This window comes from Bos indicus, chromosome 7, assembly GCF_029378745.1.
Source record: "Bos indicus isolate NIAB-ARS_2022 breed Sahiwal x Tharparkar chromosome 7, NIAB-ARS_B.indTharparkar_mat_pri_1.0, whole genome shotgun sequence".
Lineage (NCBI taxonomy): Eukaryota > Metazoa > Chordata > Mammalia > Artiodactyla > Bovidae > Bos > Bos indicus.
Window position 1 is genome coordinate 20713197 of NC_091766.1, and position 265101 is coordinate 20978297.

Here is a 265101-nt window from a genome sequence, read left to right on the forward strand (position 1 = left end):
GGGGATAATATCATTTCTCCTCCTAGCCTTATGCAAACAATTCAAGGAGAGGGAGCAGTTATTATCATTGTCCGGAGGTCAAGCGACAGATCGGGAGGGGACGTTCTTATGCCCAAGTGAGCTAGGATATGGATTTGAACCCTCGATCTTACCCGGGATTTGAACTGGCAAATCCCCTCGCGCCTCCTCGACGTCAGTCTCCAAGTCATCTCTCAAATTCATCTCGACCCTCGCGGAGCAGTCCACCACAACGTACCTATTTGCATATTAGCATAGCCCCGCCCCCCGCACGTTCTTCCCTTGCGGGTGGCCAGCCGCGATGCCACTCAGCGCTCCGCCTCCCGGCCCCGCCCGCACCCCACACCCCGCTCTCTCGGGCGCACCCTACCCCGCTGCCTGCTCTGCGCCCCGCCCCCAGCCCTAGCTCCCGTCGCCGGGGCTCGCGATTGGCCGCATCAGCCTCCAGTGCCCGCCCCCCGCCCGCTGGCCCTGCCCCCGCAGAGGGGAGCAAGTGCTCGCCCGCCGGCGGTGGGTTCGGCTGCGCGGCGGGGCTGAGGCGGCCGCGGTGGCCCTAACGCAGGTAAGGGCTCTTGCTGCCGCTATTCGGGTCTGGGTCTGCCGCCCCCGCCTCAAGCCCCGGGGGCAGGGCGCGGCCGGGGCGGAGGGGCGGCCTGGGCGGCTGCGGGTGGGGGAGTCCTGGAACGGCTCCGATTTGGCTAGGGACGGAGTTGGGGGTCGGGGTCTGTGAGGAGGCGCCCGGGATTCTGGGCGGGAGCTGAAGGTCGGGGTCTGTGAGGAGACACCAGGAATCCGGGCTGGAGTTGGGGGTCGGGGTCTGTGAGGAAGGACCAGGCATATGGGCTGGAGTTGGGGATCGGGGTCTGTGAGGAGGCACTGGGGATTGGGGCTGAAGTTGAGATTCGGGGTCTGTGAGGAGACACCGGGGACCCGGGCTGGAGTTGGCGGTCCGGGTCTGTGAGGAGGCACTGGGGATCCGGTTTGGGGTTGGGGGTTGGGGTCTGTGAGGAGGCACTGCGGATCAGGGCTGGAGTTGAGGTTCGGGGTCTGTGAGGAGGGTCTGGGAATCCGAGCTGGAGTTGGGGGCCGGGGTTCCTGAAGATGGGCTGGGCCCTGGGTTGGGTTAGAGTTGGGGTTCTTGAGCTGGGGGTTGAAGGTTAGCTGGGGAGGGGGCTGCTGATGGAGTTGAGGGTTGAAGAGGAGGTCCCTTGAGGAGGAAGAGGCTGAGGCTGGGAATTTGGATTGGAGTTTGGGGTTGGGGTCCATTGAAAGGAAGCTGGGGATCTGGGCTGGAGTAGAGGGCTGTGGTTGGAGCTGGGGCTCCAGGGTAGCAGGGGAGTGGACTGCGATGGAGTTGGTGATGGTGGAGGAACTTGGGGTCAGGGTGAGCTGGCACAGGGTCAAAGAGCAGACTTCGGGGGAACTGAGAGAAGTGGCGGGGGGGGTGGTCAGGGTTCTTTCTAAAGGCATCTGATGGCTGTCGGGAGAAACGAGTGTCTGTGAGAGATGAGAGAGAGAGGAGAGTGGAGGGAGATGGGCTAGAGGCTGGGAGACACCCCCCTGCCCTGGACCAGGTGTTTTCCAGGAGGTTGACTATTCAGGAGTAAATAGAGGGGTCTAGGTTCGAAGTCAGTAATGAGGATAGCGGAAGGGAATCCGCCCCCCCCCCACCACCACCACCTTGGCTAATCATCTGGTGTAGGCAGAGACCCCTTGGTAACTCAGTGAGTTGCAGACAGCGGATGCTGGACACACTGAGGTCTGTTTCTGGCGTGCAGGGCACAGAGGGGAAATGGAAAGGTTTGTGTTGGTGGCTGAATTTTTCAGGAATTTGGGGAGTCAGGAGTTAGGAATCAAAGTAGAAGTTTTGGGGACAATGATATTGAGGGAAGTGGGTGGCACTTGAGTTTCCCCGTGAAGAGGGGGTTGCTCAGGGCTGGAATATGGGTGGGAGAAGACAGGCGTGATGAGCAGCAAAGAGCCTTCACCATTGCTGGATGTCAGCAAGGCAAATGCCAAGTTCTCAAATTTGCTCAGTTGCAGGCTATGGTCTTGCACAGGTTGAGAGTGGAGGGGCTCTGATAGGCGGGCCTGCCTTCTCCTGTCCTCTCTGATTGCTCTTTTGGCTGTATCCCCTCTGGGGGTTCAATTTACTTCTCTGTAAAATGGGAGTAATAAAACTGGAGCAGGTACCTCACAGGATCGCTGCGAGGGTGAAACGAGGAGATGCGTGTACCTTGCACACTCCTGGCACATGGCAAGGATACGTGCGTGTTGATAATAATGTTCTAAATTAAGGTTTATTGGGGGGGAGGAAGGTGGGTGGGTAGAATTACTGGGTTGTCAGGGAGGAGAGGGAAGAAATCACTTGGAGCTTGATTTCAGTCCCTCAATCTTGGGGTGCACGTAAGAATCCTTTCTGGAGTTTTAAAAAAAGAATCTGCAAAAAATTTTTTTCTTCACATTATTAAAAATGAGGGAAAAACAACAATGACAAAGGACAAGTCTACCTGGTTCTGCCTGGATTCTGAAGCTTTATCAAGGAACAAGCACATCTACTTAAGAGAAAGGTTCTTGGGTCGTTCTGATGAAGTGTACCCTACAGGAACCATTCAGATGTGTGCCCTGAAGGGGCCACTGGGCCACAGTTATATGCTCTTTAAATACATGAGCTTTGCATGGGACTTCCCACTCTGCCTTCCAATGCAGGGGGCGTGAGTTCAATCCCTGGTTGAGGAATTAAGATCCCACATGCTGTACAGTGTGGCTGAAAAATAAACTAACAAAAATAAATATATGAGATTTATAAGTTGACTTCCTGTGATGGACCAGGGTCTTTCCGCTTGGCAGTGCTCATAAACAGTGCACTGCTGGCCTTAATGCTAGGCCTTCCTTTGTGGGGGGCCATCCTGAGCCCTGTGGAGTGAGGAGCAGCATCCTTGGCCCCATCCACTCAATGCTAGGAGCACCTCCCCACCAGTGTGACAATGACAGATATCCCAAGATATTGCCCCCTGTCCTCAGGGGGCAGAATCACCCCTGGTGGAAACCCCCTGTTGGAAACAAAACTATGTTATTTTCTCCTTTAAATATCACATCTCACCTTTCACCCTTGGGAAGTATGGCCATTCAGATTTGGATTGGTTTTTATGTCATCTTGTGTTCTCTTGAGAGAAGAAAAAAAAAATCACACCACTTTTAGAAAAATTTAGAAATGTTGAATTCTTTCTAGGTGGGTCTTTCATGTGGCTTTTGAACACTTCTACTGGTTTTGAGTATGTGATTAACTGATCAGCTGCCGGCACTGAAAGAAGCCAACATTTGTGATTGTTTTCCTCGATTGTAACCGAGTACAGGCGTCTTCCTCAGAAGCTTGAGTTCTTCAGATGGTTCTTGGTCTTTTACTGAAAATGATTGTAATCAGTGCCATTGCTTTCTACTGCTCCATGTTTCATAAAGCCCAGGGCCCTATAGTTTGAAGGGAAAGACAACTGAATATGAATTACCCTGACACAGTGAGCTCTTTGCTTACTGAATGGAGGCATTTTTTTTGGTATACCCTGTAGTAGTGTAAAAAGTGCCTTCTTTCCTCCAAGGTGTTATTACAAGTTTTCTCATTTGCATCTGGTAATAAATAATTATCTTTAAAATAGTATTTTCTGGGGCATTTTTGTGTGTGTTATTTTTTGTTGGGGGGCCGTGCCATGGGTCATGTGGGATCTTAGTTCCCCGACCAGGGGTGGAACCCATACCCCCTGCAGTGGAAGCTCAGAGTCTTAACCACTGGACCTCCAGGGAAATCCTGGGCAATTGAATTCTTGAAACTCCCTTGTAGTTTCTTAGAGAAGCGTGATTGGGCCTGGCCTCCATGACTTTGGAGCTTTCTGGAGCTTTCTAGAGGGGATGGTTCCCAGGACAGTTGTGTGATTGTGGGGTGTGGACACGAACTTTTCTTTCCATTGCTCCCCTACAGGTGGCTGTGTCTTCACAGCCCAAGGATGATCGGCCGAGCTGTGTCTTTGTTCTGGGAAGGTTTGTCTTCTTTAGTCTTCTGTCCTTGATGATGTCAAGGGTCACCATGTTCAATGCTCACTTCAATAGCTCTGAACCTCACTTTTCACCATGTCTTTCTTGTGCTGCCCTTGGGCATGGCCTCTCTTTCTCTCTTCAGGGTCTAGAGGAAAGTGTTTGTTCCATATGACACCCAGGAGACCTCAGAGACCAGAATGGGTCACTGCAAAGATGGGTGACTTGTCCCAGCTGCTCAGGTCCCACCTTCTCCTCTTCCATCCTGTGCTGTTGCATCTTGTCCCACTAGCTGGCGGGCAGGGGGGCTCGTGGGCAGCTCTGAGACTCTTCTAGGAAAAGTACTAATTCTCCTGGTGGGTGCATGCGTGTCTGACTCTTTGCAACCCCATGGACGGTAGCCCACCAGGTTCCTCTGTCCATGGGATTTTCCAGGCAAGAATACTGGAGTGGGTTGCCATTTCCTTCTCCAGGGGATCTTCCCCGACCCAGGAATCAAATCTGAGTCTCCTGAGTTTCTTGTTTTTTTTTCTTTTCTCTTCATTTTTGTCTTGTGTTTCTTGCATTGGCAGGTGGATTCTTTACCACTGTGCCACCTGGGAAGCAAGTTCTCCTGGAGAACCTTGCAAAGGGATAAAGTCTTACTGCTTATTTCTTAAATGGAGGTACAATTGCCACATCATAAAACTCAGCCACTTTAACACACACTTCAGTTTTTTGGTAAGTTTATCGAGTTTTGCAACCATCTCCATAAAGCTGATTTAGAACCTTCCAGTACTCCAGTAAGACCTCCATCCCCATGAGCAGTCACCCCCACCCCCTCCCTAGCCCCTGACCACCAGGAACCCACTCTCTGTGTCTGTGGATCGCCGTGTTCTGGACGTTTCCCATCAGTGGAATCACACCCTGTGTGTCCCTCTGTGTCTGCTTCTCTCACTGAGCGTTGTGTTCTCAGGGTCTGGCCACGTGATAGTGAGTGTCAGGGCTTCTCCTTTTCATGGTTGAGTGACGTTCCCGTGTGAAAGGACACACATGTTTATCTGTTCACTTGTTGGTGGACATCTGGGCTGTTTCTGCGTTTTGGCGGTGAAGAATCGGTCTGCTGTGTCAATGGCTTTTTTCTTTCCTGAGCATTTGACAGCCCTCCAAACTGAAGCTCCATAGTTGGGGGTCGTTCGGGCATGAGCCCTCTGGTTCTGTTTCTCTTTCTCTTGTCTGCATTTCTTCCCTCCTTGAGTTAAATGCTTCCCTGTTTCTTGCTCAGAACATCCCAGCTGGCAGATCAGCCTCTAGTCTCTCCTGTTCTGGTGGGTTGCCCCTCATGCCCACCATAACCAGAGTCTTCTGTCTAAAGCTGAGATTGGTTCATAATTTTCCCTGCCATCTTCACCAACTCATCATCCACTCGACAAAATCAAATTGCCCCCTCGGTGGGGAATTGGCCCCACCCCACCTTCAGGCTGACCTTCACTTTGACTCCAGGAATGGCCCTTCCCACTCTGCCCACCCAGCGCATGCCCTCAGCTTTCTTGGATGGTGCAGTTTGCTGTCTCCTTTGTCTGAAACCTTCCTTCCTTCCTTCCTCTCCCCAACAAAGGCTGGTTGTGTGCCTATTTTAAGCTTCAGACCGGGTGCCAGGCGCCGGGAGCACCACGTGAATGAAACGCTTGTGTGCATGGGGGGCGGTGTGGAGACGGGCCCCTGGGGCCATCCTGTCCCTGGGCCGGCTCTCTGAGTCAGGGTCCCTGGAGGGTGGCAGGGCTAGAGGCCCCAGGCTGTGTATTTCAGAAGCTCCCCAGGTGTGCAGTGAGAGGAAGCAGTCTTTCAGGGCACAGAGACATGGGGGTGACACCTGTGCCCAGGACATCAAGGGAAGAGGCCAGAGAGAAGGCCTGTGCTGAGAAGTTTGCTAGGAGACAGGTTGGGGGGCGGTGCAGTCATCATGGGCAAAGTCTCCCTCCTCCCCAGCACTCTGGATACCAGGCCTGGTCATCCTGTCTGAGGGTGCCCTCCTGGGCACCATGCCTGTGGAGCAGCCTTCCCAGCCCCTGCCCCCTCCATGCCAGATGCAGTGCCAAGGGAGAAAGACTGACTTGTAGAAATTGCTCCTTTTTTGGAATTTCTGAAAGTTAACTGTTTGGAGATGATAAAATACAAAAAAGTGACCCATCTTTGCTGCATGACAATTAGTTGAGAGTCTGCTTTTCATAACCATGGGTGTCTGTGGGTGTGTACATGTGTTTTCTGCGCCTCTGTGCTGACATGAGGAAGTGCCAGGGTGAGGGGCCAGGTGAATCTGGGATTCAAATGAATCTGCAACCTGCCTGGTAGCTTTGTGATGGTGACCACTGGTCACATCTTGTCCTTTTTTGTCAAGGCCATGACCTCAGCCTCTGCCTTCTTAAGAAACCCCTTCATTTGGTGGCCTAAAAAGTCAAGAGAAATCAAAGACAGGAGGTGAATTGGGCCAAGTCCATGTAGCTCCTGGGCTGGACAGACAGGCGGTTGCTGGGGGATGGGGTGGGGTCGGGGGAGGTTGAGAAATAATGCGCCAACCCTAGCAACCTTGTCTTTGGCTAATTGTGTGACTTTCCTGGGGCCCCGTTACAAAGCACCACAGACCACATGGCCTGAAGCAACAGAAATCTGTCTTTTCCCAGTCCTAGAGGTCAGAAGCCTCCAATCCTTATGGACAGAGCCATGCTCCCCCTGAGGTCCCCAGAGCAGGGGCTTTCTTGCCTCTTTGGCTTCTGGAAGGTGGTGTGTGTGTGTATGTGTGTGCTCAGTCCCTCAGTCGTGTTCAATTCTTTGGGACCCTTTGGACTGTAGCCTGCCAGGCTCCTCTGTCCATGGGGTTTTCCAGGCAAGAATACTAGAGTGCGTTGCCATTTCCTTCTCCAGGGCATCTTCCTGAGCCAGGGATCGAACCCGCATCTCCTTCGTCTCCTGCGTTGCAGGCAGAGTCTTTACCACTGAGTCAACTAGTAAAGTCAATTCTCTTTCCCTCCTGAGAAGGGAAACCCTTCTGAAAGATGGTGGTTGCCAGCAACCCCTAGCGCCCCGTGGCTCACAGACATATTATTCTGGTCTCTGCCCCTGTTGTCACATGGCCTTCACCCTGTGTGTCTGTCAGAGAAAACCCAGAGCTGGACAGTAGTTACAACAGTAAAAACAAGAGTTTACCCAGAAATGATTGCAATGGGGAAAAGAAACCTCATTTTAGAACTGGGCTCCATTCTGAATACAGTGCAGACCAGTGGCAATGAGTAGCCAAGGAGCAGGTGAGGGTCAGGGGATGGAGATTGCTAAGAGGAAGCACTGGGATAATTCTGTATAAGGGATCTCTTAGATTCCAGGTGCAGACATTAGCTGGAGGAGGGGCTGAGGAGCCCAGTGAAGTATGGGGGTGACCAGATGTGGAAACTGGGGGAAATCTTAGTCCATCAACTTAGCAGGATTCTTGCTGAAATTGTACAGTGTAGAGATGAACATGGGGCCCAAACGTCAAGGCCCCATTGAAAAGTTCAAGGTAGCCTGAGTAGAACTGGTTAAGGAAAGAATCTGTATTAAGCCTCACGTGTGTCCGCATTTCCCTCTTCTGAGAATGCCAGCTGTTGGGTCAGGGCCACCCTACTCTGTGTGACCTCACTTTAGCTCAGTGACACCCCCAGAGACACTATTTCCAGATCAGGTCCCATTCCCAGCCTCCAGGCTTAGGAAGTGTGCATATCTTCGGTGGGAGGGGTACACAGTGTACCCCATACCACCTAGAAAGGGGCCACCCTCGCAAGGTGAGAGTCAGCTTTTTGGGGGGCCCTCTGGTCCTAGTTGCTAAATGCCCTCCTGCCCTGCCCCACCCCATTCCCTCTTTCTCAACACCGGAACAACATTTGCACCATTGCACAGAAAATGGAGAACTTGGGGCCAACTGGGCCCCTGGGAGGAAGTGGGAGTTTTCAAGTTCACTGGGACAGGGGGGTATAGGAGGTCACAGGTGACCTTGCAGCCCCAGGGAAGCTCTTGGTTATTTGTCATCTGCAGGACACCTGTCTTGGCTGCCTTCCTGGTTGAAATGAAAGTATAAGTGTTAGTCGCTCAGTCGTGTCTGAAAAGTGTTAGTTGCTCGGTCTTAACCGACTCTTTGTGACCCCATGGACTGTAACCCGCCAGGTTCCTCTGTCTATGGAATTCTCAGGGAAGAATACCAGAGTGGGTTGCCATTTCTCCCTCCAAGGGATCTTCCTGACCCAAGGATCAAACCCAGGTCTCCTGCGTTGCAGGCAGATCCTTTACCATCTGAGCCACCAGGGAGGTCCCCTTCCAGGTTGTGCAGATCCAATGAAGCATCTCCAGAAGGAGGCGGGGGGAGTTCTCTGTAAATATGAGATGTTGTTGTTATTGACATGGTGGTTCTGATTAAGGCAAGATCTCTCCTTCTTGGCATTGAGGACTGCGAGACCAAGTCATCCACTGCGGGGCCGTCCTGGGTGCTGTGGGGTGAGAGGAGGCTTCCCAGGCCTCCACCCACTCAATGTCAGGAGCACCTAGTCCTGAGGACCACAGATGCCCCAGTCATGGCCCAGCATCCCCTGGGAGGAGGCAGAACCACCTTCTGATGGAAACCATTGGCTAAACTATTTCTAATAAGATTTTATGATTCTATGATTGCACTAAAGTAAGAAGATATTTTCCCGTAAATTTATTGGTTTATTTTTGGCTGTATGGGGTCTCCTTGCTGCAAGCAGGCTTTTTCTAGTTGCGGAGAGTGCAGGCCAGTCTCTAGTTGCCATGTGCAGGCTTCTCTTTGTGGTGGCTCTTTGTGGAAGGCATGGGGACTTCAGTAGCTGTGGTGCATGGAGTTAGTTGCTCCAAAGCATGTGGGATCTCCCCAGATCAGGGATTGAACCCATGTCCCCTGCATTGGCATGTGAATTCTTATCCATTGTGCTACCAGGGAAGTTCGATTTTTTTTTTAATAAGCTTTATTTATTTTTTAGTTCACAGCAAAGCTTAGCAGAAGGAACAGAGGTTTCCCCACATGCCCCTACCCCCACCTGTACACAGTCTCCCCATCATCAAAGTCCCCCACCAGCAGGACATCCATTTTAATCAGTAGACCTGCATGGACCTGTCACTGTCACCTAATGTCAGTAGTTGACCAGAGGGCTCGTTCTTGGTCTTGTATGAGTTGAGACAGATGTACACTGACATGAATCCACCATGAGAGAATAGTTTCACTGCCCTAAAAATCCTCTATGCTCTGTCAATTCATCCCTCCCTCCCTAGTATTTTGTTTTTATGGGGAAGGAGCTAAGAACAACTTAGTAACTTCGAGTGCCTGTTGGGAAAGGTCTAACTCTATACTGTGTGGAGTTTTACATGAATCATCCCTCTACATTCTCCACTCCTCAAAGCCGTGCTGTCCAACGGAAACAGGGCTGAGCCTCAAATGTCATTTTATTTTTAAAAAGTCTATTTTGTTGAAGTATAGTTGATTTACAATGTTGTGTCAATTCCTTCTGTACAGCAAAGTGATGCAGTTATATATATATATATATATTCTTTTTCATATTCTTTTCCATTATGGTTTACCACAGGATATTGAAGAGAGTTCCCTGGTCTGTGCAATAGGACCTTGTTGTTTATCCATCCTATATGTAATAGTTTGCATCTGCTCACTTCCGGTCCTTCCCTCTCCCATCCCTCTCCTCCTTGGCAATCACATGTCTGTCCTCTATGTCAGTCATAATTTTATTTTTTAACACTTTTATGACATCTCATCTTCTGTCACCCTCTTCTCCTCTTGCCCTCAAATCTTTCCCAGCATCAGGGTCTTTTCCAGTGAGTCTTTTCACATCAGGCGTCCAAAGCATTAGAGCTTCAGTTATAGCATCAGTCCTTCCAATGAATATTCAGGGTTGATTTCCTTTAGGATTGATCTCCTCACTGTCCAAAGGACTCTCAAGTGTCTTCTCCAGCACCATAGTTCAAAAGTATCAATTCTCTGGTGCTCAGCCTTCTTTATGGTTCCATTCTCACATCCGTACATTGACTACTGGAAAAACCATAGCTTTGACTATATGGACCTTTGTCGACAAAGTGATGTCTCTGCTTTTTAATATACTGTCCAGGTTTGTCATAGCTTTCCTTGCAAGGAGCAAGCGATGTTGCCTCTGATGTTACCTAGTTTGGGGCTTGGATTCCCAAAGCCTTCTGGGTGGGCAGGGGTTAATGATTTGGGAACAAATGTGTGGATTGTATTTCCCATAGCGTCATCGTGCCCTACTGAGATGGGTCACTGATTTCCTTTAGTGTCTCAAAATGTGAGAGACATGCATCTTAGAAATGACAGGCTCTTAAATTTGATGAGCTGTGGCTTCTGATAGCTCAAAAAAAAGTCATATTTTACAACATCAATTATGTTTATTACAACATTCTTTAAAAATGTACAAACGTGAAACTTTGTTTATAAATGTCTGTGCTCATAGCTTTTACATTATAAATCCCCCAAAGCAGGTAAAGTAAATTAAAACAGATGCAATGAACACATATTCAGACAAACTCTTGTAATGGCAGGCGCTGGGTGTTTTGTAGAATGATGTTCCAGGAGTCACAGTTTGCCAGGCAAAGCGTCCCAGAGCGAGCTTGGAAGAGGCTGGGTTGACATGAAAACTAAAGCTTCCTGCCCTTGGCTGGGCGCCCACAACGGGGCTCCTCGCTCAGCAACTGCTGAACTTAGCAACGCCTTTCTCTTTAGGTTGAGAAACTGACAGATTAATTCTTCCAGGCTGACTTTTAAATATTTGAGGCATGAGTGAGAAATGGAATTTTTTTTCCCCTTAAATTGCTGCTTAATGAAATGCAGAGTTGTTTTTGACTTGAATGATCAATAGCAATGGGGTTGGTGGGGCTTTGGGGATGAGCTGGGCATTTATTGTTTAAAAAAATAGATTGGCTTCTCTCTCTGTCTGTCTTTGTCTCTCTGTGTCTCTTTTTCTGTCTGTTTCTTCCTGTCTCTCACTCTTGCTGTCTCTCTTTGTCTCTCTGTGTATTTCTCTCTTTGTCTCTCTGTGTCTGCATCTCTCTGTCTCTCTTTCTCTTATCAGACATGTCCAGGAGCCTCTCCGGGACTGTGTGAAGAAAAACTGAAACACATCCAGTGCTGTTCACAAACCTCAGGTCTGTGTGTGCGGGTTTGGGGTGATGAAAGACAGGGGCCAGGGTTCTGGAAACTTGGGTTCCAGTCTCGGCTCCATCTCTGATTTCCAAATTGTCAAAGTCCCCCCACTCCTCTGAGCCTCCACTTCCCTCGCTGTGAAATGGGTGTAGGATGAGCTGGTACCCATACCAGCCACTCTGGTACCACCACCAGCATCCCACATGTCATCTCTAGGAAAGATAGTGGACTGAGTTTTGAGATCTATTTCTTTTTATTTAAATTTTATTGAAGTATAGCTAATTTACAGTGTTGCATTAATCTCTGCTGTACAGCAAAGTGACTCAGCTGTAATATATAGATTCTCGTTCACATTCTTTCCCATTATTGTTTATTTCGGATATTGGATATAGTTCCCTGTGGTCTACAGTAGGACTGGTGGTGTATCCATCCTGTATATACTAGTTTGTATCTATCTGCTAATCCCAAACTCTTTGTTTCCTTTTTCTTTTTTTTTTTAAATTAACTTTTTATCTTGGACTAATTGCAAATGTCCAGAAGGGTCACAGAGGTAGTACAGACGATCCCGGGTGCCCTTCGCCCAGTCTCTCCCACCCCAGCACCCTTCCTCCCTAGAGCACCTGTGCCACCCCCAGAACTCAGTGTGGGTGCATCACTGTTGACTCAGGCCCTCGCTAAGTTTGGATTTCACTGGCTTCCCTTGATGTCCTTTTCTGCCCCAGCCCCGCTCTAGGACCCCACGTGACATTCAGTCATCAGCTCTCCTTCGCCGCTCTGAGTGGTGACAGCTCTCTGACTTTCCTTTTCATGCCTGGGCAGCCATGAGGAGGCCGGGCAGGAGTTTTGCAAGACATCTCTCCGTCTGGGTTTGTGTGATGCTTTTCTCATGATTACATCAAAGTCGTGGTTTTGGGAAAGAACACACAGAGCTGAGTGCCTTCTTAGCACGTTCCAGTGTCCCTGACACCCACATGGCTTCACCCAGATGTTAACCTTGATTACCTGTCCCCTCCCCCAGGATACATAGAGGCCTGGATTAGTCTCCTCGGACCCCCAGATCACCTCATTGTGTTCCCAGTCCAATGCCAGATCCTTCACCCTCTGTGCTGAGAATTTTTTTTTTAATATTTATTTATTTATTGAGCTGCCTCAGGTCTTAGTTGCCGTACGTGGGATCCTCCATCTTCATTCCAGCAAGCGAGATCTTTAATTGTAGCATGTGGGATCTAGTTCCCTGACCAGGCTCCTTGCATTGGGAGCACAGAGTCTTAGCCACTGGACCACTGGGAAAGCCCTTGCACTGTGAACTTTGCATTGAGTCTTTGCAGCGTGATGTCAGCTTTCTCCGGGTTCAGTTGTACCCAATGAAGGCTGTGTTCCTGGAGATGAAACTGAGGAGTTGACAGCTCATCATCTTGCACGTGTGGCTGCAGACACTATGGGATGTTGGGGAGAAATGTCTTCATACTACTGTGAGACACATGGGCCCCTCACATCCCAAATCCATGCATGAGGGTTGCGGGCCTTGGGCTCACTGCTGATGACTGAAATCCCAGTGGAAGCCTGCCTAAGGGTTCTGGCCTGGTTTTGTGAAGGTGCCATGTTCTGATCAAAGGAGGTGAGTGAAGTCGCTCAGTTGTGTCCCACTCTTTGTGACCCCATGGATAGTAGCCTACCAGGCTTCTCCGTCCATGGGATTTTCCAGGCAAGAGTACTGGCTTGCCATTTCCCTCTCCATCAAAGGAGGGGGAGCTTTGAAACCCCAGGGGAGAGTTTTGGCACAGGCAGCCCAAGACTTGGAAGCCCCGTGAAGCTGCTGCTGTTCCTGCCCTCTCGCCCCATCTCCCAGAGCCACATCCTGAGTGCTGGCTCACATGTGGCAGAGTGTCTGGCCAAAGCAGAGGGCTGCTGGAAATCAGGCCGCTTTCTGGGGGGGTGTTTGGCATGTCCTTTGAAAGTGAAACTGGGTGCCCCTGGGAGATGTCCCAGGAGAAGGCAGGCAGGAGTTGCTCCTTCTCTGGGGTGTGAATGGAACCCTTTGTTGAGCCGAAGACTTTTTCTCAGTGGCCTCTTCACTCAGCCCACAATGGCGGGATGATGCCAGGGGTGAAGGTAGTGACCATCCGTGCTGCCTGTCTCCTGTCGTCCTAAGGGAGGGCCCTGCCGGTCACAGCAGTTTCTGAAAATCAAAAATTAGTTTATCACACACCAGACACAGCCCACCTTCTTTCTCCCCTCTCCCCCCACCCCCATTCATTTCTCTGCTCAGCGCTGCATGGATGAGGAGGTGAGCTCCTTGCATCCACTTCAACCCACTCTGATTTGCTGTTTTTTCATTGTGGTGAATTACATGTCACATAAAATTCACTGCTTTAACTGTTTTTAGGTGCACAGTTCAGTAACATTAAGTATATTCACGCCATTATGCAACCATTCTTCCCCTGTCCCCATCTACCCGGCACCTTTTCATCTTCTAAATTTGAAACTGTCCCTGTTAAATACTCCGGGCACCATAGACCTGCCTGTTCTGGACGTTTCCCATCAGTGGAATCACACCCTGTGTGTCCTTCTGTGTCTGCTTCTCTCACTGAGCATCATGTTCTCAGAGTCTGTCCACTTTCATAGTTTAGAGCAGAATCATGTTCCATCATATACGTCTGTTGTGTCTTGATGCCTTCATCTATCAATGCTCACTTGGCATGATTCCACTGTTAGGCTGCCATGACTTGCGCTGCAGTGAACATCCATCTTCAGGTTTTTATGTCGATGGTTGTTTTCAGTTCCCCCGGGTGGGTCCCCAGGAGTGGCATCGTGGGGCCGTTGTCTATTTTTAAACTTCTCGATTGTTTGTGCTTCTCTGCCTGGTGGGGTTTTCGTCCATTTGCTGCTTCTCTCTCAGCTCAGCCTTGGGGACTTTGGAAGGACTTGAGTTCTTCTGGCTGACTGCATTCATCCCCCAGGCCCACTCTCGTCCCCATCCTTGTTAACTGTGCAGCCAGCCCACCGCAGCTTTCTCTGTACTGTTCATTTGTCTCCCTCCTGCATCTGGGGTCACACTCCTGCCTCCCCCAGCCTGGAATGCCCTCTGCTCTGACAAACACCACCTGCTTGCTGTTGACCTGCCCACCTTTCCACTAAGGCCACCTTTCCACTGCACCCGGCCTCCACCTGCCCTCGTGTCCAGTGACGCCGCCCCGAACCCACTGGACTCCCATCGGACTCCCAGCCACCTCTGCTCTGTAGTCGCCAGGGGGCCTCACCCAGCTTTCTTTAGCCAGAGCTTCAGTTTTTGGTTGGTTGGTTTTATCTATAAAAGATGCTCCTCTGTCAAGGGGGGTGGAGCAGGCCACACAGAATGTATGTCTAGTAGCCAGCAGGTATTAAATATGAAGAAAAAAATGGATTAAAAAAAATTCAGACAAAAACATGGAGGAAAAAATCAGAAGCAAGCTGTGATAGAGTGATGGGGCCCCCAAGGACACGTCACCTCATGGGGCAGAGGGGACTCTGCAGGAGGGATTAAGTTAAGTAAGGCCCCTGAGATGGGGACGACCCTGGACTCCCCGGGAGGCCCAGTGTCATCACAGGGTCCTTATAAGAGGGAGAGGGAGGGTCAGAGGCAGAGAGACAGGAGGTGCTGCGCTGCTGGCTGTGAGGATGGAGGGAGGGGCCATGAGCCAGGGATGCGGTGCCTTTGGAAGCTGGAAAAGGCAAGAGCTTGTGCACCCCTGGAGCCTCCGAAAAGACTAGCCCTGCCCACGCCTGGATTTACCCCCCGTGCGGCCTGAGCCAGACTCCTGAACCCCAGAACTATGAGAGAATCAATGGGTGTGGTTTTAAGCCCTGAACTGGTGGCAGTTTGTTACAGTAACTGCAGGAAACTGATGTGGTTTAGGGAACCACAGTGCAGATAAAGTTCTGTGTCCTCACAGCTTCTCGTCTTGTTTCTGGTACGTGATGCGGATCAAGAGCCTCCTGTCATGGGCTGCGCTGGACCCTAAAGGGCAGCTGGAATTCCCAACCACATACTTTCTACCGAGTCTGTGGCTGAGCCCACGATGCGTGATTCTATCCTGGAGCCTCTTGGAGATGAACTTTCCATTTTAGTTATGTCACCTGCATGTCTTCAGAGGGGCTCTTATTCACTGAACCCAGGTTGAATCTTCCAGAATGCTCTAGAGTCTGTGTTCTGGGGCCAATGTGATGACCTCCTGTCCCCAGGGCTGCAGCTGCGTCTCTCTCCCCCTCCTCCTGCCCCAGGTCAAGGTTCTGGTGATGGGCTGGTCACTGTTGACTTGCATTTAACTTTGTGCATAGTGGTTCCCACCCAGGGCTGTATTGGCCCCAAGAGCACCCACCTGGGGTGCCCCTCTGAGGGTCTGTCTTCAGATAAGGAAACTGAGGCTCAGGACTGGGGAAGTGACACCCCAATGTTCATAGCAACACTATTTACAATAAATAAGATGTGGAAGCAACCCAAGTGTCCATTGACAAATGGAAGGATAAAGATGTGTATATATACAATGGAATACTACTTAGCCATCAGAAAGAATGCAGTTACGCCATTTGCAGCAACATGATGGATTTAGAGAGTGTCATACTAAGTGAAGTCAGTCAGAGAAAGACAAATACTATATGATATCACTTATATGTGGAATCTAAAAAGTACTACAAATGAAACTTATTTACAAAACAGAATCAGACTCACAGACTTAGAAAACAAACTTTTGGTTACCAAAGGGGATGGAGAGGCATAAATTAGGAGCGTGAGATTAACATATACACACTACTGTATATAAAATAGATAAACAACAGGACCTACTGTATACCACAGGGAACTAAATTCAACATCAATATTATGATCTTTTAATAAACTATAATGGAAAAAAGGTTAAAATGATCTAGGTATATGAGGATGAGATGGCTGGATGGCATCACTGACTCGATGGACGTGAGTTTGAGTGAACTCCGGGAGTTGGTGATGGACAGGGAGGCCTGGCGTGCTGTGATTCATGGGGTTGCAAAGAGTCGGACATGACTGAGCGACTGAACTGAACTGATACATAAACATGTATAACTGAATTACTTTGCTGTGTACCTGAATCTAACACAATATTGTAGATCAATTGTATTCTATACTTCAGTTAAAAAGAAAAGAACCAGGGAGCCAAGCCAGGAAGGACCCAGCCCCAGGCCCGCCACTCTGTAGCTCTTCCATGAGACAAAGCTGATCATGTTGTCTGAATTTTGCACAGGCTTTTTTCTCTTGGTGACAGAACCAGCCATGCTTCCTTCTGGCTGTGTAATTGGGTATGTGAGGCTGGCTTTGGTGCACCTGTCTCCTAGGATTAAAAACTGTGGTGTTGGGAATTCCCTGGCGGTCCAATGAGTACAACTCAGCGCTTTCACTGTTGAGGGCCTGGGCTCGATCCCTGGTCAGTGAACTAGGATCCCACAGGCTGCACAGTGTGGCCAAATCTGCCCCTCTCGGACTATGGTCTCATGAAAAGATTCTCCACACTATTAGCTTTCAGAGAAATGCAAATCAAAAGCACAGTAGGACACCCCTTCACAACTATCAGGATGGCTAGAGTTGAAAGACAGACAGTGACAAGCGTAGGTGAGGGTGTGGAGAGGAGAGAACCCTGTGCCCTGCTGGCAAGAATGGAAATCAGGCAGCTGATTGGAAAACATGGAGTTTCTATACGACTCAGCAATTCTACTCCTGGGTGTCCGCTCAAGAGAAATGAGAATATTCATCTACACAAATCCTGAACATCAATGTTCACAGCAGCATAATTCACAACAGCCAAAAGGTGGAAACCACCCAAATGTCTCATCAGCAAACAAGCAGATAAACAAAACTGTGTTCCCTCCACACACATCCCTCAGCCACGGAAAGGGGAGAAGTGCTGACACTCGCTACCATGTGGACAGACCCTGAGAACACGATGCTCAGTGAGAGAGGCAGACACAGAAGGACACACAGGGTGTGATTCCACTGATGGGAAACGTGCAGAGCAGGCAGATCCGCAGACACAGAGAGTGGGTTCCTGCTTGTCAGGGGCTGGGCATGACTACTGATGGGAATGGGGCTTCTTTTGAGATAATGGAATGTTCTGGAACTAGTTAGTGGTGATAGTTACACAACTCTGTGACTGTATTAAATACTATTGAATTGTATACTTTAAAATGATTAAAATTATAAATTTTCTATTATGTTTATTTTACTACAACACCGCCCCCAACCTGTTGGTCTAAGGGGGGTGCCATTTCATGGAGTGAGCCTGCATGCAGTCCTTGATGGGCCCGTGAGGGATGCCCATCTCTGGCTGAGTTCAAGCTGTGATCTGACACTTTCTCCTTCTAAGCCCTGTCCTTCAGAGTCTGGCACAAGGACGTGAACTCTCCTGTGGCCTGGGCTGTTGAGCAGTCACACCTTGGCCATAGCTTTGCCAGCACTGGGCCCCAACTGGCCATGGGTGGAACTGGGAGGGAATGGGGGTGCTCTGGGGTCCCTGGGAGAAGGCAGCAAGTGGGGCTCAGCTAGAGGAGTTTTGAGAGTCCTTCCCTCCTTTGTGGGATGGGGACTCCTGGGAGGGGTGAGATGTGAAGGAGGTGTAAGGTCAAAAATGATGGAAACTTCTGGAACCTTTTGGAACCTGGTGGAATGTCGGGGGCCTTGTGGCACAGTGAGACTTTGGGATTGGGGTGACTACTTAGACACTGGATAACTTTCTCCCTGGGCAATTTTGGGCAAAACCTCTTTGTTTCTGTTTCCTTGTGGGCAAAATGGAATTTAAATCACTGTCCAGAATCCTCCTAAGGGCCGAGATGATGGCCAAGGCAGTGACCCAAGTCAGGGGTGGACAGGTTATTACTGCCTTTGATGTAATAGTATTATCACTGTTAATGTTACTATTTTATTATTATTATTATGTAAAACATTTTTTGGTGACACCACATGGCATGTGGGACCTTAGTTCCCCTACCAGGTTGCACCCACGCCCCCTGTGTGGAAACAAGGAGTCTTAACCACTGGACCACCAGGGACACCCTTAATATTATTATTTATGTCACATTAGAGATAATATTCATGTTACAGTCGGTGTATGTTGTGCTGGGTCTTTGTGGCTGTGGGGGCTTTTCTCTAGATGCAGCGAGTGGCGGCTGCTCGCTTGTTGTGATGCAGGCCTCTTATTGTGATGGTTTCTTTTGTTGAGAAGCACAGACTCTGGGGCCCAGGGGCCCAGTAGTTGCAGCACGTAGGCTCAGTTGCTCCATTGCATGTGGGAGCTTCCCAGACTAGGGGTCAACCTGTGTCCCCTGCATTGGCAGGCGGATTCTTAATTCCTGAGCCACCAGGGAAGCCCTAAAGTGTATGTTAATATTAATACTATTGTCTTCCCAATGGCTGCCACCACAGCCACGGACCAAAGTGAGGAATAGACAGGTCTGTCCCTGGGGAGATGGGATCAGGTGTGGAGGAGACTCAGTCGTGGTGGATGTGACTGGACACTGATGGCCATCCCTTGGCCCAGGAACTGAGGACCAGGGATGAGGCTGAATGGGCTGGAGGTGAGGTTGGGAAGGAGCTGCCCACTGTTCAGGCTCCGCCCTAGGCTGGACCATCCCATCTGTGCTGCAGACGGGGAATCTGAGGCACCATCCCAGGTGTGGCCCTGAGTTGGGGCAAAGTGAGGACTTGCTCTCGTTTACTGCGGCGCCACCCCCAGAGCAGGTGATTGTCCACGAGCCAAGTGAAGCCAAGTGGAGGAGGACCCAGGAAGACAGCCTGCCAGGTGTCACACTGTGTGGTCATTTGTTGTGGTTCCTTCTCCATCCCTTCCTGGGCTCCCCATCCCAGCCCAGCCACGGGAACTGCGTGCCACACGTCCACCTCCCTGTGTGTAGCTGGGAGCTGGGGGCATCTGCTGCCCCTCTGCTCAGGGCCACATGCAGGGGACGGGACCCCATCAGCTGTCTCCCATGGGCTGCTGACCCTCCACTGACCTTGTTCCCAGGCCCTGGTGTTCAGAGGCAGATGGCCGGAGGATAAGAGGGTTTTGGACAGGGTGAGAGGGCTTTAGGGTGTCACAGGCCGTGTCACAGGCCTGGACTTGTCCTTCAAGCCCAAGGACCACGTCTGTGGAAGGGTGTCATTGCAGGCCACGCATGGTCGCTGCTTGGGAGATGGCCGGTTACCCCGGAGTGGCTGGCGGGCTGGGGAGTATCTGTCCCCTCCTCTGCCCTGCTGACATGGGCTGGGTCACCCTCTGGAGGCCGTCCTAGGTGCTGTGGGGGGTGGAACAGCATCTCTGACCCCACCCCTTAGGTGCAGGGATCCGACCACCCTGCCCCCAGTCGTGAGACCACAGATGTCCCCCAAAGTCCCAAGTCCCGGCGGGTGGGCATGCAGCCCACTACATATGTAATGGGCTCAAAGCCAAAGCTAATATGTTTGAATTGTCAGTGGCAGGTGGTGCTAGTGGTAAAGAACCCACTTACCAATGCAAGATACAGAAGAGTCGAGGGTTCGATTCCTGGGTCGGGAAGATCCCCTGGAGAAGGGAGTGGCTACCCACTCCAGTATTCTTGCCTGGGAAATCCCATGGGCAGAGGAGCCTGGTGGGCTACAGTCTATGGGGTCGCAAAGAGTCAGACACGACTGAAGTGACTGAGCACACACTGTGATGCCTGTTGACAGCAGCTCCGCTCTGACTCAGCACCTCCTGGAACATTCTGTCTCCAGCCGATGTTCCCAAACTGTCTTCCCTAAAAAAGTTCCCGGTAGCACGTATGGAAATGTAATTACGGGACTGTTTTTCCTCCGCGGGCATGACACAGATTTGGGTCTGTAATAAAGACGAACGAGTCCCTCTAGCCCTGAGGGCCAGGCCAGGAAGGCTTTCAGCCTTGGCCCTGCTGACATCAGGGCCGCCATGAGGCCAGGTTGTCCTCTGTGGGGTGTCCTGAGCGCTGTGGGGGTGGTGCAGCCTCCCTGACCCCACCCCCTCGGTCCTAGGAGCACCCCAGCCCCAGTCATGATGGCAGCAGATGTCCCCAGACACCACCTAGTGCCCCCCGGGGGCAAAGTTGTTTCTCTTCCTCATTGAAAACCACCATGCAATATATGTGAACTAAGCCTTTCCTGTGTTTCTCTTGGCGTTCTAGAGGAACGGTTCCCAGCCTTTTTGGCACCAGGGATGGGTTTCGTGGAACACAGTTTTTCCATGGACCGAGGTGGGAGATGGTTTCGGGATGATTCAAGCACATTATGTGTATTGTGCACTTTATTTCTGTTATTATTACATCAATTCTACCTCAGATCATCAGGCAGTAGATCCCAGAGGTTGGGGACCCCTGACCTATAGGACCCTGGGAAAATGTTCCCCAGGACTTCTCTGGGTGGGGGGAGCCGAGGCCCACACATGAACCAGTTTAGGTCACGGCTGTCCTTCATAGTGGTCCTAGGAGAGGGGCCACACAAACTGAGATTTGCAGTCTCTCTCACCAGTCTGGTTTGGTAAATAGTGTTCTCTGCCTCTTTGCCTTCAAGTGACCTCTCTCTCTCCTTGCTGGCCAGCATTTCCCAGTCTTTGCAGTCACGAGTTTTCAAAGGATAGCACTGAACATGGCCATGACATTCTCCCCTCCAGTGTTCCCGTTTCATAAAAGCCAGGATCCTGTTTCCTGTGATGGTCCAGGGGATGTAACCAGGCCTGCTCTGTGGTGGAGAGACCCTCTAGTCCCTCCATGCATCTGTCTCTAAAAGTGTAATCTGTTTAGATTCACTTGAGAATATGACCAACTGTCAGGGCAGTTGGCACAGTCAGGATATGTTTGAAGAATATAAAACAGTTTGCAACCTCATAGAATGTTCCATGTGTTAAAACATTGCCGGTCCCAAGTGTGTAAAAATCTGGACTTTTATCTATTCTGGTCTCAGCCAGAGAGGGAGGCGTCATGGCAGTTCTGTTTTAAGAAAAGTAGTACGATATATATATATATATGCACACACACACACACACACATATATATATAACATACAGCGTTGTTTTCTGAATCAGTTTTTCTTTTTGGTGACACACAACAGCACAGCTTTCAAACCCAATAACGCAGAAAAACTGCCTGACGTAGTATATGCAATTGAGTGTGAAAAATCTGGTTATAATTGTCAGCTAAGTAGAATCTGTTTTGTTCATTACCCCAGATTTCACATCTCCATTTTCAAACAATCACTTTGGGAGTCCTTGTCCTTGAAACATTGCTCCAATGTGATTGCCTTCAAGACCAGGCTGGACTGCTTTTGTATATTTCAAATCTAGAAACTTGTATGTTTCAAATACATTTCAGATTTTCACCTTTAGAGGGTGGGTTTGAATTTGGAAATAGTCTGTATTAGTGTACTGATGCTGCTGTAACAAATCACCACAAACTTAGTGACTTGAAACAACGCATGTTTATTGCCTTAGAGTTTCTGTTTCTGTGAGTCAGGAACCCAAGTGCAGCTTAGCTGGGGCTTCTGCTCAGGGTCTCTGAGCAGAGAGAGGTTGCAGTCAAATTCTTGGCCTGGGCTGCTGTCTTAAAAAAAAAAAAATTATTTATTTATCTATGGCTGCATTGGCTCTCTGTTGCAGCACGTGGACTTCTCTCTAGTTGAGCTGTGCGTGTTTAGTTGCCTCGCAGCACATGGAATCTTAGTTTCCTGACCAAGGCTTGAACCCATGTCCTCTGCATTGGAGGACAGTTTCTTAACCACCACCGGGGAGGACCCCCCTGGGCTGCCATTTTACCTCAGCTGGGAAAGGATTGCTTCCAAGCTCACTCACATGACTGCTGGCTGGAGGTTATTCTCAGTTGTTTGGCTGTGGGCCACTGGGCCTCCCCAGCCTGGAAACTTGCTTCATCACAGCAGCAAAGGAGAGAGCCTGCTGGCAAGGTGGAAGCTGCCTTCTCACATAAGGTGGTCATGGAAGTGATGTCCCATCTCAATGCTGTGTGCTAGTACAAGTCATGGGTCCTGCCCACACTCAGTGGGAGGCAGGAACACAGGCACAGGGACCAGGAGTTGGGGATCACTGGGGGACTGTCTCAGAGTGCCCTCCACCCAGCCAGAGGTCACTCAGTGCTAAATCAGGTGGATGGTCCAATAGGAACAGGGTTGCTTTTGGCTTAATGTCACATGTTATTATTGCTAAGTCACAGGACAGCATCTCTTCTGAGATTTTTCTTTTGTCTCTGATGGTTTCCAAGGACACATCCATGAGATGACATATTGCTCAGAAATAGTTTCTCAAGGCGGCTGTTTGCAGGGAAGGATGTCTGCTTAGTTCTGTCATGGCGGTTCATCACCCAGTTATTAACACTTGCCGTGGACCACTTCATGTGTTAATGGAGAGTTGGAGACTAACTTTTGCGTGTTTGAAGGGACTTGAGATGACGGGGAGGGAGGCATGCTTGGAGTATTCCTGGATCTAGAGTTCTTCAGGTGTGGGTTGCATCCAGGCTGTGCCGTTCAGCAGCTCTGTGATGTTGGCAAGTCACTTAACCTCTCTGAACCTCCATCTTCTCATCAGCAAAATGGAGGTGTAGGAGTGTCTTAAGGATTAGGGATGACACGTTGCTGTTCAGCCCCTAAATTGTGTCCGACTCTTTGCAGCCCCATGGTCTGCAGCACGCCAGGCTTCCCTGTCCTTCACTGTCTATGAAGTGAAGAGTTTCCTCAAACTCATTCCCATTGAGTCGGTGATGCCATCCAACCATCTCATCCTCTGTTGCCCCCTTCTCCTCCTGCCCTCAATCTTTCCCAGCAGCAGGGTCTTTTCCAATGAATGCAATATGGTATCCTAGATGGGATCTGAAACAGAAGAGAGCCTTTAATGGAAAAACTAGTGAAATCTGAATAAATGGTGGAGCTTGGTTAGTAGTAACGCAGTTACATCGATGTCTTTGTTGTGCAAATGCACCTTACAGAGGAAGCCAGGTGAAGGATAAATAGGAGGTTTATGTGTTATCCTCGCAAGCAGTCTTGTTCAAACTTAAAATCACTCCAAAGTTAAAAAATTATTTTACAAAATCCCAAGAAGACTCTATTTTTCACCTTTAAACTGGTGAATATTAATAAAAGTAATACCCACGATAATGAGGATGTGGATACCAGGATATTATCAGTCAGTTCAGTCGCACAGTCGTGTCTGACTCTGTGTGACCCTGTGAATTGCAGGATAATATAAGATGGCATAATCTTTCTCAGCACCAATTTAGTAGTGTGTTTCAAGAAACTTAAAAATGTGTAATGGTTTCTGATCCCATAGTGCCATCTCTAAAAATATATATTAAGAGGTACATCATGGGACTTCCTTGGTGGTGAAGTAGCTAAGACTCCGAGCATCTCCTGCATTGGTGGGCAGATTCTTCACACAGAGTCACTTGGGAATTTTTTTGTGTGTGTATACATCCACATATACAAATATATCTTTTTTAAAAAAAGATTTTAATTTAGATGGATTGTACTAGCCAATGTACTGGTCTGCAGTTCTTGATGTGGACCTTTTTTTGTCTTTACTGAATTTGTTACAATATTGCTTCTGTTTTATGTTTTGTTTTTTTGGGCCCTGAGGCCCCTGGGATCTTAGCTTCCTGACCAGGGCTTGAACCCACACCACCTTCATTGGGAGGCAGGTTCCTAACCACTGGACCGCCAGGGAAGTCCCTGTCCTGCAATTCTTGGTAGTCAGAAGTACCTGGGGTGACTTCCAGTGTTAGTACACATGGGTCTGGGCATATGACAAGAGTTAGTCCCCACCTGTTGAGCAGGATCTCTTGCTCAGCTCTGTTGACATTTGGGTCCAATCAGGCTCTGTGTGGGGCCATCCTGGGCACCGTGGGGTGTGGAACTGCATCTCTGACCCCCACGCACTTGATGGATGCCTGGAGCGCCCCCACTGCCCTACCTGATGTCTCCAGACAGCACTGAGTGTCGCCAAGTGGGAACCGTTGGGTTTTCCCTTTCATGAGCTTTGGACTTAAACTCAAGTTTAAAGTCTTTCTTTTCCACTTACTGACTTTGGGCAATGTCTTATGTTTTGTGTTGTTGTTATTGTTCAGTCGCTAAGTCATGTCTGATGCTTTGCGACCCCATGGACTGCAGCACACCAGGCTTCCCTGTCCTCCACTATCTCCCAGAGTTTTCTCAAATTCATGTCCATTGAGTCAGTGATGCCATCCAACCATCTCTTCCTCTGTTGTCCCCTTCTCCTTCCACCTTCAATCTTTCCCAGCATCAGGGTCTTTTCAAATGAGTCAGCTCTTTGCATCAGGTGGCCAAAGTATTGGAGCTTCAGTATCAGTCCTTCCAATGAATGTTTTGTCTAGCTTTTTTTTTTTTTTTTTAAAGCAGCTTTTTCCCTTACCTTAAATAGACAGGAAATGGTTCCTGACCTTGCAGGTGTACTGACCTCAAGATTCCCCAGGGCGCCAGCTCTGAGCTGGGCAGCCGTGGTCACTATTCCTGCTCCAGAGTGGTGTCCACAGACATAGTTTTAAGGCCTTTTTTGACTCGGAGGCTGCTGGGGGCCAGGGACCTCTGCGCCCCTCGGTACCATGAATGGCTGTACCCCGTGTCTCCTCTCAGGGGCTCCCCACCTCCTAACTTTTTGCGCCATCATTTCAAATGCCTGGGAGCTTAACTAACCTAGCTTTTCTTTATTATTCTCATTATTGATCTTTTGCTGCACCAGGCAGCATGTGGGAAGTGCAGAGTCTTAACCACTGGACCGCCAGGGAAGCCCTTCCCCAGTGGTTTCCTAATTTCTAAAGAAAATGGTCATAACTATATGCTTACGTTTATATGGTGGTCCCCTTGGAGAACAAGCCCGTCAAGTTTGGAAGACATATTTATAAGGTTCTGAGCGTTCTGCAGTGTCTTATGCTATATACCTTGTTTCTAGCGGTCAAGGTTTTCTTTAAAGTAATCTCTTGAACCCGCGCTGGATTTACAGAAAAGTACAGACAGTGCAGGGAGTTCGTTCCCACCTGCCCCGTACCCAGTTTCCCCTGCTAGCAGCATCTTAGGTCCAAGGCTGTACATTTGTCACAGTGGTTGAACTGAGATTGATAAATTTTATCTTCATAGTCCATACTTTATTTAGATTTCCCTGAAAGTGTTAGTTTCTCAGTCATGTAGGACTCTTTTCGACCCCATGGGCTGTAGTCCACCAGGGTCCTCTGTCCATGGAATTCTCCAGGCGAGGATACTGGAGTGGGGTGCCATTTCCTCCTCCAGGGGATCTTCCCAAACCCAGGGATCAAACCTGGGTCTCCTGCATTGCATGCAGATTCTTTACCATCTGAGTCTTATTTTTCCCCAGACGTCCTCTTTGCTGCCTCAGGGCACTTTCTAGGACCCCACATGGAGTCATCGTGTCTCCTTAGGCCCCTCCCGGCTGTGACAGTTTCTCCAACTGTCCTTGTCCCTGACTTTCTCTGACCATTGTGAGGACAGGTCAGAAGTTTGGTGGCACCTCCCCTGACCTGGGCGTGTCTGGTGCTTTCTTATGATCAGACTGGGGTGTGGATATGGGTGAAGAACCCCAGAGGTGAAGCGGCCTCTTGTCACACCCCACTGTGGGGCTCGTCCGGCCCACAGCACTTGTCACTGTTGGCTGCCTGAGGCAGAACCCAGTGTTGTTTGTTTGTTTGTTTAATTTTAATTAATTAATCAATTTTGGGCTTCCCTGGTAGCCTAGCGGTAACGAAGCTGCCTGCCAGTGCGGGAGACGGTTTGATCCCTGGGTCGGGAAGATCCCCTGGAGGAGGAAATGGCAACCCACTTCAGAATCCTTGCCTGGAAAATTCCACAGACAGAGTCTGGTGGGCCACAGTCTACGTGGTGGCAGAGTCAGACGTGGCTGAGTGCGCGTGCACACGTGTATTTTTTGGCTGTGCTGAGTCTTTGTCGGTGTGCAGGCTTTTTCCTAGTTGTAGCAGGGGCTCCCTCTAGTTCCGGTGCCTGGGCCTCTCACTGCTCTAGTTTTCCTTTTGCAGAGCACAGGCTCCAGGTGCACAGGCTTCAGTAGTTGTGGCGTGTGGTCTCAGCGGTTGTGATGCTCGGGCTTAGTTGCTCCTTTGCATGTGGGGTCTTCCTGAGGGATCAAGCCCATGTCCCCTGCACTGGCAGGCGGATTCCCATCCACTGTGCCACAGGGGAAGTGCCCCAGTGGTTTGAGACATTGAATTATTGTTGTTCACTCACCCAGTCATGTCTGACTTTTGAGACCCCATGGACTGCAGCACACCAGGCCTCTTTGTCCCTCACCCAGAGTTTGCCCAAGTTCATGTCCATTGCTTTGGTGATGCCGTCCATCCGTCTCATCCTCTGACGCCCTCTTCTCCTTCTGCCCTCAATCTTTTTCAGCGTCAGGGACTTTTCCAATGAGTCGTCTGTTCACATCAGATGACCAAAAATACTGGAACTTCAACTTCAGCATCAGTCCTTCCAGTGAATATTCAGGGTTGATCTCCCGTAAGATTGACTGGTTTGATCTCCTTGCCGTCCAAGGGACTTTCAGGAGTCCTCCAGCACCACAGTTTGAAAGCATCAGTTCTTTGGCATTCTGCCTTCTTTACAGTCCAGCTGTCATAACTGTACGTGACCGCTGGGAAGGCCATAGCCTTGACTGTATGAACCTTTGTCAGCAGAGCAGTGTCTCCGTTTTTCAACACATTGTCTAGGTTTGTCATAGCTTTCCTGACAAGAAGCTGTCGTCTTCTGATTTCATGGCTGCGGTCACCATCTGCATTGATTTTGGAGCCTAAGAAGAGGACATCTGTCACTACTTCTACCTTTTCCCCTTCTATTTGCCATGCAGTAATGGGGGCAGATGCCATGATCGTAGTTTTTTAATATTTAGTCTTAAGCCAGCTCCTTCACTCTCCTTTACTCTCATCAAGAGGCTCTTTAGTTCCTCTTTGCTTCCTGCCCTTAGAGTGATATCATCCACATGTCTGAGGTTGTTGATGTTTCTCCCACCTATCTTGATTCCAGCTTGTAACTCATCCAGCCCGGCATTTCTCCTGATGTGCTCAGAGTGTAGATTAAACAAGCAGGGTGACAGCAGACAGCCGTGTTGTACTCCTTTCTCCATCTTGAGCCAATTCATTGTCCCATACAGGGTTCTAACTGTTGCTTCTTGACCCACATACAAGTTTCTCAGCAAACAGGTAAGATAGTCTGGGATTCCCAGAATTACTGAATTACTGCCAACATTTAAAAACCAGGAGCTTTTGGACTTCTCTGGTGGTCCACTGGTTAAGACTCTGCACTTCCACTGCAGGAGCCCCAGGTTCGATCCTGTTTGGGAAACTAAGATCCCATAAGCCAAGTGACATAGCAAAAAAAAAAAAAAAAAAAAAGCAGGAGCTTTTACATTTAAAAAACAAAAACAAACCTCCCAGCTTCTCAGGACACTTGGAGGGGCTGATGACATTGGGGCCACTTCCCATGTGGTGACAGCTGAGCCTGGAGCAGTGCCCCTGCCAACAAGCCAGGTGTCATCTCTCCAGGGACCAGAACTGCCGTCACCTGCCCATCTGCCTCAAACTTGTGACCCCGGGACGGGCATGAAGCTCAGCGCGCCTCCTCCTCCGGGGGAATGTTCCCAGTGAGCTCACAGCCCTCCAGGTGGGAAGTCAGGGAAGCAGGTGGGATGCCGGAGAGATGGCGACCTGGGAGTGCTTTCTGATAGGCATGAAGGACATGGCTGGGGGGTCAGTACAGTACGTGGGGGTCAGGAGAGCTGGGGTTCAGGGCAAGGCTGGGAGAGCAGGGGGAAGGCCAAAGAGGGGGTGTTGTGAGCTGAGCTCTGTTCCCCCCAAAGATATGTTCCAGTCCTCACCCCCAGCACCTGGGCATCTGGCCTCTTGTGGAATTAGGGTCTCTGCAGATGTAACTAGTGACAATGAGCCAAGGACCTCCCTGGCGAGCCAGTGCTTGAGACTTCACCTTTGATGGAAGGGCTACTGGTTCAATCCCTGGTCAAGGCTAAGATCCCACATGTTTTTGCAGCCAAAAAAGCAGAACATAAAACAGAAGCAATACTGTAACAAATTCAATAAAGACCTTAAAAGAATGGTGGTTTAGTTACTAAGTTACGTCCAACTTTTTGTGACCCATGGACTGTAGCCCGGCAGACTTTTCTGTCCGTGGGATTTTCTGGGCAAGAATACTGGAATGGGTTGCTACTTCCTCCTCCAGGGGATCTTCCCAACCCAGGGATCAAACCTGCATATCCTGAAGAACTCCTCTGGATTCTTTACCACTGAGCCACCTGGAAGGAAGCTCAGCTCATATTAGCCACCAGAATAAACCCCTGATGGTCAGATGGTGTGAACCAGGGTGGCCCCCAGCATCTATGGGTTACCTCCCCTCCCTCTCACTCAGGTGTGTATTGAAATGTAAGCAGCCTACCAGACCTCAGAGATCAGATGGTCACAGGACGCATGACTTCCTGGGAGTCCATGAAATCCCTACCACAGGGGTCTCACTCAGGGTGAGTCCACCCCCAGGGGACACTGGGTGACATCTGGGGACATCTGTGGTTCTCACGACTAGGGGGTGTTCCTGGATGAATGGGTGGGGGCCAGAGAGGCAGCTCTACCCTGAAGAGTGGCCTGAACACCCACAGTACTGGTGAGGAGAAAGCCTAGACGGAGATGACCTTCAGATGACAGCGCAATCCGTGGGTCTCAGCACTGGGACCAGAGCGACACCGAGGCACTGGGGCTCTGGGAAGACGAGCTGGGGCAGCTGCGTGCATCCTCGCTCAGCACACTCTACCCTCCGGAGGCCGCAGGGCTGACTGTGCAGGCTCAGGGGAACATGGTTCCGTGAACCCCAGAGCTCAGAGCAGAGGCCTGGCTCCGTCCCATGTGAGAGCTGGGTCAAGATGAGAGTGCAGCCCACACACCTCGGGAGATGGGCTGGCATGCTGCCTGCTGCCAGTCAACCCGACAGTCCCACGCACCTATGATGACATGTGCTCCTCCCGCCAGGGCAGGACTGGCGGGTGGGCAGGGGTCAGACCCCCTCCTGGCCGAGGAGCTGATGAGTCCAGGGACTGGCCTCCTCATCCTGAACCAGGCATAACCAGTCCAGATTCTTTTCACTGCCAGCGAGGCTGCCTCTGCTGTCTTCATTCCTCCAACAAAGTCTTCAGTGAGCGCTCAAGAGTCTGGAAAAACCATGCAGGGCTCTGAGGTGGTGATGGAGGACCTCTGTAAGGAGCCAATAAACTCTGTGAAGGGCCAGCTGGTCCTTTGTAGGCATGAATGTCATATGTTGTTCAGTTGATAAATTGTGTCTGATTCTGCGATTCCATGAACTGTAGCATGCCAGGCTTCCCTGTCCTTCACCATCTCCCTGAGTTTGCTCAAATTCATGTCCATTGAGTCAGTAATGCTATCTAACCATCTTATCCTCTGTCATCCACTTATCCTCCTGCCCTCAATCCCTCCCAGCATCAGGGTCTTTTCCAAAGAGTCGGCTCTTCACATCAGGTGGCCAAAGTATTGGAACTTCAGCTTCAGCATCAGTCTTTCCAGTGAATATTCAGGGTTGATTTCCTTTAGGATTGACTGGTCTGATCTCCTTGCAGTCCAAGGGACTCTCAAGAGTCTTCTCCAACACCACAATTCAAAAGCATCAGTTCTTCAGTGCTCAGCCTTCTTTATCGTCCAATTCTCACATCCATACATGACTACTGGAAAAACCATAGTTTTGACTATATGGACCTTTGTCGGCAAAATGATGTCTCTGCTTCTTAATATGCTGTCTAGGTTTGTCATAGCTTTCCTTCCAAGGAGCAAGCGTCTTTTAATTTCATGTGAATGTCATAGCTGCTATATAAATCAATGGATGTGGCTGTGTTTCAACAAAACTTTACAGACACAAGAGGTGGGCCGGATTTGGCCCTCAGATGCTCACAGGTCAGCACTGCTGCCCCCTCCCCAGGCAGAGGCCTCTCCTTGTTAAACGTGGTATTGGCCACTCCTGACTACCCCTTCTCTGAGACATCCTCCTGGTCACCAAAGTCTGGCTTTATCGCCTCTCCGAGCCTCAGTTTCCCCATCTGTAGAATGAGGATAATTACACTCCTATGATCCTGTGTGTACATTGTTAGTTGTTGTAAATTATTGTAGGTCAGTGTTTCTCCTCAGGATATCCTGCCCTGGGGGACACTGTCTGGGACATCTGTGGTCGTCAGGACTAGGAGTGCTCCTGGCATCATGGGAGCAGGGTTCAGGGAGGCTGCTCCAAACCCACAGTGCCCAGGATGCCCCAACAGGGAATGACCTGGCCCTAAATGTCTGCAGGGTGGAGAGGGAGAAACCCTGGTCGAGATGAAGGTGTCCAGTAAGTCAGCTTGCAAAGACCAGGATCCATGTCACATCACCCGTCTGTTTGTCTGTCTTTGGACCACGGCTTCACCCTCACGTTCCAGAGCTCTCTGTAAAACCACCACCCTCCCCCAAGCCCAGGCTCTGGCTGTGCACTCAGCAGGCATTGCTCCTGAGCAGATGTGCCTCATTGCCCCTGTCTGCCTGGGACGTTCCAGACATTTCCTCCTGTGGAGCAGCCCTGGGGCCGGGGTCCACCCTGATTGTCTCGGGAACCACTCAGCCACCTATCTTTTCTCCCCCTCCTCACTCCTCTCCTAGGAGCCAACTTCCCCTGCTGATTAGCATATCCTGTTTTTAGCGTCTTTCTTCTCTGGGCTTTATATAACCCTGTCATTATCGGATGCTGTCACAGGAACTTAATGTTCCCTCAATCACATTTCAAAGCCTCCTCAAGCATAAGTAGCTAATTGTCGTCACTCCCCTCTCTCCTTTTTCTTCTTAGATGAACTTTTCATTTCAGACTCGTTTTAGATTCACAGGAAAATTGGGAAGACAGTACAGATAGATCCCACATACCCTGTCACCCCTGCTCTTCACATCTTGCATCAGACCTGATACGTTCATCCCAATTAAGAAACCAACACTGATATGTCATTATTATTTTTAATTTTTTTTTTTGGAGTATAGTTGCTTTCCAATGTTGTGTTAGTTTCTACTGTACAGTAAAGTGAATCAGCCGTATATATACATATATTCCCTCTTTTTTGGATTTCCTTCCCATTTAATTCACCACAGAGCATTGAGTAGAGGTCCCTTGGCTGTACAGTAGGTTCCCAGGTGGCACAGAATCTGTCTATCTATGCAGGAGGACAAGAGGCGCAGGTTCCATCCCTGGTTCAGGAAGATCCGCTGGAGAAGGAAATGGCAACCCACTCCAGTATTCTTGCCTCGAGAATCCCATGGACAGAGGAGCCTGGCGGGGTGCGGTCCACGGGGTGGCAAAGAGTCGGACACGACTGAGCACAGCACAGCAGAGCAGCAGGTTCTCGTTAGTTTCTATTTCATGCATAGTAATCTATATATGTCAACTCCAGCATCCCTGTCCATTCCCCTCTGCCCCATTTCCCCCCTTGACATCTGGGTCTCTATTTCTGGTTTGCAAATAGTGTCATTATTAACTAAAGTTCACACTTCATTTGGATTTCTTTAATTTTCCCCTGACACCCCTTTCTGCCCCAGGACGCACACAGATCCATAGGACACTGAGTTGTCACATCTACATCTACACTGAGGTTTTCTCAGTCTCTCCGTCTGCAGAAACCATTTCTCCCTCTGGGGATGGGTTCTTCGGGGCTGTTAGCGGTGGCAGTTTTGCAGATGGTAAACTGCCCTGTCTAGAATGATCGGAAAATAGTTTGCTCACCAGGTCAAGAGCTTTAGGATGCCTTTTGCAACCAAGGTTGATAAAGAGCTTCTATACTTGCTAACAGAGGTTGGCCCATGGATTTTCCCCAAGGTATTGAGAAAGCAGCAGCCCCTTCTCTGAATCTGAGGGAAGTGGTGTCTCTGTGGTGGCGACCTTCTGTGTAGTGGATGGCCTGGGGTGAGGGGCAGCTGAGGGCTTTCTGTTAGGACCCAGGATCCCATTTCCCTTTGCACTGGTGCCCCCATGTGAAGCCTGGTGCCATCTGCTCACAGACCATCTTCCAGTCTCGGGGTCTAAAATTCCAGCCTCCAACCTCTGGGCTGGATCCAAGTCGCCTGGGTTAGTCAATTTCTTTCTTTCTTTCTTTTTTGGCTGGACCTTGAGGTGTGTGGGATCTGAGTTCCCTGACCAGGGATCAAACCTGCACCCCCTGCATTGGAAGCATGGAGTCTTAACCACTGAACTGCCAGAGAACTCCCAAAATCAGATTTCTTTTTTCTTGAACCATGCAGCATATGCAACTTTAGTTCCCCAGCCAGGATCGAACCTGCATCCCCTGCTTTACTGGCACAGAGCCTCGCCCACTGGTCCATGACTGGCTGGGTTCAGTAGTAGCGACAGTGACCAAAAACATTTGTCACCTGGTCCTTCACAGAATCACTCTGCTGAGTCCTAGCCTTGTCAACAAAGCAGTTACTAGATGTTCTAGGATTGTGAAAAAGTTCCAATGATAAAGAAGTGATCCGCTATGAACAATATGCTAGGACTGATTTATCCATTTGCTAGATATTCACTTGTTTAATCCAAGAACCCCACCCGCTCAGGGGGTGCCACCTTCACCCCCACCTTGAAGCTTTGGAGACTGAGGCCCTGGGGGAGTTAGTCCATTTCGAAGTTGGGGTAGAATGAAACCATGCTGCCTGTCAAATTCGGGAATATCTGTCCCTACCCACCACCTTCCGGGGGACGGACAGAAGCTATTTTAATTTTGAGAGGAAAAAGAAATCTGTGCATACACATTTTTTTTTTAATTTGTTAATTGATCCTCTTCCCAAGTCAGTTGCCTGTCCCTCCATACAGGACAGTGCCAGGGGGTGGGAGGTCTGATAATCGATGCCTGGCTCAGCAGGTGATCCTGTCCCCAAGGGGACACTAGTGTTGTCTGGCCACATCTGTGTTGGCCACACTGGGGGGCTCCTGACATTGAGTGGATGGGGGCAGGGAGGTTGTTCCACACCGCACAGCTCCCAGGACGGCCCTGCATGGAAGATGATGCGCCCAGTGTCAGCAGGGCTGGGGATGAGACTCTGTGTTCATTATTTGGAAAAACGTTGAGTTTGGTCATCATGTTGTTGTTGTTTAGTCACTGAGTCATGATTGGCTCTTTTATGTGACCCCTTGGACTGTAGCCCTCCAGGCTCCTCCATCCATGGGATTTCCCAGGCAAGAATACTGGAGTGGGTTCCCGTTTCCTTCTCCACGGGATCTTCCCAACCCAGGGATTGGACCCACGTCTCCTGCATTGGCAGGTGGGTTCTTTACCACTGAGCCACCAGGGAAGCACTAGCAGAACAAAGCTCCAGTGATTAGAGAGTAAAGCAGGGAGATGCTGAGATTTCCCTGGTGGTCCAGTGGTTAAGACACTGAGCTTCCAATGCAGGGGGCTCAGGTTTGATCCCTGATCGGAGAACCAAGATCCTACTTGCTGTGCAGCTTGGTCAAAAATAGGAAAGTGGGGAGACCCCACCCAGTGTTAGGTGGAGGAGGGTTGAGAGACTCAGGACACAGAGCCAGGGTCAGCACCCTCCTCCCCCTACATCTGCTGGGCTCCTGGAGACCTTTAGCCCCTGAGTCAGCCCTCCGGGCCCTTTTGTCCCATTGGACTGGACTGTGCTGGCCCCTGATCTGGGTCAGTCTCAAGACTTTGGAGTGGTGTGTCCATCCCAGGCACTTCTCCAAGAGACTCCGAGGGCTCAGGGCTGGGAGCTCAGGTGGCGAGGCTCAGGCTGCCGTCCCCCACTCCAGGCTTCTCCTCCTGCCTCATTTGCAATCAGAGCTCCTCGGGGTGACACATTTAGATGGTTGCTGTGGTGATGAGTGAAGGCTGGGGTGATAACTGCAGTGCAGGTCTATATCAAGCCTCCAGCGAGGCAAGGTGTTCCTGCCACGCGCTGGTGGGATGTAGTGTGGGGAGGGAAGGGGGCGCAGACATCCCAGGCCCACCTGCTTGGTTCCCAGGAGTGGGGAACTGTACCCCAGGCAGGGGGGCTTCCTGTTGCCAGATGCTGAGTCCCTGCTGTGTCTGTCCATGAGGGATGTGCTTGGAGCAGGGATCTCAGTGGGGGTGATCTCACCTCCCAGGGGACTCTGGACCACGTCTGGGGACATCTATGCTTATTACAATTGGCAGGTGGCTCCTGGAATGAGGGGTGGGGCCAGAGAGGCTGTTCTACCCACCACAGTGCCCGGAAGGATGCCCCCACCTCCAGCAAGGAATGACCAGCCTCCACATCAGTAGCACTGAGGGAGACCCTGCTTTATTTTTTATTTACTTTAAAAAATATTTATTTATTTTTTGTTTATTTATTTGGCTGCACAGGGTGTTAGTTGCAGTATGCAGAATCTTTAGTTGAAGCAGGTGGGATCTAGTTCCCTGACCAGGAATGGAACCCGGGGCTCCCTGCACTGGAAGCACAGAGTCTTAGCCACTGGACCACCAGGGAAGGCCCAAGACCCTGCTTTAGAAGGAAGCAGATCAAAGTAGTGGATTCGTTTGGTCTCAGAACCAGGCGATGGTATCTCTTGATAATCTGTGAATCCCAAAGGCTTCATTTTCTCACCTTAACTGTTCTACTGCTCCCCCCTTGTTGAATTTACCAAGTCCCTTTAGTCTCTTAAGTCTCCCAGATGATCAGATCTATAGATGGGGGAAAAACCAGAAAGTGAAAAATCCAGTGCTGTTGGTTGCTTGCCATTAGAGAATTGTAGTGGTTGACAAAGAAAAAATAATGTGGAGCTGTCAGGTGGATCAGCCTGGATGACAGGTGTATCAGTTATCTCTTGCTGTGTAACAGATTACCCTGAAGACTTATTTTATTTTTTATTTTATTATATTTTATTTCATTATTTTGACTGTACTGGGTCTTCATTCCACTGCATGGGCTCTCTAGTTGTGGCTTGTGGGCTCAGTTGCAGTATGTGGAGCCTAGTTCCCTGTCCAGGGGTGGAACCTGGGCCCCTGCATTGGGAGCACAGAGTCCTTGCCACTGGACCACCAGGCAAGTCCCTGAAAGCTTAGTGTAAACCACCAGTGTTCCCTTTCTCACAGTTTCTGTGGGTGGGAAACTTGGAAACAGCTTCCCTTGGTGGTTCTGGCTCAAGGGCCCTCGGGAGGTTGTGGAGCACGTGTTAGCCCAGGGCCGCCTCGTCTGAAGGCCCAGTGGGGTCAGAGGAGCCGCTTCCAGGATGGTGCCCCTTGTGGTCCCTGTCCACGACGTCGCTTCCTCACTCCGTGGTGGCTGGCTCACTGAGTGCAGGCAGAAGCCACATGTCTTTTATGACAGATCTCAGAAGTGACCTGCTGTCACCGCAGGTGATCACGCAGAGCCGCCCTGACCCCAAGCGGGAGGAGAACTGATCCCGAGTGGCAAGTGGGAGGAGATAGCACGTAGGACATGAGCTGAATCTCTGGAGGCTGGCGATGTTGGAAATGCTGCCACAGCAGGTGAACGGAGCTCTGGAGATCAGGATGGGGGGGCATTAAGTTACTTGCCCAATGTCCCTAAAAAAAAAACGATGCACCACTGCCACCAAAGGAGAAATGCTCTGCGGAGTGACTGTCTCAGTGATTTCACCAGGAATTAGGGTCACAGTCCGTTCGCGGGCAATCTAGGGAGAATTGCAGTTTCGGGACCCCTACTTGGGACACCTGTGCCCACTTACTTCAGCTGCTTTTACCCTCCTCCCCACAAAGCTTTGGCCTCAGAAACAGGGTGGAGGGACTTCCCTGGAGGTCTCATGGCTGACTCCACTCATCCAATGCAGGGGCCCCAGGTTGGGGAACTAGATCCCACATGCCGAAACTTAAGACCCAGCCAAATACACAAAATATTAAAAAAAGAGAGAGAGGGAGATTAAAAAAGAATGGGTGGAGGACAGATTTCTTCTGTCTCATTTCTGCATTTGCACGCACCTTGGAGCAGAGGGAGGAAGAGGGGCCTGGCCGATGCTGCATGCCAGGAGGTGGAAGGGATGGAATCTCTCCAGGCGGAGTGGCAATGGGAATGGTGAGGGTGGGAATGGTGAATGAGCGGGAAGGAAAGAGGTTGCCTCCTGCCCTCAAAATCTGCAGAAATCGGCTCAGCACCAGCCAGAATATGCTTTCCACTGGCCAAATGGGATTCGGGAGTAATCCCAGGGCACATTCTATTAGGCTGTTGTCTGATCCGCCCATAAGTCCGCCCTGGTCCCCTGGCCTGGGGACAGCTTTGGAGTTGGTTAATCCAGGCTGGAGGGGCCAGGAGGTCTTGATCTGGGCAGTGTGATCCTGTTATGATACTGGCAGGGGCCTTGGGAGAAACGTAGAAAATCCACTTGGCAGGACTGACCAGCTTGTGTCTGGGTCTTGGTTCACAACAGCCTGACCCACCTGCTGGTCATGTGTGTGTGGAGCCTTCACCCGGGCTACGATGGCCTCACTCTTCCTTCCCTCCCTCCTTTCTTTTCCTCTTCAGAATTCCTGGTTCTCAGTATAACTCTCCCAATTCATCCCACTTTTTTTTTCTTCTTTTTAAAAAATGTTATTGATTTACTTTTGGATGCGCTGGGTCTTCATTGCTTTGCGAGGGCTGTCTCTAGTTGCAGCGAGCGGGGGTCACTCTCTAGTTGTGGCGCACGGGCTTCTCGTTGCAGTGGCTCCTTGTTGCACAGCGTGGCCTTTAGGGTGTGTGGGCTTTGGTAGTTGCAGCACGTGGGCTCCGTAGTTGTGGTTAGTGAGCTCTAGCGTGCAGACTCGGTAGCTGCAGTTCATGGGCTTAGTTGCTCCTTGCCGTGTGGAATCTTCCCCGACCAGAGATGGGACCTGGGTCCCCTGCGTTGGCAGGTGGGTTCTCAACCACTGGACCACCAGAGAAGTCCAATTCACCCAGCTTTTACTAGGCTGATTTTTAGAGTACTTTAGGGTTATAGAAAAATTAAGCAGAAAGTACACGGAGTTCCTATATACCCCTCCACACACATGGGCACACACACCCACACATACACTTTTCTCTATTATTACCATCCTGCATTAGTGTAACTCAGTTATACTTGATGAGCCAATATCCATATATTGTTACTTTAAAAAAATATTTGTTTATTTACTATTTATTTGGCTACACCAAGTCTTAATTGCAGCACATGGGATCTAGTTACCTGACCAGGGATGGAGCCTGGGCCCCCTGCGTTGGGAGCACAGAGTCTTAGCCACCGGACCACCAGGGAAGTCCCCATATGTTGTTATTAACTAAAGTCCATAGTTGACATCTGAGTCTAGTCTTGGGGCTGTGTGTTCTGTGGGTTCGGACAAATGTATCCATTATCAGTCATTTCACTGCCTCTGGGCCCTACCTGTTTATCCCTCCTCCCCACAACCCCCAAAACCACTGATTCTTCTAGTCTCCAGAGTCCTGCCTTTTCCAGAATGTCCCACAGTTGGAATCACAGTGTATAGTCTTTTCAACCTTTTAACGAATTAATCAACTTTTTTGGCTGCACTGTGGGGCATGCGATATCTTAAGTTTCCCGACCAGGGATTGAACCTGAGCCCCCCTGCACTGAAAGCACTGAGTCTTAACCACTGGACCACCAGTGGAGTCCAGTGCGTGGCCTCTTCTACTGGCTTCTTTCACTTGGTGACTTGTATCTGAGGTTCCTCAGTGTCTTTCCCTGCTTCATAGCTCATTTCTTCTTTAGCACTGAGTAATATTCCTTTGAATGTAGGTCCTCTTTAGTGTGTATATTCTTAATAGTGAGCACCCACAAACTCACCACTGAGCACAAAAACCAGAGCCTTGCCAGCTCTCTTCCGTTCCTGAGACCCTCCCCACCCAGCCCACCCACCTGGCTCCGGTCTCCAAGTCAGCCGAGGTGGAAGCTCGCGTCACATTTCCCGTCCTTTGTCTAATTCTGTCTTGTTTACATGTACTCCTTAACAGCATACTTGGAGTAGATTTTTACTCCTAAAAATCTGTTTTAGAAAGTTGAGTTGTTTTTAGCTTTATAAATAGGATATCATGCTACATTGTACTCTCTTGGGATCTGTTCTTAAATGCAAAGTTCCAGGGCTAGATTCACACATGTCAGGTATTACAGGGTGCAGATGGCAGAATAATGGCCCCCCCAAAGATGTCCGTGCCCCAGTCCCCAAAACCTGTGTGTCACCATACGTGGTAAAAGGATTCTGCAGATGGGAAGAAGTTAAGGCCCCTAGGATGCGGCCAACCCTGGATCCTCTGGGGGGTGCCCAGTGTCATCACAAGGTCCTTATAAGAGGGAGGGGGAGAGTCAGAGGCAGAGAGAGACAGGAGGTGCTGCGCTGCTGACTGTGAGGATGGAGGGAGGGGCCGTGGGCCAGGGATGTGGCACCTCTAGAAGCTGGAAAAGGCAAGAGCTTGTGCTTCCCTGGAGCCTCCGGAAAGACTAGCCCTGCCCAGGCCTGGATTTAGCCCCATGAGGCCCAGCCCATGTTGGAGTCCTGACCGTAGTGCTGTGAGATGAGGGTTCAGCCAGGCCAAGGGTGCTATGTCCTGGCTCTGACCTTCCCACTCCTGCTTGGCGTTGCGTGTCAGGCCTCCTGCCCCTGGACACCAAACCATTCCAATCCGCCTCCACATGATGGTCAGGGAAGGTGGTACCTAGGGTGGGCCTCTCCCAGCACCACACAGCTCTGTGTGGGGCCTGCACCCTCTCCCCAGACCCACCGGGCTCCTCACACTGTGCCCTTGGCACCAATTGGATTGTGCAGAATCCCCAGAACTAGCGAGATCCCATCATGGGCCAGCTCAGTGATGGTGGCATGGACTGCATGGCAAGCAGAGCACCCTTGGCTCCTGCAGCCTAGGATCTTGCGTCTCCCTGGGAGCCTCAGCTTTGAACCATGTGATACTGATGAGTGCGACAAAGGTGTCCTGGGATTAGTGTGATGGTTGCAGAACCTGTGATTCTCCTGAAAGCCATCAAACTGGACATTTTATAGTAGGTGAATTCTATCTTAATTTTTTAAAAAGAATAAAGAAAGGAAAGCATGTGGATGAGGTGGGGTGCACAGGTTGTAAAAAGTTTTACTCAGGGGACTACCCTGGCGGTCCAGTGGTTAGGACTCCATGCTTCCAAGGTAAGAGGCACAAGTTCGATTCCTGGTGGGGAACTGAGATCCGAAAGCCATGTGGTGCAGTCAGAAAAAAAAAGTGCCGCCCACGACAAGAGTGTGCAGTCATCCTATCCTCTTGGGTCCCTGATTGCCACCGTTGTGAGCTTGGCCTCTTTCCTTGCAGTGAAGTCACTTGTCGGCAGTTCCAAGGGCAGGGTATATGTGGGGTCGGCAGGCCCGGCTTCTTACAGCCCCTGCACCCCAGGTCTCTGCTGTCACTGTTTTGAAATTTGTCCTAATTTTTGAATGAGAGGTCCCACAGTCACATTTTCCACCAACTTTTCAGATTAAAAGATGAAAATTGAAAGATACTTGCTCCTTGGAAGAAAAGCTATGACAAACCTTAACATTGTATTAAAAAGCAGAGACATCACTTTGTTGACAAAAGTCCGTATAGTCAAAGCTATAGTTTATCCAGTAGTCATGTACGGATGTGAGAGTTGGAACATAAAGAAGGCTGAGTGCCAAAGAATTAATGCTTTCAAATTGTGGTGCTGGAGAAGACTCTTGAGAGTCCCTTGGACAGCAAGATCAAACCAGTCAATCCTAAAGGAAATCAACCCTGAATATTCATTGGAAGGACTGATGCTGAAGCTGAAGCTCTAATACTTTGGTCACTTGGTGCAAACAGCTGACTCATTAGAAAAGACCCTGATTCTGGGAAAAATTGAGGGCAGGAGGAAAAGGGGACAACAGAGGATGAGATGGTTGGATGACATCACTGTCTTGATGGACATGAGTTTGAGTGAACTCAGGGAGATAGTGAGGGACAGGGAAGCCTGGCGTGCTGCAGTTCATGGGGTCACAAACAGTCAGATACAACTTAGTGACTGAACAAGTGCAGATTCTACAGGAGATCCTCCTGATGGCCACCTCCACAATTCACGGGGGCCTGTCATGGGGGCTTGGAGTTCACCCTGGCGGGAAGGTGAAAACCCAGCGTTTCTGTCGCTGAAGGTCACGGGCACAGCCTGGCACCAGCCGGTGCACCTCGCAGCCTGCTGTCTGTGCGCCCCAGGAATGGATTTTGTCCTCACTGCTCTCTGTTCTAGTCTAAGCTGGTCTGGGCTGAGCATAGCCAGGGTGGGGGGCTCTGTGGGGCTCATCTCCCTGCCCAAGTCCAGCTTCAAGGGCTAGAGGACAGCCCGCAGCTGGCGCTAAAGGGCTGGGGATAGGGAGACTGGCAGATGGTAGATGTGAGGGCAGAGAAAGATGCCGTCTCTGCAGTGATTCATAAGCTGCCCGTGTTCACAGCAGTGTGATTCACAGGACCCAGAAGTGGAAACAACCTGAACATCCATCAGGGGACGGTAAACACAGGGTCCCTCCACGCACTGGAGCATCACTCAGCCACACAAGAGAGAAGCCCCGACACTCGCTACCACGTGGGCAGACCCTGAGAACATGATGCTCAGTGAGAGAAGAAGACACAGAGGGATGCACAGGGTGTGATTCCACTGACAGGAAACATGCAGAGCAGCTGATCCATGGATGCAGAGAGTGGGTTCCTGTTGTCGGGCTGGGGAGCAGGGGAGTGACTGCTGAGGGGGACAGGGCTTCTTTTGGGGTAAGGAAAATATTCAAAAATTGGTTGTGGTAATGGTTACACAACTTTGTGAATGTACAAAAAGACCACTGAGTTGTGCATTTTGAATAAGCAAATTGTGTGGCATGAGAATTGTATCTCAGTAAGACTTAAAAAACAAACAAACAAACAAACAAACAAAAAACGGTGCCTAGTTTATCAGTCACTTTCTCCAGTTTGGATAATGTTCCCCAGTTGTGTAAGGAGCGGCCATCAGGGAGCTTGGTGAAGAGTGTTCCCTGGCACCCTTCTGTACTAGTTTTGCAACTTCTCATGAGCCTTTAATTGATTCAAAAATGAAATGAAGAATCAGACGAGCAGATGGTCCCTGCAAGGTTGAGGCAAGTCTTGGCCTCGGGTCTGTGACGTTGCTCCAGCCCTGTCATCTCTCATCCCTGTGGCCCACTGTGCTCTACGCTGTCCAGGGCGCCCCTCTGGCCTCAGTGGCCGGAGAAGCTCCAATCCTAAGGGGCTGGGCCAGGTAGAGCAGATGCTGCTGCTGGCTGAGTTTTTATTAGAGCTGCTTCTAGAGCCCAGAGGGCGTTCCTGAGGCTGCAGCACCACCTGCAGGTGGTGGTGGGGACGTCGCTTCTCCATCCTGGCCTTTAATTGACAACCAGTTAGATAGAGGGCAGGAGGAGAAGGGGGCAACAGAGGGTGAGATGATTGGTTGGCATCACTGACTCAGTGGACATGAGTTTAAGCAAGCTCTGGGACATAGTGAAAGACAGGGAAGTCTGGCCTGCTGCAGTCTATATGGTGTTGCAAAGAATGGACACAACAGCAACTAAACAAAAAAAATAATATAGCATTTACATGTTTTAAATTTAATTTTTATTTTATATTGGGATATAGTTGGTGTACAATGTTGTGTTAGTTTCAATGTATAGCAAGGTTGTTCAGTTATACATACACATGTATCCATTCTATCTTGTATTTTCCCATATAGGTTGTTACAGAATACCAAGTAGAGTTCCCTGTACTATATACAGTAGGTCCTTGTTGATTATTTATTTTATATATAGTAGTCTGTATATGTTAATTGCAAACTGAATTTATCCCTCCTCCCAAAATCAAAAATTTGTTTTTGAAGTCTATGAGTCTGTTTGTGTTCTATAAATAAGTTCATTTGTATAATTTTTTAGACTCTACATATAAGTGATATCATGGTATTTGTCTTTATGATTCTTCACTTACTATGATAATCTCTAGGTCCATCCATGTTGCTGCAAATGGCATTATTTCATTCTTTTTTATGGCTGAGTAGTATTTTGTTGTGTGTGTATATATATTGGGGCTTCCCTGGTGGCTGAGACGGTAAGGAATCTGCCTGCAATGCAGGAGACTCAGGTTTGACCCCCTGGGTGGGGAAGATCCCCTGGAAGAGGAAATGGCAACCCACCCCAGTATTTTTGCCTGGAGAGTTCCATGGATAGAGGAGCCTGGCGGGCTACAGTCCAAGGGGAAACAAAGAGTCGGACACAACTGAATAACCAACACTTCGTGTATATATATATATATATATATATCTTATGTTCTTCATCAGATACACCATATCTTCTTTATCAGTTCATCTACTGATGAACTTTTAAGTTGCTTCCATGTCCTAGATATTGTAAACAGTGCTGCTATGAACACTGAGGTGCATGAATCTTCTCCAACTAGAGTTTCTCCAGATACGTGCCCAGCAGTGGGAGTTTTGGATCCATGGCAGCTCTGTTTTCAGTTGTTTGAGAAATCTCCACACTGTTCTCCATAGTGGCTGTACCAGTTTACATTTCCACCAACAGTGTAGGAGCGTTCCCTAAATTTTTATGTATTTAAGACTTTATTTATTTTGGGGGCACACTACGCAGCTTGTGGGATTTTATTTCCTCAACCAGGGATCGAACCCACACCCCCTGCGGTGGAAGCTTGAAGTCCTAACCACTGACTGGACCATCAGGGAAGTCCCTCCCTAAATTTTTAAACTGAAGTTTTTTAAAAAGTTTTTTAGAATAATTTTAGATTTTCAGAGGTATTTCAAATTACCCATCACCTAATTTCTCCCAATGACTGGGTCATTCATAAGCATAGTGTGTTTGTGATAACCAAGAGGTGGACATGGATACATTTCTGCCACCTCGATCCACTCTTTATTCAGATTTCACTTGTTTCCCCTAATGTCCTTTTTCTGCCTCAGGACCCCACCTTGCATTTAGTTGGTCACATGCCTCAGGCAAAGCTAGATGACCTGGATACTCCATGGCAGGGAGTTGACTCAGTTCTCTTGCCTTCCTCCCAGGAGACCATGGGGGTCCAATGATGCTGGTGAAAATCTTCTATAAACTATAAAAGGTCATGTGAACATCCAGTCCTTTCATCCAGTTCAGTTTTGGAACACATGGAAACTTCATCACGGGTACCACCACAGATCGCTAGCAAACCTTTCTGGCAAATTGCCGTTATTCTCATCTCTCTGCATTTCTGAAGCATCCTGTCTGTACCATCCCCGATGTCTGGCAGAGTGACCAGAAGGCAGCCCTTCCACACTCCCCACCCCCAGCCAAAGGATTTTTCTATCTCATCATAGTACCGCTGACCCATGTGGCAGTTCAGGCCAAATCAGACCCAGCTAACACGGTTCGTTTTTCTTCCAGGGAGCGGACACTGGGTTTCTGAACCTCGTCGCTGAAGACGGCCAGGACTTAAGAAGCACAGGTTGGTGTCACGAGGTTTTTCTTTTCTCTATGTTTAGAGTTCACTCAGGTGTTTGGCTGGCTGTTTGGAGCCAGGATGAGTTAAGAGGCGACCTCGCCGTGCACGCCTGCATCTTCTTAGCTTTGCTCACTTCTGGGGGTTTGTCTCACCTGCCAAGAGCCTATGGGAGCCACAGGGAATGTCTTCCATCCAGGCTCCGGGGTTGGGGGGACATGGGGCTGACAGGTCAGGTTCTAGCGCACCCAGGATGGGCACATGGCCACAGTGGCACCTGCTTCCCAGCTCTTAGCTTCCTCCTCGAAAGGCTTGATTAGGGTCTGTGGCGCTTCATCCCGTTTCCCATGTGCGTGGAGGGTGACCCATCAATGCCGTTCACTCAGAGCAGAGCCCGTTCATGGGACTGAACAAATATCTCAACCCTATCGCTCCCCTGGTGGGACAGCAGATTGGGAAATGTGCCAGAGGCCTCAGGAAGAATTAAATCAGGAGCAAAATACAACTCAGTCCTGATCTCTCAACTGTTATGCATTTGCTTGTCTCTGGTTTTATTCCCAAGAGGACTTTGAGTGGCTTTTGTGACGTAGGAAGAGGAAACTGCATGGGGATGAATAAGGTGGCTCCATGGCATCCGGTAGTGCCCCGCCCAGTCCATTGACTCTAAGTGTCTGGCGGGGACAGCTGTCTTTAGAATCAGCTTCCAGTTTCTATCAAAAGTTCTGATGGATCTTTGATTCAGATTGTGTTCCATTTAGCAATAAATTCGAGGGAGATCTGATGTCTTTATAACACTTATTTTCATCTAGTGCATGTGTGTGTAAAATAAAAAGCATTAGACAAGAAGGCAGATCCCAAAGACAGCACATCGTATAATTCCATTTAGATGAAGTCAGCACAAAATGTAACTGTGTTGGAACGGAAAGGTGACTTGGGCTTGCCAGGGGTTGGGGGGAATGGGGGTGAACTGTGTTTGGGCCCAGACACGTCTTACAGTGCTGAGGGGACGGCCCAGAACTGTGGGGCCGGGGCGTCAAGCAGCTTGGTGAACTGACTAAGAAGCTTCGAGTTGTGTACTGCCAACCAGCTGATTGTATGACGTGTAAAGCGAACCTCAGTGAAGCTAAAATATATATTTTATCTCAGCCTGGGAGGGACGCTGTCCCCACAGACAGAGACCAGGACTGAGATTGGAGCCCTGTGGTCCATCTGGCTTGTTTATGCTCCTTGAAGGTCCCAAACAGGTTCAGTGTTAACTCTGTGTCACAAAGTCACCAAGCAGGAGGGGGGTTTGGAGAACCACGTGGAGCCGGGCGAGGTCACATAGACTGTATGTGTCATCACAGCATGATGAGTGAGCCCCACTCAACCCTTCTCCAACATGTTAATGTCTGACCAACTGATTGTAAAGAGAAACTGAATGGACAAAGGAGAGACAAGATACCCCAGACCCCACACCCAGCGGGGACCACTGCTCACACCTCAGTGAGCATCCTCCCAGACCTCTCTGAATTCCATTCACTCAAGGGACTTCGGATAAGAAGAGTTTTCTCTTTGCTATGTTCTGGGATGCAAACTTTGTTTGTCCTTGTGCAAACTTTGTTCATCCTTGGTTGGTTGTTGTTTGGGGTGAGTTCCTGGAAGTAAGTTTGCCTTGCCTATGACTTTCAGTCGGGGTGTTCTCATTTTTGTTTTGACCTTTAGCCACAAAGAAATGCACCATTTTCCATCCCAGGATGTGTCTCACCGCCCTCTCAAGTGCAGCTTTATGTCCTGGCCAAGCCAACAAGCCAGGACCATTTTAGTTGCTGTGTCCAGGCCTCCTTTTTACGAGCTCAGCTGTTTCTCTAAGGCAAATGGCCCAGATGCATCCTTTCTGTTAGGGTTTCTGTCCTGTGCTGTGTTTAGTCACTCAGTTGTGTCCAACTCTTTGCGACCCCATGGACTGCAGCCCACCAGGCTTCTCTGTCCATGGGGATTCTTGCTTGGAGAGCAAGAATACTGGAGTGGGTTGCTATGCCCTCCTCCAGGGGATCTTCTCAACCCAGGAATCAAACCCAGGTCTCCCTCGTTGCAGGAGGATTCTTTATCGACTGAGCCACCAGGGAAGCCCTGGTGATGTTTAAATTCTCCCTATTTCTCTGTCTGGACATGGTCCACTGCAAGTGTTTTGTGGAGAGTGTTTCTGCACTCTGCTCACAGTGCATATTGTCATTGGGGATCTGAAACTTTGCACAAACCTGTCTTCTTTATTTTGTGTGGTTGTCTAACACGTCAAGATTATAAAAACACAATACACCTGCATTTTGTTTTGGATGGTGTATTCTGCACTTCAGTCCTTGAGCCATTTGAAATTCAGCTGTGCTAGGAGGTCTCACCTAGGGGGGTGATTCTGACCCCCTGCTCCCATCTCAGGGGACACAGGTCCATGTTGGGGGACATCTGAGGTTTCACACTGGGGGGGTGCTCCTGGCAACGAGCAGGTGGCTGTTTGCCTTGGCTAGGAAGGTTGCTCCACACACCACAGTGCCCACGATGGCCGAGGGTGACCAGCTGCCTGGTCATCAGTGCCTGGTGAACACTGCTGGGAAAGACAGAAAACACTCCTGAGCTGGTACACATGGCTAGCCTTGAAGTGGTTCCCTGTTCCAAGGGATCCTGCTGTCCTACAAGTGGGGGGAATCAAGGTTTTTCCCGATTGCTTGTTAGTTTCATAGTGACTCGGAGCACTTCCTGTTTGTCAGGCCCCTCACATCCGAGGTCCCTACAGTATGGACTCTCCCATTTCTGGGCCACTGCCTGTCCAGGGGAGACAGAGTGTCACCGAGCAAGGGCCACACTGTCCATCCTGGTGACAGCACCTTGATCCAGTGTGCTGAATGTATGCAGACGCCAGGGCTAAAAGTGGGACCTGGCGTCTGGGGCTCCAGAGGAGGGGTCTGGGGCTGGGGCAATCCCCAGAGTGCTGGGATTCCCACTGATGGCCACTAGGGGGCAGTGAAGGTCCATGAGGTCTCCAGCGCAACTAGCAGGGATGGATGTGAAGAGGGTGCAGGGGTGCAAGTGAGCGCCCAGCTTCTTCAGTCAACCCCTGTGACCCCCTGTCTACATGTTCCAGGACATTCTGGTTCAGCACCCAGAGTCCACTGGCACTCTTTCCTGGGGGCCTTCACCTCACAGACCTGGAGCCTCTGCGAGTTCATTGGATGTAAGAGGAAGGTAGAAAGCACAGACTCTGTGACCTTGGAGAGCTCAGATCCCTGCACCCCCCAACTCTCCCAACCCTGGCACACTCCGGTGGCCAGAGCAGAGCTGGGACCAGAGAACGGAAGGCCAGAGCTGGGGTGGGCAGCCCTACTGGGATGACTGGATCTTGCTTCTGGGACTCCCCCTCTGTCGCCTGGAACCAGCCAGTGGCTCTGACCCTGGGCAGCAGCAAGGGTGAAGGGCTTCTCCCCAGGCTGGTCTCTTGAAGCACCTCCTTTGGGACTCACCTAAATGCCAGAGACCCTCAAAGCCACCTCGGGTCTCCTGGCTATGGAATCTGCCCAGTGTCTCCTGAGGTAACCTTGGGTGTGTGTCACCTGGGCAGTGACTGCTCGGCCTGGCCAGATGCGGTGACCCTCCCCAAAACGTTCTCCATCCCCTCAGCAAGGGTTTCTGAGTGTCTGCCAGGCCAGGCTCCAGGGGATTCCAGTGTGCACGGTGGATGTTCTAGTGAGAATTGTGGACCCATTCGGAGTCCCTTACATCCAACACTGCTGACATCGGGCTGGGTCACCCTGTGGGGTGAGGTGGGCATCCTGGGTACTGTGGGGGGAGGGTGGAGCAGCCTCCATGCCTCCAACCACATGATGCCAGGAGCCCTCAGTTTTGACAACTGAGCCCACACAGATGTCCCCAGGCATCACCCAGTGTCCCATGGCGGCAGGCCTCCTGCCTCACTGGTTCCTCTCATAATGTCTCTGGATGTGGTTGCCCCCTCCGGAAACCGGATGGATCTTCCCATAAGTTTGGAAGCTCTGGCAGAGGGGAGGTGGGGGGGTGGGGGACAGGGACCATAGCCGGTTGGCTCCCGCCTCGTGGAAGGATGAGAGCATGGGCCTTCATGGCGCTGGCTTTCCTTATGGAGGTGCCACCGCCCTTTTAGCCAGAGCTGGGCTTTCCAATAGGGTAGCCGCGAGTCCCCGGCAGCCACTGAGCTCCTGAAAGGGGGCTCAGGTGGAAATGAGTGTATTTTGCACAGACCGGGGTGATGATTCTTAGCTGAGAACGATTTTTCCAGCTTTCCACCAGCCCTCCCGCCTGAGGCAGAGCTCAGTGACCTCCCAGCAGCGGGTGTTTTCCTGATAGCCCCTGTTCTCTGGGAGTTTGTGAACATTTCAGCTGAAAGCGCCTCCCGGATTCTTTATCTCGAGAGGGTGGCCCTCGTGTGAGGGACAAACTCCAACCCGGCGCGCCGCGTCAGAGACCGTTTCTTCCTCCTGGTTGGTCCCCCGCTTCAGATGTGTGTTGAAATGCCCACATTTATCAGTTCTCTCCGCGGACAAGCTGTTCTCCTGAAAGAGCTGCCAAGATAGACAGTTGAAACCTTAAAACGTTCTTGCAGAAGGTCATGGCTGCTGCCGCAGCCTCACGATACATATGTAATTACTGGGTCCCCGCCCAGAAACCCACCAAGGGCACCCCCCCTCCGCAGCACACAGGACCCAAAACCACCCCCACCCCTGTATCCCATGGCTCTGATTCTGGAATCTTGGGGAGAGCAGGCCCCAGGGTGCTTCCCATGGCAGCAGGGGCTGCTCAGACATGACCTCGACCCCCTCCAGAAGGGTCTCACCCTTGTGATCCTGCCCCCAAGGAACACTGGGCAATGTCTGGGGACGTCTGTGGTTGTCATGACTGGAGGGGGCCCTGGCATACAGTGGGTGGGGGGCCTAGGGGTGTGTTCCACCCCCCACAGTGCTCAGGACGGCCCCACAGAGAATGTCCCAGCCTGTGTCAGCAGCGCCCAGCCGGAGTGGGGAGTGGAGACCCTGCTTCCCAAGATTCTTGTTCCCAGGATGAACCAGCATCACTTTCTTTGTGCTCTATGTATGTTATCACACCGGCTCCCACCCTGGCCCCATTATTCCGCATGCTGCAGGCGAATCCCCTCACACACTGGTTAGTGCTGCCACCCAATTGAACCAGCTTGAACACTGAGGCCCAGAGAGGCTCCCATCTGATACCGGAGAGCCAGGCTTCCACCTGTGGGACAGTGAGAACTGTCCCAGCCCAGGCAGCAGCCATGGCTCAGAGACCCACGCATCCCCAGGCGGGCACGTTGCTAGGCAATAGCTTGACTGGTCAGCCTCCCTCAGAGCAGGGGTGATGCACACGCGGTCATCGGTAGTCAGATTCAAGGCCTCCTTTGACTCAGAACACGCATGGGATGACAGTCACGTATGGTAAGGTGGGGGCAGGGGGACAGGGAGCCACGGGGAAGCTGAAAAGGGGCTCATTTGTGGTGGGTAGAAGGAGCCCCTACACCTCAGGGCCCATTCCCACCCCCCGCCACAGTGCACAGACCTGAATTCATCTGAGCCGGTGCACACTGAGGATGTGGTTCTTCCTTTTGTTCCCTCCGCTCTGACTTCATTTGTTGAGTCAGCAGACACCTGTGTGCCAGGCCCAGCTGGCTAAAACACGTGCGTCTGGGTGCAGAAGCTCCCAGTACAGTGTACACGGTGGGTATGTGTAACGGAGGACTGAGGCATGACCTGGGGAGGGCCAGGCTGGGATGAGCTCAAAAGCTGGGGGCAGAGGGAGGGTTCTTGGGGGCTGAAGGTGGGGTGGGGGCTTCAACAGGCACCCCAAATACAGGATGACAGGGAACTGGGGTATCAGGAGCTTGTTTCTAATTGCCACTGGTATCCCCCCAAATTCAAATGTTAAAACCTACCCCCAGTGTGGTGGGAATTGAAGGTGGAGCCTTTGGGGAGTGTGATCTTGGGACTTACATTAATATTAAATACATATTTTGAATTTCAGCCATGGTTCCTAGCTCCCAGCTCTCAAAGCCCTTGCAATTTCTTGAGCCAGTGGAGCATCCCCTGTGTGTGACTAAATGTGACAGTGATTGTGAAATCCCAGGCTCTCTGCTCTGCTATCACACGAGGAGGGTACTGGCTAGCTATTGCTAGCTTCTTGTAATAAACCACCGCAGACTCGGCACCTTATCCCTCCCCTGTCTCTCCAGGCAGAAGTGTGGCTGAGGCCTCTGCTCACAGTCTCCCTGGCCCTGGCCCGGGCTGAGTTCTCTCCTGAGGCTCAACTGGGGAAGAATCCACTTCCAAGTTTCCTCAGGCCATTTGTAGGGTTTGGTTCCTTTCAGTTGTCAGGCCCAGGGGCCCATTGTCTTGCTAGCAGCCCACTAGGGACGGCTCTCAGCTCTTGGAGGCTGCCACCAGGTCCTGGCCTGGCTGCATGATCTCCTCCAGGGGGCCCCTCATCCCTCCAGTCACTGCAGGAAGGGCCCTGCCCTAGGGAGCCAGGGCTCACCTGATTAGGTCAGGCCCACCCATGCAGCCTTTTGATTAACTCAAAGTCAACTAATTTGGGAATTTACTTAATTTGATTTCTTTCTCTTTTTTATTTTTTAAATTATGAAGTTATGATAACACATTTATAGGAGACTTGGAGAATACAGAACAAGGTTACATATAAGTTCCACTGCGTATGACAATTATTTTTTAAGTAGATAAATTTTTAGCTGGAGTTTCAATATCAAACTCTCAAAAAGGAATAGAATGAATATTCAGAGAAGTAGAAGGATACAGTAGACCTGAAAAGCACTATGAAACAATTCAACATAATTAAGATTTATACAATTTTCACAACAGTAGGATACAAATTCTATTCAAGTTTGCATAGATTATAAACTAAGAGACACTGGAACATATCTGGGGACATAAAACAAGGTGCAAAAATTTCATGGTCTAAAGGTATTGAAATGATACAGAGCCTATTCTCTTATCACTGTGGAATTATATTAGAGATCAGTATCAAAAGATATTTGAAAATAACCCCCATATTTTCAAGTGTAATGTAATGTTACCCAGAGAGATCTTTGACTTAGCCATTGAAAGCCTCAATAAAGTTAGAAGACTGAAAAACCACAGAGGATGATTACAGAGAAGAAAGCATTTAAATGAGAAATTAATATCAAAATGAGAAATTAATATCAAAGATACTTTATTTATTGGCTGCACCACACTGCATGTGGGATCTTAGTCCCCTGACCAGAGATTGAACCCACACCCCATGCAGATTCTAACCACTGGGCCACAAGGGTGGTCTCTAATTGGGACTTAAATTACACCCTCGAATTCCTTCCTCTGCAGGAAATCACCTAATCAGGGGAATGGCATCTTATCACCTTCATAGTCCTGCCAACCCCTGGGGCTTGGTCCACCGGGAGCCAAGGGTTTGGGGACTTAGACTCCTCCTGGCCACCAAGGGGCAGCAGGGGGCCTGGTCACTGCAGATGCTGGCACCTGCAGCAGGCACCAGGGCTGGCAGGGGGCCTTTGCACCCTCCTGTTCCTTGCTGGCAGCACCGCAGGCAGGTCAGTGCTGGGTGGAATGGCAGCGGTTGGAGAAGGCATGCCTTGTTTGTCTCAGTCACACCTAGACATACCTATGGGTTCATTTGTTTTTTTGTTTTTGTTTTTTTCTGCTGCACCTCTTGGCTTGTAGGGTCTTGGTTCCCCAACCAGCAATCAAGTCTGAACCCCTTGCAGTGGAAGCTTGTAATCCTAACCACTGAACCACCAGGAAAGTCCCCTCACTTTTTTTTTTAAAAGAAAGCCTATAATTTGAAATAATTCCAGATTCATGCATGCATGCTCGGTCATGTCTAACTATTTGCCACCCAAAGGACTGTAGCCTGCCAGGCTCCTCTGTCCATGGGATTCTCCAGGCAAGAGTACTGGAGTGGGTTGCCATTTCCTTCTCCAGGGGATCTTCCCAACCCAGGGACTGAACTGGCATCTCCTGTGTCTCCTGCATTGGCAGGCGGATTCTTTACCACTGAACCAGCTGGGAAGCCCAATTTCAGGTTCATAGGAAGTTGCAAAAACCATGCAGAGTGATCCCATGCACCCTTTCCCCAGCTCCCCCCAGTGGCCTCATCTTATAAGTAAAGTACGATAGGAAGTTGGTGTGTGTGCAGGCCCCTGCCCTCTGTTTAATCTGTGGGCATGCAGGACCATCACCCATCTACAGAATGGAGAGTTCTTCCATCCTTGAGGTGGGGGAGAGGAGGCGGAGAAAAACAGACACGAACATCTAACCGTGGATGGCACTGGGACCCACGCTCGCTGTGCAGGCCCAACTCTGTGTCTTGTCTGCTACCTCGTGAGGCAGCCAGCCCTTCCAGTGGGTTTATTCTCTTGGGGGGATTCTGCCAGTTTGTGGGGGCTCCCAGCACCAAAGACTCAGGTTCAAATCCAGACACACCCCCACCTGCAGGGCATCCCAGGAGACTCACTTTCGTTTCTGAGCACAGAGCTGGGCTGGCTATCAACCACCACAGTGCTGGCACCCACAGGAGGATCACCAAGTGCTCCCCTTGAGGATTCTCCGGAGGGAGGGGTGACTGGGAGGGCCAGGAGTTATTGTGAGGGACCCTAGAGCTTTCTGGAGGTGAGAGTCATCCCCCGCCCTCCCCCAGCCATCTGCCCAGGCTCCGAGGCGGCTGGGACATCCCCACATTGGAGTCAAAGCCTCCTCAACTTCCCCAGAGGTCTCTGCTGTCTTCTCTGTGCTCCACATGGTCGGTCAGTGTTCTGGGGGGTGGGGCGTTGTGTGCTTCTTACTCCCAGGACCCTGGTCAGTAGCAGCATCCCTCACATCTGTGTACCTCCTAGGGGAGGGGGAATTCCAAGATGGTTCTCTAGATCTCCACCCCTGGTGTTGACGCTCTGAACCTGGGATGGGTGGGCTCCCACTCCATGGTTAGGCTCACATGATGTGGCCAAAGGAACGTGGCAGGTGTAACAGAGACCCCGATCAGTGGACTTTGGGGTTCATCCCAAGGGGGATTGTCTGGGTGGGCCTGACCTAATCAGATGAGCCTTTACAAGAGACCAGAGACATATCTAGAGGAGTCAGATCCACAGAGACAGAAAGTAGATGGTGGGGCCAGGGGCTGGAGGAGGAGGTGGGGAGTTAGTGTTTCATGGGAACAGAATTTCTGTTTGGGAAGATGAGAAAGTTTTGGGTGGTGGTCCAGACAATCATACAACAATGTGAATGTGCTTAATACCACTGAGCTGTGCACTTAGAAATGGTTAAAATGGTAAATTGCTTTTTACCACAATAAACAGAGAAGGAGAGAGAGATCAGAGCAGCAGCAGACACTCCTGCTGACTTTGAAAAAGGCAAACAGCTACGTTGTGTGTGTGCTGCCCGGGGAGAAGGCCATGCAGCTGGGAGCTGAGAGCACCCCCCACCCAACAGCCAGCAGGGAAACAGCACCTCAGTCCCTCCACTGCAGGGCAGTGGATTCTGCCAACCACCTGTCAAGCTTGGAAGGGGGCCCTGCAGTCCCAGATAAGGACTCAGCCCAGCCAGTCCCTGGGTGTCAGGCTTTTGAGACTCCAAGCTGAGAGCCCAGTGAAACCATATCCCCATTTTCTGACAGAGCAACCGGGAGACAACAAAGGGTGTTGTTTTGGAGGCTGTGTTGGTGGTGACTTGTCATGCAGCAGCAGCTGGCTGATGCACCTACCCTGCTGCCTTCCCACACGCTCATTCTGGAACTCACCACAGCCCTGCCAGTTAGAGATGGCTATCTCCACATCACAGAGGAGAAACTGGGAGCAAAGAGAGGCTGAGTAACCTGCCCAGGGCCACGCAGTAACTGTTCTGTGACATTCAGATCAACTGCTTGTATCACCCAGGCTGGACCGTAAGCTCCTCCAGGTCAGGGGTCTTGCCCAACCGCCCAGCCAGATGTTTAGGGAGTGAGTGGAAGAAGGGAAGAAGGAGGCTGGGGGAGGAATCCTCACCTGACCTCCTGCATAGAGAAGTGAGCCTGTGACCGGGGTGGGTGACATGGCAGGGCTGTCGGAGAGCATACTCACCCTACCCGGAGTGATCCCAAATGGTAATCCCTGCGGGCTCCTGGCTGAGTCAGTGGCCGCCCCGAGGTCTGAGCTCCTGAGCCTCCTGGAACGGGACATGCTGTCCCCAGCTATCTGACTAACGTCCCGCTGAGTCACAGTTCTGGCCGGATGAGAGGCAAGAGGTGAGCCAGAGCCCTCTCCCCACGGGAGTCGCAAAGCCAGGCACCCCAGAGTCCCAGAGAGCCAGGCTGCCAGCTCTGGGTTCCTCGGTGCGAGCCAGGGCTGCAGGCTGAGGATGGACTTGCAGGGTAGGCGGTAAGAGAGGCAGCCACACCTGCACACACCCCTGGCAAACCAGCAACCAGATCTCCCTCGTCCCGGGGCCGAGGGGCAAGGCTAGCAAGTCCCCTTGGCAGTGCAGGGACCATCCTGGAAGCTGTGAGGGGTGCCCCCACTCTTAATCCCCCACTCCACTGATGCCAGGAACCCCCAGTCCTGACAACCGCAGATGTCCCCAGACAGCCCAGTGTCCCCTGGGTGACAGACTCACCCTAGTTGAAACCCTGATTGAGGGGCTTCTCTGGTGGCTCAGTGGGCAAAGAATCTGCCTGTAGTGCAGGAGATGCAGGAGACATGGGTTCAATCCCTGGGTCGGAAAGATCCCCTGGAGGAGGAAATAGCAACCCACTCCAGTCTTCTTACCTAGACAGTCCATAGGGTCCCAAAGAGTAGGACATGACTGAAGGGACTTAGCATACATGCATACATGTATTACCTGATAATAATAATAAGAGAGACCCCGGTCAACTGAGCTGATGGTGACAGCCCTGCCTGAGGACAAAGCAAGTGCTCCCTCTGGGGCTTCAAGCAGGGAGGCCTTCCTGGAGGAAGTGACATCTGAGTTGAAGTTGACAATACCCTGGAGTGGATCAGGGGAAAGAGTGGGAAAGACTCTCCAGGTGGTGAGAGTGGTGTGTGCCAAGAACCATCCTGGTTCCAGAATGGTGGGCAGGGATGTAAGGTGAGGGGGAGCAAGGAGGCTTCAGGTGAGACCACTTTATTCTGAGGGCAGTAAGGAGCCAAGGAGGGTTTCAGCCCTACCCATGGCAACAATCAATTGACCTCCTTGTTTTCCGGATTAGGACACCAAGGCACAGAGAAGGTGACGGGCCCTGGTGACCACCAGCAGGGGTGGGCAGAGGCCTCGGGAGCTTCAGGGCCATTTCTACAATGTTTGGGGGTGGGGTGAGCACTGGAGCCAGACCTGGGCTGCAGCACTTCCCAGCTCCAAGACCCCTGGTCAGGAAGGCCTCTTCTCCCACCCTCAGTTTCCCTTCGGTAAAATTCACCCAGGGCTGCTGCCGGAGGGGTGAGGGCAGCGGCTCTGTAGCCCATGTCCTCAGGCGGCGCAGCGAGGGTCCTGGGAGGACGGGAAGTGTGTCCTGTCACCCCGCTGTCCTGGGGTCTCCTGCCCGAGCCCCGCATGCCTCCCTTCTCTGGGCTCTGACTTCCTTCTTCCTGAAGATATCAGGGGTCATCCGGCCTCTCTGGTATCCATGGAAACATGGGCCTGAGTGAGGGACCCAGGCCCTTCAGCAGATTGGTGGTGAGCCCTGACCGAGGGCAAGAAGGAAGCCAGGGAGCAGTGGGGAAACGATATGCCCCTGGCCCAGAGCCCGCACCTCCGGAGGTGACCAGCAGGGGTCTACCCTCCACAGGTCCCGGCCCCACATCCACCAGGAAGGACAGCGGCCAGGGAGGTGCTTCCCTGTCCTGAGCTGAACTTGTTTTCCTGACCTCGGGGCAGGAACTGCCTAGCCTGTGAAGTGGACACGTACGAGCTCAGTAAACAGCCTGGGAGCCGAGAGTGGGAGCTGAAGTGCTGGGCGCCCTCCCACCCGCCTGCCCTCCGCTCTGTCCTTGGGAATCCTCAAGAACCCTCAGGGAACCTGGTCCCTGCTCCCTTCCCTTAGGACTGAGATGTCAGCCACCTCCTGGGGGGTGGGGGGAATGGCAGAAGTGCCACCTGGGGACGGTCATCTGTGTGGCGAGACCACCAGGACCGTCGTGTTTGCTCACGGGCTACTTGGCTCCACATGCACAACTGGGATGCACACGGGCTCTTGTGAGCATTTGGAGCATCTTTGTGTCTGTGTGTGTGTGTGCGTGTTGAAATACCCATAACATAAAATTCACCCTCTTAATCATTTCTAAGTGCACAGCTCATGGCATTAAGCACATTCACACTGTCGTGCAACCATCCCCACCATCATCTCCAGAACTTTCTCATCTTCCCAAACTGAAACTCTGTTCCCATGAAACACTCACTCCCCGTTCCCTCCCCCAGCCCCTGGCCCCACCATCTACTTCCTGTTTCTGTGGATCTGACTCCTCCAGGGACCTCCTGTGAGTGGGATCAGACAGTGTTTGTCCTTCTGTGTCTGGCTTCTCTCACTGAGCATCACAACCTCAAGGTTCACCTGTGTGGTAGCAGGTGTGAGAATCTCCTTCCTCTTTAAGGCTGCATCATTTTCCACAGTGTGGAGGGACCACGTTTATTCATCCGTCCTTTGCTGATGGACACTTGGGTTGTTTCTATCTTTTGGCTGTTGTGAATTGTGCTGCTATAAACACAGGTGTATAATTATCTGTTTGAGACCCCACCTTTTTTAAAAAAAAAAGTGTTTATTTGGCTGTCTCGGATCTTAGCTGTGGCACGGAAGATCTTCATTGAGTCATGTGGGGTCTTTCGTTGAGGCTCTTAGACTCTAGTTGTGGTGCGAGGGCTTAGTTGCTCTGTGACATGTGGGCTGTTAGTTCCCAGACCAGGGATCAAACCCATGTCCCCCTGCATCGGAAGGCATATTCTTAACCACTGGACCACTAGGGAACTCCCTGTCTGTCCTCCCTTAATAGGGACTGGGTCAGGGCCCACCTTATCCCAGAGTGACCTCATCTCTCTTTAGCTAGTGACATCTGAGAAGATCTTATTTCCAAGTGAGGTGTCTGGACTAGTCTGCTCAAACTGCCACAACCTGATACCACAGGTAGGGACCTTGGACAATGGACACTTATTCTCTCCCAGGGCTGGGGGCTGGATGTCCTGGATCAAAGTGTCTACAGGCTGGCTTCCTCTGAGGCCTCTCTTAGTGTGAGGATGGCCACCTTCTCCCCAAGTCCTCGTGTGGTTTCCTGTCTGTGTGTACCTGTGTCCTAATCTTTTTTTTTTTAAGAATTTTTTTTGGTGTGGACCATTTTAAAAGGCTTTATTGAATTTGTTACTATATTTTATGTAACATAAAATATTAATATCTTCTGTTTTATGTTGTGTTTTTTTGGCTCAGAGGCACGTGGGATCTTAGTTCCCCAACCAGGGATCAAACCTGCACCCTCTGCATTGGAGGGTAGTGTCTTAACCACTGGACCACCAGGGAAGTCCCTAATCTTTCTGATAAGGACCCTTGTCCCATTGGCTCAGGGGCCACCGTTAGGACCTCATTTTACCTTAATCTCCTCTTTAAAGATCCATCTACAAATACAGGGGTTTCCCAGGTGGCTTGCCAATGCAGGAGATGCAGGTTCGATTCATGGGTCAGGAAGATCGCTTGGAGAAGGAAATGGCAACCCACTCCAGTATTCTTGCCTGGAGAATCCCATGGACAGAGGAGCCTGGCAGGCTATACAGTCCATGGGGTCGCAAAGAGTCAAAGACAACTTAGCAACTAAAACCACAGCTCCAAATACAGTCACAGTCCAGGGTCCTGGGGGTCAGGGCTTCTACTCAGGAATTTGGGAAACACAATTCAGTTCAAAACAGTCACCATCTGAGGTTCTGGGTGGACATGAATTTTGGGGGAATTGCTCAACCTACCACGGGGGAGATGGGTTGAACTCAGTAAGAGACTGGGGGGTGGTCACGGGTTTGGGGAGCTTGCAGCAAATAAAAGCACCGTGGATGGGGCCCCTGTTGGCAGCAGCCCTGAGCAAGTCACTTAGTCAAGATATAATCCCCACCCTTGGAGTGTGCTGCCAGCGAGGGAGCCTTCACTCCTCTGTAAACCATGGCTGGAGGAGGTTACCCAAGGTCACGGGACAGCCTCGACTGGAGCCAGCACCTCCACCCTGCAAGGTCATTCCTTGCACGCCGCTAGCTGCCCAGCCAGGGATGATGGTGGCATGGGGACACCCGGGGGTCCCCCTGTGAAGCTGGCACTGTGGTCCCAGGATCCTGCCCACTGCTGGGACATTGCCTTGAAATCTCTTCTGCCTATAGTTGCTTAAAAATGTTGTATTCTTGCCTGAGATCTTTGCAGTTTGCTTCGAGGAGAAACGGCTTTGACTTTTCCCCGTCTTTATACTGTGTTGTGTCTTGCGGTGTGAGCCATCCCTTGGGGTGCCACAGGCCCTGTCCTGGGGTGTAGTTGGGGGAAGGATGAGGCTGTTACTGTGTCTGAGGGGGAATTGCAAGGTGAGGCAGTGGTGGGGAGACCAGGTGTATAGGAGATGGAACACGGCAGCGTCCGGCAGCCGGAGCAGAGGCCTGTGGGCTCTTTTTCCTTTATTGAGATGTAGTTCACACACCATCAAATTCGTCCTTTAAAGTGTACAATTCAGTGTGTTTTCATGCCTAGTTGTGCAACAACCACCATTAGCTAATTCCAGAACATTCCATCCCCCCAAAAGGAGCCATATCCCCATCAGCAGTCACCCCTCCCCCTCCCCAGCCCTTGACAACCAGGAACCCACTCTCTCTGTCTGTGGGTCGGGCTGTTCTGGACATTTGCCGCCAGTGGAATCACACCCTATCTGTCCTTCTGTGTCTGCTTCTCTCACTGTTCTCAGTGTCCCTTCACATGGCAGTGAGTGTCAGGGCTTCCCTCCTTCTCATAGCTGAAAGATAGTTCATGGTGGTGTTTGCTTTCGATTATGTGGTAGACATTTCGATGGTATTTGATGTTTCTGGGGGCTCCACACCCTGATAAGGTTTCGGCCTGATTTTTAACAAGCACTTGCCCCAAACTTGCTATAATGTAGATCAACGGTAGCAAACCTTCTGTAAAGGGCCAGACCTTAAATATTCTCTTGTTTGCAGGTCAAGGTGTCTCTGCCGTAGCTACTCAGCTCTGCCCTTGTATTTTGAAATCACCAGAGACAACACCTGCAGGAACAGGTGTGGCCATGTGCCAATAAAGTTTTATTTACAAAAAGCAAGCAGAGGGCCACACGTGGCCCTCAGGCCAGAGCTTGCCAACTCTGCTTTAGGATGGAAGTTCTCCAGCATTTTGATCCTGCAGGTTCCAAGGAGTTTCTGTGTTTTTTTTTTTTTCATTAAGAAATATTATTTTATTTTTGGCTGCACTGCATGGCTTTAGGGGTTTTAGTTCCCTGACCAGTGATTGAACCCTGGTCCTCAGCATTGAGAACACCAAGTCCTAACCACTGGGCCACATGGGAATTCCCCACAGAGATTTTTTTTTTTAATTTTGGGTTATATTCATCAAAAGTTACCAGATTCAAAATTAAAACTGAGAAAATTTTTAAATATTTACCAATTAATTTTAAAATAACAATAATAAACCCTAAATGGCATTTTTAAATGGAAAGAAACTTTTTTTTTTTTTCAAAACAAACAGTGAGAAGATGGTGAGGAAAACCAAAAGGTTGTCATGACCCAGAGTTAACTAAGGACATGTGACAACTGAACAAAGTGTGGGACCCTGGGGCAGAAAAAGGACACGGTGGGTGGGGGAGCTAGTGAAATCTGGATGCAGCGTCCCCATGTCACTGTCCCAGCTGTGACAGACACGCCCCAGGGAAGAGTGGTCTGGGAAGGACAGATGGCACCCTCTCTACTGTCTTTGCAACTTCTCTGTAAACCCCAGCTCATTTCAAAGTACGTGTTTGTTGAAAAAAAAAAGGACTGAACAAAACAACTGTTTGGTCTAGTGAGGGCTCCGGCCATATTAGAGGAGGGTGAGGCCAGCATCGGGGGAAGTGGCTGGAGAAGCTGGGGAGTGAGTGGTGGGTCAGGCAGGGGGTCAGAATAGCGCCCCGGTGCCCAGCACAGGCCAAGGGCGATTGTAGGTGCTGGACCCAGTGGTGAGTCTAAGAATGAAGCCCCGCCCTCTGAGGACAGCACTGGCCCAGACACCCAAGCAAACAAGGACAAGAGGAAGAAATCAGGAAAGGTGCCAGGTAGGGCCGAGCAGAGAGATGAGAGCCCGGGGTCCAGGGAGGTCTCCCTAGGAGGCCACATCCACAGCAACCCCTAGGGGTGGGGAGGAGGCAGGCGCTGAGGAAGAGGGAGCTGGGAAGTGGTGGGCAGACTGTGGACAGTCCTGAGGCATGACAGCCAGATGTCCTAGAGAACGGCCTTCTGTCTAGGCTGGTCTCCTGCTTTTTTTTTTTTTTTTTAAATATTTATTTATTTGGCTGCATTCAGTCTTAGTTCTAGCACTTGGGATCTCCAGTGTGATGTGGGCGTCTCTCTAGTGGTGTGCAGGCTTAGTTGGCCAACGGCAGGTGGGATCTTAGTTCCCTGACCAGGTATGGAACCCGAGTCCCCTGCACTGCAAGGTGGATTCTTATCCACTGGACCACCAGGGGCGTCCTTGATCTAATGCTTTCTATCAGACCAAAGGAGGGCCACAGCTTGCAGTCTCCAAGGCAGGGTCAGAGCTGCAGTGGCCAGTCGGGCTCAGCCCCAATGTGGGTCAGCTCAGCCTCCCTGCAAGAGCCCAGTACCCCAGCTAGGATGGCAGTTCTCAACCGAGTCTGTTCTGACCCCCCACCCCCATGTCCAGGGCATCTGTGGTCATCATGATGGAGGCATCTGGCATCCAGGGGGTGGGGCTCAGGGAGGCTGCCCCACACCCCACAGTGCCCAGGACGGCCCCCCACAGAGACTGTCCCAGCTCTGAAGTCAGCAGTGCCAGGGAAGACCCTGTGCTAATTATCTGGAAAGAGCATTGAGCCTGATCCCTGCTTATACTGGACACCTGAGTTTAGAGTCAGGTGAATTCGCTCTCTGCTTGCAAATTCAAATGCCTATGGCCCTGGGCTTCCCCGGCCATCCCCTCCCCCATCCTGAGCATCCCCCAGGGGGTTGGTGGCCCACATGGTGCTCGAAGTGAGGAGGCCCCAGGAACTCCCCATCTTTCAACTGCAGCATTGGGACAGAATCTTCAGGGCTGGGTTCGAGAGGAATACCTGGGCCCCTTGTCCCAAAGTCACCCAGAGCCTTAAAGCAAGGGGTTGAGGGGAGCCTTGGCCTGGCGCTGGCTCAGCCCCAAGGTTGAGGCCAGAAGGAGGGGTTGCTCTGGGCCCCAGGCCCCACTCCCTCCCTGGGCAGGGCCGTGTCCCTGGGCTCATCCCTGCAACGGGTGCCCCGCCTGCTCTAGGCCAAGCCTCTGTCCTTGGCGCCCAGCCTGTGTTTACTTCACCCGAGGCCATGCGCTGGGCCGGGTTGACCAGGAAGGGGCTGGGAAAGACGGTTCTGCAGGGAGGCCTCCAGGGCCGTGGCTGCAGACCCGGGGGGAGCACGGGGCCTGGGCTCTTCCTTGTCTTGGCCAGAGCCCCGGATCTATGTCCTCCAAGCCCTGTCCTCCCGGGTCATGAGGGCTGTGGCTTCTCCCCGCCTACCTCCTCCCAGTGTGTTCCTGACGTGTAGATGGGACACACTGCCTAAGTGGGAGCAACAAGAGGCCAGTCCCAGATCCTGGGGTCACCCCAGTTTGTACCGTCTGACTGGCAGGAGCTTATTCTGGGTCCAGCATGAGCAGGGATCAGACTCAACTTTTTCCCAAATAATTAACCCAGGGTCTCCCCCTCGGGGCTGTGGATACTGGGGCCGAGTCATCCTCCGTGGTGGTAGGGGTGGGGCATCCAGGGCATGGCGGGGCACAGAGCGGCTCCCTAATACCCATGCACTGGATGCCAGGGACACCCCTGTCCTGACGACCACAGATGTTCCTAGACTGCCCCCCGGGTGAGAGCCGCCCCCAGTCCAGGACCTTGGAAGGGGAGGCAGTACTGCGGAGTCCCGTCTGCTGGGGCTGCTGGGGCAGCTGGGTCACTTTCTCAGCACCTGCCTGGAACAGGCCAGGGTCAATCAGAGCTGCCGTGGCACACAGTGCCAGGAACGCAGCCCAGCCACGGCCGGGTTTCTTGGCCAAGAAGTAGAAAGGCTGAGAGCTGTGCTTTCCAGGGATTGGGCAACGAGGAGTCTCTGCATCTGTCTTCTCTTGTCAGATACACAGCAGCCCAGGACCCTGCGCCTCCACGGTTCCTCACTCTGCTTCTCACATCTGAGGCCCTGGGCAAGGGGCTGAGCAGCTGCTTCCAGAGTCATTTCTGTTATTAGACCAAGACGGGTGGTCTCATCAGGGTTCATCCTGCCCCAGAGGACACTGGGTGGTGTCAGGGTTTCATCTGTGGTCGTCATGACTGGGGGGCTCCAGGCATTGAGGGGTGGGGTGGAGGATGCTGCCCCACATCCTGCAGTGTCCAGGACAGCCCCCTAGAGGATGACCAACCCCAGGGCTGTCTCTTGGCTCCTTCCAGTCCTGAGAGTTTAAGATTCTGGTCTTGGGCCCATGGAATGACGCCAGGATGCTGGGACAGCCCCGTCTTGTGATGGGGCGGTCACGGGTATGCAGGAAACTCGCCCTGTCTGGAGCTCCTGCACCCCCTGCACAAACAGGGCACTGTCCTCTGGGGGTTATGGGGTTCAGGGAGGTGCATTATCATCCTTACGCCTTGTCCCCATTCCTCAGAACCTTTTCATGGCAGCCCACGTTCTTGATGGCCGTGGCCTTTCATGGTGATGTCAGTGGACCGCTCCGTGGTCACTGGCCTGCAGCTTCCAGGAATCTCACGCCCGCTACTGGGAGGGAGCTGGGAGGGTGGCGGCCGCCTGTTTCCAGCAAGCTACAATGCATAGGGAGCCGGGTGAGGTGGACAGGGCGTCAGGGCCTGGCCCGGACAGTGCCTGCGAATCCCCTCTGAGGTGAGACGGAGCTGCAGGTCCCACAGCCAGGCTGAGTCAGGGCTGTGTCACTCAGAAAGAAGGAACCCCAGCTCAGCACCAGCTCAGGCAGCCTCAGAAGCCCTGTCAGATCACATGACCTCCAAGCTCAGCACCCACCCCCGCTCCATCCCCACCGTGTGCCCCTGCCCCAATCTCCTGAGGGCTAACACTGCCCTCTCGGGGGCCACAAGACCTGTCAGCTTTGGACCTCGCCACTTGCTCCCCCAAAGGACTTCCTGGTAGCTCAGTCTGCAATGCAGGAGACGTGAGTTCGATCCCTGGGTCGGGAAGATCCCCTGGAGGAGGAAATAGCACCCCACTCCAGTATTCTTGCTTGGAGAACCCCGTGGACAGAGGAGCCTGGGAGGCTATGGGGACAGGATGTGATTCCCCCACAGCAGCCGCACAAGGCAGGTGGAGTTCACCGCTGCCCAGCCCAGAATAACCACATTGGGGCGACCATCAGGACGTGAGGGGACGTCAAGTGTCCACTTCTTGAGGGCCCCCCTCAGGGCACATTATTGGACTTTCATTCTTCTAAAAAGTGAATAAAATCTTAATGAATGTATAGTAACAACCCACCGTGCATTCATCTTCACAGGCCTGCAGTTACAAATTATCACTTCCCAGGTTACTCGTTGGTGGCAGGAGCCTACGGGGCAAGCCGGCCCCCGACTCCCCACTCCCAGCCACAGGCACCTCCACAGTGCTGGGGACAGTCCCCCACAGAGAATGACTGGGCTCCAAGGTTGGCAATGCCCAGGAAGAAACCCTGAGTTCATTACTTGGAAAGATGTTACATTTGATCCACAGCTCAGATTAGACTCCAGAATAAACCCTTGATGGTCAGACGGTGTAAACCAGGGTGGCCCCCAGCGTGTGTGAGTTACCCCTCCCCCTCCCCCCTCAGGTGTGTATTGAAAGGTGTGCAGCCTCCCAGGACCTCTGAGGTCACACAGTAATGGAACATAGTCTCCTGGGAGAGGGGGCAGTCCGTGGGATCTCCTAGCCCAGGGGGCATCACCTGCCCTAAATCCATGCAAGTTTTTCACACCCTCCCTCTTCATTCTCAGGCTCCTCGGGGGCTGGGACACTCCCCACCACCACCTCTTGTTCTCAGCTGATGCCTCATCACCTGGGGTCCGCCTGCCATGTGCAGTCGCGGTCACCAGGTGGCAGCACAGCCCTCCCGCTGGCTGGCGTTTCTGCACCGCCCCCCTCCACCCCCCATCCTAGCATCCCAGAAACACCACAGTCTAGACGCCCGCCGGCCGGATGCCTCTCCCCTGAAGTCAGTCTGCGGAGACCTTCGCGCTCCTCAGGCTCGGTCACCGTCTCCCACGGTGCATTTCCAGGCTGTCTCGCCAGGGGCCAGATCACTGGGCTGAGCGGTTTCTTGATGGTCTGGGCGGGGGCAGCCCCGGCCGGGCACCCAGCTCCCCCACTACACACCCCGCTTCTTGGAAGGCACGAGGGGAAGGGAACTGGCCCAATAGCAGTTTCTGACCGCCACCAGGGCCAGCGCAACCAGCTGAGCTGGAAGGTGGCGGTTTCTGAGGGCCGCTGTGGCTTTGCTCCCAACTCGCTCTCAGCCCAGCCCGCAAGCTCGGGCCCAGCGCCTGCCCTGGGTCTGTTTGAGTTTCTTCCCTTTGCTGCCTTTTGAGAACCGAGAGTCCCAAACTCTGCTCAGAAGACAGACGTGCGCACCCTTGTGCGTGCGTGCATGCGTGCTGTCGTTTCAGTCCTGTCCGACTCTTTGCGACCCTAGGGACTGTAGCCCGCCAGGCTCCTCTGCCCTGTGCCCTGAGCCAAACCAACCAGGAAGAAGCGTACCCCCAACCCACCTGGCTCCGGACCCCACCTGAAACGCGGAGGCGTCTTGCAGAGCTTACAGCCAGTCTTGTCACCTCTCCCGAGGCTGCTCGAGCCCGCCCCCTTGTGGCTGAGACCCTTGAAGGGTCATCGTCTTTTCTGGGGGTTTGAGGGTGGAGACCAGGAGTTGCCAGGGTCCCAGCAGAATGTTCTAGGGTGGACAGTCTGTGGCTCTGGGCTCTGAAAGCCATTCCAGCGTATGAACCAGCGCGTTGGTTTTCCAGCGTGGTCATTGTGATAAATGTACCATGAGCCGAGTGCCTGAAATAACACGTTTATCCTCTCCCAGTTCTGGAACCCTAACACCAGACTCTGGACTCCAGCCTGAGGGTCCTGGACTGGGGACCAGTGCCCCAGAGACACCTCCTACCTTGCTTCCTGGGATTCTGGCTCCTGGGATGCGGGCCTGACTTGGCCACATCAATGGAGCACCCGTTCGGAGCCAGGCAGGGCTGAGGGAGGTGCCTACTGGTGCCACCTGCAGAACAGATAATTTTCTAAGAAAGTGCTGATGAGCTTCCTTGAAGCCCTGTAGGTTGGCGAGTGGTGGAAAGTTCCCCAAGGGAACTTGTGCTGACTTGAGGTGAGGCCAGCGGCCTCCTCCTTCAGTACACACACGCCAGGACGGTTTTCAAAAGGGCCTCACCAACACAGAACACCCGCAACAGGAGCCTTGTCGTTTTGTTCAGTTGCTCAGTCGTGTCTGACTCTGCAACCCCATAAACTACAGCATGCCAGGCTTCCCTGTCCTTCACTATCTCCCGGAGTTTGCTCAAACTCACATTCATTGAGTCGGTGATGCTATCCAACCATCTCATCCTCTGTTGCTCCCTTCTCCTCCTGCCTTCAATCTTTCCCAGCATCAGAGTCTTTTCCAATGAGTCAGTTCTTCACATCAGGTGGCCAAAGTATTGGAGCTTCAGCTTCAGCATCAGTCCTTCCAGTGAATAACCAGGGTTGATTTCCTTTAGGATTGACTGGCTTGATCTTGCAGTCCAAGGGACTCTCAAGAGTCTTCTTCTCCAGCACCACAGTTCCAAAGCTGATGCTTCGAAGATTCATATTCACATTCTTGGGTGCTCAGCTTTTTTATGGTCCAACTCTCGCATCCATACATGACTACCGGAAAAACCATAGCTTTGACTAGAGGGATCTTTGTCAGCAAAGTGATGGCTCTGCTTTTAATACGCTGTCTAGGTTTGTCATAGCTTTTCCTCCAAGTAGCAAGCATATTTTAATTTCATGGCAGCAGTCACTGTCTGCAGTGATTTTGGAACCCAAGCAAATAAAGTCTGTCACTGTTTCCATTGTTTCCCCATCTATTTGCCATCAAGTCTGGGGACTTGATGCCATGATCTCAGTTTTTGAACGTTGAGTTTTAAGCCAGCTTTTTCATTCTCCTCTTTCACCGTCGTCAAGAGACTCTTTAGTTCCTCTTCACTTTCTGCCATTTGGGTGATGTCATCTGCATATTTGAGGTTATTGATATTTCTCCTGGCATTAACATTTTTAAATGTTTACATTTATATATATATTAAATCAATTTATTTACTATTGGTTGTGCTGGGTCTTGGTTGCTGCACGGGCCTTCTCTAGTTTCGGTGGCAGGCTTCTTATTGCAGTGGCCTCTCTTGTTGCAGAGCACAGGCTCCAGGGTGTGTGCTTAAGTAGTAGTGGTGCTCAGGCTTAGTTGCTCCAGGGCGTGTGGGATCTTTACAGACCAAGGATCAAACCCATGTCTCCTGCATTGGCAGGTGGATTCTTAACCACTGTACCACCAGGCAAGTCCCATTTCAATTTTTTACAACAGCATATGAATATATTATTTATCTTTTCTTTCAAATTTTAACCTTTTTATTTGGTATTGGAGGATAGCCAATTAACATTGTTGTGATAGTTTCAGGTGAACAGCGAAGAGACTCAGCCTTACATATACTTGTATCCATTCTCCCCTACATTCCCCTCCTATCGAGGCTGCCACATAATACTGAGCGGAGTTCCATGTGGTATACAGTAGGTCCTTGTTGGTTATCCATTTAAAATATGGCAGTATGCACATGACCTTCCCAAAGTCCCTAAGATATTATTTATCTTAATCACTGGGTTTTTTGGGGGGACGCCCTTCCTAAGATCCTCACCCCCTCACCCCAGGTCATGTAGATGCCTATCAGAAATGCACCTGCCACTGTAAGGAGTTACCTTCCCAAAAGCCAGCTGCAGGATGCGGGGTGAGGAGGCCTGGTCTGGAGCATCTCAGGGAAAGAAAAGTGATAAAGGAGTCAGTTGACCAAGAGAGTCCACTCCTAGGTGTGTATGCAAGGGAATCAAAGAGATACTCAAACATACACACGTACATCGTGTTCACAGCAGCGAAAAGGTGGATCCTCCCAGACCAGGGATTGAACCTGTGTCTCCTACACTGGCAGGCAGATTCTTTACCACTGAGCCACCAGGGAAGCCCCTGGAATGTTCACTTTCAAAGGCTGAATCTGATTTTATACAACCTCACCTCAAGTCTTTGAAAAAGTTTGCAGAAGGAGGTGTGGCTATAGAACAAGCACACGGGTCCGGGCTGTGCTCACAGGCTTGCAGGCATCCGTCGGAGGCCATGGTGCTGGCCCAGAGGGTGCCAGCAGACTGCAGGCCTGGGAGACCCCCGCTCTGCTGTGTCCCTCGCTTCTGTCCCCCCCAGGGGGTACTTGGGGACCCTCCCTCTGAGCTCCTCACGGGAGAAGAGGAGGCCCTGAGCACCTTGGCCCGGGATGTCCGGTGGAAGGGAAACTCCACCAGGATCGCTGCCTCATGACTCAGGGCTGAGTCTAGGACTGCCCAGGTGTGCCAACACTGGGGCCACGTGAGCCAGGTGCTTGCGTCGCATCGCAAACCTGCGTCACTCGGGAGCCGATGCACCGTACCCTCGGCTCCCTCAGTGCTGGCTAGGCTACCCCCGTAGGAGGATCCATCCTCCTCCTACCCCTGCCGTGTGTGTGACTGTGCGCACACATATGCACACGCATGCACACACGCACAGAAAGCCTCCAAGGTCCCGTTTGTCATCTCATTTCGCAAGTTTGCCCTTGCCTGGTATTGGGTTTCTATTTGTCACGGGGCAGATCCTCTGTGGGCAGAGAGCCTTTGCTGAATCAGATCTCGCTCTCGCCTTTCGGTTTTTCTCCTCCTCCCTCCCCCACACCTCCTCCTCTCCACCTCCTCACCACCTGCAAACTGTTCTGACTTTTAGGTGTCGAAACTGAGGTGGTTTGTGTTGCGCGGTGGCCAGGCAGCCAGGAGGCTCGGTGTCACCTTTTTTTCAAATGTCATCTGATCTCAGGAGCCCCTGGAGGGGCTGCCGGTGATGCATCTGAGCCCCCAGCGACCTTCCCGGCCCCTCCTCCGCTGTGTCCCACGTGCCATGTGCATGCATGCTGCCTGGCTGCCTGCCAGGGAGGAACCTGCTTGCTACCATCTGCTGCAGCTGCAGGCTAGGCTGTCTCAGGCTGCTCCCTAGATAACCTCTAGCTTGTTTTTAGTGGCAACCACATGTTAATCCTGACACCCCACTGTCTCCCACTGCAATTGGTATCAGCAAGGGAAGTGAATGGGGTGCTACCGGAGTGGGTCCCCTGTGCCAGGCTGAGCCCTGGATGGGAAGCTGAGCCGGGACACATTTTATTTACCATCTTCAGTTTTCTTTTCTTTTTTTCTGGCTGCACCACGGGGCATGTAGGATCTTAGTTCCCTGCCAGGGATCGAACCCATGCCACCTGCAGTGGAAGTGCTGAGTCTTAACTGCTGGACCTGAGAGAAGTCCCCTCTCATTTAAAAAAAAAAAAAAAAAGTTCTACCATTTTAATCTTTTTTTAATGTATTTATTTATTTGGCTGTACTGGTCTTAGATGCAGCATGTGGAATCTAATTCCCTGACCAGGGGAGCCTGAAGAGGCTGCCTTGGGAGCCTGGAGTCTTAGCCACTTTGCCACCAGGGAAGGCCCCCATTTTGATCTTTTTGAAGTGACAATCCATTGGCATTCAGCACATCCAGAGTGTTGTGCGACCATCATCAGCTGCCTTTGTGCCTGTGGAGCCCACCTGGCTCTGGGCATGGGGGCATTCCTGTCAGCACACACATTTGCCCTGAAAACAGACTTCGGGGTGGGCTGAAGAATGGCCCCCAAGCATATCAGGTCCTGAGTCCCAGGAATCTAAGCTTCTCCGGTGGCCCAGTGGTTAAGAATATGGCTCACAATGCAGGAGACACAGGTTCGATTGCTGGTGGGAGAACCAAGACCCCACATGCCACAGGGCACCTAAGCCTGTACACCGCAACTAGAGAGTCCACGTGCTGCAAGGAAAGATCTCATGTGCTGCAACTAAGACCCAACACAGCCAAATCATATTGGCATATTTCTCAGATGCCATCTGATCTCCAATATATTGGAGATAATATATAGCCAAAAATATTCAATAAATATCTTTTAAAAATAAATAAATCCCAGGAATCCTTGAGTCCGCTACCTGAGCAGGCAAAGATTTTGCAGGGGTGATTCAATTAAGCCTTCTGAAATGGAGCGATTATCCTGGCGGGCCCTTAAAGCAGTCATAAGTATAAGGAAGCTGAAGCTCCAATACATTGAGCGACTAAACAATAGATCATACTCCACTCCTGAACGTGGCGGGAGAAGACGCAGCCCCTTGAGGCGAGAAGTGGAGGGCAGCGGGAGAAGTCTCGCCCTGGTTCAGAGGCTCAGAATAGAAAGCATTCACTTCCTCAAAAAAGAAATGTCCCTCCCTGGGATCTCAGTGGTTCCTGGTGGGCCAGTGGTTAGGACTCTGCACTCTCACTGCCGAGAGTGTGGGTTCAGTCCCCGGCTGGGGAACTAATATCCTGCAAGCTGCGCTCCATGCCTTCCGCCCCCCAACCACCAAAAAGAAAAAAGAGAAAATGAAACATCTCTCCCTCTCAAGTTCAGGTCCCCACCTGTGAAATGAGTCTCTCTGTGTGCTAAGTCATTCTGTTGTGTCGGACTCTGTGCCACCGTATGGACTGGGGCCCACCAGGCCCCTTTGTCCATGGGATTCTCCAGGCAAGAATACTGGAGTGGGTTGCCATTTCCTTCTCCAGGAGATCTTCTTGACCCAGGGATCCAACCCTGATCTCATACATCTCCTGCATCATCAGCAGGTGGGTTCTTTGCCAGTAGTGCCACCTGGGAAGCCGTGAAATGAATCTAGGTGAGGCAGACTCTGAAATTCCTCCCAGCTCTAATGCCCTACCAAAAAACCAACCAAACAAACAAAATATCTGAACAGTGAGTAAAAACAAATGTACGTTATCCCCCCAAAAGCAGTGCTGTATTCTCCAGATAGTCAGTTTCCTTGTATTTAGCTGCCGCCCGACCAGCGGGAGCCCTTGTGTGGTTTTGGTCCATCTCAGATCCAGGCTCTGAGAACATGGTCCAGCAAGTGCGTTTCCCAGTCCAGGACGGCTAGATTCCTTGGGCTTCTCCCAGGAGCCCCCGAGGTTCCAGCAGCCTGGTGGGGTGGAAAGAACACAGCGAGCCTGCTCTTGGTAGCAGGATGCCCGCCCTGCCCTTTCACCCTCGCCAACCCTTGACCTCCGACCTCTCAGTACTTCTGTGCCCAGCACCTGTCCCAGAACACAGGGTCCAGGTTCCAGCCTCGATCTGGCCTGTCCTCCCAGGTCCTACCCTTCAGCTGTTGCCACTCTCGCCTTCTAACTTCTTTGGGTTGTTGAGTATCAATCTGGCTATAAAAGGCAATTCTGGCCTAAGGAAAAGTGGAAAAGAGGAAAGGGGTGGCCAGCTGCCTGAGTCGAGACCAACTTCTGCTTGCAGCCTGGCGTCTGGGCCTCATTTAGATTCCCAGAATACCGTCGGAGGTGGCTGTTCGTGGTTTGCACTCAGAGTCTCCAGGGCCCCAGCCCAAGATGTCCTGGCAGCCACCCGCGATCTCTGTCCATCTGCTCGAGGACTCGAGGTTGGGGTGACCAGGGCCCCTCACACAGACTGTTCTTTTCTGCCAGCTGTTTCTCCCCATGGCCCAGGGGGAACAGAGTGAAGCCGGAGCTGGTGGGTGGTTCAGCCTCCATCAGAGTCATGTCTGGGCCCAGTGGGCTACCTTCCTGGGGACGCATCCCAAGACGCTTCTCACAGTTTCTGAAAGGAGTGTGAAGGATCTTTTGGGATTCCCACTGTCTCTTCTTTTCCTTGATGGCATTTGACTGGGGCAGGTGACCTCACTCCCTTTTCTGCAGGCGCCTCTTTCCCTGCTGCCCAGCAGTGGGGATGCTGGGGCAGGGCTAGGGCGACAGAGGCGTATCCTGTATGGGGGTGCCTGAACCTACAAAACCTCAGGATGATCCCCTGGAGGAAGGCATGGCAACCCACTGCAGTATTCTTGCCTGGAGAAGAATCCCATGGTCAGCGGAGCCTAGAAGGCTACAGTCCATGGGGTCCCAAAGAGTCAGACATGACTGAAGCAACTTAGCACGCATGCACCTCCATCATGTCACCTTGGAAACACCAGGTGTCAGTGGTTGGCCCAATTGAACTGAGGCATGGTTGGTCTGGGGCTGCCTACCCACGGGCCAGGTCTTTAGAGACACAGGGTTCCAGGTCTACCAGGGAACGTGAGCTGCACGTGGTGGACTCGGGCAGGTCTGGTGCCCATTCCGAGCTCGTTTTCCCAGCGGTGACCTAGAGCCAAGATCCTGCAGCCAGTTCTCCCTGGTAGTGTCCCAGGGCTCAGCACCCCTGGCCTGTGTTACCCGCATTTTCTCACATGTGTGTGCTGTTTTCCAGTAGTTACGTGGCTCTGATGTCACAACAGATTGAACACAGGAGCTGGTATGAGAATCCAGCTGTCTTCCGTTAAGCCACACACGGAAGAAATTTGCAAAATGCAGCAAATACCACTATTCTCCCTAAAAAACACATTTTTGTTTTTGAAAGACTTGTCATTTAAAAATGTAGTCCTGCTAGAATTTTAGAGATAGTTTTTTTTTTTTTTTTTAACATGAGCTGTCTGGGGTCCTCAATACATATATTTTTTAAAATAGACATTTTGGGGGGCATTTTTAGGTTCACAGCAAAATTGAGAGGAAATACAGGGTTCCCAAATACCCCTGTGCCCCCACTCACGCCCACCCTCCCCAATACCTTTTTATCATCATAACAATGTGTGTGTGTGTGGTTTTTCTAGGCAAGTTCCTCATCCAGAGATAGGACTTGCAAATATTTTGTCCCATTCTGTGGGTTGTCTATTCACTTTCTTGCAGTGTCCTTTGAAACACAAATACTTTTAACTGTGATGAAGTCCCCCCATTTATCTATTATTTTCCTGGTGTCACTGTGCTTTTGGTGTTGGGTCTAAGAAGGTTTCACCTGTATGTGCTTACATTTTTTTTAATTTATTTATTTTAAAATATTTATTTATTTAACTGTCCCAAGTCTTAGTTGCAACATGTGGAATCTAGCTTCCTGACCAGGGATGGAGCCCGGGCCCTCTGCATTGGAAGCATGGAGCTTAGCCCCTGGACCACAAGGGAAGTCCGGACTTTGACTTTTAGATACAGATTTATAGGGAGTTGCAAAGAAGTGGGCAGGAAGTCCTGTGGACTCCTTCCTCCTCCAACTTTTTTTTTTTTTTTTTTTCTGGCCATGTCACTCAGCCTGCGGGATCTTCAATTTTCCAACCGGGGGTCAAATCCATGCCCCCAGCAGTGGAAGCTCAGAGCACTAACCACTTAAATGCCAGGCAAGTCCCTTCTTTCAGCATTAACATGTTGAATAAATGAAGTACCATATCAAATCTGGGAAACCGACATGGGTACAGCCCGCAAAACTCATTCAGACTTCACTGGCGTGTAAACACACACTCAGTTGTGTGTGTAAACACACACTCAGTTGTGCTTGAGAGTCTTGCAATTTTATCACACATGTGACCTTAATCATTTTTTATATTTATTTATTATTTATTTGGCTGCACCTGGGTCTTAGTTGCGGCATGTGGGATCTAGTGCCCTGACGAGGGGTTGAACTGAGGCCCCCTGCATTGGAAACGTGGAGTCTTAGCCATTGGGCCACCAGGGAAGTCCTGCCTCAATCATTTTTAAGAGTGTAAATGGGTCCCACAACCAGAAAGTGCAAGGATCCCTGGAATAACAGTTCCAGGAGATCTTTTCCTCATTTGCCTTTTAAGGCAAATGCTGCTACTGGCTTCATTTTACAGGCAAGATGCCAGGAGATTCATTCCAATTCCATTTCCCCATCTCCCACAGCCACTGGACAGCAGAGATTGGACTGGAGAACCGATTCTTTTAGAGTTGGTGTTCTCAGCTGCCAGAAGTGTTCCTCTACTTGTTATCTTTTAAAAGATTAAAAAGGAGATAAGGCAGAATGTCCCAGGACCTGTCATTCAGTGAGTTTGACATGGCCCGTTTTCCCTCCACTGTCAGAACAGTCAGCTGTAACCTCATCTACATCCAGAAGCAGATGGCTTGCATTGAGGGGCTGTGCTGTTAAAAATAGTAAGAATAGAAGTGGTCATCACACGGTGCAAAGCTTTGCACCCTGAGAGTGTCTGGAACAGGGACTGAATGGGGGCAGTTTAACTGGGCATGACCGTCTCACTCTGGGCGTGTCCCCTGTGAGTGCCTTCACAGAATGGCGGGTGGACTTCCTCTCTGTTCCGTTTACAGAATTTCCCTCACGTTGTGCTTTCGGTCCCGCTCACAGTTTTCAAATTGAATTCGTGATGCTGAACGCTCAAATACTGAGACACACCTTAACACCCCCGCCCCTAAACACAAGTTGCTCTCAATTATAGTAATCTGAAATTTTGCAAATTGCATCTTATTTTTTAATATTTATTTATTTATTGGTTTTATTTTGGCCACTCTGCATTGCATGTCATGGCGTGCGGGATTTTGGTTCTCTGACCAGGGACCAAACCCATGACCTCTACAGTGGGATCACAGAGTCTTAACCACTGGACCACCAGGGAAGCCCCTGGATTGCATCCTGTTGTAAATGATTAGGGACTTTCATTAAGCGGTCAGCCCAACCTGAAGGCCACAAAAAGGCCGGACTAGACCTTGGAAGGCATGGAGTTCCAAGGAGAAAATGCTATTTCCAACCTTATCACGGTCTTGGAGGCCACAGTTCAGTTCCTTTGTCAGTCGTTTTTCTAAACTCCTGGCTGACATTTTCCCAAGTCATTTGAAGGCTGCAGATGGAACTTTATCAAGGAGGACACGGATGAGTAACAGGGGGTCATTGATGGCTTCCACGGGTGTCAGCCAGACTTCCCCACTTTGCCGTGTCTTTTTTCCACACTGTTCCTTTGTGCCTTCACCCATCCATGGTGCCAAGTGGCAAGCACCCACTGGGGCACTGACTGCACAGCCCCAGGAGATGCAGGAGGGATTGACTGGCCTACCAGGGCTGGATCACCGGGGAGGAGGAGTCCCCAGACCAGCCTTTCAGCAGTTTCACTGTGGACGTTCCTTGAGCTGAATCCTCAGAGGCCAGTTGCTTGTTCAAGTATGAGTTCTTCTAGACCAGGGCTCTCACCTGGGTGGACTGGCCCCCAGGGGACCCCTGGGCAATGTCTGGGACGTCTGTGGTTGTCATGACCAGGGTGGGCTCCTGGCATCAAGGGGGTGGGGCCAGCGAGGCTGCTCCACACTTTATGGTGCCCGGAACGCCCCTCAGAGGATGACCTGCCCTGAGTGTCCACCTGAGAACACTGTTCCTATCCCACGAGGTGTGTTAACAAATGAAGAAGCCAGTCTTAAAAAATACAAGAGGCAAGGATCCCCGGAAGGTGGGGGCGGGGGTGGGGTGGGAGTGGGGAGACCACCACTTCCCTTCCTTCAAGTGCTTCTGTGTTGCTTCTGAACTTTGATGTCCCAGACTAAACCCTGCTGGACAACCTACTCCACAGCCTTAGAGAAATTCCCAGACTTCCCCGAATTTTGGAACTTTGGTACCCCCGGGGCATGCAGGGCTGTTGAGGGCTAAAGGCCTCTCTGCCAGCTCCCGCATCCTGCATTCCGGAGGCCAGCAGGGCTGCGCCCATCTCCCCTTGAAATGCTCTCAGAAAAGTGGCCTGGTTTATTTGGATGAAGCGAGGAAGGGCTGGGCCAGCGCAGGATTTATTTTGGTGAAACTGAAACCTCAGATCCCAGCGTAGATTCTCGAGAAGACTGACATTCCTGGAGTCAGCAAGGAAAAGTGCAGCTCCGCACGGGGTCAGCCCGGGCCAGCGGGCCAGCCAGCAGAACACCACGTGGTGTTTGAGCTCAGGACCCAGCCCCACCCCCCTCCCCTCCCTTCCTCGTGGCCGCCTTCCTCACCCAAATTCAGTGGAAATGTTCCTTGGAAACTCAACTTCCCATTTTTGGAGAAGCTTCTTAGAAACAAGACATATTCCAGCTTGTAATGAGATGACCTTTTAGCTCAGCCTCTATCTTTTGTTTCCTTCACATGAACCTAAGTTGATACAGAAGTGATACTGGCTCCGTGTAAATCAGTGTCCTCTCAACCTTCTGTTTGCTTTTCTGTTTTTCACTATCACTCTCCACCCCCAGAGCCTTGTTAGACTTGCTTGTCCTAACTGCTCATCAAAAAGAATAATGCAAGGAGTGGATGAGAACGCACTGTATATCTAAATGCCGTGAGTTCATGTGGTGCATTTTTTTATTTTTTTGCCATGAGTATAGCAAAAAAAAAAAAATAGCAAAGAAGGCAATGGCACCCCACTCCAGTACTCTTGCCTGGAAAACCCCATGGACGGAGTAGCCTGGTGGGCTGCAGACCATGGGGTTGCTAGGAGTCGGACACGACTGAGCGACTTCACTTTCACTTTTCACTTTCATGTATTGGGGAAGGAAATGGCAACCCACCCCAGTGTTCTTGCCTGGAGAATCCCAGGGACGGGGAGCCTGGTGGGCTGCCGTCTATGGGGTTGCACAGAGTCGGACACAACTGAAGCGACTTAGCAGCAGCAGCAGCATAGCAAAATAGATTTCTTTAAATTATTTATTTTTAATTGGAGGATAATTACTTTACAATATTGTGCTGGTTTCTGCTGTGTATCAATGTGAGTCAGCCATAGGTATGTATGTCCCCTCCCTCTTGAACCTCCCTCCCACCCCATGTGATACTTTTTAAAACCGTAATTGTCCAACCCTCCTACACTGTTGGCAGGAATGAAAATTGGTGCAGCCACTATGGAGGACAGTATGAAGGTTTCTTAAGAAAGCAAAGATAGAGCTACCACATGATCCAGCAATGCCACTCCTGGATATATTTCCGGATAAAACACTAATTCAAAAATACATGCACCCCAGTGTTCATAGCAGCACTATTCACAATAGCCAAGACATGGAAGCAGCCGAAGTGTCCACTGACAGATGAGTGGATAAAGAAGGTGCAGTATATACACACAGTGAACGCTACTCAGCCATAAAAGGGATGAAATGCCATTTGCAGTAACATGGATGGACCTAGAGTTTCTCACACTAAGTGAATTAAGCCAGACAAAGACAAGTATCAGATGATGTCAGTAATATGTGGAATCTAAAATATGATACAAATAAATTTATTTATAAAACAAAAAAACTCAGACATAGAGAACAAATTTATGATTACCAAAGGGAAAGTGAAAGGAGGGATAAATTAGGAGTATGGGATTAACAGTCACACAGCAATAAATATAAAATACATAAACAACAAGAATTTACTATAGAGCACAGGGAACTATATTCAATATCTTGTAATAACCAATGATGGAAAAGAATCTGAAAAAGAATATATATATATATGTATATATGTACACACTCACACATATATAGCTGAATCACTTTGCTGTATTCCTGAAACTAACACAACATTGTAAATCAATTGTAGTTCAGTTTAAAAAACAAAAACCAAAAAAAACCCTTATTTGTTCTCCTTTGGAGGTTGATCATTATTGGGAAAATTGAAGTTCTGGTAATCAAAGAGCTGATGAGGGAAAATCCTCCTCATAGCAGACCTGTAAAATGCTAACAGCGCAGGGACACTGTATAATTGCTCATGTGCTGTCTGCACAGGTACGCTTCATGCATAAAAAGAGTAAGATTTTTCTCACATCCCCAGGAATCGAGTTCCACCACCCTCCCACCATCAAGAATGTATTTATTGGGCTTCAGGGGTGGCTCCGTGGTCACAAATCCCTGAGTCGGGAAGATCCCCTGGAGAAGGAAATGGCAACACACTCCAGTGTACTTGCCTGGGAAATCCCATAGACAGAGGAGCCTGGCGGGCTACAGTCCACGGGGTCTCAAAAGAGTCGGACACGACTCAGCAACTAAACAAAAACGTTGGTATTAGTAATTTAACACTGTCATAGGCATTCAGAAAGCTGAACAAAATGCCAAATAAAAGATACATATGACAAAGAGCAATCGTTGAAAAAGTGAATCATCCTGACAGTATTCAGAAAATGTCTTTATAAACAACACAGGCATGAGAAAGTGGAAATCTCTAATGGCAAGCCCCGCTACCTGGAATTAACCCCTGTTGAGAGCGTGGGGCGGACAGGACTGACGGTCACTGACGGGGGACAGAGGGCGGGCCGAGTGTCCAGTCTAGAGTTTGCCCACAAATTTTAATTATGAGTCTTGAGCAAGTTTCTTTGTTTTGCTGTGTTTCAGCTTGCTTGTTTGTTCAATGGAATAATAACCATCAAAGAGATGTTGTGAGTGTGAAATTGGATAATTTATGGGAAAAGTTAAGTGGAAGGCCAGATGAGAGTAATGTGTTAACTAAATGCCATCCATCACTGTTCCCCTTTCACCTCTGACCCTTCTTTCTAGACTTCCCTGTGCTCGGGTACCCACGGAGGCGGGGGTACGTGAAGACGCCAGGTGTGTTGCGCATTTGTGGTCCCAAGCTTTGGCTGAGAGAATCCTGGGTGGCCTGGGCTCAAGAGTATGTCCCGTTGCGGTGGTTGGGTTCTGGTAGCTTCCTCAGATGTTTAGAACCACATTATAGGTTGATTTCTTAGTTCTGGTTTCTAAGCCACCCGGGGGTGAGAATAGAACTCTGGCATCCAATCCTCAGGGAAGCCCATAGACTCAAATGGAGACGATGTCTTACTGCATCTCTGCACGCCCAGGTGGACTTTCTGTCTAATCTCTTCTCCTAAGAATCCTGGCCTTTTAAATATATATATATTAAAATTAACCATCGCAGCACCTAAGCATAGCATCTGGTCCTGGGTGGGATCCTATGACTGAAAAAGAACATTGGGGAAATGCTAAGGAAATCTGAATAAATATGGATTATTGTTAATAATAATGTATCAATATTGGTTCATTCATTAAGACCAATCTACCATGCTGATGCCAGAAATTAACAGTGAGGGAAACTGGGTATGGAGTATATGAAGACTCTATACCATCTTCACAATTTATCTGAAAACCTAAGGTGACAAATTAGAAAGAGAAAGAGATGATAAGCACAGTAGAAACACAAAGGTGGCTGAGCCCAGCTCCCGCGCTCTCGCCTAGCAGTGGGGACACCACTTCCCACCACCCAGGTGCCCAGTCCTCTCACATCTTGAGTTTCTGCTAGTTTTCTTCCTTTCTGTGAGCCCAGGGTGTTAGTTTTCTTTCCTCGAGTGTTGCTTGGGCTTTACAGGAGGGAAGACACAAGCAATGGAGTCTGCCCTGTTGCTAGAAACATGTCCCATGACAGAGACTGATCTTTCTCAAAGCAAAACAAAAATACAACAACTCTACTTTTCTGACTTTAACAAAAATTTAACAGTATATTTTGCCTATCACTTTTTGTCAGTTACAATAAGTATGCCCTATTTTATTTCAGTAGATTTAATTTTTAAGGCACTTGTTGGTTCATAGGGGAAGGTGCAGAGGTTTCCGTGTGCCCCCCCACCTTACCTGACACATTTAAAACTGAGTTAGTCATTGAGAAATAACCTTCTACAAAGCTTCTATCAATTTAAATGCCCTTCAACATCACCATTGCCCCCACAGCCTTGCCATGATGGTTAGTAATTAAATGTAAAAGTTTTGCCAGTCAGTGGTGTGAAAAATGATGTCTCAATCATCAACTGATTAATTTGATGTATTAATCTTCATTTATTTGGTCATTAAAAATATTGATCACCTTTTTCTTCCTTCTTTTTCTTTCTTTCTTCCTCTCTCTCTCAGGTATCTGTATCTCTTCATTAAGTATTTTATTTTTCCTGAGATTTTCATCTTATTGATTTGTAGGTATTCTTTACATATGATGGTCACTAACACTTTGTCCATTATATATGCTGTGAGTAATTTTCCCAGTTTGTTCTCTGCCTTAGCTCCCAGATATAAAGAGAGTTTTTAGTCATTAGCCCTGGGGAAAACTTTTCCTCTACATTGGTTCTGTAGCTGAATAGCCCTGTCAGGGAGTTGGGAGAGAGAGGAATTCCAGGTCACATGCTTGGTCCCTTATAATCTCCCCCTTAAAAAAAGTCAATTAACTTTTTTTTAAATGACAATATACTGAAAAATCTAGGATACACCACGAAAACATAAAGAAGAAGCATGTTTTTCCTCTTAAATACCACCACTGCTTTTCAGCCTAGCTTCAGCAAAGCAAAATTTGCCCTGAAGCTCTGCAACCCTGATCCATCCTTGAGAGCCATGAGTTGGGGGCAGTTCATGGGTTTTGTGGAACACCAAGGTTGGATCCTGCTTGCATCACTAGCATCTTACGAGAGAAAGCAGAGTAGGGCGGAGTGGAGATGGAGCAGAGTTTCGGCAAATAGTATGGGCACCTAGGAGTATTCCTTACAAATCTTGTAAGAGATGGTGAGGAGGAATGATTATTTTTGCCCTCTTCATCATTGGTTCCCAACAATTGTGAGTGGAGCATGCTGCGGGAGAATTTTCTGCCTTATCCTCTGAGAGATGTTGCGTTGCTAGGTTACCAAGTGTACCAGGCTTCCAGGGAACAACGTACCAATAAGAATCGTGTTCAACTTTGAAAAATAAAATAGATATTGATATTTTTAAAGGGTAAGAATAGTATTGGAACATGATTTGCAAGTCCTGAGTTGCAATTCTACCATTTCAAGTAAAAATGCCATTTCAAGTGTGTGTGGATGGATGGATGGATGAATAGGTGGCTGGAATGATGAAGAATGACAGCTTTATTGACATACAGTTCACATAATTCTGCCATTTCTAAGCCTTGGTTTTCTCATCTATAAAATATGTGAAAATGATTCTGTGCTCAATAGAGTTGAAAACTGCCCTCCTGTTTTCCCTTACCTGTTCTGATTCCCTCATAGCACATCTGATCTTTTTTTTTTTTAATGATACTTTAAAAGATCAACACGTCCAGAAAATTCATTTGGATAAAGGGCCTGACTTCTTGATAATGTAGTTCCCTATCATTTATTTTCTAACAACATTATGTAGTTTAAATTTATATACTATAGGATTTCCCTGGTGGTCCAGTGGTTGGGTCTCTGAGCTTCCACTATAGGGGACCCAGGTACAACCCCTGATCTGGGAACTAAGATCCCACAACCCACATGGACCAGCCAAAAAAAAAATTTTTTTTGAAAAAAAATAAAACAGACATTAAAATAATTTTTTACATACTATAAACTTTACCATTTTAAATGTTCAATTCAACAGTTTTTAGTATATTTACAAAATTTACAACCATTGCCACCATCTACTTCCAGCACATTCTCATCATCCCTCGGGGTCTAAAGGAGACCCCGTCCCCATTAGCAGTCACTCACACCCACCCCCAAGGCCCTGGGACTCAATAACCCACTCTTTGTGGATTTGCCTATTCCAGACGCTTCATGTAAATGAAATCACATGCTATGTGGTCCTTTGTGTCTGGCTTCTGAAATTCCCCTGATTTTGTTGTTCATCCGTGCTGCATTGTGAGTGCTGTTACTTTTTAAATTTTAATTTTTAAGATTAATTTTTATTGAAGTAGAAGTTGCTTTACAATGTTGTGTTAATTTCCACTATACCACAAAATGATTCAGTTATACATATATATCACTATATATATACATGTGCATTCTTCTTCATATTATTTTACCTTATGGTACAGGATATTGCCTATAGTTCCCTGTGCTAAATGATCATAAACATCATACAACTGTCTGTGCTCAGGGCCCAGGGGGGCCAGATCAATGTTTTATTCCCTTTCCTGCTCCCATGGTCTGGACATGGGAGGAGAGGACAGGATTCAGGCAGTAGAGGCAGGGACGATGCAGGAAGGCTGAGACAGGCAGGAGGAGCCATGTGACAGGAGGCCTGGCAGCAGGACAACACTGAGATGTCAGGGTCCTGCCTAAGACCCCAGGAGAATGATGGTGCCCCCAGCCTGGCGCTGGGAGCCTGGAGGGAAAGGGGATCCATTGGGGGAGATGGTGGGGTGACCACCCACCCTGGTTGGCCAGGGCTGAGGTGTTCCCAAGATGTAGGGCTTAGAACACTTCAACCAGACAGGCTGGTTCCCTGGAGTTTGGGGTTCCCACGGACCAGCCAAGGTCAGATACGTCAGCAGACAGTTGGGAGCAAAAGTCAGAGGACTATGAAGAAGAAATACAGCCCCGACAGTACAATGTTCCCACAGGGCCGGCATCTGGCTCCAGCTGCCCTCTGTCCCCACCCCGTTCCCAGCCGAGGAATTGGCCCTTTGACCCACTCTGCTGGGCTCTGGGCAGCTGTTGACTTTCAAAACAAAACCCGAAAACCTCATGACGTGTTTTCCGAGGTCTATTTACTACCTGTCCATCTGCAGAGAGCCTGTTGTGGGCCTATCTTGGTAGGACTTTTTCATCTGATGCCCTCTTGGTCGTCCCGAGGGAGTCGAGGAGGCTGTAAAACCCAGTCTCAGTTCTGCAGGACCCCCATCGCCCCCACCAGCCCATGCTCCTGCCCCCACCGAGCTCAGGAGAGACTTGTGGCTCCAAGGGCAGCTGGGTTTCTCTCGGGGGCGGGTTGTGCGCTGTCCACTGCTGTGCAGTTTGTACCTGATCATTTCATCTGCATGCAAACATGCTTTTCCTTCTTCCTCTCCCATCTGGATGCTTTTTATTTCATTTTCCCACCCAACTGCCGTGGTGGGAACTCCTAGTAGACGTCAAATAGAAGTGATAAGAGTAGGAATCCTCCGTTTGCCCCTGGTCTTGGAAAAAGGTGTGCAGTCTTGAACTGTGAGACCATGGTGGCTTCAGGGTCTGCACAGGTGCCCTGGTCAGGCTGAGCAAGTCCCCTCCCAGTCCTGGTCCTGGTCTAGGGAGCGTTTTTATGACAGAGAAATGTAGACACCTGTTCCATCGTCCTCTGCATCCTACTGAGATGATCTCATGGGTTTCACCCTTTATTCCGTTGACCTGTAGTGTGTGCCCTGACTGTCAGATGTTAAACCAACCTTGCATTCCCCAACATGTAGAATCATTTACATATGTTTCATGCATTTGGCTTGCTAATATTTTGTGGAGGAAATCACTGCAAATGGTGACTGCAGTCACCAGAAATGAAAAGATGTTTGCTCCTTGGAAGGAAAACTATGACAAACTTTAGGAGAAGGCAATGGCACCCCACTCCAGTACTCTTGCCTGGAAAATTGCATGGATGGAGGAGCCTGATAGGCTGCAGGCCATGGGGCCGCTAAGAGCGACTTCACTTTCACTTTTCACTTTCATGCACTGGAGAGGGAAATGGCAACCCACTCCAGTGTTCTTGCCTGGAGAATCCCAGGGATGGGGGAGCCTGGTGGGCTGCCGTCTATGGGGTCACACAGAGTCGGACATGACTGAGGTGACTTAGCAGCAGTAGCAGCAGACAGTGTATTAAAAAGCAGAGGTATCACTTTGCTACCATAGTCCATATAGTCAAAGCAGTGGGTTTTTTCTAGTAATCACATATGGATTTGAGAGTTGGATCATAAAGAAGGCTGAATGCTGAAGAATTAATGCTTTTGAACTGTGGTGTTGGAGACTCTTGAGAGTCTCTCAGACTGCACGGAGATCAAACCAACTAATCATAAAGGAAATCAACCCTGAATATTCATTGGAAGGACTGTACTGAAGCTGAAGCTGCAATACTTTGGCCACCTGATATGAAGAGCTAACTCATTGGAAAAGACTCTGATGCTGGGAAAGATTGAAGGCAGAAGGAGAAGGGGGTGGCAGAGGATGAGATGATTAGAGAGCATCACTGACTCAATGACAGGAGTTTGAACAAACTTGGGAGATGGTGAACCCCAGGGAAGCCTGGTGTCCCTGGGGTCACAAAGAGTCAGACTTGTCTTAGAGACTGAACAACAAGTAGAGGAAGAAAGACCAGAGCTCTCTGCTGTGCAAGTTCACAGCCGGAAGTTGGCCATCTGTAGGCCAGGACACGGGCCCTCACCAGGAACCAGCCATACTGGCACCCTGCTCTCAGACTCCAGCCTCTGGAACCAGAGAAATGACTGTGCTTTAAGCCCCCAGTCTGTGCTATTATTCCTGCAATCCAAGAGGATGAACACACTAATCATGATACTAACTATAATTGTAAGCTGTTGCTACTGGGAGAGGTGGGGAGAAGGGTCCACAGGATTTCCTGTGCATGGTTTTTGCAACTTCCTGCGAATCTGTAATGATTACAGAAGTTCTTTGAAATTCCTTTTTTTAAAGCAGAAATTAAAAACAGAAAAGACAGTGAGGAGCTGAGTGGAAGAGTGTGGCTAAACCCATACAGAATGGGCAGCCTCCATGGGTGGCCCTGGGCCCAGAAAGGGACCGTGTGTGTGGAGGCTTCTACCTAGGACAGCGCAGGGCGGGGCCTCTGGCTTGTCCTCTCTCTGAGCTCAGTGTGGCAACACCGACTCTGTAGTTCCCTTGTGAACCCAGAGCAGAAGTGCCAGAAGCCTCCAGCAGAAGAGGAACAGTCATGCTCTCAGCACCCTTGAGAGCTGCCAGCCACCCCGAGGTCCACAGAATTTTCCCATAAAAGGCGAGGTAGCAACTGATTTTCGTTTTGGAGATGAGGAGGCCTCTGTCACCACTATGCAATTCTGCCATGTAGCCTCCAGAAACCTCTTGTAAAGGAATGTAGACAGCTGTGTTCTAGTAAAACTTTATTTACAAAAGCAAGCAGTGGGCCAGACGGGGTCCAGCCTGGGCTTTCCCCTGGCATTCCCCTCTCAGTTGAATGTGGGCACAAGCAACTTGTCAAGAATCACCTGAGTCTCCCGTTTTGCTGGGTGTTGGTGAACAAGCAGTGAGACCTTCTGGCATGTGGTCAGAAACCTATAACTAGATGCAGAGAAAGACAGAGGTCTGCTGCTCCACGGGCACAGGATCTTCTTAGGGGACTCTTGTATCAAGTGGAAGAGTCTCACAGAGATCATCAACCTGTGTGTGGGGATGGACCAGCCTCATCGTTTGCCTTTGCGGTGTCATGGCTTCTAGGTGGCTGGTTGTGTCTACTTACCTATCTGTCTATTGGTCGTCTGTCTGTGTATGTATGCTTCTCTATCTATTAATATCTGACATATATCCATCTATCTATATCATCTATTTATCTATCTATCATCTATTATTCAGCTATCTATTTATCTATCTACTGTCTATCTATCTTTGTTCAGCCGCTGTCCTGTCCAGCTCTTTGTGACCCCCATGGACTGCAGCACACCAGGCTTCCCTGTCCTTCACTGTCTCCTGGAGTTTGCTCAAATCTGTGTCCATTGAGTCAGTGATGCCATTGAACCATCTCATTCTCAGTCGCCCCCCTCTCCTCCTGCTCTCAATCTTTCCAAGCATCAGAGTCTTTTCCAATGAGTTGGCTCTTCACATCAGGTGGCCAAAGTATTGGAGCTTCAGCATCAGACCTTCCAGTGAATATTCAGGGTTGATTTCCTTTAGTATTGACTGGTTTGATCTCCTTGCAGTCCAAGGGACTCTCAAGAATCTTCTCCAGCACCAGAGTTCAAAAGCATCAGTTCTTTGACACTCAGCCTTCTTTATAGTCCAACTCTCACATCCATACACGACTGCTGGAAAAACCATCTATCTGTCTGTCATCTACCTATCATCTACTGTCTATCTATCTATCTACCTACCTACCTGCTAGAGGAGCCGTGCATTCACACTGAGATCCAAGTTCTGAGCCCATCCCTCCTCACTTCTTGTCACCCCACCTTCTCATGCTTGCAGACATCTCCTTCAACCACAAGAAACAAGACTCTGAGCATCCCCAGTGTGTCTCTTTCTTTGCTCAAAGATACCACCCTCTGGATCTTGCCCATCCCTCCCCAGCTGCCCCACTCTGTCCAGCACCCCTGCCCTGCCCCCTGGTCCCAGGAAGCATCCCGCCAGCTCAGTGCTCTGGGAGCTAATTGAGCTTCCCACCCCCTTCTCTGCCAGGTGGGGGACCCCACTGCCTACCCTGAGCCAGGAAGTGAAGATGGGGGGCCTGGCCTCCATGGTTCTTCCTTCCTGAACGTTTACTCAGGGAACAGATCAAAATGGCAGAGGAGAGTGAGAGGGGGTTATTGATAAGTGTCTGCTAACCAAGTGGGGTGCTGCCCCGAGGCTTAACAGTGAGAAGTGTGTGTGTGGGAGGGGGACCAAGAAGGAGATGCTGATCTAATCAAGCTCCCCTTCCACGAAATCCTGCAGTGAGGGACCGTCCTTGTCTCCTTATCTGGGGTTGATCTGCACTTCTGAGTTTTCCGGGAAGGAGCAAGCAGCACTCAGGTCCCCAGAGAGGAGCCAGCGGAGCCTGTTGGCAGAGCACACCCCGCCTCCCCCTCCCTGCACTTTCTCTGAGTCATCGAGTCTTCCTGACCTTGTTTCCTTCTGAGCCCAGAGCCCAGCATCAGGCCCCTCGCCCTCCCTCTGACCCTGATGTGTTTGATCCAGATGCTGACCCAATTCTCAGTGCATGTGGTAAGGGAGGCAGGGCAAGGTGAGGGGAGGCTGGCCGTCACCTAGCAGGAGGCTTGCCCCAGACGACTCTCTACACCAGGACACTGGGCAGTGTCTGGGACATCTGTGCTCATCACACTGGGGGAACTGCTGGCATCGAGGGTGTGGGGCTAGGGAGGCTGAGCTAAACCCCACAGAACCCAGGATGGGCCCCCACAGAGAAGGATCTTCTGGTCAGCAGGGCCTGGCGGGAACACCCTGGCTAAGATTGACCCCCCTCCCGCCAGGAGACCAGCATGGAGCCTTCCTGGCATCTCTGAGTCCTGTTTCGTGAGCAGCAGTCAGATGCTCCTCCCACAAGCTCCTGGAAGCTGAGATGGCCTCTTGGTCCTTGTACACCACAGTGACTGTCATGGTGCTGCCTCGAGTTAATAACCTTGGTGAAATGCCACGAGCCCCAGAGTGACTCAGCAGCCCTGCTGTGCTGCCCTTCCTCCAGGGCAGGCTCTCACCTGCAGCCCCCAGCCAGTCAGTAGTCAGTGGGTGGCGGCTGCACATCCCATTCCCCAGAGGCCCAGCTCCCTGTCGACATAACAACCCAGAACCCGGCCCCTGGCATTCCCAGGCCCAGACGATAGCTCCTCTGGGTCCCCTGACACTCCAGGACTTCAGCTGCAGCTCCAAGGCAGCTGGGGTTCTTATCACAGAAATCTGTCCGTCTGTCTGCTGAGGACTGGGGCAGCAGGTCAGCACCAGAGCCCTCCCCAGGTAGAGGAAGCAGCACGGGGATGCACGTGAGGTCCAGGGGCAAGAGAGACCCAAGTCCCATCAGGAAAGGGTTTGGTCCAGATCGGGAAGCCCGGAAAGGGTCCAGTCCCAGTCTCCTCCTGGGTCTGTGAGTCAGCCATGGTGAAGCCCCCAGCTCTGTGTGGGCCTCACCCAGAGATCCTGAGGTGGCTGAGATGCCCGTGCTCATCACGACGCCAGGGAGGGAGGTGGGGCTCCTGGCATCCAGTGGGGGGAATGGATGCTCAACATCCTACAGTGCCCAGGACACCCCCCAGAAAAGGACCCACCCCTGAATGTCCAAAGTGCCAAGGGGAAGACAGCCAGAAGCACACCCGAAATGTATGGAGTCAGGTTCTGGGCCCAGAAGGATGGCAGCGTGTGGGGAGGGTGTAGAGGGGCCAGGCCAGAGCAGTGAGTGGCCCTGGAGGACCTACAGATGTGACAGGACAGTGCCCAGTGGGGGCTGGCAGAACACGAGGCCTCATCTCTCATCTATTTATCTCTGTCTCTCTGTCATCTGTTTGTCATCTATCTATATATCATCTATTTTTAAAATAATTTTATTTATTTGGTTGTTCCAGGTCTTAGTTGCAGCATGTGGGATCTAGTTCCCTGACTGGGGATCGAACCTGGGCCCTCTGCACTGGGAACATGGAGTCTTAGCCACTAGACCACCAGGGAAGTCCCTATGTTCATTGTTAACAGTTCATTTTGAAGATTTTGAGATAGTTTGTTTGTGCCCTCCAAAAGTGTCTGTTTGCCCCAGTCCTTTGGAAGCTCTGTAATCAAATCCCTCTGGCCTTCAAAGTCGGATTCCCCAGGGATTCCCAGTCCCCTGGCCGGATCCCCAGGCTGGGAAGCCTAATGTGGGGCCTAGAACCTTCACAGCAGTGGAAGAACTTCTTTGGTATTATTGTTCTCCAGTTTTTGAGTCGCCCACCCAGCAAGTATAGAATTTTATTTTATCGAAATTGTTCCCCTCCTACCCCTGGTGGCTCAGATGGTAAAGCATCTGCCTGCAATGCAGGAGACCCATGTTAGATCTCTGGGTCGGGAAGATCCCCCCAGAGAAGGAAATAGCAACCCACTGCAGTACTCTTGCTTAGAAAATTCCATGGACAGAGAAGCCTGGTAGCTATAGTCCGTGGGGTTGCAAAGAGTCAGACACAACCGAGCGACTTCACTACACTACCTACCACTTCACTGTGATTTCTCCTTTGTCCTTGGATGTGGGATATCTTTTTTTGGTGGGTTCCAGTATCTTCCTGTTGTTCAACAACTAGTTGTGATTTTGGTGCTCTGGCAGGAGAAGATGAGCACATGTCCTTCCACTGCACCATCTTAATCTCATCTCGAGATAGTTTGCAACTTAGAGAAGAGGTGCAGAAACAGCGGTACAGAGGGCACCCTTACACCCTTACCCAGCTTCCCTGGGGCACATCTCTTCCATCGCCATAGAACATTGATCAAGGCTGAGAAGCTAGTCTTGCTGCAGTGCTACCGACTAAAGCATAGAACCAATTCAAATTTCACTGGTTTTTCCACTAATGAACTTTTTCCGTTTTCCATCCTATCCAGGACCCCACATTCATTAAGTTGGTTTGTTCATCTCTTATTGATTAATTGAAAATCTTTATATATGAAGGACCTCATGGTTTTGTCCCTCGTACCTGTGACAAAGTATTTCCCATTTTTCCATTTCGTTTTGTTGTGGGGAACTGGGAATCCCGTAGACCAGTCCTAACTCCAACCAGAGGGGATGGGAGAGTCCCCTAGGAAGATGCCGCATCCCACGTTAAGGAGAGTTATGGGAACATCAGGCGCCCAGCAGGGCACTAGCCACATGCCGGGCCCTCCACAAACTGTTCCCACACCTTCCCATCCCCCTAAGCATTCACTGTTGCCCTAGCACGTGTTGAACAGTGACACAAGAGCATGTGAAAACCCTTAGGATTTCACCCTGCAGAGCTGTGCTGGCCATGAGCAGAGCTTCATCCCTCTGAGCCAACATCTGTTGAATGAGGAGTCAGTGAGGGGACCTCACCAGGCACGCGGGGATGCAGGGTGTGTCTCAAGGATCTCCAGGGAGGAGCAGAGGCCAGTTCTCACCCTCCTGTGGTCTGGGAACTCCGCTGACCTCTCCGGGGAGCCCTCCTGGGCAATTTGCAAGTGAGAAGATTGGCACCTGGTATCCAGGCCGCCCCCTCCCTACCCTTCTGTGACCTAGATTGTCCTTTTTTTTGGTTGTTTTCTCTCTAGTCTCATTAAGGGGGGGATTCTCTGTCCTTAAGACGAACCCTGTTGGGAACAGATAGAGGCCGCACCATAGATTCACGACTTGTGAAGCTGGGATTGTTCAAGATTGCACATTACAAGTTGAATCTTCCTCATGTCCTAATTTGGGGCTAAAGATGGGATGAGAAATGGACCCCGAAGAACTGGGGAGGGGCGTCTGAGCCAATGAGAGCTCTCCCGTGCAGACAGGGGCAGAGGTCACGGGCTGAGGGCCGAGGCTGAAGATGGGATCAGGGGAGGGGGTGACATCAGCTGTGGCATGTGTTACCCATCTCCTCACACACATCCCTCCCACTCCTTGCTTCATAGTTTGTAAAACACTTATCGAGTGTCTGCTCAGGACACCAGGGGTTCAAAGATTGCTTAAAGCCCTGATGTAGCCTAGTGGAGTGGCTGGAGAGGCAGTGGCACTCAGGCAGTATGACCAGGGCAACACCAAGCCAGGAAGGCTTCCTGGAGGAGGTGGCAGCCAAACTGAGTTTGAAAGAAAGGCAGAATAAAGGCCATCAGCAGACTGGTGGGTGGACTGGGAATCAGGTGGGGGAATCCAAGAGAAGTTCTCCCAGCTCCGAGGTGATGAAAACGTTAGGAACTTTTCTGTTTTTTTTTTTTTTTTTGATGTGGACTATTTTTTAAGTCTTTAATGAACTAGTTATAATATTGCTTGTGTTTTTTGTTTTATTTCGGTTTTTCGACCCCAAGTCATATGGGATCTTAGCTCCCCAGCCAGGGATGGAACCTTTGCCCCATGCATTGGAAGACTGAGTTGTAACCACTGGACTGCCAAGGAAGTCCTGCTTCTCTCTGTTTGAGATTCTTCATTTGTAATATTGGAATCTCATTCTCTCCTGCTGCATGATCCTCACCAGCTCTGAAAATGGTACCTGCTGAGCTGTCTGGGGCAGCCCAGAAGAGCACCAGGAACCCAGGGACTTAAGGAACAGGGACTTACCCCCCCCGCAGGGCTAGAGGCTGAATGTCCGAGGTCAGGGTGTGGGCAGGGCAACTCCTACTGAGGTGGGGTGTCTTCTGTGCTCCCCTGCTTCTTGGGGTGCTGGCAGTCTGGCATCCCTTGGCCTAGAGAAGCACTGCCCACCTTTGCCCCCCATGGAACCACTTGCATGCTCGCATCCCAGCCCTGAGCCTGCTGTCTGGCTCCTGCCAGATGTCCACCCTGTGACTTGCCCATTTTCTATTCTCCCTGGATGCCTGGCTCCCAAAACCAGCCCCACAGCCAGAGTGAGGGTCAGGGTCCTCCCTGGGCCCCCCGTGAGTCACCACCCAAGGGTATGAGTGCCAAACCAGCCACCCCTCTGCAGGACGGGGACCTGAGGCCCAGGAGGGTGGCCCCCTTTGCTGTGGTTAACGTGACACGTGTCAGGTGTGTCCAAGCAGCCGTCTCCCAGGCCTCTGTGTCTGGCCCTGTCCAGGCAGGGGCAGGACCCCAGAGTGAAGGTCCCTCCAGAGCAGGCAGGGAGGGCGGGCAGGCAAGCGCCAGGGTAGAGGAGCAGCTTACATTCTCGGGATGTTTGTCCAGTCCACCATCCCTCCCAGCCATTTCCTGGCCCCTCTCAGACAAGCGGCGCTGGCATCCAGCCAGGGCTGGTGGTTTTCCATGCAGGGGATCAGTCTGGGTCCACAGTCCCAACCTGGGAGGCAGGACACACAGGTTCCAGGCCCCCACCCCACTGCAGCGCTTCCCAGCGTGTGACTTGGAGTTCCTATGACACCTGACACTGTGGACACTGGGGCTGTGTGATTTCCAGGGGGAGGGTCAGGGATGCTGTAACAGTCCCAGCACCCTAACCCAGGACCACCCCCCACAGAGAAGGACTTGCCTGGCTCAGCAGCACCCAGGGGTCTGTAGGCACAGCAAACAGGGGCTTCTGTGTCCAGGTCTCTGGATCCTGGAATACCAGAACCAAGGGTCCTCTTCACCGGACCGGGTGGTCCTCACCAGCGCTCTCGCCTGCAAGAGTTGAGTCTGTCACCTGCTCTCTGAGCACTGTTTCTGTGGAGTTATTTACATTCTGCCTCATTCCACAAAGAACTGAGGTGATGTTCAATCAAATAGAAAATCACAAATAGCTTTATAAAATCAAGTTGGGGGCTAAGACTCTGTGCTCCCAATTCAGGGGCCCAGCTTTGATCTCTGGTCTGGGAATTGGATCCCACACACCACAACTAAGAGACGGTGCAGCCAAATAAATAAATGAATAGATATTTTTGAAAAATCAAGTAGGGGGCGATGCTATGGGGCCCTCTCAGAGCTCCAGTTCTGGCACTGGCTTCTCCCAGCTCTGCCACCAGCCGACCCTCAGGGAGTTTCAGAACCTCATCTCAAAACCTCCACCCTTTGTGATGTGATGCTGCACTCGAATTCCATTTGTTTTATGTGGGAAAGCCCTACTTTCTTTTTAGATTTGTTCGTGAGTATAAATATGTAGTATGCATAGTATGTATGCATAAATGTATAATGTGTTTGTGTGCTCAGTCGTATCAGACTCTGTGCAACTCCATGGCTGGTAGCCTGCCAGGCTCCTCTGTCCACGGGATTCTCCAGGCAAGAATACTGGAGTGGGTTGCCATTTCCTCCTCCAGGGGATCTTCCCGACCCAGGAATCAAACTTGCACCTCTTTCATCTCCTGTATTACCTGGCATGTTCTTTACCACTGGGTCACCTGGGAGGCCCCTAAATGTGTAATGCATGTGTGCAAGGTCGCTTCAGTCGTGTCCAACTCTTTGTGACCCCATGAACTGTAGCCCACCAGGCTTCTCTGTCCATGGGATTCTCCAGGCAAGAATACTGGAGTGGGTTGGCCATACTCTGCTCCAGGGGATCTTCCCAACCCAGGAATCGAACCCTTGTCTCTTATGTCTCCTGCATTGGCAGGCAGGTTCTTTACTGCTAGCGCCACCTGGGAAGCCCATAAATGTGTAATACATGTATAGAAGTATATAACACATGCATACAGCACACTATATACATGTGGTATATGTACACGTGTATATGTGTGTGTATATGTGTGTTACACACACGTTATATGTGTCTACAATACATGTAACAGCAGATCCACTGTTGGAGGCCCTTCCCCACTTTAGATTCCTCCCCTTGGAGTCCCGGTTCAGCTGCCTTGAGAACCATAAACCTTCTCCGTGTCTGTTCTCAGCTCTGGGGCCCAGGAAGGTGGTCTTGGGCACATGCTGACTTTGTATCGAGACGTCTACCCTGCCCTTCCGCTCCCATGCCCTGTGTAGTCCCCTCTCCCTGAGCCTGAGTGAGACCACCACCTGCTTCTCCCCAGGAGAGGGTGGCAGAAGTGACGGGCTGTCAGGCCCGTGTATGGGGTACATCCTCTAGGGCTCCCTGAAGCAGGCCTCCTCGACACCCCCTCTTGCCAGCTTCAATGAGATCAGTTGCCACGTGATGAGAAGGTTTGTGAAGGGGCCCACATGGCCAGGACCTGGGGGCAACCTATGGGATCTGAGAGCTGAAAGCAGGGACCGCAGTCCTGAGCCCTGAGGAGGCACCTATAGCGACAGCCTGAAGGAACTCAGAGGTGGCCCTCCCCAGTCGAGGTGCTGATGAGCCGACAGCCCCAGCTCCACCTGGGTTGCAGCCCTGGGGGCCCTGGGGCCAAGCCCGGACTTAGCTGTGCCTTGACTCCTGAGCCCCCAACCCTGAGACACTAGACGGTGGAAATTCGTCACTCAGCGTAGAAAATGAACCTGCTGCCCTGATGCCCCAGCCTGTGCCCTGCAGAGGAAACACAGAGATGCCAGGCTTTGCACACATGCCAGCAGCCCGCGTGACCGTGTGCAGAGCCAGTGAGCTCAGGACAAAGGGAATGCCCAGGCTCCCCATTCCCCAGACGATGGGGGCTCACCTGAGGCTGCTTCCAGGCCCTGCCCCACCTGTGCCGGTGACCCCACCCTCCAGGGGGCTCTGCACGTGTCTGGGAGCCATGCTGGCCCTGCAGGAAGGGCTGGACCCCACCCCGTGCCGAGTTCCAGCGCCCCACGTGCAGGCTCGGACGGAGCTAGCTGCTGGAAGTGACCCCAGCGTGTTTGTTTTTCTTGCCGGTCTCCCTGGCCCTCCCGGCTGTATGTCTGCACGTCATGTGGGTTGGGAAACTCAGTCTCGGAGGCCAGCAGCCCTGTGACCCCTGCTCTAGGAACATGCATGCCTGCAGCGTGTATCCGTGTGTCTGCGTGTGCGCGCGTGCATGTGTGCGTGCCTGAGGGTGGCATCCCTTCTCCTGGGCTGATCATATCCCAGCAGCTTTCCAGATGGGTCCCCAGGGAAGGCACACACACTCACACACAGACACACACAGACACACACACACACACACACATGCAAGACAACCCAACCAGCATTTCTTCCCTCATTCCCCAGCAGCCCAGGGACAAATGTTGTCCCCCCCAAAGCAAAACAAAGCCTAACATCCAAACATCATCTTTCATGGGACCACCCAGCAGGCCTTTGGGAGGAGCCACGAACCCACTAAATAGGTATGTGAGTGTGTTCAGTCGTGTCCTACTCTTTGTGACACGATGAACTGCAGCATGACAGGCTTCCCTATCCTTCACCATCTCTCGGAGCTTGTTCAAACTCATGTCCACTAAGTTGATGAGGCCCTCCAACCATCTCATCCCATGTCACCTTTTCTCCTCCTGCCTTCAATCTTTCCCAGCATCAGAGTCTTTTCCAATGAGTCAGTTCTTCACATCAGGTGGCCAAAGTATTGGAGCTTTAGCTTCAGCATCAGTCCTTCCAATGAATATTCAGTACTGATTTATTTCCTTTAGTATTGACTGGTTTGATCTCCTTGAAGCCCAAGGGACTCTCAAGAGTCTTCTCCAGCACAATTCGAAAGCATCAGTTCTTCGGCACTCAGCCTTCTTTATGGTCCAACTCTCACATCTGTAAATGACTACTGGAAAAACCATAGCTTTGATATACAGACCTTTTGTTGGCAAAGTGATGTCTTTGCTTTTTAATATGCTATCTAGGTTTCTCATAGCTTTTCTTCCAAGGAGCAAGCGTCTTTTAGTTTCACGACTGCAGTCATCAAGGACGTGGCTGAAGACACTGAGGCTCAGATAAGAATGTAACTTACAACAGGTTTTCATGTGAAGACACTGAAACCCTCTTGCCCTGTCGATGGGAATGTGCCTGGGGCAGCCACCGTGGAGAACAGTCTGGTGGTTCCTTAAAGAACTTAGCTTAGAATTACCGCTGGATCCAGGATTGAAACCAGGGGATGGAAGGAACACGTGCACACCCATGTACACAGCAGCGTATTCACAGTAGCTGAAGGGTGGAAACACCCCAAGTGTCCATCAGTGGATGGTGGGTAAACTAAATATAATGTATACACACTGTGGGATATTACTCGGCCTTATATAGGAAGGAGATTCTGACACCTGCTACAACATGGATGGATCTTGAGGACATGATGCTCAGTGAGAGAAGCAGCCGCAGAAGGACAGACACTGTCTGATTCCACTCACAGGAAGTCCCTGGAGGAGTCAGATCCACAGAGACAAGAAGATGGTGGGGCCAGGGGCTGGGGGAGGGGATGGGGAGTCAGTGTTTCATGGGGACAGAGTTTCTGTTTGGGAAGATGAGAAAGTTCTGGAGGTGATGGTGGGGATGGTTGCCCAACAATGTGAATGTGCTTAGTGCCAGTGAGCTTAAAAATGGTCAAGAGGGTGAATTGTTTGTTAAGTATATCTGCGTGTGTGTGGGCTCAGTTGTGTCCGACTCTGTGACCCCCATGGACTGTAGCCCACGAGGCTCCTCTGTCCAAGGGATTTCCCAGCCAAGAATGCTGGAGTGGGTTGCCATTTCTTACTCCAGGGGATCTTCCCAACCAAGGGATCAAACCCATGTCTCTTGCGTCTCCTGCATTGGCAGGCGGATTCTTGACCAGTTGTGCCACCTGCTGCTGCTGCTAAGTTGCTTCAGTCGTGTCCGACTGTGCAACCCCATAGATGGCAGCCCACCAGGCTCTTCTGTCCCTGGGATTCTCCAGGCAAGAACACTGGAGTGGGTTGCCAGTTCCTTCTCCAGTTGTGCCACCTAGGACAGTTTTAAAAAAATAAAAGCTCTCCCAGTGCCTCTGCCCTTCTGTCCCCACCCAACCCCGCAAGAAGGCCCCCTTCCTCCCTGACACACACCTCTCTCTCTCACTCCCCACTCTGAACCTTTGCTGTAGTCGTTAGCCTCCCGGAATTAATTTTTTTAATTAAAATTTGAACAAAAATCAGGCTTTCCTGAAGAGGAAGCTTAGACTCCAGCTTGGCAGGCACTGACACGTGTCCACAGCAGACCCTGATTCTGGTTTCTTGTCACCAGCCCCTCCCCACAGTGTCACACCAAGCCAGCACCCAGGGGTGTGTGTGAGTCCCCCAGGGCTGTTGTAACAGTTACACACAACAGAAACATGTCTTCTTGCAGCTCCAGGGGCCAGAAGTCCAAGACCAAGGTGTCAGCAGGGCTGGCTCCATCTGAGGCCATGACAGAGGGTCTGTCCCAGGGTTTCTCGAGGCATTGGTGTACACCTCGCCCGACCTCTGCCTCTGTCTTCGTGTGCATGTTTGTGTCTAATCATCCCTGTCTTATCAGGATGCCAGTCATGTTGAATTAGGACCCCCCTTGCTCTGGTGTGGCTCCACCTTCGCTGATTGCTCCTGCATGTGTGTGGGCTAAGTCGCTTCAGTCGTGTCCAACTCTGTGCCACCCCATGGACTGTAGCCTGCCGGGCTCCTCTGCCAATGGGGTTCCTCAGGCAAGAATACTGGAATGGGCTGTTGTGTCCTCCTCCAGGGGATCATCTTGAACCAGGGATTGAAACCACGTGTTACTCCTGCAACGGCCCTGCCTCCAAATCAGGTTGCATTCTGAGGTCTGGGGTTAGGGCTGCGACATCTGATATGGAAGAGACACTATGTTCCCCACACCAGGGTGTGGGGTTCCCCCGAGTGTCTTCCCTGAATCTCGAGAGGAGTCTTCCAGCTCAGTCAGTAAGTGTTGTGGAGGAGACGCTATTGGGTGATGGGCCTGGGCAGGGGGATGGTGGAAGGCCACAGAGGGTCACAGGAAGGCCCACTCCCAAAGCAAGCACATTCCTGAGGCTGGCTCCAAACTCTTCTTCACTGAGAGCCGGGGTCTCCATGACTCCCTCTGCCCCCACCCCCAGCCCAGAATGCACCCTGCTCAAAGGCTGGGCTCTGCTCCTCTGGCTGCAGTGACTTCTCAGAAAAAAGGATGTGTCTGGGGGTGGCCTTGCCTGACAGAGTAGACACCCCTATCTTCCCAGTCTCAGGACCACCTTCTCCTCTCCCCTGCAACCTACACTTTCGTTTGGGTGAGGAGAGCCTCCCAGAACCTCAGATCCTCGTTGATCCCTCCCCGACCTTTTCAACCACTTAAGTTCCTCTCCTTCCCCACCATGGCCTCCATCCAGGCCCCCCTCATGGTTCTCATCCAGGCTGTTCCCACCTGGGCTCCAGGTCTGCTCATCCATGAAACCCATGAGAATGCTTTAACGTAACATCAGAAGATAACCACGAATATGGTAACCCAGCCTGGATGCATCCATCTTTATACCAATGTGGTCATAAAGTGTGTTTAGTTTTTTTTTTTCTGGAGAGGGACCTCAAAAGTCATGATGAGACCCTGCTTCTTATCCTCCCACCCTAAACCCATCACTGCTAGCATGGAAACTTCCCTTCACCCCCAGGAAGAGGCCCAAACTCCCTACATGGCAGGCATGTCCATTTTGGGCCACACTTGTGTGGCTTGAGTCATTGGCCCCTTGTCTTCTCTGCTCTGATCACCCACATCCTGGCTTGGACTCTGGGGACCGTCCAGCTAGGGCCTCTCATGGAACCCCCAGCCCTGGGGTTACCCATCCTCAAGCTCTGGGCCTGGACACTGTATACTGCAGGAAGCTTCTCATACTTAACCCCCCCCCTTTTTTTTTTTTTTTAGAAAATGAGATATAATTCACATACCATAAAATTTGGGCTTCCCAGGTGGCTCAATGGTAAAGAATCCACCTGGCAATGCAGGAGACACAATAGATGCAGGTTCGATCCCTGGGTCAAGAAAATCCACTGAAGGAGGAAGTGGCAAGTCACTCCAGTATTCTTGCCTGGAGAATCCCATGGACCGAGGAGCTTGGTGAGCTACAGTCCATAGGATTGCAAACAATCAGTCACAACTGAAGTTGGACACGATGCACGCACCATAAAATTTACCCGTTTACCAATCCAGTGTTTCTGGTACATTCACAAGGTTGTACAGTTATGACCACTACCTAATTCCAAAATATTTTCTTCACCCGCATAATAACCCTAGACCCTGTTCTCTCTTCCCCAGCCCCTGACAACCAGGACCCACTCTCTGTGGATTTTCCTGTTCTGCACGTTTCCCATCAGTGGAGTCACACCCTGTGTGTCCTTCTGTGTCTGCTTCTCCCACTGAGCATCGTGTTCTCAGGGTCTGTCCATGTGGTAGCGAGTGTCAGGGCTTCACCCCGTTTCATGGCTGAGTGATGCTCCCATGTGTGGAGGGACCACAGTTGTTTATCCATTATCCGTTGATGGACATTTGAGTCCTGTCCGCTTTTGGCTGTTATAGATGTAGCTCTGGACATTGTGCACGCTTTTCTGTGTGGACATGTGCTTCCATGTCTCCTGGGTACATGCCTGGGAGTGGCATTGCAGGGTCAGAGGGTGATTCTATTTTAACCTTTGGAGGAACTGTCTGTCGTTCTTTTATCTCAGAGGCTGTTCATCTCTCCAGCTCAAGGTTCTGCAAACTGCAGCCAGGGGAATGGAATCTGGCCCTCTGCCTGTTGTTGCAAATAAAATTTTATTGGCACACAGCATACCCACAATGTGTTGTCTGTGGTAGCTGCCGAGTTGAGTTTTTGCCACAGACACTCTGAAATATTTCCTATTTGGCCTTTTATAGAAAAACGTGTGTTAGTAGGTAGCACTTATATGATATGCTATGAGCGTCTATTTCTGCATCTTGAGAATCCCTCCCTTCCCCCATCCTCCCCTCAAACAGAAAGTTCCCTAAGGGCGGGAACGGGATCTCTCATTCCTGTTTCCTACCATCATTAAACACGCAGATGCACTACCCCACCCTCCCATCCGGGAGCACTGAGCCTGTGGATCGCCTGAGCCTCTCTTTCCTGTGGATGTGAGCCAGCCTCACTCGGGGGTCCCACCCTGGCTGCCCATGGAAGTCGCCTGGGGCCCCTCCAATGGGCCACACCCCAGCCAGCTGCCTCAGCTCCCCCAGATGGGTGGGGCATCACCCTGGGGGATTCCAAACTTTGGGAACCCTTGATGACTGGTTCCTCATCCCAGATGTCTGCAGTTCTTGGGGATTTAGTCCTAGAGGGTAGGAACCAACAGACCCTTTCTCCCACTCAAACAGCTTCGATTTATCCACCCAGATGGCTCAGGGGTCTAAAATCTGCCTGCCAATGCAGGAGACACAGGAGACTCGGGTTCGATTCCTGGGTGGGGAAGGTCCCATGGAGGAGAACATGGCAACCCACTCCAGTATTCTTGCCTGGAAAACCCCATAGACAGAGGAGCCTGGTGGTCACAGTCAGACATGACTTAGTGACTAAACAACAGCAAAGTATTCTCAGTGGAACAGAGGTGGAGGCAACTCTGCCCCCCAGAGGACACTGGCCCGTGTCAGGGGACATCTGGGATTGTCATGACTCCGGAGGGAGCTGCTCCTAGCATCAAGGGGGTTGGGCCAGGGATGCTGTGGATCTCCTCACAGTACCCAGGATGGCGCCCCCCACAGAGGAAGAGCCAGCTCCGATGTCAGCAGAGCTGAGGGGGAGAGATCCTGTCATAAATACTGAAGATAAGGATAGCTTTCAACTGAAAAAAAAAAAAAAATATATATATATATATATAGTTTGTTATTTTCAGCACCAGCTGTAGGTGTGTCCCCTGCAGCCGTAAGGAGTTGGCCCCTGTTGTGCAGAGGACAGGCTGAGGGCACGTGGTAGCAGCAGCTCCTGGGGCTCAGCCTACTGTGAACCTTCTGAATCGCTGGATTTTTGCTTCAAAGCCCCAAGCGGGTGGAGGGCATGAATGCTCACCCTGGAGCCCAGTTTCATTCTAAGAAGTAGAATGTAGAGAAACTTCTAAGAGAAGTGCCCAAGGAAGGGGATTACCCTCCTCTCTCCCCAAAAGAGTTGGTGAAAATCTATGAGAAGCACTTCTGGTTTCTTTCCCTGCCAAGGCAGCTTCCTCCGCTGGACGCTGTGCTCTTAGGCATCTCTGAGACAAAAAAAAAAAAAAAAAAAAGCAGGTGATCTCTTTTTTAACCCTTCTAGGAGAGGCTCTTGGAGGTTGAGCAGCTAAGCTAAGAACAGCCAGGATGAGAGCTTTAGGCAAAGGCACCCAGAGGTGGAGCCCAGAATCCCAGGCCAGGAGGAGCTTGTGCAGAGACTGGGACTGGGTCCCCCACACCCATCCCTCTACCTCCCCTACCTAGGCCTGCTGACCTCAGCCAGTCATCCTCTGGGGGTGCTGTCCTGGGGGCTGTAGGGTGTGGAGAAGCATCCCTGGCCCCCACCCACTCGACACCAGGAGCCCCCCAGTCCTGATGACCACAGATTTCCCATGGTGGGCAGAGCTTCCCTGGGGAAGATCCCCTGCCCTAGTGACCCACTCCCCCAACTGCGTGCGTGTACGCACATACACACACACACACACATATGTGTGACCATCTCCCTCCACTCCTGAGTATACAGCAAGGCCCTGCTAATGAAAACTCACAGTCAAGGAGCCAGGCTTTCTGGAATTTTCCTATGAGCCAGGGAGCAGCCTATCTCCTGAAACATCAGGGACCCTGCAGACTGGGTCTGCAAAGCAGCCATAACACCTTTCTCAGGAGAAAGAAGGGAAATTTAGTTTCTGACCCAGAGTAAACACTCAGTGAGCATGACAGTCCCACCCCAATCCCATGTGACCCCAGCCCAGCCCCTCCCCCACCAAGGCTCCACCATCCAGGAAGCGAGGATCTTATCAGTATGACCCAGAAGCCGGGCCTCCCCAGCTGTACCCATGCCAGCCCAGGACCCAGGGCCTTCCCACTGACCCAGGCTACTCTGCCCTTAATCCCAGAGCCACAGCTCCTACTTCTCAGGATTCGGGTTTAGTTAAAAAATACTTTGTTGCTTTAAAAAAAAAAAAAAAAAAAACCACTAGCCATCATCTTGCGCCTTCAGTGAGTTCTAATCTTTTTGCTGGTGGAGGGTCCTGCCTCCTCATTGTGGACGGGGGAGGGGGCCGTGGCAGTTTCTTAAAATAAGACAACAATGAAGTCTGCAGAATTGATGGCCTCTTCCTCTTATGAATGGTTCCTCCGTCATGTCCAATGCCTTTTGATGGCATTTTACCCACAGGAGAACTTTCTTCACAGCTGGAGTTGATCCTCTCAAACTCCTTATCAACTAAGTTTGTGTCCTGCCTTCTGTCCTTTGTTGTCATTTCAACAGTCTCCACAGCTTCCTTACCAGGAGGAGATTCCATCTCCACACCCACTTCCTTGGACTCAGTGCAGAGCAGCACTCTTTATTCCTTGCAGGAACGTGTTGCCACAGACATGCAATTTGTAAAAAACAAAACAAAAACTCGATATCCATGAAGTGAAATAAAATGAGGCATGCCCACGTATTGTGTGTCACATCCACTGTGTTATTTTTATCATTAGATCGGTGCTTCCCGCCTCAATGGGCACTGTGTTTGTCTCGTTTCATCCTCACCTTGACCCTGAGAGTAATGTTGTGGGTCATCATGTTGCAGATGGGGCTTTAGGGTTCAGAGAAGCAGAGAACTGATGTCCAGACAAGTGCCCAGAGCCAGGGCCAGAGTTTGCTCAAAATCCCCTCCCTGCACCTCAGTTGGGCCAGAAAGACCGACTCCTCTCCCTCTCTGAGCAGATGCTGGCTGTCTGTCTTCTAGAACCTTCTAGGAAGTTCTTCCTCTCACCTAAGTGGGCACCTGTGGTTAGAATCTGTACCCTCTTTCCCACCTTCAGAAGTAAAAGTCAGGATGATGATGATAAGAAGAATGAAAAGTAATTCCATCAGAATAGTGATTCCCTTGGGGAGGAGGCCCTGGGATGCCTTTGGGGACCCGGAGATGTTCTGTCTTGATGCAGGCGATGGCGACCCAGGTGCACACACTTTTTAAATGCATGGTCTATACATGAGCCATCTGCACACTCTCCTGTAGGCATGTCCTACGTTAATAAAAAAGTGTAGCGGGACTTCCCTGGTGGTCCAGTGGTTAGGACTCTGAGCTTTCATTGCCAAGGGCCAGGGTTCAATCCCTGATTGGGAAGCTAAGATCCTACACATGTCTCACAGCCAAGGAAAAAAAAAAAAGTGTGAGAAAATAACACGTGTCTGAATCTGAGAAAATAACTTGGTGCCCAGGCCTGCTGAGGCAGTGGGTGACTGAGCAGCCTGGTGGCCCTGCTGGAACCATTTTGCCATCTTTTTGAAGGCCCAGCTGGGAATCGATCAAGTCCTCTATATCTTTAAACTCAGTAAAAGTTGCTCAGTCATGTCAAACTCTTTGTGAATTCTCCAGGCCAGAATACTGAAACGGGTAGCCTTTCCCTTCTCCAGGGGATCTTCCCAACCCAGGGATTGAACCTAGATCTCTCACGTTGCAGGCGGGTTCTTTACCAACTGAGCCACAAGGGAAGCCCAAGAATACGGGAGTGGGTAGCCTATTCCTTCTCCAGGGGGATCTTCCCCACCCAGGATTGAACCAGGGTCTCCTGCATTACAGGCGGATTCTTTACCAACTGCACTATGAGGGAAGCCCTTAAATTCAGAGTTAACTCTTAAGAATTCATCCTCGAGCAGGAGGGAAAGAAAGGGGTACACAGAATTTCGTATGCTTGGATATTTGTTTCATGTGCATTTGATTTTTGTGGTATAATGATTTAAGTAAAGGAAAGAATCACAAACAACCTAAACATCCATGGGACTTCCCTGGTGGTACGGTGGCTAAGACCCTGTGCTCGCAATGCAGGGGGCCCAGGTTTGATCCCTGGTCAGGGAACTATATCCTACATGCCAAAACTAAGAGTTTGAATGCCACGACTAAAGATCCCACATACCACAAAGAAGATTAAGATCCCGAGTTCCACAACTAAAGCCTGGCATGGCCAAATAAAATTAATTAATTAATATTTTAAGAAAGAACAATAACCAACCCTAACATCCAATAATGGGCAACAATATGTATGCACCATACTTGTTCAGTCGTTAAGTTGTGTTCAACTCTCATGGACTGCAGCACACCAGGCTTCCTTTTCCTCCACTATCTCCCTGAGTTTGCTCAAACTCATGACCAATTGAGTCAGTGATGCCATCCAACCATCTCATCCTCTGTTGCCCCCCTCTTTCCTGCCCTTAACCTTTCCCAGCATCAGGGTCTTTTCCAATGAGTCAGTTCCTCGAATCAGGTGGCCAAAGTATTGGAGTTTCAGCTTCAGCATCAGTGAATTCATTCCAATGAATATTCAGGGTTGATTTCCTTTAGGATTGATAGGTTTGATGTCCTTGCAGTTCAAGGGACTACTACTAATCATATAAATTACGGTACATCCAAAAAGATCCTGTTTCTAAACGTAGTATTAGTATTATAGATGGGACCCCAAAACAGAACAGACATAGTTTGGAGGGTGGAGGGGAACAGCAAAATCCAGATAAAGCCTGGAGCTGAATTTAAAGCAAGGCGCCTGTGTTCATTTCTTCATTTTGGCAAGATGGCAACCTTAGGAAGAGCTGGCTGAGGGCAGGTGCAAGTTCTCCATGCTGTTTTTGTCACTTTTCGTTCCATCTAAAATCATCCCAAAATCAAATGTTAGAATTTGTGATGGTATGGGGAAATACAGTAAGTCCCCACTTATGAGTGAGTTCCCTTCCAAAAGAACATTCATAAGTCCCATTTTTTCGTAATTCCAACAAAGTTAGCCTAGTACGCAACTTTTACAGATAATGCCAGACAGGTGAATTAGCTTATGTGATTGGACATGTGAACACAAGTTTGAATCTTTTTTGTTTGTTTGTTTTTTACTTATTTATTTCTGGCTGAGCTGGGTCTTTGTTGCTGCACTTGGGCTTTCCTCCAGTTGTGGCAAGCAGTGGCTACTCTCTAGTTATGGTGAGAGGGCAGTGGCTTCTCTTGTTGCGGCCCACAGGCTTAGTTGCTTCTCAGCATGTAGGACCTTCCCGGACCAGGGATCGAACCCGTGTCTCCTGCACTGGCAGGCAGATTCTCACCCACGGACTGCCAGGGAAGCCTAACATTCGCATCTTTAAAAGTCTGAAGAGATGGGGTGGAGCGTGGTGGGGAGGCGCTAACTGTAATGGTTCCCTCACAATGTGATATTAAGCAAATTAAGAAAAGTTTTAAAGGCAGGTAATCAAATAGTATAAAGGACCTGAATTTGTACAAATGGGTAGATACGTGTATATGTTTTTTAAAAAATCAAGGTGATAGGATTATGGATGATCTTTGTGACTTTACCTAATCTCTAGATTTGGGAACATGAAATTGTGTTCCCTCTGTGGTCGTAAAGAAGAGAAAACATGGAAACAGTAGATTATCATCATTGGCAGCAGTTCTGGGCCAAACAGTTGCCACAAACACTGAATTAGTGAACCTGGCACGCCGCTTCTGGGGACACTCAGGGCCAGGCTCCCAAGAGCCTCTGTCGCCTTGTTGTCACGACCAATCCCCACTCAACCTCGTGTGACGTGTGTTTCTGTTTAGAGACACCCGATCTGACACCAGTTCTTTGATTAAGTCACTGCGGGGGCTGTGACCCTTGCCTGAACGAAGCTGGTTTGATACACTTATTGTCTCCGTGAGTGCCTCACTGCCCTGCTGCACTTGGATCCTGGCCAGCTCTTCAGCTTTATGCTTGGGGCCATTAGATACAAAATCACCCAAAAAAACCCCCAAAGCCAAAAACGTGGCCCTGAATGGTGGAAAAGGACCCTGGTTACCGCCTGGTTCCACCTCAGATGGGAAAATGCTTCTTGTTGACTCAAATTGTTTCACTGCTCTGCCTGTGTCCTCGAATGACTGCACACCCCACCCCCGAGTATCAGTATGGGGGTTACAGATACCTTCTAGCCCGTAGGTGGATTCCCAAGCACAGAGTCCACAGGTATCAAGACTTTGCCCTGTTCTTAGGGCAGGCTATCAGGGAGGGTCCCAGCCCTCGAGGGGAGCATGGGTTGGTGGTAAGGGGCCACCTCTGCATCCTGGAACCCCAGTGCCTCAACACACTTGGCCCAGCAGTGGTGTGTCTCCCCACCCCACAGGCCACAGGAGAGCGCAGTGTTGACCTTTAGCAGGAGCTGGGGACACCTCCCCACCTCCCTGGATCGAGGCAAGCACTCCCGCTGCCGCTGCCGGGTGCCTCCCTCTATGTCAGTGCGTCTCACCCAGCGCTGCCTCAAGGCAGAGGTCTCACCTGGGGCTGATTCTGCCCCCAGAGGACACGGGGCCCTGTCTGGGGATGACTGTGTTCATCAAGACTGGGGGAGCTCCTGGTGTTGAGCGGGTGGGGGCCAGGGATGCTGCTCCACACCCCACGACACCAGGGACGGACTACAATGTCAGCAGTGCCAAGGACGGAAACCCTGCTTTATAGAAAGCTGCCCAGTCCCCTCCTTCCTGAGGCTGGGACCCAGCTGGGTCTCCCTGGTGGCCTCTTATGCCAGCCCCCTGGTCCTGGGGCCACTGAGAAAGGCTCACCGTGGCCCAGGAATGACAGCAGCGGCATGTGCCTTTGTGTAGGTGGAAAAAAACACTGTCAGTTTTTGGAAAGAGCTAATGTTTGCAGAAAAGAGGGGCCGGCTCTTGGAAACCACCGGGGACCTTTGGAGCCAGGGGGAAACAGCCTCACCCGAGGCCAGCCTGCAGCTGGGGAAGCCTGGCCTGTGCTGAGCAGGGGGCGGGGGCTTCTGTTGGCCTCCCCAGGGCGGGCCTCCCTAGAATTCAAGAGTCGGCTAGCTGCCGGCTTTTCTGTTTCTTTCTCTTTTTTTTTTAATTTATTTATTCAGTTGCACCAGGTCTTAGTTACAGCTCGAGGGATTGTCATTCTTTGTTGCGGCTGGTGAACTCTTAGTTGAAGCATGTAAGATCTAGTTCCCCCACCAGGGATCGAACCCGGGCCGCCTGCATTGGGAGTACAGAGTCTTAGCCACTGGACCACCAGAGAGGTCCCTAGCTGCTGGCTTGTGAGGTGTAGTTGGTGGCCTGGCAGCTGCAGGGGTCCCCGGGAAGCCCAAGCTGAGGTACCTGTGTGGCCGAAGAGGACGGGCCTCTGTAGCCCACAGCCTCCTCCTCCTCCCATGGGAGGTTGGTACCAGCTGTGTGTGGAGGGGACAGGTGACTGTTTGCCTCTCCCCCTGGCCTTGGCGAGTGCCTCCCTGGGCAGTCTGTTCTCAGGGCAGTGCGTACAGCGTGGGGAGCAGCGTGGAGGCTGGCATTCAGCCTCTGGGTCACGCTGACAGCTGGGCGTGGCTGCCCGGAGCCCCTCTTGCCATGCACACCAGTCATCAGACAGAGGCTTGGCTCCATCCAGGGTTCCACTCGGAGCAGCGGGTCCTCTGGAGAATGACGGCTCTAAAGCACCAGTGCCCACCCCGCCCCCGGGGTCCTCTCACAGGGACTTCCTTTCTTTCCGGGTGACCTCTCAGCCTGGGGCGGCCAGCTTCAGATCCCTCAGCTTCCTGCCCCCATATACCTGTCACCTCTTCCACCCCGAGGTTAATTGCTTTGCCCCCAGATTGCATTTTCCACCTCTCCCTTTTTTTCACCCTGGCACGTGGCTTCCATCAAAGCCGAAAACCAGACATGGAAAAACCCCAAGCCTGACACGCGTCAAGGCTGGGTTCCGTATCAAGGCTTGGGGTCCCTGTGTCCCAAAATGGAATAGTACAATTTCCAGAAGAAAACTCGACGCCCCTCCCCTGCCCCCAGAGAAACACCATTGTGTGTCCTGCATGGATTGGTTATAAAGAATGAAGTGGAGGGGACTTCCCTGGTGGTCCAGTGGGTAGGACACCATGCTCCCAGTGCAGGGAACCTGGGTTCGATCCCTGGTCAGGGAACTAGATACCACATGCAACACATAAGACCTGGCACAGCCAAAAAATAAGAATATTTTTAAAAAAGAGAGAATGAAGTGGATTCTCCAGAAATAACCCCCCTTTCTCTGGAGGACACGGCCTGTTTCCACATCAAATGCCACATTTTCGGTGACAGCCAAGTATTTCTCTGAGAAAAGCTGGAGATAATTAAGTTAAAAATATTTAACCAGGATTTTTTTTTCCTCCCTGTCTTTCTAAACAGGCTAAAGCAGTGCTGCTTCTTGGAAAAACTGAAAAAAGGTATGTCGCGTTTTCTCTTACTTCACGAGCTTGGAATCCCTTGTTTTTCAAAAAAAAGGAACAAACAAGTGGGAGTATTTGGTGCGCATATGACACACTGGGGATTGTGTCACCGGGAACAGAGCTCTGGGCCACCCGCCAGGAAACCTGAGTTCAAATCCCAGGCCCGCCTCTGCCGTGTCTGGGCAGGTCCCTTTCATCTCCCTGCAGCGGAAATAACATGCTGTGACTTCCCAAGCGTGGTCGTGTCGAGATGAAGGGAGGGAAGCTGTCAATAGGAAACCGGGCGTCGAAGGGCCTCCAGCCAGCAGGCAGGAAACATGGGTCTTTCCAGGAACTCCGTCCCTTTCGTGTAGATTACCTAATCTACTGCTTACCTCTCTCCCTCCATCCGCAGCCTCCTCCTACAACCCTCCCCTCCTATAGCCCTTCCCAGGTCCAGGAGTCCGGCAGGCACACCCCCCCATGGTCCCTGGCATCTTCCCCCAACTTTCTCCTCATTAGTCTGGCTGAATGCCTGTCAGGGTGGCCCCTCTTGTCAAAGCACCAGTTTCGGTTTCTCTGGCTTCCCTTTCATTTCTCTCGGCTATGTCGTTTATCTCAGGCTGTGTCACTTCCTTCCCCCTGCGGGCCTGGGGTTTCGCTGGCCCTTCTGGTCCCTGTTCCTCCAGGTGTCCAATCGGGTCATGGATCTGGGAACTTCCCTGACGTGCCATCTGCATCTGGCACTTTTCCTCCCACGCCCTCATCCCACAGGTTTCAGCAGGTCTCATTTTCACACCGAGCGTTTTCCACCTGCCCCCGTGGTTACTCCATAGCCCCGTTGGTCGTCTGAGAGCGTGTGAGTTAATTTCCACAGGTTCCGTGGCTGCTTAGGAAAGAAAGCACATCGCAGTGCCTCTCTTGGTGAAGGATGTTGATGGTGGTGTGGCTCAAACAGGGTTCTCTTGGGACCCTTTGCAGGACTTGCTGAAGATGCAATGGGAGGGCTAGTTTGAGGTGGGGGGCTTCACTCTGGACCCGGCTTCTCTGCTTCCTCTCTGAGCCTTTTCTTGGCCAAGTCATGCAGCATGTGGGATCTTAGATCCCTGAGCAGGGGAAATGCAGGGACCCTAACCTCTGGACCACTAGGGAAGTCTTGAGATTAAAATTTCAGTTAAAGAGGGAATTGTTTCAAGCTAACTCTAGCCCTATTAGATCATGTCTCTAATGAATGAATTTTTTAATTTTTAAAATTTATTCATTTATTTACTTTTGGTCAAGCTGGGTCTTCATTGCTGCATGGGATTTTCTCTATAGTTGCACTCTGTGCGATGTGCAGGCTCCTCATTGCCGTGGCTTCTCTTGTGGAGCACAGACTCTTGGGCGCACAGGCTTCAGTAGTTGTGGCTCCCGGGCTCTAGATCATGGGCTCAGTAGTACAGGCTTAGTTGCTCCACAGCGTGTGGGATCTTTCCAGACTGGGGATCAAACCTGTGTCCCCTGCATTGGCAGACGGATTCTTTACCACTCGGCCACCAGGGAAGTTCTAAAGAAAATCTTGACATTTGATTCCTTGTGGATATTTTGCATTCATTTTGACTTCTTAAAAAATATCACATGAAGATACTGATCGCGGTGACTGAGTTTCCTGTGTCCCTCAGATTCTGTGCCCAAGGCAGGCGCCGTGCTGTCATCGGCACAGTCTGGCCGATGGGAACTGTGATGATGAAGACAGTGCTCTGAAACGAGGGTGCTTCCCAGTGGTCACCGATCCTCTCGTCTTGATCTTTTCACATTGTTCATCAGCAGAGCATGGGTCCATGGCCCCTTTTCCTAACAGGGAGGCCAGACCTCAGGTGCACCTGGTCCCCCAGGACACACACATGTCTGGAATCATGGCAGAGCCACCGCTGCCAGGCTCAGGTGTCAGGAGAGCCAGGGCTGCAGCCACGTGGCCTCGTGCTGGGGGATTAGGTCCCCGCCCTGCCTCACCTGTCAGCCGGCAGGATACCGAGCTACAGCCATGACGTCAGCTCCACCCAGGCCCTGGCCCTGCTCCCAGGCACCTGGCCAGCCCCTGCTGACAGCCTCTGCCCACCTCCTCCCCTCCTGCTGCAGACCCCACTCGGCAAGCTGGCTGGTGTTTATCAAGTGCCTCCTCTGGGCCAGGCCCGGCCGCTTGGTCTGATTTCGTTCTGGTAGGAGCCTGAGGGAGCAGGTTTCCTTGTCCTCATTTCTAGGTAGGGAAACTGAGGCAGCAGAGAGGCTCAGTGGGACCCAGGGCTGGTGGACCACGAGGCTAGGGTTCAAGCTCCTTTCTCTCCACCCACAAGGCACCTGGCGGTCCGTATTACTCAGGGTTCTCCAAGAAACAGAACCAACAGGGTGTGAATACAGAGAATTACTTTCAGGAATTGATTATGGAGGCTGCAGGGTGGAGACCCAAGAGAGCCAATACCAAAGCCCATCACTGGAGGGTTCCCTCCTGCTCAGGGGAGGCCTGGTATTTGTTCTGTTCAAGCCTTCCTGTGAGTAGAAAAGCTCCCCTGCCACCTCCCACATCCTAGGGAGTAATCCATTTGACTCAGTATCCATCAGTTTAAGGGCTTCCCTGGTAGTTCAGACGGTAAAGAATCCTCTTGTCAATGCAGGAGAGGCGTGTTCAATCACTGGGTTGGGAAGATCCCCTGGTGGAGGAAATGGCAACCCACTTCAGTATTCTTACCTGGAGAATCCCATGGACAGAGGAGCCTGGTGGGCTACAGTCGCAACGAGTTGGACACGGCTGAGCAGCTAACAGTTTCACTTTCGACCAGTTTAAATGGCAGTCTCACCCATAAACACCCTCACAGAAGCATCCAGAAGAATGTCTGACTGCATATATACCTGGACATGCCATGGCCCAGCCAACTGACTTGAAATTAGCCATCAAAAATCTCTCTCTCTGTTTTTTAATACTTATTTATTTGACTGCACTGGGTCATAGTTGCAGCATGTAGGATCTAGTTCCCTGACCAGGGATCAAACCCAGCCCCTCTGCATTGGGAGCTTGGGGGTCTTAGCCACTGGACCACCAGGGAAGTCCTTCTTCCTCTTTTTTTTAGTTTTTTAATGACAAAGTCACAACTTGGTACCAGGTCTATTGACCACCAGCCCAGGGTCCCTCCCACCCACCCACCCAACAGGTTTGAATTGGTAATGCATTCTGAGGAGATGGAATTCTGCTTGGTTGGATTGTACTGAATTCTTTTTTATCTGCCTGTCCTGGGGTTTCCTTGCTGCATCTTGTGGGCTTTCTCTAGTTGTGGTGAGCGGGGACTACTCTCTAGTTGCACTACGCAAGATTCTCATTGCAGTGGCTTCTGTTGTTGCAGAGCACTGACTCTAGGCACATGGGCTTCAGTAATTGTGGCCCACCAGCTTAGTTTCCCTTAGCAGGCAGATTCTTAACCACTGTACCACCAGGGAACCCCTGTATTGAATTCTTTAATTCAAAGACAAAGTGAGCACAGTTCATCTCTTTTCTAAGAGCTGGGTTTGGGAGAATTGGGGCTGTGCCAACTTTTCTCTAAAAAACAGTAAGATGTCATTTGACCAGGTTCCTGCTGCACAAAGACTAGAATTATCAGATTTTTCTTGGTTGGGTAATGCAGTGAAAATGGTTTTTAAAAAGTCTCCAAAAATATCTGGGCAGCCCATGCATGAGCGTGTGTGCTAAGTCACTTCAGTCGTGTCCTACTTTTTGAGACCCCATGGACTGCAGCCTGCAGGCTTGTCTGTCCTTGAGATTCTTCAGGCAAGAATACTGGAGTAGGTTGCCATTTCCTTCTCCAGGGGATCTTCCCAACCCAGGGATCAAACCTGTGTCTATGGCCCAGCCAAACTGACACATAAATGAACCATCACACAGTCTCCAGGCCCCTTGCCCAGCCCACTTGGGTGGGATCGCCCTGAGCCCTGTGGGGCCATCACCACTTTCTCTGAGCATCAGGGCAGGCCAGCAGCGGGAGTTCAGTGAGGTGAACTGAGGAGGCCAGCTCTGAAAAGCCACATACTCAAACAGATGCTTGTTCAGAAATGTCCACAGCAGCAAAATTCACCTATGCAGAGTACATCACGAGAAATGTTGGGCTGGAAGAAGCACAAGCTGGAATCAAGATTGCCGGGAGAAATATCAATAACCTCAGATATGCAGATGACACCACCCTTTTGGCAGAAAGTGAAGAGGAACTAAAAAGCCTCTTGATGAAAGTGAAAGAGGAGGGTGAAAAAGTTGCCTTAAAGCTCAACATTCAGAAAACTAAGATCATGGCATCTGGTCCCATCACTTCATGGGAAATAGATGGGGAAACAGTGGAAACAGTGTCAGACTTTATTTTTCTGGGCTCCAAAATCACTGCAGACGGTGACTGCAGCCATGAAATTAAAAGACGCTTACTCCTTGGAAGGAAAGTTATGACCAACCTAGATAGCATATTCAAAAGCAGAGACATTACTTTGCCAACAAGGGTCCATCTAGTCAAGGCTATGGTTTTTTCAGTGGTCATGTGTGGATGTGAGAGTTGGACTGTGAAGAAGGCTGAGCGCCGAAGAATTGATGCTTTTGAACTGTGGTGTTGGAGAAGACTCTTGAGAGTCCCTTGGACTGCAAGGAGATCCAACCAGTCCATTCTAAAGGAGACCAGTCCTGGGATTTCTTTGGAGGGAATGATGCTAAAGCTGAAACTCAAATATTTTGGCCACCTCATATAAAGAGCTGACTCATTGGAAAAGATTCTGATGCTGGGAGGGATTGGGGACAGGAGGAGAAGGGGACAACAGAGGATGAGATGGCTGGATGGCATCACTGACTCGATGGACATGAGTTTGGGTGAACTCCGGGACTTGGTGATGGACAGGGAGGCCTGGCGTGCTGCAATTCATGGGGTCACAAAGAGTCAGACACGACTGAGCGACTGAACTGAACTGAACTGAATGGTGGGCACAGCCCCACTGTCCAACAGTTAGTGATGGCCACACATACCATATCTCTTCACAGATGGGAGCATGGCTTAGCCACGAGAAAGAGAGATACACTGACACTTGCTACCACGTGGACGGACCCTGACAATAAGATGGTCAGTGAGAGAAGCAGACACAGAAGGACACAGGGTGTGACTCCACTGATGGGAAGCGTCCATAACAGGCAGATCCACAGACACAGAGAGTGGGTTCCTGGTGGTCAGGGCCAGGGGTGGGGATGGGGGTGACTGCCGATGGGGACAGGACTTCTTTGGGAGAGATGATGGAATGTTCTGGAATTAGGTAGTGGTGATAGCAGCACAATAATATTAATGCACTAAATGCCAGTGAGGGGTATGCTTAAAATAGTTAAAATGACAAATGTTATGTCATGTGAATATATTTTGTAATTTTAAAAATCTAGTAACATAATATATCAAAAAACTATTGAATGAGTGAACACTTTCAGTGGTGAACTGTTTGTTTTCTGACTTGATGTCTCAGCGAAGCTGCCGAAAGGGAAAAGAGGAGGAAGTACTGCAATGTGCGTGCTGTGGGGGCGTCAGAGCAGTTGAATCACAGAGGTTGGTCTTCTTCCCCATGTTCCCAGCATCTCATGGCTGGGGTAATGGGGACATTTGCTGGGGAGGCGTGAGTGGTGAAACACAGGGACGGAATCCTAGTCCTGCCAGCCTCTGCCCCAGCCAGTGGATGGTGGGGTGGGGTCACGGTCCCCACAGTGCCCTGTGTGGGACCCACCCGGGTGCAAGTGAGACCCACTGGGCGCGTGCAGTGAGTGCTGGAGGGAGGAGATGCTGGAGGGCTAGGGGAGGGATTCCAGGTGATTTGTTTTAAAAGTGCAAGAAGAGGACTTCCCTGGTGGTCCAGTGGCTGAGACTGCTCTCAGTACAGGGGGCACAGGTTCAATCCCTGGTCTGGGAACTAAGATTCCTGCCTGCCAAGGAGCAGCGCAAACCTCGATCTTTTTTTCCCAGCTGTGCCTGGCTCTCCCGTCCCCACCATCACTCTGTCGCTCCCCTGCCGTCAGGGGAGCCTGGGGGGGGCTGGCTTTTCAAAGCAGGATACACAGCTGGACCTTCCTAGAGTGGTCATTTTAGTCAAAGACCTTGGGGCCAGGAGGGAGTCATTATTTCTTGGACACTCATGTTATATTTTCTTTTTTTTTTTTAATGGTACTTTGTTTTGGGGGAATGAGGGACAAGCCATGCAGCTTGCAGGATCTTAGTTCCTGGAGCAGGGATATACCCCATGCCCTCTACAATGGAAGCACCGAGTCCTAACCACTGGACAACCAGGGAATTCCCAGTGTTATATTTTCTATTTATATTATTTTCACAGTCATGTAGATGAATTCAGGAGCAGCAGGTCCAACTGACATGACAATGTAGGAAAAAATGAGGGAACCTCAACAGATGACCTTAGTCCATATCCCGTTCTATCTCCTCTAGGCCTGGGCCCTCTCTGCAGGTCCTCTGATGTGTTAGTCTGTGATGCTGCATAACAAATACCCCCAAGTTCCACCCACTCATCATCTCATGTGAGTCAGGGCTCTAGGCACAGCCTCACTGGGTCCTCTACTTGGGGTCAGAGCAGGCCACCATCCAGGTGTCAGCCAGGCTGCACTCTCACACAGAGGCTCGGCTGGGGGAGAGTCTGCTCCAGGGTCCCTAGGGGTGTTGGCAGAATTTGCCGTGGCTGCAGGACTGTGTCCTGGGTGCCTTCTGCCTGTCCGCTAGGGGCTGCCAGCAGCTTCTGAAGTTCACCCCCACTGCTCCCAGCTAAGTGCGCTTCTTAAACACAGCCACCTGCCTCAGCAGGCTACCAAGGAATGTCCCTAGGGGCAGGGGCAGAACTCTGAGCAGCCACCGGCACCCCCCACCAGTCCCTGAGGGTCGCACAAGGTCACGTCCATGCATTCCATGTACCCTCTCTACTTCCAGGGTCCAGTGGGCCCCCAGCTGCCTCTCCTAAGCCCTGCAGAGACTCCTAGAACCGGGCACCCAGCCCTGCGGCACAGTTCCCCTTTTTAGCCAGGGCCACAGGAGACCTGGGCGCTTCCCAGGCAGCCCGGCACTTGGCCAGGTTTCTGCATTAACGAGAAAAGGCGTAATGGAATTTGGATGGCCGAGAAAAAGGATGTCAGTGTGAACAGATCCAGACACTCGATCTCATTGTTAGAAATTCCTCACGGGTCACAAAAACCTCATCTTGGGGCAGAGGCCACTGGGAAGCTGAGATTAGCTCACTCTCGCTGGGAGTTTCTGCAGACCGGGCGCTGGTCTCCGCACCCCTGCTTCCCACCCCACCTGCGGTCACCCAGCTCCTGCAATCCCACCTAGTCATTGGGGCTCAGCACTCCCCAGATGGTCAGCAGGGGTAGCTGCAGGGGTAGCCCTCTCTGGAAGGTTCCACAGTGTCCCCAGATGAGAACACAGCCAGACTACACCCTGGTCAATGCCGAGACTTGCAGTCTGGATGGAGACTGCTGCTTCTCTGCCCGCCCCCCACCCTTCATCCCCTGCCACCCTGTATTTGAAGGTCAGGCTTCCAGCTGAGACACACAGGAGTCAGCACCCGAGTAGGGCTTCCATCCAGACATCCTGATGCTGTGTCTTACTGCAGGGCAGCCTGAGCTTTGACCCCAGACCCCCCTGTCTGCTGGGCACCTGGGGCCCCTTGGAGTTGGACACTGAGGACATATGGTGTTGCCTGGAGCAGGTGCCTGGGAGCCACGTTGGCCCAACCAGGCTCCTCGATGGACCAGAATCACATGTTTATTTCACAGGAAAGGGGCTCCTGAGCTGACACACTCCTCAGCCACTTGTATAGGGGTCTCCCCCAGACCCCAACTGGGCACTACTGACATAGACCAGCTGTTCTCTGATGGGCCATCCTGGGTGCAGTGGGGTGTGAAGCAGCCTCCCTGGCTCCATCCCCTCGATGCCAGGAGGCCCCAGAGGGAAGACCACAGACCTCCCAGACGTGGCCCACAGCCCCTATTCTAGGGTCTGGCTCCCCACACAGGCATGCCTCTAAATTGTGCACCTAATTGCACTGTTTTCCCCCTGCCTTTTTAATATAAAAAATATCCCTGGACTTGCCTGGTGGTCCAGTGGTTGGGAGTCTGACTGCCAATGCAGGGGACACAAGTTTGATCCCTGGTCCAGGAAGATTCCACCTGCCAAGGGACAGCTGGGGCCATGCACCACTGCCGAGACCTAGTGTCACAGATACTGAATCCCACATGCTCAAAAGCCCGTGCTCTGCAACAAGAGAAGCCACCTCAGTGAGATTCCTGCACGCTGCAACCAGAGAGTAGCCCCAACCCACCACAACTAGAGAAAGACCTGTAGTGACAAAGACCCAGCGCAGACAAAAAAAATTTTTAAAAGAAAGAAAAATGTCCCTGACTGCAGCTAACCCTTAGGGTGAGTCTCTCTGTGTGTGCGTGGTTCCAGGAATTTGTAACCACATCAGAGGTGAAGTAACAGGTGCTTAGTCACCATTGGTCATTCTGATGCTGGGCTGTTTCGCCTTTGGTCCCACGGGTGTTGACCAGCGACCCAGGGCCCAGAGCAAAGAGCTGGAGCCCGGCACCCAAGCCCCAGGTCCGTCCACAGCAGTGCCTCTGCGCAGGAAAGGCCGTCTGCACTCTGCCCTCCTGGGCGCCTGCCCTCAAGTGGCGTCAGCTGTGGACGTCAGATGTGGCCAGGTGCGCTCCTCTGGCAGCCTGATCCTGGGGCGGGGGGCCTGTCCTGGCAGAGAGATTGGCCCTGAGGACAGAGTGAGTGCCAGGACGGAGCCCCCTTGGTAAACGCCCTGCCCTGCAGCCACCTGTCCCTTTCGTCCAGACGCCACTCTGGTGCCCAGCTTCCCAGCCACAGCCCCCAAAGACGCCCCTGTCCTGGTCCCAGGACTTGTGGACACTTCACCTCATTGGGCAGGGGCGACTTTGCAGGAGGGATTATTTAAGGCCTCTGAGATTGGGACAATCCAGGATTCCCCCAGGAGGCCCAGTGTCATCACGGGGTCCTTATAAGAGGGAGGGGGAGGGTCAGAAGCAGACGGGAGATGCTGCTCTGCTGGCTCTGAGGGTGGAAAGAGGGGCTGCAAGCCAGGGATGAGGCGCCTCTGGAAGCTGGAAAAAGGGAGAGCCAGTGCTCCCCTGGAGCCTCCAGAGGGACCAGCCCTGCCCATGCCTGGATTTAGCTCCATGAGGCCCGAGTCAAACTCCTGACCTCCAGAACCACGAGATAATCACTGTGTGTGGTTTTAAGCCAGCAAATTTGTGGTGATTTGTGACAGCAGCCACGGGAAATGCAATGCCAAGGAGCATCCACAGAGCTGTGGCTACCCCAAGGAAGGGTCCCAGTGCAGCCTTGTGCATAGATGGTAGACCAGGGGCTTCTCAGAGGGGGAGGACACTTCAAGGGGCTTTGCAGGATGTGGAGGAGGTTGTCCAGGCTCAGGTGGGAACACTGCCCTGCCCTCTCCCAGCCTCCTGCCCTTTGGATCCGAGCTGCAGCCTCCCAGGGCCAGGGTGACGGCATTTCCTGGGTGCCAGGAAGCCGAGAACAGGGCTGACATTAGCCACAGGCGCTCAGCACGCTGGCCCAGCCGGGTTACCCGCTTGCACACGCTCACATGATTGCAGTCATCCTCTGGGCGGACAGAGAAGGCCCTTTCTTCTGCTCCCGCACCAGCCGCACTGTCAGCCCTCTGTCACCGGGGCACATTGTCCGCCCGCCTCCGGGCTCAGCTGAGGGCGGCCACTCGCCCTGCAGCTCTGTTTTTCCCTCGCCTGTGGGCATCTCATTCATTCCCTTTTTTTCCTAGCCCTTTCTAAAAATAGCTGCCAAGGGACCCGATTTAGCCCATGCATGAAAGGACCAGCTGACAGCAAGTCACAAGACCCTGGTCTCCAGGGGGTGCGGGCCTCCTGTGGGGAAGCATCTGCCTGGCGGAGACCCAGCTGGTCTTTCATGGCCCCTGCGGCCCACCAAAGGTCACCATGCTCAAGGTCACAGAGGCCGTCACATGGCTGGCCCGCCCCACGCCAGGCCAGGGTGTCCTCGATCCTGGGGAAGCTCAGGCCCAGATGCGAGGCCGGGAAGGGGGATCCCAGAGCCAACCTAGCTGGAGATGGGGATGGGGGAGAGGTGGGTGGAGGGGGTGGGGATGGGACAGGTTGGGGAGAGGTGGGATGGGGGATAGTTGGAGGCAGGGTGGGGATGCTGGGGAGTCAAAGAGGTTTGGTCCACCTCCTACTAAAGTCCAGGTGCCGGTGTGGTGCCCGTGGCCCTGTGCACGCGACCCTGCTTGGGACTGGGAGCGAGGCTAGGAGGCCCCCACGTCCAGCTGCTGGGGACACTGCAAGGCACCCTCCCCTCCCTCTGACCTTATCACCCTAAGGGCCAGTGTGTGCCGTTTCTGTGGAGTCTGGAGCAGGTCTCTCCCCACCCCCAGGCACAGTGAAGGAGAGAGGGCCAGGCCATCCTCTATGAGGGCCCGTCCCCGGCACTGTGGGGTTTGGAGCAGCCTCCCTGGCCCCACCCCCTTGATGCTTGGAGCCCCCCGAGTCGTGACAACAGATGCCCCAGACATCATCCCTGTGGAAACACCCTACTTAGGGGCTTCTATGCCGTGGATTGTGGTGCAGGAGGCCCCCCAAAGGCAAGCAGAGCCAAGGCCTCATGCACACAGTAGGTGTGTAAGAAACACAGGGTAATCAGCTTGCATGTGGGCACAGCTGGTGGCCAGCCAGCCCCCCAAGCCCTGCAGGAGGGCAGCCTGTTCTTAAAAGAAGCCCAGATACTGTTCTCTCAAACCTCATCTCGTTCTGTTTGGCTTTGGGATTTTTTTCCCTCTTTCCACACAGCGGCCTGCCTCCTCTTCTTCTGAACATCGTGTTCTGGGGGGGCGGTTACCCCCCGGATAGGGAGCCTGCTTTCTCACCCAGGCCTTGTTTGTCCTCCTGTCCAGTCTGGCTGGAGGTTTGTGTTTGGTGGGGGTGGGGGGGTTTGTTTTGTTTCCTTCCTGTTTCATGGCAGGCAGGGAGGGGGGTCGAAATTCAGAAGCTCGGTGAGCTGTAAAGCTACCAGTTCTGGAAGTGTTAAAGCAGAATGAAGGCTGTTTCTGTTCTCTCTGAGGACGCGGACTCGCTCCCGCCTGCCTCCCCTCCCCTCCCTGCAGGCCAGGGATAAGGCCTGCGACACAGGCTCTGGCTGCCCGCAGCTCCCCTCCCTCTACAAGGCCACCTTCCTGGGCTCTGACTCACCCAGCATGGCCTCATCCGCCTAGATGAGGAGGTGGGGAGGGGGCTTTCAGAACCGCCTGGAAGCAGCCGGCTTTGTCTGAGCTTGGATTCACTGAGATCAACTTCCTGTGCCTTCAGAGATGAAATGCATGTGGCACTCTTGTCCCAGGGAGCAGGAACCTCAGGGAACAGGCTGGCTGCTGATGGAAATACTGCCAGTAATTCCTCTGGCTTTAATGCTTCGCCAGCATCTCAGGGCCATTACAAAAGAGAACGCGCGTCCTGTGCCTGCTCAGCGGGAGGAGTGGCTGCCAGCTGGAATTGTCCAGCATCTGGAACAGAGAGTGCTAGAAAGAGGCCAGGCCAACGGTCAGGAGATCCCACTTGGGCCTCACCCGGCCAGTGTATCAGCTGTCCATGCCAAGTAACGAGCCAGCACAGACTTCGTGGCTTCCAGCTCAAGGCCCTGAAGGTCGTCAGTAAGACCGTGGTGTGGCTGCCCCCTCTGCTCAAGATCTCTCCCGGCTGCTGTCAGAATGCTTCACCTGGGGCTGATTCGGATTGTTCCAGAACTTGGTTTCATGCAGCCGTAGCAGGGGGTCCCCCTTCCCTCGAAGCTGCCCCTGTGTCTTGCCACACATCCGCCTCCAGCTTCAAAGCCAGTGACAGAGGGTTTCCCTTGTGCAGAGTCCCCTTCACACTCGCTCCCCTAATAAGAGCAGGCCCACCAAGGTTCTCCCCCTCCTACATTTGTGCCACACGACACTGCCCCGCCCAGAGCTGAACCCCATCCTCTCCTCAGGTCCTGCCCGCACCCCAGGAAAGGGGATTCTCCAGGTCACTGGGGGTCATCGTAGAGGTGTGCACAGCCCCAAGGACCCCTGGCTAGGTTGCTGGTGAAGGTCGGGTGTGACAGATGCATTCTCATCAGTCAGCCCCCACCAAGGAAGTGGGGTCCAGGGGTCACTCCCGGCCACAAGTGAGATCAGGCACATTAGCTCTGACTCTGGATGGGCCCTGAAACCAACGTGTGTGTGCCTGTGTGTGTTCAGTTGTGTCCGACTCTGCAACTCCGTGGACTGTAGCCCACCAGTCTCCTCTGTCCATGGGATTTCCCAAACAAGAATACTGGAGTGGGTTGCCATTTCCTCCTCCAGGAAATCATCGAGGGAATCATCCCTCGTCCCATCCCAGGGATCAAACCTGAGTCTCTTGTGTCTCCTACATTGGCAGGCAGATTCTTTACCACCATGCCACCTGGGAAGCCCTGCCACACACAGAAAAAAAACCCTCCTTCCATTTCCTGTGATGCTCTTTATTTCTTTTTTTTTTTTAAGGTGACAGTCCCCGTACATTCTTTTAAACATTTATTTATTTTTTGGGGGTGTGTCGGTTCTTAACTGCAGCTTGTGAACTCTCTAGTCGCAGCATGTGGGCTCAGTAGTTGCGGCCCATGGGTTTAGTTGCCCCACAGTATGTGGGATCTTAGTTCCCTGAACAGGGATCAAAGGCCACGTCCCCTGCATTGGAAGGCAGATCCTAAACACTGGACCACCAGGCAAGTCCCATCCTTATTGTCTTTAATAGTAAAATCCAGGGCAGAAACGTTGTGAGAACTCCACTGGGAGATTCTAACCCGATTCTTCTCAAATGAGGGGTGGTTCTCCCCTGGGGACACTGGGCCATGTCTGGAGATGCCTGTGGTTATCACAACTGGGGGGCTCCTGGCATCAAGGTGGGGGGCAGGAATACTGCTCCACCTCCCAACAGCTCCCAGGACAGCACCGATGTCAGCTGACTTGTCTGTCCTCCTCAGGACAGTAGGTGGCCTTTTGCGGGGGCACTCTGTCTGAGAGTCAGGGGGTCCCAGCCCACCTTCTCTCAGGCCTGGCATCTTGTGCTTATGGAAGTTGTAGCCGAGGCTTTCCAGGGAGTAACTTGTCTCACACTGAGGCCCCGGGGCTGCAGATCCATCTTCAGTGCATGGAATTCAGAGCCAGGCTGACTCATTGGAAAAGACCCTGATGCTGGGAAAGATTGACAGCAGGAGGAGAAGGGGGCAACAGAGAATGAGATAGTTAGATGGCATCACTGATGCAATAGACATGAGTTTGCGCAACTTCTAGGAGACTGAAGCACAGGGTAGCCTGGTGTGCTGCAGTCCATGAGGTCGAAAAGAGTTGGACACGACTGAGCAACTGAACAACTGGGGCTGTGCCTGGGTGTCCACCCACTGCGGGCAGACACTGCACCCAGGGAGTGGTCCCCAGTGGCCCCCATCACACCTCCTCTTGGACCACCAGGACCAGGAGCCGCCAGTCTTTCAAGGCCCTGCTCCTTGCCTCTGCCCAGCCAGCGAAAAGAATTTTTCACATTCTTTTCCTTTTACGCAGCTTAGCCAGCCAACTTTCAGAAACGTCCCCTGGCGTCCTATTCTTTCTTTTCTGGTAAGAGAGCAGCCCCAGCGGCTGGGTTTTGGTTTATCGCGAGCAGGCTGGGAGTGGAGCTCTTCCCAGCTATGAGAGCTATGCGCGGAATTCAGAGGAATCTCCTGCATTTTTGTGTCTCCCTGTCACTGCTTCCTGTGCAGCCGGAAAACACCTCCAAGGGTGGAGATGGCATCACAGGCTGAGCCAGGGAGCACGTCTGCTCTTGCCGGCCTCTGCTTCTGCCCACCAGAAACATGCCCAGCCAGTCAGGGCTTCCCTCGATGCCTGGGTGTGTGCCCAGTCCACTTTCCCATCAGCCCTGCTGCTCAGGGTCCCTGCAAGGCCTGGGCCACCCCAGCCGGCTGTCTCCTTCTTGGTTTTGTTCACGAGGTCGCTGAGGCTCAGCCCGCCCATCCCCGTTGAGGTCTTGGGTACCTATTTGCCATGCATCCTCCCCACCCCCACCCCGTGAGCGATATGCGCACACAGTCGTGCTGAGCATCTTGGCAAGACCCAGAGGCCAAACGGCATCTTAGAGCTCCTGCATCCGCACCCATTACTCCATCTGACTCTCTGAGGCAGAAGGAAGCGGACTCGACCACCAGGAAACTCCAAGCCTACATCACCAGGAACCAGGGGACAGAGACGTGATCTTGAGACGCCTGGTGGGGGTACAAGGTGATGATGCAAAGGTCTCCCCGGCACACGTGTGCGGCCCCATTGGAAGCCGACGTGACAGTCTGCTCCAGGTCTTGGGAAAAGCGTCCAGGATTCCAGGAGCCCCAGGGTCACTTACAGACCACCAGACAGGAGGCGCCACGCTCAGGCTCTCCGCTGTTCCATCTCACTTGGGGTTTTCTCTAACCCTGATGGCTACACAGTTGTCGTCAGCATCCCTAGCATTCTGCACATTCTGCACATTCTTCCCTAAAGAAAGAAGCCACATGAGGATCCTGACACCTCCCCTCATGTATGGATCCAATCCCTCAGATCCAGGATCACTGTATATCTAAACCCTTTGCCAAATCCACTGGGCCATGGAGGACGCAGATACTGCATCCCTCGGCCTCCGAAGCTTGCCTCTGGGTTCAGAGCTTTATGAAGCTTTATGAGCTTTATGTTGGGACCTGCCTTTTCCAGGGAGCTCTGGTTTGGGAATTAAATGCAAACCCTGGCGCAACCTCCACCTGATGCGTGGTCTCGGGAAGGTTATTAACATACTCACGTCTTTGAGGCTCCGTCTCTCTCCTCATCTGTAAAAAGTGGGCACAGTAACACCTTCATGATGCCTGACATGGGGTCCACCCCTTGCACTCTGTCACCTGCACATCAAACACAGTGCTCAGCGCTCCAGTGCACTTGTCCACAACCCAGAAACACAGCCTGTATCCCTGAGTCCAAGGCAAATAAACCACTGATTTGTACCATCTTCCACTTCCTTCCTAGTTAGGAAAATATATGGCTACCATTTCTCCGCCTTTTGGCTGAGATCAAGTATAGTATGGGGGCTTCCCTGGTGGCTTAGTGGTAAAGAATCCAGCTGCCAATCCAGGAGACACAAGAGACATGGGTTCAATCCCTGGGTTGGGAAGGTCCCATGGAGAAGGAAATGGCAACCCATTCCAGTACTCTTCCCTGGAAAATCTCACGGACAGAGGAGCCTGGTGGGCTACAATCCATAGGGTCCCAAAGAGTTAGATATGACTAAGCAGCTGAGCACTTCAACAACAGCGAGGAGGGCTTTTCTTTTGAAAATGTGTGCTTAAAAATGTTATTCCATGCACACAAGGAAATATTATTCACAAAAAAGAGAGAAGCCCTGACACTCTCTACTGTGTGGACAGACCCTGAGAACACAATGCTCAGTGAGAGAAGCAGACACAGAAGGACGCACAGAGTGTGATTCCATTGGTGGGAAAGGTCTTGTTTCTTCCTGGGGCTGCTGAGGGCTGGACTGAGGAGAAGTCACCAGGGACAGTTGGCCTGGTCCCCATCACTCTGGCCTTGAGCCAGTTGCAGTAGACAGAGAAGTATACGTGTTTTTTCAGATGTTGACTTTTTTTTTTGGACTGGGTGGAGGTAAATATCGAGTTGATGGCTCTTGTGATTCTTTTGTGGTCCAAGGGCTTTTAGGGTTTTCACTTCCTGTTTATTTTCCTATGAAAATTTTGGAATTATTTTATCAAGTTCTTCCCCTTCTTCGATACTTTGGTTTGGTTTTGTTTTTTACGTCCTCTTAAACCTCTCGCCTTCCACCTGGGGTCATTTATCTCTAATATCTTTTTGTTTTATTTCTAATAAGGAAGTTCTGCTGGTGACAGTCTGTCTGAAAATGTCTTTTGGCATCGTTGCCTGCGTGCTCGGTCTTGTCCAACTCTGCGACCCATGGACTGTAGCCCACTAGGCTTCTCTGTCCATGGGATTTTCCAGGCAAGAATACTAAAGTAGGTTGCCATTTCCTACTCCAGGGGATCTTCTCGATCCAGGGACTGAACCTGCATCTCCTGTGTCTTCTGCACTGGCAGGCGGGTTCTTTACCACTGAACCTGTGAAGTCTGAAAATGTCTTTGTTTTACCCTAATTCTTAAAGTTTGTTTTCACTACGTCTAGAATTTTCACTGGATCCGTAAAATTGTTAGTCCTTTTTCCTCCAGCACCTTATGTTTGTTCATTAGTTTTGTAATTAACTGATTTTATTTCATTTTTAAAATATTTATTTATTTATTTGGTTGCCCTGGGTCTTAGTTGCGGCCTATGGGATCCTAGTGCCCCTAGCAAGTATTGAACCCGGGTCCCCTGCATTGACAGCGTGGAGTCTTAGCCACCAGAACACCAGGGAAGTCCCTAACTGATTTTATTGAGGTATAATTCCTCTTCAGTAAAATGAACAGATCTTACATAAGTAGTTTGATGACTTTTGACAAGTCAATACACCTGTGTACACTAATACCTCAGTCAAGATGGAGAATATTTCTAATGTCTGTCTTCTTTCACCTGACCAAGCATTTTGAGAGTCACACACATGGCTTCATTTGCCAGTAGGTTCTTTCCATTGTGTGAGTATCCATGGTATGAATTACCAGTCTGTTTACCCATTCTCCTGTTGACAAGCATTTGGGTTACTTCCAACTTCTGCTCTTATAAATACAGACATATGAACATCTTGTACAAGTGGGTAAATCTCTAGGAGTGGAATTGCTGGGTCATAGGTTGAGTATGTGTTTAACCTTATAAAATCTGTCTTTGCTGTGCTCAGTCATGTCTGACTCTTTTTGACCCCATGGACTGTAGCCCACCAGGCTCCTCTTTCCATGGGATTGCCTCTTTCCCATACTGGAGTAGATTGGCATTTCCTCCTTCAGGGGATCTTCTCAACCCAGGGATTGAACCTGTGTCTCCTGAGGCTCCTGCATCGGCAGGTGGATTAACCTCATAAGAATCTGCTAACTCACTTTCCAGAGCGGTTGACGCTTCTGTCGGTAACACGTGAAACTTTCTGTTTCTTCATCCTCCCCAGGACTTGGTGTTGTCGGTCTTTTAGATTTTTGCCACTCTAGCAGCTGCGAAGCAGACTCCGTGATGGTTTTCAGTTATTCTTGCCCTGATGACTAATCATTGAGCACTATTTCATGTGCCCATTGGCCATTTCTCTGTCCATTTCTAAAATGTTTCTCCAGCCTGAGGTTCTAGAGCTTCTTGAATCTGTGGCTTAAGAGTTTTTTGTTTTTGTTTTTTGTCAGTTTTGGGAACTTACCAGTCACTATCTCTTCAAAGATTGCTTCTGTTCCATTCTCTCTCTCTCCCACTTCCAGAGCTCTGACATGTGTCAGACCTTAGTAGAGCTTCCAGGGGGCACTAGTGGTAAAGAACCTACCTGCCAATGCAAGAGACATAAGACACACACGGTTCAATCCCTGGGTCAAGAAGATCCCTGGGAGAAGGAAATAGCAACCCATTCCAGTATTCTTGCCTAGAGAATTCCATGGACAGAGGAGCCTGATGGGCTACAGCCCATGGGGTCTCAAAGAGTCAGACACGACTGAAGTGATTTAGCACACATGCATGCCTTACTGCATCCTGTGTCTCTTCCCTTGTTTCACGTGGTCCATGCTTCGATCTGGATATTTGCTATTGTCTGGTTCACTAATTTTCTCCTTAGTTGTCTTTAATGATAGTGCTGCTTCTGTTGTGTTCGTTTCATATATTGTCAGTTTCTACACACTCAGTCTTTTTCTTTAGTTTCCAATTTTCTGCTAAAATTCCAGCCTCATTTATTTAGCATGGTTAATATCGTTATTTTAAACTCTGTCGATTTTAGTGTATGGAACCCCTGGGGGCCTGTTGGTAGAGCCTGTTATTTCTGCCGATTTTTGTTTATATGGTCCTGTCTTCTTGTGTGCCTGGTCATTTCTTCTTTTTTAAAAAATATTTATTTGGCCTTAGTTGTGGCACCTGGGATCTGCAATCTTCACTGCAGCATGTATACTCTTATTATAGTTGCGTCACGTGGGATCTAGTTCCCCGACCAGGGATCAAACCTGGCCCCCCTGCACTGGGAGTGTGTGGTCTTAACCACTGGGCCACCAGGGAAGTCCTGCCTGGTCTTTCCTGATTGTGTGCTAGATATTGTGCCTGCTGACTCATTGTAGAAACAACGTGAAGCCTAAGGTGATGCTGTCTTCCCCAGAAATGATGGACTTCCATTTACTTCTACTTAGCATTTAGGGTCACGTCAATCTGGTGTTGGGGACTGAGGTTACTCAGAACTCAGCTGCAGTTGCCGTGAGCGCCTGTCTGCTGCCTGTGGACCTTTTCCTTAGAAGGCAGCACTCTTATCCCAGCTCATATCAAGGAGGTGGGGGCTCCCCAATCTGTCTCCCCTCAGGAGGCCCTGGATCTCAACCTCTGTGCCCCTAGCCTCATGAGACCCCCTCAGCCTCTTGGCAAACCCTCCACCCCAGGAAAAGGCAGCCCCAAGCCAGACTCCTGGGCTTCCATCCCCCTCCCCAGATTCGGGATGGAAATCCTTCACTCTCTCAATGGTCCTCCAGCGCCTTTGAGCATCTCTACCCTGTGCAGCTCTGCCCACGGCCCTCATCAGAAGGGTGTCCACACTAGCTGGCCACCATTGTGCGAGTGGACTCTGCAGAGAGAAAGGTTTATCCAAGGTCCAGATGGCTAAGGAGGAGGCCAGGGACATAGATCATTGTGATCTTAGAGCCACAGAATGACCATTGGGGATCCAGTCTCAGCTTTTATTATTTTTTTAAAGTTTATTTATTTCTTTGGCTTGGTGGGTCTTTGTTACAGTAAGTGGGGTCTGCTCTTCATTGCAGTGCACAGGCTTCTCACTGAAGTGGCTTGTCTTGTTGCGGAGCATGGGCTCTAGGGTGCAGGGGCTTCAGTAGCTGTAGTGCATGGGCTCAGTTGCCCTGAAGCATATGGGATCTCCCCAGATGAGGGATGGAGCCAGTGTCCCTTGCATTGCAAGGCAATTCTTAACCAAGGAAGCCCTTGGCTTTTACTTTTTATTTTATTTATTTCTGGCTCCACTGGGACTTTGTTGCTGCACGTAGGCCTTCTCTAGTTGTAGCAGGTGGGGGCTACTCTCCAGTAGCAGAGCACAGGATCTAGGGAGTACAGACTTCAGTAGTTGTGGCTCGTGGGCTTAGTTGCCCCGTGGCATATAAGATCTTAGTTCCCCAACCAGGGATCGAACCTGCGTCCGCTGCGTTGAAAGGTGGAGTGTAAACCCCTGAACCGCCTGGGAAGTCCTATTCTCAGCTCCTAGAACATCCACCCCCTTCTCCGGTTGAGGAAGCCCAGCCCCAGGCCAGGGCAGAGCCAGGCTGTGAGTCCAGGGTCTCCTGTTTCTAGACTTTATCTTTAGGAACAGGGAGACAGCCTCGTCCCCTGGACTGAGACCAGAGACTCTGTGGACTTAGCAGGAGAGTTTCACAACGGAGGATCACCTACCAGTAAAAGGCCACTAACCATGTCCAAAAATGGCAGGAAAGTGACTGGACGTGACCAGTGTCGTGGGCTCCGAGCCCAGCTGGAAGTCTCACCTCAGTCTCACCTCTGCTTCTGGGCTCAAGGGGAGGGCCCTGCAGGCATTCAGTCTGGCGGAGGAAATAGACCATCTACATCTCTCCATCTCTGACTCTGCTACTGATTCCATCCACTCCTAGTTTTAACTCAATTCACTTCAAACTCTGCCCCTCTCTCTCCCTCATCCTTTGCGATATCCCACCCTGCCTGGCCCCTGGGCAGGTGAAGGGAGTGGCCACCGAGCTGCCAGCAAACTGCGCAAGGAGCAAGATTTCTCAACAGCTTCCAGCAAACCTGCCGGTCTACGTTGGCTGGGCGCAGCAGGTCTAGGTCACCTTATCTCTCATCCCATCTCCCCGGCAGCTGTGTTTGTAGGGCAGGCCCACCATGGCTGCCAACCTCAAGGGTCCCTGACCCCCAGAATAGGAACTTGGGGACCTGGAGTTTGGCCAGGCCCTGTGCTTGAGACGGGGTGTCGCTCTGAGTCCTGAGCAGAGCTAACTGGAGCTCAGAGCCACACAGCTTAGGAATCTGGGGCAGAATTAGGGTCTGCTCTTTCTGCAAGACCTCTGCCTCCCACCCTGCCCCCACCCCCACCCCCACCCCCACCCCCACCCGGAAGGCTGTGCTTGCTCCCACTTCTGTTGTTGGTTGAGTTCAAGGGAACCTCTGACCCTGTGTGACTTCTCCCAGCCAGGTTGTTGGATACTAAGAAATTTTGTTTCATATTTTGCTGTTGTTGCCAGGCTGAACCACTTGTGGGATCTTAGTTCCTCGACCAGGGATTGAACCCACCCACTCCACAGTGAAAGCGTGGAGTCCCAAGTACTAGAACGCCAGGGAATTCCCAGATGCTAAGAAATTTAAAACCTGTTTGGAAACAAACTTCTGTTCTGCTTAGTACCACTTCACTTCAAGCTGAACCATCTCAGTTCCCCCAAAATTGTATTTTCCTAAAAGAATATCTTTTAGCTACAGAGAGTCTTCTGATAAGAGAGTTCCACAAAAGCTTTAAATCCTGCTCCCAGGAGACATTGGGTGGTGTCTGGGGACATCTGTGGTTCATCACAACTCGGGGGGAGGGGGGACTCCTGGCATCAAGGGTATAGGGGCCAGGGAGGCTGCTCTACTCCCCACAGCTCCCGGAACAGATCCCCACAGAGAGTGATGCGGCCTTAGTGTGAGCAGGGGCTGAGGTGACCCTGTTCAAACTAGGTGTTCCCCCATCCAGCCATCCTACAGCCCACCGTGGAGAATCATTGCCCTCCCCTGGCTATGGTTGATCCTCATGTGCACTGGGGTCTGGCAGCCGGGTTGGGGTCTGTAGCGCTCAGGGGTGACCCTCTGTCTGTCATCAGCCCAGCTCACAAAGCATCCTGGACGCTCCGGCCCACACGGCCCTTGCCTCTCCGCCACACGCCCTCAACGCTTCTGTGGGAGCCCGCCTGACCCCAGTGACTTCCTGGCCCTTTACTGGGAGGCCAGCCAGGGCCCAGTGGCGTCTGTTAAGCTTCTATTTTTAGGCAAACCTCACCCCCAAGTCATGCCCCCAGCCTCGCCAGGCCTGAACTGGCCTCTCCCCAGGCGGGAACCTGACCGCGGCCTGCAGCTCCAACTGCCTCCTCACTCCCTCCCAGAGGGCCCGCTCCCACCTTCTCCCCCCGCAGCTTCCCAAGGCCCTGCCTGGTGTCCAGGGCCTTCCAAGGCTCCGCTGGGCCCAGGCAGGCCCAGCCAGGTCAGGTGCCCAGGGCATCACGTGCCTCTGGAGGAGAGGCCGCTGGTGAGGAATGTTCCTGGGCTGACTCAGCGCCTGTGCCTGCCCGAGGGAGTTGACCTAACCCTGGGGGCACGCAATGAGGCTGGGCTGGCCCTGCCTCTGCCAGGACCAGGCTTCAGTCTGCTGTCTATGTAGCCATGACATGGCCACGTCTGGTCTCAGCCGCTCAGCCCACTCATGCCCACACATGGATACATGCTGACACACATGCATGCACACAGAAACTCATAGACACATAGGCATGCATGCACAGACACAGACACACACTCACCCACACATGTGTGCACACATACCTGCACACAAGCACACAAAACCCAAGGGAGCCCCCTGTGACCGTCCCCAGGTGCCCGGGGTTATAACCCAGCCTGGAGGGCACCTCTTAAGGGCATCGTGTCCAGAAGAGGAAGCCAGCAGCGCTGAGGGGCTTAGTACCCACGAGGGAGGCCATGGTTGGGGTGGCCCCACAGGGTGTTCGGGGCTCCCAGGGTCCTGGTGGACATTCCAAGTGTGGGTGCTGAGCAGTACTCCCCAGCCTTCCAAGGAAAACACGCCATGGGGCCACCCCGTTTGTTCTCTGTCAGCGTCTATATTTAGCACTGAGTAATTTCAGTATTTTTAAGTTGAACCAAGGGCAGTTTTCCCTGAGCTGGATGTTTTGTGGCCGCTTTGAAGCGCTGTGCTGAATCAGAGCACTCTGGGAGCCCACACGTGGGCCCTGCGCGCCCGGAGCAGACACATTCAGGCCTTTTCTGGCCCAGAGAGGGGCCAGGATGTCTGGCAGAGAGGTAGGTAGGCAGGCAGCAGCACAGAAGGGATTTTTTTTTTAATGGAAACTTGGATTGAGATCACTATAGATTTACACACGGTTATATCAGATCACCAACAGAAAGGCCCTGTATCACCTGTTGACACAGATTCCTGAGGTTTGACGTGTGTGCATGTATTAAGATCTTTGCCAGTTCATCCCCCTACCCTGGCAGACCTGTGAACCTCCCCCCCCGCAACACACACACACACACACAGTCTGGATACTTGGCTCTTGAGTGAGGACCCCTGGTGTGCACCTGTCTCCCCAGACCCTTCCCCAGGGCGCCGCCCCCCTGAAACCAGGAATCCCTCCTTGTCTCTACTACCTTGACATCTCAGAGATGTTCAGTATGCAGAACCACACAGCATGTGACTCTGGGGGCTGCCCTTTTCACTCTGAGTGATTTCTTGGAGGGCCATCCAGGATGTACACTTCCACAGTCCATTCCTTTTGTTGTTGTTGTCTTTAATATTTATTTGGCTGTGCCGGGTCTTAGTTTGCGACACTCTGGGTCTTCAGTCTTCGTTGCAGCACAGGGGATCTTTAGTTGCAGCATGTGGGCTCTAGTTCCCTGACCAAGGATCGAACCCAGGTCCCCTGCATTGGGAGCACAGTGTTGGCCACTGGCCCACCAGGGAAGTCCCCAGTCTATTCCTTTTCATTGCCCAGTGGGAAATTTTTTGAAAACCTGGAATCTGCCTTTCCTTTTCGGCAACTGCCCCTCTCTACTGACTGGGATACAGACAGAGGCGCCGTGTATCATGACAGAAGCACGCGCTTCTGCTGAATGACCTGGGTCAGTGCCAGCCTGGCCAGGTGGCTCCCTGGGACCCATGAATTTGGGTTCCTGAACCTGGGCTCTACCCACTCCATATCAAACTAATACTATGCAGACCCACTGGGCGCTTCCTCAACCCGGACAATGCGCTCACTGGGGTTAGGTCATTTTCTGCTCTGATCTCAATGCCAGAAGCCCCTCCCCAGTCATGACAACCACAGACACCCCCAGAGGTTGCCCAGTGTTCCTGGGGACAGGATCTCCCTGGGTGAGAGCCCCGGACTAGGGATCCCATGGACCCCACAGGACACTGGGTTCCTTGACCATGTGACCCCTGAGGTCCTCAGATGCTGCTCACACCTAAATACACACCTTGGGGATTCTCAGGCAGAGTCCAGTGGCTAGGACTCTACACTTTCACTGCCATGGGTCCAGATTCAAGCCCTGGCCCAGGAACTAAGATCCTGCAAGTGTACAGAGGAGCCAAATAAATAAATACATGTCTGAGTGGGAGGGAGGGGAGGTGACTCACAGACGCTGGAGTCACCCTGGTTCACACCATCTGACCATCAGGGTTTATCCTGCTGTCTAGTGTGAGTTGGGATCAGATTCCATTCCACAGCCTTGGCGCTGTCAACGTTTGGGGCTGGGTCACCCACTGTGGGGGGCCGCCCTGGGCACTGTCAGTGTTGAGCAACATCCCAGGTCCTGACGGCCACAGATGTCTCCAGACGTCACCCAGTATCCTCAGGGGACAGGATGATCTCAATTGAGAACCTCTATCCTAGGGCTCACTAAACGTGGATTGATGGAATAGGTAGGATTTTTAATCACCTTAAGGAAAAGAAAAAAAAATTCGCATGACCAAATTATAAAAATAAATTAACATCACTCATACATGACTGGTGAGTACATACAATGGTGCAACCACTCTGGAAAACAGGTGCTGTTTTAAAAAAAAAAAGTCAACAAGCAGTTGCAGTCCTCAGCATTTATCTCTGAGAAATAAAGGTTCATGTTCACACCGAAGCCTGCACACAGATGCCTGCTGCAGCTCTGTGCTGACATGGCCAGAACCGGAAACTGGAGCAGGTATCCTTGGACAGGTGAAGGGTCCACACCATGGACCTCCACTTGGCCTGCACGTGAGTGGACTCTTGATGAGCGCAGCTGCCGGGGTGGGGCTCCAGATCATGAGGCCAAGTGAAAAGCAAAGCCAGTCCCAAAAGGCCCCATACCGTGTGTGTGTGTGTGCTTAGTTGCTCAGTCCTATCTGACTATTTGCAACCCCATGGACTGTAGCCCAGCAGGCTCCTCTGTCCATGGGGATTCTCCAGGCAAAAATACTGGTGTGGGTTGCTGTGCCCTCCCCCAGGGGATGTTCCCAACCCAGGGATCGAACCCAGGGCTCCCACATTGCTGGTAGATTCTTTACCGTCTGAGCCACCAGGGAAGCCTTCCATACCACATGGTCCCATCTAAAGAGCATTCTCATAACTAATTGAACATGGATGTAAGTCAGGTGGAAATGGGTATTTTAAAAAATATTTATATATTTGGCTGCTCCAGGTTTTAGCTGCAGCACAGGGGCTCTTCGATCTTGCTGCAGCATGCAGGATCTTTTTTATTTAGTTGCAGCATGAGGACTCTCAGTTGTGGCATGTGGGATCTAGTTCCCTGACCAGAGATCTAACCCAGGCCCCCTGCAATTGGAAGCTAGGAGTCCTAACCACTGGACCACCAGGGAAGTCCCAAGACATTTTATATTTAATTACATTTCAATTCACTGGACAAATGACCAAATGAAGGCAGGAAACTGGCCCAGGCCCTCCAGAGGAAGAGTAGGGTACTCAGGACCCATGGGTACAGGCTGCTCATGTAATCTGCCTGCATCTAGGGCCAGGGGTCGAGTCCTGGGCAACTCCACCTCCATCGGACACTGGGCCATGTCTGGGGACATCTCTGGTTGTCACATTGGAGGTGCTCTTGGCATCCAGAGGGCTGGTCTATACCCCACAGGGCCCAGGACAGCCCCCCAGAGAGAATGACCGGCCTCAGTGCCAGCCATGTTGGGGGAGGAGCAGGTGCAGGAATCAGACAAAGCCCCTCCATTCTGAGCCAGCCAGGAGTGGAGGCGGAGCTTTTGTGAGCTCTCCTGGGGCCCTTGGGTGGTCACATCCGGGGAGCACTCAACCCCAACCAACCATGGAGGGGACTGTGGGAGAAGGTGCCCTTGGCCAGACCTCTCACCAGGGCTGGGTTCACTCCCTGGGTTGGGAAGGTCACCTGGAGGAGAACATGGCAACCCACTCCCCATGGAGAGAGGAGCATGGGAGGCTACAGTCTATGGGGTTGCAAAGAGTTGGACATGACACGACTGAAGGACATGCACGCACCCACCACGACCCAGAGGACATAGGCATCATGACTGCAGGGTGGCCAGGCTAGGGGCCCCAGAAGGCTCCAGAAGGGGGACGCATCCCTCCTTGCCATCCCCTACCTGCAGTCCCAGGACTTTAAGAGTCAGCTCATGTCCATCTGTTCCCCACCCAGCTCTCTGGACGACGGGGGCCCAGAGCTGATGGCAGACAATGTCAGCCACTAACAACATAGCCCAGGCTCGGAAGCTGGTGGAGCAGCTCCGCATCGAAGCTGGGATCGAGCGCATTAAGGTGAGTAGGGGAGAGGCCGCTGGACACACCAGCAGCAAAAGGTGGGCACGGAGGCTAGCAGGACAGCGGGGGTTTGCACTTGGCTGTGCCTCTTGCTGTGTGACCTTGGGCCACTTGCCTAACCTCTCTGAGCCTCCATTGTCTCAGCAGAAAGACACACCACCTATTAAGCTAAGTTGTGGGTTGTTGTAATGGTAGATGTGCCAGTGTGCTTCATAAACACAGTGAGACCAAAGGCAGGCCTCAAGGTCTGTTGTGAGCCCTTCAGCCCTTGGGGTCCATCCCTGGATAGCCCCAGAGAAGGCCGGATGGGGCCCCTCCAAGAGGGTGAACGTGAGGCAGGCACTTTCTCTTCTGGCCCCTCATCCTCAGAGCTCTATGCCACTCCCTTGTTATGACAGATGCAAAGAAAAGTCAGAGACCTGGCCCTGGGCAAGGGAGGACGTGGGGCCCTTCAATGTTTACTTTTGCCACTTCTGCATGGATTGCATTTTTGGAAATAAGCATGTTTGATTTTTATGCTAAAAAAAAAGAAAAAGAGAAAGACAAGCAGTTACTCCTCACAAATGCTTAACCCATCAGAGACCAGGAACATGCAAAACAAAATAAGATACTGCATAATTGGGCAGTCAGCTTGCAGGCTTTTTTTTTTTTTAATTATTTGTATAAAGTTAACCATTTTTAAAGTGTACAATTCAATGACATTTGGTGAACTGAAAATGTTGTGCAACCATCATGACTAATTCCAGAACATTCCATCACCCCAAAAAGAAATGTTCCCATTAGCAGTTACCCCCATCCCCTCCCCAGCCTGACAACCAGGAACCCACTCTCTGTGTCTATGGATCTGCCTGCTCTGCACGTTTCCCATCAGTGGAGTCACACCCCGTGTGTCCTTCTGTGTCTGCTTCTCTCACTGAGCACCATGTCCTCAGGATCTGTCCATGTGTTAGCGAGTGTCAGGGCTTCTCTCCTTTTCATGGCTGAGGGATGCTCCCATGTGTGGAGGGATACATGTATTTATGTAGCTGAATCTTAAGTCCATAAGTGGACATCAGGATGACATCCAGCCCTTTCAAAGAATAAGGACCAATGGGCCAGTCATGGCCTCTTACACAAGAAAGGTATCTGCCACTTTTCAAAATCATCTTCTCACCAAACCCGTCCACTTTGCCAAGGATGCCGGGCTGCCTCCAAGCAGCTGACTCCTGCCACAGACCCCAGCTTGCAGGTGGCCGGGCGAGGGCCAGGGAGTATCTGTCTGGAAGACACTGGTGGTTTACGCTCCCTCATTAGCCAGGCTCCAGCTGCCCACTGCATTAGTCAGAGATATACGATGATATATTACAGAGAGAGAGGGAGCGTAAGAGGCAGTTTAAAGCACTGGGTCACGCGATCGTGGAGCTGGCAGTTCTGAAGTCTGCAGGGCTGAACAATGGACTGGAGACCCAGGGAAGAGCTGCTGCAGCTCGAGTTCCAAGGCCATCAAACAGTCTTTTTCCTTAAGGTCTTCAACTGATCAGATGCGGCCCACCCACATTAGGGCATGTCATCTACTTTATTCAAAGTCCATAAATTTAAATGTTAATCTCGTCTAAATTTAAACGTTCATCTCATCCCTGGTAGCTCAGCTGGTAAAGAATCCACCTGCAATGCAGGAGACCCCAGTTCAATTTCTGGGTTGGGAAGATTCCCCTGGAGAAGGAAATGGCATCCCAGCCACTCCAGTATTCTTGCCTGGGAAATCCCATGGACAGAGGAGCCTGGCAGGCTACAGTCCATGGGGTCTCAAAGAGTTGGACATGACTGAGCAACCAAACAACAACAATAAGAGACATCTAGGCTGGCCTTTGACCAGACAACCAGGTACCCATGGCCGCGCCAAGTGAGCACATAAAATCAGCCATCACCCATGTTTTTGTTCACGGCTTGCTTCCCCCAGCACCGTCATCCTCTGTCATTGCTCAGTGCAAACACTCGCCCCGTGGCCCTGTGGTGGGAGGGGGAGGATCTTTGAGCGCTTTGCACCTCCAGCCCAGCCAGGTGGAAGGAGGTCGCTGCAACCCCCGGGTGGGGTTGGGGGCCCCCCACGAGGCGTCTGAATGTTCCAGGACTCTGAGCACTCAAAGCATTCCTCAAGGCTGAAGACAGAGCAGCCCGGTTGAAGTGGTTTCCTCCGCCAGTCCCAACCCTGGCAGAGATCGCTGACTCACCCACCCGTTTGATGTTGGGAGGGCTCCCTGGCAGCCTTTGAACATGGGGAGGAGCAGAGTCAGGCATGACCCATCTCCCTCCTAGTGCCTCCTGAGGTTTTGTGGCCCCAAGACAGCGACCAGGGACCGCAGGGCCAGCCCGAGGGAGCGGCGGGGAGATGAGGCTGAAGGCACATGGCATCCTGTCTGCAGGGATCCAGGCGGAGCCATAGAATCCGAGCCAGGGCCCATGCAGAGGCTCCTCTGAAGACTTTCCAGAGAACCCCTGCTGCAGAGGTGTGCCTGCGCCCCAGACTCAAAACGGGGCTGGAGCGGGCAGCCTGGACAGTGCAGCCTGCCCCCACCCCTGCCCTCCCTGCACCGGACACCAGCCACTGCTCTCCCCAGGTCTGCTTCCCCAGCGCCGGTTGGGCAGTCCCTTCCTCTCCTCCCTCCTATTCTGGGGACCCTGATGCAGGGGGTCCTAAGTGTCAGCTTCCTCACCATGGCCACGGCAACCCCACTGGTCAGACAGCACAGGAATCAGCCACTGAAGGGCCTGTCCCCCATGCCGGGCCACCTGCCAGCTGGGCTGTCCCCCATCAGGTCCTTTCTTGGATGGACATGGAGACTTAGACCCAACCCTCCCCTGACCTTCCCTTCAGACTCCACACAAGCTCTGCTGGAGGGGGCTCAGTCCTGCAGCTGCTTCTTTAATCTTAAAATTCCAGTAAAATACACATAAAATTGACCACTAATGATATTTTGTGTGTTGACAGTGCTGTGTAACCATCACCACCACCTAATTCCAGAACATTCCATCACCCCCAAAAAGAAGCCCCCTCTCCGTTAACAGTCACCGTCCCCCTAGTACCCCAGCCCCTGACAACCAGGAACCCACTCTCTGTGTCTCTGGATTGGCCTGCTCTGCACGTTTCCTGTCAGTGGAGTCACACCCTGTGTATCCTTCTGTGTCTGCGTCTCTCACTGAGCATCGTGTCCTCAGGGTCCGTCCACGTGGTACCAAGTGTCGGGGCTTCTCTGCTTTCTGTGGCTGAGTGGTGCTCCCCTGTGTGTGGGACACGGTGTGTGTCTTCAGGTGACGGGCACTAGGGTTGTCTCCATCTTTTGGCTTCTGGGGACACGGAGCCTCGGCCCTTTCTCATCTTTCCTCTCTCCTCCTGTGCCCATACCCAGGTCTCCAAAGCCTCCTCTGAACTCATGAGCTACTGTGAGCAGCACGCCCGGAACGACCCCCTGCTGGTGGGAGTCCCCGCCTCCGAGAACCCCTTTAAGGACAAGAAGCCTTGTATTATCCTATAGCTTGGTTGTCTCGCTCGCTCAACTCCTCCACCCCGCTCCCCTTCCCCCAGCCAGGGCGTCAAATCAAGGAAAACTCTTAATTCCGAAAGAAATGCAAACAGTCACCACTGCCCAGATGGGGTAAAATTTACCGTCTGGGTTCAAATGGATTACCAGACCCAGTATCGCAGCCCCATCAGGGGCCGGGCTTCACCGCCACTTCCAACGGGGAAAAACTGACATGCCCCAGCGATGTGGTGACAATTTCTGAAAACTAAACTGCCATTTGAGTCGTGGTTGGGGCGGAACTGGGCCAGAGTGGGGAAGGGAAGGAGGTGGGTGAATCCGCCACTGGCGTGGGCGGCCCAAGCAGGTGGCAAGTCTCACACCTTTGGCTGCTGGGAAGGCTTCTGCCAAGTGGATGATGCGATGCTTTTCTGGGGAGGTGGGAGGCTGTTCAGTGGAGTAACATTGGGTGGGAGTTGGGGGGAGGGACATAATGCACCCTTTTGCGGAAATTTTTCTCCTTTTCATTTAAAACCTTGTAATTCCATACCACTAAGATCAGGCGTCATCAGCTGAATCTGAGGCAAAGCCAGGTCATGTAACAATGCACACGTGGATGGTAGGGGCCAGGAGGGGAGCTCTGCCTGTGAAACACTGTCCCCCAGGGCCACCCCGCTGCGTGGCTTTCCTGTGGCCTGTGTCACCCTCCAGCCACGCTGAGGCTCCCGCCCACCCCAGAAAGGGATTTTCAGCCTGTGGCCCCGGTCACTGTGACGTCCAGCTGTGTTTTCTTTAGTTTTAAGCAGGAGACTGGCACTGGCAGTTAAGAGGCCACGGCCCTGTTTAGCTTCTCAGTGTTTTGTTTTGTTCCACTTTCTGCATCTCCATGGCCGTTTTTCCAACAGAAATGCCACCTGGGGAGACCTGCCCGGGGCGCCTGGTGCTTCCGGGTTTGAAAAGGTGTGGGATTTGTCTGGAAGTTGCTGCAGAAGCCGTGGAGATGGGAGCCTCTGCCCGGACACAGAGAGGCACTCTCTGTGCTCCACTCCCACTCACACCCGACCACCCGGGGTGTTTGTAAAGTGTCCTGGAGTGGCCAGTGAGGGACGGGGCGGTGGGCTTTTTATAATGGCTGTTTCCTATGCTGTGATATGGACGGTTCAAGGAGCAGGAAGCTGGAGGACTGGCCGAATGCACACCTGCCCTCCTCAGCTGCCGGGGCCACCTGCAGCTTCCAGGACCCCACGGCCTGAGCTCCAGGGGCCTCCCGCTCCTACGGCCTGGGGTGTCAGGCTCCCAGGCTGAGCGCGAGGGTCCTGGGCAGCCAGCACAAGGCACGTGGGCTGGCAGGACCCAGAGCCTCCGCTCCTCTCGTGCCCCTGGGCTCAGACCTCGCCTGGCTGCACAGGCTGGTGGGATGCCCAGCACCCCCAGAGTGCAGACCCAGGGCCACGCTCCCCTCACCCAGCACCCAGCTCTCTCCGGCTGGTCCGGGAGCACCTGGGGCCTCAGGGAGCCTGGCTCCTCCGCACCTGCAATTGGACTGGGAAAAGCCCCCGAGCCCCTGACCCCTACACTGCAGCCTAGGGTGGGGAGGCCCCACCTGCCCACCCCTGGCAGAACAGCAGGATGAAACAAAGCCTATTCCAGAAACCCTGGGCACACCCCAGGGGTAGGGGTTGGGGCAGCCATGGCACAGCGGGGCTCAGCCTGAGGGGCAGAGGGGCAGCAAGGGCAGCCTACGAGCCATCTGCTAACCCGTCACCCTTTGCTCTGGGACAGAAGCCTTAATCCCTTGAGCCAGAGCTCAGTCCGCGCCCGCCCAGCCTTCTTCCCGAGCCCCCACTGACCCAGGCTCCCACAGCCAGGTCCCAAAGAGGACAAGTGGTCCTGATCTCATTGGGAGCACCCGGACCCAGACCTGCCTCTCTCTCCAGCCCCTGCCCTGCCAGCACCATCATGTGTCCCCACCAAGTGACCCTGGAGAAGCCAGCAGAAAGCAAAGCTCAGGACCCCTGGCAGAGGGGGTGGGGGGAACCTGAATTCAGCAGCCCCATCGCTGGCTCCAGGCTCAGCCAGCCGATGGCCACCCACCGCCTCAAACCCTGAAGCAAAATCAGACCTGGGCTAGAGCTTCCACCCTCCCCCCTGGTTGAGACCCCAGGGATTCAGTGGTCTGGGTAAACTGAGGCCCAGAGAGCATGGGGACCACTGTGCCCCCACCCCATGGCCACACCTGCCCAGCTGCCTCCCAGGTACCCACCCACAGCCTCTGAGCTCGGGAGAAGGCGGCAGCAGGAACCCTGCTGTGGACTTCCTTCCAGCAGAGGAAAAAGCGCTTTTTCCCTTTTTTATTTTTCCTCTTCAACATCAGAGTCCCTAGGGTAGGCCTGGAGCATCGGGGCACACAGGACGCTGTTCTGCTTGTGCTTTTCTGGCATGCATGTCAGCAGGAAAACACGGCTTTCAGGGTGTCTTGGAGACTGTAAGAGCCCCACAAGGCCAGTGCCTCTCAGCCACGTCCCGAGGGAATTAGGGACACACACACACACACACACACACACACACACACACACACACACGGCGGTGCTGGGCAATGGCTGAGTCTCCTCTCTGGAGCCTGCAGTGCTTCCCTGGGCCTGGCCCAGCCCCCATTCCATGCCCCTGCCCCATCCTCCCCAAAGGCAACCCCTAGGCCCAGAACGAAGTAACTTGGTTGTGACCTCCAGCCCCATGGAAGTGCAGAAGGTGCTTTTTCTTTCTCTGATGTCCTGACTGCCTTGTCTGGTAGTCACTGGGCCTCCAGGCAGCTCATGCAGCTCCAGCCCCCAGGTGGGCAGGAAACAGTCATTAGACCTCCGCCCCGAGCCTGAGTGATCAGGGGCAGTTTCGGGGCCATGGGGAGGCCACCACAGGTCGCTTGTCCTTCAAGAGCTTGCGGCTGGGTCCCCTGAAAAGCCATACATCGACACCCCGCCCACTTCCCCCCCACCTGCCCCCGTCCCTGGAGACTATTGCCAAATGTTGTAAAGACTGGTCACCAGGTTCTCAGAAGCAATCTGTGGTTCTAGCAGGTTCTACCCCATCTGTGTGTGGATGTCCAGTGGTTTTTATTTCTGATTAAAAAAAGAAAATTCCAGGTGTGCCACACCCACTTTCCTGCAGTGTTTTAATATTGTGTGGAATTGTTACTACCGAGTGAATTAATCCACAATAAAAAGGCTCACTGCTCCTTTCCTCCCGCCTCCGGCCCTTCCTTGGCTCCCTGGCTACTTCTCACGGGGACCGGGAGGGGTGTGCGGGCTTGGCTTCCACAGTGGTGACAGTGGTGATGGCTGCCCTGCCACCCCAACTCCTCCTCTTCCCCCCACACCAAGAGGCAGACAAGTCACCTTCAGTTTCTGATCTCTGGTTAGAGAATGTACTGTGGTGTTTAGTCACTAAATCATGTCCGACTCTTGTGACCCCATAGACTGTAACCCACCAGGCTCCCCAGTCCACGGAATTTCCCAGGCAAGAATTACTGGAGTGGGTAGCCATTCCCTTCTCCAGGGGATCTTCCCAACTCAGGAATCAAACCCGCACCTCCTGTACTGGCAGGTGGATTGCTTACCACTGAGCCACCAGGGAAGCCAGTTAGAGAATTCAGTTAGAGAATTCAGAGGGAAGCTATCTGAAGTTCTGGCACATGTAAGCCATGGGTCCCAAGGTTTGAGGGTCGTGGGAAAGCACCATGCTCCTATGAGAACTTGGAGCCCGGGAAAATCTTAATCTGGCCCCTTCCTGCTCTCCATCACCCAGACTCCCAGGAAGAAGAGGGGTTTTTTTGACTGTGGTGGGTATTTGTTGCCGCGTGCGGGCTTTCCCTAGCTGTGGTGAGTAGGGGCTGCTCTTCATCGCAGTGTGTGGGCTTCTCACTGCAGTGGCTGCTCTTACTGTAGAGCACAGGCTCCAGCGTGCCAGCTTCGGTAGTTGCAGCATGTGGGCTCACTAGTTCCGGCTCATCGTCTCTAGAGCACAGGCTCAGTAGTTGCACCACTCGCGCTTAGTAGCTCTTCGGCATGTAGGATCCTCCCAGACCAAGGATCGAACTGGTGTCCCTTACGTTGCAAGGCGGATGCTTAACCAGGGAAGCCCCAAAGTTCAGAGTCTTAACCTCTGGACCACCAGGGCTCATCTTAACTCAGATGTTCAGGGATAGAACCATCACATCGTCATGGCAGTCTCCATAGCCAGGTCCATAACACAAGGTTCATTCAAACACATCATACTTATTTGTTCTTTTGATTTATCAACACAAAACACTGAGTAGTACAGAATGGGACATGAATATGGAGGCAAGAACACAGAATTAAGGTGCCAGACCCTACATCCACCAGTGTAACTGGCCTTAGAGCCTCTTGAGACCCTGATGCTCTAGTCAAAAGAAACTGGACCTGAGAGGCACCAACTGATGGGACTGAAAGACCAGATCTGGGACTTCCCTGCTGGTCCAGTGGTTAAGACTCTGAGCTCCCAGTTCAGGGGGCCCAGGTTCCATCCCTGGTCAGGGAACTAGATCCCGCATGCTGCAACTAAGAGTTCACAAGCCACAGCTAAACGATCCCATGTGCTACAACCAAGACCCGGTGTAGCCAAATAAATAAATATTTTAAAAAAAGAAGACCAGATCTATCACTCAATTTTAAATCTGCTGCCAGTCACCTGACCATAGTTCAGTGAATTCCTATGTCTGCTGTATCTATGAATCCTCTCATCACTTCTTGAATCGTGTATTCCAATTTTTCTACATTTTTCTCTTATACAATTTCTTCACCCCGTTTTTACATTTCTTCCTCTTCGTCTTTTTGATACATTGAAAAACCTCAACAAGTGGAACCTGCTTGGCCTCCTGGGAAGCTTGGGCAAGTCACTCTAACTATGGGCGCTTAGTTTTTCAGAGCTGAGAGCAAGACCAAAAACATCAAGTGAGACCTTTAGGGTTTCTTCATGATGATAAGAGGCACAAGCCACAACCGAGATGAAACTCACACTGATAACACTAGCTCAAAATGTCAAAAGAACCTTAGGGGCTGTCAAGATCCTGTGATAGTTCTGGAAGACGAGTGCTATTATTCTTTCAACATTTTTTTGTCAAGTAAGAAAATAAAGTAAATTTTTTTATTTTTTAAATTAATTTTAAAATTTTTAATTAATTTGTAAATTACTTTTAAAATTAATTTGTATTGGAGTATAGTCACTTTACAATGCTGTGTTGGTTTCTACTATATAGCAAAGTGAATCAGCTATACATATACATATCCCCTTTTTTGGATTTCCCTCCCATTTAGGTCACCACAGTGCACTGAGTAAGGTTCCCTGAACTGTACAAGTTTTTAAAAACTTTTGTTGTAGTTGACTTACAATGTGTTAATTCTGCTGTACAGCAAAGTGATTAAGTTATGTGCGTGCTAAGTTGCTTCAGTTGTGTCTGACTCTGTGTGACCCCATGGACTGTAGCCCACCAGGCTCCTCTGTCCTTGGGATTGTCCAGGTCAAGACTACTCCAGTGAGTTGCCATGAGAAGTTCTCTAGGGGATCTTCTGTCTCCTGCATTGGCAGGTGGGCTGTTTATCACTAGCTCCATCTATACACACACACAGACACACACACATATATGTTCTTTTTTAATATTCTTTTCCATTATGGTTTATCACAGGCTACTGAATATAGTTCTCTGCGCTATCCAGTAAGACCTTGCTGTTTATCCATCCTACATGTAATAGTTTGCCTCTGCTAACCCCAAACTCCCAATCTGTCCTTCCCTCCACCACCTCCCCCTTGGCAACCACAAGTCTGTTTTCTGTGTCTGTTTTCACCATTTCCATAATGTCAAGTTCATGCACACACACACACACATATGCATGCACAGTTGTCCCTGTGTTACAGGGGCAGGTTGGGTTCTCATGGAAACAGTCTACCTTGTGTTCACAGTGCTTATTAGAAAGGACTTCTGGGGTCACCACATGTGGAGGAGAAAGGAGGGGGCCTCAGGCTACTCCAGAGGAGCCCTGGAGCTAGGACAGTCTTGCAGAAACTCCTCTGTTGAACCCAAAGGCAGGCCTCTCTAGCTCCATCTGGATCAGCCATTGGACAGGCTGCCTCCAGGACGCAGGGACCTGGGGCCGGGCAGCTCTCTGCATCTCCTAAAGGAGCTGACAGCTGAAGGGTGTCCACTGACAACACTCCAGAAGCCAGGGTAACTCGTCCCTTTCTCCTTGAAGGGCTGCAGGCAGCACATCTCCATGCCCACCTGCCCCACAGCCCCATCCCTCTTGAGTTTTCACATCCAACATTCTATGCATGAACCAGTAACCTCTACTTAAGAGAGACTTTTGGAAACTGGTTGACATCAATGAGAGAAAGATAACAAGTCCTACCAGCCAGACTTCACGTCGCACGCATGTTACTTATGATTAGAAAGTTTGTTTTTGTGCTCAGGAAAGTGTAAGCAAGCCTTCCAGGAGGTTGTGGTGCAGAAGCAAAAGTGCTTATCTAAACGATGACTCGAATCCTGTTTATCTGCACTTCCGCCTTTGACTCGCGGCCAGCCTCAAGCCCCTCCCCCTGAGGTGGTCCCGCCTCCGAAGCCCGGCCCCTCGCCGGTTCCCAGCCCTGCTGAGTGGTCTGTGCTAGAGCCCAGGCAGCCAATGAGGTGGCTCAGGATGCAGTCTCCCCACCCAGAGTGCCCAAGAGATGAGGGACCAGCATCCCACATGACTGGGGCCTTTGGAGGCGGCAGCAAAATCTCCAGGACGAGGGTGATGCCCCTGGGTGGCCACGTCAGGCCCAGCCCTTTCTGCGGTACACGTGTGGCTGATCAGGAGAAGCCAGCCGCACAGTTTACAGTGGAAAGAATGATGCAAGGCCTCACTGGAGAGCCAGCCCTAAGAACGTAGGGCTCTTTCTCACTAGAATTCATCACTCTGGGAAGAATTCCAAAGCCACGGCGGACAAAGGTATTTTCCCCGTGGTCAGAACGCAGTCTGCGTCTCGCACCTAAGCGAAGTGGTGGTGTGGCGGCTGGGCCAACCAGCAGGTGTTTAGGGTCCCGTCTTTCTTATACATTCGGTTTCCATAGTCAGTCTCAGTGATGCCTGTTAACTCGCCTATTATAAAGAAAACGTATTACCACAAATTGAGCACAAGTACGTGTGACACACCCTCTTCAAGAGCCTCCAGTCCTAAGTAGGAGATGAGCTATAAGCAGAAGGGGGAGTTTCCACTCGACAGAACATTAGGGGGAAAACTCTGCATTCACAGCCCCCAACCCACTCTCCATGTTATCAGGAGAATCTAGATGAGTCTGGCAAACACTCACGTCCCCGTGCTCAAAGCCACGTGCAGCTGCCCCAGAGAAGAGGAATTCTCAGACCAGGGGCTCAAAGTTTCACAGGATAGTCTGGGCACACTGTCTGGGGTCAGAATTGCAACCTGGGGTCAGAATTGTAGTCCCTCATCTGGTGCAAGGCTTAGGGGTGAAAGAAAGACAAAGCTTGAGCCTTGGGTCAAGCAACTGCTCTCCCAGCATCATCCTTCCACTGGGAGGAAGTAGTGGAAGCCCCCCTTCCCCCAACACTCCTGTTTCCCTTGACCTTCTGCCAGCCTCCTCCCGGCCACCTTTGGAGCAGAGAGGAACTGCCCTTCGTGTCTGGTCTCCTTCCTGGCCAGCACACTTTGAGACATTCCCTCTGTGGACTCCTGGAGGTTCTGTGACTTCAGAAGGAATCTCAGATCCGGAGGGCCCAAGATCCTGGAACCCAGTATCTTCCTGTAACTGTAGTGACTGTTCGGGAGGGTGGGGACAGGGGCACAGCTGGGCAATGGGTCTGCACGGCCTCGGAGAGCAGCCCAACCAGAGGCAGTGCCCTGAGATGAAAAACAAACAAGCAGGGCAGGTTCTACCACAAGGTTAGATGCAGGACTTCAGCAGCTCAATTCTCTGAGTCTCCATTTCCCTGCCTGAAAAATGAGGATAATTAATAGCATGGAGGTTGTTATGAAGATATTTAATAGGTGTACATAGTAAGCCTCCAACACATTGAACTTCTGGCTGACAGTTTAAGATGCTGTAATGCCCTTGACATCCCACTGGCTTGTGGGACAAACGAGACAGGCAGGGATCTGTGATTTGAACCTGGAAAACTGTCTCCTATAGCAACACAAGACAGAGAAACTACAACGGACTAAAAATTAACTGTACACATGTGCAGCTGGGAAAATTAGGAACAAAAAAGTACAAAAAGGCCAAAATGCAACTGCCACTTCTGAGGTGCTAGAGAAAAGGGGGTCCTGTTCAGGATCCCTGCACACAGCACCACCACGGGGGTGGGCAGGCCACCTAAGTCACACCTCCTGCATCCACCCCTACCTTCACCCCATTTGAAGGACCAGTTCACCCCCTCGGGGATCCTGCAAAGGAACTGCTACTTATTCTCCCTGCCTGGGGCTGCCGCACAAGTCTCAATAAAGCCTTGCCTGAATTCCTCCTCTGGCCTCTTATCAATTTCTATTGACCAGAGTCCCAGGACCCAGGTCGGTATCAACTACGTGATCACTGTCTCTTTTAAGCCCCGGGGCACTTCTCTGTTCCTGGGCCTTATCTCCCCTGCCAGACTCCCCTCAAGAGGCCTGCAAGTATCACTCAGCACCACAGGAAAAGTAAAAAATAAACATAGGAGATCGCCCGCTGTCATGGCCGCCGTGATCGAGGGGGAAAGTCAGGGAGGGTGAGTTTAGGCAGCGCCTCCTTCCATCCCAGCACCTAGGCCCCCCTGGCCCACCGCCACTTCCTCTCCATTTCCTGCCCATTTCTCCGAAGATGGGCAGCCGCATAGGAGGACCCGGCCTCTTCTCAGAAGGGGCGCTTTGCCTTCGCCCTGCTTCCTGGGCCTAGGGGACCGCCGACCGGCCTGAGGGGCCGAGCCCTCCGGCCTGAGGCCTAGGAGGGGCCTTTGCGGGCGTCCACCGCCCCAGGCTCCAGCAGCCCTTGCTCCCCTCCACTGCCAGGGCCAATTTCGCGGCAAGCCAGAGCTAAACCCCACCTCCCTCCAGGTCCCACCCCTTGGAGGCTGCGCAGAACAAACCAGAGTTAGGGGGCACGCGCATCCTCAGACCCTGACCTTAAGACTCGCCTTCTGATTGGCCAAGCCTCTCAGCGAGGACGCGCCTGTACAGGCTCAAGGGGCGGAGCTTCGCACAGGGCCCACCCACCCCGAGGCTGGGCAGTGCTCTAAGAAACCTCTTACTGTAAGTGAGCTCCTGGGTGCGAAACTTGCGTCTGTACCTGGTCTCTTTCTCCACACCCAGGTCACTGTCATTCTAACACACGTATTGGATTATTTGTTAGCCTTAAGACCCTTCCCTGCCAAGTTATAACTTGTGGTCTAATCACCCATCAGAGTACTATAGTTATTTTTTTATGAGTCAGATATTAAATGAGAAATACATATATACTTTTTAAAAAATTATTTTACCTGTAAGTATGTCCCAGATCAGATCAGATCAAATCAGTCGCTTAGTCGTGTCCGACTCTTTGCGACCCCATGAATCGCAGCACGCCAGGCTTCCCTGTCCATCACCAACTCCCGGAGTTCACTCAGACTCACGTCCATCGAGTCAGTGATGCCATCCAGCCATCTCATCCTCAGTCGTCCCCTTCTCCTCTTGCCCCCAATCCCTCCCAGCATCAGAGTCTTTTCCAATGAGTCAACTCTTCGCATGAAGTGGCCAAAGTACTGGAGTTTCAGCTTTAGCATCATTCCTTCCAAAGAAATCCCAGGGCTGATCTCCTTCAGAATGGACTGGTTGCAGTCCAACTCTCACATCCATACATGACCACAGGAAAAACCATAGCCTTCACTAAATATGTCCCAAGTACTTTATTAAATATACTAGTATTATATGAAAAAAATGTTGCTTATCCATAATGCCAAATTTAACCAGGTGTCTTGTATTTTATCTGGCAAGCCTATTTATAATCACGTGTTCAACATTGTGACCACCTGATGGATGTTGCCATGGATCCTGGTGATCCACCAGAGCAAGCATCTGCCAGCTTTTGTGTCTTGTTGTCCAGCACCCAGCAGAGTCTGGCCAAAGACAGATAACTGTGATAGGCTTAATAAGCCCCCTCTCTGCCAAGATGTCCTATTCTATTGCCAGACTATTTTCCAGACTTTGCTGATGGGATTAAATTAAAGATTCTTTGAGATGGGAATGATCCTGGATTCCCTGGAGGAGCCGAAGTCATCATGAGGTCCTTATGAGAGAAAGAGAGAGAGGCAGGTGACTCAGAGAAGGTGATATGATGCCTGAAGTAATAGAAAGAGCATGTGTTCCAGGGCTATGAAGGGAGAGATGGGACCCTCTCTAGAAGCTGAGAAAGGCAAGAAAATGGATCCTCCCTGAGAGCCTCCAGAAGACACGTGGCTGGCCTTGCGGAAACCTTGATTTTAGTCCAGTAAGAGGGACTTCCAACTCCTGACCTCCAGGACTCTAAGAGAATATATCTGTGTTGTTTGTGGTGACATTACAGTAGCAATAGGAAACTCCTACAATGCCCAACAAGTATTTGCTGAGTGAGAAAAGGAACAGATGGAAGAATGCAAAAGGCAGCTTTGGAATAAGGCCTAGGTCAGAGCCCAGAGCATCAGGACATGGCTCTGGACTCCCATGTATCATCCAATCATGAGACCCTTGGCCCGTGAAATGATCCCAGGGCCTCAGTTTCCTGATGTGTAGCATGAGGTCACTCCTGAGACCCTCAAGGACTGTGAGCCAGCCAGAACCCAAAATGTTCCTGTTGGCTCCAGCCATCCCATCACCACATCTTTTCTGGGGCCACCCGCTCCATCACCTGCCAGAACTGTTCTACGCTCTTTCATCTCTTCACTCACGTTTTTACAATAACTCTATTGTGGTTATTACCCTGTTTTCCTGAAGGAGGCAACTGAGGCACAGAGAGGTGAAGTCACTACTCCAAGGTTGCCCAGCGGTTAAGCTGGAGAGAGTAAAACTATCAGGGAAGGAGCCTTAGATGGGTCCCACTCCTGCCCTGGGTCCTCTGTACCTCGGTGTACGCTCCCCAAGCAGATATTCCTCTTGGGGACATGAAAATCCCCCTGCCAGAGTGTGGAGATCAAGACCTATTCTCAGCAGAGCAGACACGTCACAACCCTGAGAGGAGGTGAAAGGTGAGTGTGGGGAGCCCCACCCTGTCCTGGAGATGGAATTCAGATGTGGGATGTCATAGATTCCGAAAGCCCGGAACGTCTGGCTCACCTGGAACGTGGGAACGCCCTTGAGAGGCCCCTCCCCCACAACCAGGAAACGGGAGGGGGGTGCGGAGTGTGGAAGGAGGGTCCTCTCCAATCCAGGTTTGCCCCAGGGGAGGACCCCCTCCCCCCAACACACACACACACACACACACACACATTCCTGCGGGCTATGTGTCCCCGTCTGCCCTTTAAAATCCAGGCGAGCCTTGGGTCAGCCAGGAGGAGGAAGAGGAGGAGGAGAGGCGGGGCGGCTAGCCTGGGTGGAGGAATCCCCAAACCGGCTATTTTTAGCCGGGGAATTTATTCCAACACCTTCCCAAAATAGAAAGCAGCCTCCTCGCCTAACAAAAGGCTAGGGCAGCTCGAGAAGGGGGTGGGGCTTCAAGAAAGGTGGCCTCGGGCAACCCCTCCCCACCCCACCCCCGCTCCCCCCTTCCCCGCTGTAGGTCCAATTTCTTCCCAGCCGGTACACATAGGACTGGCTGTGCGCAGAAGAGGCTTCCCTGGTGGGCGATCAAGGGACTTAGAGGGGTCGGGATGCCCAGGAGCCGTAGGGACCCTGGAAACTGGAGTCCCTCACCCCCCTCACTGCCATGGCCCGAGGGCTGCTGACCCGGGAACTGGGAGGGCCCGAGCCACGTAGGCTAAAAATAGCCCTCGCCTCCTCCCAGGCTATTTTTAGAGTCCATTCGTCCTGTCCTCAGCACAGAGGCAGCCAGCCGGTGGGCACACCCCGCCGGCCAGCCGGGGCGCCCGGGCTCAGACGCGGGCACCGCCTCTGGCCACCGCAGGGGCCAGGACTGGAGAGAGACCAACAGCGTGGACAGATCTAGCTTGACTGCCAGACTTGTTGGGTGGCGCCAGGATAACCAGGCCTCTCTGAGCCCGCTTGCTGCGGAAAAGAGAGGGAGACGAGCAATTGGGGGTCCGGACCCCAAATGGCCCTAGGCAAAGGGGTCTTCCAGCCAGGGACCCTCACTCCAGACTGAGCCACGGCCTATGCCCCAGGCAGGCAAGTCTCACAGATGAGGGCCCGCGGGCCTCAGTTTCCGCATCTGTGAAGTGGAGACCTTGGTCGCGCTCAGGGCCGGTCGGAGCCCAGCGCTCAGCCCGCGGCCGGGCAGGTACCAGGCGCGGCGCACGTGTCACTTTCATTTCTCCGGTTCCCCCTCCCCTCCCAGGCCGGCTCCACAAACGCTGGGGCTGATGTCATCCCAGCCGGGTCCAGCCTCCCCGCGCGGCCGACGCAGGCCGGCGCCGCCGTCACAAGCGTTTCTGCGCCAGGGAATCCCGGCCCCCGCGCGGAGGCCCCAGTGGAAACCCGTGACGCCAGCGCCCGCTGCCGCCGCAGATCTTCCGGCCCGGGCGGCGGGGCGGGGCGCGGCGTGATCCTGCTGGGCCCCTCCCATTCCGCCACCCCTACCGCTGCCAACGCGGGTCCGGGGAGCGAGAGTGCACGCTCCCGGAGCGCAGAGTGCCCGGGCGCCCGCAGGGACGCGCGCTTGCGGGGTGCGGGCGTGCACAAGTTCACGGGCATGATCTCGTGTGGAAGGCACCGTAGGCCTGCGTGCGGGAACCCGGCTAGCTCTAGGGAGTGGGTGGGAATCCCTCGCCTGGGATCCATCTCATACATAATATAATCCACCTCATACCAACCAGGGCCTGTCCGTGTTATCTGGCGTGGGCAGGTGGGGGCTTAGCCTGGACACACACTCACTGTCGAGTGCCGGTGGCCTGTGGGCGTGGGGCCGCCGCGATGACTCTGAGCCTGTTCACCGTCTCCGCGCCAGTCTGGGAGCTAATTACTGTCAGGACTAGACGGGTTGGCTGGAAAGATGAACAAATCGCAGTGTGTCTGCAGCACGTCTGGGTCTGCAAGCCCCACCGGCGTCTGTTCTGGGGGTGTAGGGCGTGACAACTACGCTGCCTGCTGTATGCGCCGTGGGGAGCCCTGGACATGTGCGTGGGACCTGGCGGGTCTCCAATGGGTGCTGGAGGCAAGATCCCAGCCAGCAGGTGTGTGTGTGTGTGCGCGCGCGCGAGTGCAAGTGTGAGAGATCTGTCGAAGCGTTCACTTCCCTTATGTATGAGATGGATCAATAATAGTTCTCACCTCCTATATTATGAGGAATAAATTAAGAAATGTGAGGTGTTTACACACGGGAGGCGGCCCAGTGACTCCACTCCTGGGTCTATCCAAGAGAAATGATTACTTGGCTCCACACCCAGACCCCACTAGCAGCTTTATTCTTTATCACCAGAAACTGTAAACAACCCCAGTTATCTGTCCCAAGTGAACAGGTAAACAGGTCAGGCCATACATACAATATTAGCCAGCAATAAAACAAACTGACTTTGAAATATTGACCCTCAGTAAGAGAAGCAGACCCAGAAGGCCACACAGGATGCGATCCTTTTGATAGGAAATGTCCAGAACAGGCCAATCCACAGACACAGAGAGTGGGATTCTGGTTGTCAGGGGTGGCGGGGAGGCCTGGGGAGTGCCTGCTTGTGGAGCCAGGCTGGTTCTAGAGGGTGATAAAAATATTTTGGAATTAAAGATGATGGTTGCACAAGTCTGAATCCACTAGAAGCCACTGAATTATACCCTTCAAAGGGGTGAATTTCATGGCATCTGAATGGTAATCTTTTTTTTTAAGGGGACAAACTGCTTACACAGGCAGCAACGTGATGGGTCTCAGCTGCCCTGTGCTAAGTTCAAGGGCCAGACTCAGAAGGCTGGATACTGTGTGATCCTGTGTATGTGACTTCCTGAAAAAGGCTGAAGCCTAGGGATGGGGGAGATGGGTGGTGGCAGGGGCTGGTTGTGGGGGAGGGTTGGACTATGCAAAGCGCAGGAAGGGAAGGAAGTCAGGAGTGTTGGCCTGCTCTCAGCCTCTATTATGTAAGGGTTATACAACTGTATCCTTTTGTCCACACTCACCAAATCACACACCTAAAAAGTATAAACTTACTGTTTACAAATTCGATTTCTATAGACTTGTCTTCAAAAAAAAAGTTAGATTTTTTTTAAAAGGTATTTTTTTAATGGTCCATTTTTAAAGTCTTTATTGAACTTGTTACAATATTGCTTCTGTTTTATATGTTTTGGCCCTTGTAGCATCCTGCATTGGAAGTCAGAGTCCTAACCACTGGACCACCAGGAAAGTCCTGAAAGTAAGGTGTTTAGAAAAGTGCCCATTACTTAGTAAAGCAACAGGAGATGCCAGCTGTTACTATTATTCCCCTTGTTGTTGCTGCTTGTATCTGTGCATGTGTCTGTGCGTGTGCAAGTAGCCTCAAACCCCAGGTCCCCAAATATGAAGCTTGGGTCTTGGGGACACCTGGAGCACTGGAGCCTCCCTCTCCAACACACACACATCTGTGAGCACATACACAACACACAAACACATGAGCATGAAAGCACGTGTGTGGACATAATACAAAAATACGTATGCACATGGACTTCCCTGGTGGTCCAGTGGTTAGGACTCTGAGCACCGCAGGGGGCGCGGGTTCGATCCCTGGTGTTGGGGAACAAAGATTCCGTAAGCTGCAAGATGTGGCCCCTAAAAATATACATGGGCATAGAAACACACACAAAACACATCCACACAAACACATGCATGCACACTTATAAATACACAAGAAGCACACGTGTGTTCATACAAGTGCACACATGGGCACCCACAAAAACATGCACACACAGCTAAACAAGTGTCCACATACACAATTACACACAAAAAAACCACAGGTACACTCATACACACAAAAACATACACATGCATGTCACCTACACACACACATAGACACACTGGCAGGGCAGGCACCCCAGGAGCCCCATCTGGAGGCTGGGGAGGAAGCCTCTGAACCAAGACAGGAAGGGGAAGCATGTCTGTGTGTCCCAGATTGGGTCTCTGTCACCGTGAGTGTGTCTGTCTGCCGAGGTGGGCGTTTCTGGGCCACTAGCCTCACTCTCTGTCTCCAGGACGCAGACAGGCCATCTCCCCCCAGGCTTCCTCCCCACTTCCCCCCGCATGGTCCCCACCTTCCTGTCCCCACCCTGGCTGCTGGCTGTGGGAACCTACTGTTTGGGCTGAAAGAGGGGCAAGAGGGGACCGGCGGCATCATCCGCTTCTCACAGTTCCCCCTCCCCTCTGGGCCTCAGTTTGCCAAGCTGAAAAATGGAAGGATGGTTTCTGGGGGATCCAGGAGCCACCTCTCCAAGCTCCCCCAACTCCTCACAGCTCAGATCCTGCCAACTCTGACTGTGTTTTTCTGGAGGCTTCTGCAGACATAACCTAAGACTAAGAAGAATTTCAAAGGGTGGAAATCCAGGCCGCGGTGCCACCTGGTAATAGATGTTCAAAAGGTCAGGGGCAGGGTTCATCATGCCCAGAAGAGCCCCTCAAAACCCAGGTGTGGACACCCAGGGGCCTCAGGAAGGCAGGTCCGGAGCAGGCTGGCAGATGGAGAACACAAGCAGATTTCAGGCAGAGAAGAGGGGAAACTGTGTGTCCAGGAAAGCATTTCTCCACAAGGCCAGTGTGTGCATACCTGACTCTGGTTTCTGCAGATGAATGAATGAAGGTGGCCTCAGGTGTTTCCTCAAAGAAGGTGATGGCACCCCACTCCAGTACTCTTACCTGGAAAATCCCATGGACGGAGGAGCCTGTTAGGCTGCAGTCCATGGGGTCTCGAAGAGTCGGACACAGCTGAGCGACTTCACTTTCACTTTTCACTTGCATCCATTGGAGAAGGAAATGGCAACCCACTCCAGTGTTCTTGCTTGGAGAATCCCAGGGACAGGGGAGCCTGGTGGGCTCCCGTCTATAGGGTCACACAGAGTTGGAGACAACTGAAGTGACTTAGCAGCAGAAGCAGCAGGTGTTTCCTGATCCATGTGCATGGTACCCCCAAGTGTGCACAAGTGTGAACTTGTTCACACCCTGCATATATGTCTAGAATGTCAGTCCAGGGATCTTTCTGTTCTTCCTGGAGGTACAAGTGCCCAGCACTTGATGAACACTTGGTACATCATTGCATAATGATGTTTCCACTTACTATGGTTCACTCCGCAAATACTTAACTGACACTGGAGACACACAGGAGCCTAAGGCCGAACACAGACCTGGGGGCCATCGCCTGTGTCTTGTGGTTAGCATACAACCCACAAGTGAATGCAAGCCTGTGTGTGTGCACAGCACACATGTTGGCCCGTGGGCTACAGGGTTCACACATGCTGGCACACAGGGTGTGTGTGTGTGTGTGTGTGTGTGTGTGTGTGTGTGTGTGCCTGAGCGTCCCCAGTGGCTCCTGTGCAGGCATGTGCAGGCCAAGCCAGGCTCCTCCTTGGCATTGCCTGCAGGCCCCACCCATCTGCCGAGAGTGCCCCCGGCCAGGTGGGGCCGGGCGGGCCCGGAAACCTCTCCCAGCTGCTGTGCCCAGTTTCAGGGAAGCCACCCGCTGGCGAGCTGCCTGCGGAGCTTGCCTGCCTTTGCACCTGCCCCCTGGGCTTCCAGGAAGCTGATTAGGAGAGGCCCTGCCCCCAGCCTTGCCGGCCTGTGTCCACTGCCCAGACCCACAGGTGGAGGGGGGAGTGTGCAGCTGGCTTCCTCTACTTCCTTCGGAGCCCCTCACAGCCAGAACCAGTAGAGACTCTGGAGGGGAAACTGAGGCACACACAGGGGCCCCTTGCAGAGGGTCCCAGCTCTCAGGGAGTGCCCCCCCCCCAAATCCGCCTGGGGTCGGAGGTCTGTACAGAGAATGTTTGACCTGGGGAAGAATTTGCAGTCTTGGGGCCCTCACGTGGTGCTTGCCTGTGAAGGTATGCGACAGGAGGGTTTCCATCTGCTCCTGGAGCCTGCACAGACGCGGGTGTTGGAGGGCACAGTCGTCTCAGTGCCTGCTGAGAGGCATTGGTGAGCCTGTCAGTGCCTGTGCACAGTGGATGCAGGCACGCACTCAGGTGCCACATACAGTGCTGTTTAACGTCAGTGTCTGCACACCGTGGGCGACGCACGCACGGAGGGCGGTCCTCTCCGCAGGTGTTTGCAGGCAGGTGGGTACCCGCACGCAGTAAGCCTTGCGCTCAGAAGGAGGGCCGCCCACAGTAGCATTTGCAGGGAGGAGAGGGGGCTGCCCAAGGAAGGCCCTGCACGCAGATCGGACCGGGGCTGATCCCCGTGGGCGTCTGCAGCCGAGAGGAGCTCCGCACGGCAGGCCTCACGCGCGCAGCCCTGCGCCTCCGCGGCCGGCTCCCCACCCCCGCGCCTGGCCCGGCAGGTCAGGCGGCTCCGGCGGGGCGTGGGGCGGCCGGCGGGGCAGGGAGGCTATTCCGGGGCTGGCGCGGTGCCCGGGCCCTGCGCGCCAGGCCGCCCGGGGAAGGCGCCGCTCACAAAAGGAGGGTCTGTGCAGACGCCCCGCCCTCGGCCCGGCCGCCCGCCGCCAGGGCCTGAGGGGGGAGACGCCGCTAGGGCAGCCGCCGGCCTGGACACCCCCCACCCACCCCACCCCGCCTCCACGCCGGGGCAGCCGCAGACACCGCGCCTGGCGGGCACCACAGGAAGGCTGGCACCGCGGGGGACAGGAGGGGGTCGGCGGCGGGCGCTGAGGCTGCGCGCCCAGGACGCACCCGCGGGGCGCTGGTGAGGGTCGGGACGTGGGGAAACTCGGGGGACAGGTCTCTGCATTTCGCCCACTCGGGAGTTTCTGTCTCACACACACCCGCCTCTGTCTCCAATTATCCAATTTAAGGATCGAGGAGGCCGGGACTCCTGCCTGCTGGGAAGGGAGGGGCGTCTGGGGCCTGGGTCAGCGCCCCCCGCCCAGTGTCTGGCGGGAGGGCGGGGTGGAGGGAAGGGGTAATAAGCGTTCTCCCGGCCGGGCGCTCTGGTGTATTATCTACTTCGCCTCGCCATGTGGGAGGGTGGTTAGACTTTCCCTTTTGCGGAGGGGGAAACTGAGTCAAGCTTGCGCACACCGATAGCTGGTTAACCGCCAAAACGAGATTCGAATCCCGAGCTCTGCGATTGCCCTTCCCCCTCGGGCCTGAACTCTGCCCTTCCACTGCCCTGCCAGCGGACCCAAAGGCACTTATGGTGCTCCTGCTGTGTACGCGTTGGTACAAACGCCATCCCGCGCCTGCACGCAGGCAATTGCACGCTCACGCCTGGGGCAGGCGCGCACACGTGTGCAAGAAGGTCGTAGGCTCCTCCGCGACGCCCCTCACCCCACTCCATCCCAGAGCAGCTGCGGGAGCTTGGGAACCTGGCACCCGGGAGCAGGGGATGGGTGGGAACGAGGAAGAACAAGGAAGCAGGAAAGAATAGGGAGGGACTGCAGACTGACCCCCGCCCTCTTCAGATGGAGCTGCTCTATGCGTGTGTGTGTTTGCATGCACGTGCTAATCCCCGGGCATCCTAGGGGTAGGGGTGTCACTCAGGCTGTGTGTCACTCTGGGTCTCTGCAGGCGATCACCGTGGGTCCCTGGGTACCCATCTGCAAGGCTGTGGGGTGATGGTGAACTTGTCTACCTGGAGCCCCCCTCTCTACACTGGAGGGTGGGTCTGGGGCCCGCAGGCTGCGGGTCTTCCAGACACCTTGGTGTGCAGCTGTGGGGGAGGGGCCATCATTCCCAGACTTCCCCTTTCTAGCAGACAAGGCCAGGCTCCTCCAACACTCCCCACTGCCTGTGCCCAGGGAAATACTGCCACCCCCCCCCCCATAATCTAATAAGGAGGCCACGCCCTCTGCCTGGGTACCGGGGTCAGGAGAGAAAAAAAAGAGCAGGTGAGGCACTGTGGGGTTGGAGGGGGAACACACCAGACAGGGACCATGGGCCAAGGGGAGGACCTAGGAAGTACTTGGTGGGGGTTTGCAGAGGCCAGGGGACAGGGCTTGACCCTGGGAGCAACATTTGAACACACTTTTAGGACTGCAAGACAGCAAGACCTGGCCACTTGTGCACATGAACTTCAGGGACCCCATGTAGTGACACAGATCCAACCACCTAGATGCGTAGCTACGAAGTTTCAGAGAGGGATCTCGACTCACAGGGACACTGAGAGGCAGAGGCCCAGCACAGGTAGAAAGAATCAGATAAATAGTCACATACCAACCAGCTCTCCTGGAAATCTCTCCCAGCTGCTCTAAATGCCTTGCATATTTTCACTCATTTAATGCTCACAACGCCCCAGAGATGAGCAGTCCTATTCATGTGCCCATTGTACAGATAAGGAAACTGAGCCCAAAGAGGAGAAACAATTTTCCCAAGGGCGTGGCCTCCACAGCCTTCCAGCTTCCCTGACGAGGTGGTGTCACTGTGTCTGGCTGGGCCCCCAGCCCTTGGCAGGTCAGTGTATGTGTTCTTTAGGGACAAAACAGTCTGTCCTAGGTCACCCAGATGACCGATGGGTCAATCTCTGGTTATTCATTCGTCCAGATCTGGCCTTGAATCTTCACACCAGGAGCACTGAGGGTACCACGAGGGGCTTGGCCATGAGGGGCCTGGTGGGGGTGGAGGGAGGAGGTGAGAAAAACACAGATGGTAAAGAATCTGCCCACAATGCAGGAGACCCAGGTTTGATCCCTGGGTGGGGAAGATCCCCTGGAGGAGGAAATGGCAACCCACTCCAGTATTCTTGCCTGGAGAATTCCACAGACAGAGGAGCCTGGCAGGCTACAGTCCATGGGATCACAGTGTCGGACATGACTGACTAATACACACACTCAGCCCAGTTGAATCTGAAGCCTAACCCAGGAGACAGTTAAGGCACAGGGGGTGGCAGGATGAAGTGTCATTCCAAACCCTCCAAGACGGGGGTGAGGTAGGGGAAGCAGATGGAGCCAGGAGACAGGCTTTCAGGGGTCCTGCCTGCCTGGAGGGCTTCCCTGAGGAGGAGGCAGGTGAGGTGAGGACAAGAGGGTGTGTGGGTGTTAGCTTGCCGAAAGGGAAGGACAAAGGGTTCTGGGCAGAGGTTAGAGGGCCAGGTGTGCAAGCAGCAACTGGACCTAGGGTGGGTGTGCAGTGACGCACGCCAGGGGTGGGGTGGGACGCCTCCACAGATTCTGGGCTTCAGGGAGGTGCTGGTGCTGCTGGGGTCCCAGGGACACAGAGTAGGCAATACAAGTTCAAACTTTGGCAGGGACACACACCCTGCAAAACAGATAAGCCCCCAGATACAATGCAGGTGAGAAAAGTTAAGACACAGAAGGCCATAGAACATGGGATTCCATTTCTACGAAACTCCAGAACAAGGAAATCCACAGAGATAAAAGAGTGGATTCGTGATTGTCCGGTCTAGAGGAGGATGGGGGTGACAGCTAATGTGTGTGCGAGTGTGGGTGCCCTGAGAGGAGCGTGCACCCCAGTCAGGCATGTACCCAGCTGAGAAAGAGTGCTGGCCTGTACCCTCTGGCTCCTGGTACCCAGCCCTCAGCAGTGGAAGCCTCAGCGAGGGGGTACCTGCAGTAGTGGCCAAGCCTTGGTGACCTATGGCCACTCCACCCTGAAATCTGGTGGGGGCAGGAGTTTATTAGGGTGCAACCTGCCCGATCCCTGTACCCCTGGGTTTTTAAGATTCCTGGCCAAGCCCGGGCTCCTCCACGCTGGACCTCAGGCTTCTCTACTGGAAGATGGAACAACAGCATCGTCCTCAGTGGACAGTGGTCAAGTTTAAGGGTGTTTGCATGCAGAGAAGACTGAATCAACGAGCTGCTGTTAACTCCTCGGTACAGCCGTTGGGTTCCGGGTTCTGTCAGGAAGACTCAATGCTTTTTTTAACGACAGCAGGAGCAATAGTAGTAATAATAATGGGAGAACTAGAGTGAGAACGTAAGAGCCATGACGAACGTTCCCGTGTTCGCGCAGTGGCAGCCGAGTTCAAAGCGTTGGTTAGCCTCTCCTGGAAACCACGCCCCTAAGAAGTCACGCCCATGTGAAAAGCCACGCCCCCTACGAGCCCTCGGTTCTTTGCCTGCAAAGAGCCAAATATCCGAAGTTTAAATCAAACCCGGTCAGGAACCCTGCCTGCGGAGAAGCAGAGGGACAAATCAGCTAATCCTCTCATGATTTACAGGTTTTGGTCCCCAGGGGATTTTCTCTGTCTTTTTTTTAATGTTTGCATCCGAGTTAAAAATATTGCTTGAAAATATTCTTCATCTTGCCGACTGAGTTTTTGGGCGCTTGGTGCCTTAAATTTTGCACGGAAAGTGTGTGCCGCTCGCCTCACCCTAGTCTCGGCTCTGCTAATTCACAGGATGGCTGTGCGAGGATTAAAGGAGACGATTCTGGAAATGCAGGGGACATAACAGTGCTGATAATAGCCCTCGTCGTAATAATGGGTAATCCTCTTAATACATTCTATGTCAGGGAAGCTAATCTGAGGAATATATATTTCGTTTAACCTCAGCAATTTATGAGGCAGGCAGGTAGCATTATTATTCCCCCTTTTCAGAAAGGGAAACTTTAAAGGCACAGAGAAGTTAAGGTACCAGCTCAGGGTCACACAGCCGAGGTCCTACCCATGCCCTGTGTCTCCTTGGAGCCCAGGGGCCTGGGATCGTGCCCCCACTGCACAGGAGACTTAGGGAGGAGAGGGTCAGAGGTCATACGGCCTTTCTGTGTGGCCAAGGTCAGGACGGGGACAGAGCGGCCCACACCCACAGGCGGAGCCAGCGGGAGCTTTCCCACAAGCTGACCCGACTGGGGGATCTCCAGATCAGCTCTGGGACAATGAACCCCCCCCCCACCTTAGTCCTTCCGCGTCGCGCCGCGCCCCGCCCCCCACTCTGAGGTCTCGGCCTCTGCTCCCTCTCCCTTCTCTGGGCCCTATCTCAGGGATCCTTCGCCCCATCCCCCCCACCCCCTCACAGGCCACTTTCATCACGCGGGCCTTCCGTCCCCTCACCTCCCAACTCCAGCAGGAACCCCCTCCCCTCTCCCCTCGGACTGTTGGCTCCTCCTCCACCCACTCAAGTCTTCTCTCTCACTTCGCGCGCCCACCCACTACAGGGATTCCTTGGCCCTTCTCCCCCTCCCGCTCTGGGTGCCCCCTCGCCCCACACCCCTTTCTCTTCAAACTCCCACCTCCACCCTCCAGGGCTCCGGTCTCTCCACTTATAGAACCTCCCCTCCCCCACCCCCTACTGGGATTCCGCCCCCTCCCCTGTGCTGAGTGGAACTGTCCTTACTCCATCACGGCTGCTTCTGCGTCTCCTCCACCCCTCAGATCTCCCCTCCAGGAGGGATCCCCGCCCCGCCCCCACCTCCCTCTCTGGGACTTCCCCTTGCTCTTTTCACTCCCCCATCCTCCCCCGGCGGGGCTCCCCCGAGCCCCGTGACTCCCCCGGGGCCGTCGGGGTTTTCCTCACGCGCCCACGTGGGGCTCCGTGGAAAGGTCGCGGCCTGGGCTGGTCCCCGGGTCGGGTCGCCCCCCCGCAACCTGGTTCCCAGGCCCGAGGTGCAGCGCTGAGGGGAGGGGGTGTGTTGCACAGGTGTCGCGAGCCCACTCCGCAGGCTCCGGGCAGGAAGACTGAAGCCGGAGTTCCAGCCGGGCTGCCCTCCTAACCGCCCCGCACCCCCGCCGCAGGGGGTCACACACTTGAGACTTTGGTAGAACAAGGAGGTGGACGGCCAGGCTTCGCAGTTTCGATTTAGAGGCAAAACGTAGCCGCGTGCCAAGCCCAGCTGGGCCGGGAGCACGACTTCCTGGGGTATTTTTCTGCTTGTTGATTTTAGTTTCAGGAATGAAAAAAAATTTTTTTTCTTCAGTGGAGTGAAGAGGCCCATCCTGGGATGGAGCAGGCTTGGGTGGGGGGTGCCCTCTGGGGAATCCCCAAAGTTCTTCTTGCTAGGCCCGAGCCCAGGGGCAGCTCTGAGCTCCAAGCCCACCTCGCTGTGTGGTCACAGGTGGCCCCTTGACCTCTCTGGAGCTGGGCTGCGGTGGCGGCTGAACAGGCAGGGGCTGCAGCCAGCCCCCCAGGGGTGCGTCTTCATGTGCCCAGAACCTGGGGTTGGCTCCAGCACCGCCAGTAACAGCAGCCGCACGGCGGCCAGGTTTCGTAATAAACCGGTCTTTTAATTGCTACGGGGCAGGACGGGAGGAGAAGAAAAAAAAGAGGCAAAGATTTGTTGGACTTGGGTGGCGCCGGCTGCAGAGAGAAGAGGCACTGTTTTTGCAAGGAGCCTGGAGCGGCTAACTCGGACTTAAGTAACACTTCCTGGTGAGCCTGCAGGAGGGGGTACAGGGGCACACTGCTGGAGTCTGGGGGTGGGGGGGTGGGGGGGCTGGTCCCTCACAGAGGCTGGATTGCAAATACACAAGAACCCAGAAGCTTTAAAAATTTATTACAAGGCCATCATAGTAGAAGTAAAAATATATGTATCTGTAAGCTTCCCCTCTGTCTTTCAGTGGTTCAAGTAACAAGTGCAAGTAACAAAATAGATTGTCAATATAATGAGTTTGCAAGCTGGGAGTTCATGGGTACAGAGCAACATGAGCCCCTGCTCCCAAGTCCCAAAGTACTGTCCTGGCCTGGGTGCCGACCCTCGGCCAACCAAGGCCCGTTTTTTGCAGATGTCAGCTCCGGTCTCAAGAAGGGTGGGGGCTGCAGTCAGTCCCACCCCACCCCCGAAGTGTGGAGCCCAGGCCCTCCTTGGTGGGGGAAGCAAGCACCTCCCCAACTCCTGCATCTGCTCTGTCACCAGGCCTGAGCTCCCAGGTCCCCTCTCCTGCTGGCCCGGGTCCTGTCTTCTCCTCACACAGTGGCCGCCGCTGGCCCCCCGGCTCCAAGCTTCCCGCCCTGGGGTGGCCGGGCACTCCCTCTCCTGTCTTCAGTCTCCAGCGATCCTGCCCCCGATGGTCTCACGGGTTGGGTTGTTGAGGGGGGGTTGTTCTGGGAGGGAGGGGGGGTCAAATATTTATGTGGTTTTGTGTTTTCCGCAGCAAGTTTCCGATGCCCGGCGGGGTCTCAGCGCTCCTGGAGGGAGATGTAGGGAACCCACTGGTTGTTCCCCCTACTTTCTTCGCAGTAACTGGCCACCTCCACCAGGCCGTGGCTTTTCCAGGTGTCTGTGTGAGGGTTCTGTGGGAGAGCGAGAAGAGGGGGTTCAGCAGGAGCCCCCAGGAGTGGGTGGGGAGTTTCCCTCTCCCAGGGCTCCCATGGGGAAAACAGGCTGGCTCAAAATAACTCTCTGGGTGAAGAGGCCTGGAGGCCAGCGGGTTGCCCACGGGACATGCCAAGCGTGGCTGAGCGCTGAGCTGGTGCACACCGGCCAGCTCCACTTTGTTGACAAACACGGGCCCAGGTGCCGGGTGGGGGTGGGGCAGGGCGGAGACCCAGTTTGCTCACCGTGACCAGGAGACAGTGCAGGTCCCGGGCCTCGGTGGTGCCCTGGGTCTCGGCCGGCTCGCCCAGTAGCTGCGCCAAGCGCTGCATCCCCGACACCCGCACGATGTCGATGTCGTTTTCGCAGCAGAAGGACTGAATAAGCGTGAAGTGGATCTGCAGGGCGATGTCGTCCTCCTCTTCCTCGTCGATGGCCAGAAGGCACAGGACCACGCTGTCGGGATCCCTGAGGGGCCAGAGGGGGATGGGTCGGTCAGCTGGGGACTCGGAAGGGCCCCCCTTCCTGTTCGGCGGGGAGTTTGCAAAAGCAGAAAGCAACTGCAGGTGTGCAGGGGATGGCGTCTGCAAGCAGATGCTGGGGTGGGGAAGATGCTCGGTTCAAAGGCCGGGGGTGGGGGTGGGGGGTAAGTCAGGGACACAAACAGGCGACTGTTTGCAAGTGATGTAGCCCTAGCATACTGCAGCCTCCACGCCTCAAAAAAAAAAAAAAAAAAAAACAAGCAGAAAGATCCCCAACCCACAATGGGGACACTTGGGGGTGTCCCAGACCCATGCAAGAGAGGGGTGCAGCAGGGAGATTGCAGAGCGGAGAGGGTCCCCACCCGCGCCCAGCCGGGAGACAGAATCTGACTCACACATTCATCAGCTTGGCCGACTCGTACACCCCCACGGTGAGGCGGTCCTGGAGCTGCGCGGCCACCAGCAACTCCTCCACCGCGGCGCTCACCGTCTGCATCCTAGGGCCAAGGGAGAGCGGAGATCAGCACCAGGCCAGGCACGGGGCGCCCCGTCCCCGCCCGGCCCAGCCCGGCCGACCTCAGGCGGCGGGGACGCCGCTACTTACTTCTGCGCCGCGTTGTCGCACGCCACGAGCTCTTCCAGTGTCATGTTGCAGTTATAATCCACAGTGGAAAACAGCCTTAAGACAGGTTCAAGGAAGAAAATGCAATATCCAAGGCTGGAGAGCCCAAAGCCTTCCCACGGAGACCAAGCGTTAGTTAAGACCTTCGGAAGGCAGCGAAATCCACCCCCAAAAAGGCGGAAAAAAATTGCAAGTGTCTCAGCAAGAATAATCCAAGTAGCAACTCCGTAATATCCGAGTCCTCGGCGTCAGCGATCTGAGCTTGCAGCGGCCGGCACCGCCTTTTATAGACTAAGAAGTTGGGGGCGTGGCCACGGTGACCCGTTCGCCCCTCCGATTGGACAAAACACAAAGGAGAGAGAAATTCGCGCTTCGGTTGGCCGGCGGCAGGGAGGGGGCGGGGCGCCGCGCGGGGGCGCCCCACGTGGGGGCGAGAGCCGGGAGGAGGGCGCCGGGGGGGTGGAGCCCGGGGGAGCTTGAGTGCCAGAAAAGAAAAAAAAAAGCAGAAGTTTTCTCCTGATTTCCCGGCAGCCGCGCCGCGTTTCGGGGCGCGCGCGGGATTTCCAGCGCGCGAGGCGGCCCAGACTTTCGGGGGGGCCTGGAATCCCCTCCCGGTCCCCGGAGAGTCCCAGGCCCGAGTCTTTCCAGGTTCTGCAGGAGTTTTACACTGAGAGGGAGCCCAGTCTGCAGCCCGATCCCTAGGTGGTGGTAGTGGGGGTCGCACCAGGCTGCAGGGACCCCAGCCCCTGGGTGACTTTACTTTCTGGGCGTTTATGCCCTTATCTGTCTAATGGGAATGCAAAGTTGGCCTCATTAGATTGCAGAGAGTCCTAAATAAAGTGAGGGATGCACAGTAAGCGCCTAGCACGCGGTGGTGGCCGCAGGAGGCCGCCTCTAGATCCCCAAAATTGCAGGCTGCGAAGGCGGCCTCAGAGTTCCCACCTGTCCTATGACAATGCACACCGCCCTCATTGGGTTGCAGGAAACATTAACTAATAAGTGGAGTACACAAGCGGCACTTGATAAACGTCGCCTGGTAGTCTGGGAGGTCGCCTCGAGTTCCCCAGAACCAGGGGCTGCAGAGCCCAGGGCCGAGACCCGGTGCCCCCTCTACAATCCTGCGAGTTTCAGGGTGGGGCGCGCGTGGGAGGCGCAGGTGGCTCGGCCTCGCAGGCTCCACGCCCCCTGCAGGCGCCTCGCATTGCAAGGTTTGACTGCCCCTGTTCACCGCGCCTCTGTTGGGGGAAATCCAGGCTCGAGAGAGAGCGAGGGGAGCCGGTTCATCTGTGCGCCACGCGCTGCCACCTTTGCGCGCTGCCAGCTTGGCGCGCTTGCTGTGATGGTGGCCGCTTTTATTCCCTCCGGTGTGGGCGCTGAAAGTATAGAGCGCCCACTTAGTCCCAGGCTCTCCGTATCACGGTTCATTGAATCCCTAAGAACCCGGGAAGCATGGGCTATGCTCATCTGCAGGATGCAAAAGGGTAGACTGAGGTTTGGTGAGGCCTCCACTAATCCAAGGCCCCGGTTAGTTCGTGCTGGAGTTACACGTGTGCGCCAGGCGCGGCCGCGCGCTCGGACAGCCGCCAGCCACGCCATCTCCCTGGGAAAGCAGTTCACGAGCCAGGCGGGCAGGCCCGCGTGGGACTGGCTCCCACGGTCGATCGGGGGCTCCCGTATGAGTCAGCTGCACCCCCACCCCCGCCAGCCTGGGGTCTGGCCTCGGCCTCACGGCTTGATTCCCCCAGCTCCCCGGCCCGCGGTCCCGCTGACGCATCGCGCCGCCTCCGCGCCGCCCACCGTGGAGGCGCGAAATGTCCCGGGCCCTGCGAGGCGCGGCGGCGCCACCTGGTGTCCACGCGAGGTCCCTGCGTCCGCAGTTCCGGAAGGGACCAACCGGCGGGGGCGGAGTGTAGAGGAGGTGAAAAACCCGGAACGGGTGACAAATAACTTTATAGATTTAATTTTTTAATCAAACTAACTGCCTAGGCTACTGTGGGGTTTTTTTTTTAATGGTAAAATATGCACGATATTTATCATTTCGATATTTGTAAGTATACCAGTGCATGATATACATGCACAATGCTGGGCAACAATCACCGTGATCTAGACCCAAATCTTTTTTATCATCCCCAGAATAAACTCTTGGGAATGGAACACGAGCTACCCCCATCTCCTGACACCCACCATTGACTTTTTGTCTCTATGAATTTGATCCTTTAGGGACTTCGTGTAAATCGAGTCATACTGTATTCGTCCTTTGAGTCTGGCTTACTTAACTGAACGTAATATCCTCAAGACTCATCCACAGTTGTTCATTCATGTGTGTGTCACAATTGCCCTCTTTTTGAAGCTGAATAATATTAGACTGTATAGATGGACTGCATTTAGTTCATTCATCTGTTGATGGGCACATGGGTTGTTTCTACCATTTGGCTATTGTGCACCCCATTTTTTGTCAACAAAGTTTTATTGGGACCAAGGGCAGGGTATAGAGTAAGGGAATCAACGTACTCACCTCAGGCACAAATTTTAAAGGAATGCCATAAAACTCAGTCATCAATATAATATTATAGGGACTTGCCTGGCAGTCCAGTGGTTAGGACTCTGTGCTTCCACTGCTGGGGAGAGACAGGTTTGATCCCTGGTCTGGGAACTAAGATCCTGCAAGCCACATGGTGAGGCCAAAAGAAAAAAAAAAGATAAACAATATCTTAATATACTATTCTTAACCAAAATCTATGCCCCAAGACCCCCATCCATGATGAGCAAAAATCAAGGTTTTAAAACAAGCATTATCTGACAGGGTCGGGGGTAGAGGGCAGGGAGGTGAGTTGTTCACTTGCAAGGTTAAATCCTGGCTTTATTTCCAATTTTGAGCTTTTCTTCATCATGATTTTTTTTGCATTGATTTTTATTTTTTAAAATGTTACATTAAAGTATTTATCTTGGGATGTCCCTGGCAGTCCTGTGGTTAAGACTCTGTGTTTCCAATGCAGAGGGCATGAGTTTGATCCCTGGACAGGGAATGAAGATCCCACATGCCATGTAGCATGGCCAAAAGAGGAAAAATAAATAAATGAAATATTTATCTTGATGATTGAGCTTCGGGCACCCTCTTAAATTTTGCTCCTAAGGTAGGTGCAACCATGAAAATGTCCCTGTCTGCTCTAGAAGAGGTGACCCTGTCTTCCGAGGGGGAAACCCACACCCTCCTCCTGGAGAACGTGTGAGTTGGGGATTTGCCCAGTCAGAGAATTGAGCATATCCACACTCACCTTGCAAATGAGATTCCCTTGTCTCTAGAACTGATAAATGTAAGTGCTTTAAAATTTAATTTTACATCGCATTCAAGGCACACATAAGAGGACCACCTGGTGGTCCAGCAGTTAGGACTCTGTGCTTCCACTGCTGGGGCATGGGTTTGATCCCTGGTCAGGGAACTAAGATCCCACATGCAGTGGCCAAAAAAACCCACATGGATATGCATAAGAGCAAACTTTTTTTTTGAGGATTTATTACATGCTAAGCCTTTCATAAGCAGTTTCTCCTTCAGTGCCCAGGAAGCAGCCCTGTGTGGTGGGTGCACATTTGCAGGGGGTGGAATAGAGACCCAGGAAGACCATGCTGTTTATCCAGAGGCACAGAGCTCAGAGCTGTCTGAGGTTATTCCAAGATGGTTTTGAACTGTGGTGTTGGAGAAGACTCTTGAGGGTCCCTTGGAGGCAAGGAGATGAAACCAGTCAATCCTAAAGGAAATCAACCCTGAATATTCATTGGAAGGAATGATGCTGAATCTGAAGCTCCAATACTTTGGTCACCTGCTTTGAAGAACTGACTTGTTGGAAAAGACCCTGATGCTGGGAAAGATCGAAGGCAAGAGGAGAAGGGGACAACAGAGGATGAGATGGCTGGATGGCATCACTGACTCAATGGACATGAGTTTGAGCAAACTCAAACTGAAGGACAGGGGGAAGCCTGGCATGCTTCAGTCCATGGGGTCGCAAAGAGTCAGACACGACTGAGTGACTGAACAACAATTCCTAGATACTCCAGCTATTCCCAGAGGCAGGGGTTAGGACAGGATATGTGGTCCAGAGGGAATGGGCTAGGGGGATGCGGGTCCAGGAGGTCAGACTGGGGACCAGACAAGCAAAGTGAGTTTTGAAGGATGAGGAAGTATTTCCTGGTGGAGCCAGGAAGTGGTCTGCCCAGCAGAGAACACGGCCAGCCTGGCCGGGGCCTGGCCCCCTGGGGAGACACTGATGAGGCTGATTCAGAACGTCTTGGCTTGCCCTGGTGGGACCAGGATGAGGAAGGAAGGAAAATTGTTGGGGAGGCGGGTGCAAAATTTAAAGAGGCACCAAAAACTTGGTCATCGAGATAATCTTTTTTTTCTCTCTCTCATTTTTTATTAAGATGGAAATCACATACCATAAAACCCGCCCATCTAGAGTGTCTAGTTCAGTGGGTTTCTGTGGAATCACAAGCTTATGCAACCATCACCAGTAGTCCAGAATTAGACAAACTATTTTCCTTTTTCTTGGCTGCACCACATGACTTGTGAGACCTTAGTTTCCTGACCAGTGATCCGAACCCAGGTTCCCTGCATTGGCAAGTGGATTCTTAACCACTAGACCACCAGGGAAGCGCCCCGCCCCCCCATCCTATCTTGATTTACAATTTTGATAATGTAGTCAGCATGGTGTGGGTTTTTTTTTTTCTTTGCATTTCTTTAAAGTTTTTTAAAATATTTAAGGATGTTTGGAGGTGGGGCCTTTGGGAGGGGTCACGTGAGATGAGGCCCTGAGGGTGGGGCCCCTGGCATTAGTGTCCTTATAAGGAAAGGAAGAGAGAGCCCAGAGCGCTATCTGCCAGGTGGGGACACAGTGAGACCAGGAACCAGGTCCTCAGCAGGAACCAGCCACACCAGACTTCCAGGACATGGAAGAGTCATGTCTATGATTTAGGCCCCTCCAGCCTGTGGTGTTTCTGTTATGATAACTCAAGCCCAGTAAGCCAGGAGGGGTGTGAGGGGCTGGGGTGAGGAGCATGGGGCAGGGGCAGTGGGCATGACCAAGGAGACTGCCTGGCTTTGAATCTCCCCCTCACCATCCTGCCACCCCACACCTGTGCCTCAGTTTCCCCCTCTGTGAAATGGAAACAATGTATTACCTAGGATCCTTCTGAGCATGGAATGCATTCATTCTGGTCCACACTTAGGAGAGGGCTCTGTGTATGGTGACTGCCCTCTAAGTGGGGGATTTAGGCATTGATTGAAGGCCTACTGGGTGCTGATTCAGCGCTGGGAGTGGTGATAATGCAACTGCTTTGGGTGGCGTGGTCAGGGTGGGCTTCTCTGAGGAGGTGACATTTGAGCTGAAATCTGAGTGTCGTGAAGAAAGTAAGCTAGGAACTTCCGTAGTGGTCCAGTGGGTGCCTAAGAATCCAAGTTCCCAATGCAAGTTGCCCAGGTTCGATCCCTGGTCAGGGAACGAGATCACACACACCACAGCTAAAAGAAGATCTCGAATGCCGTAACTAAGACCCAGCACAGTCATATAAATAAATATTGGAAGGGTCTGAATTTGACTTGGGGTCAATATAGCAAAGGAAACCATTGTCAGGCTTGAAGCAGGGGAGGGACTGGCCTCTGACATCTTTTTTTTTTTTTTTTTCTTTTTTCTCAAAAATGAACAAGACCTGATTCCGGTCCCCAAGGAGCAGCTTCCTGGTGGAGGCGAGTCACCATCTGAACTTGGAGACGCTGGGAAGACAGGATGGGCTGGGAGGAGGTGAACAGGACACACACCAGGTGGCAGAAATGTCAAGGGCAAAGGTGAGGAGGCCCGGTCACTTCCGGGGGTGCTGGGGGTGGATAGCAGTAGGCAGGAGGGGCCAGAATGTCTGTGTCTGTGACATCCGGGCGAGGTGCTTGGTAGGGGCCACTCTGCTCTGTCAAGCTCACCTGGTTCCAATCCCATTCCACCCCTCACAAGTTGTGTGTTCTCAGGTTGGTGACCTAACCTCTCTGAAACTCCCTTTTTTCCTGGGGAAATCAAGTTGTGAAAAGGATGATAAAAACCCATGACCTAGACTGGGCTTGGCCTGTGGAAAGAGCACTGTACACCTTCCCTATGGCAATTATCTTGAAAGCCACTTGAAGCCAACCCCCTGTCCCCAGATGCTCATGCCCCCTGCCAAACAAGTTCTCCCTGGAGTACCCAGAGGGCTTCCTCCAAACCCACAGTCTCACCATGCCCCTCTTCTGCTCACCCTTCCCGCTGTTCTCTGATTGTGCCTTTGCCCCTGCCGGTCCCTCCCCCCAACCCAAAACAGAGATGCACTTTTTAAGAAAGGTAAAAGCATGATTCTCGCTTGAATATCCAATCAATATTTGTCAGAGTTTGCACACTCGTTAACTAATGAAGGGACAGGTAAGATGTCTTCTAGGCCATCCAGAGACTGAATTGAATTTGTTTAGTTGATGCAAAATGATACAGTACAATCGTCCTTTTTCCATGATTTGCATGGATGACTTACATTTACATGATTTACATTTGTATAGATGCATGGAGTTCAACCCATTGTATTTTAGGTGGACATGGTTCCCATATGACAATCCTGACTTCAGATACCAGCTGTAAGTTCATCACGGGTGGAGACTTTTTCACATATGTTTCAGTTTAAAAAAGTATTACATTATAATATTACTTTTTTTTTTTAACCTCACCACTCAGGTTGTGTGATCTTAGTTCCTTGACCAGAGATTGAACCTGTGCCCCCTGCAGTGGAAGTGCAGAGTCCTAACCACTGGACCATCAGGGAAGTTCCCCCAGAGTTTCTTCTTAGGGTAATGAAAATGTTCTAGAATTGATCGTGGCCATGGTTGCATACATCTGTGAATATACTAAAACCACTGAATCATACACTTTAAGGGGTGAGTCATATGAGGTGTGAATTACATCTCAATAAAGCTATTAGAATAAAACAACATGGCTGCAATTCTAGGATTTCTTGGCAGACCCATTTCCCTCCCCTTTATCTGGGCTGGGTCTATAATGGCCTTGACCTCAGGGTCCTGAGGGAGGCAACACTGCCAACCATGATCCTTAACTTCAGGAGCAGCTACTGTCTTGCTCTCGGAGGAGATGTCTGAGATTCCTGAGATGTCTCATAGGAAGTCTGTGCTGTACCAATGGGCCCTGGGGAGACCCTGAGGCTACACAGAAGAAAAAGGGGCTGGCGAAGCTATAGGTTGACGGGAGAAGGAGCTCAGATCCCCCAGCCCAACTGCAAGTTGGACACCAACACTACATGGAAGAACCACTCTGCTGAGCCCCACCTGCATTCCCAACCCACAAAATCATGAGACATCATAAAGTCTGGGGGTAGTTTGTTACACAGCAGTAGATTGGAATCGAAACCTGCAAAGCCTCCTGGCACGTCTGGTTCACATTTAGGATTCTCAGACTCCTGGTGGTTCTGCACAAGAATGTGGCAGTGTGGGCAGGGCTGGCCCCACGCTGATGGTCTGCTGCCTTTGATTTGAGGGTTTGCCCTGGATCATGAGAGTCCTTACCTGCACACAAAGGGCACCTCGGCTCACAGATCCATAGCCCTCCCCCCAAACAGCTGCCCTCTGCCACCTCTGGGTCATGCAGGTGTGCAGACTGGGGACACTGCCTGCCTTAGGAGGATGTACCCTGCATCAGGAGACAAGGAATTCCCGAGTCGTAGGTACCAGAGTGAGGGCTGGAAAAGGAGGTGTGGAGAGAGGTCCCAAAGGGGGACAGGCAGACTTTAAGTGCAACAGTGACCCCAGCCCAGGTAACTACAGTCCCTCACCTGGGGACTATCCAGCATCCTCTCCACCTGTGCTGGCCAGGTAGTAAGCAGCCACCTGAGGCTACCATGCCCTTGAAATGTAGCTGGAGTGACTGAGGAACTGAATTTCAATTGAATTTCATTTTAATGAACTAAAACCCACAAACAGGGATTTCTCTGGTGGTCCAAGGGCTGAGACTCTGTGCTCCCACTGTAGGGGGCCTGGGTTTGATCCCTGGTCAGGGAACTAGATCCTGCATACCATAACAAGACCTATGCAGCCAAATAAATTAATAATTAGTTAAAAAAAAAACCTACAAATAGAAATGGTGGAGGGACTTCCCTGGTGGTCCAGAGGTTAAGACGCTGTGTTTCTACTGCAGGGGGCAAGGGTTCAATCCCTGGCCAGGGAACTAAGATCCCATATGCAGTGCAGCCAAAAACTAGAAAAGAAAACAAAGAAGTGGTGTAAAATACTTTTCCGTTAAAAACAACTTTATTGTTTCCTTAAATTGTTGAAAATTGAGCATCCAAGTTTTGATAGGCTGAAAGTATGAAAAACAGTGGATTTCAAAGACTTAATGTGAAAAAACAAGAATGTAAAATATCTCATCAATCATTTGTGTTAATAGAAAAGAATATGAAAAGAATATATATACATAAATATATATAAAGTCGTGTCCAACTCTTTGCAACCCCATGGACTACACAGTCCCTGGAATTCTCCAGGCCAGAATACTGGAGTGGGTCGCCTTTCCCTTCTCCAGGGGATCGTCCCAACCCAGGGATCGAACCCAGCTCTCCCACATTGCAGGTGGATTCTTTACCAGCTGAGCCACAAGGGAAGCCCATATATATTTATAACTGAGTCATTTTGCTATATGGCAGAAATTAACACAACACTGTAAATTAACTATACACTTCAATAAGTTTTTTAATACTTTGATAAAATTTTTAAAAATTGTGTATGTTGATTATAATGTTGGTTAAAATATTTGGGGTATGTTAGGTTAAGTAAAACATATTAAAAATTAATCTCTCTCCTTTCCTTCAGTCTTTAAAGTACTGACTAAAATATTTAAAGTAATGTGTTAGCCGTTCAGTCTTGTCGGACTCTTTGTGACCCCATGGACTGTATCCTGTCCATGGGATTCTCCAGGCAAGAATATTGGAATGGGTTGAGGTTTTCTTCTCCAGGGAAATCTTCCGACCCAGCGACCAAACCCAGGTCTCCTGCTTTGCAGGCAGATTCTTTACCATCTGAGCCACCAGGGAAGCCCCAGAATAATATAGATGGCATTCTATTGGTGTTCTATTTTTTTTTCTTGAGGATATTCCTTTTTTAAAGTGAGATATAATTGAGATATAACAGTGTGTAAGTTTCAGGTGTTGATTTGATACATTTATATGTTACAGTATGATTACCACCAAAGGTTAACCTCTCTATCCAGGTCACATAATTATCTCTTTTTTTTTATGGTAGGATATTCTGTTTGTGTTGGAACCATGTTGTTCTGCACAGCAGTCTGAGGGAGGTTGTGTATTTCATTTTTGAAACACAAAACATATCAAACAGACAAAGAGCATCTATGTCTTAGGCAACCTTAGCCTAAAGCATAGAAACATTCACAACTACCAGGCTTCCAGAACACAACCACCATGCTGACTTCTGGGTTAACCACGTCCCCACTTTTCCTTTCAGTTCTCTAATATTTATAGCACCCTGAAATAACTATACAAACGGTAGCCTACTGGAGCTAGTCTTCTGCACTTTGTTTTTTACATGCTCTTTTGTTTAGGCGGTCATTCTGGGCATTCACTTTTACTGCTGTATAGTGTTCCACTGTGAGTCTACACAAAGGTATCAGTGTATTCTGTTTTTAAATCTTTTAAAATTTGTTATTATTTTTTGGAGGGGGCAGGCTGCATGGCTTGTGGGACCTTAGTTCCCTGACCAGGGATTGAACCTAGGCCACTTAGGCACTTAGTGAAAGTGCCAAGTCCTAACCTACTGGACCACCAGGGAATCCCCTCACACACACCATTTTTTTTCAAATTGAAGTACAATTGACAATGTGCTCATTTCAAATGTACAGCAAAGTGATTCAGTTATACATACATACATATATATATGTATATATATATATAAATACACACACATATATATATATATAAATTTTCAGATTCTTTTGCATTATGGTATCACAGGATACTGAACATAGTTCCCATGGGTGTGTTCTTATTGAAGGATATTTGAGCTGTTTTCAGTTTTTGTTTCCCTACAACAACAAACAGTGAGGGTTTCGAAACTCAAATCAAGTCCTCTCCTATATGATAAGGAACTAAGTTCTGGGACAATGGCCAGCAAGGATGTATATCCTTTTAACATCAGTACCAGTGTGCTTGGGAGTGGGCCCTGCTCCAGGGGACACCTTCACTGCAGCATCATGAACCCTGGAGCCAGACCACCCAGCTAAATGGCACCCAGCTTCCATGATCAAAGGACCCCCGCACCCCCACCCCCGCCACAACATATTTATGTGTGCATGTGTGCTCAGCCGCTTCAGTGGTGTCCAGCTCTTGCGACCCCATGGACTGTAGCTCGCCAGGGTCCTCTGTCCATGGGATTCTCCAGGTAAGAATACTGGAGTGGGTTGCCATGTCCTTCTCCATAAGATCTTCCCAACCCAGGGATTGAATCCGAATCTCTTACATCTCCTGCATTGGCAGGCAAGTTTTTTACTACTAGTATCGCCTGGAAAGCCCTACTTATTAATTAATTTTTGGCTGTGCTGGGTCTTTGTTGCACGTGGGTTTTCTCCAGTTGCGAGCGGGGGCTACTCTCCAGTTGCAATGTGCTTGGTCTTCTCATTGTAGTGGGTTCTCTTGTTGCGGAGCCTGGGCTCTAGAGTGCAGGCTCAGTAGTTGTGGTTCTGCAGCAAGTGGGCTCTTCCCGGACCAGGAATCAAACCTGTGTCTCTTGTATTGGCAGGCGGATTCCTCACCACTGAGCCACCAGGGAAGCCCATATACTTATTATATTCTAACATGCCACTCCTGCCGGCTTCCCAAGGGCAGGGACAGACCTTTGTTCTGGTCACTGGTGTCTGGCACTGGGAGATGTCAATCCACACCTGTTGATTTCATTTTTCCCCCAAGCCCATTTAACAAGCAGCTGTCCCTCCAATCCTAGCGCTACCCTGCCCCCCAGATTTCAGTTGGAATTTCAGGGTTCCAGCTCCAGGTTCCTGACTTCTGATCCTAGATTCCAGGTTTAGCCTCCAGGCTCAGGAATCCGACCAAACTTGTCCTCCTCTGGGCTCTGAAACAGGGCTTCCCGATCCAGGGTCTAGAACCCCAGCTCCCCAACAGACACGAGAATCAGGGTCCCCCAAATTCAGACCCTTCAATGCGAGTGGTCCCCTCTCCTCCCATCCGGAATCCACGCCCTCCACCCCCACCCCCTAGCTCCAGGTTTTGCATTGAGCCCGCCCCACCCCTCCAGATTCCAGATTCCGCGGTCCTGCAGGTCCAGGCGCCGGAATTCAGCATCCAGGCTCGTGATCCGGGCTGGGAGCCAGCGGGAGTCGTTGGACTGAGATTTTGAAAAATTTGGCGCCAAACTCCAGCAAGATGCCGCGGAAGGGACGGGGGATGGGGGATGGAGCGGGGAGGGAGAGTGGACGGCGGGCAGAGACTGGCCGGTCCTCCCGGGCTCAGGGATTTCTCGCCCACCGACCGCACCCTCCACACCCAAAGCAGGCAGCAACTGCCCATTAACTCACAAGCGCCCTGGGGTCAGAGGGTCCTGGGTTCGAACCCCATCCCCTCCCCGCCCCTGGTGGCGGGGGTTCCCAGGACAGGTCCCCGGATCGCCCCGTGCCTCAGTTTCCCGTCTTGGAAATGGGCCGAGAATCCCACCACCACCACCACCACCACCAACCCCAGCCATGTGTCGCGCCTGGTGAGCCCGTAAAGTGGACAGGCCATCTTCTCCGGGTGGCCAGACCTAGGGCTCAGCGGGGCGGGGTGGGGTTTGGGGTGAGGGGTCTGGACCAGCAGTCGCCGCCCCGCCGGCTCAGCGCCAAAATTTGAAAATTGCCAGCGCCTCCCAAACTGAGCACGCGGAGGGGAAGCACCGGCCCCACCCACGGGAAGCGCAGGGCTTTCTGGGACTTGGAGTCCAGCCCCCTCCCCCCGGGCTCCTCGATGGGCTAGGGGCGGGGAGGGCGCTCGGGGCACAGATGGGGCGGAGAGAAGGGGCCAAACTCCAGACTGAAGTCAGGCCCGTGCAGCCCCGGGTGGGGGATGACCGCAGGGAACAGAATTCCTGGAGGAGGGAACAGCGCAGGCCAAGACCTGGAGGCAAATGGGACATCCACATTCCGTGAGAGGCCAGCCTGGTGGACGCAGGGTAGGCTTTGGGGCCTTGCATGGCAGAAGACCCGGGCGGTGGTCAGTGGGACCTCTGATGGGGAGGGGATTGCAGCAATGTCTAGAGGGTGGAGGGGAGGAAGGTGATCCCATACTACCTCAAACCCAAACGTTAATCGTTTTTCTTTCCTCCCACCCCTCGTTATGTTGTATCACTTATTAGTGATAAGTGTTAATCTCTCAGACTATTCATGACCCCATGGACTGTAGACCGCCTGGTTCCTATGGAATTCTCCAGGCAAGAATACTGGAGTGGGTTGCCATTTCCTTCTCCAGGGGATCTTCCCCACTTGGGGATGGAACCTGGATCTCCTGCATTGCAGGCAGAGTCTTTACCTCAAGCTTCCTCACGTTCTACCTACTGTTTTGTATTTGGTGTTTCTCCTAGTATGAGGGGCTTCCCTGGTGGCTCAGTAGTAAAGAACCCACCTGACAATGCAGGAGACGCAGGTTCCTGCATCCTGCCTGGGCAATCTCATGGACAGAGGAGCCTGGTGAGCTAAGCCAATGGAATCACAAATAGTCCTACAGTACTTGGTGACTAAACAACAACATCAAGAGTCAAGAGAGGTAAGCACCAAGGTCAGACCCTCCACCAGACGTCTGGAAAAGGAATCAAGTTTTCATGTGTCATTTGCTGGGGTCCCTGAGAAGGTTGTTTGCATCAAGTCCTCTGAGGTTAAATGTCTGGTGAGAGGGGTTTTCAAGACAAAAATAACAACTGGCAAGTTCCAGGATTAGGGGAAGTGATTTTCAATTGAGGGTGACATTGCCCCGTTGGTGGTAGGTGGCAAAGTCTGGGGACACTTTGGGTTGTCTTGACTGGAGTTGGGGGCTGGTGCTACTGGCATCAAGGTGGCAGGGAGGGGAGCCCAGTGGTGCTGCCTGACATCCTACAATGAATGGACACCACCTCCCCCTCCCTGCTCCCCACCCCCCAACCCATCGCCAGGGATCAAACCCATTCCCCCTGCACTGGAAGCCAGAGTCTCAGCCACTGGACCTTCAGGGAAATCCCTGGACATTTTATATGAGTGGAATCATACATTTGTATGGCCATTTGTGTCTGGCTTCTTTCACTGAGCATTTTTTAAAAATTGAGGTATAATTGTCATAACATTATATAGCTTTAGATGTACAAACTAATAGTTTGATAAGCCTAGGTAGCATCTATCACCTTACATATTAATAGCTATAGAATTTTTTCTTGTGATGAGAATTTTTAAGATCTACTGTTTCAGCAAATTTCAAATTGCAATATAGTATTAACTATAGTCACCATGCTATCCATTACAGCCCCATGACATTTATTTTGTAACTGGAAATGTGTAATTTTTGACTTCCTTCACCCACTTCACATCCCCAAACCCCAGCCACCAATCCGTTCTCTGTATGTATGTGCTTGGGCTGTACACCTAAAACTAACACGACTTTGTAAATAAGTGTACTTTAAAAGCCAACCCCCACACACAAAAAACTGCAAAACTTTGCTTATAGACCTAAAAAGAAATTAAATGAAATAATTAAGTTAGATGATGCATACATTGTTGTTGCAAAAATGTAAATTGGTAAACTTCTTCAGAGGACAACTTGGCAATATCTCTATGAGCTTAGGAAATATATTGATATTTATTTATTTGGCTGCATCAGGTCTTAGTTGCAGCCTGGAGTATTTCTGATGTGTTGGGTTTTTTGTTTTTTATTTCATATATTGGTGAAATCACCGAAGATATTTCTGAAGTTTCTTCACCACTCCACCTGTAATTTTAATGAGACTCCGATGACGTAGGTAGGTTATGCAAGTGGGGAAACTGAGGCCCGGAAAGAAACCCGGGGTCATACATGGGTCAAGCTGGGATTTGGGGTCCAGTTGTTTGGCTCCGGAACAGCGGGCGAAACTGAGCAGGAGACTACAGCTCCCGGCGTGCCGCGCGCGGCGCCGGCCGGACTACAAGTCCCAGGCTGCCCTGTCGCAGCGGCGGCGGCGGGCGACAGGCGCCATCTTGGTCGGCGGCGCGGATTGAATGAGCCCGCCGAGCCGCGGCCGCCGTTCCGAGCAGCGCGGACCCCGAACCGCTGCCGCTGCCGCCGCCGCCATGGCCACGCCGCAGCCCGGCCGCGCGGGCGGGCCCTCCACGCCGCTGTCGCCCACGCGCTTGTCGCGGCTGCAGGAGAAGGAGGAGCTGCGCGAGCTCAATGACCGCCTGGCGCACTACATCGACCGCGTCCGCGCGCTGGAGCTGGAGAACGACCGGCTGCAGCTTAAGATCTCCGAGCGGGAGGAGGTGACCACGCGCGAGGTGAGCGCAGGCGTCGGGGGCCCCTGCTGGGGCGGGTCGGCCTCTCAGGGTCCCCGGAGGTTTCGGGGACGCTCCTGCGACAGGGGGAGACTGGGGCGGGCCCTGCCCACCAAGGCGTCCCCAGGGAGCTTCGGGGGCCCCGCGCGAGGGTCACACGCTTGACTGAGCTGCGGCCTCTGAGGGTCCTCGAGGGTTTCGGGGACTTCTCCCTTGCAAGAGGTAGACTGGTTCCTGCCCCGCCCACCGAGGAGTCCGGGAACTTCTCAGGGTCTCTTGAGTGAGGGGTGCATGCCTGAGGGGCCCCTGGGGAGGTTCAAGGGGCCCTCAGTGAGGGGTGGGAGCTGGGGCGGGCGCCTACGAGAGATCCCCAAGGGTTTCTGCCCACCCCCCGCCTCCCCCCACCGCGTGCGAGAGGTGGAGACTGGCACTAGCTCCGCCCCCGAGGGAATCCCTGCCGATCTGGGGATCCCCTAAGACAGGGGTGCAGGCTGGGGTGAGTCGTGTCCTCTGATGGGTACCCAGGGGGAGCTGGGGTACCCTGAGTGAGGGCTGCACCCTGGGACAGGTCCCCCCACCCACCGGGGGTCTCCAGGGTGTTTCCTGTATCCCTTGAGTTTGGGGCTGGCCAGTCCCCTGAAGTGGACTCGGGATTGGAGGGGCCCCGAGTGAGGGGTCCATTAGGGCAGACCCCTTCTCTGAGGTGTCCCCAAGGGTTGGTGGGAGGTGCCCTGATTGAGGGATGCAACCTGGTCAGGCCCCACCGTTTGAAGGGCCCCCAGGGGCCTTGGAGGGTAGGGGGAGATGGGGTAGCCCCTGCCTATCAAGGGATCTGAGGAGATCTGGGGAGCCCTTGAGTGATGGGGTGTGAGCCAGGGTGGACCCCTCCTCCGCAGAGGAGTTGTGGAGAGTCTTTGGGTTTGTGTTTGGGTGTTCTACAAGAAAACTTAGGGGACGTTCTTGGGTCTCTGAGGAGGAGTGGAGGGTCTGGGATGAGTCAGTGGTCTCAGTTCTCCTTAGAACTTTGCAGGGGTCCCATAATGCATCCTGGGGAGTTTGGGGATTGAGTGGGATTAGGCAGTAAGTTCAGTCTTTTACCAGGACCTGGGGCATAAAGAATCTGCCTGCAACGTGGGAGACCTGGGTTCGATTCCTGGTTTGGGAAGATTCCCTGGAGGAGGGCATGGCAACCCACTCTAGTATTTTTGCTTGGAGAATCCCCATGGACAGAGGAGCCTAGGGTGCTTCAGTCCATGGGGTCACAGAGTCAGACACGACTAAGTGACTAAACACAGCACAGAACAGGAAGAAAGTTCAGTCTTTTACTAGGACCTGGGGGTTAGGGGTCAGAGCAGGGGAGTCCAGTGTCTCCCTGGTCCCATGGGAAATTTGGAAGGCCCTATGTTGGGCCCTGGGACCCCCTTGGCTAATGGGCAGGAGCCTACGAGTCTGGTAGCTTCTGCCCTGTCCTGGGGGGTGTGAGGGGAGGGGGAGGTGTGAGGCCTTGGGGAACCAGGGGAAGTTTTGGTGCAGGTGAGGGGGAAGAGGCTGGATAAGCCCTGCCCCCTAAGTGGGTGTGAGGGCAGGGGTCTGGGGATCCTGGGTGGGGTGTGTCAAAACTGGCTGCCAACCTGGGGGGCTCCTTTTCTCCCACAGGTCCCCCCACAACCCAAGGGCAGGTCCTCAGAATAAGGGGGAAGGGGCCACCACGTGGTTCCCTGTGGGCCTGGTGGGAGAGTCAGGGCCTGAAGCTGGCACTTAGTGCTCGGAGCCTCAGTTTTCCTCTCCGAAGAATGGGTGCAGTGATGACCTCTGGGAGGAGAGCGTAGGGGGTGGAGTGGAGCTAGGGGGTTGGTCATTTCTGGGAGCCATTTACTGCCTGTATAACCTTGGGTGGATCACTTAATCTCTGAGCTCACTGCCTCTTCTGTAAAGTGCAAATAATAATAAATGCCTACTTTTGGGGTTTGTATGTGGGGTCACCATGAATTCACATTTGTTTTCTAGAATAAAGGCAATAAAATATAGTGTTCCCTCAGGAACTATATCAGTTGCCCTGAGGGAACACTCCGTGGGTTCTGTTGCCCCTGCCTGGGTCCCCGGGATCAGGATGGGCCTGAAAGTGTGTCTCAGGTGTCTGGGGAGGTGGGAGACTTGGTGGGTGGTGGTGTGTTAGGTCGCCTGGGATTAGATTAAAGCTTGGGATCCAAACCCTGGTTTTAATCTGTGACCTTGGGCAGGTCACTCAGCCCCCCAGAGCCTTGGTTTTGTCGTCTGTATGATGGGACTGGAGTGGCTGCCCCAGTGGTGCTGCCTCAGCAGTGCACGCGGGTCCTCGGAGTACAGGCCCAAGTTCCACCTGCTGGGCTGGTCAGCACTGGGTCATTCACCCCGGCCTCTCCTCCCACCTGCAGGCAGTGGACGTGGGGTGCCAGCCCCACTGGATGAGTGTCATGCCCTAGAGCGCAGGGGCCGGACCTGGGGAACTCGATGCTGTCCACGTGTCTGGACAGTGGCGTGGTTTACTTCTCGGCTGCCCGTGCTGGTTAGGACATAGGACTGCCGGGTGGGAGCGGGAGGGGCCCTGCCACACCGTGCACCCCAGGACTGTGCCCAGGATCTGGAGCCACCCAGATGACAGGTGTTCGTTCACAGCAGGAGTGGGGAGTTCCCACCTGCCTGATCCCCTGGAGCTTAGGGATGAGGTGACGAATGCCCCCTCAGCTGGTCAGTGGAGGGAGCTAGTAACCTGCTGGAGCAGTGAGGTGGGCTGGTCATGTGCGTTGCATGGAGGGAGTGACCTGGAAGTGGCCAAGGGCTGTGGGAGGGCATGGTGTGTCAGGCCTCCGACCTGGATGGCAGCTTCTCCCCTGGAAGAACCTGCCCCCAGGGGACACTGGGTGATGGCTAGAGACGTCTGTGGTTGTCACACTGGGGGACTCCTGGCATCAAGGCGGTGGGTCCAGGGAGGCTGCCCCACACACTCCTCCCCCCAGAGCCCAGGACATCTCCCTACAGAGGACGATCCAGCCCCAAATGCCATTAGTGTCAAAGCTGAGAAGCCACTTAAGGAACCTAGTGGTGATGCTGTTTAAAATGTGAGCGTACCGTGGGCTTGTAATCAACGCAAAGGGTTCAGGTGCCTAAGATAAAGTCACGTTCCGCCCCATAGACCCTGGCCGGTCGTGTGTGGATGTTTGCCTTTCCCATTGAAAGTCAGATGATGGGTGTTTTGGCTTGGTGAGCTGTACTAACTAGGGTGAATGGCCACATGCATCCCTGAAGGGTTTCTGGGAGGCTGAGGGCTGACCAAATTTCTGTATGGGAAGAGTCTTGGGTGCTGGGGTGGGGGGGTGGCTCGAGTGGACCAGGGAAGAAGGGGGTTCTCCAGGGAGTCCCCAAACAGGTGTTGAGTTCCCCTAGGCTTCACATTTTTTCCTTTCCTGCCCATGTATTCTGTTGCTGTGCGGACCAGGGGGCGGGTGCTCCTCAGGTAGACCCAGGGAGCAGGAGCTGGGCTCTGGGAGTTGGAGGATTTGCAGAGGGTCAGGGTTTGTGGAGTTTGGCAGTGGTTGTCAACTCCGGGGCAGTTTTGTCCCTGAGGATGCAGGCAGCGCCTCAGGGCAAGTCTGGGACCCTAGGAAAAGGGTTACCTCGGGTTATGCGAACTCTGCTCCCCTCACGGCCACACATGCTAACACATCTGTTGGGATTCCTCAAGCTCCTCACTTGTGCAGCCCTGGCTGTTAAAGACAGAACAAAAGCCAAAGCTGTGCCCGGGGCTCCCATGGGACATCCCAAGTGTCACAGCACATGGAGGCACAGGCCTGCGGGGAACAGCTGTTCCCTGCTCTGAAAGAGCTTTTGCGGCCTTGCAGCCTCCTCTACAGAGTTTTCTCCTTCGTCCTGGTGCCATAGATCAGGTTCCAGGTTCAGTAGAGGTTTTTGGGAAAGGGCTGGGGTTTCAGCTCTGTGGGTGAACAGTTTCAAGTGTGAGCACTCAACTCAGGCGTCACAGCTGGCGGGGTAGCTGCCAGGGACAGTACATGGAGGGGTGGGCCAGGGTGCGTGCCAATAAAGCTTTGTTTATACACACTGAAGTGTGCATTTCATATAGGTACCTGTGTCATGAAAAATTTGTTATTCTCTACTCAGCCATTTAAAAATATAAAAGCCATTCTAGTTCTGCAGGCAGGTGGCTGGGGTTTTGTGCTGTGGGCCTGAGTTTGCAGACCTGGTTATGGAGGATCACCTAAGACACAGTTTTTTAATAAATTGAAGGTCTGCAGCAACCCTGCCTCTGGCAAGTCTGTTGGTGCACAACTTCCCTGGCAGTCCAGTGGTGAAGACTGTGCTTCTTTGCAGGCGTGTTGGTTCGGTCCCTGCTGGGGAACTAGGATCCCACAAGCTGTGCAGCCAAAACAAAAAAAGCTGTTGGTGCTATTTTTTTCAACAGTATTTGCTCTCTTTGGGTCTCTGTGTCACATTTTGATAGTTCTTGAGATATTTCCGACTTTCTCATTTGTTTTATTTTGTCAGGGTGATCAGTGACCTTTAATATTGCTATTGCAAAAGGATTACAAGTCACTGAGGTTCAGTTGATGGTTGGCATCTTTTAGCAATAAAGTGTTTTAAATAAGGGCTATACGTTGTTGTTTTCATTCCTTTTTTGTTTTTTGTTTGTTTTGGCCTCACCTCACAGCATGTGGGATCTTAGTTCCCTGACCAGGGGTCGAACCTATTCCCCTTGCACTGGAAGCGCAGTCTTAACCACTGGACCACCAGGGAAATCCCCATGAGTGGCATCTTAATGAGATATTTCAAAAATCAAAATTAACTCTGACGTCACCGTCAGATAAGCGTCAGGTGCACGTGCTAGGTTTCCTTCACCCTGGGCTCCCAGGGAGGGACAGCTTCCCACCTGACCTCACCTTGGTTTCCTGCTGTCTTGGCCATCAGTGCTCCTCCTGCCACAAGGGGAAGCTGGGGAGGAAAGCCCAGGAGGAGCCAGTCTGTGGGGCCAGAGATCTTGTCCGAGACGGCAGCCTGGGTGCCAGGCCCTCCTTTGGGGTCAGGAGGGAGACAGGGCAGAGACACTCCTGTGAACCCGGGTTCCCGGCCACCCTTAGACAGTGAGGCTGGCTGCTCTTGGTGATGGTGGGTTTATTCCAGAAGGTGGAGATGGGGGTGGGGTGAAGAGGGCACAGGAGGGAGAGGCTTGTTTCATCTCGATCCCCACATGTGTCTCTCTCTCAGAACTGTCCCCAGCAGACCTCTCTGGCCTGTACCGACAGGTTAGGAGAGGGCAGTGTGCTGTCCCGTGCCTCAGTTCCCCCATGTGTGAAATGGCACTAAGACCCCATACCTGCGGGATGAAATGACTAGGAGAGCTGGACTGAGGTGGGAGGGCTGGAGAGGGTGGGGGTCTCAGACCCGCTGTCAAATCCAACTCTTACGGGTTGGTCCTGATCTGCCCGGGACACTCCAGTTTTAACCCTAAAAACCCCACATCTGAGAATTTCCAGGTCTCAGGCAGACCAGGATAGTGATCTGGCTACCAAGTGGCAGGTTCCCGGCAGCTCCCCTGGATCTTTTCTGTGGAAGGGAGGGTCCCTCCCCGGCTCAGCTGCCCTCTGAGCCCGGGCACAGACACTCACTGCTATCTGTAGCTTTGTGGGAAGTGGTGGTGGTTGTTCAGTAGCTCAGTCAGGTCTGACTCTTTGCAGCCCCATGCACTGCAGCATGCCAGGCTTCCCTATCCTTCACTATCTCCCGGAGCTTGCTTAAACTCATCCATTGAATAGGTGATGCCATCCAACCACCTTATCCTCTGTCACCCCCTTCTCCTCCTGCCTTCAGTCTTTCCCAGCATCAGGGTCTTTTCTAGTGAGTCGGCCCTTCACATCAGGCAGCCAAAGTACCGGGAGTTTCAGCTTTGGCATCAGTCTTTCCAATGAATATTCAGGGTTGATGTCCTTTAGGATTGACTGGTTTGATCTCCTTGCAGTCCAAGGGACTCTCAAGAGTCTTCTCCAGCACCACAGTTAGAAGACACTCAGCCTTTTTTATTGTCCAGTTCTCACATCCATACACAACTACTGGAAAAACTATAGCTTGGACTAGACGGACCTTTGTGGGCAAAGTAATGTCTCTGCTTTTTAATATGCTGTCTAGGTTTGTGACTGCTTTTCTTCTAAGGAGCAAGGGTTTTTTAATTTCATGGTTGCAGTCACTATCCACAGTGATTTTGGATCCCAAGAAAATAAAGTCTCTCACTGTTTTTTTTGTTTCCCCATCTATTTGCCATGAAGTGATGGGACTGGATGCCATGATCTTCGTTTTTTGAATGTTGAGTTTTAAGCCAGCTTTTTCACTCTCCTCTTTCACCTTCATCAAGAGTCTAATTCCTCTTTGTTTTCTGTCATAAGGGTGGTGTCATCTGCATATCTGAGGTTATTGATATTTCTCCCAGCAATCTTGATTCCAGCTTGTGCTTCATCCAGCTGGGTATTTTGCATGATGTACCCTGCATGTAAGTTAAACAAGCAGGATGACAACATGCAGCCCTGATGTGCTCCTTTCCCAATTTTGAATCAGTCTGTTGTTCTATGTCCAGTTCTAACTGTTGCATCTTGACCTGCATACAGGTTTTGCAGGAGGCAGGTAAGGTGTTGTGGTATTCCCATCTCTTTAAGAATTTTCCACAGTTTGTTGTGATCTACACAGTCAAAGGCTTTAGCGTAGTCAATGAAGCAGATGTTTTTCTGGAATTCTCTAGTTTTTTCTGTGATCCAGTGGATGTTGGCCATTTGATCTCTGGTTCCTCTGCCTTTTCTAAATCCAGCTTATACATCTGGGATTTCTCGGTTCACATACTGTTGAAGCCCAGCTTGAAGGATTTGGCCACTTGCAAAGCCAGCTGCCTTGTCTCCCTCTGTCAGCCTTTTGTCCGTCCCAGGAAGGGTTTTAACTGCTTTTTTTGTTAGTTGCTCAGTCGTGTCTGACTCTGCAACCCGTGGACTGTAGCCTGCCGGGCTCCTCTGTCCATGGGATTTCCCAGACAAGGATACTGGGGTGGGTTGCCATTTGCTTCTCCAGGGAATCTTCCTGACCCAGGGATCGAACCTGGGTCTCCTTCTTTGGCAAGCAGGTTCTTTACCGTTGAGCCACCAGGGAAACCCCTGTAACTGCCTCGTAGAGGCAGAATTCTAATCTCATGCAGTTCACCCAATTAAACTCTTAAGTTTGGTGGTTTTAATATATTTACAACTGGGTAGCCATCACTTCTATCTAATTCCAGAACATTCCATCCCCCTAAAGAAAGCTCCTTCCTGGAGAGGGGCAAGATAGGTAGGGAATTAAGAGGAACAAACCACTATGTATAAAGTATATAAACTACAAGGATATACTTAGAACACGGGGGTATACTCAGTATTTTATAATAAGTATAAATGGAGAATAACCTTTACAAATTGTGAATTACTATGTTGTACATCTATAACTCATATGGTGTTGATGTTCAGTTGCTACGTCATGTCCGACTCTTTGTTGGCCCCATGGACTTCAGCACGCCAGGCCTCCCTGTCCCTCACCATCTCCTGGAGTTTGCCCAAGTTCATCTGTATCTCTAACAAGAATCGCACTTAAAAAAAAAGGAAACCTCGTGCCAGTAGCTTTCTCCTCCCCGCATACTCCTTCCCCAGCCCCTGACAGCCAGGAACCCACTCTCTGTGTCTCCGGACCTGCTTGCTCTGCGTGTTTCCTGTTGGGATCACACCCTGTGTGTCCTGTGTCTGCTCCTCTCACTGAGCGCCGTGTTCTCGGGGCCTGTCCACGTGGTCGCGAGTGTCTGGGCTTCACTCTTCAGGGCTGAGGGACGCCCCAGGTGTGGCGGGACCACACTGTGTCCATCGTCCCCTGCCGATGGGCCCTCGGGGTATTTCCCCTTTGGGGCTGGTAGCGGTGCCGGGGCTGTGAATGCCTGTGCTTGGGTTTTGTGTACGTGTGTTACTTGTCCCAGGTAGATGCCGGGCGGTGGCGTTGCTGGGTCAGTGGTTGCTCTGTTTGTCCATCTGAGGAACCGCCAACTGTCTTCCATGATGGCGGCACCAACCCGCCCTCCCTGCCATGCATGGGAGTGCCAGCTTCTCCCCATCCTCCTGACACTTGCTGTGATCTCTGTGATTGCCATCCTTATGGGGCAGATGGCATCTCCCTATCCTTTTGGTCTCTGATACTTTTAAATATGCTCACTGCTCTGGGCCCCTCTGGGTGGGGCAGGGAGACCTGAGTGTGTGTCCAGCTGACAGGTGTGGCCTGATAGGGGCTGGTGACCTGGGCAGACTCTGGGGGGCCCAGATGGGGGGGCCCATGCGGGTGAGTGGCACTGTGTTGGTGGGGAAGAGGGCTTCACCTTGGCCCGGCTGTCCCCGCAGGTGAGTGGCATCAAGACATTGTACGAGGCAGAGCTGGCTGACGCCCGCCGGGTGCTGGACGAGACGGCCCGGGACCGCGCCTGCCTGCAGATCGAAATGGGCAAGCTGAGGGCCGAGCTGGAGGAGGCCACCAAGAGGTGGGGCTGTGGCGGTGTGATGGCGCACGGGGCAGGAGGCGGGGGTTGTCACGCTGTGTGTGGTGGGAGGACCCCAACTTGCACAGCCCTCCTGGGAGCGGGTCATGTGGGTTCTTGGGGCCTGGCCCTCTGGCTGCCCTGTCCAGCACCATTATCCCCTCCAAAGAATTGGCCCCCGGAGATGAAACCTCAGCAGCTCCCCTGGGACTGAATCCCCTGGTATCTGGCACCACCACACTCCCAGCCCTTTCCCCCCTTGTGCCCGCCCTGGGAAGCCGGGGAGCGGTGGGTGACCTTCTCTTCCTGATCCCAAAGCACCATCTCCTGGCTGCTCCCCAGTAAAAGTGTCACCAGTCTGGAGAATGAGGCAGCGCTGGTGGTGATGGTGGCAGAAGGAAGGAAGTGACGTGAACTCAGCGAGTGTTTAGACCAGGGCCCCTCCACCCTCGCTCGCAGCGACCCCGGCAGGCCAGACTGGCTACAGGGACACTGAGCACGAGGTCAGGGGGCTCAGCGGCACCAGCTCTGGAGGCCACCTTCATGTGTGCGGGATTCTTCTTTTCTAATGAGACTTTCTTACTTTCTTTGGGAGGGGCAGTTTTAGGTTTGCAGGAGAATGAGTGGAGAACACAGGGTGCCCCAGACCCCTCTCCAGGGCCCCACCTTAGGTTTGCAGGAGAATGAGTGGAGAACACAGGGTGCCCCAGACCCCTCTCCAGGGCCCCACCTTGCGGACATCTCCCAGGAACGGGTGTGCTACGTTGTTACAAGTGATGAGCCCATATGAATACATTCTTATCAGCTGAGTCCATGCCTCACACGGGGGTTCGCCCTTGGTGTCCTGCGCTCTCTGGGTATGGACACACGTACACTGACGCGTGTGCACCAGCATAGCGTCACGGGGCGTGGTCACTGCCCTGAAGACCCCTAAGCCTCCCCACACCCCCAACTCATCCTCCCCCCAGCCCCTGCAGGCTGGGGGTCCTTCATGTCTCCACAGCTCTGCCTTTTCCAGTCGCCTCCTCAGACTGTCCCCTGTCTCTTAGCGGTGTGTTTCTGATTCCCTCATGGAACAGAGCAGTGAGACAGTCTGAGACAGACCCACGCAACACAATCAGCTGGTGTCTGACAGGGCAGGAGAGGCAGTCTGCGTGCTTTTCAGGAGGTCGGGTAGATGGGAGACCCCATCCATTTATTATGACTTTGAATTAAAAAGTGACATGCTTTTTGGAGACGAGTAAGAGGATGAATGCTGGAGAATTCTGGAATTCCCCCAGCCTCTCTCTGTCACATCCACACAGGTTCTGGAATCTTCCAGACACCCTGAACCTGCGTGTGACTCCTTGGGTGGGCTGAGAAGTCACATTTCTGCTTGTCAGAATCATAGATGCTCCCTGGGGAGAAAGCAGATAACTCAGTGAACTTAAGGAGAAAAACAAGGGCTTCCTTGGTGGCTCAGTGGTAAAGAATCCACCTGCCAATGCAGGGGACACGGTTTCAGTCTCCGGTCTGGGAAGATCCCACACAGCTCAGAGCAACTAAGCCTGTGCACAACTCCCGAGCCTGTGCTCTAGAGCCCGCAAGTCGCAACTGCTGAAGCCCGTGTGCCCTAGAGCCCATGCTCTGCAATAAGAGAAGCCACTGCAGTGAGAAGCCCGCGCGCCGCAACTAGAGAGCAGCCCCCACTTGCCACAACTAGAGAAAAGCCTGCGCGGCAGTGAAGACCCAGCACTGCCAAAATACATAAGTAAAAATTTTAAAGAGAGAAAACTGAAAGTCTCCATGAGCCTCCGCCCAGACAGAACCTCCGAGGCCGATCTGGGGTATTGCTTTTCCGCCTTTCTGAATTTACACTCATGGTGGACACCCTTAGATAACAGACCGCTTTGTCTAGCTCGAGCCTGGCATTGATGTCACGTGTGTCGCGATGCCTCCCCCATGCCTGGGCCGCGTCACAGGCTCCTACGACAGCTTCAGTGACAGCCCTGCCCCACCATCGGGCACCCGGGCCAGCGACTTACCTTGGCCCCTGCTCTCGAGGGAAGGCTTCCCCAGTCTCAAGTACTTGGGTGTGCAGGCGATTTGCCTACCGGCCTCACTTCCTGCTCTGAGGCGCAAAGCTCTTGCAGACAGTGTGGGTGGCCCGTGACCCTGAACGAAGTGCACGTGCCGTGAGGTGGCAGCCTGTGCTTTTCTCTTCCAACCAAGAACGCTGTGAAAACCCTGTGATGATGGGAACGCAGGCGGAGGACCTGATAGGCTGGGCTCTCCTGCCTAATCCCCCAGGAATTAGGGTTCCAGGGGAGGAACTTCATACCCTGAAGCTGTCAAGCAGCAGAAACTTAAGCCACTGAGGGTCGCCAGCACCCCTGCTTCCCAGACCATTCCATTCCTTCATCTCTGTGGCACAGGGTGGCGGTGTTGAGAGATTTTCGACATTTCCTGACACCTCTGCTCCTGTTGCCCTGGCCATACAGCTGATCTCGACCTGCCCACCCACCTCACCCTAGGCCTGTGTACTCTCTGCTCTCCCCAGTGCCCTGGGAACCATGGCCTGGCCCAGGCCCCGGGCCCCGGCTTTTCAAGGGCTGTGCCCAGTAGCTCCCGCTCTGCGTGTCTGTCTCCTGTCTCCTCCCCCTTCACCTGAGGGCAGCGGGTCTCACTGCTGTCTGCACCCACGAGAAAGCTCCTCCTGATGATGGGGAGTCCACAGACGTTTCTCTGGTGAGAGGACAGCATGTCCACGAAACTGGCTCTCAGTAGTGGTCTACCAGACAGATGAATCCAGTTTCCCCAAACCCTCTAGGGATGTGGGGTTTGCAGCCCACCCCCCTCCCTTGAGTGGAAGGACTGTATGGCTCAGGAATGTGGACTGCGGGACCCCAGGCCCTCATGGAGGCTGTGGGTGCCACGTCTGCCTGGAGGTCCTGTCCCAAGGACTGCTGTGAGGACAGGACCAGCCTGGTGACTGAAGTCACTGGGCTTTATCCCTCCCCCACACACCTCACTCAAACTGGTGTGGTGTCCCCGATCATTGTCACCCAGGGCGATCCTGCCCCTGAGGGACACCAGGTGATGTCTGGGGATGTCTGGTTATCAGGACCCAGGAAGGGTGGTGCTGATCTGACCCCTGTTGTGCTGTCCCCACTGGTGCTGGGCAGGGCGCAGCTTCAGTTCCTTGGTGGGGAAGTGGGTAGCTTTCAACTACCCACTTCTAATTCAAGAGATTTAGAGCACCATTCAGAAATGTTCACGCTAGTAAGAGTTGTGTGTTGGTACTTCCCTGGTGGTCCAGTGGCTAACTCCAAGCTTCCAGTGCTGGGAACCTGGGTTCGCTCCCTGGTCAGGGAACTAAGATGCTGTATGGTGCTGCACAGTGCAGCCAAAAAACAAAAGAGAGAATTGTGTATTTAGAAAGTCTCTTTGGCATCTTAGATGTTTCACATTAGAGATATCTATTAAAAGTTAAGTGAGCCTGCCTGAAGTAGCTTGACTTTACAAATGAGATCAGCATTTCAAAGGCCAGGGTTTTAATTCATTACTTTAATAAATTATACATTAAAAAGTCTCCTCTAAGTGGTCCCTCCTCCTGTGCCCAAAAGTCAGGGAAAAGGACATGAAAACCCACATCTTGTGGATTATTTTGAGTGGCTGGCGGGGTCCCCATGGGGCAGAACGGGTTTGAAGGCAAGGCCCCTTTGGTCCTGACAGATGAGGCTCTGGTACTGAAAGCATGGGTAGGTGAGGGTCTGGGCCCTGAGGCAGCCATGAACTTGGCCTTGGGGTCAGTGCTGCCTACTAACTTCTGCTCCTGACTTCCAGCGCCAAGAAGAGGGAGGGTGAGCTCACGGTGGCCCAGGGCCGCGTCAGGGACCTGGAGTCCGTGTTCCACCGAAGTGAGGCCGAGCTCGCGGCCGCACTTAGTGACAAGCGCACCTTGGAGAACGATGTGGCAGAACTGCGGGCCCAGCTGGCTAAGGTAGCTGCAGGCGGTGCAGGCTGTGGGCTCCCCCTTCACCCCCACCCCTGCCCAGTCCACACCCCAGGGGAGTTTGGGGACTCGGGATCCCCAAGGACCTCACGTGGCAGCAGACAGCGTCACCAGCTGCTTGTCCCACGTTTCCAGGCGGAGGATGGGCATGCGGTGGCTAAGAAGCAGCTGGAGAAGGAGACGCTGATGCGCGTGGACCTGGAGAACCGCTGCCAGAGCCTGCAGGAGGAGCTGGCCTTCCGCAAGGATGTCTTTGAGGAGGTGGGTCGTCCCCCCCACCCCCCAGCGGGAGCCAGGGTGTTCCCCCACTTCCTGCCTCTCCCTGCCTTGGGGACTCATCTCCTGATCCCCGCCTCCACCATCACGCGGCTTTCTTCTGTCTGTGCATCTGCGTCTCTTATAGCGACACTTGTCCTTGGGTTTGGGGCCACCCAGATAGTCCAGGATGGTCTTGAGCCCTGTATCTTAATCACACCTGCAAAGACCTGTGTCCAGGAAGGCTACGTTGGCAGACTGGGGATCAGCTCATGGGCATGCTTTTTGGGGGTCATCATTCAGGCTCCTGCAGACCCTCCCTGGCCTCCTTGCCTCTGGGCCTCGGCTCCCTGGTTTGGCAGGACTGACTAGAGCCCTGGCCCCGCTGGCCTCCCGCCTGGTCCTGGCCCATTGTGCTGTCACAGCCAGATGGAACCCGGAGGCAGCCACTGTTGAGCTCACTGCGGCGTGCAGGCGGGTGAGATGCCCATGCAACTGCGGAGCGGCCTCCTGCTCCTGCCAGGCCCCACTGCAACCAGAGCCGCCCTGGATCCCGTGAGGAGGCCAAGGGGGCGGGAGGGCCCCTGAGGTGGGCCAGGGGTGGGGTGCGGGCTGAGGGTCCAACTGTGCTTCTTGGCTGTTTGTGAACACAGTGGCTTCCTGTGGACACGTTCCTATTGTCTTCATCCACGGGGCCCAGACACATGTGACTGACATCTGTGCAGGGAGTTTTGTCAAGTGGGGCTCCCCCACCTACTTTTGACCCCACCATTGCCTGGTCAGCTCCTGGTACATGTGGCCAGGGCCAGCTGGCCACTGCCATGACCCACTGCTGATCTATCCTAGACCCCAGGCTCCTGTGATGAGCCACATTAGGATTTTTTTTTTTTTTTAAGAATTCTTTTTTTTTATTAACAGCTTTATTGAAATAGTCCCCTACCAGAAAGCTTTCAAAGTTTACCACGTAGACTAGAGCTTAGTCCATTCCCAGAGCTGTGCAGCCATCCCCTCTTAATTCCAGAACATTACCCCCAAAATAAATTCTGTAGGTGTTTCCATTAGCATTCTTCCAGTTTTCCTATATAACAAAACTTTTTAAAACATACAATTTAATGAAATTTAGTACAGGATAGTTCAACCATCACTGTTTAGTTCCAGAACATTCCATCATTGCAATAGAAACCCACCCCCATCAGCAGTCACCCCCACCCCCTGCCCTAGCTCCCGACAACCAGGAACCCACTCGTTCTGTGGATCAGCCTTCTCTGCACGTTTCCCATCAGTGGAATCACACCCTGTATGTCCTTCTGTGTCTGCTTCTCTCACTGAGCATCCTGTTCTCAGGATCCGTCCACATGATAGCGAATGTCAGGGCTTCTCTCTTTTTCAGGGCCGGGTGATGCTCCTGTGTGTGAAGGCATAGGTGTGTTAATCGACAGTCAGCTGGGGGCTCTGGGTCATGGTTCTTGGGTGGTTGTAAATCGTGGTGTGGGTGTGAACAGGTGGCCCGGGCCTACCCCAGAGGGTCACCAGTGGCAGAGTTGGGCACCCTCGCTCAGGCCCCAGGGGAGAGTCAGGGACGCCTGTGACAGGGCCAAAGCGTGCAGTGAGCGCATGGCTATGTCCGCAGGAAGTGCGTGAGACGCGGCGGCGGCATGAGCGCCGCCTGGTGGAGGTGGACAGCAGCCGGCAGCAGGAGTATGACTTTAAGATGGCCCAGGCGCTGGAGGAATTGCGCGCCCAGCACGACGAGCAAGTGCGGCTGTACCGTCTGGAACTGGAGCAGACCTACCAAGCCAAGGTGTGCACGCGAGCATGCCTGCCGGTGGGCATTGGGCCGTCCACTCCCACCCTCTGTGCCGGCCCTCATGCCTGCCCTTGTCCCCGCAGCTGGACAACGCCAAGCTGAGCTCCGACCAGAATGACAAGGCTGCCAGCGCCGCTCGGGAGGAGCTGAAGGAGGCCCGCATGCGGGTTGAATCCCTCAGCTACCAGCTCTCCAGCCTTCAGAAGCAGGTGACTCACCAGAGCCCCAGCCCCGACCCCTCCTCGGGCCCTGTCCCGTCTCATCCCTTCCCATGCCCCCAGAGGCCTGCAGCCGAGTGGGCTTTCCCCACCGTGACGCGCGTGGACCCTGCTGCAGGCGAGCGCGGCCGAGGACCGGATCCGTGAACTAGAGGAGACCGTGGCTGGGGAGCGGGACAAGTTCCGGAAGATGCTGGACGCCAAAGAACGAGAAATGATGGAAGTGCGGGACATGATGCAGCAGCAGCTGGCCGAGTACCAGGAGCTGCTGGACGTCAAGCTGGCCCTGGACATGGAGATCAGCGCCTACCGCAAGCTGCTGGAGGGAGAGGAGGAGAGGTGAGCGCGGCAGGGGCGGGGCGAGGAGAGGGGGTTGGGCGAGTGCGCTGTCCCTCCCCCTCCAACACCCCACCCCTGCACCTCAGCCCCTGGTAACCCCGCACCCCCGCCCCCAGGCTGAAGCTGTCCCCTAGCCCGTCATCGCGGATCACCATCTCTCGGGCCACAACGAGCAGCAGCGGCAGCAGTGTGGCCACAGCCGGGCGCCCGGGCCGCAGCAAGCGGAAGCGGCTGGAGGTGGAGGAGCCGCCGGGCACGGGCTCCAGTGGCCTCGGCTCCAGCAGCAGCACCAGCAGCGGCGGCAGCTTCCACCTGGCGCAGCAGGCCTCTGCCTCAGGCAGCGTCAGCATCGAGGAGATCGATCTGGAGGGCAGGTTCGTGCAACTGAAGAACAGCTCTGACAAGGTGAGGCCTTGCCCCGTGCCGCGCCGCCCCTCAGGGGAGGCCCCCCGGGGTTTCCCAGCGCCCTGTGCCAACGCCAGCGCCTTTCCTCAGGATCAGTCTCTGGGCAACTGGAGGATCAAGAGGCAGGTCCTGGAAGGGGAGGAGATTTCCTACAAGTTCACCCCCAAGTATGTGCTGCGGGCCGGCCAGACTGTCACGGTAGGTGGCTGCGGAGGGGCAGGTTGTGAGGTGTAGCTGGGATGGGGCAGGGGGCCAGGGGAACCGCAGGGTGGAGCCCCGCCGCTGAGAACAGCCGCCTGCGGTAGCCAATTGCCTGTGTCCACATTTCTTCATCGGAGCCTCCCTGGAGCTCTTGGGAGGCCTGAGTGATGTGCCAGGGGTCCCCAGTGTGGGCGGGACTGGGTCTAGGTTGTCTGTCTGCGCTGGCAGGCAAAGTGCCAGCCATGTTAACAGTCACGGGCACAGACTCTAGGGCACCTCATCCCAGCCTGGCTCATTTGCTGAGATGAAAGTCCTTGGCCACTGTGAACCTCAGTCTCTTCTTCCATACTGGGGTGATTGATTAACATCCCTGGGCCAGAATCTAAGAGGCCTAGAAGGATTAAACACCCAGGGCATCAAGGGGACCTGTGATGAATGGCTGGCTGGTGACCACTAGGACTGGAGCCCACTTTAACGGGGAGGCCTTCCTGTATCCCCAGGTGTGGGCAGCTGGAGCGGGGGTGGCTCACAGCCCCCCATCCACACTCGTGTGGAAAAGCCAGAACAGCTGGGGCACTGGTGAGAGCTTCCGGACCACCCTGGTCAATGCTGATGGGGAGGTGAGTGCCTCCCCGCTGCCTGGGTCTTGGGGCCCCTCCTGGGTGGATGGAGCCTTGGCCGCCAGGCACATGAGTGCAGCCTAGGCCTGGGCGTCCTGACTGCCTCCCCTGCAGGCTGGGCTACTGGGGTGGGGAGGGGTTTGTCTGCAGCTCTCGTCTCGTACAGGAAGTGGCCATGAGAACCGTGAAGCAGTCTTCAGTGGTGCGGGAGACCGAGAATGGGGAGGAGGGCGAGGACGAGGCAGCTGAGTTTGGAGAGGAGGATCTTTTCCACCAGCAGGTAGAAGCTCCCAGGCACGGGCGTGCACACACACGCACACATCCCAGACCCTGTTCATGCAGCTGCCCTGGGCATCACCCAGGCCACAGAGCTCACAGCAGATAGGCTGTGGGGTCAGCTGCCCTGCCCCCTGGGCCTGCCTGTCGTGCGGACCTCTGGTACCCACCTAGGGACACCGGGAATGGGGTTGCAAAGCTGCTATATCTCAAAGTGACCCTGGTACAGCCCCAGGGCTTCTCAGCCCACCCACTGTTACTGTGATTCCTCCAGACTGGTATGCTGGTGACTTCATAATGGTTTTGTGGGGAGGGTGGGGGGCCCGAGGAACCACACTGAACAAGACACAAGTGCAGGACTCTTCTGGGTCTAACACCATTGTAACGAGTCCTGTGACTCAGGAGTGAGGGAGACATGGAAGGTTCTGGAACAGGAGCCGCGGAAGCTGGGGTCGTCTTGCTGGAAGCTGAGCTTCCCTGGTGGCTCAGGCCCCAGCCTGGTCCAGCCCCCCCTGGTGGGAGGGCCGAGGGCCACCAGCTATCTGCCTGGCCAGGTTGGCATGTGCCTGCCACACTGGGCTCACCTCACTACACCATCTTTCCTTCCAGGGGGACCCGAGGACCACCTCTCGAGGCTGCCGCGTCATGTGAACCGAACATGCCTCATCACGTCTTTCTTTACCCAGAGCCACTGAAAACTATTTTTATATCATTGGCTTCTTTAATCCTTGGTACATTTCTAGAGAATTTTTAAGCAAACTGCCAGAGCATTGGGGGTGGGTCTCTATTGATCTTTCCTGTCGGCGGGTTTCCTGGGACCCTTCACCACTGACCAGACTCTGTTGGTGCCCTGTCCAACCAGCCCAGGAGCCTAGTGGCTAGCGGACTTTGGGGAGTCCAGCAGGGGTGGGAGGAGGCCCGTTGTCTGCGTGGGTCTCTTCTGCAGCCTGGAGTCGGGGCGGGAGAGGAGGCCTGGGATGGACAGAGCAGAACTGCATAAGGATCCCATAGTTTGTTTCATTTAAGCTTTCAAAAAAACCAAATTCAGAATCCAGCTTCTGACCTGGTGGGGAGCAGGGGCACCCCTGCGGTTTCCGTGACTCAGCCAACTGAGCACCCGAAGGAGGGCTGGAAGCAGCTTGTACTGTCAGACCTGGGTTTTGGGTGGTTTCTGCTCAGCCCTTGGGAGTCGGGTGTGTGGGGTGGGCCTGTCGGCTCCCTCTCTGGCTGCCGGAGCCTCACGTTTCTGGGCCTTTCTGCAGTCAACTTCCTCACCCTGTGGGACAGGCAAGAAGGAAGCTTGGGACCTGGGGGCGATTCCTCTCTGAGACTTATCCCCAGGTCAGTATCAAGGGGATGAGTGTGACAACCTTGGACATGACATCCATGTGCAACCACCGCTTTCTGCCCTCCCATCTGTGGAGGGTGACGAGGGCAAGCCGTGGGACTCCCTGACCTCCACCCTGTGCCTTGAGCACAGGTCATGCGCACTCCTGTGTTCTTGGGTGCACACGGATACGCTAGCTTCCTCTGTAGCTTCCTGCTGAAACGGTGTTTCTTAGACAGACCTGCCCATGCCAGCAGACCTCTGTGGAATGCTCCGTGCCACAGCCCAGCTTCTGATCACCCAGAGACCCCCCTCCCTGCATTAGTAGACCTTTGACCCGCGCCACGTAGATACACAGAAGTTATTTTTTTAATGGATATTTATTTTTTTACATTGGTCAGTACAGGTTGCCAGGCTCCCACCTCAGGGGCTCACTTAAGGGTCACTGGGACAGTCCCCTCTGGGGGTGGGGAGGTGGCGTCATCAGGGGGTCTGTCCCTGTGGACTTTGCGCCCCTGGCTGACTCTTCAGAAAGCGCAGCTCAAGTCTTAAAGACGCAATACTGAGCCATGGAGGCAGGCTGGCCCCTGAAGGCAGCCTGCTTCCAGGTAGGCTGAGTGCCAGCCCCTCAGGGTTTACCCAAGGCTGGAGCAGCCCGTCCACCTCCTTTCCCTGGGAACTGCTCATGGTGAGGAGGGCCCAAGCCCCAGGACAGGAAAGTGTCAGCCACCGGCAAAACCAAGCTTCTGCCAAGTCTAGAATCTCCCTGCAGGCCAAAGCTTTGGGCATCTTTCCTTGGCTACCAGAGTCCTTGGCCCGAGGGCTGTGCTTGCCCTGTGGAGGAAAGTGGCCTCACCAGAAAAATGGTGCAGCCCATGAGGAGCTTCCTGTCCTGACAGCACCTTCTCTTTTCCACCCTCCCTCACCCCCACCCCCCTGCCAGGAGTGCTTCCAGGTACAGGCTGCTCCCTTCCCCTGGCATAACAGGAGCTGAGTAGACCATGAGGGTCTGGAGAGCGGGATGGGGTCTGGGTGGTCCTGGGGCGAGTGGAAACTGCACTGGTCTCAGCCACACCCTTCAGGGTATTTTGGAAATCTCTGGGGATCGAAGCTGTGTCCTGGAATTCTGGGTGTGAAGCGGTTTTGCAGGCTGGGCTTGAGGACTTCAGGAAGGAAAGGAGAGGGCCCCACCCTCCCGTCAGGCCCAGAGGGCCTAAAAAACTGCAGAACCCCCAGGCTCATTAGATGACTTCTTGATTCAGCCAGTTCTTGGTCTCATCACCGCCCAGTGGTTGCCTGGCTGAGATCATGAGTGGAGCCTGGAAGTGGCCCTGGCAGGCTGGGAAGCCCTTGACTGGTGAGGGCAGGGTGCGCTGGACTGGTGGCCAGTTGGGGCTGGAGGTTGGTGGTAATTTGGTAATTACCAGTCTTTGGTAATTAAGTAGTTGAAAACAAAGGACAAAGTCCAATGTTACAATGTCAGCCTTGGCCTGAAAAACAGAATTTGCACTTATCCTTAAACATGCTTAACTTTAAGCCACTTGATACAGAAGCGATTCTTTTTTTCTGAGCCCGTGTCATGTGAGGAGAAGCACCCTTCTAGAAAAACAGCCACTCGGCCCAGCCCTCGGAAGGGACCCAGTGCCGGGGAGACACGGACGCCTTTTTCCCTGTGGTCTGGGCGCTCAGTGTTCATCACAGCCAGGCTCTGACCTGGGCTCCTTTTTACCACACCGTCTACTCAGCAGTTCTATTTATATCAGCACATCCGAGCGGGGACTGCCATTCCTCAAGGACATTGACGCTATCGGAAAGGTCTTAATTCCAAGCCCGAAAGGGATCATCAGCACTACACGCCAGGGGACTCAGTTTCAGCAACTGGCTGTCTAGACACATTTCAGATGGTGATTTTTAAGATGCATGCTAAACGTGTGGTCTTTTGTTTCCTCCAATGATTTGTAATATACATTTTAAGACTGGAAACTTTTTTGTACAACATCCAATAAAACATTTTGGTTTTAAATTCTGCCCGTGAGTTACTACTCCCACGCCAGGCTGCTGTAGTAGGAGCCCAAGCCACTAGTTAAGCAGATGTCTTAGGACCCCCATCAGACCGCGCGGACCGCTAGTTTTATGCATTCCCCCATCTGATACACCGACACCCCGCAGCGCTCTTGGTCCCCTAATACGGCCTAGCGCTACCAGGTCTGCAAAGAGCAGGGTAAACGCGCTCATCGTCCAGTACACGCGCGGCGGGACCTCTGGGGGGTTGGAGCCTAAGCACGGAGGTGCGGGCCTCTCGACCCGGAGTTCGACACGGAAAGCGGACTTCGGCCCGTTCGCCTCTGCGCGTGCGCGGGAAGTTTCGCGCGGCCTTATGGGACTCGTAGTCCGGACCCTGCTCCCACCCACCGGAACTCCATTTCCCGTGGGGCCCTGGGGCAGCGGACTTCCGGCGTGAGTGCGGGTCGGCGCACGCGGCGGCGGTCCGGTTGACTTTGCGGAGCCATGGAGGGCGGCTTCGGCTCCGATTTCGGGGGCTCCGGCGGGGGGAAGCTGGACCCAGGGCTCATAATGGAGCAGGTGAAAGTGCAGATCGCCGTGGCCAACGCGCAGGAGCTGCTACAGGTCCGGGGCTGGCCGGGGGCGGGGTGGGGGGCTGAGGGCTGCGGGATCCGCCGGGGCCGGTGTCGCAACTGAGGGCTCGCGTGTCCCCACAGAGGATGACGGACAAGTGCTTCCGGAAGTGTATCGGGAAGCCGGGGGGTTCCCTGGACAATTCGGAGCAGGTAAAACCGGGGTGGCGGGGTCGCGGGGTCGCGGGCTGGACCCTGTAGGGTGGCCTCCGCGCGTGCGCTGACTTAATGAAGAGGCGTGGAGAGGATGCTGCGCGTGCGCAGCCGGGGCGGGGACACCAGCCGCGGTCCAGACCTAAGCGGCTCGCGGGTTCCTTCCCCAGAAGTGCATCGCCATGTGCATGGACCGCTACATGGACGCCTGGAACACCGTGTCACGTGCCTACAACTCGCGGCTGCAGCGGGAACGAGCCAACATGTGACCGCGACGCGCCTGCAGACCAACCCCCCGACCCTTGCCCTACCCCCGGACCCATTTCCATAAACACTGTTTGTGAGGCGGGGTCCTGCATATGCGTACTGCCTACCAGAAGTTTATGAGGACGACATTGGTGCTGGGACCGTTGGGACTCTACCCGTCCTTTCCGCCTAGCCGCCCACTGCTAGGCCGGTGTAGCTTGGATCTTGGTAGGGGCGGCCCTGGCTCCGGGTGCCACCTCTCTTTGTGCGCCTGTTAACGGATTGAGTCGTATGGACCGTTGTGGGGCCTCAACCCGGCTTACGCTGTCTGCCTGGGAGGAGGGTGCTGGTTAACACATCACAAGCTTTATTCAGCTGCCAGAGAATGGAGAAGCTTGAACTAGTTCAGGGCTGAACTTGACAACCCCTGGCGAGAGGGATTTAATTTTAAAGGGAGGAGTGAGGTCAGTGATGGGGAGCCATGTTCATTAGTTTACCTGGGAAGGGGCAGGGCTTTTTTGAGGGAGTGGGGGACCACCTTCTCTTTATCCTGTTTTGGTCTTTTAATGTATGGTACTGGCTGCTATGAGGTGTGTTGTGTAATACGTTCATACAGTAAAATCAACATGTAATGAGATGCAGGGTCTATTGGAGTTTGGATTGCTGCCATCTTGGTCTCAGCTGGTTCCACTTGTGTTTTTCTTTGTGTGTTTGTGTGCGGGAAGGGCGCTTCCTTTTTTATTTCTGGACCCTTGAACTTAAAGGTTTATGTTAACTCTTGCTAAAAGTGGGGAGAGGGTGTGGTTGGCAGGTTTTGAGCAAATTCCTGGTTTATCCCTGGTGACAAAGCCTCCCCTTTTCTTGTTACTGCTCCTCATTCTTGAGGGGCGCTGGAGGACAGATGGTCTGACTTCCGAAGCTGAGGCTGTTTTTTGCTGAACACACGGGTGTGGTTGTTCCCTAGTTGAGGGGGGCAGAACTGTTCCCTGATGAGCCTAAAATATGTGTGATGGTCACCAGGCTGCAGTCCCATGTACTTGCATCCTTGCATTCGAATCGTCCTGAAGTTTGATGACTTCAAGCTGTTCACTAACGGAAGTCGAGGAGGCAATTAAGGAGGCCCACCCAGAGATGAGCAGGCAGATGATAGCAGTTAGTGGGTAGAGAAATGGAAGAAGCCAGGCTAAGCCAAGGAGGCCTCTGACTAAATGGAGCTTGGATTGGATTTTGGAGTGTGTTATATCTGTGTGACCACTGAGCTTGCTCATACCTGTGTTTTGTATTTACTTTGATCTGACCAGGATTATTGACACCCATGTAGCAGGTCTTAACTGTGCAGACTTCCCCTTCCTCAGGTAGGAGATAATCAAGGGGCAGCCTGTTGTCGAGAATATTTGCTACTGAGTCCAGAGAAGAATGGAGTCCTTGTAAGGCATCGGCCATATTTTTAGACAAGTCTTCTAGGGTCTATGTGAGACTCTGGGAGGCTGCTAGTCAGAGGCTGATGACTGATCCCTCCTCCTGCCACAGTGAGTCCCGTTGCCCTTTGCTCTTGGGGCTGGGAGATGTCATGAATGGTTATATCTGGGTTGTGAGAACTTAGCCGGCCTGGCATGCATTGTGCACAAATTGGGATTTGTCTAAGCGAGGGTGAGCTGGGGACTTCCTTGGCAGTCCAGTGATTGGGATTTAGCACTTTCACTGTAGGAGACTGGGGTTCAATCCCTGATTGGGAAACTAAGGTGCCACAAGCTTCGAGGCATGGTTTAAAAAAAAGGAGGTGATTTAAGGTCTGTGGCAGGTTCACTGGTATATTGAGTGGGTGGCTCAATAACTTCTTTCTCAGGTGTAGGTGATGTCACTTTGGTATGGTGGCCTGTGGAGTCATGCCCTGTAATCGTTCTGCAGAGTGGGTGGTCGAGATTACTTGGGAAGGTCCTGCCCACCTAGGGTCTGGGCTTCCCAGGTGGCTCCGTGGTAAAAGGATCCTCCTGGTAATGTAGGAGATGCAGGTTCGATCCCTGGGTCGAGGAATTTCGCTGGATGAGGAAATGGCTACTCACTCCAGTATTCTTGCCTAGAAAATCACACAGACAGAGGAATCTGGCAGGCTACAGCAGCACCTGGGGGTCTAACTGGTCTTGTGGATTTCCAGCTTCCCAGGTTCTCAAACCCAGTCCCCAGGGAGAAAAGGATGTGAAGTGATGTCAGGGGAGGCAGTTCCAAATCCCTGTAGGTGTGTACAGCTCTGACTCTCCTCTCTAAGGCATGTTTCAGTGCGTCTGTCTCCCTGAGGTGGGTTTTGGAGCTGGGTCCTAGAGGAAGGGGCACCCGTCACATGCCCCCACGTGAACCCCACCTGCGTGTTCCTTGGGGGCTGTCCATGTTCTCACAAGTGCTCTAGGGGAGGGAGAGCCAGGGCAGGTGAGTGTCTGGACATCGTTTGGCTGAGTTTCTTTTTAGGGTTTGATTTGTTTTACTTTTCCCGACAATTGTGGTCTCCAAGTGGCATGAAAAGCCCACTTAATTCCTAGAATGTTAAAGAGTTCCGTAGAAATTTGGGAAACAATGGTGGGCCTGTTGTGACTCTGGATAGACTTGGGGAGCCCAAACCGAGGGGTTATTTCCTTGAGCAGGGTCTTGGAGAATTCCAGGGCAGTATCCGTTTGGGTGGGGCATGTCTCTATCGAGCTGGCAAGGGTGTCGGTGACAGTCAGCAAACGTCTGACGTTTCCTTGTGTCCAGGGCATCCCTAGAAAATCAGTCTGCCAGTCTTGACCTGGATGTGTGGCTCTATCCCACGTGGGGGTCACTCCGTTGACCTTGCGGGGGGTGGGTGAGTGTTGGGCTTATTCCGGAGGCAGACAAAGTGAGCTCCGACCCCATTTAAGGAGACTGGAGAACAGGGATGGTCGTGGACTTGATGAGCCACTGACATGGGGCCTCCTGACTGTCCTGTGTACTCAGGTGAGCTGCCCGGATGGCCTGCAGTGTGATGGCCGACAGGAGGGACAGCTGCCCATGACCAGTAACCATCCACCCCAGGCACTCAGGGCTTTTAAGATATCACCATCTGAAAGCCTGCTGCCATTGTTCTGGGGTGTAGACGGCAGCATATCGAAGTCCATGATCCCCTCTCCACTTGTTCAGCTGCTGTGTCTCCCCTGTTATTTCCTTTTGTTATTCCTGCATTTCCCCCTTGATAGGGTCTGTGGTGAGTGACCGCTGCCTCCATTGGCTTTAGAGTCAGTGTAGCTGCAGACAGCTTGCCCTTTCCCCAACTTTAGTGCCCTGGCTTGTACGCAGAGCAGCCAGAGGGCAGAGCTTTAGCGTCCTCTGCTAGAGTGATAGACCCAGGGCATGCCCTCCCTTGCATTTCCATCTTTTGTGAAGCTCCTTCCATGGGTGAAACACTCGGATTCTGCAGGTCCAGCCTCCGGGGGTGACCCTGTCCCATGACTTCCTCCCGATCACAGGTTAACCTTGGACCTGGCTGAGGGTGCAGGCAGGCGTGGTGAGGACATTGCAGGGCCCCCGTCACCAGCAGGTCATCTAGAAGTGCAACTTGGGTTCCACCCTGTCTGCCCCCTGCTGCTTTCCTTATGAACGGCTGGACATGGTCGGTGGGGTGGGGAGCTTCAGATGGTCAGGAGCTATCCAGAAGTTAATCCTCACCTCTCTCAGGAGCCGAGAATTAACAGCTACAGCCTGTGAGCACAAGGCAGTCCTTCAGAACTTTGGTCCAGTTGTTCAGAATAGGCTGCAGCCTGAGTCAGAGGCCTGGGGAGTTCTTCTGTGTGTGTGTACGTGGCTCTCCTGGTGAGTTCTGTGTGTGTGTGTGTGTGTCTCTTGGTGAGTTCTTCCATATGTGTGTGTACATGCATGTGAATGGAGCTGTGAATGGGTCCCATGAAGCTAATGCAGGGAACGTTCCAGGAGCACTTGGTCACAGTCAGGGGTCCACTCTAAAGGGTCAGGCTCCTTCACTTTTAAAAAATTTTTGTTTATTTCTGGCTATGCTGGGTCTTGTTGCTGCGTGGGCCTTTCTCTAGTTGGGGAGAGCGGGGACTTCTCTCCAGCTGCAGTGCACCGGTTTCTCCTTGCACTTGCGCGTTTGTCACGGGGCGTGGACTCCAGAGGGCATGTGCTTCAGTAGCTGCGGCCCCTGGGCTCAGTGGTTGGGCTCAGTGGTTGCTCTGTGGCATGTGGGACCTTCCCCAGACCAGGGATGGAGCACATGTTTCCTGCGTTGACAGGCGGATTCTTTACCAGTGAGCCCCCAAGGAAGCCTGGTCCTTCCCTTTTTTTTTTTAAAGGTTTATTCTTGAGACATTAAAATTTCTTTTTCATATTAAAGTCTTTGCAATCTGCTGTGCGTTTTGTGCTCAGTTGTGTCCGACTCTGTGACCCCATGGACTGTAGCCCGCCAGGCTCCTCTGTCCATGGAATTCTCATGCCAAGAATACTAGAGTGGGTTGCCATTTCATTCTTCACGGTCCCTCACTTTTAATTGTTCATACCAGGGCTTAGTAATCTAAGCTAAAGTTAGGGATCCCTATACAACAGAACCCACCCGGCCATCCCCAGGAAACCCCAGAGCTGCTTTCTTGTACTGGGGGTGCCCTCTGACAAGGCCCCTCTCTCCTCTCCCTCAACTGTGCCCTGGGCCCCTCTGCTCTGAGGAGCCCTCAAAGCTCTGCCTGCTGGGGGAGGGTTGAGTTTTCTCCTTTGAAACTTGAGGTCCTCTCTCAGCCAGGGGATTTACAATGTTAACTGTGCTGTGGCAGACAGCTCTTTCATGGACTGGCAGAATGTCATCCACTCATCGGTTGGCACTAGTGGTAAAGAACACATCTGAAAAAAAAAAACCACATCTGCCAGTGCAGGAGACATGAGACTCAGGGTGGGGTCATGCCTGGGTGGGGCAGATCCCTGGAGGAGGGAATGGCAACCCATTCCAGTCTTCTTGCCTGGAGAATCCCATGGACAGGAGCCTGGCGAGCTATAGCCACAGGGTCCCAGAGTTGGCCGCTACTGAGGCGATTTAGCACACACACAGCACTCATTGGAGAATAGCTCCTATTCTGACTCAAGGTGCCTGCAATCCTCAGCTTGTTGCTGTGTAGTCACTAAGTCCTATGCAACTCTTTGCGACCCCATGGACTGCAGCACCCCAGACTTCCCTGTCCTTCACTGTCTCTCAGAGTTTGCTTAAACTCCTGTCCATCCACCCATTTCATCCTCTGTCGTCCCCTTCTCCTCCTGCCCTCAGTCTTTCCCAGCATCAGGGTCTTTTCCAAATGAGTCAGTTTTTCGAATCAGGTGGCCAAAATGTTGGAGCTTCAGCATTGGTCCTTCCAATGATTATTCAGGATTAATTTCCTTTAGGATGGACTGCTTTGATCTCGGGACCATACAGAGGAAGTAACCCCCTCAAGATTAATCAGGCCATTGTTCTTGAAACGGCTTTCCCCAGTGGTCCAGTGATTAGTACTCTTCACTTCCAATGCACAGGGTAGGGGTTTGATCCCTGGCGGGGGAACTCCGATCCCACATGCTGCTCAGTGGGCCCCCCCCCAAAAAAAGTATTCTTGGCAAGGGCAATAGCACTAGGGTGACAGAACAGAAGCGACTCCACAGTCAAAGGGGTTTCCGTGTTGAGGTGTTTGTCTTGGAGACAAACCACAGCCTCCAGTTTCTATAGTATGTCTTTCCGTGTTAGAGAAAGCAGGTGTTCCAGGACACACAAGAAAGAGTGAGATGACCCTCTCCCGAGTCACACTTCGGAGCTCTGTTCCTATAGCTTCCCCTCCACTCCCGTCATTCCGCATTTATCTTCACTCATTCTATCCTGTCAAGTGTTCAAGACAGAGTGGCGCCCCATGTCCACTAGAAAGTCCACCGCTTTACCCCCCTGGTCAGACAGCCAAGGCTTCTCCAAGGAGCTCCTGGGCACCTCCAGTCCTCTTAAACGTGTGCAGCCGGCAAGGATGAACCAGGCTGCCGTGGGTCACCCTTCCGGCGGCCCTGCTGCAGCCCTTGTGCATGATGACTGGCTTTGAGCTCTGCTCCCCACTGTGGTCTTTGGAAGCCAGGGCGACTCACTGATACCACATAGTCCCTTTGGGGGGCCAAATAGCTGAAGCCAGGTTACTGGCTGTTGGTTCCGCTTGTCTGTCTTCCTTGGCATCTGCCTCCAGGTCCCAGTTGAACACCCTAAATGCTGATTCCACCCCCGGGAAGTGGGCATGGGGGGCCCTGTCTCCAGCTTCTATAATGTTCTAATGTCTGGACACTCTGGAAAGTGAAATGGGACTTTGCACATTATTGACCAAGGGATTTTTGCAGGAACTAATGTCTGTGGCGATTTGTTATGTAAGTGAATATTGAAATGTCTCCAGTCAATAATGTTCGGGTAACAAAAGACGCATTCATCCACCTGTGGTCAGTAAGTTGTTAAGAATGGCCTGCCCACCCACTGACCCCAGGTTCACGTTCATGTACACGCGAAGGCATTCCCTGAGGCATTCCAGGAACCCTACAAATCACATCCCCGAGAGTGAGGTGCTGCTGGCCATCTTCCTCTTGATGGTCCCACGTGGGGTCTGTGTTGGAAACAGCCTGAATTCCAGGCTGGTATGGGCTTCCTTGGTTGCTCAGACAGTAAAGAATCCGCCTGCAGTGCAGGAGACCTGTGTTCAATCCCTGGGTCGGGAAGATTTCCCTGGAGAAGGAAATGGCAACCCACTCCAGTATACTTGCCTGGGAAATCCCATGGACAGAGGAGCCTGGCAGGCTATAGTCCATGGGGTTGCAAAGAGTCAGACACGATTAAGCGACTAACACACCACAGAGCGTGTCTGGCATGACTTTGATGGGTCTTACCAGCTTCCTCCTTTGTATGGGTTATAATCAGTGCCTTTTCTTCCCCAGGAGAATAAAATGTTCACTAAGTGGGGAAACAGGTTTGGAACATTCCCTGGACTAAATTAAGGGGACCCTCTTAGGGGCCCCTCAAACCCTTGGATCTGCCCTTTCAGTCCTGTAGATCTGGGAGAAGAGGGCTACATATACAGCGGTCACACTGCTCCCTCCACTGGGGACCTCCCAAGGGAGGAATTGCCTACTGAGCCCAGAGGGTGGGTGTGCCATGGACTGATCCCCTTAGGAGGTGTGGAGAGATGGGGGTTGGAGAGAGTAGAAGGCATGGGAACCAGGAGAGGTGGGATAGGTGACTCAGGAGTCCTGGGTGAGCCAGTGGAAGAGGAACACGGCCCTGGGTGGGAGAGGAGGCCATGAGGACCCTCAGGCTGGGGCCCTAATACCAGGAGGGAGGTTAGAAGTAACCCCACATTTCATGCATAGCACAGTGAGAAACTGGAATGAGGTCTTGGCCCATGTTCTTCAGATGCTGGTGGTAGAGATGCAGTTGGGAAATGGTGTTAGGATTTAGAGAGCATGGTTGGGCAGCTCTCCCCCTCCGCCGGTTTATACTGGGGCCAGGTGACAGTTCAAAAGATCATGAGTTCTCTCTTAGTGGCAGTGATGTCCAGCTGTGGAGGGTGCACCCCAGTGGCAGTTCTGCGTGGCTAGCAGCTTGGTCACACACACATACACACACAACCCCCCTCCCCAGCCTCCCGGGAGCCCTTGCTTCTAGTCTGTCTCCAGCTCCCTGGGGCCTTGCTGGCTAGCTGGTGATGCGGCGCCCACCACATCTGGCACCCACCACATCCGGCACCCACCATGTGGTCTAGGTCTCTGGCTAAAATCTGACCCAGTCCTTGTGTGGCTGGGAGCAGAGATGCTGTGGAAGAGGGCTGAGGTGATAAGGTCCCCTCTGATGTCAGTGACTGGAAGTTTCCAGTCCTACTGGACCCGGCCCCAGTCTGCAGCGAGCAGCCAGCCGCCTTGCTGTAGATGTGCTGAGGCTGGAGACATTCTTCACCTGGGGAGCGCTCTGCTCGATCCTCGGCTGCTCTTAGATCTCAGGATGAATTCAGTAGCCCTCACTGGCCCAAGGGGTTCAGAGCTGCCCGGTGGTTCAGCTGGTCTTGTCCCCCCTGTGTCAGTGAGTAAGCCCTGAGTTACAGGAGGGAGTAGACCCCACGTTGAGTGCCAGTTTGTAATCAAACTAAGTGGTGTGGACCCTGGTCTCCCAGCCACAGCTCTCTGCTTCAGGGGAGGTTCTTTCTCTTCAGGTTCCAGTAGGTGAATAAGGAGACCAAAGCTGAGATGGACACAGCAGCTTTATTCAGTGACCAGAGAACGGGGGATCAGGAGCTTAGTTAACCGTAAACTTCTTGCCCACCTGGCCAAAGAGATTTAATTTTAAAAGGAGGAGGAGAGGCTGACACTGGGGAGGCATGTGCACTAGTCTCCCCAGACAGGGCTTTTTTGAGGGGGGCCACCCTGGTTGCCCTGTTTTGATCCCTAATATCTGGTCCTGGCTGCTGGTGGGTGTGTCATCTAATATGCTAATATAAAGTGGGCATCCAGGGAGACTCAGTCTGGTGGAGGTGCCATTTATTACCATTTGTGTGTGTGTAGCTCTGTTTCTTATCTCGGGACCCTTTAACTTAGAGATTGTGTTCCCTCCTGCTGAAGGTGGGGGAGTCAGGGTTGGGAGCCTTCCTCAGGGTGGGGGCTGGAGGGGTGAGAGCAAAGACCCAGGGCAGCTCTGGCACTGCGCCCAGGTCAGGCAGCCTCATGCCTGAGCATAGAATCGGGGTTTGGACCTGTGGTTGTGGCCAGGCTCCTTCTATACTCTGACCTCCTGGAGACAGATCGCTGAGGGAGGGAGGGTATGTTGGGGGGACCCTGTGTGTCTTCCCTGCTGGGGTCTCTGGGGACTGGCGTCAGCACCCCTCCCTTTCTTTCCCCAGTGACCCTGGACTCCCAGGTGACAGGGAGTGTTATTCATGTAAAGGGGAGCCTGCAGACAAGGCTGCCCAGAGGCTGAGGGTGGGCCTCTCCCTGGAAGTCCCCCCATCCCTCCCGCTGTAGGCCCTGTGTGAGGGGTGGGCAGTTGGTCATTGCTGTGACACGGAGGTGCCGAGCCAGCAGGCTACAGACGAGGGGCTGTGTTTATTGGAACAAAATATGCAATTCAACTGCACCCCCATTACCCACGCCCCCCCCCCACCCCCGCCCCACCACCTCCTCGACTCTGGTCCAGGTCTGGGCAGCCATGTGGTGGTCACTCCTGGATGTTCTGCCCGATCCAGCCTCTGACAGCAGCCACCCGGGTGTACACGCCCGGGAACTGGGGCCGCCCACAGCCATAACCCCAGCTGGTGACCCCAGTGAGCACCCAGCGGCCGGAGGGCTCCCTGCAGGCCAGGGGTCCCCCAGCGTCACCCTGAGGAGGGGAGAGAGGAAAGGTACTCAGAGCGGGCAGTACTTCCCCCGCAGCAGCCAAGGGTGGGCTGGCCTGACCTCCGTGACCCCACGTAAGTTGTAGTCATTGCCCCTGGGAGAGCCTCACTACCATCTGAGAAATGGGTTCAGTGCTCAGGTGAGCTTTCATCCAGCTGGCAGACATTGGTGGACACCTGCCTGGTGGGCCTGGAGAAGACACGGCCTCTGCCCCACTGCTCTTGACCCCTCTACCTGACTGGGGGAGGATGCCGTGGGGTGGAACCCGGCTCTCTAGAGGTGTCCGCCAAGGCGGCGTTCAGGGGAAACTCCAGGAGAGCAGAAAGCTGCTCTGTTTGAGGAAGTGCACTGGAGGTGGGGCGGGCAGCTGAGGGGCTTTGTGTCGTGAGGGTGGGGCCCCGGGGACCCCCGGTTCAGTTGCACAGTCGCTCACCGAGCAGCTGTCCACGCCTCCCTGCGGGAAGCCGGCACACAGCATGCGGCTGCTGATCTGTACCGGGTAGAAGCGGCGGCAGGTCTGCTCGCTGAGGAGGCGCACGGCCGCCTTCTGCAGCTGCCTGGCCATGGAGCCTGCAGGCGAGCGGCAAGACGGGACTTAGTACGGCTGTGTGCCCACTCAGTACCACAGGGATCCCCAGTGGGGGTCTGGGCGGGATCCTTCCTGATGCCCCAGAGGGGCGGCTGCACCTACCTCCCTCGCGCACAGAGCCCCAGCCTGTGATGACGCAGCGCGCGCCGTCGGGGGGCCGTGGGGCGGGCTCAGGCAAGCAGATGGGCCGCACCAGGCGGCTGCGGCGTACTGGCCCCACCAGCTCGAGCAGTGCCACGTCGTAGTCGAGCGTGTAGAGGTTGTAGAAGGGGTGCTTGTGGATGCGCGCCACACGCTCCAGCTGCCCATCAGCGCCACTCAGGAACGGCGTGCCCAGGAAGGCTGCCCACTGCTTGGGGTCCCCGTAGCTGTGGGATGTGAAGGATAGGCGTCCGCCCGGGTCCTCACGCCCCTGCCCTATCGGGGGCTCCCCTGCACACGTGGCCGGCACCTGACCTCAGTTGAGTGTTCCTTTTCCCTAGAATTGGGGGGGGCGGGGAGGATGAGGGGCCACCAGGCACTGAGGTGACACTACACGCTGTGTCCATTTCCACCTAATGTTGGGGCTCTGGTGGCTGGAGGACCCCCTATCCCACCTCCCAACCGCTCCGACCTCGGCACTGTGAGGCGCATCCTGAGATGGGTGTTTCCATGGAAGGCAGGAACCCTGGCCGGCCCTCCTCCTGGGCACCCTGCCAGGAAGGGGAACTTCCTCTCACCTTGGAGGGCCTTTAGGGTGGTGCCGGTCCAAGACAGTTGGGCTGGGGATGAAAGTGTCTCACTGCCCCCCAGAGATCTGGCCGGAGGCCCCCTGCAACCCCGCATTTGGTGGGGGCTGGACTCACCCCTTGCAGCCAGGTTTGGGGTGGTGGGTAGGCAGGGAAGGTTTGCGCGAAGGAGGGACCCGGGGCTGTGAGTGTGTGGAAAGGGCGTTCCGGGCGAAGGCGGAGGCGCCACGCTCTGAATTTTCAGGGGCTGGGATTGGTGAACCACCGACGTGGGCCAGGACCTTCAGGACTCACACGTCGAAGCAGTGTGCCGCCGATAGCAGCCACCTCTCCGCCACCAGCACAGCCCCGCAGCGGTGCTCCCGCCGCCGCAGCCACAGGCTCACCTGCCACGGCCACTCCCCGCGGCCCGCAGCGCTGCCGCCCACGATCCGGGTCAGCGCCGCAGCCGGCGCCAGGCCGCAGTCTGCGAAAGAGGCAGGTGCTCGCTGGTCAGAGGGCCCGTGCCTCCTCCATGCCAACTGTCCCGCCCCACCATGGAGCCCTGCCTGGCTGTGCTAGGGCGGAGGAGTGGGGTAGGAGACCCCCCTCAGGAAAACGCCCCACCCACGGGACACTGGGCCTGGTCCTACCAGCGCCTCTTCTGGTCCCAGATGTTTGAAATGCATTTGTTTCCTGTACCCTTAGCCTTGGCGCCGCACCTCCCCAGCTGGGGCTCCGTGCCAGGATCCCCTCCCATCCCGACTCCTCTCAGGCAGCCTTCAGTCCCCAGGAGTCCAGTTCCCTGCTGCTCCCAAGCCCTCGCACACCCAGCGGCTTCCCAGGAGGCCCTGCCTGTCTTCCTGGATGCCGGCAATGGGCTCTTTACCCGAGTCCCAGTGACCTGGGGTCCTTCCCAGGGTGTCCCCCATCCTGTGGACCCCCCCACCCCCAGCACAAGGTGCACCCTCAGAACAAGAGAGTAGGAAGAGATGGGTGGTTTCAGGGGGTGCTGCAGGGCCCCCATCACCAGCTGAAGGGACGCTCAGGTTACACATCTGATTCTGTCCCCACCACCCAGCTGTTTCCCCTGCCCCCCTCAGCAGGGGAAAGAGAGGCTGCAGGGAGCAGAAGGGCTCAGTGCCCACACCTGGAGGTGGTGACAGAGGGGGGCCACTACCTTGGCCCACCTGACCCTATCTGGAGCTTGCCTGGGACCAGGAGGCCTGGAGAATTCGGCCGAAGCTGCACCCCTCTCCTGGAAACACTACCCCCACGTAGAACAACATGGGCCATTTCAGGGTTCCCTCCACCTCCCGGCCCCATGGTAAGAACTGTAGCTATTGGAAAATTCCATAGGCGTCACTGGGCTGGAGACCAGACCCAGCCGCAGGGTTAACAGGACACAGTGTTTTTCTGAGGGCACACTGCGGCTCTGCAGTGTCAACACCCTCCTCTGAGCAGCCTGCGGGAGTCGCAGCTAGCAGAGATCCCCTTGGATCCAGAGGAATCACACAGACTCTGACCTGATTCGCAGGGGCTCTGGGCTCAACGTCCCACCTGTCTTAAACTTGTGGTCCCTGAGTGGAAGCCAGGAGGCACGGGGTGCAGATACCCCCACCACATACACACACACACGTGGTCTGCTTGGCTCTGGGCTCACTCCAGCATGCCCAGCACCTGCTCTGTCCCCACACCCCACAGCGCTGGCCTCTCCTCTGGTGAGTCTCCCCGTGGTTCTTTGGGGGTGTGGCCTGCCTTGTAGTGAGTCCATAAACCTGACTTTGTGGGTGCAGGTCTATGTCTGGGGACTTAGGCCGCCTGGGCTCTGTGAATGTTGGGGGTGGCGGAAGTGGGGACAGGCTCCATTCTCCCCCAAAGCCTAGGATACTGCCTCTGGCATCTGGTTCAGCCACAGAAAATTGCCTACAGTTGATGGGGCTTTTATTTTTGACCCACAAACACAGCAGTTTCATATGTTTCTGATTAATATTTAATAATGTCCCAAACAAGCCCAGGGCCACGTTCTCTGTCATGACATCTTCGGCTACTTACTGCCGAGTTGTCCCCACTTAGACCCTAATGGGATCCTGTGGGACTGGCCATTAACATGTGCATCTGCAGAGTCGGGGCCACAATGGGTTGACTTCTCTCCCCTCCGAAATTCCTAAGTGGAAGCCCTGACCCTCAGGATGAGACTGTTTGGAGATGATTACAGTAAAATGAGGTTATTAGTAATAGGGTGGGCCCTAATCTGGTACAACTGGGGTCCTATAGGTTAGGACACAGACACCGACAGAGGGGAGACCACCTGAGGACAGGGGAGGAGGCAGCCACCTGCCCACACTGCCATCTCCAACTCCAGCTTCCAGCACCGGGAGACGACAAACATTTTAGGCCCCCAGCTGGGTCGCGGTGACACACCCCCACGACAGACACAATAACCTGCCACCCACAGGCTCCACTCCATCCCCCCAGGTACCTGGTAGCTGGGCGCCCACCGTGGTCTTCGGAGCTGGGGGCAGTGGTGTCTGGCCCCTAGGGGTGGAGGTCACAGTTGTGGTGGTCCTGTCGGCAGGTTGACTGGTCACCCTGCTGGTGGCCCAGGGAGTGGGTGTGCTGGCCATGACTCCCGGGACTGTGAGGCCTGCTGTCGTCCTGGTGGCATGACTGCTGGTGGGCATCCTCGTGGTGGGCAGCGGGGCCGTGGGGAGCAAGTGGGAGGACATGGTGGCCAGGATCCAGCCCTTGAGCCGGGTGATGCGGGTGTACACACCCGGCTTCTTGACCTGCGCACAGCCGATGCCCCAGCTCACGATCCCAGCCAGATAAAACACACCGGGTGTCTCCTCACAGGCCAGGGGTCCCCCAGAGTCACCCTGGAAAGGAAGGCAAAGGGCTGGCTGAGCACCCAGCATCCTCACTGTGGAAGTGCTGCCAGGCCCTCCCACATGCCCACGAGTGCAGCAGCTCCTCAGTGGAGCCAGCCTCACACCCAGGCAGGACTGCGGGACCTTGTGTGACCTGGAGCAGGTCACCCCTCTGAGCTGAGATGGCTCTTACTTTTGCCTTGGCAACAAAACATCAGAAAACCCTGAAGAAAAAAACAGCCCTCCTAAGGAATAATATAAAGTGGGAAAAAGAGGCAAGTGGTGCTGGGAAAGCTGGACAACCACATGTAAATCAATGAAGTTAGAATTTCACTCCTCACTCCCTACACGAAAATAAATTGAAAATGGCTTAAAGACTTAAGTGTAAGACATGACACCATAAAACTCCTAGAAGAGTTAACATAGGCAAAATGTAAACCTTACCAATGTTTTCTCAGGTCAATCTCCCAAGGCAAGAGAAATAAAAGCAAAATTAAACAAATGGGATCTAATCACACTTAACAAGCTTTTGCACAGCGAAGCATAAAATGAAAAACAACCTATAGAATGGGAGAGACTATTTGCAAGCGATGCAACTGACAAGGGCTTAATCTCCAAAATACACAAGCTCAGTACTACAAAATAACCCCATCAAAAAATGGGCAGAACACCTAAATAGACATTTGCCCAAAGAAGACAAATGGCCAATAAGAACATGAAAAGATGTTCATCATCACTAATTACTAGAGAAATGGAGATCAAAACTACAATGGAAAAGTGAAAAAAAAATGAAGTATCACCTCGCACTAGTCAGGATGGCCATCATATTTTTAAAAAATCTACAGATAACAACATGCTGGAAAGGATGTGGAGAAAAAGAAACCCTCTTACACTGTTGTTGAGAGTGTAAATTAACGAAGCCACTCTGAACAGTAGGGAGGGTCCTTAAAAAATGAGAGTCGCCATATGATGTAGCAGTCCCATTCCTGGACAATATATACAGGAAAGGCGAAAAATCTAACTGGAAAAGGATACATGGACCCCAAAGTTCATAGTTCACAATAGCCAGGACATGTAAGCAACCTAAATGTCCACTGGCAGGACCGGGTAAAGAAGATGCGGTACGTACATACAATCGACTGTTACTCAGCCACAAAAAAGAATGAAATCGTGCCATTTGCAGCAACATGCATGGACGTAGAGATGATCATACTAAGTGAGATGAGTCAGACGAATATCATGTATCACTTATATGTGGAATCTAAAATATGACACAAGTTACAAAAACAGACTCTCAGAGAATATACTTGTGGTTGCCAGAGGGGAAGGGTCAGGGAGGGATTAACAGATATACACTACTAAATAGAAAACAGATTACGGATTTACTGTATAGCATGGGGAACTATATTCAGTATTTTAAAATTATGATGGAAAAGAATATGAAAAGTATATGCATATATAACTGAGTCGCTTTGCTGTATATCAGAAACCAACACATTGTAAATCAACTATACTCCAGTAAAATGATTTTAAAGCATCATGTTTGCTGTAGGTTTCTGTTGTGTTTCAAATGCTTTTCTTCTGATTTTGAGATGATCCTATTTCTCTTCTTCAAAGTACAAATGCGTTGAATAACATTGACAGAGTCTCCTGTGTGGAGCCGAGATTTTTGAGATCGACTCACCTTGGTTGTGATGTTTTTCCTCATAATACCCTAGTGAATTGAATTTGCTTTTTGTTAGGCTTTTTTGTGTCTATGCTTCTAGGTAACACTGGTCTATGAATTTTTTTTCTCTTTCTTTATATTTTTTTATATTTATTTTGCCACATCGCGTGGTTTCTGGAATCTCAGTTCCCTAACCAGGGACTGAGCCCCAGGCCAGGGCATTCCCTGGACTTCTTTTCCCTGTAAGTGTCTCTGGCCCTGATTGCGTGGTCTAGCTAGCTTTTTATGTTCTGGATCCAATTGGTTTCCCCTTAAAAATGGGTTACCCACATGTCAGGTGTGACAGGGTGGTCATTTACATACTCATGGATTCTCAGTTAACATGTGCTAGGCAGCCTTTTAAATCAGGACTTGTCACGGTCCCTCTCAGCCGGGTCCCTCCTGAACTCACCTGGCAGGAATCCACCTTGCCCTCCAGGAAGCCGGCGCAGATCATCCTGTCCGTGAGCGAGAAGTTGTAGAGGGCGCTACATGCCTTGTGGTCTATGATGCCCACAGACGCCTGCTGCAGGAGGTCAGGCTTGGTGGCTGCCAAGACAAGGAGCACCCACCCAGGGCCACTTACAGAGGGCTCACTGTTAAGCGAGGGCTTCGCTCTGACCACAACCGCACCCACCCACAGGGAGGCGCGGAGGCTCGTGTCCTCGCAGGGATGTGTGTTAAGTCACATAGCAAGACAGAGGTAGACCCCAGAGCCCAAGAGCCTCACCATGGCCCACAAGCGGGTTCCCTAGCACCGTGGGTGCCCTGCAGGGGGCTACTCAGACTTCAAAGAAGGCACTAACTCTTGGTGGGGGGCTATGCGTGGTATAACAAGGGTCCCCCAACTTTTTTCCACAAAGAGCCACATAGTAGATACAGTCCACTTTATGGGCCAGTCTCCATGGAGACCACTCAGCTCTGCTTTTGCTGCCCTAGGGGGCCATCTATGAGTGAGTGGGTGTGGCTATGTGCCAATAAAACTATAAAATAAAAATCAGCTGCCTTAGGCCAGAGTTTGAAACCCTGAGGTAGTGGAAAGGTGAGTGGTCTGCAAGCAGGGGGATCAAAGCCCCAGGCCAGGGGGCACGGGGAGCTCACCGTTGCCCTCCTGCGTGTTGCCCCACCCGGAGATCACACACTTGCGGCCCACAGGGAACTTCTGGATGGCCAGCGGCAGGCAGACGGGCTGCACATACTTGTTGAAGACCAAAGGCCTGGCCAGCTCCAGCACGGCCACGTCGAAGTCCAGGATGCTGGGGTTGTACTGGGGGTGCAGCACCACCCGCCTGAGCCCCACCTTCACGGGGCTCCCGCCAACGCCCGACAGGGACGCGGTGCCCAGCTGAGCCCGCACCAGCTCCACCTTCGTGCTGCCAGGAAGGGGCCGCTTAGACTCCCCGCCCCCACCTCTGCAGCCCCCAGGGCACCAGGCAGAGCTGGGGGACCCAGGCCCCGGGGAGGGTGAGGCAGGGAGCCCCCTGACCCCGGGCCTCATTTCCTTCTGGGACAAGAAAGTATGAGAGGCCCCCATGGCTTTGTGACCATCAGAGGTCAATGCTGCCGCCTTTGAGCAAAGGGGAGAGGACTGTCCCCTCAAATACTTGGCCCCTATGTCCCCTACAGACAAGGCTCCTCCCGGAAGCTGCTCCCCAGAGCCCCCTACTTCTTCACGCTGCCCCCCAACCACCTCACCCCATCTGCATCTAGACGTGAGCCTGGTGGGGAGGGGAGGCCGCTCCCCCCGCCAGCCCTCGGTCCTGAGTGGTCTCTGAGCACGTGGGGATTTGATGGTGGGGGACCTGCCCGGTGATATCGGGGGAGTCAAGGGGGCCTTACTGGTTGAAGCAGTGGGCGGCAGACAGCAGCCAGCGGTCCCCCACCACGGTGGCTCCGCAGAAGTGCCGCGAGCCCTCCTTCAGGCTGACCTGCCAAGGCACCTCCCCCAAGGAGGCCCCAAGCCCCCCCACGATCCGAGTGGGCTTCTCCAGCGCTGGCCTGGCCCCACACTCTGCAGGGACAAGACAGGAGGGTCCAGGCACCTCAGCCTGCTGGCGTCAGGACCACCCTGGTTCCAGGGGGACCCCGGCTCTCTGGCTGGGAAGTGGCACATCACACAGATGAGGAAACCGAGACTTAAGGAGCCCTAAGTGCTTGTCCAGAGGGGGATGTGGGTGAGAAGAGAAGGCAAGTTCGTAAAGGCCCCGGCCCTACCAGCCTCAGCGCAGCAGAGACACATCTGCAGCCCCTACAGCACAACCCAGGCGGCTCAATGGACAGAGCTGGTTATATGGAGCTGGGGGCAGGGCAGGTGCAGGCGGTATTTAAATGAGGCAGAGTTTGGATTGGTTCTCAGCCTCGCAGGTCTGTGGGACCATAAAGAGGGGTCAGCATCAGATGGGGCAATGGGATCCTGGACGTGGGTCCTCGGAAACCACATGGTCAAGACAGGTGGAGAGTGCATATGCTGCCTGTGGGTGCCATGTCTGTGATAGCCTCAACTCAGCTTCTCTCTGACCCTGCCCACCCCCACATTGGTCACTGGCCCCCTGCTGAACCTTCAGGATATTCTGAGTACACCCTCCTGGATGGCCTGAGTTTTGCTGATGCTCAGTGACATCTGACTCTGCAACCCCATGGACTGTAGCCCACCAGGCTCCTCTGTCCATGGGATTCTCCAGGCAAGAATACTGGAGTGGGTTGCCATTTCCTTCTCCAGGGGATTTTCCCAACCCAGGGATTGAACCCAGGTCTCTTGCATTGCAGGTGGATTCTTTACTGCTGAGCTACCAGTGAATCGGGCAGTAAATGTGAAGGCTGACCACATGCCTTTGCCCATGCACTTGACAGACATCACTAATCAATCACCCATCTCTTCCCCAGAGTGCTTCAGAAAGCCAGTACCAAATCCATCCGACCCTGTGCAGAGCAGACACACACTGCTGCTGTCTCCCCAGAAAATACCTTGTGGCTTAGAAGCGGTGGCCAAGTCTAGAGGCATAGTGCTAGGGGCCAGTGTGGGTTTGGTGAGGGTGTCAGTCACCAGGCTCTTGGGGCTGGTGGGCCAGGCAGTGCTGAGAGTGGTGGAGGCGAGAGCCACTGTGGGGGCTGGAGGCTTGCTTGCAGAAGCGATGGTCTCCAGGATCCAGTCCCGCAGACTGGTCACTCGGGCGTAGACCCCTGGATGCTGGGCTTCCGCACAGCCGATTCCCCAGCTCACGATGCCAGCCAGGAAGAACCTGCCGGAGGACTCCTCGCAGACCAGGGGGCCCCCCGAGTCACCCTGGGAGACAGAGGCACACCCTCAGGAGGGGTTGGGGCTCCCCAGCCACATCTGGCCCCAGATCCAGAGCTACAGGTCACAGGGGGAGCCCTGGTTGTGGGATGTGTTTCCTCACAAGCTGAAAACTCACATCTCAGAACCTCAGTCTCCGCCTCAAAAAATACAATAGGACACTTGGACTCTGGATCTCTAAGGCCTCTTTCAGTTCCACCACTGGCAGTTAAAAACCCAGCCCATATAAACAATATCCCCTCCTCAGCCCCATAGATCTTGGATAGTATCACCAGTGGCTTAGGAACCTCCAGTCATCTCACGGGCAGCCACAGCATCCTCCTGTCTTGCTTTCCTTTGCCTCCTCCTCACACCCAGCTCACCGTGCACTCTTACGTCCTTAAACACAAGCACTCTCCTGCTATTTCCCGATGTTTTCTCCAGTCTCCGCTCTCACGTGGCAACCAGAGCTCATTAGCAGCCTCTCCCCACCCACCAGGCCTTCGAAAGGACAGCAAAGATACAAACTAAAAAGGAAACCCACAGCCATGTGACCAACCCAGCAGAGGGTCTTGGTGGTGGAACACAGATAGAAGACCCCCCCACTTCTGGGAGAGGGGAGCCTCGGGTGGGAGGATGAGGGGCTGTTCCCAGGACCTCAGGGGCTGGTGGGGCGTCCCCTGGGGCCCCTGGCCCCTTTCCCAGGTGCTGGGCTCACCTGGCAGGAATCCACCTTCCCGTCCAGGTAGCCAGCACACACCATCCTGTCGGTGAGTGAGTGGCCGTATAGGCTGGTGCACAGGGCCTGGTCCAGCAGCTCCACAGTGGCCTTCTGCAGCATTTCCGGCTTGACCACTGCTCGGGACGGGGAGAGATGAGGGGGGAGCACCCCAGGACCCCGGCAGTCCACACCCCCGAGCTGGGAACCTGAGCTTGTTTCCCCACCCCGTGTGGTCGACCTGCTGCAGCCCCAGCTCAGAAAGGAGCCAGGCCCACCAGTGCCCACTGACTACCCTCCCAGCCTGGACATCTCAAGATTAGGCTCCTCCCTCCCCTCCCCAAACCTACCCACCCTGAGCCCCCACTTCCCTGCTTGAAACTTTTCTTAGCCTGGCAGTAGTCCTATCTTGACTAAACATTAAACCAAATTAGGTAGCCTTCCCTCAAACCCTCCAGGGCATTTCCCTACCCCCAGCTGAACCTGAATGCCCAAGCCTGGATCACCTATCCTGGCTACCCCAGGCCCTTTGCACATGCCATTCCAGCTGCCTACAAGGCTTGTCCCTGTGGAATCTGTCTGCCTTCTTCCTTTCATCTCCTATTTTAAATTGCAGCCCTCTGCCCCTGCCTCCCTGCCTGATTTTACTCCACTTGGTACGTCACCATCTGTCACTTTTCTTGTTTACTGTCTACTGCCCCTGAAATTGTGCTGTCCAACACAATAGCCACTGGCCTCGTAAGGCTATTTAAATGCAGACTGAAGCTCATCACGATGAAATGAAACGGAGAATTCAGTATCTCAGTCACGCCAACCCCGGTCACAGGCCTGCTGACTCCCTTAGTGGATGGCACAGACATGGCGGGTGTCTGCCACCGACAGAAGCTCCAGCAGGCAGTGCCAGCCTGGACTGGGGGCTCCGTGTGGGCAGGGGTCTCTCTCTGAATGGCCTGCTGCCCAACCCCTGGAATAGGGATGCCTGATCTTATATTAGGCACCACCATCTCAGGCCCTTTCCTAAAGATGTCCCCGACCCCAACTCCTTTTTGTTTCCTTCCTAGCACCTCTCACCATCAATCACAGTTGATCTGACATAGTTACCCCTACACTGATAGTGAACCTGCCCCACCCTCCCAGGGCCAGGCTCCCCTGAGACCCTGGTCACAGCCAATCCACACATAACCTCACGACAGTTCGTGTGTTTCTGTTTAGAGACACCTCACTTATCCTGTGTTGTTGATTCACTAACAGGGAGCTCACAGTCCATAGCGCAGCGCTATAACCCTTGCCTGAACAAAGCTCATTGAATACATGGATTTCTTCCCTATGAGACACATCCCAGCCTTCCTGCGCTTAGGACCCTAGTCAGCACGTCAGCTCTATGCTTGGGGCCTGTTTAGATTTGGTCAAACTTGCCACAGAAAGCACGAAAATGAAAGAAAAAAAAAAACACCATGGTGGTGAATAGACCAGAAAAAGGACACCAGTTTCCAGTCTCAGCAGAGCCAAGAAGGCAGGGGGTCACCAAGCTCCGCCACCTCATTGGGAAGATTCCGCACATTGTGGATGACCACAGTCCCCTACAAGAGTCCACCTGGGGGGACAGATGCATTTTCGCAAGTGGGCGAATTTGCAAATACCGAACTCGCAGCTAACCAGGCCAGACCATGTGATGTTTGCTTGGTTGTGCTGTGCTGGCATCCTAGCTGCAGGAGGTGGGTGCTTACGGAAGTTCTCCTTGAGGTAGCCCCAGCCTGAGATGAGGCACTTCTTCCTTGGTGGGAAGATGTGTGAGGCAGCCGGCAGGCACACGGGCTGCACGTGCCGGCTGAAGGGCAGGGGTCTGCCCAGCTCCAGCACCGCCACGTCGAAGTCAGCTGTGTCCGAGTTGTAGGATGGGTGTGTGATGATCCGGGCCACGCGGGCCCGCACCGTGCTGGCCTCTGAGCCGCTGAGGTAGGTGGTGCCCACGTAAGCCACCCACTCCGGGGAGTCCTGGAATCTGCGGGGCAGACAGACCCTGGCTCAGAGGCGCACCAAGGCTGGAGCCGGGGGGTAGGGGTGGGGTGGGAAGGGTGGGGAGGGGAGCGGGGCACTTACCCAAGAGGCAGGTGCCCCCAAACTCAGCCATGGAAACTGATGGGAATGTTTTCCATGAAACATTGGCAAAAATCAGAACGAATGCACAAAAATTAAAACACGGTGCATGAATTATCAACATTTTAAACAAAGACAGGATCCACAGGGCCGGGATTAGGGTGAGGAGAGGAGGCACTGAACGAGGACTGTGCACTAGATGATACCGTGTAGCCATTTAAACTTCCTCGGGTGTGATGGTATATGTGTATTCAAGACTGTTTTTTAGTTGTCCAAATGTGCAAGGGTGCCTCAGAGGTGATGCATTATGATGTTTTCTACTTAATTTCAAACTGCTTGGCAAGGATATGTATGTATGAAGAGGTGTGGGGGGTATAGATTATAGATACAGCCAGATGGAGAGAGTAAGAGAGAAAGAGAATATGGTGAAATAGTAACAACTTTTGAAATCAGGTACAGTAAATCCCCTACATACAAATCTTCAAGCTGGGAACTTTCAAAGGTGTGAATGTGCCCCTGTATGCCAGCTGTTGTACTTTTCAAGGGACTGTACTGTAAGATTAAAAATGTTTTCTTTATGCTTTATGTTTGCTTTTTATGTATTATTTGTATAAAGAATATCATAAACCTATTACAGTACAGTAGCATATAACCGACTGTGTTAGCTGGGTGCCTAGGCTAACTTTGTTAGACTTACAAACTGGACTAATGAATGTGCTCTCAATATGGAACTAATTTGTATGTAGGGGACTTACTGTACAGGCATATGGGTATTTGTTGTACTATTTTTCCATCTTTTCTATTGAAATATTTTCATAATAAAATGATGAGAGGAATGAAATTTAAAATGATAAAAAGAAAACAACTCTTCTTGACCTGAATGTCATTGCTTATGTGACCTGTGTCCCCCAGATAGTCTTCCCAGGACCAGAGCCAGGTTACCCTGGGAATTAGCGACCCCCTGACCCACGGATATTCTCAGGCAGTGGTTTCCCAGGGAAGTCCACGTTGCCTGTTGCCCTGCCCTCTCCCCAAGGACTCCTCAGATGGAAACAACCAACTAGCAATGCCTGGCACACCCAGAGCCTTCCAGAACCTTCCCCTTCCTTTGGCCAGCTCCGTTCTGATTGGCCACTCTGGTTTGTAAAGATTCTGACCATCTTCAATAACAACCAGAAACGACCCAATTCAAAACCGGGCAAAGAACCTCAACAGACATCGCTCCGAAGAAGACACACAAATGGCCGATAAGCACATGAAAAGATGCCCAGCATCACTGATCATTAGGGAAATGCACGTCAAAGCTACAGTGAGAGGTGAGAGGAAGGTTCAAGAAGGAGAGGTCATAAGCATGCCTGTGGCTGATTCATGCTGATGTATGGCAGAAACCAACACAATAGCGTAAAGCAATTATCTTCCAATTTAAAACAAATTAATTAAAAATAAACACAATAAGACGCCACTTCACAGCCACTAAGATGGTCATTATTAAACAAATAGGGACTTCCCTTGTGGTTCAGTGGTTAGGACTCTGCACTTCCAAAGCAGGGGACATGGGTTTGGTCCCTGGTTGGGGAACTAAGATCCTGCATGCCAAGTGGCCAAAAAACATAAACTAATAAAAAACAAAACAAGCAAACAAAGTAACAAGTAATGGCAAGGCTGTGGAGAAATGGGGAGCTCCACCAAGATGACACAGCAGAGACCCTGAGCTCATCTCCTCTCAGGAGCACACCCAAATGGCAACTCTCTGCAGAACAGCCATCGACGGAAAAGACTGGAGCCTGCCAGCAAAGATCTCCTGCAACTAAAGACGCCGAGAAGGAGACACAGCGAGACAGGAGAGGCAGCTTCATGACACAGTCAAATCCCGTGCCCCCAGGCGCGCGGCCCACAAGCTGGAGAAGAACTGCTTTGCAGAGGTTTGCCCACCAGAGCGAGAGGGCTGAGCACAGCAGGCCCCCTGGCCCAGGGGTCCAACACTTTTTTAAGAGGAGTCCCCAGAGCTTCTGTCTTTGGAGGCTGGTGGAGCTTAACTGCAGGAGCCCTCACAGGACGGGGGAGATGGAGGCTTCATCCTCAAAGGGCTCACAGAGAACCCTAGATGCACTGGGACCCAGGGCAGAAGCTGTAATTCGATAGAAGCCTGGGCCAGACCTGCCTGCTGGACTCCGAGGGTCTCCTGGGGAGGTGGGGGTGGCAGCTGTGGGGTCACCCTGGGGGCATAGACACCAGTGAGGGGCATACTGGGGAACATCCAGCCACGTGAACACTGATGTTAGTGAAGCTACCTTGGCTCTTTGCCCCAAGACCTGGCCCTGCCCAATGGCCTGCAGGTGCCAGGTAGTGGGACACCCAAAGCCAGGCAGCTACCCAATCGGGGTGGGGGGTGGCACACAGCCCACCTATTGGCAGATAGGCTGCCTCGAGACCTCCCCGCCCCCAATCCCATAGCCACCTGTAGACACAGCCTTGCCGACCAGAGGACCAAGACCACAGAAAACCTGCTAGACCAGCCTCACCCACTAGGGGGATGACACCGTGAGCGCCAAGTTGCTCCAGTCGGGTCCAACCCCATGGACTGTAGCCCACAAGGCTCCTCTGTCCATGCCGTGTCCCAGGCAAGAATACTGGAGTGGGTTGCCACGCCCTCCTCCAGGGGATCTTCCTGACCCAGGGATCAAACCCATGTCTCTGTGGCTTCTGCACTGCAGGCAGATTCTTTACCACTGAGCCACTGGGAAAGCCCTTAGGTGGCAGACATCAGATGCAAGAAGACCATGACCCACAAGGCATGCCAGACCCTGCCCTGGGACCAGGCCCAAGCCCTGCCCACGAGCAAGCCAGTGCAACCTCTGGGACACTCTGGAACCCATACATGACTGTATGGAACCAGCCCCCTTGCCCCACCCCCAACAATGATCTGACACCAGCTCTGGGATCCCCGGGTCCTGCAGCCAGACTCCAGGAACCAGCTCTGCCTGCCAGTAGTCTGGCACCAACCCCAGGACCTGGCTTCACCTGCCAGTGGGTGGGCAACGACCCCACTTCAGTCTTCAGGATCCAGACTCCACCCGCCAGTCAGCACTAGCCCCGGGCCCCCTAGGATCCCACAACTAGAGAGCTCGTGACCAGGACCCACTAAACAGCAGCCCACAGCATCCACACAGGGCAGTGTGGCCAGCCAAGCCCGCCAGACCACCCACATAGTCACCCGCTTTTACAACAAACGTTAAAGGAACTTCTCAAGGATGTGGAAACCTTGGAACACTTGCGCACAGCTGGTGGGGATGGAAAACGGTGCAGCCGCGTGGAGAACAGGATGGCGGCTCCTCAAAGGAGAAAACATAGAACCAGCATATGAGCCTGCAATCCTACCTCTGGGTTCATACCCAAAGGACCTGAAAGCAGCGACTCAGATACTCTCACAGCCACATTTGTAGCAGCATTATTCACAACAGCCAAAAGGCAGGAGAACCCCAAGTGTCCATCGATGGATAAATGAACAGACATGTCCAACAACACACTGGAATATTATTTAACCAAAAAAGGAAAGAACTGACACCTGCTGCAACCTGGATAAACCTTGAGGACACGATGCTCAGTGAGAGAAGCCAGACACAGAAGAACAAACACTGATCCCACTCACAGGGGGTCCTAGAGGAGTCAGAGCCACAGAAACAGGAGGTAGATGGCAGGGCCAGGGGCTGGGGGGGATGGGGAGTCAGTATGGATATTTTGTGGTTGTTGTTGATTGGTTCTTATTTTTTGGCCACCTGGCCTGCTGGATCCTAGTTCCCCAACCAGAGATTGAACCTGAGTGTCTCCAGTGTTGGAAGCGTGGAGTCTTAACCACTGGACCACCAGGGAAGTCCCTGGGTTAGTGTTTAAAGGGACAGCATTTCAATTTGGGAAGATGAGAAATTTTCGGAAATGGATGGTGGGGATGATTACATGGCAGACAATGTGAATGTACTTAATGCCACTGAGCTATGCACTTGAAATGGTAAATTTGTGTTATGTATATTTTGCCACAATTAAAATACATTCAGATTTAACAAAAAGAAAAGAGAAGGAAAGAAAACAGCGAGTTCCAAGGACACTCCCAGGGTAGTGGAGTCCCCAGAGTGGAAGGAAGATGGGATACAGGTGGGCTCTGAGCCTGCAGGGACGTGGACTCACTCATTGAAGCAGTGGGCAGCGGACACCAGCCACCTGGCGCTGATGATGGCGGCCCCACAGAAGTGCTCGTTGTTTTCACGGAGGCTGACTTGCCAAGGGAACTCCCCTGGGGACGCTTCCACACCACCCACAATCCTGCCAGCTGTCTTCCAGCCAGGCTGCAAGCCACAGTCTGCAAGACAGAGATCACCAACCAGGACCCCCAGAAGGCAGGATTGCAGTTGCACAGGGGCCATCCTGGCACATCTGTCTCCAGTCTCTCATCCCCACGGTCCCCACATCCAAATGTCAAAGATCTGAACCAGCAAAGCACCAGATTCTGGGAGACCACATGGAACAGAGTCTCCCTCACGGCCTCAGAAGGAACTGGCCCTGCCAACTCCTTCCTCTCAGCCTTCTAGCCTCCAGAGCAGGGAGAGAGTAAACTTCTGCTGTCTCATCCACTGAGCCTGAGGTCCTCTGTTTTGGCAGATCCAAGACAATCATACACTAAACTCAGCTATATGAGTGCTATGTACCTATGTGACCAACCCCCAACACAAAACCCTGGACACCAAGACTTGGGTGAGCTCCTCCGGGTTGGAAACACTGTGTGTGTGATGCCACATATGCTTCTGGGCAAATTGGTTAAGCACTGTCCACCTGACTCCACTGGCAGAGGCTAAACGGAAGCTTGCTTGAGCTTTGTCTCTCCTGGACTCTGCACTTTTCTTTGCTGACTTTCAGCTGTATCCTTTCACTGTAAGAAGGTATAACCACACATACTGCAGCTTTACCAAGTCCTATGCATACCTCCAGTGAATCACTGAGTCTGAGGGGGTTGCAGGGACTCCTGACCACACCTGCCAATTTCAACCAGCCTCTATATTATCTTGCACATCCAGGCACCAGACACTATGAATGTGTTCTTCACCATGTATTTTGAAAGTTTCCAAGTCTTTATATGTCCATCTTTTCATAGGATGCCATATCTGTTTATTTAGTCTCCTTTTATGTCCTTCAGCAACATTTCCTAATTCTATTTAATTGCTATTATAGACATGAAATGTTTATTTTGTGTTCCTATTGATTAGGTGGCACAGTGGGAAAGAATCTTCCTGCCAAAGCAGGAGATATGAGAGACACAGGTTCAATCCCTGGGTCAGGAAGATCCCCCGGAGGAGGAAACAGCAACCTACTCCAGTATTCTTGCCTGGGAAATCCCATGGGCAGAGGAGCCTGGCAGGCTACAGTCTGTGGGGTCACAAAAAATCAAACACAACTGAGCGACTGAGCACACGTTGATCAACAGTGAGATTTTTTCCATTATATCTTCTAACCTGTTCTTACTTGTATAAAGAAAAGCAATAACTTTTTTATGTGCTAGGATTTATCTCCTCCTCATTGTTGAACTGTCTTATTTTTCCAATCTCCTTTTAGTCAATATATTGATTCATTTAGATAATCATATCCAAATTTTGATAGTTTTCCCTCTTCCTTTCCAATACTTATACCACTGTTCCTGCCTTATCGCATGGGCTAGCATTGTTAGAAAAATGTTGACTACTCTTACGACATTTCAACTGTAATTTTCCCTTGCTCAGATCCTTTTGGTGACTCCTCACTATGTACAGGACAGACCTCCAGTTCCTGGTATTCGAGGCTTCCCACAGTTTGACCAGGACCTCTTATCAGCCTGATATCTTCCCTTCTCACCCACACACCTCGAGCTCTCCCTCCTCTGCTTCCTGCTCACGTTTCTTGTCATATCACAGGTGCTCCCTCCCTTTCTCTGCCCAGCTTCAGTGAATGCCAGACCCACATGACAGCATGTGATGGGCACAGTGGGCCAGAGCGCAGAGCCAGCAGCTGACCCTGGAAAGGCAATGTGGCCTGTGGGCCAGTTCAGACAGGCAGACTGACCACAGTGGGCCTCGTCGGAGCCGTCGGAGCAGTCCGAGGTGTCATCACACTCTGGGTTCACCTTGGTCACACACTGGCTGTTCCCGCAGGAAAAGGCATTCCCTGGACAGCGGCCTGAGGGCAGACAAGAACCAGGTACTTGACCTCATGCCATCTCTCCTGTCTGCACAGAGATTTCTCTCTCCAGGCAGAAACTCCAGAGCAGGAAAAACATCACCTCTCTGCTTTCTTTTCACTGAATCTTTCTGAAGCAATCTTCTCAGAGTGAGTACAGACACATAACACACCAGAATGCCAGTCAGCACCCGGGCCGGCTGTGTAACCCAAGCATACATGCCCCCTGTGTGCACTTGTACATTTCTACCATCCATTTTTTAAAAAAAGAAATAGGTGAAATTGATTTTTTAAATTGTAGTAGAGTACATATAACATAAAATTTGTCACTGAAGTGTAGGTTCACATTTAGGGTCAGTCATTCTCTGCAGGCGAGGGGGCCGTCCTGGGCACTGTGGGGTGGAGAGCTTTGCCAGCCCACCACCTCTGGATGCCAGGAGCTCCCCAGCCGTCATGACTACAAACGCTTCCCAGACATCGTCAAGTGTCCCCTGGGGGCAGGACCACCCCTAGTTCGGAACCATTGATGTAAAGCTGAATAAATGTAAAAGAATCCACCTGCCAATGCAGGAGATGCAAGAGACATGGGTTCAATCCCTGGGACAGGAAGATCCCCTGGAGAAGGAAATGGCAACCCACTCGGGTATTCTTGCCTGGGAAATCCCATGGACAAAGGAGGCTGATGGGCTACAGTCCGTGAGGTCACAAAGGGGTGGACACTGTTATAACACATGTTGTGAGCCAGCTGGGAGGGCAGTGATCAGAATATTTAAAGCAGTGAAATTCTAGGTGGTCCATACTCTTCCCGCCCCCCCAAAACTTTTTGCTGTCTTTTCTTTTAACAAAAACATTACATCACTTAAAAAATATAATGCCTTCTTCTAATTATGCTTAGCTCTGAACAATTAAAAGTGCCTCATTTTTTTAACTCCTTTGCTCACACAGGACCATGACTCCATCTTCCCCATAAAAGGCTAGTGCACAGAACTAGCATTTACTGTGTTTGAGGGATTTCCTTTGTGTGCCTTAAAGAAGCTTCAGGAAACCTCTCTTGGTGTTTGCAAACAGAGAAAATTGGGCAGAGGGCAAGGGGCTGAAAAAACATACTTGATTTTTTAAAATTGAAGTACAGTTGATTTATAAGCAGGACAAAGGCTAACAGAGTTTTGCCAAGAGAATGCACTGATCATAGTGAACACCTCTTCCAACAACACAAGAGATGATTCCACACATGGACATCACCAGATGGTCAATACTGAAATCAGATTGATTATATTCTTTGCAGCCAAAGATGGAGAAGCTCTATATAGTCAGCAAAAACAAACAAACAAAAAACAGAGACCAGGAGCTGACTGTGGCTGAGATCAGGAACTCCTTATTGCAAAATTCAGACTTAAATTGAAGAAAGTAGGGAAAACCACTGGGTCATTCAGGTATGACCTAAATCAAATCCCTTATGATTATACAGTGGAAGTGACAAATAGATTCAAGGGATTAGATCTGATAGAGTGCCTGAAGAACTATGGATGGAGGTTCGTAACATTGAACAGGAGGTGATGATCAAAACCATCTCCAAGAAAAAGAAATCCAAAAAGGCAAAATGGTTGTCTGAGGAGGACTTACAAATAGATGAGAAGAGAAGACAAGCGAAAAGCAAAGGACAAAGGGAAAGATATACCCATTTAAATGCAGAGTTCCAGAGAATAGTAAGGGGCGATAAGAAAGCTTTTGTGAGTGAACAATGCAAAGAAACAGAGGAAAACAATAGAATGGAAAAGACTAGAGATCTCTTCAGGAAAATTAGAGATACCAAGGGAACATTTCATGCAAAGATGGGCACAATAAAGGACAGAAACAGTATGGACCTAACAGAAGCAGAAGATATTAAGAAGAGGTGGCAAGAACACAGAAAAACTATACACAAAAGATCTTAATGACCTGGATAACCACAATTGTGTGGTCACTTACCTAGAGCATCCCAGAGTGTGAAGTCAAGTGGGCCTAAGGAAGCATCACTACAATCAAAGCTAGTGGAGGTGATGGAATTCCAGCTGAGCTATTTCAAATCCTAAAAGATGCTGCTGTTAAAGTGCTGCACTCAATATGCCAGCAAATTTGGAAAACTCAGCAGTGGCTGAAAGACTGGAAAAGGGCAGTTTTTATCCCAATCTCAAAGAAGAATGTTCAAACTATGGCACAATTGCACTCATTTCACATGCTAGCAAAGTAATATTCAAAATCCTCCTAGCTAGGCTTCAACAGTATGTGAACTGTGAACTTCCAGATGTTCAAACTGGATTTAGAAAAGGCAGAGAACCCAGAGATCAAATTGTCAACATCCACTGGGTCATAGAAAAAACTAGAGAATTCCAGAAAAATATCTACTTCTGCTTCATTGACTATGCTAAAGCCTGTGGCTGTGTAGATCACAAAAAAACTGTGGAAATTTCTTAAACAGATGGGAATACCAGAACACTTTACCTGCCTCCTGAGAAACCTGTATGCAGGTCAAGAAGCAACAGGTAGAACTGGACATGGAACAACAGACTGGTTCAAAATTGGGCAAGGAGTATGTCAAGGCTGTATATTGTCACTCTGCTTATTTAATTTACATGTAGAGTACATCTTGTAAAATGTCGGGCTAGATGAATCACAAGCTGGAATCAAGACTGTTGGGAGAAATATCAATAACCTCAGATATGCAGATGACACCACCCTAATGGCAGAAAGTGAAGAGGAATTAAACAGCTTCTTGATGAAGGTGAAAGAGGAGAGTGAAAAAGCTGGCTTATAACTCAACATTCAAAAAACAAAGATCATGGCATCCAGTTCCATCACTTCATGGCAAATAGATGGGGAAACAATAGAAGCAGTGACAGATTCTATTTTCTTGGGCTCCAAAATCACTGTAGATGGTGACTGCAGCCATGAAATTAAAAGACGGTTGTTCCTTGGAAGAAAAGCGATGACCAACCTAGACAACGTATTAAAAAGCAGAGACATTGCTTTGCCTACAAAGGTCCATATAGTCAAAGCTATGGATTTTCCAGTAGTCATGAATAGATGTGAGAACTGGAAAATAAAAAAGGCTGAGCGCTGAAGAACTGATGCCTTCAAACTGTGGTGCTGGAGGACTTTTGAGAATCACTTGGACATTTAGAAGATCCAACCCATCAATCCTAAAGAAAATCAACCCTGAATACTCATTGAAAGGACTGATGCTGAAGCTGAAGCTCCAATACTTTGGCCAACTGATGCAGAGAGTCGACTCACTGGAAAAGATCATAATGTTGGGAAAGATTGAAGGCTGGAGGAGAAGGGGATGACAGAGGATGAGATGGTTGGATGGCTCAATGGACATGAATTTGAGCAAACTCCTGGAGATAGTGGACAGGGAAGCCTGGCGTGCTGCTGTCCATGGGGGCGCAAAGAGTCAGACACAACTGAGCGACTGAACAACAGCAATAGTTGATTTACAACGTGTTCAATTCTGCTGTGTAGCAAAGTGATTCAGTTACACGTGTATATGTTCTTTTTCATATTATTTTCCATTAGGTTTTGTCTCAGGATATTGAATATATTAATAGTTCCCTGTGCTATACAGGACTTCACTGTTTATCCATCCTATATACAACAGTTTGCATCTGCTAATCCCAAACCCATAATCCTTCCCTCCCTGACCCTCCTCCACCTTGGCAAGCCCAGATCTGTTCTCAATATTGTGAGTCTGTTCTGTAGATAAGTCTGTTGTAACATCTTTTAAATTCCACATATAAGTGATATCATATGGTATTTGTCTTTCTCTGCCTGACTTACTTCTAGTATGAGAATCTCTAGGTCCATCCAGGTTGCTGCAAATGGCATTATTTCATTCTTTTTTATGGCTGAGTAGTATTCCATTGTGTATATGTGTACATGTGTGGTGTAAACACCACATTTTCTTTATCATTTCATCAAAACATACCTGATTTTAAGTCTCTTTCTGTCAGCGGCCCCTTCTGGCTTCCTGCAGCAAAATGAAAAGATAAAAGAGTATTTAGCAAGTGGCGAATTTCTTTGACAACATCATATTGCAAAGCAGGGAACTGCACTGTCCACCTGGGAGCCACTTAAATTCTAACTTAACTCAACTGAGATAAAGTCAGATCAAATATTCCGTTCCTCATAATAAAGAGCACAACAGCCGCATGGGGAAGGTGGCTGCCGGAGTGGATGGTGTGGACCTGAAACAATTTCATCTGTGCAGAAATCTCTCTCAGCTCTGGCGAGGTTACTAAGACACCAAGTGCGTCAGGGGTGGTAGAAGGGGACTAAATGTCCTCCCATGCCAGGCCAAGGCAACAATCTTTCAATCTGCACACTCTGAAATCACATCTGGCTCTCAAATCCCAACACACAGTAATCTTAGAATTTAGAGCATAACAGCTACGCTTAGTTCTATACCAGGGGGCCAGGGGCCAAATCTGGCCCACCACTTGTTTTTATAAAGAAAGTTTTATCGATACACAGATAAGTGTCCATTTGTTTATATATTGTCTTTGCTGCTTTTGTGCTATGATAGCCAGGTTGAGTCATCTTGACAGAGACCCAATGGGCGGCAAAGATGAAAATAATTACAAGTTGCCACCCTGTGGTGTCTACCATTGAAGGTAAAGCAATGTATATATGTTTCCTCATCACGGAAAGGGTCGATTATGGAAAGTGTCAAGTTTAATGAAACTTCCATCTGGCTCCCCTCTCCCAGCACATCCCTCCCAAAGTCTCCTTGTCTCTGGGGTCACTCCCCTGTGAGCTGGGCAGACACGATGGTGCCACAGGGGGCTGGGGGCTGCCACAAGCCTGGGGTCACTCACCTGTGAGCTGGGCAGACACAATGGTGCCATAGGGGGCTAGGGGGATGCCGAGGCCCTGCAGCCTCGCATGAAGTCCCCGCTGCAATAGCTGCTCCTCCAGGCCTGGGCTTGGCGTCCACAGGGCCAGCAACAGAAAGTGCAGCCGGAAACGCACCAGGACGCTGGCGTTGCCCTCCCTGGTGGGGAGGACATTGGCCTTGAGAGGGAGGGCACTTCTCAGCTGGAATTCTCTGCAAATCCAGGGGTCCCCCAAGATCCTTTACCCCCAGGAGGCCCTCACTCACCAGTAACTCAGCACCGTGCAGCCCACGCAGCTGGACTCCAACTCTGTCTCTTGAAAGCTGCTGACAAACTGCAACAGAAACAGCAGCCACAAATGTGAGACCCCATGGAGACCCCTGGCTGGGAGAGCGGGGGAGGAGGAGAAAAGCACCTCCTCTTCAACTTCGTGCGTGCAGTCAGTTCACACTGCTGAGTGAGCAATGGGGTGGGCAGTCCCAGGGCACGCCTGTGAAAACACAGCTCCACCAACACATGATGGAGAAACATGTGGTCCCTCCACACCCAGAAGCATCCCTCAGCCATGAAAAGGAGAGAAGCCCTGACACTCACAACCACGTGGTCGGACCCTGAGAACACGGTGCTCAGTGAGAGAAGCACACAGAGGGACACACAGGGTGTGACTCCACTGACGGGAAACGTGCAGAGCAGGCCGATCCGAAGACACAGAGTGGGTTCCTGGTGGTCAGGGGCTGGGGAGGGGATGGGAGTGACTGCTGATGGGGAGACAGGGTTTCCTTTTGGGGTGATGAAAGCTCCTGGAATTAGAGGTAATAGTTGCACAACTCTGTGACTGTACTAAATGTCACTTTAAAAATGGATGAATTTGGACTTCCCTGGAGGTCCAGTGTTTAAGACTCTGCGCTTCCAATGCAGTGGGCATTAGTCCCATCCCTGGGAAGGGGAACCTGCCTGCAATGCGGAAGCCCTGGGTTTGATCCCTGGGTGGGGAAGATCCCCTGAAGGAGGAAATGGAAACCCACTCTAGGATTCTTGCCTGGAGAATCCCATGGACAGAGGAGCCTGGTGGGCTACAGTCCATGGGGTCACAAAGAGTCAGACACGGCTGAGTGACTAACACTTTCACTTTCAGGGGAACTAAGATCCCACATGGCACATGGCATGGGGAAAAAAAAAAAAAAAAAAACAAGTGACGTATAAGTTGGACTTCTCTGGTGGTCTAGTGGTTAAGTCTCTGTGCTTCTACTGCAGGGGGCATGGGTTCAATTCCCAGTCAGGGAAGTTCAACATGCCACACAATGCAGCCAAAACAAAAGAGGTATAAGTCACCTACCATAAAAACTCTTATGTTTTTAAAACTTTTAAAACTTTTAAAAGTATACAGTTAGATGGGGTTTTAGTACATTCACAGATTTGTACAGCTCACCACGATTTTAAAACATTCTCATCACTCCAAAAGAAGCCCATCCCCATTACCAGTTACCCCCCCATCCCCTCCCACAGCCCCTGACCACCAGGAACCCACTCTCTGTGTCTGTGGATCGGCCTGCTCTGCATGTTTCCCGTCAGTGGAGTCACACCCTTCGTGTCCTTCTGTGTCTGCTTCTCTCACTGAGCGTCGTGTTCTCTCCACGTCGTAGTGAGTGTCAGGGCTGGGTGATGCTCCCGGGTGTGAAGGGTTCACAGCTGTTTATCCATTATCTGCTGATGGACAGTCCGGTTGCTTTCCCTTTGGGGTTATCATGACTCATGGTGCTGTGAGCATCACGTGCAGGTTTCTGTGTAGGCACACGTTTTTGTTTCTCTGGGGCAGACACCCAGGAACGGAATGGCTGGGTCAGGTGGTATTGCTGTTCGTCATTCAGTTCAGTTCAGTCGCTAAGTCGTGTCCGACTCCTTGCAACCCCATGAATTGCAGCACGCCAGGCCTCCCTGTCCATCACCAACTCCCGGAGTTCACTCAAACTCACGTCCATCGAGTCGGTGATGCCATCCAGCCATCTCATCCTCTGCCATCCCCTTCTCCTCCTGCCCCCAATCCCTCCCAGCATCAGGGTCTTTTCCAATGAGTCAGCTCTTTGCATGAGGTGGCCAAAGTATTGGAGTTTCAGCCTCAGCATCAGTCCTTCCAATGAACACCCAGGACTGGTCTCCTTTAGGATGGACTGGTTGGATCTCCTTGCAGTCCAAGGGGCTCACAAGAGTCTTCTCCAACACCACAGTTCAAAAGCATCAATTCTTTGGCACTCAGCTTTCTTCACAGTCCAGCTCTCACATCCATACATGATGCTTAGTCGTGTCCAATTCTTTGTGACCCCATGGACTACAGCACGCCAGGCTTCCCTGTCCATCACCAACTCCCAGAGTTTCCTCAGACTCAAGTCCATTCAATTGGTGATGCCATCCAACCATCTCATCCTCTGCTGCCCCCCTCTCCTCCCGCCCTTAATCTTTCCCAGCATCAGGGTCAAATTGCCACACTGCTTTCCACAGAGGCTGCCCCTTTTCAGATTCCCACCAGCCACATAGGAAAGTTCTGATTTCTCTACTGAAATGCAGTTTACAACCTTCCAATAAGACCTATGGGTCTTATAGTCGGAGGTTCCCACCTGATGCTGCCATCTCCTGCTTTCTAGAAAGCACCAGCTGCGCCCTGTTCATCCCATGGACCCTCTCCCTTCCTCAGTCTCCCCTCTGCCCTGCTGCCTCAGTCAGAGCCCTTGGCCACCCACTTGCCACCCCCACCCCTGGCTCCCAGGACCCTCACCAGCATTTCCAGAGCGGGCGTCAGCGTGCGGTAGTACTCTGAGGTCTCCTGCTGCAAGCTGGGGGCAAACCGGATCCCACGCAGCTCAGCCATGTGCTCTACGTCGACGCCCTGTGTAGAGAGGGAGGCTGCGGACGAGACCAGGGCCCCGTGAGAGCGCCCACTGCAGGGGCAGGGCTCAGTCAGCGAAGCAGGCCTCCAAGGCCCCCCACCACCCCAGGGCTGCTCATCCCAACTAATGGGGGTGGGCTGACTCCCTGGGGGTTGAGTGACTATTAACAGTGCTCTTTTTTTTTCTTTTTAAAGAGGACTATTTTTTTAAGTCTTTATTGAATTTGCTCCAACATTGCTTCTGCTTTATGTTTTTGGTTTCTGACCACCAGGCATGTGGGATCATAGCTCCCCTACCAGGGATCAAACCTGTATCCCCTGCAAGTCCTAACCACTGGACCGTCAGGGAAGTCACTGCATGCCCCCTCATCCGCTCTCACCCATCACTCACCTGAAGGCCCCCAGGTCCAGCACAAAAGCCCCAGGCGTCCCCAGGTTCCCTTAAGGGGAAGGCTGGCTCTCCCTGGGAAGGCTGGCTCTCCCTAGAAACGCCTGGCCCGGGGCCCCAGGTCAACTTCAGCCAAAAATGGCTGAAATGGCCTCAAAAGACCTTACCTCAACTTTGGGGCAATTCCCACCTCCTCCCTGGCGGCTCAGATGATAAAGAATCCACCTGCAAAGCAGGAGACCAGGGTTCGATCCCTGGGTCGGGAGGATCCCCTGGCGAAAGGAGTGGCTACCCACTCTAGTATTCTTGTCTGGAGAATCCCACGGACAGAGGAGCCTGGTGGGGTACAGTCCATAGGGTCGTAAAGAATCGTACACAATTGAATGACTAACACTTTCACTTTCCCTGGAAGAGGGCATCTAATATGACAGGGGCATGGCCACAGTCAGGGATACCAGGACCCTCAAACCCCCACCCATGCCGCCACCCTCTGAACAACACAGCTTCCGACTGTTGGAAACACTGTGGGAACCGCATACAGCAAAGAACATTAATGTCTTAAAGAATATAACCCTACAGAGCACACGAAGACACCTGTTTCTGTCAAAAAATATGCAAGACTGGCAAAGGGGCCCCCAGTCAAAAATGATCATACTTGCTAAATTTTAAAAACAGGGGGACTTCCCTGGCGGTCCAATAGTTAAAACTGAGAGGGTAACAGGCAGGAAGGCTAGAGGTCCCCAGGCGGAGGAAATAGACTGTAAGTGTCAGAACAAACTATGAGTGTCAGAGGTTTTTCTTCCTTCTCTACGCAAAATTAAAAGGAGGTTTCTTTTAAAATTCTGTGTTGCCATGAGGACACCTGGTTCCACCTGAACTTGACTTTTCTCAAACCTTGAGCTACCCAATGCAGTTTTTCTTATGGAAATGTTTTTCTTAAGCTGTGTTAATGAACTGTGTATTTATCTTAGAATCTGCTTTTCTTCAAGTTGGTTTGGCCTAAGACTCAGAACATAAGGGCTCAACAAACCAGAATGTTTTACTCATGGAAATATTCTCTTAAGCTAAGTTAATGAAACTATGTACTTACTTGGAAATCTGCCTTTCTTCAAGATTCATGTCAACTGTTTTATGGCCTAGGATAACTCACCTTGTGACAATGCTATCTCAAAATGCATGTTGTGATGGAGGGACCTGGTGCAACTCTCTCAGTTTTGAGGCATTTCCTTTCTCTAATTAGCAGCCTGCTAATAGGTATATAGCTCCTTACTATAAACTAGCAAGGGGACACTCTTTCCACCCCATTCTGATGTCTAGGTCAGAAGGGTTCTCTCTTTTATACTTTAATAAAACTTTATTATACAAAAAGCTCTGAGCGATCAAGCCTCATCACTGGCCCCAGATGGAATTCTTCTCCTCCGGAGGCCAAGAATCCCAGCATCATTCATGGCTTGTAGCAGCAATCTTTCAAAACTCTGAGCTGCCAATTCAGGGGGCTTGGGTTCAATCCCTGTTCAGGGAAATAAGATCCCACATGCCATGTGCTTTGGCCCAGTGGTTAGGACTCAGCACTTGCACTACTGTGCCCCTGGGTTCAATTCCTGGTCGGGGAACTAAGACACCCCACAAGCCATCTGGCACAGCCAAAGAAAAAAAAATTTTTTTAATTTAAAAATAGAAGTAGCTGTCATCTACACTATGGAAGTCAGGTCCCAGCTCTATTTACTGGAATGAATATTCATCCAGATAGATATTTAGATATTTACTTATTGAATGGATAGAACAAACAGACTAAAACAATTCTAAAAATGGTTGTTTTCTCCTGCAAGGAGCTAAAAAGAAAGGTAACAAGAACCCTGCTATGTGGACACAAGTGCTTATGCTCTGGGCCCCCAATAAGCCCCACGCTTTTCCTCTGAAATACCCATGGCTCCCATGCACTTGGAGAAACAGTCCAGCCAAGGGCCCATGTAAAACTGTACACCGCTGAGTACAATTCTGAGCTGTCTGGGAAGGGGACAAATTTGAACTGTAATTTTAAAATTGTTTTTAAATTTTAAGTGCTTCTTAAAGCCTTCCTTGGCTTCAGAGGTTCTGCTGGAGATTTGATCTAACTGTTGTCCGAGAATGTATCTGTGCTTCTAGAATGGAGTTGTGAAACTGACTCCTGCTGGGGGACAGGGTTGGGGTGGGGGTGGGGGGGCGGGGGGCGGCACATGTGTCCATGCACACACAAAAACCAGTTTTCCTGCACTTCACCTCACAGCCATCAGAGGGCATCTATCAGCCATGCCAGACTTCCAGCTAGTCCAGATATTCACAAACATACATCTATACATTTAAAATATTAAAATATATACATCCCACATTGGGTTGCCAACTTATTATTTTGCCACATGACACCATTTCCCCCCAAAACTGCCAGTTACCATCATCATTTCATGAACGAAGGGTGACTTTCACACCTCCACACAGAACTAAGAAACTCAGAAATCTCAGAAGGAGCTCAGGTCAGAGCAGAACTTCCCGTGATGGCGGAAGGTCCTAGATCTGAGCTTCCCCTGCAGGAACCACGAGCCACTCGTGAAATGTGGCTGGCAGGGATGGAGGAACTGGATTTTACCTGTCATTTAAATTAAGTCTAAATGGCACTGGGGCTCAGGGCTACCATGCGGAGGTGCAGGGCAGCCCTGGAACTCTGTATAGTTGGCAGGCATCTGCTGGAGCCTTCCACTGACATGAAAAGACCTCCGTGTGTTTCTGTAACTGCAGCCCACAGCATTCACAACGGGTCATCATTTTGTATGTGTGGGTGTGCGCTCAGTTGTGTCCGACTCGTTTCAACCCCATGGACTGTAGTCCACCAGGCTCCTCTGTCCATGGGATTGTCCAGGCAAGAATATTGGAGTGGGTTGCCATCTCTTTCAGGGGATCTTTCGGACCCAGGGATCGAATCCGTGTCTTTTATGCCTCCTGGATTGGCAGGTGGGTTCTTTACCACTAGCGCCACCTGGGAAGCCTTATTTTGTATGAAGTGAGAGGGACTTCAAATATGAAGTGAGAGGGACTTCCCTGGGGGTCCAATGGTTAAGACTCAGTGCTTCCACAGCAGGAGCATGGATTCAGTTCCTGGTTGGGGAACTCAGATCCAGCATGCTGTGTGCCATGACAAAAAGTAATAATAATAAAGTGGGAGCCACTGTTGACTGTGGGAGGTGGGAAAGTTAATGACTGCTCACTCATTTCTTATATTTTTGGGGACTTTCCAAATTTCTCAAAATAAATTCCATTTCCCTACTGGTCTCCATTTCACCCTGGCCATGAATCCCCATTAAGAACCCCACATGTGGGAGACCCGAAATTCACAGGTATTACCGCAGCGCCCAGGCTCCCAGGGCCCAGCCTGGCGCTAAGGGCAACATCCAGTGCCGGGCCCCCTGCCTCGCTCTTGGTGGCCTCCGGGGCCTGTACACTCGACCCTTTGCTCTGGGACACCCCTGAGCGACTCCTGGGCATCTTTCTGCCAGTCTCCTGGTGTGTGGACCCAAGCAAGCCCAGGCCACTCACCCACAAGGACTCCCAGGATGACGAGGACGATGCTGGTGGCCACAACAGTGGACAGGGCCGCCCGGCAGCACATGGCATCTGCAGCCAGGACGTCCTTGGTGGCTCCAGGCACCAGCTGTAAGTCACTGGCAGTGGGCTCCATGGCTCCCGGACACAGGGACGGAGACCTGGAGGCGAGCAGGAGAGAGGCAGAAAAGTGAGGTCAGAGCTAGGGCGGCACTTCTCTTTCCCTAAGCACGGGTCTTGCTTGTGCAAATGTAGCTGCCATCAATAGCGCCTGAGGCGAGCCTGGACTCTGGTTAACAGATGTGAGCTGATTTAAGCCATTAAGCATGAGGTGATGTTGTGGTGTGGTATAACAGTGACTACAATGCTCCTTCATCCATTAAATGCTATCTGAAAGTCAACTAATGGCTTTGGTTTTTTTTTTTTTTTTTTTGCTGCACCACACAGCTTGTGAGACCTTCGTTCCCCAGCCAGAGATTGAACCCACAGCCGTGGCAGCGAAAGTGCAGACAGAATCCTAACTACTGAACTGTCAGAGAATTCCCAATGGCTTCATTCTTTCAAGTTTTTTAAAATTTTATTTTTGGTTGTACTGGGTCTTCATTGCTGGGCTTTCTCCAGCTGCAGACAGCGGGGCTCCTCTTCACTGTGGTGCTCGGGCTTCTCGTTGCAGTGGCTTCTCCTGTTGCGGAGCCCAGGTTCTAGAGCACGCAGGCTTCAGTAATTGCGGCTCCCCGGCTCTAGAGCACAGGCTCAGTAGTTGAGGCACACTGGCTTAGCTGCTCTGTGGCATAGGAGATCTTCCCAGATCAGGGGTCAAACCAGTGTCCCCTGCATTGGCAGGTAGAGTCGTATGAACTGTGCCACCAGGGAAGTCCATTAAAAAAAATTTTTTTTTTAAGTCTTTACTGAATCTGTTACAACACTGCTTCTGTTTTATGCTTTGGTTTTTTGGGGATCCCAGCTTCCCAACCAGGGATGGAACCTGCACCCCCTGCATTTGGAAGGCAAAGTCCCAACCACTGGACCGCTAGGGAAGTCCCGTTTTGTTTTTTTTTTATTGTATTAATTTTTATTGGAGTATAGTTGCTTTACAACAATGGCATTTTTATGAATATGCAAAATTTTAGCATTAGGCTGACTCCATCATAACAATTAATGATATATATATATATATTTTTAAATCTCTTATTAGGGAGGATGGTGTCTCTGTGGTAAAGATTCCACCTGCCAATGCAAGAGACAAGGGTTCGATCCGTGGGTTGGAAAGATCCCGTGGAGGACAGCATGGCAACCCACTTCAGTATTCTTGCCTGGGAAATCCCATGGACAGAGGAGCCTGCTGGGCCACAGTCCATGGGGTTGCAAAGAGTCAGATATGACTGACCGACTAAAACAACAAAGGGTAAGAATAAGCTGTGAGATCTAACAGCTCTGGCCTCCAGCTTCCTTCTCTGTTAAATGGGCAGAAGACAATGCCTGCTGCCATCTGGCTAATTCCTGCCTCTCAGGATCCAGGATCTCAGACTCTCAGTTCACAGAGAGCAGAGCTGAGAGGTAGTGACAGGCTGAACTCCGGCACTTCTGCCTCTGAAGTGTCTCTGTGTCAGGCGCCAATAAATTCACTTCAGGCAGTTGGCTTCTGCTCCTTGCAACTACAAGAGCCTTGAATGTGTTCAGCCCTCCCCACTCACAGCATACCCCTGCCCCCGACCTGGCTGGATAACTCCCTTCCGTTCATGAGACCTGAGCAGACCTCTACTCTAAAGCCTCAGCCTGCAGAGAAGCCTTTGTCTAGGAGGAGATGAGTCACCTTTATGGCTCTGCAGCGGTGGATCTCATTACCTACCCCCACCCCTGCTCCGCATGGATGCTGCCTCCATTGCGTGGGCAGAGAATGACTCATATCTGGCCTCTGACACACTCTTCCCCATTTGAACACCACCCAGAAGGAAGTGGGGAGACAATCCCATTCTACTTCCCTTGACAGGGCTCCATGAAGGTGAGCACTTGGCCAGGTGCTTCTCTGGGGGGAATGGAGCTGCTTTGTAGGCCCGTATGGATGGACAGCGGGTCTGCGCATCAGATAAAATACAGTGTATGCGTGCAAAGTTGCTTCACCTGTATCGACTCTTTGCAACCCCGTGCACTGTAGCCCACCAGGTTCCTCTGTCCATTGGATTCTCTAGGCAAGGATACTGGAGTGGATTGCCATGCCCTCTTCCAGTGGATCTTCCCGACGTAGGGATTGAACCCACATCTCTTATGTCTCCTGCATTGGCAGGCAGGTTCTTTACCACTAGCGCCACCTGGAAAGCCCATAAATACAGTATACCCAGTCAAACTTAAATTTCAGATGAATAAGACCTATAGATTTCCCCGGTGGTCCAGTGGTTAAGACTCAAAGCTTCGAGTACAGGGGCACAGGTTTGATCCTTGGTCAGCGAACTAAGACCCCACATGCCACACAGCTCAGCCAAAACAAACAAGCAAACAAAACACATGACCAAAACGTCTTGCGATAGTTAACTTTGTGTGTCCACAGGGCTAGGCCATGATGCTGGCTTTTGACCAAACATGGTTCCTGACATTGCTGTGAAGACATAATTAACATTTCACTAGTTGATGTTGAGTAAAGCAGATGAACTTCTGTAGTTTGGATGGGCTGTATCCAATCAGTTGAAGGCCTTAAGAGAAAAGATCAAGGTTTCCCCCCAAAGAACGAATACTGCCTCCAGGTAGCCTTTGTACTTGAGCTGCAACATCAACTTTTCCCAGGGTCTCCAGCCTGCCCTGCAGATTTTGCATTTGCCAGCTCCCATGATTGTGAGCTAACTCTGGTCTGTCTGTCTGTCTTCCTCTCCATTCTACTGCTTCTCTCTCAAGAGAACCTGACACATACAGTTCCTAACATGTCTTGTGCAAAATTTGGAACATACTTGTATTAAGAAAAAGCATTTAAAAATTTTTATTCAAGTCATTTATTTGGCTATGTTGGATCTCAGTTGCAGCATGCAGGATCTAGTTCCCTGACCAGGGATCGAACCCAGGCCCCCTGAATTGGGAGCACAGAGTCTTAGCCACTGCACTGCCAGGGAAGTCTCCCCAAAATGTATTTGTTCTTTGCCTGAAATTCAAATTTATCTGGGTGTGCTGTATGTTTACTGTTAAATCTGGAACCCCACACCGGGGCCCAGCCAGAACGTCCTATCCGATCAAGGTAACACGTCCTACTGGGAACAGCCACTCTGCACCTCACCACCACCATCCAGAGTTGGTAAGAAAGGGGAGTAGTGCAGAGGTGGGGAGCAAGGTCGTACAATGCTCACCCCTTTATTCTTACACTTGAGCTGAATTGCTGTCTGAGTAGCCAGAGAAGCTCTAAGAATCACTTGATGAAATGTTTTAAGGACAAAGACACCAAGATTCACTTTTGTGATTAGGGCTAGAAACACGAGTGTAGTGTATGAGCTCATTGACAGCCCCCCCACAGACACATACACTACATTCATTCAGCCCCAGCTGGCCCTGTCACCCCCTACCCCTTGGGTTTTCTAAGGATTCCTGTGTTCTCCAAATTGTCTTGTCATCACCATCATTAGGGCACAGAGGGGCCCCACTGCTATTTAGCATTGAACATAGAAGCTCCATTCACTGTCTCCGTCAATCTGATATTTAGGACCGGCCAGGCCTGGCTGCTCTGTGCTGGGTACCCGGCTCTTAATGAGACAGATGTGATTCTCAGCTCACAGAGCATAAATCTTAGTGACAGAGACCCAAGTAAGTTAAAATTGTGGCTACAATAATTGCTGCGTCCATGGGGCTTTGGGTCTCTGTCAAAAGGAAGCTTTGATCTAGACAGGGGTCAGGGGAAGCTTCCTGATGGAGGGATGAGTTACATGAGTTCTGACGGATAAACAGGAATCCAGGCAGTGCCTGGTGGAAGCAACAGATGTTCATACAGTAAGAACAAAATACGTAAAAGCCCTGTGGCAGGAGGGAGCAAGCCAGGGACCTCTTAGAGGAGGTGTGCTAGTCAGCTGCTGCCACGTAACGAGTTATCACACACATAGCTGCTTAAAACAATGCATGTTCCTTATCTCATGGTTTCTGCAGGTCAGGAATCTGGCACGTTTTAGGGGTCCTCTGCTCAGGGTCTCACTCAGCTGCAAACAAAACTGGGGGAGTTCCCTGAAGGTCCAGTGATTAGGAACTTTCACTGCTGTGGCACGGGTTCAATTCCTGCTAGAGGAGCTAAGATCCAACAAGCTGTGCAGTGCAGAGAAAGAAGTGTGAGCTGGGTAGCATTCTCATCCAGAGGCTCAACCAGGGAGGATCCACTCCCGAGCTCCCTGCTGTGGCCAGAATCTGGTTCCTTGTGCTTGTAGGGCTGAGGCCCCCTCTTTCTGCTGGCTGTCAGCCAGGGGCTGCTGTCAGCAGCAGAGAGCTGTTGAGCTTCACACAAATTCAGAAAGCACTTCCAGCTCTCTCTTGACTCTCCCTCTAGATATCTTGCCAACACCTACAGTGACCAACTGTCTCAGTTTCCCTGGGATTTCTCTGTTTTAGCCACATAAGCCCTGCATCTGTGTGTGTGTGTGTTACTTGCTCAGTCCTGTCCAACTCTTTGTGACCTCATGGACTGTAGCCCATCAGGTTCCTCTGTCCATGGGATTCTCCAGGCAAGAATACTAGAGTGGGTTGCTATGCTCACCTCCAGGGGATCTTCCTTACCCAGGTATCAAACCTGCATCTCTTGTGTCTCCTGCATTGGCAAGTGGATTCTTTTCCACTGAGCCACCTGGGAGGCCCCTGTATGCAATCACTAAGTCATTTTATATAAGGGATTTGAGCACCTATGTGTTTCAGTGTCCCTCAGACAGTGAGGGACGAGTGTAATTAGTCTCTTCAGACCGTGTCTATCACCAAGTCCTGCAGATTCAATATCCTGCACTTCTCTAGAATAGGGGGCACTAAACTTCATATGCGGAGAGCCAGAGTGAATATTTTCAGCTTTGTAGTCCCACAGTCTACTATTAATACAACTCTGTCACGTCATAAAAGCAGCATCAGGCACATGTAAACACACAGGTTTGGCTATGTTCCCATGAAACAGGATTGGCTGGGGTTAATCTGAGGGCCATAATATGGGACCCTCGGTCTAGGGTTCCTCTTTTGTCTTCATCCACACTGCCTAATGCAAGTTGTCACCACCTCAAATCTGAATTATTGCAACAACTTGGACTCTCCACTTCATTATCCACACTAGAGCCAGACTGATCTTTCACCAGGAAAACCCAGTTACTCTTCTGCTTTTCAGCAGTCAAACCCAATGGGTAAAGGGCAGAAAAACAAAGTCAGACAAGAGAGACACACCCTCATCTTAGATTCTGCAGTATTCCAACAGATAAAAGTATGCTAAGGATAAGTCCTCAATCTCAAAATAGCAGAACACACTAAGAAAAAAAAACAATCAGCAAGAGTCAGCGGAAAAAAAGAAGACAGTACTAGATACTAAAGACGTTCTGAAAGTGAAACCATCTGAGATTATAAAACAATATATATGACAATATTTTATATGCTTAAAACTCATTCAGACATAAAATAATTGAAAACAGGCTGGAACACAGACTGGATGGACATGAGTTTGAGCAAGCTCCGGGAGTTGGTGATGGACAGGGAAGCCTGGCATGCTGCAGTCCATGGGATCACAAAGAGTTGGACGTGACTGAGCAACTGAAGGTTTAAAAAATTATTTAGAACTGAATGATAGTGAATATGAAAGTAAAAAAGTGAAAGTGTTAGTCGCTCAGTCATGTCCAACTTTTTGCGACCCCATGAACTGTAGACCGCCAGGCTCCTCTGTCCATGGGATTCTCCAGGCAAGAACACTGGAGTGGGTTGCTGTGCCCTCTTTCAGGGGATCTTCCCGACCCAGGGATCAAACCTGTCTTTTCCATCTCCTATATTGCCAGGCAGGTTCTTTATCACTAGAACCATCTGGGAAGCTATTCTCATACTATATGACTGTTATTTTTTTTTCTGGTTGTGCCACATGGCATGTGGGATCTTAGTTTCCTGACCAGGGATTGAACCCATATCCCCTACTTCGGAAGCATGGAGTCTTAACCACTGGACTGCTAGGGAAGTCCCTATTCTATGACTTAATGACAAAACAGTGTAGGGGGGTGGATAAAATAGAACAATCTAAAAACAAACAAGCAAACAGAAATAAACTTTGGCCTTTGTCCCCAGTTCTGGGAAGTGGTCTCTGGGAGACTGAGGTCAACCATGTGGATGATTGATGAGTCAGTCAGTGAATCAGTTGTGCCCAGTGAAAGCTCTGTACCCTGGCGCTTGGGGGAGCCACCCTGACTGGCAATGCTTCGTGTGTGTTGTCTCACAACAATGCCGGGAGAATACTGCATCCTGACTGTGCCGGGAGAGGACATGGAACTTCCTGTTTGTGTCTCCCACTCCCAATTCATATGTTAAAACCCTAACCCTCCATGGGATGATATTTGGAGGTGGGGCCTTTGGGAAGTGTTGAGGGTGGGGCTCCCCAGGAATGAGATTAGTGCCCGTATAAAGGGAACCCAGAAGAGAAGAAAATGGAAACCCACTCCAGCATTCTTGCCTGGGAAATTCCATGGACAGAGGAGCCTGGTGGGCTATGGTCCATGGGGTCACAAAAAGTCAAGACACGACTTAGTGATGAAAGAACTAGCCACATATGACTACTGAGCACTTGAAATAAGTTAAGGTATGCTATAAGCAAAAAATGCACACTGGATTTCCAAGACAGTGTGAAAAAAAGAAAGAGAGAGAGAAAGAGTGTAAAACATCTTACAATCTTTATACTGACTATATGTTAAAAGGTATCTAGACTATATTGGGCTAAATAGAATGTTATTAAAAAATTTTTTTTAAAAATGAGATGAACAACTAATGAAAATCTACTGTATGGCACAGGGAACTCAGTGCTCTGTGGTGACCTAAACGGGAGGGAAATCCAAAAAAGAGAGGATGCATGCTAAGTCGCTCCAGTTGTGTCCGACTCTTTGCAACCCTATGGACTGCAGCCCACCAGATTCCTCTGACCATGAGATTCTCCAGCAAGAATACTGGAGTGGGTTGCCATTTCCTCCTCCAGGGGATCTTCCTGACCCAGGGATCAAACCTTCAGCTCTAACGTTCCCTGCATTGGCAGGTGGGTTCTTTACCACCAGCTCCACCAAGTATGTATAAACACACAGCTGATTCACTTTGCTGTACAGCAGACACTAATATGCCATTGTACCCCAGAGACCTCCCTGGACCCTCTGCCATGAGAAGACACAGCAAAGAGATCGCCATCGGTGAGCCAAGAAGCAGGGCCTCAGCAGACACTGGACCTGCCGGTGCCTTGATGCTGGATTTCCAGCCCCCAGTACTCTGAGACGTAAATTTGTGTTGTGTATCAGTTGCCCAGTCTTGGTATTTTGGAACGGCAGCCCAAAGGGACTCAGACAGCTAGACTCAGTCCTATATCTCTCTCCCTTTAGTTGATCTTAATCCATCATCTTATTTTTGTTAATATTTTTATTAACTTATTTAGCTGCATCAGGTCTTAATTGTGGCTTGTGGGATCTAGCTCCCCAACCAGGGATGGAGCCGGGACCCCTGTATTAGAAGCATGGAGTTTCAGCCACTGGACCACCAGTTGTTACTCAGTTGTTCAGTCATATTTGACTCTCTGCGACTCCATGGACTTCAGAACATCAGGCTTCACTGTGCTTCATCATCTCCCAGAGTTTGCTCAAACTTATATCCATTGAGCCATTGACACCATCCAACCATTTCATCCTTTTTTGCCCCTTTCTTCTCCTGCCTTCAGTCTTCCCCAGCATCAAGGTCTTTAACCATCAGGGAAATCCCTTAATCCATAATCTTTATCCCTCTAACTGTTACAGCTAATCTTAAACCATAACTGTGACTATGATAGCACTTACTGATTTCTGAGTCTTTCTAGTGAATTGTCAAACCTCATGGTGGTTTTGGGAACCACTCCTGGTTATTAGCTTCCTGGGGTGGCCATAACAAAGCACCACAAGTATGGGGTCTTATATAAGAAATGCTTGTTGACTCCCAGTTCTGGAGGTCAAGAATCAGAGGTCAGCATGTCAGCAGGGTAGTTTCCTCTGCAGACTTGTTCCAGGCTCTCTCCTGGCTTCCAGAGGTGGCTGGTGACCTTTGATGTTACTTGGCTTGCGGCAGCATCACTATGTCTCTGCCTCCATCTCTACACTGCCTTCTCCCAGTGTCCAAACATCCCCTTGCTATAAGGACAGCAGTTGTATCGAATTAAAGCCCACCCTGATGACCTCGTTTTAACTTGACTGTATCTACAAAGACCCTATATCCAAATGAGGGCACCTCCTGAGGTGTTGGGGGTTAGGACTGCAATGGTGGGGAAACATCCCTCAACTTGCAAATGACCTCAGAATCGAGGACAGTCCTGCACAGAGACTGTGACCTCTGACCGTGCAGTTCTCCCCACCAGCCTCACAAAGGAAAAATGTTAAAAAGAGAGGGTATATGCCCATTAGGATGCTTATCGCCAAAAACCAAAAGATAGCAAGCGCTGGCGAGGATGTGGGGCAGTTAGCCCCGTCATGCACCTTCACTGGGAGTGCAAACCGGTGTAGCCAACAGGGAAGCAGTCTGGAGGGTTCTCAAAACATTAAACACAGAACAACCATACACTGCAGTAAGCTGACTCCTGGGTATACATACACCCAAAAGAACAAAAAGCAGGGTCTCAAACATATTTGCACACCTATATTCACAGCAGCATATTCACAGTGGCCAAAGGTAGAAGCAACCCAAGTGTCCATTGGTGGGTGATGGGTAAACACAACGTGGTCCATCCACACAGTGGAATGTTACTCAGTCTTAAAAAGGAAGGAGATTCAGACACCTGCTACCACCTGGATGAGCCTTGAGAACATGATGCTCAGTGACAGAAGCAGATACAGAAGGACAAATACTGATTCCACTCTCAGGAGGTCCTGGAGGAGCCAGACCCACAGACACAGGAAGTAGATGATGGGCCCAGGGGCTGGCGGAAGGGACTGGGAGTCTGTTTAATGAGAGCGGAGGTTTAGCTTGGGAAGATGAGAAAGTTCTAGAGATGATGGTGGGATGGTTGCACAACCATGTGAATGTGCTTAGTGCCACCAAGCTGTGCATCTAAAAACGGTTATGATGGTGAATTCTACATTATGTATAATCTACCCTGGTAGCTCAGATGGTAAAGAATCCGTCCACAATGTGGGAGACCTGGATTCGATCCCTGGGTTGGGAAGATCCCCCGGAGGAGGGCACGGCAACCCACTCCAGTATTCTTGCCTGGAGAATTTCATGGACAGAGCAGCCTGGCACGCTACAGTCCGTGGGGTTGCAAAGAGTCAAACACAATCGAGCCACTAAGCACACACACATAATCTACCCCAATAAAAATAGAAAGGAATTGAGAGAGAGGAACTGACATATGCCAGAAGTAGAGAAGCGAGAAGGGAAAACTGTTCACAGACAGAAACACCCAGAATGTGAAGGCCAAGAGGGATTATCTGTGAACAAACGAGGAAACCCAGAAGAGGCCAGGCCGCTGGCAGCCCTGCCCCAGCTAGGAGTCCAACAAATTCTGGCCTGGACGCGCACCAGCGCATTCATGCCCCGGCACGACCCTGAAGCGGCCTCCTCGGAGGGCGCAGAAACCGCATCCAGATGTTGGCAGGTCTGGTGTAGGGCAGATAAAAATCAGGCTCTGAAATCTGCCCTGGAACCAAGCGAAGCTCAGAAAACACAATGACTGTTTGGTCCAAAATACCCGACAGTGTCTCCAGGCACTTCCACAGAAACAGCATTTCGCCTGGACACTGTGGCAGAGAAGATAATATCCACAAAGACGCCCCCGTCCTAGTCCTGGGACCATGGGGACATGTCACAGGGCAGAAGAGACTCTGCAGGTGGGATTAAGGCCCCTGAGACAGGGCCCCTATAAGAGGGAGGGGAGGGTCAAAGGCAGAGAGATGGGAGATGCTGCTCTGCTGGCTGTGAGGATGGAGGGAGGGGCTGCGATCCAGGGATGCGGCGCCTCTAGAAGCTGGAAAAGGCAGGAGCCGGTGCTCCCTGGAGCCTCCGGAGGGACCGGCCTTGCCCACAGAGGCATTTAGCCCCCGGGAGGCTCCCTAAGTTACAGCAGCAACAGGAAGCTAATATAGGCTCTTTGCAGGCCATGCCACACAGTGCTCAACCAAGACAGAGCTGTGTGTTGAGCGGGGGCACTGAGCATCTTTATAGGAAGAAAACCTTGAAAATGGGAACTGCCCTTTCCCCACTGCTCTCTCTGGTCAGATGCAAGGACTGCTAGTCGCCAGAAGACCAATGACTACATTCTGGCTTCAGCCCAAATAGTTTCATGGCCCCAGCAGGGCAGTGAACCTCTCCAGGCCTCAGTTACTGGCTGGTCGTTGATCGGCTTTGTGCCTTTAGTTCTAATTTCGATAGCAAGCGGCTGACCATGTCTTTTTGTCTTCCTAGAATTCTTTTTCCAAGGGGAAAGTCCACCCCAGTCATATGGCTCACCCACTACACTAATCACAGTAGTGACTGGTCCACACTGGACCCAGACCTGCCAATCACAATAACCAATCCTCCTCCCCCATCAGTGATTGGTCTATCCTGGACCTGGGCCTGTCAATCACAGTACCCATATCTCCATCCCTATTGATGATTGGGGCACTGGATGCAAGCCAGCCAATCACAGTAACCACTGCTCCATCCCTGTTGATGACTGGTCCACATTGGACACAGATCCGCCAATCACAGTAACCACCCTTTCACCCACATCAGTGATTGGTCCAAAGGGTTGTAGGCCAACCAACTTTCCTCTCTAAATTTCAATTGTATGAAATTGCCACTTTCGTAGGCCAAAACAATAGGACATGATCAACTTCATGGGGGCTTCTCTGATGGCTCAGACAGTAAAGAATCTGTCTGCAATGCAGGATATCTGGGTTCCACTCCTGAGTGGAGAAGATCCCCTGGAGAAGGGAATGGCTACCCACCTCAGTATTCTTTCCTGGAGAATTACATGGACACAGAAGCCTGGTGGGCTATAGTCCATGGGGTCGCAAAAGGTTGGACCTGATTGAGCAATTAACACGTTCACACAACTAACAACAGGAGGGAGGGTGCAGCCTTCTTCCCAGTGGGGCTGCTTAGCTCCCTTGACTAGGCTTGAGGCCATCGACTGCCATCTTGACCTCCAAAAGAATGGCAGGAGGATGCGGTCAATTCTAAAGGAAGAGGCTGGATGGATGTAGGGAGCACAGCCAGGAAAGGACTTCAGGGGACAAGACAAAGTGACTCAGCCCTGCCTGGGGCCAGGTCTTCTCTGGACTGGCCAGGCACAGGAGCCAAACTTGGCTCGAATGGTTCAAGCTGGGGTTGTCTCTTTTACATGAATCTTGGACAAACCAAAATAGGGAGCTGTAACTTCTACAGGGACCCTACAGCCCTTCACCACCTCTCCACCATTGTAAAAAGAGAGACCACTTGATCAACACAACATCAGATTTATCCAAATTCTAGATGGTGTCACCTCTGCATACATGGGGATCCTGTTTCCATGAGGCCTGGGCAGAGTCATGCACAGCCCATGGTCAGGAGAGAACCTCCTCGCTAAGTGCACCATCCAAGTCTGAAAAGCGTCCCTGGAGACAAAGGAGCCTTCACGTCAGGTCTTCATGTTCTCATTCACTGGCCTCCTTTTGGGCAAAATCTTGATGGACAGCATAGATAGATAGATAGTGAAGTCGCTCAGTCGTGTCCGACTCTTTGCGACCCCACGGACTGTAGCCCAACAGGCTCCTCTGTCCATGGGATTCTCCAGGCAAGCATATCAGAGTGGGTTGCCATTTCTTTCTCCAGGAGAGCTTCCTGACCCAGGCTTCAAACCCGGGTCTCCGGCATTGTAGGCAGACGTGTTACCGTCTTAGCCACCAGGGTAGTCCGATGGACAGCTTAAGCAGTTACAAAATAAAGCCTGTCAAATGATTTGTAAGTGGCACCCACGCCACAGTCTGTGCAAAAGCCCTTCTTCCTCCCCAGGAGAGCCCACGGCAGCAAGGATCACTTATCCACTGACAACCTTCAAGTATTAACAGAAATTTCCAGCTCAAGTTGCTCTGGAGCTTCAGTCAGGACTCACCTGGACCTGGACATCTCCCCCTGCAGCTCAGTGTGTTCCCGAGTGGGGGAATCCTCCCCTGACAAACCTCTCACCCCTCTTCTCCTGAGTTCTAGGGTACCACCTCTCTCATGGACAGAGGTTCGTTAACATTGTATAGGAGGCGGTGATCAAAACTATCCCCAAGAAAAAGAAACCCAAAAAGGCAAAATGGTTGTCTGAGGAGGCTTTACAAATAGCTGAGAAAAGAGAAGCAAAAGGCAAAGGAGAAAAGGAAAGATATACCCATCTGAATGCAGAGTTCCAGAGAATAGCAAGGAGAGATAAGAAACCAATCTTCTTGAGTGAACAATGCAAAGAAATAGAGAAAAACTAGAAAAGACTAGAGATCTCTTCAAGAAAATTGAGATACCAAGGGAACATTTCATGCAAAGATGGACACAACAAAGGACGGAAATGATATGGACTTAACAGAAGCAGAAGATATTAAGAAGAAGTGGCAAGAATACACAAGAGAACTGTACAAAAAAAAGGTCTTAATGACCTGGACAACCACGATGGTGTGGTCACTCACCCAGAGCCAGATTCCTGGAGTATGAAGTCAAATGGGCCTTACAAAGCATTACTACCAACAAAACCAGTGGAGCTAATGGAATTCCAGCTGAGCTATTTCAAATCCTAAAAGATGCTGCTGTTACAATGCTGCACTCGATAAGCCAGCAAATTTAGAAAACTCCGCAGTGGCCACAGGACTGGAAAAGGTCAGTTTTCATTCCAATCCCAAAGAAGGGCGATGCCAAAGAAAGCTCACACTACCACACAATTGCACTCATTTTACATGCTAGCAAAGTAATGCTCAAAATCCTTCAAGCTAAGCTTCAACAGTATGTGAACGGAGAACTTCAGAGGTTAAAGCTGGATTTAGAAAAGGCAGAAGATCCAGTGATCAAATTGCCAACATCTACTGGATCATAGAAAAAGCAAGAGTTCCAGAAAAACATCTGCTTCATTGACTATGCTAAAGGCTTTGACTGTGTGAATCACAACAAACTGTGGAAAATTCTTAAAGAGATGGGAATACTAGACCACCTTACCTGCCCCCTGAGAAACCTGTATGCAAGTCAAGAAGCAACAGGTAGAACCCGTTATGGAACAACAGACTGGTCCAAAATTGGGAAAGGAGTACCTTAAGGTTATATATTGTCACCCTGCTTATTTATCTTATATGTAGTGTACATCATGTGAAAAGCCAGGCTGGGTGAATCACAAGCTGGAATCAAGATTGTCGGGAGAAATATCAACAACCTCAGATATGCAGATGATACCACCCTAATGGCAGAAAATGAAGAGGAACTAAAGAGCCTCTTGATGAAGGTGAAAGAGGACCATGAAAAAGCTGGCTTAAAACTCAACATTCAAAAAACTAAGATCATGGGATCTAGTCCCATCACTTCCTGGCAAATAAATGGGGAAAAAAATGGAAAGAGTGACAGACATTATTTTCTTGGGCTCCAAAATCACTGCAGATGGTGACTGCAGCCATGAAATTAAAAGATGCTTTGCTCCTTGGAAGAAAAGCTTTGACCAGCCTAGACAGCATATTAAAAAGCAAAGACAGCACTTGGCCGACAAAGGTCCATCTACTCAAAGCTATGATTTTTCCAGTAGTCATGTACAGAGGTGAGAGCCGGACCCTAAAGAAGGCTGAGCAGAGAAAAATTGATGCTTTTGAACTGTGGTGCTGGAGGAGACCCCTGAGAGTCCACTGGACAGTAAGGAGATCAAAGCAGTCAATTCTAAAGGAAATCAACCCTGAATATTCATTGGAAGGACTGATGCTGAAGCACCAATACTTTGGCCACCTGACGTGAAGATGTACCAGGTGGGTACTCCCAGTTCAGAGAAATTCCAGACTCTCATCAACTCAAGGACAAACCTGGGCCCTCCACACCTGTCCCTTACCTCATCTCCCTGCCAAGTCTTTGCAAATGGTTGACACAGAAAACATGTTTGTTTCTTTACTTTTTAAAAATAGTTTTAATTTTTATTTATTTGGTTGTACCGGGTCTTAGTTGCAACATCTGGGATCTAGTTCCCTGACCAGGGATTATACTTGGACCCTGAATTGGGAGTGTGGAGTCTTAGCCACTGGACCAACAGGGAAGTCCTGAAAATGTGTTGATTGCTCAAGTGAAAAGCTGACAGTTTTACCAAAGGAGAAACAGGTGACTGCTGATTAGCTCTGCAAAAAGTGGACCAAAGCCCTCCGAGTTGCAACATCTCTGGGTTGCTTTATCTTCTATATAATTTTTTTTTAATTATTTATTTGGCTGCTCCAGGTCTTAGTTGCAGCATGCGGGATCTAGTTCCCTGACCAGGGATCAAACCTCGGCCCCCTGCACTGGGAGCACAGAGTCTTAGCCACCGGACCACCAGGAAGTCCTCTCCATATAATGCTATGCTATGCTAAGTCGCTTCAGTCATGTCTGACTCTGTGCGACCCCATAGACGGCAGCCCACCAGGCTCCCCCATCCCTGGGATTCTCCAGGCAAGAATACTGGAGTTGCCATTTCCTTCTCCAATGCATGAAAGTGAAAAGTGAAAGTGAAGTCGCCCTGTCGTGCCCGACTCTTAGCGACCCCAAGAACTGCAGCCTACCAGGCTCCTCCATCCATGGGATTTTCCAGGCAAGAGTACTGGAGTGGGGTGCCATTGCCTTCTCCACTCCATATAATGTTGAGGTATAAAAATTGAAGGTGGGATTGATCGCCAGTGAATTTTGTCTTCAGTCATCATGTAAAGTCCATTTGAAATCCAGCTTTCCCTAAATACCCCTATTTCTAAATTGAAATAAAGTTCTGAGCAAGATAAAAAGTCCAAGAACTTCCCTGGTGGTCCTGTGGTTACACTCGGTGCTTCTACTGCAAGGGAGGCGTGGGTTCTATCCTGGCTGGGGAACTAAGATTCCACATACTGCGCTATTCAGCCAAAAAAAAAAAAAAAGATGTAAAGTCCATTTAGGATTTTTTTTAAAAGTCAGCTTAGACAGCTCTCTCCTCCCTTTCACTCAGATGTAATGGAGACAGCCTGGCTGCAACAAGCAGCTGTTTCACTGGGGACAGAGGCAAAGGGGGTGGAAGATCCAAGAAGATCCTTCGAGCCCCTAATCTCAGACAGCCAAATATCTTCTAGAATTGGCTTCATTTTTATTTTTTGCAAAGATCAGGGGTGGAATACAAAAGCGGAGTAGAAGGAGGGAAGATAAGAGAGAACAGGAGACTGCTGGCTCCACTCGGTGACCTCAGGCTGAGGGAGCACCCTCGACAGGAGGAAGCCTAGTTTAGTTTTCTAAAAGCAACTTTGGAGGATAAGTTACCACCTGGGCTTGAGAGATACGTGAAAACACCCCAGGCAGATCTGAAGAACGACTCCGAGGCAGTGAAGCAAGAGAAATGAGTAGGTGGGAGACGCCATCCCCAGTTACAGGAATGATCCTTGAAAACTTCCAAAAGGATCCGCACTGGCTCTGAGACCCGAAACATGAGCCCAGACACAGGGATGGAGAAGGAAAGGGCTGGGGAGGAGGGATAGTCAGGGAGTTCAGGACTGACATGTACACACTGCTATATTTGGACTACATAGGGGACTTCCCTGGTTGTCCAGTGGCTGGGACTCCATGCTCCCAATGCAGGGGCCCCAGTGTGATCTCTGGTCAAGGAACTAGATCCCACATGCCACAGCTGAGTGTTCTCATGCTACAACTAAGACCCTGTGCAGCCAAATAAATAAATAATATTTTAAAAAATAGAATGGATAACCAACAAGGACCTATGGTAGAGGACAGGGAACTCTGCTCAATATTATATAACAACCTAAATGGGTAGAGAATTTGTAAAAGAATAGATACATGTGGACTTCCCTGGTGGTACAGTGGATGAAAATCTGCCCACCAATGCAGGGGACACGGGTTCAATCCCTGGGCCAGGAAGATCCCACATGCCTAGCCGCAACTGCGCCCCTGAGCCACAGCTGTGGAAGCCCTCAACCCTACAACCTGTGCTCTGCAACAAAAGAAGCCACTGCAGTGAGAAGCCCGAGCACCACAACGAGAGAGTAGCCCCTGCTCGCTGCAACTAGAGAAGACCCAGCCGAAAAGAAATAAAATTATAAATTCTAGTACAATTTTAAAAATTGACACACGTTAAAAAAATAGAATGGATAACCAACAAAGACCTACTGTGGCGTGCAGGGAACTGTACTCAGTATCATGTAATAACCTAAATGGAAAAAGCGTTTAGGAAAGAATAGGTATATGTATAACTGAATCACTTTGCTGTACACCCGAAACTAACACAATATTTCAATCAACTAGCGACAGTCGTTCAGTCGTGTCTGACTTTTTGCAACCCCCTGGACTGTAGCCTGCCAGGCTCCTCTGTCCATGGGATTTCCCAGGCAAGAATACTGAAGTGGGTTGCCATTTCCTCCTCCAGGAAATCTTCTCAACCCAGAGATTGAACCCGAGTCTCCTAAGTCTCTTGCATTGGCAAGTGGATTCTTTACCACTGAGCCAAATATTGTCAAGCATCTAGACTCCAATATAAAATTAAAAAGTTTAAAAAGAAATTTAAAAAAAAAGGAAAAAGGGGTAGAATCTATTATCAGAACATAGAGACCGCAGATCCAAACTGTGAAGCTCAGCACCCAGGTCTCCAGCTGAGCCCACAGCTGCATCAGCCCCCTCCCTGGAATATACACCACCGTCATCCCACAGCCCAACTCTTGCCCCGCCAAGGCAGTGATGGGGTGACCAATATGGGGTGACAAAGCACCCCAGGTCCCCTGGGGCTCTTCCATATTGAACCTGGAAATCAGGACATTTGGTCACCCTACTCCCCCTCTGTCTTCACGTGCCAGGGAGGGTCTGGAGCCATCTTGGGGTTCCCAAGGAAGGGCTTGAGCTTTCCAGGTGGTGCTCTTGGTAATGCAGGAGATGCGGGTTTGATCTCTGGGTCAGGAAGATCCCCTGGAGGAGGGCACGGCAACCCACTCCAGTATTTTTGCTTGGAGAACCCCATGGATAAAGGAGCCTGGTGGACTACAGTCCATGGGGTCACAAAGAGTCAGACACAACGGAACACGCGCACACACACGGAAGGACTCAGCCAGCGCACCCCAAGAACTGAGCTGTCCTTGTGAATGAGGCAGGAACAGTGTCTATTTCCAGCCTCCTGATGTGCCGCGAAGTAGCTCAGTGTAAAGCCAGTGTGTTCTCACTGCCTCTCAAATGCCTGCCAGAGCCTGTTTCCAACAAGAGTGGAGAGAGTGAACCTCCTGTACAGAGCCTCTGGGAAGGAGCCAGGCCGAGCAGGGGTGGGGTGATGAGACAACCGCGTCAGGGGCCAGCAATCACCTCCTCCGTCAAATAGGGACTGACATACACACATGACTACACCGGAAATAGATTAACTAAGAAGGACCTACTGTACAGCACAGCCGAGAAGACAATGGAAACCCACCCCAGTACTCTTGACTGGAGAATCCCAGGGACGGCGGAGCCTGGTGGGCTGCAGTCTATGGGGTCGCACAGAGTCGGATACGACTGAAGCGACTTAGCAGCAGCAGCAGTACAGCACAGAGAACTCCATTTAATACTCTGTAACGACCTGTATGGGAACAGAACCTAAAGCATAGTGGACACATGTGTATTTATAACTGAGTCACTTTGCTGTACACCTGCAACTAACACGACATTGTGAATCAACTACGTGTATGCTCAGTCATGTCCAGCTCTTTGTGACTTCATACAGGGACTACACCCACTAGGCTCTTCTGTCCATGGGGATTCTCCAGGCAAGAATATTGGAGTGGGTTGCCTTGCCCTCCTCCAGGGGGTCTTCCCCACCCACAGATTGAACCCACATCTCTTCATCTCCTGCACTGGCAAGCGGGTTCTTTACCACTAGCACCACCTGGGAAGTCCTTAAAGATCAATAGTATTTTCTGAAATCAAAACTCAAAATTAACACCAAGAAATCCATGACCAATCAAACAGCAACATTTTACATAAAGGCAGGCTCCCACACTGCACTCACTCACTCACCTTTCTCTCTCCCTCCCCATCCCAGCCCTCTGTGCATCATCTTTGCTTCTTAAGCTTTCTCTTGCATTCACTGGGTGTGTCCATTATTGCACCGGGATAGCATTTCTCTTGATCTTGAGCTTCTTGGCATTCCCTTAAACTTTGGGCCCAAGGTGAGGGTCCTGCTTACCATCCCAAGTCTGGGCCCCCGAGGATGGTCACAATCCAATAGCCCTGTCTGACTTTTTCTTCAGTCATTTTGTTTTTTAGTTCCACGCTCTTATTCGTTTTCTGTCTGTGTGCATCAGCAACAAGTTTTCATTTTCAAAAAGCTTTTAGGTTTAAAAAGTAGATTCACAAATTAAAAAAGAAAATGTTCTAGGGACTTTCTTGGTGGTCCAATGGGTGAGAATCTGCCTGCCAACGCAGGAGACACAAGTTCCATCCCTGGGTTGGGAAGATCCCACATGCCTCGGAGCACCTAAGCCCGTGCACCACAATGAGCCCCCGCACTCTTCGAGACTGCGCTCTAGAGGTCATTCCAATGACCAGTCCTCGCACCACAGCTAAAGTGTAGCCCCTGCTCGCCACAACTAGAGAAAAGCCCACACAGCAATGAAGTCAAAGCCAAAAACAAAAATAAATAAAAAATTTTAAAAAAGAAAATGTTCCAAAATTGACTGTGGGGGTGGTTGCATATATTTGTGAAGATATCCAAAACCACTGAACATTGGTGAACTTTATGAAATGTGAATTATATCTCCATACAGCTGTTATTTTAAAAAATCAAAAGAAAAAGGTAGACCATTTAAAGAGTATTAAATAAATATTTTCACGGACTACCTGCAGATATGCACCTTGCCCTGTGATCCCATCCAGTCTGTGGTTTTAATAACACCCTGACATCTCCAAGCTCCAGGCCAGAATTATCTTCTGAATGCCCCACTTGAGTTAGCTTCTGGAACCTCCTTCCAGGTGACCTGAGGTGACCCCCACACCTGTGTGATCACCTCCCCTTGAGTGTGGTCAGGACCTGTGTTAAGTTTCTTAGCAGTAGGATATGGGGACTCGTGAGAGTCCCTTGAACTGCAAGGAGATTAAACTAGTCAATCCTAAAGGAAATCAACCCCTGAATATTCACTGGAAGGACTTGATGCTGAAGCTCCAATACTTTGGCCACCTGATGCAGACAGCTGACTCACTGGAAAAGACTCTGATGCTGGGAAAGATTGAATGCAAGAGGAGAAGGGGGCGGCAGAGGATGAGATGGCTAAATAGCATCATCCATTCAATGGGGCGGCAGAGGATGAGATGGCTAAATAGCATCATCCATTCAATGGATATGAACTTGAACAAACTCCAGGAGATAGTGAAAGACAGGGAAGCCTGGCGTGCTGCAGTTCACGGGGTCACAAAAAGTCAGACAGAACTTAGCAACTGAACAGCAACAAAGTGGGGACTTCCCTGGTGGTCCAACGGTTAGAGCTTCACCCTTTCACTGTCTGGTTTCAATCTCTGGTCAGGGAACCAGATCCCACGAGCTGCATGGTCAAAAAGAAAAAAAAAAAAAAAAAAAAAAAATGGCCGTAGGATATGGCAGACGTGATGTCACTGTCAGGACTAAATTATATCATATAAGACGCCCATCTTAGCAGACTGAAGACCTTTCTGGCTGGCCTGCTGAAAGGGTGAGCTTATTGGAAGAGCCTGTGTCGGGCGGAGCTCTGGGTGCCTCTAGGAGCTGGGGGTGCCCACCAGCCAGACCCTTGGTCACCTGCACCAGTTAGGAAGTGGATCCTTCCCTATCCAGCCTTCAGATGAGAACACAGCCCAGACAGCCTCCTGACCACAGCCTTGTGTGACCCTGAGCAGGGAACCCAGCTAAGCCATGCCCAGACTCCTGACCCACAGAGACCAGGAGATGATAGACATGAGCCGTCTCAAGCTGCCAAACTGATGGCTGTTTGTTACCACAGGCCAGTGACTGACAAATGTCTTGAGTCTGACACACGCCCAACTGACAGCCCTTCTCGGCCCCAAGGATATCTGTTCCTCCCATGTTTCCCTGCCTCAGACAAAAACTCCATGCTCAACATCACTCAGACCACCAATGCCTGAGGTCCTCCTGGGGCCTTTCTCGAAACCTCCATCCAGTCTGCCTGATCATGCTGTTAGTGCCTCCTCCAAAAATGCACATGGGGGATTTCCCTGGCAATTCAGTGGTTAGGACTCCCCCTTCCAATGCAGGGGCCTCAGGGTTGATCCCTGGTTGGGGAGCTAAGATGCCACATGCCTGGCAGCCAAAAAGCAAAACATAAAACAGAAGCAACACTGTAACAAATTCCATAAAGACTTTAAAAATGGTTCACATTAGGGCTTTCCTGGTGGCTCAGTGGTAAAGAATCTGCCTGCCAATGCAGGAGACTCGGGTTCCATCCCTGATCCAGGAAGATCCCACATGCCTTGCAGCAGCTAAGCCCAGGCACCACAACAATCAGTCCTGTGCTCGAGAGCCCAGGAGCCGCAGCTACTGAAGCCCGTGTGCCCCAGAGCCTGCGCCCTGCAACAAGAGAAGCTACCTCGATGAGAAGCCCACATACCACAATTAGAGCGTAGCACCCACTCACCACCACTAGAGAAAAGCCCTCGCAGCAACAAAGACCCAGCACAGCCCAAAATTAATAATTTGTTAATGGCCCACATTTTTTAAAAGACCCACTAAAAGTCACATTTTAAAAATGCACCTAGGATTCGCCACCTGCACCACCTCTGCCTGTGCTAAGCCACTTCATGTGTGTTCAACTCTTTGCGATCCCATGGACTGTAGCCTACCAGACTTCTTGGTTCATGGGATTCTCTAGGCAAAAATACTGGAGAGAGTTGCCATTTCCTCCTCCAGGGGATCTTCCTAACCCAGGGATTGAACCCATGTCTCTTATGTCTCCTGCTTTGGCAGGCAGATTCTTTACCACCTGCACCACCTCTGCCCGGGGCTAAGCAGAGATCTCCCAGACCTAGTCCTAGGGCTGGCCGCTGAAACCTGACCCGGGCCGTGTCCTAGACTTCCACTGGCTCCCACTCAGGGCATAAGCCCCTCATGACCCCGCCTCACACACTCTTTGCTGTGTGTCCTGAGCTCCCTCCTCCTGTTCCAGCCACATCAGCCCCCTGGCTGTTCCTCAAATACACAGACATGGCCTTGCCCCAGGGACGGTCTGTGCCTTCTACCCAATGAGCTTGTCTACACCCTCAAGGCCATTACCTCCATCTCCCCTCTGCATCCCCTGCTGTGTAGGTTTTCTCCCACAGGGTGCCAAACTGCACCAGTGACAGCAGAAGGTAAGGTGGTATCTGCCGAGGTGTGGAACCTGGAGTCCCTTTGGAAGAAGTGGCCGAGCACTGGAAAGGGAGCCAGGACGAGAACAAGCACAGCCCAATATGTACGAAAAAAGCAAGTTATCCTACCCTCCACCCTGACCTCGAGCGCCAGGGACTTCTAGTTTGATCGCTCCAGGTGATATATCATTTCTCAAGAGAACTGAAGTATGCTGGGGAAATGCCTTCAGTAAGTCAACAAGCATGTATGGCAGATAGATGTATGTGTTCAATCGCTCAGCTGTGTCGAAGTTTGCAGCCCCATGCACTGTAGCCTGCTATGCTCCTCTTTCCCACGTGAGAACACTGGAATGGGTTACCATTTCCTACTCCAGGGGATCTTCCCAACCCAGGGATTGAACCCTCGTCCCCTGTGTCTCCTGCATTGGCAGATGTGTTCTTTACCACTGGCTATACCTGGGAAGCCCACCTAGGAAGTCTACGTGGCAGGCATTGCACTGAATGATATTTACACATGTTACCTAACCTATGATCACAACCGCCCTACAAGACCAGTGTACTCTGACTGAAGAGGAAACAGAGGCACAGGAGCTGGGACACGTGCCCAAGGTCATGAGGAGGTGGTTCTAAAGGAGGTCCACAGATTTCTTGCCACTCTTCTCTTTGGTGGAGCCTAAATCTCTTCCCTGAATGTTCATTGGAAGGACTGATGCTGAAGCTCCAATACTTGGGCCACCTGATGTGAAGAGCTGACTCATTATGAAAGACCTTGATGCTGGAAAAGACTGAAGGCAGGAGGAGTTGGGGTAACACAGGATGAGATGGTTGGATGCCATTATCGACTCGATGGACATGAATTTAAGCAAACTCCAGGAGATAGTGAAGGACAAGGGAGCCTGGCGGGCTGCAGTCCATGGGGTTGCAAAGAGTCAGACATGACTTAGTGACTGAACAACAATTCTCTTCCCTTAGAGCGTGGACTAGACTTGACTTATGCCTAATGAATAAAAAACCAAAAGCAATGGCCTGAGACCTCTGAGTAGGTCGTAAAAGGCACTGAGGCTCTCCCCTGCCTGTCCTGGGGGAGTTGGCCACCATGTAGTAAGGAGGCTCAAGCAGCACCGTGGGAGGTCCTGCTGGGGAGGAGTCGTGAGGGGCCTCCTGGAAGCTCCAACCCCTGTCCCCTTGAGAGACAGCAACCTTATGAGGGACTCTCAGTCAGAATCCCCAGTGCACTCCCTAATTCTTGCCCAGAGAAATTGGAGTAATAAACATTTGCCTTCATGTGTGAACTCGGGGAGAATTTGTTACAGAGCAAATGAGAACTGATACACAAGACTCCAGGCCCAGGACTTTTCTGTCTGGCTTTCAGTTTCCTTCTCAGGAAACACACATTGTATTCTTGGTGTTCCACACCATTCTGCCCTGAATCTTCATTTTGTGAGTTTTTTAAAATTTGGCTGCACCAGGTCTTAGTTAAAGTATGTGGGATTTTTAGTTTGGCCTGTGAGAACTAGGTCCCTGACCAGGAATGGAACCCGGGCATCCTGCATTGGGAGCACAGAGTCTTAACCACTGGATCATCACCAGGGAAGTCCCTCCTTGCTTGTCTTTAACAGCCAATTATATCTCGTCGGCTCAAACCATAATTCAGTCTCTCTAAGAGGAAATAAGGGGCTCAGGGTCACTTTTTTCCAAGCAGAGTCAACTATCAACTTAGCAAAGCCTTGGGATTTCCCTGGTGGTCCAGTGGTTAGGGCTCTGCCCTTCTAATGCAGGAGGTGTAGGTTCAATCCCTGGTCAGGGAACTAAAATCCCACATGCCCTGTGGTGCAGCCAAAAAATAAAAATTAAAAAAAAAAAACAACTTCAGCAAAAACCCAAACCTCACCCCAGCTTTGCTCCCGGATTCCTACATTTCTTCCCCTCTCCACTCTCAACTCTTTGCCCACCTCTCTGTGTAACTTTTTTTTCTTGCCACTCATCCAAGACAGTCTTCCATCCCATTGCTTTTCCCTCTTTGCCTCCACGGCAGCCAGCGCTGATCTATACAACAGGCTTCTCTCATCTGCATTGCTACCTCTCCTGTTTCTCCCCACCCGGCTCCACTCTTCAGGCTCACGTCCAGCCAGGACACTGCCCCTCCCACATTGCCCCAACCTCATGAAATCAATCACTCAGCAAGCCTTTAGGAAATTTAATAAGCTTGGTCTTTTTTTTTTTTTTCCTTTTTGTCTGTGGACTTTTTGTTAGGTTTTCATAGGAAGAGGTGTTTGTGAGAGAACTATTTGCGGTGATGATATCTCATGTTTTTGTAGCTTTTTAATGTGCACAGAGGAAAGGGGAGTCAGAGAGCCTGTGGGTGGAGGGAGGCAGTTGAGGCAAGAAGCTGATAAACATGGGCGATACCCAGGGAAATAGATACAGACATGTACATGAAAAAAAGAAACTTCCAATCACTTGTGACTTGTATAGTTAAAAAAAGTACAGGTTCTCAGTGCAGCGGGAAATCTCAGATTAAGTACCAGAACAGAAAAAGGTCATTAGTGCAAAAAACAGGGAAATCTAGGCAAAATTGATTGCGAGTGTTTATGTTTAATGTCAATTTCTTTTTCTCTTTTTGTCTTTTGGCCACACTGTACAGCCTGTAGGATCTTAGTTCCCCAACCAGGGATCGAACCCATACACCCTGCAGTGGGAGTGCAGTCTTACCCCCTGGTCCATCAAGGCACGCATAATAAGTCTCTTCAGTCGCGTCTGACTCTGCGACCCTATGGACTATATAGCCGGCCAGGCTCCTCTGTCCACGGGATTCTCCAGGCAAGAATACTGGAATGGACTGCCACGCTATCCTCCACGGGATCAAACCCACGTCTTTTACATCTCCTGCACTGGCAGGCAGGTACTTTACCACGAGCGCCACCTGGGAAGCTCAAGGATGGCCCCTAAGGCCAGTTTTCTTAGTGTTGATCTCTAGGCTCTGGCAACGCAAGGTTTGAACACTAGGAGGCACTGGGTGAAGGGTGTACCAGGACACTGCCGTCTTTGCAATGAACAGGATTCTGAAATCACCTTTCTTAGTTAATAGAGGTAAAGTGGAGAAAACAGCAAAGCCTGATGTAGACATGAGCCAGCCACCCGGGACATGTTATCCTCTGCTTTACTCGAGAGCCACGCATATTCAGTGGGATATGAATATGGGGATAATGGGGGAACAGCTGTTCCCCTGGTCCCACTGTTACATCCGTGGGATGTGCTTATGAGCAAAGAAAAGCAGCCAGGAGCAGAAAGGTAGCGCCTAAGATCTGTGTGCGGCTCACAGCCTCAAGTCAATTAATTCAGTCTCCCAGCACCCCCACAGAGAGGGGGCCAGCAGGATTATCCCCACTTTACAGATGAAGACATTGCGGCTTCAAGAGACAGCTCCTGTCTGTCTCTGTCATTCGCTCCCTCTTTCTCTCCCTCTTTGTATCTGTCTCTATCTCTGCCTCTCCATATCTCTGTCTCTGTCTCTTTGTCTCTCTAGGTGTCTCTGTCTCCTTCGCCCACCCCCTGCCTACACACACACAGAGTTCTTGGAATTCAGGAATGTCCCCCACCCTGTCTGTGGGTCTCCATCACGAAATGGGCATGGCTTCCCAGGACCCTGCAGCCAGGTAGAGCAGGTGAGCCGTGGGGACAGGGACCGAGAGCTCTAAACCATTCCCCAGGGCAGAAAGAGAGATGGTAAGAGGGGGAAGTGACTGGGTCCAGGCCCCAGCTCCTCTGGAGCCAGCCACAGACCCACAGGTGCTTCCTGCCTCCCTGCTGCTGGTTTCTTTCTCTTTCCTGGGCTCCACGGATGGAAGCAGATGCCCAGACCTTCACATCCTCCTTCAGGAAGGACACACTCCCCTGTGCGTGCCTGTGGGCTCCCCCCAGGGTCTCTTTCCTGCCACCCATGTCTGTGGTACCAGGAACAGACCTTTCTCCACGAATCCTGTGCCGAGTGGGGTGCCCAGACTTAACCAAAGGCAACCCAGCTTGCCTCCCTCTGAGGCTCTTCCCGTTCCACACTTTACACTCTGAACTTTGAGAATCCTGCCTTGAACACACACATCTCCTCTCCGGTGGCTTGTGGGGTCCGCCCCCTAGTCCCTCACTGCAGTCGCATCAGTAGCAACAATTAGGAGAGTGAAGTCGCTCAGTCATGTCTGACTTTGCAACCCCATGAACTGTAGCCCCCCAGGCTCCTCCATCCATGGGATTTTCCAGGCAAGAATACTGGAGCAGGTTGCCATTTCCTTCACCAGGGGATCTTCCCAACCTAGGTATAGAACCTAGGTCTCCCGTATTGCAGGCAGACTCTTTACCTGATCAGATCACAATGAATCAGAACACCTGACTGGCTATTTGGTGGGACAGGAGGGCTACACGTGGCATCCTGGGGGGTCCCACGGACTCCGTCCGCACTTCCCAGACAAGCAAACTGGAAAAGGGGTCCACACACACAACCACCCACAAAATCATACAGGATCTCACAGTGCAGTCACACGGCCACGCACACCCGCGGTCACACAAAGTACAGGCAATAACACCACCCCACACAGCCACAGGCAACCACACGCTTGAGACCACACAATTATGCTTACACACCACACGTGCTGCAGGTAACTGACTACGACCCCATTCGAAACCCAGGCCTTGTGAGCACCCCACCCCAAATCCTGGTCGGTTTTTCACGCCCTAGCAAGGGACTGGCTGAAAGAAGCCACAGGGAGGCGAGCAGAGGAACCCTCCCCAAACCCCTGGAGACCTCCCGGTCTCTGCTCCCCAACCCCGTTTTCTGCCGCCCCATCCACCCACACCCCCCATGCGGGTTTAGCCGAACTAATGGTGGGAAGGCAGGAGAGCGGCCATTGGGGACAGGGAGCCCTCAGGATCGGGAAAAACACAGGGCCCCCGGCCACGTCTACAAAGCAAGGCCTCATTCACACTCCCCGAGGGCGTCTACACAGCCCGACGCGTCCAACAACCCGGACCACATCCGCACCGCACCTGCTCCGTCTACACAGCCTGAACCCAGGCGTGGGGAGAGGGAGGCCACCTCATAACGGGAGACCCTAGACTCACCGCTCTCTGCCCGAAGCTGCAGAGCGCGACCCGGCTCCCTCCCGGACAATCAACCGGGACTCCAGCGGCCTCGGGGATGGGGCGGGGCTGAGGGCGGCACCAGGTGGGAGCACCGCCTTCCCCCGACCCGGGCAACTCCTGGGCTGACCGCCCTCCTCCTACATCACCGCCCCCCGAGGTACCCCTCCCCCCATCACCGCCCCCGACGCGGCACCCCTTCCCCTGCTCACCTGAGACCCACCCGCGCCGCTCCCGGCTCCCCGAGGCTCCGAAAGGACAACTGGGTGTGGGCCGTCCTGCGCACCTGGTCAGGAGCCCAGGTGGACCCCATGAAGGAGCTGGGCCGGCGGAGGGAGGGAGTGGGCAGCCCGTGCCCCGGGAGCCCCGGGAGCCACGTGGGGAGCCCAGTTCTGGCCCCTCGGATTTTCTGGGCGCTGGGGAGGCCAGTGCGGTCCAGGTAGAGGGTGTGGCCTGGGCAGGTGAGCCCACGTGGGCAGGTGACCTGGGACAGAGGGCAGCCGAGTGGAGCAGAGAGCTGGGGGGAGCAGTGTGTATGTGAATATCCAGGGTAGTTTATTAAACGAACTTTAACATTGTAAAATGGTTTCAGAGTTTTGAAAGATTCCTGAACATTGTATGGAGAGCTCCTACATACATACTTGGTCCAAGGTCCCCGTGTTCCTGACAGCTTGCTTTAGTGTGGTGGTTCGTGGGCACAGTTACCAACCATATTCCCTAATCCCTTAGGCTACAACTGGGTGACCAGGAAGCTGTTTGCCGTTTGCATTCCCCTTGGAGCTGCTCCACAGGAGGAGCCCCTGACCCTGGCTCCACTCCCTCCTTCCCTCGGAGCAGCCTCAGAGCTTTCTAGAACTTTAGTCCCCTCACCTGCGGGTGATATACCTTGCCCACCCCTCTCCAGGCCACAGTCCAGCCTCCTGTCACCCCCCCCATCAGAGCCCCACACAGACTGTCCGGTGTCCCTCAGGCTGGATGGTCACCTCCTCCAGGAAGTTTCCCTGACACCTGCCCCCACAGGATAGAGCTGGGGGCCGCTCCCTTGCTGACCCTCAGACCCACTGCCTTCATAGACAGATGTGTCCCAGGTCTGAGCAGAGGGGTTGGCACAAAGCAGATGTGCCGTGAACCAGTGAGTGAATGAGCAGGTGGACGGATGAGAAATGCAGAAGATCTGGTCTCTTAGTGGAAGAGAATTGCTATGCTCAGGTCCGCTTCGTAGTTCAAACACTAGATGCTGCTGTTGATATGGTGAGAGGTACAGCCTGGTGGGAGCCTGGAGGAGCTGGGCCTGCAGCCTGAAGGAGGGTCTGGCATCAGCTGACATACTCCAGTGCTCCCATAGGCAGTGAGTGAAGTGAAAGTCGCTCAGTTGTGTCTGACTCTTTGCGACCCCATGGAATTCTCCAGGCCAGAATACTGGAGTGGGTCGCCTTTCCCTTCTCCAGGGGATCTTCCCAACCCAGGGATTGAACCCAGTTCTCCCGCATTATTGCGGATGGATTCTTTACCAGCTGAGCCACAAGGAAAGCCCAGTGCTCCCGTGGACAGGAAGGAGTCTAATGGCTGGGGCTGCTGCCTGCCTTTGCCCAGCTTCTTGCTAAGCAAAGGATTTGCATTATTATTTACTTTTATTTTACTGATGCTTTGAAATTGCGGTGCTGGAGAAGACTCTTGAGAGTCCCTTGGACTGCAAAGAGAACAAATCAGTCAATCCTAATGGAAATCAACCCTGAATATTCATTGGAAGGACTGAAGCTGAAGCTCCAATATTTGGGCCACCTGATGTGAAAAGTCCACTCATTGGAAAAGACCCTGATGCTGGGAAAGATTGAGGGCAGGAGAAGGGGAGGACAGAGGATGAGATGATTGGATGGCATCACCAACTCAATGGACATGAGTTTGAGCAAAGTCTGGGAGATGGTAAAGAACAGGGAAGCCTGGTGTGCTGCAGTCCGTGCAGTCGCAGAGTCAGATATAACTTAATGACTGAACAACAACCATTTATTTGTAATTGGAGAATAATTTACAATGTTGTGTTAGTTTCTGCCATACATCAAATGTGAATCAGCCATAGGTATATAGATGTCCTCTCCCACCTCCTACCCTATCCCACCCCTTTAGGTTGTCACAGAGCACCGGGCTGAGCTCCCAGCATCATACAGCAAATTCCCACTAGCTGTTTTACATATGGTAATATACATGTTTCAATGCTGCTCTCTCAATTCATCCCACCCTCTCCTTTCTCTGCTGTGTCCACAAGCCTGGTTCTCTATGTTTTTAACCGATTTTGAATGAGTATGTTATGACCTGTGAAAATGACATGAACACACGTTTTGGTGTCCACCAAGTTTTTGGCCACAATCACACCTGTCTGCTTA

At 52.0% G+C, this 265101-nt stretch overlaps 5 protein-coding genes, 2 long non-coding RNA genes and 1 other non-coding gene across 11 annotated transcripts; 4 read left to right on the forward strand and 4 right to left on the reverse strand.

Annotated features, from left to right (window-relative positions):
* Nucleotides 1-480: 480 nt before the first annotated feature.
* On the forward strand, nt 481-138793 carry GNG7 (G protein subunit gamma 7). Of its 3 annotated transcripts, XM_070793164.1 has the most exons (6): nt 493-580; nt 11151-11223; nt 43681-43741; nt 106244-106281; nt 131938-132056; nt 135446-138793. In XM_070793164.1, the coding sequence occupies exons 5-6, from the start codon at nt 131976-131978 to the stop codon at nt 135569-135571; spliced, it is 207 nt and encodes a 68-aa protein (XP_070649265.1). In that variant the 5' UTR covers nt 493-580; nt 11151-11223; nt 43681-43741; nt 106244-106281; nt 131938-131975; the 3' UTR covers nt 135572-138793. The 3 variants fall into 3 exon arrangements, with proteins under 3 accessions (XP_070649264.1, XP_070649266.1, XP_070649265.1); XM_070793163.1 differs by lacking the exon at nt 11151-11223 and having other exon boundaries at nt 481-580; XM_070793165.1 differs by lacking the exons at nt 11151-11223; nt 106244-106281 and having other exon boundaries at nt 481-580.
* On the reverse strand, nt 100120-117849 carry LOC139184108 (uncharacterized). Its single transcript, XR_011567573.1, has 3 exons — nt 117563-117849; nt 114387-114548; nt 100120-102712 (listed from the first exon to the last, which is right to left on the reverse strand). It is a non-coding gene; the product is annotated as an uncharacterized lncRNA (long non-coding RNA).
* A 20413-nt stretch (nt 138794-159206) lies between the features above and the next one.
* On the reverse strand, nt 159207-161352 carry GADD45B (growth arrest and DNA damage inducible beta). Its single transcript, XM_019964525.2, has 4 exons — nt 161069-161352; nt 160860-160961; nt 160228-160450; nt 159207-159960 (listed from the first exon to the last, which is right to left on the reverse strand). Exons 1-4 carry the CDS (start codon nt 161110-161112, stop codon nt 159847-159849), a joined length of 483 nt encoding a protein of 160 aa, XP_019820084.1. The 5' UTR covers nt 161113-161352; the 3' UTR covers nt 159207-159846.
* A 5104-nt stretch (nt 161353-166456) lies between these two features.
* LOC139183900 (uncharacterized) lies at nt 166457-168077 on the forward strand. Its single transcript, XR_011567407.1, has 3 exons — nt 166457-166922; nt 167652-167726; nt 167824-168077. It is a non-coding gene; the product is annotated as an uncharacterized lncRNA (long non-coding RNA).
* TRNAG-UCC (transfer RNA glycine (anticodon UCC)) lies at nt 167839-167911 on the reverse strand. The gene has a single exon. It is a non-coding gene; the product is annotated as a tRNA-Gly (tRNA).
* A 7261-nt stretch (nt 168078-175338) lies between the features above and the next one.
* Nucleotides 175339-195675, forward strand: LMNB2 (lamin B2). Its single transcript, XM_019964526.2, has 12 exons — nt 175339-175644; nt 184077-184213; nt 188036-188192; nt 188340-188465; nt 190090-190260; nt 190350-190475; nt 190603-190823; nt 190940-191228; nt 191319-191426; nt 191930-192049; nt 192216-192329; nt 192935-195675. The coding sequence occupies exons 1-12, from the start codon at nt 175369-175371 to the stop codon at nt 192974-192976; spliced, it is 1887 nt and encodes a 628-aa protein (XP_019820085.2). The 5' UTR covers nt 175339-175368; the 3' UTR covers nt 192977-195675.
* Nucleotides 195676-196098: 423 nt separating this feature from the next.
* Nucleotides 196099-197324, forward strand: TIMM13 (translocase of inner mitochondrial membrane 13). Its single transcript, XM_019964527.2, has 3 exons — nt 196099-196280; nt 196373-196441; nt 196612-197324. The coding sequence occupies exons 1-3, from the start codon at nt 196161-196163 to the stop codon at nt 196708-196710; spliced, it is 288 nt and encodes a 95-aa protein (XP_019820086.1). The 5' UTR covers nt 196099-196160; the 3' UTR covers nt 196711-197324.
* Nucleotides 197325-205843: 8519 nt separating this feature from the next.
* TMPRSS9 (transmembrane serine protease 9) lies at nt 205844-262766 on the reverse strand. 2 transcript variants are annotated; one of them, XM_070793166.1, is made up of 19 exons: nt 262703-262766; nt 235931-236097; nt 231865-231992; nt 229361-229428; nt 229077-229252; nt 228188-228229; nt 224110-224223; nt 222208-222379; nt 217656-217930; nt 215929-216065; nt 214901-215219; nt 213776-213947; nt 213038-213309; nt 212349-212485; nt 209844-210240; nt 207677-207848; nt 206757-207022; nt 206499-206635; nt 205844-206048 (listed from the first exon to the last, which is right to left on the reverse strand). In XM_070793166.1, exons 2-19 carry the CDS (start codon nt 236070-236072, stop codon nt 205887-205889), a joined length of 3288 nt encoding a protein of 1095 aa, XP_070649267.1. In that variant the 5' UTR covers nt 236073-236097; nt 262703-262766; the 3' UTR covers nt 205844-205886. The 2 variants fall into 2 exon arrangements, with proteins under 2 accessions (XP_070649267.1, XP_070649268.1); XM_070793167.1 differs by lacking the exon at nt 262703-262766 and having other exon boundaries at nt 231865-231975; nt 235931-236085.
* Nucleotides 262767-265101: the final 2335 nt, after the last annotated feature.

Excerpts from the sequence above, each read along its gene's own strand:
- GNG7 (XM_070793163.1), top strand. The coding sequence starts at position 131,976 with ATGTCAGCCACTAACAACATAGCCCAGGCTCGGAAGCTGGTGGAGCAG. Across the intron at positions 132,057-135,445 it reads CTGGGATCGAGCGCATTAAG|GTCTCCAAAGCCTCCTCTGA; the intron begins GTGAGTAGGGGA and ends GCCCATACCCAG.
- GADD45B (XM_019964525.2), bottom strand. The coding sequence starts at position 161,112 with ATGACACTGGAAGAGCTCGTGGCGTGCGACAACGCGGCGCAGAA. Across the intron at positions 160,451-160,859 it reads TCGGCCAAGCTGATGAATGT|GGATCCCGACAGCGTGGTCC; the intron begins GTGAGTCAGATT and ends CTGGCCCCTCAG. Across the intron at positions 159,961-160,227 it reads TGCACTGTCTCCTGGTCACG|AACCCTCACACAGACACCTG; the intron begins GTGAGCAAACTG and ends GCTCTCCCACAG.
- LMNB2 (XM_019964526.2), top strand. The coding sequence starts at position 175,369 with ATGAGCCCGCCGAGCCGCGGCCGCCGTTCCGAGCAGCGCGGACCCCGA. Across the intron at positions 188,193-188,339 it reads TGCGGGCCCAGCTGGCTAAG|GCGGAGGATGGGCATGCGGT; the intron begins GTAGCTGCAGGC and ends CCACGTTTCCAG. Across the intron at positions 191,427-191,929 it reads GGGCCGGCCAGACTGTCACG|GTGTGGGCAGCTGGAGCGGG; the intron begins GTAGGTGGCTGC and ends CTGTATCCCCAG.
- TIMM13 (XM_019964527.2), top strand. The coding sequence starts at position 196,161 with ATGGAGGGCGGCTTCGGCTCCGATTTCGGGGGCTCCGGCGGGGGGAAG. Across the intron at positions 196,281-196,372 it reads ACGCGCAGGAGCTGCTACAG|AGGATGACGGACAAGTGCTT; the intron begins GTCCGGGGCTGG and ends GTGTCCCCACAG. Across the intron at positions 196,442-196,611 it reads CCCTGGACAATTCGGAGCAG|AAGTGCATCGCCATGTGCAT; the intron begins GTAAAACCGGGG and ends TTCCTTCCCCAG.
- TMPRSS9 (XM_070793166.1), bottom strand. The coding sequence starts at position 236,072 with ATGGAGCCCACTGCCAGTGACTTACAGCTGGTGCCTGGAGCCACCAAG. Across the intron at positions 228,230-229,076 it reads TGTGTCTGCCCAGCTCACAG|GAAGCCAGAAGGGGCCGCTG; the intron begins GTGAGTGACCCC and ends ATTTTGCTGCAG. Across the intron at positions 206,049-206,498 it reads GAGGCGTGGACAGCTGCTCG|GGTGACGCTGGGGGACCCCT; the intron begins GTGAGCGACTGT and ends TCCCCTCCTCAG.